General features: G+C 54.6%; 75 protein-coding genes across 75 annotated transcripts; 39 read left to right on the plus strand and 36 right to left on the minus strand.

Annotated features, from left to right (window-relative positions):
- Positions 1-1,641: 1,641 nt before the first annotated feature.
- BKA78DRAFT_291486 (uncharacterized protein) lies at positions 1,642-3,705 on the minus strand (the record flags this gene model as incomplete). The annotated part of the gene is made up of 3 exons (XM_066885906.1): positions 1,642-3,121; positions 3,167-3,345; positions 3,397-3,705. 3 exons carry the CDS (start codon positions 3,703-3,705, stop codon positions 1,642-1,644), a joined length of 1,968 nt encoding a protein of 655 aa, XP_066749539.1.
- Positions 3,706-6,246: 2,541 nt separating this feature from the next.
- Positions 6,247-12,564, minus strand: BKA78DRAFT_276535 (uncharacterized protein). The gene is made up of 3 exons (XM_066885570.1): positions 11,714-12,564; positions 6,714-11,656; positions 6,247-6,646 (listed from the first exon to the last, which is right to left on the minus strand). The coding sequence occupies exons 1-3, from the start codon at positions 12,231-12,233 to the stop codon at positions 6,536-6,538; spliced, it is 5,574 nt and encodes a 1,857-aa protein (XP_066749540.1). The 5' UTR covers positions 12,234-12,564; the 3' UTR covers positions 6,247-6,535.
- A 710-nt stretch (positions 12,565-13,274) lies between these two features.
- On the plus strand, positions 13,275-19,591 carry BKA78DRAFT_348863 (acyl transferase domain-containing protein; the record flags this gene model as incomplete). Its single annotated transcript, XM_066890704.1, has 2 exons — positions 13,275-18,456; positions 18,507-19,591. The coding sequence occupies 2 exons, from the start codon at positions 13,275-13,277 to the stop codon at positions 19,589-19,591; spliced, it is 6,267 nt and encodes a 2,088-aa protein (XP_066749541.1).
- A 383-nt stretch (positions 19,592-19,974) lies between these two features.
- On the plus strand, positions 19,975-22,137 carry BKA78DRAFT_302916 (Di-sulfide bridge nucleocytoplasmic transport domain-containing protein). The gene is made up of 3 exons (XM_066887494.1): positions 19,975-20,199; positions 20,290-21,278; positions 21,373-22,137. Exons 1-3 carry the CDS (start codon positions 20,067-20,069, stop codon positions 21,760-21,762), a joined length of 1,512 nt encoding a protein of 503 aa, XP_066749542.1. The 5' UTR covers positions 19,975-20,066; the 3' UTR covers positions 21,763-22,137.
- Positions 22,138-22,377: 240 nt separating this feature from the next.
- Positions 22,378-25,642, plus strand: BKA78DRAFT_244903 (chromosome segregation protein-like protein Cse1; the record flags this gene model as incomplete). The annotated part of the gene is made up of 6 exons (XM_066884075.1): positions 22,378-22,447; positions 22,601-22,743; positions 22,797-22,964; positions 23,017-23,187; positions 23,240-25,131; positions 25,186-25,642. 6 exons carry the CDS (start codon positions 22,378-22,380, stop codon positions 25,640-25,642), a joined length of 2,901 nt encoding a protein of 966 aa, XP_066749543.1.
- A 1,168-nt stretch (positions 25,643-26,810) lies between these two features.
- On the minus strand, positions 26,811-29,244 carry BKA78DRAFT_244527 (VTC domain-containing protein; the record flags this gene model as incomplete). Its single annotated transcript, XM_066884038.1, has 2 exons — positions 26,811-28,507; positions 28,554-29,244. 2 exons carry the CDS (start codon positions 29,242-29,244, stop codon positions 26,811-26,813), a joined length of 2,388 nt encoding a protein of 795 aa, XP_066749544.1.
- An 829-nt stretch (positions 29,245-30,073) lies between these two features.
- Positions 30,074-31,090, minus strand: BKA78DRAFT_244997 (uncharacterized protein; the record flags this gene model as incomplete). The annotated part of the gene is made up of 1 exon (XM_066884085.1): positions 30,074-31,090. One exon carries the CDS (start codon positions 31,088-31,090, stop codon positions 30,074-30,076), a length of 1,017 nt encoding a protein of 338 aa, XP_066749545.1.
- Positions 31,091-31,642: 552 nt separating this feature from the next.
- Positions 31,643-33,429, minus strand: BKA78DRAFT_302925 (acyl CoA binding protein-domain-containing protein). The gene is made up of 4 exons (XM_066887495.1): positions 33,259-33,429; positions 33,058-33,168; positions 32,929-33,001; positions 31,643-32,859 (listed from the first exon to the last, which is right to left on the minus strand). Exons 1-4 carry the CDS (start codon positions 33,272-33,274, stop codon positions 32,031-32,033), a joined length of 1,029 nt encoding a protein of 342 aa, XP_066749546.1. The 5' UTR covers positions 33,275-33,429; the 3' UTR covers positions 31,643-32,030.
- A 649-nt stretch (positions 33,430-34,078) lies between these two features.
- Positions 34,079-36,850, plus strand: BKA78DRAFT_245396 (Spc98 family-domain-containing protein; the record flags this gene model as incomplete). Its single annotated transcript, XM_066884123.1, has 3 exons — positions 34,079-34,337; positions 34,391-36,390; positions 36,446-36,850. The coding sequence occupies 3 exons, from the start codon at positions 34,079-34,081 to the stop codon at positions 36,848-36,850; spliced, it is 2,664 nt and encodes an 887-aa protein (XP_066749547.1).
- Positions 36,851-37,164: 314 nt separating this feature from the next.
- On the minus strand, positions 37,165-38,977 carry BKA78DRAFT_340093 (uncharacterized protein). Its single transcript, XM_066890310.1, has 2 exons — positions 38,565-38,977; positions 37,165-38,331 (listed from the first exon to the last, which is right to left on the minus strand). The coding sequence occupies exons 1-2, from the start codon at positions 38,898-38,900 to the stop codon at positions 37,540-37,542; spliced, it is 1,128 nt and encodes a 375-aa protein (XP_066749548.1). The 5' UTR covers positions 38,901-38,977; the 3' UTR covers positions 37,165-37,539.
- Positions 38,978-39,731: 754 nt separating this feature from the next.
- Positions 39,732-43,749, plus strand: BKA78DRAFT_276558 (uncharacterized protein). The gene is made up of 3 exons (XM_066885571.1): positions 39,732-40,144; positions 40,193-40,603; positions 40,650-43,749. The coding sequence occupies exons 1-3, from the start codon at positions 39,860-39,862 to the stop codon at positions 43,680-43,682; spliced, it is 3,729 nt and encodes a 1,242-aa protein (XP_066749549.1). The 5' UTR covers positions 39,732-39,859; the 3' UTR covers positions 43,683-43,749.
- A 197-nt stretch (positions 43,750-43,946) lies between these two features.
- On the minus strand, positions 43,947-46,270 carry BKA78DRAFT_302937 (CAP Gly-rich domain-containing protein). Its single transcript, XM_066887496.1, has 3 exons — positions 45,874-46,270; positions 44,722-44,932; positions 43,947-44,587 (listed from the first exon to the last, which is right to left on the minus strand). Exons 1-3 carry the CDS (start codon positions 46,261-46,263, stop codon positions 44,304-44,306), a joined length of 885 nt encoding a protein of 294 aa, XP_066749550.1. The 5' UTR covers positions 46,264-46,270; the 3' UTR covers positions 43,947-44,303.
- Positions 46,271-49,071: 2,801 nt separating this feature from the next.
- On the plus strand, positions 49,072-50,386 carry BKA78DRAFT_291499 (uncharacterized protein; the record flags this gene model as incomplete). Its single annotated transcript, XM_066885907.1, has 2 exons — positions 49,072-49,391; positions 49,438-50,386. 2 exons carry the CDS (start codon positions 49,072-49,074, stop codon positions 50,384-50,386), a joined length of 1,269 nt encoding a protein of 422 aa, XP_066749551.1.
- Positions 50,387-50,496: 110 nt separating this feature from the next.
- BKA78DRAFT_14878 (uncharacterized protein) lies at positions 50,497-51,494 on the plus strand. The gene has a single exon (XM_066882907.1). The coding sequence runs from the start codon at positions 50,607-50,609 to the stop codon at positions 51,186-51,188; it is 582 nt and encodes a 193-aa protein (XP_066749552.1). The 5' UTR covers positions 50,497-50,606; the 3' UTR covers positions 51,189-51,494.
- Positions 51,495-54,176: 2,682 nt separating this feature from the next.
- BKA78DRAFT_302942 (kinetochore CENP-C fungal-like protein) lies at positions 54,177-58,152 on the minus strand. The gene is made up of 5 exons (XM_066887497.1): positions 57,989-58,152; positions 57,775-57,932; positions 56,107-57,651; positions 55,806-56,054; positions 54,177-54,700 (listed from the first exon to the last, which is right to left on the minus strand). The coding sequence occupies exons 1-5, from the start codon at positions 58,057-58,059 to the stop codon at positions 54,591-54,593; spliced, it is 2,133 nt and encodes a 710-aa protein (XP_066749553.1). The 5' UTR covers positions 58,060-58,152; the 3' UTR covers positions 54,177-54,590.
- A 632-nt stretch (positions 58,153-58,784) lies between these two features.
- On the minus strand, positions 58,785-60,394 carry BKA78DRAFT_302944 (uncharacterized protein). The gene is made up of 2 exons (XM_066887498.1): positions 59,939-60,394; positions 58,785-59,764 (listed from the first exon to the last, which is right to left on the minus strand). Exons 1-2 carry the CDS (start codon positions 60,355-60,357, stop codon positions 59,128-59,130), a joined length of 1,056 nt encoding a protein of 351 aa, XP_066749554.1. The 5' UTR covers positions 60,358-60,394; the 3' UTR covers positions 58,785-59,127.
- Positions 60,395-62,800: 2,406 nt separating this feature from the next.
- Positions 62,801-64,622, minus strand: BKA78DRAFT_302948 (nuclear protein DGCR14). The gene has a single exon (XM_066887499.1). The coding sequence runs from the start codon at positions 64,528-64,530 to the stop codon at positions 63,037-63,039; it is 1,494 nt and encodes a 497-aa protein (XP_066749555.1). The 5' UTR covers positions 64,531-64,622; the 3' UTR covers positions 62,801-63,036.
- Positions 64,623-64,979: 357 nt separating this feature from the next.
- BKA78DRAFT_348877 (uncharacterized protein) lies at positions 64,980-65,504 on the plus strand (the record flags this gene model as incomplete). The annotated part of the gene is made up of 1 exon (XM_066890705.1): positions 64,980-65,504. The coding sequence occupies one exon, from the start codon at positions 64,980-64,982 to the stop codon at positions 65,502-65,504; it is 525 nt and encodes a 174-aa protein (XP_066749556.1).
- An 859-nt stretch (positions 65,505-66,363) lies between these two features.
- Positions 66,364-67,595, minus strand: BKA78DRAFT_243555 (eukaryotic translation initiation factor 6; the record flags this gene model as incomplete). Its single annotated transcript, XM_066883961.1, has 4 exons — positions 66,364-66,485; positions 66,553-66,788; positions 67,022-67,369; positions 67,561-67,595. 4 exons carry the CDS (start codon positions 67,593-67,595, stop codon positions 66,364-66,366), a joined length of 741 nt encoding a protein of 246 aa, XP_066749557.1.
- Positions 67,596-68,371: 776 nt separating this feature from the next.
- Positions 68,372-72,552, minus strand: BKA78DRAFT_14968 (uncharacterized protein). The gene is made up of 4 exons (XM_066882920.1): positions 72,247-72,552; positions 71,085-72,187; positions 70,922-71,035; positions 68,372-70,875 (listed from the first exon to the last, which is right to left on the minus strand). Exons 1-4 carry the CDS (start codon positions 72,374-72,376, stop codon positions 68,467-68,469), a joined length of 3,756 nt encoding a protein of 1,251 aa, XP_066749558.1. The 5' UTR covers positions 72,377-72,552; the 3' UTR covers positions 68,372-68,466.
- Positions 72,553-73,144: 592 nt separating this feature from the next.
- Positions 73,145-74,165, minus strand: BKA78DRAFT_14978 (uncharacterized protein). The gene has a single exon (XM_066882924.1). The coding sequence runs from the start codon at positions 73,974-73,976 to the stop codon at positions 73,380-73,382; it is 597 nt and encodes a 198-aa protein (XP_066749559.1). The 5' UTR covers positions 73,977-74,165; the 3' UTR covers positions 73,145-73,379.
- Positions 74,166-74,898, plus strand: BKA78DRAFT_14977 (uncharacterized protein). Its single transcript, XM_066882923.1, has one exon. The coding sequence runs from the start codon at positions 74,355-74,357 to the stop codon at positions 74,850-74,852; it is 498 nt and encodes a 165-aa protein (XP_066749560.1). The 5' UTR covers positions 74,166-74,354; the 3' UTR covers positions 74,853-74,898.
- A 47-nt stretch (positions 74,899-74,945) lies between these two features.
- Positions 74,946-76,439, minus strand: BKA78DRAFT_291506 (uncharacterized protein; the record flags this gene model as incomplete). The annotated part of the gene is made up of 1 exon (XM_066885908.1): positions 74,946-76,439. The coding sequence occupies one exon, from the start codon at positions 76,437-76,439 to the stop codon at positions 74,946-74,948; it is 1,494 nt and encodes a 497-aa protein (XP_066749561.1).
- Positions 76,440-77,927: 1,488 nt separating this feature from the next.
- BKA78DRAFT_302960 (uncharacterized protein) lies at positions 77,928-78,369 on the plus strand. The gene has a single exon (XM_066887500.1). The coding sequence runs from the start codon at positions 77,983-77,985 to the stop codon at positions 78,184-78,186; it is 204 nt and encodes a 67-aa protein (XP_066749562.1). The 5' UTR covers positions 77,928-77,982; the 3' UTR covers positions 78,187-78,369.
- BKA78DRAFT_329369 (XPC-binding domain-containing protein) lies at positions 78,275-79,744 on the plus strand (the record flags this gene model as incomplete). Its single annotated transcript, XM_066889662.1, has 7 exons — positions 78,275-78,292; positions 78,349-78,396; positions 78,468-78,540; positions 78,595-78,674; positions 78,722-79,054; positions 79,105-79,575; positions 79,625-79,744. 7 exons carry the CDS (start codon positions 78,275-78,277, stop codon positions 79,742-79,744), a joined length of 1,143 nt encoding a protein of 380 aa, XP_066749563.1.
- A 6,885-nt stretch (positions 79,745-86,629) lies between these two features.
- On the minus strand, positions 86,630-87,613 carry BKA78DRAFT_302968 (uncharacterized protein). Its single transcript, XM_066887501.1, has 4 exons — positions 87,333-87,613; positions 87,259-87,283; positions 87,199-87,208; positions 86,630-87,146 (listed from the first exon to the last, which is right to left on the minus strand). The coding sequence occupies exons 1-4, from the start codon at positions 87,480-87,482 to the stop codon at positions 87,029-87,031; spliced, it is 303 nt and encodes a 100-aa protein (XP_066749564.1). The 5' UTR covers positions 87,483-87,613; the 3' UTR covers positions 86,630-87,028.
- A 799-nt stretch (positions 87,614-88,412) lies between these two features.
- BKA78DRAFT_291510 (uncharacterized protein) lies at positions 88,413-90,339 on the plus strand (the record flags this gene model as incomplete). The annotated part of the gene is made up of 2 exons (XM_066885909.1): positions 88,413-88,574; positions 88,627-90,339. 2 exons carry the CDS (start codon positions 88,413-88,415, stop codon positions 90,337-90,339), a joined length of 1,875 nt encoding a protein of 624 aa, XP_066749565.1.
- Positions 90,340-90,910: 571 nt separating this feature from the next.
- BKA78DRAFT_291511 (adenylate kinase-like protein cytosolic) lies at positions 90,911-91,920 on the plus strand (the record flags this gene model as incomplete). The annotated part of the gene is made up of 4 exons (XM_066885910.1): positions 90,911-91,070; positions 91,111-91,193; positions 91,250-91,404; positions 91,473-91,920. 4 exons carry the CDS (start codon positions 90,911-90,913, stop codon positions 91,918-91,920), a joined length of 846 nt encoding a protein of 281 aa, XP_066749566.1.
- Positions 91,921-92,627: 707 nt separating this feature from the next.
- On the minus strand, positions 92,628-93,420 carry BKA78DRAFT_348885 (uncharacterized protein; the record flags this gene model as incomplete). Its single annotated transcript, XM_066890706.1, has 2 exons — positions 92,628-93,123; positions 93,242-93,420. 2 exons carry the CDS (start codon positions 93,418-93,420, stop codon positions 92,628-92,630), a joined length of 675 nt encoding a protein of 224 aa, XP_066749567.1.
- A 421-nt stretch (positions 93,421-93,841) lies between these two features.
- Positions 93,842-95,692, plus strand: BKA78DRAFT_291513 (Scd6-like Sm domain-containing protein; the record flags this gene model as incomplete). Its single annotated transcript, XM_066885911.1, has 3 exons — positions 93,842-93,858; positions 93,922-94,195; positions 94,292-95,692. 3 exons carry the CDS (start codon positions 93,842-93,844, stop codon positions 95,690-95,692), a joined length of 1,692 nt encoding a protein of 563 aa, XP_066749568.1.
- A 2,453-nt stretch (positions 95,693-98,145) lies between these two features.
- Positions 98,146-101,188, minus strand: BKA78DRAFT_348887 (uncharacterized protein; the record flags this gene model as incomplete). The annotated part of the gene is made up of 2 exons (XM_066890707.1): positions 98,146-101,075; positions 101,134-101,188. The coding sequence occupies 2 exons, from the start codon at positions 101,186-101,188 to the stop codon at positions 98,146-98,148; spliced, it is 2,985 nt and encodes a 994-aa protein (XP_066749569.1).
- A 1,146-nt stretch (positions 101,189-102,334) lies between these two features.
- On the plus strand, positions 102,335-104,518 carry BKA78DRAFT_302988 (RuvB-like helicase 2). Its single transcript, XM_066887502.1, has 4 exons — positions 102,335-102,504; positions 102,554-103,000; positions 103,053-103,913; positions 103,970-104,518. Exons 1-4 carry the CDS (start codon positions 102,346-102,348, stop codon positions 104,066-104,068), a joined length of 1,566 nt encoding a protein of 521 aa, XP_066749570.1. The 5' UTR covers positions 102,335-102,345; the 3' UTR covers positions 104,069-104,518.
- BKA78DRAFT_376241 (P-loop containing nucleoside triphosphate hydrolase protein) lies at positions 104,519-106,246 on the minus strand. Its single transcript, XM_066892819.1, has 2 exons — positions 105,776-106,246; positions 104,519-105,724 (listed from the first exon to the last, which is right to left on the minus strand). Exons 1-2 carry the CDS (start codon positions 106,156-106,158, stop codon positions 104,638-104,640), a joined length of 1,470 nt encoding a protein of 489 aa, XP_066749571.1. The 5' UTR covers positions 106,159-106,246; the 3' UTR covers positions 104,519-104,637.
- A 741-nt stretch (positions 106,247-106,987) lies between these two features.
- On the plus strand, positions 106,988-109,891 carry BKA78DRAFT_15173 (carnitine acetyl transferase-like protein). The gene is made up of 2 exons (XM_066882950.1): positions 106,988-107,633; positions 107,688-109,891. Exons 1-2 carry the CDS (start codon positions 107,225-107,227, stop codon positions 109,808-109,810), a joined length of 2,532 nt encoding a protein of 843 aa, XP_066749572.1. The 5' UTR covers positions 106,988-107,224; the 3' UTR covers positions 109,811-109,891.
- Positions 109,892-110,574, plus strand: BKA78DRAFT_15174 (uncharacterized protein). The gene has a single exon (XM_066882951.1). The coding sequence runs from the start codon at positions 109,972-109,974 to the stop codon at positions 110,329-110,331; it is 360 nt and encodes a 119-aa protein (XP_066749573.1). The 5' UTR covers positions 109,892-109,971; the 3' UTR covers positions 110,332-110,574.
- Positions 110,575-110,788: 214 nt separating this feature from the next.
- On the plus strand, positions 110,789-111,990 carry BKA78DRAFT_302998 (proteasome subunit alpha type-5). Its single transcript, XM_066887504.1, has 5 exons — positions 110,789-110,964; positions 111,027-111,039; positions 111,094-111,172; positions 111,235-111,578; positions 111,634-111,990. The coding sequence occupies exons 1-5, from the start codon at positions 110,940-110,942 to the stop codon at positions 111,908-111,910; spliced, it is 738 nt and encodes a 245-aa protein (XP_066749574.1). The 5' UTR covers positions 110,789-110,939; the 3' UTR covers positions 111,911-111,990.
- A 292-nt stretch (positions 111,991-112,282) lies between these two features.
- BKA78DRAFT_348892 (ubiquinol-cytochrome-c reductase complex subunit-domain-containing protein) lies at positions 112,283-112,906 on the minus strand (the record flags this gene model as incomplete). Its single annotated transcript, XM_066890708.1, has 3 exons — positions 112,283-112,493; positions 112,647-112,702; positions 112,790-112,906. The coding sequence occupies 3 exons, from the start codon at positions 112,904-112,906 to the stop codon at positions 112,283-112,285; spliced, it is 384 nt and encodes a 127-aa protein (XP_066749575.1).
- Positions 112,907-114,647: 1,741 nt separating this feature from the next.
- Positions 114,648-115,813, plus strand: BKA78DRAFT_15204 (uncharacterized protein). The gene has a single exon (XM_066882961.1). It carries the CDS (start codon positions 114,945-114,947, stop codon positions 115,527-115,529), a length of 585 nt encoding a protein of 194 aa, XP_066749576.1. The 5' UTR covers positions 114,648-114,944; the 3' UTR covers positions 115,530-115,813.
- Positions 115,814-116,843: 1,030 nt separating this feature from the next.
- BKA78DRAFT_303004 (uncharacterized protein) lies at positions 116,844-121,275 on the minus strand. The gene is made up of 3 exons (XM_066887505.1): positions 119,188-121,275; positions 118,194-119,141; positions 116,844-118,145 (listed from the first exon to the last, which is right to left on the minus strand). The coding sequence occupies exons 1-3, from the start codon at positions 121,106-121,108 to the stop codon at positions 117,112-117,114; spliced, it is 3,903 nt and encodes a 1,300-aa protein (XP_066749577.1). The 5' UTR covers positions 121,109-121,275; the 3' UTR covers positions 116,844-117,111.
- BKA78DRAFT_303006 (Sec23-binding domain of Sec16-domain-containing protein) lies at positions 121,212-128,505 on the plus strand. Its single transcript, XM_066887506.1, has 3 exons — positions 121,212-121,549; positions 121,650-127,355; positions 127,411-128,505. The coding sequence occupies exons 2-3, from the start codon at positions 121,697-121,699 to the stop codon at positions 128,034-128,036; spliced, it is 6,285 nt and encodes a 2,094-aa protein (XP_066749578.1). The 5' UTR covers positions 121,212-121,549; positions 121,650-121,696; the 3' UTR covers positions 128,037-128,505.
- Positions 128,506-128,750: 245 nt separating this feature from the next.
- On the plus strand, positions 128,751-131,335 carry BKA78DRAFT_15296 (carboxypeptidase S1). The gene is made up of 5 exons (XM_066882979.1): positions 128,751-129,193; positions 129,243-129,420; positions 129,513-129,719; positions 129,989-130,079; positions 130,129-131,335. Exons 1-5 carry the CDS (start codon positions 128,970-128,972, stop codon positions 131,160-131,162), a joined length of 1,734 nt encoding a protein of 577 aa, XP_066749579.1. The 5' UTR covers positions 128,751-128,969; the 3' UTR covers positions 131,163-131,335.
- BKA78DRAFT_15293 (uncharacterized protein) lies at positions 131,336-133,094 on the minus strand. Its single transcript, XM_066882977.1, has 2 exons — positions 132,422-133,094; positions 131,336-132,361 (listed from the first exon to the last, which is right to left on the minus strand). Exons 1-2 carry the CDS (start codon positions 132,781-132,783, stop codon positions 131,509-131,511), a joined length of 1,215 nt encoding a protein of 404 aa, XP_066749580.1. The 5' UTR covers positions 132,784-133,094; the 3' UTR covers positions 131,336-131,508.
- A 684-nt stretch (positions 133,095-133,778) lies between these two features.
- Positions 133,779-135,237, plus strand: BKA78DRAFT_359376 (uncharacterized protein; the record flags this gene model as incomplete). The annotated part of the gene is made up of 2 exons (XM_066892377.1): positions 133,779-134,108; positions 134,196-135,237. 2 exons carry the CDS (start codon positions 133,779-133,781, stop codon positions 134,769-134,771), a joined length of 906 nt encoding a protein of 301 aa, XP_066749581.1. The 3' UTR covers positions 134,772-135,237.
- On the minus strand, positions 135,020-137,008 carry BKA78DRAFT_329384 (putative MFS peptide transporter Ptr2; the record flags this gene model as incomplete). Its single annotated transcript, XM_066889663.1, has 7 exons — positions 135,020-135,390; positions 135,446-135,616; positions 135,686-135,742; positions 135,813-136,212; positions 136,311-136,484; positions 136,533-136,735; positions 136,786-137,008. 7 exons carry the CDS (start codon positions 137,006-137,008, stop codon positions 135,020-135,022), a joined length of 1,599 nt encoding a protein of 532 aa, XP_066749582.1.
- Positions 137,009-139,613: 2,605 nt separating this feature from the next.
- BKA78DRAFT_348900 (pregnancy-associated plasma protein-A-domain-containing protein) lies at positions 139,614-140,738 on the plus strand (the record flags this gene model as incomplete). Its single annotated transcript, XM_066890709.1, has 6 exons — positions 139,614-139,865; positions 139,935-140,155; positions 140,210-140,322; positions 140,378-140,549; positions 140,603-140,650; positions 140,702-140,738. The coding sequence occupies 6 exons, from the start codon at positions 139,614-139,616 to the stop codon at positions 140,736-140,738; spliced, it is 843 nt and encodes a 280-aa protein (XP_066749583.1).
- Positions 140,739-147,092: 6,354 nt separating this feature from the next.
- On the plus strand, positions 147,093-148,838 carry BKA78DRAFT_291528 (fungal-specific transcription factor domain-containing protein; the record flags this gene model as incomplete). The annotated part of the gene is made up of 1 exon (XM_066885912.1): positions 147,093-148,838. One exon carries the CDS (start codon positions 147,093-147,095, stop codon positions 148,836-148,838), a length of 1,746 nt encoding a protein of 581 aa, XP_066749584.1.
- A 2,610-nt stretch (positions 148,839-151,448) lies between these two features.
- Positions 151,449-152,217, plus strand: BKA78DRAFT_15467 (uncharacterized protein). Its single transcript, XM_066882999.1, has 2 exons — positions 151,449-152,003; positions 152,058-152,217. Exons 1-2 carry the CDS (start codon positions 151,623-151,625, stop codon positions 152,130-152,132), a joined length of 456 nt encoding a protein of 151 aa, XP_066749585.1. The 5' UTR covers positions 151,449-151,622; the 3' UTR covers positions 152,133-152,217.
- A 684-nt stretch (positions 152,218-152,901) lies between these two features.
- On the minus strand, positions 152,902-153,954 carry BKA78DRAFT_291529 (uncharacterized protein; the record flags this gene model as incomplete). Its single annotated transcript, XM_066885913.1, has 1 exon — positions 152,902-153,954. The coding sequence occupies one exon, from the start codon at positions 153,952-153,954 to the stop codon at positions 152,902-152,904; it is 1,053 nt and encodes a 350-aa protein (XP_066749586.1).
- Positions 153,955-154,939: 985 nt separating this feature from the next.
- Positions 154,940-155,887, minus strand: BKA78DRAFT_291530 (uncharacterized protein; the record flags this gene model as incomplete). Its single annotated transcript, XM_066885914.1, has 1 exon — positions 154,940-155,887. The coding sequence occupies one exon, from the start codon at positions 155,885-155,887 to the stop codon at positions 154,940-154,942; it is 948 nt and encodes a 315-aa protein (XP_066749587.1).
- A 1,129-nt stretch (positions 155,888-157,016) lies between these two features.
- Positions 157,017-158,102, minus strand: BKA78DRAFT_348905 (uncharacterized protein; the record flags this gene model as incomplete). Its single annotated transcript, XM_066890710.1, has 1 exon — positions 157,017-158,102. One exon carries the CDS (start codon positions 158,100-158,102, stop codon positions 157,017-157,019), a length of 1,086 nt encoding a protein of 361 aa, XP_066749588.1.
- Positions 158,103-159,265: 1,163 nt separating this feature from the next.
- On the minus strand, positions 159,266-160,246 carry BKA78DRAFT_291532 (uncharacterized protein; the record flags this gene model as incomplete). Its single annotated transcript, XM_066885915.1, has 1 exon — positions 159,266-160,246. The coding sequence occupies one exon, from the start codon at positions 160,244-160,246 to the stop codon at positions 159,266-159,268; it is 981 nt and encodes a 326-aa protein (XP_066749589.1).
- Positions 160,247-161,558: 1,312 nt separating this feature from the next.
- BKA78DRAFT_291533 (uncharacterized protein) lies at positions 161,559-162,614 on the minus strand (the record flags this gene model as incomplete). The annotated part of the gene is made up of 1 exon (XM_066885916.1): positions 161,559-162,614. One exon carries the CDS (start codon positions 162,612-162,614, stop codon positions 161,559-161,561), a length of 1,056 nt encoding a protein of 351 aa, XP_066749590.1.
- A 2,320-nt stretch (positions 162,615-164,934) lies between these two features.
- BKA78DRAFT_291534 (Carboxylesterase) lies at positions 164,935-166,679 on the plus strand (the record flags this gene model as incomplete). Its single annotated transcript, XM_066885917.1, has 3 exons — positions 164,935-165,223; positions 165,274-165,507; positions 165,601-166,679. 3 exons carry the CDS (start codon positions 164,935-164,937, stop codon positions 166,677-166,679), a joined length of 1,602 nt encoding a protein of 533 aa, XP_066749591.1.
- Positions 166,680-167,621: 942 nt separating this feature from the next.
- On the plus strand, positions 167,622-170,010 carry BKA78DRAFT_348908 (major facilitator superfamily domain-containing protein; the record flags this gene model as incomplete). Its single annotated transcript, XM_066890711.1, has 6 exons — positions 167,622-167,894; positions 167,940-168,263; positions 168,312-168,417; positions 168,464-168,496; positions 168,546-169,343; positions 169,811-170,010. 6 exons carry the CDS (start codon positions 167,622-167,624, stop codon positions 170,008-170,010), a joined length of 1,734 nt encoding a protein of 577 aa, XP_066749592.1.
- Positions 170,011-171,902: 1,892 nt separating this feature from the next.
- BKA78DRAFT_291536 (uncharacterized protein) lies at positions 171,903-172,409 on the plus strand (the record flags this gene model as incomplete). Its single annotated transcript, XM_066885918.1, has 1 exon — positions 171,903-172,409. One exon carries the CDS (start codon positions 171,903-171,905, stop codon positions 172,407-172,409), a length of 507 nt encoding a protein of 168 aa, XP_066749593.1.
- A 105-nt stretch (positions 172,410-172,514) lies between these two features.
- On the plus strand, positions 172,515-173,190 carry BKA78DRAFT_348910 (uncharacterized protein; the record flags this gene model as incomplete). The annotated part of the gene is made up of 3 exons (XM_066890712.1): positions 172,515-172,579; positions 172,630-173,005; positions 173,143-173,190. 3 exons carry the CDS (start codon positions 172,515-172,517, stop codon positions 173,188-173,190), a joined length of 489 nt encoding a protein of 162 aa, XP_066749594.1.
- Positions 173,191-174,138: 948 nt separating this feature from the next.
- BKA78DRAFT_348911 (uncharacterized protein) lies at positions 174,139-174,839 on the minus strand (the record flags this gene model as incomplete). The annotated part of the gene is made up of 3 exons (XM_066890713.1): positions 174,139-174,236; positions 174,295-174,328; positions 174,651-174,839. The coding sequence occupies 3 exons, from the start codon at positions 174,837-174,839 to the stop codon at positions 174,139-174,141; spliced, it is 321 nt and encodes a 106-aa protein (XP_066749595.1).
- Positions 174,840-175,919: 1,080 nt separating this feature from the next.
- Positions 175,920-177,519, minus strand: BKA78DRAFT_329385 (serine/threonine-protein phosphatase PP2A catalytic subunit; the record flags this gene model as incomplete). Its single annotated transcript, XM_066889664.1, has 4 exons — positions 175,920-176,080; positions 176,134-176,739; positions 176,790-177,306; positions 177,373-177,519. 4 exons carry the CDS (start codon positions 177,517-177,519, stop codon positions 175,920-175,922), a joined length of 1,431 nt encoding a protein of 476 aa, XP_066749596.1.
- A 485-nt stretch (positions 177,520-178,004) lies between these two features.
- Positions 178,005-178,531, plus strand: BKA78DRAFT_291539 (Spt4/RpoE2 zinc finger-domain-containing protein; the record flags this gene model as incomplete). The annotated part of the gene is made up of 3 exons (XM_066885919.1): positions 178,005-178,286; positions 178,369-178,421; positions 178,492-178,531. The coding sequence occupies 3 exons, from the start codon at positions 178,005-178,007 to the stop codon at positions 178,529-178,531; spliced, it is 375 nt and encodes a 124-aa protein (XP_066749597.1).
- Positions 178,532-179,787: 1,256 nt separating this feature from the next.
- On the minus strand, positions 179,788-180,263 carry BKA78DRAFT_303039 (uncharacterized protein). The gene has a single exon (XM_066887507.1). It carries the CDS (start codon positions 180,031-180,033, stop codon positions 179,803-179,805), a length of 231 nt encoding a protein of 76 aa, XP_066749598.1. The 5' UTR covers positions 180,034-180,263; the 3' UTR covers positions 179,788-179,802.
- A 524-nt stretch (positions 180,264-180,787) lies between these two features.
- Positions 180,788-182,035, minus strand: BKA78DRAFT_243833 (aspartic peptidase domain-containing protein; the record flags this gene model as incomplete). Its single annotated transcript, XM_066883979.1, has 1 exon — positions 180,788-182,035. A coding segment is annotated over one exon (1,248 nt), but the record flags the coding sequence as incomplete, so codon positions are not given.
- Positions 182,036-183,410: 1,375 nt separating this feature from the next.
- Positions 183,411-184,626, plus strand: BKA78DRAFT_244722 (P-loop containing nucleoside triphosphate hydrolase protein; the record flags this gene model as incomplete). Its single annotated transcript, XM_066884057.1, has 4 exons — positions 183,411-183,499; positions 183,561-183,881; positions 183,935-184,457; positions 184,504-184,626. The coding sequence occupies 4 exons, from the start codon at positions 183,411-183,413 to the stop codon at positions 184,624-184,626; spliced, it is 1,056 nt and encodes a 351-aa protein (XP_066749600.1).
- Positions 184,627-185,422: 796 nt separating this feature from the next.
- BKA78DRAFT_15759 (uncharacterized protein) lies at positions 185,423-187,546 on the plus strand. The gene is made up of 7 exons (XM_066883046.1): positions 185,423-185,635; positions 185,692-185,746; positions 185,801-185,829; positions 185,883-185,937; positions 186,001-186,360; positions 186,416-187,078; positions 187,135-187,546. Exons 1-7 carry the CDS (start codon positions 185,583-185,585, stop codon positions 187,300-187,302), a joined length of 1,383 nt encoding a protein of 460 aa, XP_066749601.1. The 5' UTR covers positions 185,423-185,582; the 3' UTR covers positions 187,303-187,546.
- Positions 187,547-188,302: 756 nt separating this feature from the next.
- On the plus strand, positions 188,303-188,968 carry BKA78DRAFT_291543 (uncharacterized protein; the record flags this gene model as incomplete). The annotated part of the gene is made up of 1 exon (XM_066885920.1): positions 188,303-188,968. One exon carries the CDS (start codon positions 188,303-188,305, stop codon positions 188,966-188,968), a length of 666 nt encoding a protein of 221 aa, XP_066749602.1.
- Positions 188,969-190,337: 1,369 nt separating this feature from the next.
- BKA78DRAFT_15716 (long-chain-fatty-acid-CoA ligase/ protein binding protein) lies at positions 190,338-192,729 on the plus strand. The gene is made up of 4 exons (XM_066883037.1): positions 190,338-190,605; positions 190,658-190,691; positions 190,750-190,971; positions 191,025-192,729. Exons 1-4 carry the CDS (start codon positions 190,435-190,437, stop codon positions 192,608-192,610), a joined length of 2,013 nt encoding a protein of 670 aa, XP_066749603.1. The 5' UTR covers positions 190,338-190,434; the 3' UTR covers positions 192,611-192,729.
- A 1,097-nt stretch (positions 192,730-193,826) lies between these two features.
- BKA78DRAFT_348918 (stretch-activated Ca2+-permeable channel component-domain-containing protein) lies at positions 193,827-195,936 on the plus strand (the record flags this gene model as incomplete). The annotated part of the gene is made up of 2 exons (XM_066890714.1): positions 193,827-195,162; positions 195,212-195,936. 2 exons carry the CDS (start codon positions 193,827-193,829, stop codon positions 195,934-195,936), a joined length of 2,061 nt encoding a protein of 686 aa, XP_066749604.1.
- A 2,146-nt stretch (positions 195,937-198,082) lies between these two features.
- On the minus strand, positions 198,083-198,699 carry BKA78DRAFT_291546 (uncharacterized protein; the record flags this gene model as incomplete). Its single annotated transcript, XM_066885921.1, has 4 exons — positions 198,083-198,244; positions 198,278-198,313; positions 198,340-198,563; positions 198,621-198,699. 4 exons carry the CDS (start codon positions 198,697-198,699, stop codon positions 198,083-198,085), a joined length of 501 nt encoding a protein of 166 aa, XP_066749605.1.
- A 2,489-nt stretch (positions 198,700-201,188) lies between these two features.
- Positions 201,189-205,547, minus strand: BKA78DRAFT_15795 (uncharacterized protein). The gene is made up of 5 exons (XM_066883056.1): positions 204,969-205,547; positions 204,779-204,876; positions 202,675-204,696; positions 201,378-202,620; positions 201,189-201,303 (listed from the first exon to the last, which is right to left on the minus strand). The coding sequence occupies exons 1-5, from the start codon at positions 205,209-205,211 to the stop codon at positions 201,244-201,246; spliced, it is 3,666 nt and encodes a 1,221-aa protein (XP_066749606.1). The 5' UTR covers positions 205,212-205,547; the 3' UTR covers positions 201,189-201,243.
- A 1,331-nt stretch (positions 205,548-206,878) lies between these two features.
- Positions 206,879-208,794, minus strand: BKA78DRAFT_15959 (uncharacterized protein). Its single transcript, XM_066883088.1, has 4 exons — positions 208,321-208,794; positions 208,235-208,262; positions 207,663-208,176; positions 206,879-207,614 (listed from the first exon to the last, which is right to left on the minus strand). Exons 1-4 carry the CDS (start codon positions 208,524-208,526, stop codon positions 206,953-206,955), a joined length of 1,410 nt encoding a protein of 469 aa, XP_066749607.1. The 5' UTR covers positions 208,527-208,794; the 3' UTR covers positions 206,879-206,952.
- A 535-nt stretch (positions 208,795-209,329) lies between these two features.
- On the minus strand, positions 209,330-211,012 carry BKA78DRAFT_15974 (glycoside hydrolase superfamily). The gene is made up of 4 exons (XM_066883091.1): positions 210,619-211,012; positions 210,150-210,566; positions 209,669-210,093; positions 209,330-209,614 (listed from the first exon to the last, which is right to left on the minus strand). Exons 1-4 carry the CDS (start codon positions 210,921-210,923, stop codon positions 209,472-209,474), a joined length of 1,290 nt encoding a protein of 429 aa, XP_066749608.1. The 5' UTR covers positions 210,924-211,012; the 3' UTR covers positions 209,330-209,471.
- Positions 211,013-212,434: 1,422 nt separating this feature from the next.
- Positions 212,435-213,394, plus strand: BKA78DRAFT_15994 (uncharacterized protein). The gene has a single exon (XM_066883095.1). The coding sequence runs from the start codon at positions 212,623-212,625 to the stop codon at positions 213,136-213,138; it is 516 nt and encodes a 171-aa protein (XP_066749609.1). The 5' UTR covers positions 212,435-212,622; the 3' UTR covers positions 213,139-213,394.
- Positions 213,395-213,649: 255 nt separating this feature from the next.
- On the plus strand, positions 213,650-214,712 carry BKA78DRAFT_291550 (uncharacterized protein; the record flags this gene model as incomplete). Its single annotated transcript, XM_066885922.1, has 2 exons — positions 213,650-214,319; positions 214,369-214,712. 2 exons carry the CDS (start codon positions 213,650-213,652, stop codon positions 214,710-214,712), a joined length of 1,014 nt encoding a protein of 337 aa, XP_066749610.1.
- Positions 214,713-216,077: 1,365 nt separating this feature from the next.
- On the plus strand, positions 216,078-216,400 carry BKA78DRAFT_303068 (uncharacterized protein). Its single transcript, XM_066887508.1, has one exon. It carries the CDS (start codon positions 216,120-216,122, stop codon positions 216,291-216,293), a length of 174 nt encoding a protein of 57 aa, XP_066749611.1. The 5' UTR covers positions 216,078-216,119; the 3' UTR covers positions 216,294-216,400.
- A 235-nt stretch (positions 216,401-216,635) lies between these two features.
- On the minus strand, positions 216,636-220,212 carry BKA78DRAFT_243642 (uncharacterized protein; the record flags this gene model as incomplete). Its single annotated transcript, XM_066883967.1, has 7 exons — positions 216,636-217,545; positions 217,596-217,725; positions 217,776-218,052; positions 218,102-218,905; positions 218,952-219,040; positions 219,089-219,249; positions 219,305-220,212. 7 exons carry the CDS (start codon positions 220,210-220,212, stop codon positions 216,636-216,638), a joined length of 3,279 nt encoding a protein of 1,092 aa, XP_066749612.1.
- Positions 220,213-222,212: 2,000 nt separating this feature from the next.
- BKA78DRAFT_329393 (glycosyl hydrolase) lies at positions 222,213-223,323 on the plus strand (the record flags this gene model as incomplete). The annotated part of the gene is made up of 3 exons (XM_066889665.1): positions 222,213-222,725; positions 222,778-223,045; positions 223,127-223,323. The coding sequence occupies 3 exons, from the start codon at positions 222,213-222,215 to the stop codon at positions 223,321-223,323; spliced, it is 978 nt and encodes a 325-aa protein (XP_066749613.1).
- Between the last annotated feature and the right edge of the window lie 2,403 nt (positions 223,324-225,726).

Raw genomic sequence — 225,726 nt, forward strand, 5'->3', positions numbered from 1 at the left:
TGTATCGGGCGAAGTGCACAATTGGCCCCCACGATGCCCTCAACCATCGTGTGAATTGTGAATGGCGCCTGTTGACCTGACGCTGCGTGCTTCAAGCGTCTGTCTACAGTGAACGCCTTTTGCAGCGGTGACGACACGACACGCAAAACAAATGGTGTTTTGTTTCAACGTCCTCTAGTGTAGGCCTGGGATCTTCTTTCCTCGGTGAAATCAAACCAAAGGTTCCACCATACAGGCGCGCATGCGAGGTGATATCAACTCCACAGCCATTGAGACAGTCAGCAGCACAAAACGCACCACCATGCAATCCACATCTGCATCCCTATGCAAACACCTCGACCACGAACCAAGATCACCGCCTCACAGCACCAGGATGACCCCAGTCGGCAGATCGGAAAAGCAGAGACAAGGGTACTTGGCGCGGTGCTGGCGCGGTTGGCGGGTTGCCGGGATGCGAGCATCGCCGGGATGTGAAACGATAGACCGCACCGACTATTGATTGAAGACGATGTTCTTGAGTAAGTGCTTTGTGTGATGGCGCGCGGACGGATGGATGGATTGACACAGGAGGGAGGGGGTGGGCTGAAGGGCTGAAGCGGGATAGCTTGGAATGGACATGACGAGAGGTAAGTGGGGGATGTTTGACTAAGGAAGGAAGTGTGGTGGGCTGGTTGACGCGGTTCGAACGAGTTCCCGGTGCGTGGATAGAGGAGCTGTTCATGCAATGCGTGCGGCCGCTGTAAGTAGGTCATTGGTCAATTGGTGGCAGCTAGAATGCAAGCGCATGGTGGTGGCATCAAGGCTGTGTGCAGCACGAGCCACTCACGAATGATTGCCCTCCACCATCAGTGGAAGTTGCGGCCAGCCCTACGGGCATGGCAGTGCAGGTCTAGGCAAAGCATGCAGAATTCTGGAGACAGGGACATTCAGCTCACGAGAACAGAAACAGTGTCGCAGGTGTAGAGAAGAAGCCTTTCATCGATTTCTTGATTTCCAATGACTGCTCCTCTAAATAGTCTGCACTCGACACGAGGTGTGAGCGCCATCGCAACAGCCTCCTGCTTTGGAAACCCTTGCCCACCACCCCAAATAACCCAAAACTTTTCCTCAATATCTACAGGTGATTGTACAAAGGGCCCCCTTTCAGCGAATAGCGCATGCGCAGAGTGGCGCATCGCTGGGGCCCGGTCTGATCTCTCGTCTCATCTGCTTCCCTCGCGGGTGATCTATACAACAAGAATTGAAGGAAAATGACCAGCAGAAAAAGGAGTGGTATAGAACTGAACTTGAAAATGAGTGTCCATCCGTGTTGCTCGTGCGCGTCTTGAATGTCGTCGTCTGTCATATCCGTCGTGAATGAAAAAAGGAGAGAACAGAAAGGATATCGGCGCACAAGCGCAAGTAGAATGAAATCAACCCCCTTCCAGTCTGCCCAATCGCATACAGCGATGTAAGGAAAGATGAAAAATTTGAACTTGGAAAAAAGGACGGGAGGGGGGGGTATCAACGCCGCAGGCGCCCAGTGTAGCCAGCTAGCTTTGATGAACCACTTTTCGGTTTCGATTTCGCGGCTGTCGTCGACGAATATCCGCTTCGCAGCGTTGGCCAATCTATTTTGCGTTTCTTCCGCGTTGCGAGTACTCAGGACCGCACGGCCAGGCTCCTTGGCAGCATATCTTTTCTGCAGTCAGCGCCCATCATGGCCTCGACCGCCTCAATAGTTCCACGTGTGCTTGAACTATTTTCGCGACTAAGTCCCCCAATGCTTCCGTCCATCTTCGAATTGGCGAACCATGCCCCGCTCAGACTGACGTTGCTGCCATCATCGCCAGCCATTCCCAACGGTGCCAAAATACCCTTTTGAACAGCCAAAGGATCGGTGGGCGGCTGCTGCTTCGAACTCAATCTTGGGCTCCACTTTGGACTCAACTTCGACGAGGGCGACGGCGGAGAACCAGACAATGACGACTTCTTTACTGATACAGGCGCAAGCCCTGAAGTCTGCTTATTGGATGACGGTACGCTGGGACCTCCACCACCGCCACCTCCTAAGTTGCGCCTTCCCGGGGAGTAATCCTGAGGTGGTGGCGATCTGATCGAAGGACTGATGCGATGGATGCTGTTTCCGGCCATTGAGGGGGGTGCGAGATGATCGACTTTACCACCAACGCCGTAGTTGATCGAGCGTTCTCGTGCAGGTGGCGGCGGCGTCTGCGTCATTTGCAACTTTACCATGGCGGAAGAGGGCGGGAGAAGGCTGGGACGCGGCGACTCAAGACCAAGACCTTGAGCGAGGAGACGACGTTCGTTATCATTCGGGTCCTTGCGAGGGAAGCGAGCACCTGACTCGGGAGACCCAAAGATCGTAGGCGAAGGGACGATGGTTGGAGTCATAGGGCGTGAAGCAGGTGTGTGTGGACTGGGCGAAGTTTTGACGATTGCGGGTGTTTGGGTATTGAGCTTGGTCAAGGCCGGCTTCGGTTCGGTGATTGGGATATCGAATTGACGATGCTCGAGAGGCTTCGAGATGGGAAGAGAAGGCCGCCGTGCCTCAGGAATAGAGGGCTTGCGTGACTTGGTCGACGAAGACTTGGGGGAGAGCTCGGTCGTGATTATAGTTCCTCCGGGAGTGGCTGTCGTGCCGGTGAGAGAAGGCGAGTAGGACTGAGAAACGGGAAACGTTGGTGGCATGTGACCTGAGGCTCCGGGCTGAGTCGTGATGTTTGACGAGCCAATGATGAAGCGCGGGAAAAGGCGAGCGAGGAAAACTTTTGTGAGGGGAAGGCAGGCGCAGATGATTCCAACGTTCTCCTCAATCGAAGCAATAAGGAGGAGGTCGCCAGCATTGTAAAGGATTTCGGTAGTAGGAGCCAAGCCACGTGGGATGTAAATCATGCGACAGATGGAAGCGGCAATAACGCAGCAACCAACAGAGAACAGGGTAAGAAGTCCAAACTTGTGCTTCAGTGGGACCCGAAGTTTGAAGAGGAAGTTAGCAGGCCACAAATACACCAGGAGGTCTCCGAAACTGTTTAGGGCCGCAGTGGACTGAGCGAGAGCCCGAATGTCCTGGCAATTGCGGTCCTCATCAAATGGCTTCGTCCAAAAGAGCTTGATGGGCCTGCAAGTGTTAGGAAGGATCAAAGAGGAGGATAACATGACTTACGTGCACACAAAGGTTTGGCCAAAGAAGGCTGCGATGCCCCACATGAGGCAATACACAACCAAGGCGATGCAGAACCACCTATTGGCACTTCCTGGAAACAGCCGACGGTAACCAAGGCAAGTGGCAATTTTGGTGCAGGCTACAATTGGCGGGAAGAGCAAAAGGCTCGCGTACACACACTGATTGCTCGTCAGATCTCATAATCCGGACGACAACTGATCAGGACTGACCTTGAGGCCTTTCTCCATGTCGGACATTTGGATGCTTCCAACATGATGAGCGAGGCCGTACCTCACCCCAAAGCATGTGACAACAGTATTCCCTACTGTCATCAGGCCAGACAGAAACACCAGTGCATCTTGCCAGCCAAACATGCGGGTGAGAAACAAACTGGTATACACTCGCGTGAAGACAAACATCAGCATGACGGCGGTAACGGGAACAGTGGTCCCAACGACCGTAGCCGCGCTGGTAGGCCATCCTTTGTCAAATGACGGCACATTGCTGGCAGTTGCAGAGGTGCCATCGATGGGGGCCATCGTGGTCCAATTAAGGTGACTTTCGTCAATAGCACCTCAAGTTCCCAGAAGAAACGGTTTTGAGGTTGAGGTCCGAAATGGGGATAAGGCAAGAAGTGATGAGAGTAGAGAAGTTGTGGTCTGTGGAATGATGCACAGGCACAGCAACTATGACCACCAAAGATCGGTACTGGTCCTGGAGATGGCAGGATGCAGGCAATGGCCTAGATTATAGATCTACCGCAGAAGACCAAGATCAGAAAGACCCGCGGTGATCAGTGCTAGACCAGAGCCGGGATGAGAGCCCCGTGAAACTTGCTTGACACGCAGAGAGCCACCGAACCGGATTAGGTTTGTGCGCTTGCTGGCTTCGTATAAGTCTGGGCTGGCCCAGAAAGCCGTTGCTTGCGGCCGATGGTAGTGGACCACGCGTGTAATTTTCCGTAGGTCGGATATCGGGAGGATGTGGCAGTGAATCGGAGATTTGGTAAGTAGGTTGCTAAGCCTGGAGAGGAGAAACATAAAAAAGAAAATGCTTGTTTCTCAGCGGCAGCAATTGACGGTGAGCAGGACCGTAAGTTTGGTAGGTACACGTGGGAGGATGATGAATCTGGCAGACCGAACTGTTATAACCTCAGATGCAACAACGTCCTGCAAAACGGCAAGTGCACATCCCAACTTGCTTTAGGCGGCCCAGCAGTTGTCGACACCTCAGTGGGTGGAGCAGTTACCACATCGTCGATCCCACCATCGACTGATTGGGCCACCCACAATCCATCCAAACAGAGGAGCCGCCCTTCACACTTCATGGATGTCGTTCAGGGGACGTTCGCCTTCGCATAGAGCCTTCCTGTTCATGCAAACGGCTTTCAACCACTCCCCGTTACACTTTGTCAACTGGTACTTGTGCTAGAGCAGCAACTGTTCCAGACCCCGGACCATCTCGAATGGGCCATTGCATTTTGAGGCTCGTGGAGGGTGCTCGCAACCAGTTGCAGCTGACTGGGCGGGCCCTGTTCCCTGTTTAGGCTCGCCTTGGTAGGGGATGGAAAGATTCGTTACGGTAGAGGATACATCTGCATGTAAGGCTGGAGAGGAGGGGGGTTCATCCAATCACTCGCTACTGGGAGGTTGGGATGGCCCCGCTGGAACATTCCAAACTTTATTTTGTTGCGTGTCCGGTTGCTCCGGATTGCTTGCTGCAGCGGGTCCCTGATGATGGAGACCACCCATGCGGTGATCAGTTGATGAAGTGGGAGCTCTGTCAAGGCTTTCCCATCCGAAAATTGTCCAATGGTGAGGACAATTGGCAGCTCAACCCCGCTCGACAACGTGGTTGTCCAAAGCGGCGTCCAACATCGAGGCTGGCCTAAGCAGATCATTATTCGACATCTCTGCATTTGAAAGTTGTCGGCTCTATTCTTTCACGAGACTCAAACTGTCATTCGGTTTGCTCAGCGACGCGCTCAATACCGCCCGAATGTTGACAACTTGTGGGAATCAGAAATCCGAGCCGATAGACTTCTCGCACAGTGGGGCTGCCATCGGATACATCGACGTGCCGTCAGTAGAGTGCGCCGCTAGTCCCCTGAAGATCAGGGATCTACTGCAGGGCGGGCACTAATGGCCAGCCGTGTGTGCAGCTGCCAGGCACAACAACGACGCGATAGGACGAGCGTCGTGGGCGGCACACGTCGGTCGTTCGTGCGGTTTTGGTTTGCCAATCGCCGACGCGGTGGGCGATAGACTTCCAATAGCAGGCTATTCCAGCCGCCCGGCATGTGGCTGAAGCAGCTCCACCACCACATCATCGGCCAAGGAGGAGAACGTTGAGGTGGTGGGCGACAAGGCTTCGGCACCACCACAAACCGAGCAAAGCGGTGGCGACGCTTAGCCGATTACTTAGAAATGCGTAGTAACTGGAGCAAGCAATGAGCGACGATACTTGGCAAATCTAATACGGAGGGCGTCGACATGAGGAAGGAGGAGCAGCAGGAGTACGTACCGCCGGCAACAGGGACAGATGCCGGTTGGAAGATGCCTGAGGGACTATTTGCAAAGTCATCCCAGCAGGTAAGCACACCGCCTGCCGAATACAGCACAGAGGCAACTCTCGTTGTCTGCAGTAAGTATACCTGCGGCGGTTCACGCAACCTGTGGCTCTTGCAGCGGGAACGGCCTGATGATGCGTCCCGAAGACACGACACCACATGTCGCGGGCAGTCTTCCGGCGCTGTCCACCGGTTCTCGCGTTCCGTTTGTGTTCCGCATTCCGCATCCCGCCTGCCGACCGGGAGAGACACGTCCTAGAGAGAAGGCTTCATCGATGCTGTTTGTCAAAAAGCCATGGTGGCGACGGGTGTGGTTGGTCCAATTGGTCGCTGCTAGATTGGAAACCGGAGGGGTTTTGCCCGCACAGCCCTGACGTCACGGCCGTTTCTGAGCCTAAGGTTAACAACCCCCCCACGTCACCAAAAGGAGGGGAAGCCAAGCCGGGGTAATGCGGGGGTCGTGGGAGAACGACTTCGATACGTCGATGATCCATCACCGTCACAATTGGCTGGTCGTGGTTTACCGTGGGCGCATCTAAGACCTCTGTTAATCTAGAGCTGTCAAGTCTAGCCGCGTCTCCATGTTCCCGTCTACTCCTTCCTCCATGAGCAAAACAAGCAAACCAATGCGCCAGCTGATAAGAACCCATAACGTACACTGCGTGAAAAGAAACGCTTTCTAAAAAACAATTGTCCATCTCCGTGTCTTTCAAACTCGGGGAGTTCATACAGCATTTTGTGCAACCGCTCTCCCTTCATGTGTACCATCAAGCATCGTTGTCATGAATACTTCGAGACCATTAGAAAGAAGAAATGGCAATGGCAATGGCCTGGCTGTCACTGTGCGAAATGCTGACATTGACAGACTTGACGCCAGCCTTCTTGGCCGCAGCCTCCGCGTCGCCGTGAAGCTAAAGATGAGCATTAGTAAACATGTCCTCGGCGACCAGGTATTGATTAGGATAGGGATCAACTTACGGAAACGACAGGGGCGCCCTTCTCGTCACTCAGAACCTCAATGTCCTTGAGCGCAGCTCCGGCTCCCTTGCCCTCGACGCCAAGCGCCTTGAACACAGCCTCCTTGGCACTCCACCTGCCGGCAAAGCTGGCGTGCGGGTTTGCAGCCTTGCGGCAGTACTCTTGCTCTTGAGCCGTGAAGTTGCGCTCGACAAGAGTCTCATTCTCAATGTTGACCGCATCAATGTTCTCGACATCCACACCGACCTTTGAGTTTTCCGTGGCGGTGGCCTTGGCAAGCGACTCAACCATCAGGCGAGTCTCCTCCGTCTTCTTGTCCTTCTTAGGCTCAAGGCGGGCGGGGTAAGCGTACTTGTTCTCCTTCTTGTCGACGACGGTGCGAGCAGTGGGGTTGAGGAAGACCTCACTCTGCTGGGCCTCTTCGTACGGGCCCTTGCTCTTGGCGCGGAACATGGTGTTGTTGACCAGGGCGTCGTGGAAGTAGCGGTAGGCCTTCTTCTGACGGGCCTCGACGCGGACCTTGTAGTTGGCGTAGTCATTGTAGTCGAGCGTGGCAAAGAGGTACTTGGGGTGGATGGCGACGGCCTGGGCACCCTTCTGACCGAAGCCGAACGAGGTGACGGAGACAGCCTTGATGCCGTCCGTCTGGATCGACCGGCTGGGGTAGAGCATGTAGTCAAACTTCTCAAGGTTCTTGTCCACGTTATCGGCATTGAAGTTGCCAGGGACGAGACCACTGTTGAGGACCTGGAGACCTCCGTTGAACATCCAGGCACCAGCAGCACCCTTGGGGTGACCAGTCAGGTACTTCTGGAAGATACCCAGAGCAGCGTTGCCCTTCTTCCTGCCAAGGTGCTTCATCTGCTGGCACAGAACATCAGACTCGTTCTTGTCGTTGGCAACAGTGGAAGTTCCGTGGCAGGAAACAACGTCGAGGTCATCGATGGTGAGACCCCAGGTGGCAAGGGCGCCGCGCAGAGGAGCAATCCTCTCGTCCTGCTTCCAGAAGTTGTTTCCAAGGCTGTTCAGGGCTTCCTTCTCCTGGCGCTTGGCCTCGCGCTCAATGTGCTCTGCACGCTCGGCCAGGTACTCGGTAGAGTTGAAGTCGGCACCCTGAGACTTCATGGCCGAAATCTCCTCCTGGAGGTAGAGGAACTCGGACTCCTGCCACTGCTTGATTTGCTGACGGCGGAGGTCGAGCTGGCGCTTGCGGTACTTGATGTCCAGGAGAGGCGAGGGGAACTTGGAAGGAGCCTCACGAGCAGTCGTGAGAACACCCTGGCCAGGAGCCGGGACGGAACGGCCAATCTTGTCGGTAGCGGTGGCAGTGAAACCGAGAATACCGTAGATCGGCACACCCATGTCCAAGGCAAGACGGGCGTCCATGATGATTTGCATACCGCAACCCTGGGACTCCATGAAGCCATTACGGGTGGTGGTAGTAGGACGGGACATCTCCTTGGGAGTGCGGCCGTGGGCAAACTCGTCCTCGGCGCTGCTGGTGGCCTTCATGTTGGCGAACTCGTAAGAGCCTTCCTCTTGGAAGTCGTCGAAACCACCGACAAGACAGATGCGGGCCTTGCCCTGAACAATGGTGTCGTATCCAATGTCGACGGACTCGACGGCAGTGGCACAAGCACCAGAGGGCGACTTGATGGGACCGGTGGAGGAGAGCAGCAACATGTTGACCCAGGCGCTCATGGTGTTGATGAAAGACTCTTGCAGAATGTCCTTCTGAAGAGGCTTGTCGAGGTAACGGTCCTTGTACATGCCCCTCAAGGCACCGGAACCACCAATACCGGAACCCATGCAGTTGCCGACCTCGGAGATGTGGACGTACTTGTAGAACTCGTACGGGTCGGTGATACCAGACGAGACGAGGGCCTCAGCAGTCGAGACGAGAACGAACAGGGTGACGGTGTCAACCTGCTCGATAATGTCCTCCGGAACACCGTAGCGGCGGGCATCCCAGCCAGTAGGAATCTGACCAGCAACGAGACGGTCGAAGCGGAGAGCCTTGGGGATGAGGAGGGTGGCGCCCTTCCTGAGGCGGACAGTGTAGTCGCCAGACTCGGTCGGGAAGATTTCGACCTTTTCGCCGTGCTCCCGCCTGAATTCCTCAGCAGTCTCCTTGGAAGCCTCGAACGGCTCGAGGTCCTCTTCGATCTGAACCTCCTGGAGCAGCTGCTTCTTGTTGGGGTCGTAGCCAGCAAAGAGTTCTGGCTCGATGAGACGGATACCGGAGTGCTCGACAATGTGCTTCTCGTACTTGGACTTGATGTCCTTGTCGTCAACGGGCTCGCCAGTCTTGGCGTCGACCCAGCCGGAGTAGCTCTTGCCCTTGAGAGGACCGTTGTGGTTCTTGATGAGACCCATGATCCAGGCCATTTCGACACAACCCTCCAGGGAGAATTCGCCGTATGCTTCCATCTCCCAGCGAGTACGGGCGTTACCCCAAGGACCGACTTCGGCGAAACCAGTGACAACGACAATCTTTTCAAGGTCGACCATGCCCTTGAGGTTATCATTGAGGGGCTTGACTTCCGTGTCCCAGTCGGGAACCTTGGGGAAATCGTACTTGAGGTTGGCGCGGGGCTGGACAGTAGCCTTCTTGTACAGAGCCTCGCTCTTCTCACCGTTGACGATCTTGTTCTCGGCAGACGTCTCCTTGGTGACGGCCTTGCGGATCTCGCTGGTCTCGGTGAACTCCTTCCTGAGGCTGGTCATGAGGTCCTTCAGGTTGGGCAGGTACTGGAAGCCACCGTTGAGGTCAGCCCAGACAGGCTCAACCTGGCAGAGGTTGACAATGGCAGGCGACATGAGACCCAACAGGTTGAAGGCCATCTCCTGCTGAGAGAAGGTGCGGACACCGTACTTCTCAATGCCCTCAGCGACAACGTTGTTGCCAGCCATGAGACCCGTGCCGCGAGTCCATCCAATGACAGCTCCGCAAATGGTGAGGTAGTTGCCCCAGCTCTCAGAGTGCCACCTGCTGAACAGAGTCTCAAGAGCAATCTTGGACTCGGCGTACAGACCATCGTTGCCGAAAGTTCCGTGGTTGGGAGACAGGGGGAGGACGACCTGGGCAGGGCGAGTCTCAAACTTGTTGGCATGCTTGTGCTGCTTGACGCATCCCAGAAGTCTGAGGAGGTTGGTCAACATGATGCGGTGAGCAAGCTCAGACTTGGAGTCGATGCCGTCAATTTCGCGGCCTTGCTCAGGAATGGCGGCGAAAGGAACGACGTAGTCGAGGTCCCAGCCGAGACCGTTCTTGGTGTCGTAAATGTACTCGACCAGAGCCTCAACATCCTGCTTGCTACCCTGGTTGAAAGGAACGACGATGAGCTGGGAGCCGCGCGCACCGTAGCGCGAGTAGATGGATTGGTAGTACTCGTTGACCTGGCGCGAGAAGCGGGAGGTCGTAACAACGACCTTGGCACCACCAGCGATGAGGCCTTGAAGGACCTCAGCACCGATAGAGCCAGCGCCGGCTCCGGTCATGAGGGCACACTTGTTTTGGAAGGTCAAGCCGTCCCTGGCACCGTTCTCCATGGCCTCGAGGTAGACGCCAGTGAGCTTCTTGCTGTACTCCCAACCATGGTCGTCCTTGCGCTTAAGGTGGAGGAAGGGAATCGTCTCAACCTTGCCCTGCTTGTTGCTGCCGTTGATTCTGCCGTTGCGACCCTTGCGACGGTTGACCGATTTGCCGTTCTCAGTGGGAATGATCTGACCCTCGTTCATCGACAGCGAGCGAATGACGTCGCCGTAAAGGGTCTTGATCTGAAGCTTGGAGCTCTTGGAAAGCTTGTGTTGCTGGCGAATAAGCTTGTAGATCCTCTGCAGATCATTCTGAACCTTGGTACGGTTGCCGTACTCCGAAAGCTTGCCGCCCTCGGCCATCTCCTTGACGTAGTGCTCGAGCTTGCGAACCGCGGGTCTCGGGACCTCGGAGTAGTTCATGTTACCACGAGCGTCAATGACGAGCTGAGGAGCGGTGGGCATCTTGACATCCTTGTAAACGGGGGCGGTGTTCAAAACTTCCTTGCAGTTCTCGATGAGCTGTTGGCCGAGCTCCTTGGCGAGCTCGTAAGTCTCACCGCGCTCCGCAGGGCAGTGGTCGATGTGGTACTGCATGAACTCGAGGAGAGTCGGGTTGGAGCGGTTCATGATGTTGATGCACTGGCTGACAATCTCGCGGTCGACAGCTGTCAGACGACCGAAAATAATGTCGTAGTACATGGTGAGGGCATCCTGACGCGCCCAGTTCCAAGAAGAGTCGTACACACGGGCCTTGAGGGAGGTGAATTGGGGCTCGATACCGGCCGCGTAGAAGTCGCCGTGCTCCGCAGACCACAAATCGAGCTGAGCCTGCAGGGCCTTGTTCGTCTCCTGGGAGCCGACGTACGCCTTGTCGCCAGAGCGCAGGTCCATCTTCAGGTACCTCGCAAACAGCTCGAGCTGCTGCTTGAAGAGGGCCCTTTGGTCCTTGGTGAGGGCGTCGATGGCAGCAGGGTCCATCATCATGCCACCCGCAGCAGCACCGCTGTCTCCGCCAGCTTGGGGCGCGGACAGACTGATTCCGGCCGAAGCGGCGTACTTTTGAGCGACGTCGTCAAGCCACGCCTTAGCATCGTTCTCAGAGCCAAGACGCGCTGCGGGCTCCATGGTGATACCGAGCAGCAGGACGCCATCTTGCCGTCCTGAGCCCAGGCCCCACCGTGTCTCGAGGTACTTCCTAGCAGATGTGTTGTTGAAGCCACCGGGCATTTTGGAGGAGATCATGCGAGCAATGAGCGAGGCCGACTGCTTGCCGAGCTGGCCGTTGAATGTGGCCTGCATCGACGCTCCCAACTCATCCAGGGGCGTGTCTTCAGGCTTCTCAGGCGTCGAGCCGAACTCCTTGCCCAAATCTCCCAGAATTTCGTTTTGAAGGGTGGATTTGCCTGTAAGAGTCAGAAAAATGCACATTCGGAGAATTTATTTTCGACCACAAAACTCACCTCCGACCAAATCCTTGATGGCCTTGCCAACGGGAACGTCACCCAAACCCTTCTTGAGCTTCTGAGCAATCAATGCACGCAGAATGTCGGTTGCAGAGACTGGCGCATCCGGCACTGCTGCCGCAGGGCCAGCACTGGGAGGCGGGGATGCGGCCGCAGCTGGAGCAGCCGCAGCGGCGGCGGGAGCTGGGGCAGAAGCCGAGGACGAAGCTTCGGCAGCCGGAGCCTCTTCTTCAATTGGGTCGACATCGTAGTAAATGTCTTTTGCGTCCTTGTTGTAGCACAGAATCTGGCGTTGCACCGAGCGGGCGGCGTCATGTGCTTCGTACTTTGAGGCCAGTGTCCGCTTGGCCATGGTGCCCAGAGTGTCGGCGGGACCGACCTCGACGATACGCTCGGTCGTCTTCTCGCCGAGAATGACATCCTGCGTCTCGATCCATCTCACGGGCGAGGCGAACTGGTAGGCGAGCAGCTCGACGAGCAGAGTGTGGGCGAGCTCCTGCTCGACTTCGGGACGCATGATGGCGGTGGTGGGGAGAGGAGGAGCGGCCGTCGGGAAAAATTAAGTCAGAGGAGGGTATCTAAAAGGCGGAACGACCGTGCGCTTGAAGAGGAGTGGTCGGTGGAGGAGCGAGCTTCAGGCGGAGAAAAGGCGGAGGGATTGCGGCGGGTTGGCGTGGTGAAGAAGAGGTGCGAATAAATTTTGGGAGCTACCACGACGGCTCGATTGAGGAGGAGCGAGGAGGAGGAGGGGGAGGAGGAGGGAGGAGGTAATAGGGTTCCAGAGAAGGGACCAAGGGCGAGAGATATTCAAAGGGAACGGCGTAGACAGGGCGACGCAGCAATTGGCGTGGACTCGTGGGTGTTGAGATTTGGCTTGACCTGTTGAAGCTTTGACGCGCCCAACGAAAATCGGTTAGTCTTCCCCATGCGCCGCCTCTCAACCACTGAGACTGCCTCTCCGTCCGGCCGACGCGCCACTTCACACGTCCACGGCGCCGGTGCAAAACGGGCCACCCGGCTGCATAGCTGACGTCCCCAACCGAATCCCACCCCTGCACTCGCTGCCCTCAACCGCCCTACCGCCAACCGTCGCCCGCCGTCCCACGGGAAATCAGAAAAGCTGCGACCTACAATTATTGCTGCCCCAAGGTCCGCCTTCCCTTAGTTTCCCTCGATTCCCTTCCTCCTCCACATTACTCCCCTCACCTCCACCTACCCTTTCTCTCGCCGCTGTTTCCCTCTTTCTCTTCGTGCTCGCCGCCGTCTGTCTAAAAGATACCCAGCCGAGGGAGCTGCCCATCGCCGTCCGGCAGTACGATCGAATTCCCTTGCGCCCAGAAAGCCTCACGAGCCTGCAATTCACCACTGCTAGGTATGTTTGGTCTGTTCTGCTGCCATTGGCACCTTTGCTTCCCCAGACGTCGTCCTGTCGAAAAATTCCCACACCACGCTTATGCAGGGCCCAAGCTGCCCCGCGGCGGCAACGAAGCTCAATGCGGCTACTGACCGTTTCGCAGTACCAGCTAATCCTTTGACATCACGATAAACACGCGAAACCATGCTCGGCTCAGGTCCTCAGACGGGCGTCTCGACCCCGCGCTCCCAGTCTCATCTGCGCCCTCTCATTCTCTCTCACGGCTCGCTCGAGCACACCTTCCTCATTCCCACCGTCCTCCACTTCAACGCCTCACAACTCAAAGATTCCTTCCTCTCGACCCTCCCAGAACCGACCGAGGAGCGTGCTCAAGACGATGAGCCTTCTTCCGAGTGCGAGTTGGTTGCCCGGTACTTGGGCTTCATTGCCCACGAGGTCGAGGAGGGCGATGACCCGGGTTCATTCGAAGAGGTCCTGAAGCTTGTCCTGAACGAATTCGAGCGCGCCTTCCTGCAGGGCAACGAGGTGCACGCCATTGCAGCATCCCTGCCCGGAATCGAGTCCAAGAAGCTCCAGGTTGTGAGCGGATACTACGCCGCGCGAGCTGCCGTGGATAGGCCGATCAAGCCCCACGAGTCTGCGCTGTTCCGCGAGGTTTCGGACGGAAACGCTTTCATTTACCCCGTCTTTGGAGGTCAGGGCAACATTGAGGAGTACTTCGAGGAGCTGCGCGAGGTTTACTACACCTACCCCTCATTCGTCGAGGATTTCGTCAACGCCGCGGCAGTACACTTGCAGGGCCTTTCGCGCGATTCCCGCGTCTCCAAGCAATATTCGAAGGGTCTGGACGTCTTGAGGTGGCTCAACAACAGGGAATCGCAGCCGGACATTGACTACCTTGTTTCTGCACCGGTCAGTCTGCCGTTGATCGGTCTTACCCAGCTTGCCCACTACGTGGTCACTTGCAGAGTGCTGGGAAGCCACCCCGGCCACATCAGGAGCCACTTCAGCGGAACTACTGGCCACTCTCAAGGTGTGGTAACGGCGGCGGCCATTGCGGCGTCAGGAAGCTGGGAGTCGTTCGAGAAGGCGTCGCGTGATGCCCTCACTGTTCTTTTCTGGATCGGTTCTCGCAGCCAGCAGGCCTACCCCAGGACCTCGATTGCTCCCAACGTTCTCCAGGACTCTGTCGAAAATGGCGAGGGCACTCCCACCCCCATGCTTTCCATCCGCGACCTTCCTCGCAAGGCCGTCGAGGACCACATTGCCGCAACGAACCAGCACTTGCCCGAGGACCAGCACATCGCCATCTCCTTGGTCAACAGCGCGCGCAACTTCGTTGTCACCGGCCCGCCTCTGTCTCTCTACGGTCTCAATCTGCGCTTGAGAAAGGTGAAGGCTCCTACCGGTCTTGACCAGAACAGGATCCCGTACTCCGAGCGCAAGATTCGCTTTGTCAACCGCTTCCTGCCCATCACCGCGCCTTTCCACAGCCCATACCTGAAGGAGGCAACCCGTCATCTCGATGAGGATCTCAAGGACATCACCATTTCCAAGAATGACCTCGAAATCCCCATGTTCGACACCAACAGTGGCAAGGATGTGCGTGAGCTGACATCGGACAACATCGTCCCCGCTCTCGTTCGCATGATTACTCAAGACCCCGTGAACTGGGAGAAGGCCACCGTCTTCCCCAACGCTACCCACATCCTCGACTTTGGCCCGGGTGGCATTTCTGGTCTCGGAGTTCTCACCAACCGCAACAAGGAGGGAACTGGTGTCCGTGTCATCCTTGCCGGTACCATGGACGGAACCAACCCTGAGGTTGGTTACAAGCCGGAGATGTTCGACCGCGATGCGGAGCACGCCGTCAAGTACGCTGTCGACTGGGTCAAGGAGTTCGGCCCCAAGCTCGTCAAGACTTCGTCTGGTCAGACCTACGTCGACACGAGGTTCAGTAGGCTGTTGGGTCTTCCCCCGGTCATGGTGGCTGGTATGACGCCTTGCACGGTCCCCCCTGAGTTCGTTTCGGCTACGATGAACGAGGGCTTCCACATTGAACTGGCTGGTGGCGGATACTTCATGGACCCCATGATGACTGCTGCCATCTTGAAGATCGAGAAGGCCATTCCTGCCGGTCGTGGTATCTCCGTCAACTTGATCTACGTCAACCCGCGTGCCATGCAGTGGCAGATTCCCATGCTTGGTCGTCTGCGCGCTGAGGGCGTCCCGATCGAGGGTCTCACCATTGGTGCCGGTGTGCCGTCGGTCGAGGTTGCCAACGAGTACATTGAGACTCTAGGTCTCAAGCACATTGGCTTCAAGCCCGGTTCCATGGACGCCATCCAGCAGGTTGTCAACATCGCCAAGGCCAACCCCAAGTTCCCCATCGTTCTTCAGTGGACTGGCGGTCGTGGCGGTGGTCACCACTCGTTTGAGGACTTCCACCAGCCTCTCCTGCAGATGTACGGCAGAGTCAGGAAGTGTGAGAACATTGTCCTTATTGCCGGTAGTGGTTTCGGCGGTGCCGAGGACACCTACCCTTACCTCACTGGTACCTGGTCGACCAACTTTGGCTTCCCTCCCATGCCTTTCGACGGTGTTTTCTTCGGTAGCCGTGTCATGGTTGCCAAGGAGGCACTGACTGCCCCAGCTGCCAAGAAGGCCATTTGCGATGCCCCCGGTGTCGATGACAGCGAGTGGGAGAAGACCTACAAGGGCCCGGCTGGTGGTGTCATCACTGTTCGCTCCGAAATGGGTGAGCCCATCCACAAGCTCGCCACCCGTGGTGTGCTGTTCTGGGCCGAGTTGGATCAGAAGATCTTTGCCCTCGACAAGGCTAAGCGCCTTCCTGAGCTCAAGAGGATGAAGGACTACATCATTAAGAAGCTCAACGACGATTTCCAGAAGCCCTGGTTCGGAAGGAACTCTGCTGGTGAGCCCTGTGATCTGGAGGAAATGACCTACGCCGAGGTCGTGCGCCGTCTTGTGGAGCTCCAGTACGTCAAGCACCAGAACCGCTGGACCGATGGTTCGCTCGCCCGTTTCACTGGAGACTTCATCCACCGTGTTGAGGAGCGCTTCACGAGCACTGCTGGAAAGCCCTCGCTCATCCAGAACTTCTCCGAGCTCAACAAGCCTTTCGAACTCCTTGACGCACTCTTCAAGGAATACCCGGAGGCCGAGACACAGCTCATCAACGCCCAAGATGTCCAGCACTTCCTCATGCTTTGCCAGAGGGTGACCCAGAAGCCCGTGCCTTTCGTCCCGATTCTCGACGACAACTTCGAGTTCTACTTCAAGAAGGACTCTCTGTGGCAGTCTGAGGATCTTGATGCCGTCGTTGGCCAGGATGTCGGCAGAGTCTGTATCCTGCAGGGACCCATGGCTGCCAAGTACTCGACCAAGATGGACGAGCCGATTAGGGACATTCTCGGCGGAGTTCACGAGGGCCACATCAAGTACTTGCTCCGCGATCTTTACAGTGGTGACGAGTCCAAGATTCCCGAGGTCGAGTACTTCGGTTCGCACCTCCTCGGTGCCCACGACGACGTTGTCGAGGTTGACGGCTTGACCGTGTCCGAGGTCGAGAACAAGGTCACCTACAGGCTGTCTTCTGCTCCCAACGCTGCCCTTCCCGACCCTACCTCTTGGATGCAGCTGCTGGCTGGTAAGACCTACTCCTGGAGGCACGCTCTCTTCACGGTCGATGTCTTTGTCCAAGGCCAGAGGTTCCAGACCAACCCTATGCCCAGAATTTTCAACCCGACTTTGGGCATGATGGTTGAGATTACCAACCCCAACGACCCTGCCAAGACTGTCATCACCATGAAGGAGCCCTCCAATGGTGGCAAGCACATCAAGACGGTCGAGATCAAGGTCGAAGGCAAGAACGAGATTGTTCTCAACATCATCGAGGAGAGGACTGCTTTGAACAAGGCTGTCGCTCTTCCCCTCAGGTTCACCTACCACCCTGAGACCGGTTACGCGCCTATCCGTGAGGTCATGGAGGGTCGCAACGACAGGATCAAGGACTTCTACTACAAGATCTGGTTCGGCGATGAGGCTTGCCCCTTTGACGCCTCCGTCACTTCTACTTTCGAGGGTGGCCGCGCTCAAATCACGGGCGAGGCGATCAACGACTTTGTCCACGCTGTCGGAAACACTGGCGAGGCATTCGTCGACCGTCCTGGTAAGGATGTTTTCGCCCCCATGGACTTCGCCATTGTTGTCGGCTGGAAGGCCATCACCAAGCCCATCTTCCCCAGGGCCATCGATGGTGATCTCCTCAAGCTCGTCCACTTGTCGAACGAGTTCCGCATGATCCCCGGTGCCCAGCCCCTCAAGAAGGGTGATGTCTTGGACACCACCGCTCAGGTCAACGCGGTCATCAACCAGGATTCTGGAAAGATGGTCGAGGTGTGCGGCACCATCACTCGCGATGGTGAGGCCGTTATGGAGGTCACCAGCCAGTTCTTGTACCGCGGTGCCTACACCGACTTCGAGAACACCTTCCAGCGCAAGGCCGAGTCTCCTTTCAACCTGCACCTTGCCTCCTCCAAGGACGTTGCCATCCTGCGTTCGAAGGAATGGTTCCGTCTCGAGGACGCGGACATCGATCTGCTTGACAAGACTTTGACTTTCAAGCTCCAGACCTTGGTTCGCTACAAGACCAAGTCTGTCTTCAGCTCTGTCGAGACTGTTGGTGAAGTCTTGCTTGAGCTCCCCACTAAGGAGGTCATCCAGATCGCCACTGTCGAGTACGAGGCTGGTGTCTCCCATGGCAACCCCGTCGTCGACTACCTTGAGCGCAACGGTACCAAGATCGACCAGCCCGTTCTCTTCGAGAACCCCATCCCTCTCCACGGCAAGTCTCCTCTTACCCTCAAGGCGCCTGCCTCGAACGAGACCTACGCTCGCGTCTCCGGCGACTACAACCCCATCCACGTCTCCAGGGTCTTCTCCAAGTACGCCAACCTGCCCGGCACCATCACCCACGGCATGTACTCCAGCGCAGCCGTGCGTAGCCTGGTCGAGACCTGGGCTGCCGAGAACAACATTGGCCGCGTCCGCAGCTTCCACGCCGACCTCGTTGGTATGGTCCTGCCTGATGACGAGATCGATGTCAAGCTTCAGCACGTCGGCATGGTCTCTGGTCGCAAGATCATCAAGATTGAGGCCTCTAACAAGGAGACCGAGGACAAGGTCTTGCTTGGTGAGGCTGAGATTGAGCAGCCCACCTCGGCCTATGTCTTCACCGGCCAGGGTTCGCAGGAGCAGGGCATGGGTATGGACCTGTACAACAGCAGCCCCGTGGCGCGCGAAGTCTGGGACCGGGCCGACAAGCACTTCTTGGACAACTACGGTGAGTTTGATTGTTTCGGCTTTTTTCTGCCCAATACTAATTTTCGACAGGCTTTGCCATCACTTCGATTGTCCAGAACAACCCCAAGGAGCTCACCATTCACTTCGGTGGTCCTCGTGGCAAGGCCATCCGCCAGAACTACATGTCCATGACCTTCGAGACTGTTGCTGCTGACGGCACCATCAAGACCGAGAGGATCTTCAAGGACATTGATGAGACCACCACTTCCTACACCTACCGCTCGCCCACTGGTCTGCTTTCGGCCACTCAATTCACCCAGCCCGCTCTTACCCTCATGGAGAAGGCGGCCTTTGAGGACATGAGGTCCAAGGGTCTTGTCCAGCGCGACAGCAGCTTCGCTGGCCACTCGCTTGGTGAATATGCCGCCTTGGCCGCCCTGGCCGAGGTCATGCCCATCGAGTCCTTGGTCTCGGTTGTCTTCTACCGCGGTCTCACCATGCAGGTCGCTGTCGAGCGTGACGAGGCCGGTCGCTCCAACTACTCGATGTGCGCTGTCAACCCCAGCCGCATCTCCAAGACCTTCAACGAGCAGGCTCTGCAGTACGTCGTGGAGAACATCTCCGAGGTCACTGGCTGGCTGTTGGAGATTGTCAACTACAACATCGCCAACATGCAGTACGTCTGCGCTGGTGACCTCCGTGCGCTCGACTGCCTGACCAACGTCACCAACTTCCTCAAGTCGCAGAAGATTGACATTCAGCAATTGATGCAGACTCTGTCTCTCGAGGATGTCAAGGCCCACTTGGTCGAGATCATCACGGAGAGCGCTAAGCAGACAAACTCCAAGCCCAAGCCGCTCGAGCTCCAGCGCGGCTTTGCCGTCATCCCTCTGCGCGGTATTGACGTGCCCTTCCACAGTACCTTCTTGCGCAGCGGTGTCAAGCCTTTCAGAAGCTTCCTGTTGAAGAAGATTCACAAGACTTCGATCGACCCCAGCAAGCTCGTCGGAAAATACATTCCCAACGTCACTGCGAAGCCGTTTGAGCTCACCAAGGAGTACTTTGAGGATGTGTACCGCCTGACCAACTCGCCCAAGATTGGCAACATTCTTGCCAACTGGGAAAAGTACGCCGACTCCGAGGCACTTTCCACGGTGGCTGCCAAGGCCGCGTAGATGCGGAAAGGGGACGTGGACCAGCAATGACAAAATGATTGACGGAGGTTATGATGAGCTGGAAATGGGAAAATGGTAAACACGGAAGAGTAGCTTTTCTTTGGCTTCATTGTTTTGCGGTGTTTGGCGTTGATGATGGACTTTGAAAGAGTAGAAGCATGTGCTATATCCAAGAGTGGCTAGACCTTTCCCTGTAACGATTCGTTTGTACTAGAATTCAGAGAATCTCTCAAATCCTTGATGTCTGCAAAATGTGATTCGACTCGACTTTGGTGAAAGGCTGAGAGACAGTCCCGTAGACACCTGAGGCAAAACTCACCTGCCGCACGTGATCGTGTCAAGCTCCGACTAACGCCGAGCTTTAACCAGGTAAACACTAAACAGTCGCCATCCCGGCAGCAGATCAGTCTCAACACCTGTGCGCTTGCTTTTCTCCCGGACAACCACCTCGCGCGAGCTGTACCTTTTGCGCAACATGGATCGCTACAAGTCCGCATCGACGCCCATGGACTTTGAGTACACCAATCGCACAGGCCCTGTTGACAACAGCTCTCCGTTCATGGCAGCACCCCGCGCGACGCAACAAGAGGGACAATACAACAAGAAACGTGAGTTGGGGGCAGGTGCGCAGGAGACACACGACGAAACATCCACGGACCCACTGGAGATCGACGCTGACATGAAATGGGATGTATTAGGACCTTTCGAGAGCTTCACTACGCCAAGCCAGCCTCCCAGCCTCCGCGACCCTAACAACCAGCCATTCTTGTTCTCGCAAAACCCCTCCGACTCCAGCTTTGGTTCGCCAAGCAAGTTTTCGACGAACATTTTCAATCGCCCAGGAAGTCCATTGAAGTCGGTCTTGAAGGACCCTCGATTTCAGACACCGCGCAAACTGGATACCGTCGACGTCAGCTCACCAGAGGACACACCCGGCGCGGATACAGACGCAAACAACGCGGATAGCGAGGCGACGCCCGATACTACGTCCATGGGTTTCAGGAATCGTGCAGTCAACTTCATGGCAGGAGGCAGAAGCAAGTCGAACAATGGTGAAAGCCCAAGCAAGAAGAATGAGAAACAGGAGAGCTGGACCAGTAAATTTGGAAGGTTAATGAGTAGCCCGGAGTCGAAGTCAAAAGTCAGCAGTGGACCATACACGAATAAGGGAGAGAAGCGGATATTACGGAGGAGAAATGCTGGCGAAAGTACAAAAAAACGATCGCGACGCGCCAACTCAAACAACATGGACAGCTCGGAAGACGAAGGCTCAAATCGCAAGTCGGGGCCTCAAATACCGCTCTGGCGCACGTTTCTCGACTACATTGACGACCACCCCGATCTCCCAAACACCCTGTCGTTTTATGTGCAGCTCGGCATGAACGTGTTTTGGATGAGCAGCGTCATGTACGTGGTGTATTCCTTTTGGAGCGCGGTACAAGGCGACGTCAACATTGCAGCAGACAAAGCAATGAACCAGGCGCTGGCCGAAATGGCAAAATGTGCGCAAGACTATCACGACAATGACTGCAATGGACGGCGGCTTCCTGCCCTGGAAAACGCGTGCTCGAATTGGGAACAGTGCATGAAGAGAGATCCGAAAGCCGTAGGAAGGGCGCGGGTCAGCGCGCATACGTTCGCCACCATCTTCAACTCGTTTGTCGAGCCGATCTCTTACAAAGCCTTTGTAGGTCCATGTCTGCCCCTGCTCTGTCTTCTCTCGTCCGCATTCTATCCACAACCTCTGACTTGATAATGTACTAATATGCCCACCACTTCAGATCTTCGGCGCCGGAGTTCTTAGTGCCGCGGTCATCCTCAGCAACTTTGCGCTTTACCGATTCCGCCTCCAGCATCCGGTCTCACAAAACGCTCCAAATCCGTCCCACCCGCAACCATCTTATGACTTTTCAAGCCCCTATCCGGCCCACCAACAACACCACTTTCTAGCCTATGGTCCAGGCTCCGTGCCTCCCACTCCCCAGAGACACCCTTCAGCTGGTGGCATTGGATATCCCGCCACGCCAGGCGATCCTCGTATGATCGGCGGGTTCTTCAACACACCTGCAACGCATGGACAGTGGTATGATGGTCAAGAGGGAATGACGGGGCAAAGGGGAGAGAGGCAACCGGCCGCGAACCGGAGCCCGATCAAGAAATTGCAATGGTAAAGCCGTGCGTAGACCAATTGTGGTCGGTTTCTTGTTTTTCATTTTGGGATTCGGGGCTGGTTGGACGGAGGGATGGTGGTGGTTGGACAAAAGACTTGGTGCGGGCTCAAGGTTTTGCATGGCCAATTCTTCATCTTGGCCATTTGTGTATGTTCACGATGTGCATACTGCAGCGGCACTGCATACATCCCTTTTCTTGAGAGGCAAAGGGGCGTACGGCGTTTGACCCCATACCTATTCATTCTCTTGCTTTTTCGTTTGTAACGAAACAATTCCTAACCGCGCGAGAAGATTCGAGAGCGGAGTCAAATAATTAGCATGTGTAGGATTGATTTCCAAGACCTAGCAAATACAAACAAAGCGAATAGCGTGAAATGCTTGCGGTCTGCTCCTCTCCCTTCGTCATGAACAATCCTCAATTCTGCGGAGCGGAGGTGAACCGATATGACGTCAAAGCGCTACCTTCCTCACAAGGTTTAGAGGGGCATTGTATTCCCGAACTTTTGCCAGCACTTGTCCGCCCGGAAAGTCTGAGAGCTTCAATTACTGTCAACACCACGCACTCCCCGCCTTCACCTGCTTCTTCTGGTCACTCTTTACACGAGAACTCTCAAGATGGCTGGGAATACCCAGGCAATTGCTCAGCTCCTGCAGCAGAGCCTGGACCCTCGGCACAGCAAAGATGGTACGTCTATTTACCTTCATCGCGCCCAAAGTTTGGCCGCACAAGCTCCGTTGGCAATCAACACAGCATTCGCAACGGCGGCTTGAAGGCGCAAGGGCTCCACCTGCTTCCCCATTCTTACCAGCGAAGCGTTGAGCTCACACTCCTTTCCAGCTGAGGCCGCCATTCGGCAACAAGAGAATGTCGCCGGCTTCTCGATCGGGCTTCTTCAGATCGTCGCGGATGGCTCGATTCCCCAGACTACGAGGCTCGCCGCCGCTTTGTACTTCAAAAACTTCATCAGACGCAATTGGACTGTATGTGTACAAGTCAACCACTTGGCCTCGCGGCAGGCGGTAACGTTCGATAGGATGTGGAGGGGAACTACAAGATGGCGCAGAATGAGGTCGTCACGGTCAAACAAGAGCTCATTGGCCTCATGATCACCCAACCGCCTGCCATACAAACCCAGCTTGGCGACGCGATTTCCATGATTGCCGAGAGTGACTTCTACGAGCGCTGGGACACCCTGGTCGAGGTCAGTCTTCAACGAGTAGTTGACTAGGAGAGTGAAGCTGACCTTCTCCCAGGACCTTGCGTCGCGCTTGACTCCGAACGACGCCAAGGTGAACAACGGTGTTCTGCAAGTCGCACATTCGATATTCAAGCGCTGGAGGCCGTTGTTCAGGACAGACGAGCTGTTTACCGAGATCAATCACGTCCTGCAAAGATTCAGCCAGCCTTTCCTGCAACTTCTTACCGTGAGTGGAGGGCCCATACACAAAGTCTTCCTAAGTGCTAACGAGACGGAAGAATACCGATGCGCAAATCTCCGCAAACGAGAGCAACAAAGAAGCTCTGCAGGCCTACGCCCAAACCCTCAACCTCATCATCAAACTCTTGCACGACTTGTCCTGCCAGGACATTCCGCCTCTATTCGAAAGCCACATGGACCAATTGGTCGCCTTCTTGCACAAATATCTCACTTACGACAATCAGCTTTTGCACACTGACGATGAGGCGGAGTCAAGCGTTCTCGAGTATGTCAAGGCAGGCATCTTTGAGATTCTCAGCTTTTGGACTGGCAAGTACTACGACGACATTGGAAAATACCTTGGAACGTTTGTGGATAGCTCGTGGTCTCTATTGACCGCTATCGGACAAGAGACCAAGTACGACATTCTTGTTAGCAGGGCTCTGCAGTTCCTGACCTCAGTTACTGCCAACCCGCAGCAGGCCGAGTCCTTCAACAACGAGCAAGTCCTCAACCAAGTCATTGAGAAGGTCATTCTTCCCAACGTGTCGCTCCGCGAGTCTGACATCGAGATGTTCGAGGACGAGCCGATTGAGTATATTCGGAGAGATCTGGAAGGCTCTGACAGTGACACACGGAGGCGTGCAGCTACAGACTTCCTGCGCCAGTTAATACAGCAGTTCGAGAACCTGGTCACGGGCGTGGTCAACAAATACATTGATGCCTACCTGCAAAATTACGCCGCCGACCCGAAGGGCAACTGGAAGTCGAAAGACACCGCCGTCTACCTCTTCTCCTCGATTGCGGCCAAGGGCGCTTCGACTGCAGCGTATGGTGTCAAGACGGTCAACACCAACGTCAACATTCTCGACTTCTTCCAAAAGCATATTGCCGACGACTTGACGGGCGAGGCTGTCGAACCAATCCTCAAGGTCGACTCCATCAAATTCGTTTACATTTTCCGCAGCCAGTTGACGCAACAATACTGGCAAGCCGCCTTCCCCCTCCTGGTCAAGCATCTTGGTGTCAACAACTATGTCATTTACTCGTATGCTGCAATCGCCGTCGAGCGCGCGTTGTACCTGACGGACGACAACAAGCAGCCAGTCATTTCAAAAGCGGACGTCGCTCCTCTTGCAAAGGACCTTCTCGTGCACCTCTTCGGGCTCATCCAAAAGGACTCTGCGCCCGAAAAGATTCAGGAGAACGAGTTCCTGATGAAGTGCGTCATGAGGGTTCTCATCTTCATCCGCGACGGCGTGATTCCCATGACAGATATTGTTCTCACAAACTTTATCAACATCACCAAGGTCATCCGCCACAACCCGAGTAACCCCCGCTTCTACTACTACCATTTCGAGGGTCTCGGTGCGCTCATCAGGTTTGCGGCTCCGTCTCAACCGGAGAAGCTGGAAAATGCTCTCTTTGAACCATTTTCCACCATTCTCTCAAATGACGTCCAGGAATTCGTACCTTATGTCTTCCAACTGTTCGCGGCTCTTCTAGAGGCGAACCCTTCTGGTGCGCTGCCAGACTTTTACAAGAATCTCATCCAACCAATTCTCCACCCATCTCTGTGGGAGTCCAAGGGCAATGTTCCGGCGCTCAGTCGTTTCCTTGCGGGCGTCGTATCGCGCGGCGCACCGCTCATCCTTCAAAACAATCAGTTGGAACCCATCCTGGGAATCTTCCAAAAGCTCATCTCCACCAAGGCTTTCGAAAATCAGGCTTTCGACCTCGTCGAAGTTATCGTTGCCTCATTCCCCGTCGAAGCTTTGAAGAATTACTTTCCAATCATGCTCCAATTATTGCTTACCAAGCTTTCGTCCAACAACCCCTCCGAGGGCTTCAAGCTCCGCTTTGTGCGCTTCTACCACTACATTGCCGCTCGCGATGACAAAGGCCTTGGCTGCGACTTTTTCATCAGTGTCGCCGATTCGGTGCAAAACGAGTAAGTTGGCTATCGTCGCCTTCGATTTCGCATTGCTAATCTCTTTCCTTACAGCGTCTTCCGCCCCATCTACACACAAGTCGTCCTCCCCGAGACGCAGAAACTGGCACGGCCATTCGAACGCAAGACGGCCGTTGTCTCCTTCACCAAGACGCTCGCCGACGGCCAAGCGTTCATCGAGCGCTACCAAAAGGGTTGGGCCCTGACATGCGAGGCGCTGCTCAAACAGCTGCTCAACCCGCCCGTCGCACACGCGAGCGACGACGTGATTGCCGACGCTCAAGACGTCGACGACTCGGGCTTCGGCGTCGGCTTCACGCAGCTCAACACGTGCAAGAAGACGGCCGTGGACCCCTTCCCGGAAGTCGGCGACGTCAAGAAGTGGGTCGGCCAGTACCTCAGGGAGGCGGACGCGCGCAACAGTGGCCGCATCGGCTCGTACGTGCAGAGCAGGCTGAGCGATCAGGCGCGTGCGGCGTTGCTGGAGACGATGGCGGCGGCTGCTGCTTGAGAATAGGGAGTCAAGGCTCCAAAACAAAAAGTCGATTGATTGCGATTGACGCGAGTGCATAGATTGATGGGAGAGGGACAATGATGGATCGAGTGGCTAGTTTTGAAAAAAAAAAACAGACAGCTCGAAGCATCCGAGCCGTAAATGATACCATTTGGAAAGTTTGAGACAGGAACCATTACAAAAAGTCTTGCATACATTGCACGTGTAACTAGCTTAGCCCAGGTGCAGTTTTGAGCGCCTTCTCTTCGGCATGTGGGATTGAACTCACTGCATGTACGTTTTTCTTGTTTGCTCAAGTTGGTTGCTCTCGCACCTACCTTGCCTTTCCCACTTGCGCATCCGAGTGCGTCAAGAATGGGCCAACCCAAACCTGTCTAGCCGTTCGTTCTGCCATTTCATGCGTGTCTTGCTGCACACATGATTCCGCCATGACATTTACTTTTGCACTCTCCTCCTCTTTGCCCGTCTTGCTCATCTGGTCCAAACCTTGGAATTTGGATGCTCACGCTTCGTAGAAAAGGGGCAAAAGAGACCCAAGATGAGAATGTGGATAGATCAGAGGTGATTTTCTTGATAGATAAACACTAAAATAAAAGATGGACACACGTATCCACAATGACAAATTCCCAACTGCTGCTGCCGACGGATGTTGGATTTGGGCGACGAGTGGCTTGGGAGTTCGAGTACTCGGTATTCGACAATAAGTTACAGAACACGACAGATATGTATATCCAGGCACAGAGAGAGAGGGAGAGAGAGAGGCAGGGAACACAAAGTGAAAACAAACAGAACAGCGTACAAAACAAGGGGAAGAAACCAAAGACCAATCTAATATTTTTCGCAGCATCCAACCGCCTGACAGCCTGTAAACGTCAACGCCCTCATCCTTACATCATCTCCTTTTTTCCTAGAGCCGTGATTGGTTTTCCAATTGATCTATTAACCGAGTGACTGATACACGAATGGACGAATAAGTAGAGAATCGATGGATAGACAGAGAGGTTTGTTTTTACAACTCGTCAGTTCCAGCGCCAAACAGCACCTCGGCCGAGGCGTTGACGGCCGCGGAGACGAGAGCGGAGGTGGTGGTGTTGTGGACAGGAGCAGTGTGGACGGGCTGCTTGTTCTTCTCCGACATGATGGCCGTGTACTGCGGACGTTGTGGTTAGCATGTCAATTCAATGAAGCGGAAGCAAGACGGGACACTACCCACCTTGAACCCAAAATTACACAACAGCGCGATGACCAAGCCGACGCAGACGACGATGGGACCCAAGACGTTATCAAAGTCCTTGCCGCTGCGCTGCTGGATGAGGCGGCTGCGGTACATGTACATGGCGTAGCCCCAGACGCCCGCAAACACGGCGACGAGCGTGTAGACGACGGCGAGCACGCGACCGACCCGGTTGTTCTCGCCAGCCGCGTTGTACAGGCCCAAGCTGAGCGTCGCCAGCAAGATCGTCACGTGCTGCCACTTGATGAAGGTGCGCTGGTTTGCAAGCCATACTTTGGCTTCGACACGGACCGGGCCTTGGTCTTTGATCCATTGGCCGGGGTCGCGCACGCCAGGGGGAAGGTTGGCTGCTGCGGCTCTGTTCCGGTGCCGCTGTGCGTATTTGGAATAAGAGAAGGAGGGGAAGAGGGAGCGTACGCCGGCGGGAGATGTCGTGTTTGCCTCGCCCGAGGGAGAGTCTTCCAGACCAACGTCCGAGGAGTCGTCGTCCTGGTCGTCCTGGGGGCGAGTGCCTGGTTTTTGGGCAGTGGCGGCGGCCAGAGAGGCGCGCCTTGTGTCTTCAGCCGTAGCTTTACCAGACGGTGATTTGCCCTTGGATCTGGACAGCGAGTGGCCTGCAGCAGGGGAACCAACTGGGGAGCTGACGGAGGCGCGGAAGGGCGAGGCGGCCTTGCCAAAGAGAGACCCAACGGCGAAATCATCCTCCGCTGCCTTGGCTTTACGCTCTTGCTCCTCTTCGAACGCCACGTGCGGGTCGCGCCTGATGTCAGTCTCGAGCTCGGAGAGCCAGAACGGGAACGTGTTGACTTGGTCTTCAAAGAGTTGCGCAACGCCGTGCACGAACTTGGAAAAGCGCGGAGCCTCCTTTACAAGATGCGAGGACATGAGGTCCGATATCCACTCGTACTCCTTGTGACCCTTGATCTTGATTTCGAGAAGCGCAAAGGGAAAGCGGTTGATCTCACCCTTGCGGATGCCGTTGAAGGGGTATTCCATTTGCGCGTCGTCAATGTCTCTGCGATGCCAGTCTTCGGGATCACGGCATGGCCTGTCGACATCAATGGCGTCTTCCCGAATCAATGCCAGATTCGTGTCGAGTGAGATGCGGATCCGGTTATCTCCGGGAATCTGGAAGGCGGTGCGGGTGTAGTTTGCCCTGAGGACGGGTTGAAGCTCCTTCTCCTTGATGAAAGATTGGATAGCTTCGGCGCTCTTTTGGAGCTCCTCGGCCTTGGAATCGTTCTCGCCCATGGTCCTCTTGATCTTGTCGATGCTCTTCTCCATGTGGTACTCGCCGCGGAGGAATGCCTGGATGTACTTTTCCTTAATAGGGAATCGCAACTCTTCGCTGGCATCGCCCTCCTTGATCGTTTTCTTCTCAAAGTAAATCTCTGGCTTTTCTGACACTTGGCCAAACCACCGCAGCCGCAGCGAAGATGCATCGGGAACGTGCTCAACCTTGTCGGAGTATAATGTGAACCTAGGATTGTCAAAGTAGATGGAGGTAATTGTTGGGTCGCGCTGGTTGCCCTCGGCGATTTTGGATGTTTGAGGGTTGTAGACCAGCACTGGAAGGCGACGAAGAATGACAGTCTTGACCTCGAGTAGGTTCTCGGGGTGGACCCAGACTAAGACATGTGAGCGGGAATATATCAAAAATGTCTGTGAACCTACACTTGTACGACGTGAAGCTTTCGCCGGCGGACTGGCCTTCGGTAAAGGAAATATCGGCCTGCTCCTTGCCCTCGAGATTTTGGCGAACAAACGAGTACATGGCAGACAGTCTGATCAGCAAAGGCGAATAGTCCTCCTTGTTGAAGGGCAATGCTCCCAGCCGCACCTGCAGCAGAGGACGGACGCGATAAATGTGTCCACGCTTGCGGTCATGCTTCTTGGCAGCCTTGAGGAAGCCAGTGTAGTTGATGCGACTATATCTCTCCAGCTCGCTGACCTCCTTTGTGATTGTATCCAGCTCCTTCAGCACTTCCTTGGACACCCTCTGGCGCTCCTCGTCCGACACTTCAGCCTTTTTTCCCTTTGCGCTACCCTCGCCATTGTCGGCGTCTTCGCCCTCCCTAGCGGCGAGAGCCAACGGCTCGAGTTTCTGCTCGCATTTCGTGGTGCGGTCGCGCAGGTCCTGGTACTTTTGGTTTTGGAAGTCGTGGACCTTTTCGAGCTGGTGGTTGACGAGCTCGTCAACAAACTTGCCCTCGTCCTCTTCGGTCCAGTCGTCGTCTGCGTCCTCGCGATCGGAGCCCTGGTCGGAGTTGCCTTCGCGCAACAGCTGCTTAAGCTTATCGTAATCAATGTATTTGGATTCCCATGGCGGGTAGACAGTGCGGCGGAGAGTGCGGCCAAAACGCATGGCTGGCGGCGGTACGCAGCGATTTGAATTGGCGAATGGGCGGGAGGTAACACAATGACGACGGGCGGCGTAGAATTATTTATTGGGCTTTGGATCGGAGGAGTGTCGACGGCCAGTGCATGTCATGGAGAGGACCACGTGCGGAGAGCGGTGGGTGCGGCCAGAGCTCTGTTTCCGTAGAAAGGTGAGCGGCGTCCAGTCGTTTGGCGCGGACCGGCCCCGCCCAAGGACCAAACCACGTCTCGCGCTTGCTGTGCCTCCCAAAATTTTCTGTTCATCATTGCGCCGCATTCTTCTAGTACGTACCCCTCTGTCATGACCACCTCTTTCTCTTGCCGAGTTCCTGCTCTGCATCAGCTCAACGTCTTGATTCCAGATTCCAAACAGTCCTTCGTAGGCTTGCACTTCAGTCCGGCTCGCTCAGATCAGATCCAGGCTCGAGTTTGTCGTCGGAATGGTGTGGGGACGAAGGAATGTTTGGTGATGATGCAACACGCCGGGAGACGGCAGAGCATGGTTTGGAGGTTTCAAAGTCTGAAAGAGATGGAGACGATCTTTTCTATTCCGCGCTCGTGTGCAACAGCTTCATATAGAGCGAGTAAACGACTTGTCCACCCACACCTCCGGCGGACCTTTGCATGCTTCCCCGAAAGGCTATCGGATTCGGAAGCATCCAGCTTCGGCTGATCCTTACCAGCCTGGTTTACATCATAGCAGGGGTCGAGCTAAATGTTCAAGCTTCTCTCAAAAGGCTTGTGTTGTTTTGATTCCATTGTCCATGCTACAAAAGCAACGCTGCGTCGAGGGCTCTCCGTCTTTTTTCAATCTTCTAGAAGTCGTGCAACTCAACTCCAGTCTTTTCCTTGACCACTTCTCTGGTCAACTTCATCAACCGCTCTCTGAGCTCTCTATCCTGGCTCATCTGACTCCCAGGCTCCACAATGGCCGGCGGCGCTATGTACTGCCCGCTCTGCTCTGTCGCCGTCGCCGCAAACATGGTGCTAACGGCGCCTGACATGATATCCTTCTTGAATGGCTTCGCGAGGAGACTCATCCCATAGCCTCCTAATGGATACACCTCATGTATCCACTTGTTGGTCTGTGCCGTATCCACGATACCTGGATGTGTAGCATTGACAAGCAAGTTGGGATGCTGCGAGTGAACATGCTCCGTCAGGTACCGCGCGTACAAAATCGAAGCCAGCTTGGTGCGGCCATATTGAGGATTAGGACCAAAGTCCTTGTTCAACTCCTCGACGCTCTCGAACCGGGTCTCCTTGGGCGCCGACTCGTGTAGGTTCGACGCCAAATGCACCACTCTGACCGTGGAACCGGAATCTGCAGTCTTCTTCAAGATTGGTAATAGTCGCGACGTCAACACCGCATGACCAAAGTGGTTGACGGCCATGTGACGGTCGATGCCGTTCGACGGAACTTTTTGGGCAGTCATGATTCCACGCGCCGCATTGCAGATGAGGACGTCGATTCTGTCCGTACTGCTGGCTATCCTGTCGGCCACATCGGCCGTGGCCTTCCAATCGCTGAGGTCGCAGGGCAGCCACTCGACCTTGCTCGCGGCGGCTTCCCCCAATTCTTCGCGGATAGCCTTGATAGCGTCGGTAGCGACGTCTTCCGATGTCGAGACGATGAATAGCCTGGAGATGTTTTTGGAAAGCAGCGTATGCGTGCAGCCATATCCAATACCCTCAGACCCGCCCGTCACGACTGCCACCTTGCCAGACTGGTCGAGCGCCTGGTCTAGTGAGAATTGGGAGGCTTTTGGAGCGAGCGAGTGTGTATGGGTGCCGCCAATGTTCTCGGCGATGGTGTTCTTGACGGACTGCATTTCTGTGTCGGTATGGAGACGTCTTCTCGGCTGAGATTGGTTTTCGAATGGATCTTTAGATTTCAAGGAAAGTGTAGAATTGCAGAGCAACGGCGCAGGTCTTATATACGGAGCTGCTGCAACTGCTGCTCCCTTGTGTACACCAGACGCATGCAAAAGACGGATGAGATGACGCACCATGTCGTCACAACGATTTCACAATAGCTGAAAAGCGGAAGATGGGCAAGTTGTTTGCATATCGATCGGTGATTATCCTGCTTTTGAATGGGCATGTTTAAATGCCATCATGGCTCCAGCAGCTCTCCAAAGTGCATTATTGGTTTGGCGTTTGGCGCTGGCCACTTTGGTAACCATGACGCTTAGATGTATCCTACGTCACACTGCTTGCCTAGTTGGGTAGACTAGTCGCCGCCTGCCAGAGAATTATCGCCTTTACCGTTGCTTGGTGGTCTGATGCTGTCGTCTCTGATGGCCGTGAAGGACTTTTCCTTGTGTTGCGGCTCTGACATATGCATGGATGATGTTTTGGATCGAGCACATGGACAAGAATGGTGGAAGAACTAGGTAGTTTAAGTAACGAGGCACGGGTTGACATGTGACGGACTAACATAAGTGAGAGCCGCTCAAGAAACGTTTCAGAAAGGAAAGGAAAATTCACATCTATCGTGAGATTTCAAAGTCTCGCTCCAAGTTTGAAAGTAGACACCGCTCGTGCCACGCTAGACAGGAAGAATCCACTCGCTGTACAAGATGAACGATTGTACAGAGTACGCCATGTTCAGACGGGCCCAATCCACAAACAAGTCAAGAGTCCCAAAGTGTCCTGTATCGGCAATGAAACTCCAAACACCCATCCGTCATTCGTGACAGTGGTATCTCCCCGACCTCTTAGCACCGCCACCTGCATCGCCAACCAAACCCGTAACAACTCCAAGGCCTCTCACTGCGTCAAGCTCTTGAGCTTTCCCAGTCCTACCCGCCCTAGATTCTGTACCATTTGTTGACCTCCTACTCGCTGCATTTGTACAACCGCATCCCCTAGCAGCACACGGATCGCGCCCTCGAGCCGTCTGTCTTTCTTGCGCCGCATCCACAGCAGTATTATTCCCAGGATGACAATGTCTGCCGCAATCAGCTTGACCACAAACCAAATGAACCAGCCAATCCAAGCGCCAAAGCTTCGACGCTGGGACCGCGCAAACAGGCGCCGCGACTCAAGCTGCTCGCGAAGGGCCGCAACTTCGGTCGTCATTTTGACCAGCGTCGCCTCGACACGTTTCCGCCACTTGCGGTCTGCTGCAATGTACCCCGGATTGGCCCGGGCTGCAGCGCCGCGGTCTGCCGTTGTTGCGGGAGGTGCAGCTTCGCGCGCCCCATCCGCGTGTTCGCTATTGTCTTGCGAATCTTGCGCATCCACAAACTCCTCCTCGTCGTCTTCCTCGCCTTGCGGTGGAGGTGAGAGAACCGTCATCTGCCCCGTCCGTCGCCCCGGCAACTGCTGGCTCGGGGGTGGGGGATAGTCGTGAGAGGTGGTGCCCGAGGAGCCAAAGGTATGGTAGGAGGGCATGCCGAGGGTCTGGAGGGGCGACGAGGATGACGACGAGGGTACGTTGGACTTGACTTGGTCCCAAACGAATTCGAGTTCGGCGACAAGCTCGCGGGCGTCGGGCGAAGGCGAGGCGTATTTGTGCATGGTGTCAATCAGGGTCTCGATATACCGGCGCTTGGCCTCGGTGCGCGAAAGTCCATTCTGCTGTTTCCATGCGTCCCTGGGGAAGTGAATAGTCTCAGCTCATCTGTCCTGGGTCATGGTGAAGTTTGAGGGTGGTTGGAGTCACCATTTCTCGCGAGCCCGGTGCGCCTCTTCCGTATCACCCTCAGGCTTCTCCATTATACCGTCTACATCGCCCTCTAGAACTTGTGTCAGGTTCGCGTTGATCCGGCGGACAAGATGGGCGAGAATGTACCCATGCTCTGTTTGTACAATCCATAGAGCTTTAAACGGATGGACGCAGGCGGCTTCTCCGAGCCAATCCGGATCTTATTGACCGTGTTGAGCGCATGGCTAAAGACTCTATCTGAAGTGCGCAAGAGGCGTCAGTATTGGTTTCGACTGAGGTGATTTGCGGGTGATCGCGTGCTCCCGGCAGTGGGGAAGGGTCTCTTACCCACAGAGTCGGACATGTCAAGCTACCCAAGGCCAATGCTGTGATGCAATGAGGGAGGAAAGCAGGAGCATGAAGGTTGCAAGACAAGACGCTCAGCGCGGCGGCTGGGCAGCATGCGCGCAAGAGAGCAGGATATAGAGTTGCGGCGAAGCGGAGTGATTCATGGCGAAGATGGAGAGGGTCGGCTTCGGTTTACGGATTACACCTCACCTCACATGCCCTGGCCGAGGCTGCCCGCCACAGCATTCCATTGGGCGGCTACAGAGACGCCGCCAAATTGTTCCCCAGCTTTGGGAGAAGACCCAACTAGACCTCAACGACCAGTCTTTTGAAACGTCCGTTCAACAGCTACAGTACCTTCACACTACCCACCGTCAATGAGCGCGACTCTAGGCTTGCGAGAAGCGTCGGCAAGTGCTCGAGACTGAACAGACAGGGAGAGACGGGATCGAGTCGAGGCAAGACACAAACCTCCGAGTACGTTGCGGATGGACGCTGAACTGATCTGTGGACTGGACGCCTCGCTTCAGACGTTTCTACCGCCGCCGTTGTTGTTGTTGATTGACCGCCGCCGGCTGTATAGCTCTACCTTACGCACCGCCACATGTGGCTGGACAACACGGTGCGCGTCGACTTTCCGCAGGCCGCATTGCAGCAGCTTCAAGGTCTAGCTCCCAGTCCCACAACATTGCGCTTCCACCCTCCCGTCCCCAGCTCATGGACCCTTGCTCCGCCTGCCATGTCCTCGTCGCGCCCGACCTCAAAATACTATCAACATGCTGAACGCGTCTCCAGCGCATCCAAACCACGCGTCTCCTCCATGAACCGCGACCAAGACCCGCTCTCGCAGTCTCGCGCTTCTTCCTCCCGCGCCCACTCCTCCACCAAGGCCTCTGAGCGTCGCACCGAGAGATCCAATGTGCTCGTTAAAGAGGCTCTATCGGTGAAGCGCACGCCGCTCAGGCATTCGACCGATAGTCGCGCCAATTCGAGAAGGTCCAAAGATGAGGGGCCCGCGAGCAAGACCACCAGCCGGAGCGTCTCAAGTTCCGCTGATGTAAAGGACGATGAAAAACGGGGTAGGATTCATGTCCACATACTCAACCTGAAGGTCACCGCTGACGGTCACCAGAACCATGGGTTCCCCAAGCCTCCTTGATCCCGCATTCTACTGCACCGCTCGCCTCGAGAATATCCATACCACAACGAGCCTCTCTTGCGCCCTCCCAACTACAACCAGAACCTTTGGGGCAACTGTCACTAGAAGCTCAGGAGGCGGCTATTATAGAGGATCTCCTTTTCGTTTTCATGGGCTTCGAAGGCCAGTACATTCGATTCTCGGAGACGTACAACCCGTCGGAGGAAAAGGACAGGCTTATGGGGCCTTCTTTCCGTATAGCGAGCGGCCTGGATCCGAGCTTACGGGACCTGACAACCAATATGCTGAAAATGGCTACACACTACTCGGCATTGGAAGCTTTCATCGAAGTGCAGAGCCGGGACGAATACGGCGCAGTCAACCACGCGCTGTGTGCCGTCGTCCGCAAGCTGCTAAAGGATTATCTAGTCCTCATGGCTCAGCTGGAACATCAAATGCTCACAAACTCTACCTTCACACTACACTTGCTCAACCTGCATACCAAACCAACCAGCCACATGCTCTTCCAGCTGTACAGCATGGGCCTCGAGGTCTTGAGGGCCAACGGATTGATTGGGAATGATGATGATGACGACCTTGATGAAACCGAAAATCTTGAAGACATTCTTGAATCCCTCAGGGAGGGCGGGAACATTGCACAGGGCTCCTTGGGAGGAAAGAAAGTCTGCAAAGGCGGTAGCGTGCTTGGACTGATATCAAAAAGACTGGCATCGATGTCGGGAGACCCGGCTGCGCGGACACTGCTTACGACCTTGTTACGAGAAGCCAGTCGGCCTTATATGACCATGCTTAACGAGTGGCTACACCAGGGGGCCATCAAAGACCCGCACAGCGAGTTTCTGATCAAAGAGCAAAAGAGCATCAAGCGCGAGCGTCTTGACCAGGACTACACGGACGAGTACTGGGAGAAGCGCTACACCATCCGCGATAACCTCATTCCTCCGCAGCTAGAAGGTCTCAAGGACAAGGTGTTACTTGCGGGAAAGTATCTCAACGTCGTTCGGGAGTGTGGCGGCGTCGACGTTAGCAAAGCGGTTCAAGAAGTACCCACCACCTTCGATGACCCTCGCTTCTTGGAAAACGTCAACAGCGCCTACGCGTACGCCAATTCTTCCCTGCTCCATCTCCTCCTCACAACACATGCTCTCCCCGCCCGTCTCCGATCCTTGAAGCACTACTTCTTTCTCGACCGCTCCGACTTCTTTTCATACTTTCTCGAGCTGGGAGTGCCAGAGCTCAGAAAGACTGCGCGAAACGTTAATATCGGGAAGCTGCAGTCTTTGCTTGACCTCGCCTTGCGCCAACCCGGCAGTGTGGCTGCGGAGGATCCATACAAGGAAGATGTCAAGGTGCAGATGAACGAGATTGGATTGACCAACTGGCTCATGAAGATTGTAACGGTGACTGGTCTAGATCAAGATGCTGCGACGGGCAGCTTCTACACTCCGGCCGCACCATCGACCACCTCGAGCTCCAAGGATGACAAGGAGATCATTGGCTACGAGGCACTCGTCCTCGATTACGCCATGCCGTTTCCCCTCTCGTTGGTGGTCAGCCGTGTGACACTGACGCGCTACCAACTTCTCTTCCGCTATTTACTCTCACTGCGGCACGCGGAGACGCTCCTAGCGAGCAGCTGGATTGACCACAGCAAGGGTCGCAGTTGGAATCACCGCTCGTCGAATCCCATGATTGAACAGTGGAAGCGCAGGGCTTTCACCCTGCGGGCGCGCATGCTGGTGTTTGTGCAGCAGCAATACTACTACAGCACGGCCGAGGTCATTGAGCCGAATTGGCAGTCGATGATGTCGCGATTGAATGCAAATGCAGAGGCCGAGGAGTCGGCAATGGATATTGACGGCGAGGCGCCAGAGCAGGTCAAGCGCACGGTCGACGAGCTGATGCAGGACCACGTCGACTTCCTGGCCACCTGTCTGAAAGAATGCATGTTGACAAACTCGAAGCTGCTCAAGGTACGCTGAAATGTCCCGTCTTGTCAGGGTCCCAGCTAACAAAATGCTTGCACAGATCAACGGCAAGATCCTAAGCACATGTACCATGTTCGCGCACTACACAGAGTCCTTCTCACGCTACCTCACCTCCGCCGACGCCGACCTCTCCTCCTCCCCCATGTCTCCCACCAGCACCACGACCGGCGCCAGCAGCAAAGCGTCGAGCGCTCGCCACGCAGCCAAACCGTCGACCGCGTCAGCTGGCGTGACTCACGACCCGGCCAAACTGACCAAGATGATGGAACTGCTGTCGAGATACGAGGAGAATTTCACGAAGCACCTGCGTATTTTGCTCGACACGCTCAACTACTATGCCGCTACGGAGACGGTCGTCTTTTTGAGTTTGTGTGCAAGGTTGAGCGCCGCGAGCGAGGGCTTGGGATTCGGCGGCGTGCATGCCGTGCAAGGTGGATTGGGATGATGATGGGGCGGAAGAGTCTCTAGTTTCCTCAGGAGCAGCCGTTGCTCTCTGGGATTGCTGGGCAGGGGCTGGGGTTGGGACAGACGCCCCAATTGGCCCCAGATTTTGGGCAGTAGCGAAATTGCTTGTTGTGGTCTTGGTCCGCTGGTGGACTGGTGGAGAGTGGTCGGTTGTTTGGCCGCCAGACGCACGCATCGTTGTATGCATAGATAGGTACATGCCGTACATCCATTCATACCCCGAATCATATCATTCGACTCATGTTTACATCTTTGCAATTCTTCAAGACACTGGCTCTTAATGTAAGCGCTCGACTCCTAAAATAATCATCGATTGATGTATGCACTACTAGTCGGAATTATGTTTCTGCCGCACGACCGAGGCGAGCAACGGGTCAAGTATGAAGAGGGCCGAAGATGATCAATATTTATGTTTGTAATGACAGCAGGCAAACAGGGTAATCAGAAGGGTAGATGGGGATAGCAAAAGAAGCCGTGCAAGGCAAAAGAGGGAGCAAAAGACAGCTCTACTAAACCATTCTAAAGCAATTGAATCGACAAGAATCCAGCAGCATCCCAATCCCAAAAAAAAAAAAAAACCTAACCAGTGGTCCTTACTGTCGTCGAGCATGCTTTTCCACGGTCATGCGCATATACCATCATCATCACATCCAATCGTCGTCCAGACACTTACAACCCACCCTCACACTCCCACACCTTGCGGCCCGCAACCCACGTCTGCAGCACCTCGCCCTCATCGCTCAGGACGACGAGGTCAGCCCTCCGTCCCTGCTTCAGCACACCAACACCAGGGCCGCCCTTTGCACTCGGCGAGCCGCCCAGCGCAGGCGGCATGCCAGGGACCTCGTAGCCGTCAACACCCATGAAGGCGGCGACGTTCTCGGTGCAGCAGCGCACGGCCTCGGCGACGGTGCAGCCCGTCCACTTCATGAGGTTGCGGACGGACTGGGCGAGCGGCGTGCTGCCGTTGGCGCCGGCGCTGCTGACCAGCATGGCGCGCGCCTGGTTCGCGCGGAACAGCAGCGCCGCCGTGCTGGGCGCGACGTGCTTGCCGTCGGCGAGCAGGCCGTAAAAGGGGGGCTCCGGGTCGCTGGACGGCGGCAGCGTGAGCAGGCCGACCAGCCCGTCGTCGCCCTCGGCGCGCCAGTTGACGGTGGGCATGGCCGAGGGGGAGAGACCTGTTGCGCCGGCCGTGAGGGCCGAGAGGCCGGTCGTGTAGGCGGATTCTTTGACCTCGCCTACCTCTGGTATCAGGGAGATGGTGAGGGAGGTCGAGCGCATCGAGGGGATGAGCGGCGTGGTCGTGGCCGAGGGCGCGAGGGTAAGGTGCTTGAGGGACGTGGGAGGGGAGGGTCCAACGAGGATGGGGGTTTGGCGGAGGTCCGGCTTGTAGGCGTGGGCGCCGAGGATGGATGCGCCTTGGAATTTGGCGTGAGGCTTGGGGACCAGCGAGGGGAGAATCTGCGAGTGCATTGGTTAGTTGGTGGTCCAATTCGTCGCAAGGGAACAGCATGGTGGTAGTCGACTGGAATTGGGAATTGACTGAGAACAGGAAGAGGGAAAGATGATCGAACTCGAATCGGGGAAATGAAAAGACAAGAGGTTACACCAAAATTTGACTAGTCTCAGAAAGCTTCGACGCAGACAGAATTCCATCGGCTGATTCAAGCAATCAACGTCACTCGGAGGCATACCTGCTGAAAAGTCTCGGGAGCTACCGTCGGAATCGTTGCCCAGAAACCAGTGACGCCCTGAGTAACGTAGTACTCGGAGGTTTCCTTGAGCTTCTGCTCATACTGCTGCTGGCTCTGGAAATCGGTAAACTGGAAACCGTTGGCACCGTAGGTCTGGAGCTCGAGGAAACCCGGAGCCACAATATGGCCCTCTAGGTCGCAGACATCGCCGCCAATGTAGCCGGTGCGGTAAAGAATGCGGCCCGTCTCCTCTGATATGACGAGATGGTCGTCGATAAGCTGGCCATTGAGGCAGTAGCGGCAGTTTGTGAGAAGAGTGAACTGATTATCGGTCATTATGGCGATAAGTGAATAGAGGAGATGGGACAGTGGGAGGAGAGGAGAACCTACGGGTAGCAGTGATGGAGAGCCGTCGGTACTTGTATAGCTACGGTTGCGGTTACGGTCCGTGGAGGAGTACCGTGCCGGCCGTCAGCTCACGCGTACAGGACCCAGGACCAGCTCAGCAAGCTAAGCTCTCAGCCAGCGGCGGCAGTCAGCAATTGAGGTGAAAGTCTAGACTGCAGCCGAGGGAGCGTCCGAGGGGTCGTCCGAGCTGGTCGTGGTCCCCCGTGTGCCCCGTCCCGGTCCTTGGCGCAGATCTCCCTTCCCGGGAGCTCGGGCCCGGCATCATGACGTTTTGGTCTAGCTCCGACAGCTTTCATCTTCCTTCGACTCTTCCAACTTCATGACACTCATCCATCGTACTGCTCCCAAGCAATCATGAATCGTCGAATATTTGCGCAGTACCCCACGCCCCAATAGCCCCCTGGCTTTGCCGCTGCCTGATGAGCTGACCTGTGGACCGCGTCGCGTCACGGCAAACCTCGTTAACGTTCAGCTTCCAAAAAGGCAAGCAGCTTGGCCAGCACTGCCATTCTCGGCCTTCAGTCGAGGCCAAACAGGACGCGACCCTGGCCGTGATGCTGCGGTGCGACACGCAATCATGGTGTCGGCGGAGCTGGTGGTGCTGGGTGGCTTTGTGCTGGCTGGTCGACGCGCCCTGGCGTGCCCCATGATGTCATGGCTATCGCTGCACCCGCTGATCAGGATCCCAGCCCTTTCAACTTGAATGTCTATAACTGCCTCATTAACCCTCCGAAACCCTTTCTCCTCTCCACTGCTCCTGCCATTGACCGTCTCAAACCCTCCCATTTTGCCTCCAGAGGCTTCATCAGCCTTCTGATTCTCCTCCTACGCCCATTCGCTCTTTCAACACAGCGCTTCCACGTCACCTCCGCTACCCCTCCACCACCATGGCCGACCAGCTGCAGCAGGTCGCCCCAGGTGGCCACTACTCGGGCAATAATCGCATTCCCACCGTGAGAAAGTTCATGGACGCACTTGACAAGGACAAGGCAGAGCGTGACAGGCAGATTGACGAGCGCAACCAACCTGCCAAAGATGGAGTTACCCCGCATCAACCCAACCAGGTGCACCAAAAAGACCACCAAAAGACGGTCACGGATCCCACCACTGGAAGGGAGGTGGTCATTGAGGATGCCAACAAGCGCATGATGGACTTGGTCGAGAACCCTCAGGTCAGTATTGCTTGGACCCGCTTTGAGCAAGCTTCTAACCCCCACCAGCTCTCCGTACCCAACGCCAGCTTGGGCAAAGATACCCCCATCAAGACGGACTCTTCGCAACCATACAACGAGTATAGAGAGAACCAAGATGTCACCGCTCCACCGGATCCTGTGGCCGAAGGAACCACTTCCGACGTCCCAATCCATGGCGAGAAAACAAACATTTTGTTCCACCCGACGCCCTCGGTTAGCTACGAGCCATATTTTGTAACCATTGAAAAGCAAGCAGGAGGTCTCTGCGCCGGTGTCGTGATTGCCATCGTCTTGATCGGCAAGATGTTCGGTGGCTCGCTAATAGGTCTGATTCCTTTGGGCGCATGCATAGCATCTGGCGTTTGGTTGTGGATGAAAGAAGTTGTACGGAGGGGTAGAGATCTGGAATGGCATAGCGAAAGGACCCGCGGCCAAACCGTAAGGTTGCTCCTCCATCCTGCCAAGTCAGCGCTAACTCCACCAGGCGACTGCGAACCTTCTTCCTGAGTCTGTCGAGTGGATGAACACTTTGCTCGAAATAGTCTGGGGACTAATCAACCCGGACATGTTCCAGAGCGTCGCAGACACCATTGAGGATGTCATGCAGGCCTCTGTTCCTGGCGTCATTGAGAATGTCCGTGTCGCGGAGATTAACCAGGGCAGCAATCCAATTCGCATCCTCAGCATGCGAGCACTTCCCGACTCGCAAATGCAGGACATGAAGAATGAAATCCACGAGCAAAACAAGAAGACAAAGGACCCTCAGGAAGCAGCCGCTGATGAGGAGGGCGGTGACTACTACAACCTCGAAGTTTCTTTTGCATATCACGCGAAACCGTCGGGCAGCAGCGCTTCGGAGAAGGCGAAGAACATGCACATGGCCTTGGTGTTCTACTTGGGCGTCAAAGGACTTTTCGGAGTTCCTCTTCCGATCTTCGTCGAACTCCAAGGGCTCGTTGGCACTGTCCGCCTTCGTCTAAACATGACTCCGGAGCCTCCTTTCCTAAAGACCCTCACTTTCAGTTTGATGGGGTTGCCCCACGTTGAAGCTGGCTGCGTCCCAATGGTTCAAAAGGGCATCAACATTCTCAACCTGCCCCTGATTTCGAACTTTGTCAACTACGCCATTGGAGCAGCTGCCAGCATGTATGTTGCTCCGAAATCAATGTCTCTGGACCTTAGAGCGATTCTCCAAGGCGACGACATTACCAAGGATGTCCGCGCTCTTGGTATCCTGTGGATCCGCATCCACCGAGCCACTGGCCTCAGCAAGCAGGACAAGCGCGGCAGCTCTTATGGCGGCAGTGACCCTTACATCACGTTGACTTTCTCCAAGTATGGCAAGCCCATGTACTGCACACGAGTCATCACCGATGACTTGAATCCCATCTGGGAGGAGACGGCAGCGCTTCTTGTCACGCCCGAATTGATCAAGGCAGACGAGAACCTGAGCGTCGAGCTCTGGGACTCTGACCGTCACAGCGCCGATGACATTGTTGGCAAGGTAGAACTTTCGATGCAAAAGATGATACAACACCCAGGCAAGATGTATCCGCAGGTCAGCAAGCTGGCCGGCATGGATGCCGACAGCACCATGCCCGGAGAGCTTCATTGGGAAGTTGGCTACTTTGGTAAGCCCAAATATCGCCCGGAGCTCAGAACGGACGGCAAGAACAAGAACATCGATTCCAACCTCCAAGACAAACCTGAATTCCAGGACGAGAAGGGAGTCGTCAACACTGAAGAGGACGATGCTGTGCAGCACACCCCTCCGGATCCTCTCTGGCCTAGCGGTATCGTCAGTGTGGTCGTCCATCAAATTGTCAACCTCGAGCTGGATAACGTCAAGGGTACAACTGGCAGTCGCAAGGGACGCGAATTCGAGCCGGCAAAGGAATATGGTGAAAACACCAAGCAGGAGGGCGGCGATCTGCCCAACAGCTACTGTACCATCCTCCTCAACGATGAGCTGGTTTACCGTACGCGTTCCAAGGCAGTTAGCAGCCAGCCCATCTTCAACGCAGGAACCGAACGTTTCATTCGCGACTGGCGCTCTGGTATCGTCACAGTCACTGTTCGCGATCAGCGCCACAGAGAGCACGATCCAATTTTGGGAATCGTTCCGCTCAAGCTGACCGACATTCTCGAGTCGAGCTCGCAAGTGACGCGCTGGTATCCTCTTGATGGCGGCATTGGATTTGGACGCGTCCGCATCTCCCTGCTCTTCCGCAGCGTCGAAACGCGCCTTCCGCCAAACCTTCTGGGTTGGGATGTTGGCACGTTCGAGTTCTGCTCTGACCGCATCACGGCCAAAGGCTACCCACACCATGCTAAGCTCAGGATGAGGACTGGTGGATCAACCGCAAAGGTCCCACGTACTGAAGCCCATCAAATCGAAGACGGAGAAGGAGTCTACTGGGACATCAACAAAGAGGGCCAGAAAGAGGTTCGCCTGCCCGTCAAGTACCGCTACCGCTCGCCCATTGTTTTCGAGTTCCATGTCAGCGGCAAACGCAAGCCCGACGCTCACGCAGTCGCCTGGCTTCACCACTTGATTGACAATGAGAACACGGAAATTGACATTCCCATCTGGCAATGCACCAACCCCGCCCGCCTGACCATGAACTATATCACCGAGAACAACTGTCAAGGCGAGCCTGGTCTTGAAGACCTGAAAGAAGTCGGAAGGTTGCGATTCAGCGGCCGCTTCAAAGCTGGTATGGACGAGAGCCACGAGGCCTTCATTATGGACAACGACTCCCGCGAGACATATGAGACTTGGGAGGCATGCATTGCCGAAGGTGTTCGCCAGCGACGTGTCGACAAAGAGCTCCCAGAACGCATCCAACAGTTGCACGAGAGGTCCCTCACCTCGAGTCGCGATGTCCTCAAGGCAGCTCCTGAGGATCAGAAGCAGAAGTGGCTCAGCAGAGACGGCGCAGACTGGTCTGGCGCGTTTGGCTCAGATCCAAAAGCCTTCATGGACTCGAAAGGCCGCAAGCGCCGCGAGCCCGGCAAGGAGCCGCCGGTTCATGATCCAAATCATCCATCGAGCGACGAGGACCACGAGTCCGACCTTGAAGAAGATCGCCCCTCGTCTTCTTCATCAGGAGATCCAGACCTCGGCATCCAAGACGCAGACAACATGACGAACACGGCGAAGCAAAAAGGCCATCGCAGAGAGACGTCTTCGACTTCATACGACGCTCCGTCGACGGACGCGAGCCTTGCCGGTGGTCGCCCGAGTACCTCGTACACGTCGAACTCGACGTCGGACGCCAACTCCAACTCGTCTCCCACGTCGTCCACGGCGATCAACAAATCCACCTCCTCAGTGAACCGCCAAAACCGCCGCACCGAGGCCCGCAAGCAGCGTGGCTTGATGCAGTGGCGGCCGGCGCGCAACGTCAAGTTCGCCAAGGACGAGGGCATCATCGGTATGCGCAAGTTGAAGCACATGGTGACGGGCTCGCTGGATGGGAGGAAGCCAGGCGTGGAGACTGAGACAGGCAACTGAGCTGGCGGGACTGTTGAAGTACGTGGACGTGGTGGCACTTTTCCTACTTTTTTTTTTTTTTTCTTTTCAAAAAATCGGCGTCGGAATGGTTGGGGGCTGGATGGCTGGATGGGTCTTTCGGCCGGCTGGTTGCTGAGGCTTCTCGTTGCATAACATGGTAGCATTTTCTCTCCCTCGTGTTACAGGCAACGAATGAGGCCATGATGTAATGAGTATTTTTGTACTGTAATGTATCTCTGGAGAAGAGCAATCATAAGAGGCTTCATCTGAATCGTCGTGCGATGGGATTGTGCGAATGTCCATAGGAGTTTCATCGTTGGACTGCCAGGGGCATTTTGAACTTTAAGATGATCCGGAGTACTGAACAGGCGAGAATCAAGTATCGTCGACTGCCTTGACGTCGCTCGACACTTGCGTTATATTGTGTCCGTGGTTTCATTTCGCACCGAGAATTAGAAAACACCAGAGAAAGATCTTTCTTTGGACTTTATGATTTTCTTTGACTCTGCAGGCTTCCTATACTAGACCTGGAGTTAGCAGTCTAATTTGGCCACCCACCACCTTTTTCAATTCACCCTTCATCCCCTATCCCTCCATCCCGTTCATCCATCCATCCCCTCATCAAATCTCCTCCATCTCCTCGGCAAACTCATCGACAACCTCAAAGTCGCCCACCTCGACCCTCTCCGGGCGCACAAAGACGCCGCAGTTGGGCTTGCACTCAAAGTAGCGCGTGCCGTCCTTGACGGAGCCGTCGTTGCGGCCGGTCGGCTCGTCCAGCTCGATGCCCACCCACGGGCCCAGCGGCGCCGGGAGCGAGGGGATCGCGCCGACGAAGCGCACCGTGCCGCGCCGTCCGTCGGTGCTGGCGGGGAGGAGCTGGCAGCGTTTGCCGGGTGCGATGGCTGTGGGTTTTTGATAGTCAGTCTCGGGCGGTAGCAGCAGCAGTTGCTGCAGCAGCAGCGGCGATGGTGTAGCAAGCAAGCAGCACGCCAGATGGAAATGAAGAGCTGGGGGATGGATGCGCAAGGTCACGTACCTCTCTCCTCGACCTCCCGCTCCAGAGCCTTGACCTTTTGCTCCTCGATGCTGGGGGCGTTGGGGTCGAAGCGGCCCAGCTTCTGCGCGCGCTTCCACGCCAGCACGCTGTCGCTGCGGTTCTCGTACTCGTCCTCGGGCATGACGTACTTTTCGACGGCGGATACATCGCTGAAGTCGGTGCGCGCCGCCGCCGGGCGCGTGTCGTTGACCTGGAAAGGGGTGCGGTGTTAGCATTTGGTTTGGAGGGGTGGGTTTGACAGGGGAAAGGTCTTTGGAGGGGGGAGAAGGGGTTTTTGGTTGTGGTGTTGCTGCTGTTGGTAGTCAAAGGCATTTGATGGAAGTAGTGAGTGAGCGGGAAGCTTTGTGGTTCGGAAGTTCAATTCTCATGTCCATGCTTAGATTTTGGGTCTGGCAGCATCCAGAGATGCGTTTTGGGTTTTCAATGAAGCCCAGAAAGACATAATGACTGCTTCGTATAGTTCATGTGATGCATGAAAGCCACGACTGCTCGGTGCGGTTGATATATTGAGAATATCAGGCGAGCTTGAAGTGGTCGATAAATCGAACGACACCCCAAATGCATGCTGGGGCGTCAATGATTGCCACCAGGGACCAAGCAGATCCATGATTCAAAACAACCCATCGACCTCACGGATCCCAATGCGGAAATCCATGTCTCGGCAGTCCGCAGCTTGGGCGCGAACCATGTTTCCAGTTGCTGGGTCCAGCTACGACCCAGCGGGACGACGGGGCCGGACGACAATAAGCAAGAAATAATATGGAACTCAGGGGTTATCGGCCCCCGAAAAAAACAACCGGCGTCGAGGCGGAAAGGTGTTGTTTTTCTCATTGTTTTGGGGAGGTTGGAGCGGCCAGGTACATGAACCATGGCGGTTCGTGCAATGACGTTGGCTGGGATGTGGGAGATTCTGAGGGGCGGATGGATCCTCAGATCAGCCCTCCCCGGTAGCAGGTCCACCCACGGGGAAAAAGCATCATGCAAAAGCAGATGAAGCTGGCAAAAAACGAGCAGGATTGTTGACTCGGGCCCTTGGATTGGACAGGGGTCACGTTTTGGGCAGCGTGGCACTACCAACAGCAGGACGAGGGGCAAGAGGGGCAAAAGAAAAGAATTGGAGGTGGCACTTACGTAGATCTCAGCATAAGGCTGGAGAGGGAAGGAGGACAGCTGTGTTGTTTCTTCGTCTGCGGCCTGAATGGGGATGGGTTGCTGCGAGCCGATGCGAAGAGAGAGGGTCTGACAGGAGGCTGGGATGCCCGTTACAGGCTCCAGACGCGTCTTGAGGTTGGCAATGGACCATGACGGAGTGATGCGGCGCTCGCTGGCAGAGTTGGGCGAGGAAATGAGCAGAGCGACGTCGTGGGCGGACTGAAGCGACATGTTGGAATGAGATGCAGGGTTGCGGTTCAGGTGCAGGATTGATGTCCGAAGAGGATTGGTGTTGAGGTTGCGGATGACACCGACAGAGCGGCACGCTCTCCGACGCCGATCTGACGACGCAGACCAGGGCAGCCTCATGTCATCGTCTTCAACCCAACACCATCACCAACACCTCATCGACTCGACCAACCTGCATCCGACCGCGCCAGCACCAGCGCCAGCGCCAGCGCCAGCAACATCAGCAGCAGCACCGCCTCCGCCTTGGCCTTTTTCCACGATTGCCGCGGCTCTGGCGGCGCGATCGAATCGAGTTCCCCGTCGGTTCGGCCCTATAGCGCGCCAGCAGCACTTGACAGCCATGCTCTCCCTGTCTGCTTGCATGCCAGCTGGCAAGGCCCTCCCCGGTCAACCTCTCCCATCACCCTCTCACGTACGTATCGACCTGTACCGGACGCAACCACACTCACCGCCCATTTCCCGCCTGGACACGACAGCTTCATCCATCATACCCCGGATCTGACCGACCAACCTCAAAAGCATCATCCCAAAGGCCGCCTGAAATTTGAGGAAAAGACTGTTCGACGGCCCCATCGTCATCCCCTGCTTGCATGGCTTGCGCTGCCAGGTCCACGTGCATCTCTGCTGTAGGGACATGCCATGTTACTTCAACACCATCTCATCGCGAATCCGTCCGCCTTGCCTTGCCCGCCCTGCCCTGCGCGACTCCGTTCCGTACGCTCCTGTACGCCGTGGCTGTAGCCGCACGCAATCGATGCCGCCTGCCGCGCCTGTCCCCATGCCTCATCAGGCCTCAATTCCATCATCTGCGCGTGCCCCTCTGCTAAACATGGCCCGCCGTCTCTACCCACGCTGTCAAAACAGGCTCTACCGCCGTCACGCCACATGAGCACCCGCCAGTCCAAATAGCAACGTGTTCCTGGATCCCATAACATGGCGTTCATGCTCACGTGGAATATCCATCGCCAGAGTTCCACCGCGCATCTGGCCGTGGGCCGCCGCCCGTCGACGAGGCAAGAATTGTCACTTTGGCCACGGCTACGAGCGTCCCAAACCGACGTGTTTCACCGCTCTTATGTAGCCTCCAGGGTTCCATCTAGTCACCGTCACAGAGACATTCCAAACTCTCTCCCCATCTCCAACCACTGATTTTCTGGTAGCGAACGCTTCGCCGGGGCCACCATCTGCCGGCCCTCACTTGCTGGGATCTGTCTGCAAAAAAGGTTGTGCAGATCTTTCGTCCCCGGCGCTGCGCCAGGTCATCAAGCCTGCACCATACATACATCAGAGCGCAAGAGAGAGAGCAAAAAGGCCCAAATCTTCCTTCAGGCGCATCCCTGAAGCAGTTCACCGCTTAACTCTTACCGATGACTGGTTGCCTTGAGATGTTGCCAAAACTCAACCTTAGGTGTCCACTATCAAACCTGCCATTTGCCTCTGGGCCCTCGGTCGACCTTGTTCGAGGTTTTTATTTTTTCTTCTTCTTCTGCTCTCTTCCATGCTGCTGCCCTGAGCTGTGACATGGTGACTCTTCCACTTCTCGTCTGCGCCGGCTTTGCGGCCCCGTAGAGGAGACACGTCATCATACGTCTGCTTGCAGCTCGTCAGAAGCCTGCCATATCTTTTCCTTCACACTCTGCCATGTCCGGATCCAGTGATCCTTGAAATAGTACCCGTGGTTGATCCCAGGAGGTGCTTACTCTGTGGCGCCGCCCTTCATGCATGAACATCGTTGCCCAGCAGTTTGATTAGGAACAAATTTTCCGCCCGCCTGGTCGCATGTTCCCTTCTTTTTGGCTTCCGCCGTTGGCGTGGGCGGTTGCTTTTTCGCACCTAATACACTTGCGTGCACCGCAGCCACGATTGGCCGTCAACACAGTCGACCCCTGTGACCGGGGGCCCTTGAGCGCTTTCCCAAATAGCACATGACGGGTAGCGAGTAAGAGTGCAGAATGGGCCTACAAAGACGTAGTTGGTCGTTGCGTACCCTCGCATTCGGAACTTTTCGACCTCGACTCATTTGCTTCGCCACCAACAGCGTTCGAAGCCCATCTTGCTGCGGGGGCGAGTGGGTTGGTTGTCTTGCTTACGGATCTCCCTGCGCGTCAAGCTTAGTCTCCCAAGTCCCTTCAGCCTCGCCAAGCTCCATTATTCAAAACTTCTACCGCTGTATCTACGTGGTCACAACTACAACTAACCCGGTCCCGCCGTTCAAGACGCCAAACATCCGGCCCGTACCTCGAGGGTTCCCCCCGCCAAGGAGACCCCGAAACCGTTGAATTCAACCCTCGACCTTCACCACCTTCGCTTGGAGTTGAACTTCTCCAGGGGCTTCTTTCGCAGTTTAGCCGACTGCGACGCGAAGGTTGGAACAGTGAAGCCTATTCAGTCCCGTACACCTTCAGACTGATGCGCCAGCGGAAGTCCGGCTGACAGCAAAATCACACGCGCTGCTGCGGAGCGCCGAGGAAACCTGACGACTCTTGATTGCTTGGTGGGCTGGCCTTTTCCGGAGGCCAGCCTCTACAGACCTCCACCCTGGATATCGCGTCGTTACTCGAGTCGCGAGACACTCGCGACTCCGAGTCACCGCGCGCAACTAAGACATCCGCATCTGGTTCTTCAGGCGGAGCGAGTTCATTTGCGACGCGAAATCCAGGCGCGAGACCACCACCTCTGCCACCGCAACCTACGCTGCCACCTGTAGCTTCCTATGCCACTCCAAGGTCAACTGGTGTGTTGTCGCCGTCGCCTCCTCGGCCTCCGTCGCAATGGACTCCCATCCAACACACACGGCCATACTCTTCTGGGTATCGGCAGTATCCGCCCATGGAAGAGACATCGCCGACATACGTCCATCAAGGCTTCCGCCCAATTTATCCAGGAACGGTAGGGCCACCGCCACCTGGACCTCCTCATCCTGCTGCGATGGCTGGCCATCAACTAGTTCCTCCAGCTCCGCAACCCATGCTGCATCCCTCGAACAAGAGGACCGCTTCGCGAGCATCTCTGGTGGCTGAGCCTTCGTCGTCCATGCAAAAGAAGGAGAAGAAGCTCAAAGGGAAGTGGACAGAAGAGGAGGAAAAGTTGCTCATCAAGTTGCGAAGCAGCGGGATGAAATGGGTTGACATTTCGCAACAGAATCCTGGGAGAAGTGCAACCGCATGCCGACTCAGGTACCAAAACTATACTGAGAAGAAGGAGTGGTCTGAAGACGAGAAGGACATGCTTGCGCGACTGTACCATCGGTGAGAGCTTTTCCTATTGTTCCACTCATCACCAAGCTGGACGTAGATTACTGACGCGATTTGGCGGCCTTAGATTCATGGAGGACATGTGGAAGCGCATCGCAGATGAGATGTGCCGGCCATGGCGCGCCTGCGAACGCATGCACTGGCAATTGGGTGAGGAAGAAATGCTCCGTCGCGCCAACGTACAATACCGTGGCACAGCATCTTCAAATCCATCACAGTTATATCACGAGTCGATGTCGCCTGGATCTGGCGACGAGCAGGAGCAGCATTATGAGCAGTCGCCGCCAACCATTGGTGTTCCCCACCATCACTCCTCGTACTACCATACACGAGCTCACGACATGCATGACGACCGGCCGCACTACCCTGAAGACGAAGACGAACGTAGCGAACACTGGGGTCCGGTTCATCGCACAGCGGACCCTTCTGCTACACCGCAGCCACTCCCGCCGGGGCACAACCACCCGAACACAAGGCAGCTTGGGCAGTCACAGCAATTGCCCCATCCTTCGCTGCCACCTCCTTCGACATACTCGCACCAGCCGCCGTCAGCTCAATCCTCCTACAGCCTCTCTCACCACAGCGGGCCACCTAGAACGACAACACCTGCTGGCACACCGACCCCTGGTCCCCTTGCGTCGCACCCATTCTCCCGCCCCACAACCCCGCCTCCTCGAACAACTAGCGCAGGGGGTGCTTCATATGAAGCCGCCAACTCAGTCAACACTGCCGCCAGCGGAAACGGTGGAGAAGGAAGTGGTACAACGCCTCGGACTGTGCCCGCACACGGCGGCCTTGCTAGTCCATTTCCATCGGGCGGACGGCGGAGAGCAGGTTCGGCGAAGAGCCCGGAAATGGTGTCTAGAGACACACCTCGACGTGGTGGGCGTGAGGGTCTTAGAGACAGAAGCGATCGAGCGGGGTTCGTGGCGGACATGGAAGTAAAGGCCGAGGACAGAGAAAGAGGACGCCAGAAAGACAAGAAGTGATTGCAGGGACTTGCTTTCGAGGAGGGAAGATTTTGAGAACAAGGACAACCGTGTTGGCCTCTCCCAGCTTGCTGGATTCTTGACTCGGTGGGATCACCAACCGCCACTACCAATTTCCTTCTCCTGTCTGTCCCTTGGATCCCCCCTACCGGCGATTCCCATTTGGACCAAGTAACGACGTGATGAGCACTGAAACGACCAAAGACATTTCCTTTCAACCATGCTGGAGATCGCATTCGCATTTGCACAAGCACACAGAGACGATACAAGCGCAAGCAAGTTCATTCTACATCAAACTGGGCGGTCTTATCTTCTCGCATACAAGATTCCATTGCATGGCAAGCGTACCTCAGCATCATCTCTTTTCCGCAGAAAACAAAACTCCCAAGCGATAATGGCACGCACACGTTTGGGCAAAAACAGCACGCGGGGCGTCGAATTCCGATACTTTGCTTCAATGACGAGATACGATCGAAAAATAAACCGCGAAAACTTTTTTCAGTCCAGGACAGTGGCAGCGATGGAATGGGGCAAGCTATGCGCTGCGGCACTTGCAGCACAGCAGGCGGCAGTTCAACAATCATCGGCGAGACAGTCGCGGCGGCACTGCATGAACTTGGCAACTGGCACGAGCATTTTTGAGATGGGCATTGAGAAGGAGCCACCTGGGATGGCATTAGGGTTTGGAGGGCGCTGTCTGCTTGGCATGGCACAAGATGGAGCACCACGGGACGACACATGGGGGCATGACTTGATGACTGCTTTATCCACTGCACAGCGAATGGCGATTGCTTTTTGGTGATGGGCTGGCTGGCTGGCTGGCTGGAAGGAGGAAAGTAAGGACGGATAGATGTTTGGGGACTAGGTTGGTGGCTGCTCTGTTTTCAGTTTGCATATGTTTTTTTGCTCCTTTGCTCTAATTGTTTCGCCTGTTATTTTTTTGCATTGCGCTGTCTATACCTGTCCAGAATCAAATTCTGCTCGATCAGTCAAGTACATATACTTAACTTCTACTGTACAAATGATGGAAAGTCAGTGGTCGAATGAAGCACCATTCACTGTACAATCAATATTCACTAGAAGGTGGACCGAATTTTGCTATCCTCAGACATTCAGTCACGAACTCACGATGAGTTCTTCGCAGCATCAGAACCTGATTCAAATCATCACTTGCCTCAAACTGTCTTATTGGTCATCGTGGACGAACCCACGCAAAAGAGCGGCAGTAGTCACCAACCCCGCTCGCAAATTCCCTCTCGCCCATGGCCAACTCACCGGCAAGTCACAAGGAGATCTCTCGATCCCTATCCCACTCTGCGTTTGCTTATCCAGCAAGACTAGCGCCCAAGTCTAACGACTGCAACAGTCCCATCAACCCACAAAAAAGGCGAGGCAGCCTACCAAGCACCCTGATACATGGCAAATACTTCTTGGACACTCCCAGAGACGCGCCACGAAAGCCACCGATCCATCCAGTTCGTTGCATGAAGACTACTCACATGCCAACATATCACCAACCCGTTGCCCAAGCAAGGAATAGCCAATGTCACTCTGTGTGACCCCCAAACGGCTCGCTCGTCCATCTGCTTCCCTCCCACCAGCTTTCCAATTGCCAACTCATGATCGCCGACAGCAGTAGAGCCCTGGCCCCGCATATACGCATGCAAGCAGTAGGATGAACAACACCAACGCCCAGGTATGGTCTCGCTCGGACGGACGGACGGACGGCCCAAGTCAGACCCGCTCCGCTCGCTCGTTTGTGGCGCGGTTGTGGTCGACTGAAAAGCAAAAGCCACAACAGCGCCATTGTTAGCCATCGCAAGCCGTGCCGTGATGGAGTAATCACCGCGTGAACTTGTTGGTGTGCGTCGAGCTACATGGCCTATGCTCCGCCGCAGTGACGTGCGACGCCATGCTGCTTGAAGAATTCCTGAGAAAGCAGCTGTCAAGAAAAAGGAAAAAAGACTCAACTAGTGAATGGAGACATGTGCGGTGAGTACACAGGGCGCTGACATTCATTTGCGCTATAGACGCCATAGTCAGAGCCCTGAATTGGAGAATTGCAAGCGAACGTGGCCGTGCATCGCCACCGGCATCCAACACTGAATGAATACGCTCACATTCCCATAAGCAAGCAGACCAAGAGATGAGGGAGGGGCGAACTACGTGAAGGGGTTCCCCTGACCCACACAGAGTGCGAAAGAGCGAGTTTCTGCAAGTGTCGCTGACGACCACCAATCTACCATCTCCCGAAGACCACATGCCCAATCCATCTCATCACATCCCACAATCTCGACCCATCTCTCGATCAACCTGCTTGGTTCTTCGCTCTACCATCAAGCCAGCCTACCGCCAACGGACACCATCTGCAGCTATTGGTGCCAACTGACCTGCTCGACCAACACTGTCTGACTGACCGAACGAGCGCAATAATCCAACCGACCAGCCAGCCAGCCGCAGCGCCTCGCCCCAAAAGCAAGCCCTGAAGATCAAGAGACCCTTTTCCTCCTCGTCAATCCAGGCAATCCTGGCCCTTGTAATGCCATGCCATGCCATGCCATCTCATCTCATCCCACCCTCGACAAGCCACGTCCCTGTCTCTGTCGACCACTACCACACCAACCATTGCGAGCATTACGAGCGAGCCGGCCCTCCAGAGTTACCGCCTTTCCGTCGGTCTGCCCGTCCATCCGTCCCGCCTCTTGGACTGCTTCCTTGGCCCCCCCCCTGCCCCTATCCCTGTCCGCACCCTGCTTTTCCAGTGTCATCAGCCACCGCTACCACACAGAAGTACAGACAGACAGACGACGACGAAGCGCCAACATGGCATTCCCGGTACCTCTCCCACCAGAAGTCATCCACGCACATCCATGTCCACACCGTGAACAGGAGGTATGGACATCCCAGGTCCGGCACTGCTAGATGCTGGACTACCAGGATGGACTCAGAGAGAGAGAGAGAGAGAGAGAGAGAGAGAGAGAGAGAGAGAGAGAGCGTCCTTGGAGGAAATGCCCTCTGCGGCTTCCTCAATCCGCATTCGCGTTCATTGGCAGTTTGCCGGCAAGTCAATGAGACTAGAGAGAAGCCGGTCGGTCTGCCCTCTCCGCAGTCCGTCCAACGCCCTCGAGCGCGCTCCGCTCCCGCCACACACGCGCCCAATCCACCCAATCCATTCGCCCCCAGCCGTCGCGGCGTGGCTCAGCCAACACACGCGTCCCTCCATCCAAACCGCGCACACACCCAAGCCCAAGGGGTCCCGACGCGGACCCGGAGTTGTCGTGCATGGCCGTTGCGTCGGGCGGACCGGGTTGGCGGTTAAAGTTGGGTTGGGGTGGCTGGCACGGCCAGGATATGGAGAGATGAGGGATGCGTGGTTGGGATCAAGGACGACGGGGCGAAGCGGACGGACGCAAGACTACCGGGACCGGGATGTACGAGGGAATGGTACGGATGGAATGCGAGGCTCATTCGGACAGGGAGGGTCGGCCTTCCGAGTCCGCCACACGACGAGGTGATGCTACAGCGGCGCTGACTGTGTTGGGAGTTGGGTTCGCAAAGAAAGAGACGCGATGTGCGATGTTGTGTGCGCCGACAGCCTCGCCTCGTCTCGCCTCACGCCGTGCGCATGTGGAGCTGGTTGGTGTTTTGGTCCGGCTGTTGACGCCCAACCACGCGGGGTGATGCGGCTTCGGATTTCGAACGCACGCAAACCTCGCTCACCAAAAGGCGCCTGCTCTACTGAGAATCACCATACTCGCCAAGAAGGATTTTGTAGTCACGGCCAAAGACGTCGTGTTGCAATCAATGTCATTACTCCGGACACTGACATCAGCGCGCCCAAGCGCAAAAGAGAACGACCTAGACTGTGTCCACGGTCACCCGCTTGCTTTAAGTCATAATCTATCGTTCTTTGGGATATCATACAAACCAGACGCGGAAACGAACGCCCAAAGACACGAAGCTCAACACTCCCAACCTGAGACGCAAAGCCCCCTCGTGACCAACGACATTATGCATGTCGACAAACCATGACCCTACGTACGACAGAAACGGAGGAAATTTCTGTCGTCTCCAAAGCTATCCTTGTCAATCAATCGTACTGCCCTCTCTTCGTGTGCTGATAGCGGACAGCGCAGGTGTGTTGTCAAGCGCCGAGCGATCCTGCTTCGGTTTGACAGGATGGCGAGAAGTGATCGGCCGTCGCTCACTGAGAGAGCTCTCCACCCTGTGTCGTGCCAGACGGAATCTCGCATCCCTGCGAGAAAAACAGACGTGCCTCTACCTCTTCGAGATTCTCAAGACTGTAGAAGTTTCCTATCAAAAGCAAATCGGGTCAGCATGGTGCGCTTCTCGCTGGTCTAAGCGCGATGTGACCAATCGAAAAACAGGAAGCGACTGCCAGACAAAAACAAATAATGCCAAGGAAAGTCATGACTGAGAAGGGGAAAAGAGAGCGAGACGAGGATGTTGAAATAGCGGTGCGGAAACAGACTGCTGTTACGACTGCAGGCGAGAGAAAAGAGACCTGACAATGGACGTAGTTGGAAGGCAGGAAGGGAAATCAGGCAGGGAGCCGGTTGGCAGACTGCAGCGATGCGCGAAGATGCAGGCCATGACAGATAGGTTGCGTTGATGCTTAGGTGCGATGGAGCCGCAGTCCTTTGTGTGAGGTGCCAGCGAGCAATGAGAGCCACCCGATCAACCTGTGAGAGCTCATCTTGCAACGGCGAGGGTTCGTGCGGTGCGACAGCACAGGCTCAAAAGAGCCTCCAGGTGACGCAAAATAAGTCGAAACGCGGAGGCCCGCGGTTCGTCGCCGACTCGATGGAAAAGCCAAGTGCCCTGCGGGGCGACCGTTGGTAGAGGTTATAGCTTCGTCGACCGGGGGTATGACAGGGGGTTGAAATAAGGATGGAACAAACAGACGGTCGCTGGTCGCTGCAGTGCAAGGGAATAGAAGATGATGCGCAAGTCGTGCAACACCAAGTGCAGACGGCTTCTATCACGCACCGCAGAGGCGTCCAGGGCTGGCGCCACAGCTCAAATCGAGAGCAGTTCGATGCCAAAGGGCAAGGCTGTGCGACTAGGGCCTGAGCGCGGTGGCATCCGAGATGGCAGACTTGACTGGCCGGGTACAACCTCCTGTCGTGCTACCCCGGATGCGACCCGTACCGTGCCGCATTGCGCCGCTGCACCCCCTGGGATCCGCCTACCAGGAACGAGCATAAAACGACTGCTCGTCGCACAATACGTGGTCTTGCACACCGACTCGCAATACTGCTCTCGTCGCCCGCTGCCCCGTTCCGCGGTGCGCTGTTGGCATGCAGGCTGTTGCGCAGAGAAAAAGGAAAATGTGTAGAAGACAACAAGGTGGAGAAAACAGGGGTGAATGGACAGCTCAGAAAAGAAGACAACTCACCTCGCGGCACCACGAAAACACCCCCCCTGTTGATCCCAAACTGAGTATCTCCAACTGTCGCGGTGACCTTTCCTTCCAGCACGCAAAAGACGATGTGCATTCGCCGAGAGTTTTTCTTGCGCTTGATGCCATTCGGAGGAATGTCGACCATACCCGCGGCCATGAACGGAGTTCCCATGATTTTGGCATAGCGAAATTCCGTGTCTGCCACATCTCTTGTCTGTATCTTGTTCGCTGCGTAGGCAATGTCTGTGTACGATGTCAGGAATTTCGAATGAACCTACTGGCCTCAGGAACTCACCCTGTTGCTGGGCACTCTCCTCAAGGCTAATGCCCTTTTTGTCGTCCCACTCGTTGAGATAGCCAGCAATGATTCCGGCACCCTTCTCCCAGGGCTCCAACGGCAGCTCAGGCTCTTCGCTAGCTGCAGACGCTGCCCCTTTGCGCTTTTTGCCCTTGCTTGGCCCCCTTCGACTTCTCTTGGGCAGCTCGTTGTCTTCGGCGCGAATGATTCCGAGGTTCTGACGGTCATGGCTATATTCTATCTTCTCACCCAAGTAATAGGCCAAGGGCTTGACGGAAGCTCTGCCAGACCTGGTTGTCTTTACATCTGAATCGTCAAACGGTGTGGTCGCTCGCAGTATGTGGGAACTCTTCGCGTCTCTCGGCGGAGGTGGAGGCGGCATAGATGCCTGTCGTTGCACGGCCGTCGGTGGGTTAACGCTGCTTGCACGAGCTGTTGCTTTGCCCTTTGCCTTGCCCTGAGCAGAATTCTTCTTGGTGGCTGGTTTTGCGGCGGGAGCAGCATCTTTCTTCGAGCGTTTGCTTGGTCGCTCTTCCTCGTCGGCAACAGAAGGTTCTGGCTCCGCTGCATTTGCCGTCGCCTTTTGTCCCGAACCTTTCGGGCGGCCACGCTTTTTCGACTGGGTGACTTGAACGGCTTCGGCCCCTGTCTCTTCGACCTCTTGAACTGACGATTCATCCGCGTCTTGGGCAATCGGTCTTGCCGTCTTTGATCCTGTACCTTTGGGACGACCACGCTTTTTCGCCTGGGGCTCGGTGACCTCCGAAGCCGTCTCTTCAACCTCTGGCAGGCTAGGTTCCTCGACGTCTGGCTCATTCTCAGAGACAGAGACAGCAGAAACGTCCCCGTTCGTAGCGAGCCGACCTCTGCGCGCTGCGCGCGGACCTAGAGCGCTTGATGCATTGGATGCTTGCACAGACGCCAGTGCCTTTGACTTTTTGGGTCGTCCAGGCGCACGTTTTGCGGGCTGTTCTGCGGGCTCCTCTTGGTCTTTTGTTGGCTTTGCAGCCTTTTCAATGCTTTGACGTGGTCGACCCGCACCTCTGCGCGGCTTTGCTGCGGGAATCTCTGAAGGCTCCTCAGTCGCGTCGTCTACCTCGTCCTCAATTGCTGGCAGCGAATCACCACCTTCTACCGGGACGAGGCTTTCGTCCTCAAAGCCATTCGCGGGTATCTCGTCCTCTCCAGGGAGTTCCTCATCGTCAGCAACCGTGTCTTCTTGTGTCGGCTCTTGTTCCGGATCGGGGCTCGGTTCGATATCGTAGATGCTCCGCCGGGCACTGCCTTTGTTGCGACTGGCGCTACTACCGTCCCGATCGCTAAAGTCGTCGATGCTGCTGAAATCCAATTTGCGTGCTACTGCGGGATGCGATGATGCGCGGTCCGGACTCTTAGTGGCTCTGCGCATCGACGGCGGACCCATGGAAGACTGTCTGCGGGGAGAGGAGCCGAGCGATGTCTTGATGGGCGAACGACCCAACGGCGGGGGAAATCGTATGGACTTGCGTGCGCTGAGCGCGTCGGCTGGCTCAGGCATCGAACCTGCAAAACGAGAGTCCGTCTCAGTATCACCATTGCTTTCGTTGTCGTCCAAAAGCGCTTCCACGAGAGCATTGAAGGCGCCATTGGTGGGCGAGTTTGCACTATCATCTGAATCGGACATACTCTGCTGAAGGTCCATGTCTTCGGAAGTGAGCGTCTTGTCGGCTGCGGTAGCGTTGTCGCGTTTTGGCGGCGATTTCTCAGGCGATGAAAAGACGCCATCGAGGTCTTCGAATCCGTGTTCATCTCGTTGCCTCTCTGCAAGGGTGACTCCGGTTCTCCTGCATATCATTAGCTTTTGCGCTGGTGCTGGATAGCTCTGTCTGAGATGCCGTGCCTTCCCTGTTCGCCAATGCGAAAGAATTCGTTCTCGCGGTGCTTCCGGCCCGGGGGATTTGCGGGCGCCATGGTCAATGATTCTTGTCGATTCAAAGGTCACGGTCCGCCAGAGAGATGCTGTGGGGGTAAAGACGGCGTGGAGTCCAGGAGCGGACGCGTGTGGATGTCGAGCGACGCGTTGATGAAAGACATGGCCGCCTCGGCGAACGAGGGCTGGCGGTTGTTTGGGTCTACCCAAATCGGGATAGTTGCTCTTGGCGCTTTCCATGACACGTCTCCGTGACCACCGCCCAGTAATTCGACAGAGCACACAGACCTCAGCAGAAGTTATCTTCAATCTTCCAATCAATCCTTGCTCTATTTCTAATCTACTAGCCTGAAATCTAATAGCATCTTTGCTCACTTGGAACGCCAACTCTGGTCCCCACAACGGTGCCAAAACACGAAAGCCCTCAAAAGAAACGCCAACTCCAAGTCAGAGCTCGATGAATGCTTACTGTCTGGGGCCTGGTCGCAAAAGTCGTGGCACACGTAGCTACGACCACCCCTTGTAACTCTTCGCAAAAAACCTGGTGAACTCCATTATGTATCATTGCTTAAGGCACTTGAATGCTCCCTGATGTGTACATTTCGACATAGGGTTTTAGCACTACCCCATGGTCGCTCCAATTTGGCTGCTTTCTCTCATTCGGACTTTGTGTGCCACGACTTTTGCTACCAAGTCTCGGTCTCTGTGCTTGGAGGAGCATAAGCTGTTGTGCTCGAGCTACGAAGTACTCAAGCTCTATATTCATCCATACTTCATTGGTTTCAGTCACCACTGATGTCACGTCACGGCTTTGCAAAGCTCAGGTCTGCCAAAATTTAGGAAGCTCAATTACCGCTATGCTGAATGCCGCTCTCGGGAATGACTGTACTAATGGGGTATAATGCTGTGCTGTGCTGCGCAAACGAAAAACGATTGGAAATCAAAAAGACGAAACCACCCCTCAGCCTCAACGCCGCGTGTCCTGCCAACCCAAAGGGATGTACGAAACTGTAAAACGAAAACGAATGAAAGTGGAATGCCAACGCCTGAAAATGCGACTCGCTGGCGCTTTTGTGCTCAAAGTTCAAAAAAGAAATCCTTCCGGACGGTCAATTGACGCAACGGCGACCACTCAAAGTCGCGAAAAAGAATTGATGCAAATGTGTACTCGCCAAGTCGAAACGAGCGCATCCGAAACTGCTGTTTTGGCGTAAAGAAGAGAGGATTCGAGCTGGAATACGGTGTCCCTGGGGCGTTGTTGGCCTAGCCCTATTCACCCTGTCGGGCCTGCTGCTGCTCGAGATTTCGGAACTCATTGAGTTGCTGCCACTGCCACTGCTGAAACCTTTCGAGCTCTGCGGGGGAGATTTGCAGCGCAGACTGTTGCATGGACTGCTGAGAAGAGGGCTGTGCGGCAGGCTGCTGCATGGGCTGCTGGGGAGAGGACTGCGCAACAGGCTGCTGCATGGACTGCTGGAGCGAGGGATCAACAGACTGCTGCATGGACTGCTCAGGGGAAGACTGCTGCATGGACTGCTGAGGAGGAGGCTGCTCAGTAGGACGAAGGAATTGGGTGACGTGCTGGTGAACATTCTCCTCGACAGACGGCTGGTTGACCGGCTGGCTCTGTTGCTGGGTGTTGTGTGTAGGTTGAGAGTGACTGGCCTGCGGCTGGGCCGGATGGTAGCGACCACCCGCGTAGTTGGTCGTGGCCGGCTGGTAGACGCGTCCCTGGTAGACCAGCTGGCCGTTTTGCGGGTTGACCGGCTGAGCATCAGAGACGGGCGGGGCAGGCTGAATGTGCTCCTGGACGTCGTGCGTAGGTTGAGAGTAACTGGCCTGCGGCTGGGCCGGATGGTATTGACCACCCTCGTAGTTGGTCGTGGCCGGCTGGTAGTAGGGTCCCTGGTAATTCTGCTGACCGTTTTGCGGGTATCCGTAGTAGTGAGTCTGAGCAGGCTGCTGGCCGGAAGACTGAGCGATCGGAGCCGCCATGGTGGCCACTGGGGCGTTGTTGTTCGTCTTGGACTTCTTGCAAGGAGTCTCGGGAGCCTCGGACTCGGACTCAGGGGCACGACGCTTGCGAGGAGTCTTGGGCGGCTCGGATTCAGAAGCGCCCTGCTGTTGGGGAGTCTCGGGTGTGTCCGACTTGACGACCTTGGGCTTGCGCCTGTTGCTGGCTGCGATGTCGCCCTTGAAGTCGTGGTCCAATGTCCACCAGACGCCCGAGTCGGGCTTCTTGCCGTCTTCAACCTTGACGAACACCTTTGGTACGGCATGACGGATGCCTGACTTGAAGCCCGCGCCCCTCTTCTCCATCTCGAAGTTGGCATATGCATACTCGTACATGTGTGCGAACTGGAGCATGCCTTTGGGACATTTCGGAGACCTGTAGTTGTGGTACGCTTCGATGGCAATGTCTATGTATTGTGGAACGGGCCTCTTTGTGCTGGTCTTGCCAGAGCCTGTGGGCACTGGCTTAGGAGCAGGCGTGGGCGTGCTTGGAACAGCATGATGGTTGTCTGGCGAGCTGGCGAAAGAGCTCGACGGCGTGATGAGGGCGGGCTTTGGAGCGCTAGGAACGGTTCCAGTCTGGTTGAAGATGTTGTTGCAGTTGCCAGATGCAATGGTGTTCGAGACAGGAGAGGGGTTGAGAGAGCTTGGAGGCGTGGCGTATCCGGGCTCGGGCGTACCAGGGATGATTCCAGTGTGGTTGGCGGAAGTGTTGCAATCGGCAGAGGAAGTGACATTCGAAGCGGGAGAGTTGTCGACAACGCCCAAAGTCGTGTCACCAAGAACGGGTGTGGGCGTACCGGGCGCAGTTCCCTGCAAGCTGAGGTTGATGAAGTTGCTTCCAGGAATGAATGGGCTGGGCTGAGCAAAAGGATCGAATTCGGCCAAGTTCATGGACGTCGAGGCAAGCATAGTGGAGTTGTCGAAATCGAAGTCGAGCGTGGCAGCCCTGTTGAAGTCGCACCTGGGAGGCGTGAACTCCTGCGCGGTCCTGTCGTCAGGCACGGTGGCTTCGTGCGAGAGACTGTCATTCTGATCGATGGTCTTTGCAGGTTGAGACTCGGACGAGCTTGGCTCAGGGCAAGGATGAGGCTGGGCGACCGCTGAAGAGACCGCTTCCGTGGCCGTCACAGGTGCGGAGTCGGATTCGTTGGTGATCGGGTCGAGCGTAGGGGTAGTGGTAGGCTGAGCGCCGATGTTGTCGGGAGGAGAAGTCGAATTGCCCAAGTTGAGGCGCATAGCCGTGAAGCCGGTTCTGTTTGGGTCCAGAAGCGCAATCTCGTCGTGGACCATGAAGAATTTTTTACCGTCGTTGAAAGTGACAACGTGCATTTCCGGCACGAGGGTCAAGTGTTCGCAGTGAGGGTTTTCATCGCCCACGAGTTTGCAGATCCAGTGTAGATCAGCTTTCGTGATGACACCCGATGGCAAGTTGCGTGTGACCATACTGGCGTCGAACGCAACGTGATTGAAGAAGCCGACAAAGTCTTTCGCGCCATTTTGCACGAAGCAGGCGTCGGAGGTGGTAGCGAGGCTCAATCGGAAGGAGTTGATGAATGCTTCTTGCTTGGTTTCCATCATCGCCAGGTCGATTGCGGCCTGATTGAGCGCAGCGGAGTTGGAAGTGGTCGCCATTGTTTCAGGTGAAGTAGAAAGAGACGTCGGAAAGTGAATTGAGAAAAGCGTGAGCGAAGAATGGAAAATAGACGAAGCTGAAGCTGAATCTCAAACTCAAGCGTGCTGAAGAGACGCGACCAAGGTTTTTGGTGAGAGGGACACGTCGAAAGTTGTCGCAAGAAGAGGAGAGTATCAAGAGCTGACGCTGAAGGTCGAGTGCGATGGATGGAAGCTCAACGGTGAAGCTCGTCGCTCAAAATTCTGAAAAGGCTGAACGCGATGAATCGAAGCTCAACGGTGAACCGGATCTCGTTCGAAACGCGACGAGACGGCTCAAAGTGACGGTCGGAAGCTCAAAGGTGATGCAAATCGTTCAAAACGTGACGATTTGCGAGTGGAGGTTGAGCGGAAACGAAGAACGGTGAGCGGAGGTCGAGAAAAGAAGACGAACGGTGAGCGAAAAGGCTGTAGAGAGGACGAAACGTAGAGCAGAAGATGGTGTAGAGGAAGCTCAAGACGTGAAGCTCACGGAAACGTTGAGCGGAGGTTGAAGAGCGAAGAAGAACGGTGAGCGGAAAAGGTGTAGAGGGAACGGAACGAAGAGAAGAAGATGGTGAAGAGGAAGCTGAAGACGTAGAGCTGAAGGAAACGATGAGCGATGGGCTCAGAAGAGGGTGGTGATGAGGTCGTGAGGTTGTCGGAAGATGGTGTTGAGGAGAGGTCGAGGAGGAAGAGAGGGAAAGATTGAGGTCGAAGAAAAGGCGACGGCCGGCACGGTGGTCGCCTTCGCTTAGCGAGACGCAGAAGAGGTTGAGGTATCCGCTCAACTGAAGTGAGGTTCGAGCTAACCTGTGGTGTTGTGCGGGCGAGTTGAGGTGAGGTTCGCCGTGACTTCCCAAGACTTGGCCATTGAGCGTCCGTATGGCGGACGACTCCCTCAGGACTACTTCTACAGTGAATTGGCTCGCCAAAGACTGGCATAGCAGGAGCCATTTGAGTAGTGCTGGTCTATACACCCTCTGACTGGTGGTGCGGTCCATGGTGTTGAGCGACCGCTGGCTTCAAGCCCAGCCCGACAGTGCCACACCAGCCAAAGCCACGCGATTTTCAAGCGAGAACTATCGCTCCGAACGACAATTTGACTCTTAGTCATGGCAAATGAAGTGCTTTCGGCCCAGTAGAACGCAATGGGTTGGGTAGACTTTGAACTGCCACCACCGTCGTCGGCACCGCCGTCACCCGGCAAGTAAAGAAAAGCGAAACAATCGAAGGAACGCGACTCTCAAGACTCCAACGAGCGAAACGACTCAATGATTCAAAAGGCATTTGTCTATCATAAAGAAAAGGGTATCAAAGAATGCAAAGCACCGCAACTACCGCCTACGCCTTCAAGCGTTCCTCTTCACCTTGGGTGTTGGCGTCCACCGCACTCGATCCCTCCCAGGCGTCTTCGGCGTCGAGCTCGACGTGCCAAACGCGCTCCAGGCGCCCTCTGCCCTCGGCGTGCCGACCTTGTTGAACAGCCTCTGCGCTGCTGGTGTCAAGCCGCCGCGCGCCTTGCCCGCAACAATCGGGCTGCTTGCGAATTTGGGTGTCGGTGTCTTGTTGGCAGCGCCATGCTCGCCCTTGAGGGCTGATAGCCTGTTGTTCACTACTCCACCGCCGCTCGCTTCTTTTTTCGATTTGAGTGTCTTGTCTACAAGGCGGTGGTGCAGTTCCTCGCGCTTGCTGGCCGTTTTGATGGTAAAAGGATTGGGTCCCGCGTCGCCGGTGATACCCAACTTTTGCAGGAGCGACTTGTCCGCTGCTGGTGTCGGCTCGGGTTCTGGTTCAGGTTCTTCAGCGTCGACAAAGGCATAACCATTGACGCGCGGAGTTTCGCTGCCAGTGTAGCCAGCCTCGGAGGCGGATGGGCGCGGCCGGCCTGCTAGAGCGTCGTTCACGGCGGAGAGGGAGGGCGAGGGAGGAATGGAGCTGGCGTTTGCGTTGAGTTCACTCGGAGGCTGTAGGCGCGTGTTGTTGTAGAGCACTTGCTTCGGCGGCATGTTGGACCTGGCCTCGGCCTCTTGTGCCCGAGTAGAGTGTGTATCCTCGATGGAATCAGGCGCAAACATGAGCGCGTTGCGAGGTGCAGCTGCTTTGTGCTCCGGCATGGCCTTTCTAGCATCCTGGTCTGCGTCTTTCTCTGGGTCTCTCTTAACCAGCGCGCGGTCATTGTTTCTGAGTCTCTGTGGTTCTTTTGATGCCTCAAGCAGCTTCTGCTCCCGCTCGCGATATGCAATCTGCCGACCCGATGGTATCTTGTTCCCGTGCCACAACCAGGCGTACTTGCTTGCCCTCTTCTGGTTTTGCCTGTCAAGCAGCGCGTTGAAGCTCTCATTGTCCTCGGACGTGTATTTTGCTTGGAAGGCGCCCAACCCCATCTTCTTCATATTCTCCAACTCAACGTCATCCTTTGACCTGCCTGAGTCCGCCTCTTTTTCCCTTGCGCTCCCTGGCGTCTCGCCCGCCCACTCCCTCGGCGTATCCTCCATGACTCGGGCCCTCAGAGGTGTGGCAAAGCCTGTCCCCCTCTTTGGCGTGTACATCCTCCGTCCATCCGGGCCCGGCGTCATGACCTGCGTCAGCTTCCTCCCCGCCTCAGCGATCCATTCGTCATTGTGGGAGTCGAGCGCATCGATGTACTCTTGCTGCGCTTCCGTTTCTAGTAGACCGGGGAAGAAGTCGCGGGCGACGATGTAGTCCAGAGCGTTCGTGTACGTATCTTCGTCCAGGACTTTTGGCGGGCGCTTTATGCGTTTGGGGACCGGCGGAGGAGGCATCAGCGCGGTTTCGGCTTTGCGCTTCGCGAGCGCTTGCGACGGAGCATCGTTCGAGGCCATGGTTTCTGCTCCAGTTGGAAAAGATCAAGTGCGTTCCCAGTGAGACAGCAGCAGTGCTGCGATGTTGAGTTCAAGGCTGGAGGAGGTTGAAGTGATGCCCTGGTGTGGCGTCTTGAAATGCGGGCGATTCGACATGGCGCCTGCGCCACCCGCGCGCGGCTCAGCCCTATGAGCTTGCCAGGCATATTTTCCCAGCATGTGGTCGTCGATTCAGAACCACTCGACCTCTCCAATTCGAAATCTTGCTACATTTTCACGACATAGCGCTGTATTCATTCGCTACGACTATCGCCTTGACGTTGGATTGAATTTCAAAACCTCGGAACAAACACCATACGGGAGCAGCCTCGCAACCAAAAGACACGCTCCCGCGGCAACCGCAAAACACAAGCACCAGTTTCTCGCGCCAGACGAAGGGAAAACAGCAAGACGAATCTCTCCTAGCGACCATGCCATCCACACTCCCGCTCTCACGGCCTCCTCCCACGACAACCTCGTCCACGTCAACCTCAGCGACAACACCAACAACACGGACCAGCCACACCTACCAACCGTCACCCTTCCTCTACATCCACCTGACGTACCACGCGCCGCACATCCCGCACCCCGTCGACGAAATAACGCTCCGGCAAGCCCTCACCGCCGCGCTGCGCCAGCACCACGGCCAGCACGGCGCCGCGATACCGATCGACATACTCTCCACGTGGCTTGCGTCGCCAACCGCCGCTTCCAGAACAACTGCAAACGATGACGGGGTGACGCACATGATTGTGCGGGCGCCGCTGGCAGATGGCAGCGCGGTGGTCGGCGCGTGTGGGGCGTGGATTGGCGAGCCGGTGGGGGGCAAGGGCGCAAGTGCCGGAGGCGACCAAGAGGAGAGGCGGACGGGGTGGATTGTGAGGGCGTGGGATGGTGTGTTGGGAAGGCTGGCTTTGGGCGTGGATGGTGGTGGACAGGCGCTTTTTGCAGGCTGAGGTTAAGGCTGTGAGCCAGAAAAAGATAGCCGGATGGATGGGCAAAGCTCTCGAGAGGGGGTTAGGGCGAGCGATAATCTGCTACTACAACGCTGGAGGTATGTCCCGGGGCATATTGGCTATCTGAGTGTTGGGCTTGCTCAAATCGATGCCTACAAATTGGCCCGGGAAGCATGGGGAAGAAAACAGAACGAAGGGCAGCGAGAGCGTCCGCGCCGATGTTGATCAAGTACATCCAGTCGTAGGGTAAAAGAGCAGCAGAGCCAAATCCCGGTCTGGGGGCTCCAAGGACTTGCAAGAGGACAGCAAGACAACCAAGCGCGTCACTGTTCATACTCACGAAAGCACCATGACGTCCGACATGCCAAAGCTTTTTGTATTCCGCTCGATCCCCATTTTTGGTCCTTCTTGCGCCCAGGCTCGGCCACAAGCTACCCACCCAACCGCCACAGCCGACTACCAATGGAGTAGAGAAAAAAATCATCATGATCATGGCAAGCCCAGCCCGCCGCCCATTTGCTCCCGTCTCTGAACGCCAATGGCAAAAGAAGAAGCCCTCGATGTCCCGCCGCAGCCACAAGAAAATTTCCGACTTGCGTGGGTTTGGTTGAACCGCGTGCGTCCAGACCCGGAGTCGGACGCAGTGTACACGCACTTTTGTCGGAATCTGCTGGCCGTAGTACAACGAATGGGACAAGTCTGTTGTTCACCACTTCCACCTTCGTCCCGCTTTTGACATGGCAGCTTGTGGCCTGATTTGATGGCCGAGCCAAGCCATGCCATTCATGTCGACTTTACATCATTTTTGTGCATTCCAGACGATGGATGGGTATCAAAAAGAAGGGGGTCGAAAAGGCGTTTAGTAGAAAGACTCGACCATGGTGTCCTTGTTCGTCGTGTTGATGGCGCTGGGCCCCATGCCCTCGCCGAGACGGAAGACGGACTCAATGACGGACAGCTCCGTGGCAGTGGTGTCAAGACCTAATAGACATATCAGTAATCTGAATCGCAAAGGGATGCATTCGTAAGCCGCTAGTGGATAACTTACCAGTCACCGCCATCCAGTCATTCACAACCATGCCGGCGCCAACGACGGCCGAACCTCTGTTGACGCTACCGGCAACGAGGGGTACTTGGAGCAAGCTGGAAAGCTCATCCTGATCCTGGATTGAAGTCTTAGGATGCACAATTCCGCCCTGGTTGCTAAGCGACATGTACGAGCCGACCAACACATTGTCCGCAATGGTTTGGCGGAAAACTTCGACGCCGAGCACGTCTGCGATGCTGTTGGATTACATTAGCTTTGACTGTCCGTGCTTTTCCAATGTTCAAGATGCGCAAAGCAAATCTTGCTTGGCAGCGTTCCGTCCCGCGATTTTTGCCACGCGCTGCCCAACCAACTTCTACTTGCAGAGACTTGGCCAGACAGCCGCACTGCAGCAAAAAGAAAGCACGGAAGCAGGAGCAACTGCCAAGGAACACCTGCAGAAAAATCGAGGCTGGGAAGCAAGACCTACATTTCTTCCGTCTCCCTCTCAATATCCGGATGCACAAGCGCGACATGGTCATTGCAGCAAATGACATTGCCCAGCGCACTCAACCTCTCCTCAATGCGCTGGATTCTAACCTCGTCGGGAATCGAGTTTCGCAGGTGCTGCAGCTCCTGGTCGGTGGTGCTAGTGGGGACGAGCAAGCCCTTGCGGTTGCCGGCCGTCAGTCGGCCCACGATGCTTGTGCCGGCAATGGTCGCGTGGCAGACGGGAATCACGTCTTGCAGCTCGGCTTCGAAGACGGAGTAGAAGTTTTCCGAGGCGCCAACCGCGACGAGGGCGTACGAGTTGGTCAGGGTGGAGAAGACGCCGACTCTACATGGTGGGGCTCAAGTTAGAATTGACTCTTTTTCTTTGCTGTGCGACGGAGAGCATGCTGTGCCGGGTAGGCTATTGCGCAGAGCGCTGAAGCAGCTGCTACTGATATACATGGCAAGGCTCGCCGTTGTGCTACAGCCGCGAGGCTGCGCAGTTGGAGAAGAATCGTGGTGGGGCAAAAGACGCACTCATTGGAATTCGAGAATTGGGCGCGGACCGCCATGATTGTTGTCTGGAGCTGGGTTGGTTCGAAAAATGGACTTGTCAGTAGAGTGTGGAAGCGGATTCCCAAAAAATGAGGCGCGCGATGTGAGAGAGGCGGTGGATGTGATGCTGTTGTCAGTGATGAGCAGGCGAGTGAAGGTTTTATGACGACCTAAGGCAGTGCCTGCCAAATCGCCGGGTGGACCCCGGCGCGGAGCGAGCTGCAGGCCAGAAGCGGCTCCAGTGGATGCGTTCCAACGCCACACGCTGTCAGCAGTCATTGGCGGTGACTCATTTTCAGTCAACTTGGAGCTTTCACGATGAATCAGTCTTCCTTTTGTGCATCCAGCTTTCTGACCCCAACTCGTGTGCAAACAACGACTGGGACGTCGCCCATGAGGCTCCTCCAGCTTGGCGGCAATTGCAGGGAGCAGTCAGGAGCCGCTCACAGCCTCAGCACTCATGACTCAATCTGCACCGCCACGTCCATCCTAAACAGGCAAGTCTTGATGCGCCGTGATATATACGCGATGCTACTGGACCATCTCGACCTACCGACACACTATTACAAACTCGCCATCATGCTCCGCACCAAGACAAAGGAAATAATGACAAGAGACATGTCGGACAAGTACAAACATGCTGGCCTTGCTACCCACAATGCGCTTTGTGCCACTCGGAACCCGTTCAACGCCTGTTGAATGCATTTCGTCAATGTCCACCCACCACTGAAATGAAGTAAAACCGAAATGATTTGGCCTACTACCCTCACGATAGAATAGGCCACGACTCCCAACTTTTACCGCATGCCTAGCATGCGAAATGCCCGTTGCCACCCCACCACTGCCAAAAACCTCAACTCCCGCTGCAAATGACCATCTTTTTCCGCTTCATCGTCCCGATCCCTTCGGCAAGTACTGCCTGAACTCCGTACCTGCAGTGCTGTGCCTAAGCTTCTTCTTGTGCGAACCACTACGTCTTTCGTTCCCGCTCGTACCATTACCATACTGACCCTGCTGTTGTTGTTGGAATGCAGGCGGGTGCGCTACTTGCGGTGGAGAACCCGGGAAAGGATTAGGAGTCCCCGGAGCCGCAGCCTGTCCTGGACCAGCACTGTGACGACGATCCGCAGTCGCGGGGAGAATCGGCGGTCCTCCATACTGCTGACTGAATGGTCCTGGTGGAGGCGGCGGAGCCTGTCCGTGGGGAGGCATGGGACCTGGCGGGCCTGGTGGAGGAGGCCCGTATGGTGGATAAGGATAGCCATAGGACGGTGGCATTGTGTAGATGGACTGGTAGGGAGGCGGACGCTCAGATGGGCAGGGAAATGGAGGAAGGACGTGTCCATGCGGCTGTGGCACGGCAGCTAGGAACGGGTTTGTTTGAGGCGGAGGTGGATAGTGCCCTGGCGGGGGTGGTGGGTAGCCCATGGGCGGGTACAGCCGCGGGTCATATACATATCCAGGGAAGGGTGGAGGCTGAGGCTGCTGCGGCGGAGTGGCCGAAGATGCTGGGTGCCGCGCCTGCGACTCCGTCGTCCACCCTTGATGTTTGAGAAACGCATTCTGGGGCTGATTCGAGTTGGGGCGAAATGGAGGATTGGGGCCGTGCTGCGCAGGCACCGCAGCTCTCCACCGATTCTGTCTCTGCTCAAGTCCAGCTGGCATCTCGCGGCTGTTGGAGCGCTTCGTAGGGACCTCGATGGGCGAACGTTGATGGAGAGGATGGTTGGTGGAATGCGCCTGTGACAAGACACTGCCAGTACCCGAGGATCTCCGCGACCCTGCTTCGTTCGACACAGAGTTCCTTGGAATTGGAGGTGCCATGTCAGGAGGTCTCTCGACCGCCCGATCGGGGCGCGCAGGATACTCCTCCATTGTGCGTTCAACAGAGCCCGCCAGTCTCTCGGCAATGCGTTCCTGTCCATCCAAAGCTCTTTCCACCGACGGCTGGGAGGCCCGCTCGGAGCTCTTGTCCACGCTGGCTTCTGCGCCACTTTTTGGTTCTGCAGACTTGCCAGCAGCGCCCGAAGTGTTGAGGACCTGAGGCCAACTCTGGCGGACTCTGGCCAGAGGTGTACGATCAGTATTCGGAGGGCTGGGCGGCTTGGTATTAGTATTGTTACCCATGGCCAGTGCATCCCAGAAAGAAAGCTTATGCGTCGTTTTGAGCGGTTCACCTGCTGGTGCACTGGTGGGTGGGCGACCCGACGCAGACGTCTCGGAAGTCAATGCTGGATCAATAAGTCTATCAGAGGGCGTTTCTGCACGAGAGGTAGTTGTCTGGACGCTAGGTGCTGGTCCACTCGACTGGGCTGGTTCACTGAGAGGCGTCGAAACATTGAGCGGCTGGAGCACGACAGGAGGAAAGGCAGCAGGACTAGACGCAGTGACTGATGATGCTGAGGTGGTGTTGGAGGGTGCCCCGTCGTCGGATTTGTTCAAAATGTCCGTGATCCTGTTAGGAACGCTCTGCTGCCGTCGCGGTTCGGGAACCGTTGCAATTTCTTTCTCTGGTTGAAAAGAAGGCATTTCCTCTTCTATTGCTGGAAGCGGTAGGTCGGTATCCATGGGTTCTGAGAGAGATGGATCACGCTCCATTGGCTCCGCAGAGGCCGACTGCGAGGGCTTACGAGGGCTCGGCCCGGGGATGTCAGTATCCAAAGACATGGCGCGAGACGTTGCCGAAGCTGTCGCATCCAAAGGATCGTCTTGTGGCAGGGGTGTCGAGGTAGCAGAGCCGCCACCACGATGTCGTGGTGTCGATTTTGCCGACGGTCCCCGTTTCCTGCGGCCTCTGCTAGAAACAGGAGTGGCTGTGGCTCTAGGCGGAACCTGCTCAACGACAGGAGTATTCCGTCCGGACTCAGTGGGCTTGACCTCTGTGGTAACAGGAGGTAAGCTGCCGAGGTTTTCAATGGCGTCGGCCAACATCATCAGACCGCTTGCTTCTTTATTCGGGAGTGGCTCAGGCATCTGGAACAACTCAGGCTGTTCGACAGCCTGAGCTGCATGAGCCAGGGTAGCCGCATTGAATATAGCGAGAGCATTCTCGCGTTGATCGGCGTCGTACGTGGCGAAACCTTCGCGGGAATTCAGAGCGGCCTCGTCCTCAAACTCTTCCTGGTGTGCTTGCAGAAAACCGGCGCGTTCTTGTGCCAGCTTCTTCCTAATCTGATCAATGTCCCAGAGCTTTTCGGTTTCGAGGAAGAACCGGCTGCGGGAGTCTGATTGCGGGTCGAGGAAACCAGTGGGCCTCCATTTGTATTGCATTCCACGTCGACGAGGCACGATACCATCCTATACACAGTGAGTACGGAACCGCAACACAGGTTGCTTGACAAACCTCGTCTTCAGAGCCGTAGCCCTCTTGCTCCTCGACAGCAACGGCTCGAGCGATAGAGAGTGCCCTGTGTTGACATCGGAGCAAGTAATCGTCTTGTAAGTTGAAGAAGACGTTCTGTTCGATATTAGTTAAACTGGTCGCATGAATCAGGAATTAAGCTTACCTGGAACTCAGTCCGCACAACGTCGAAGTCCTTGCCAATGCTAGTCTCCACATAAGTTTTTTCGATGTCTCTCTTGCGATCCAGATAAGCCACACGGTCTGCAAGCCGTCTATCGAGATCAGCCTGTACGCATTCAAAATGTAAGCTTTCTTCGTGTGCAGTCGGTTCGTCTTCGACATCGTTGATTGAGCGATCGGCAAGCTCGGCCAAGATTGGCTTCAGAACTTTGACCACGGCTCGATACGCCGTTTTCAACTGCAATTGACGGCGAAGATCTGCTTCGATGCTGGGATTCGAATTCGGTGCTCTTCGTCTCCCTGGCAAACGCTTGGGTTGTTTAGCAGGGCGCTCGCTCTCTGCCTGAGCGTCTTCTGACGCATGATCAGCGGCATCCCTGTCGGGAGCGACGGTGGACGCGGGCGTGGATGCAGCGTCCGTCTGAGCCGCGAAGCTGGAGTGGGTTGAAATGGTGCGAGGCTGGCGACCACCGCGGCCTCTTCCTCGGCCTCGATACTGTCGCTTACGTGGTGGCAACTCTGGATCTCGCGCGGCTTCAGAGACTGCATCTGGATTTAATTGCAATTGCTTTTCAAAAGAAGTCCCGTTGGTCAAGCCATTAGTTCGAGGCTCCTCAGAAATCTCGTTGAGGAGTGACGCGCGTTTTCGCTTTGCCGATTTTGTCAGTTCGGGCGAGCGCGAGGAAGGCTTGGACTCGAGATCATGCGGATCCGATTGCGACGAAGCCGAAGGAGCTTCAGGAACATCGGGATCGGCATTCTTGAAAATGGACTCTGTAATTCTTGCAACATCAAGTTCATCGGATTCGGTTTGTTGAGTTCCATTCAGAGCATCTTGACTGCTGTGGTGGGAAAGCGCATCCTCGACAGCGAATTGCGGCGGCTGGTCGTCGTTGAGAGAACTGCGACGGCTTCCACTGGCCTCGGAATTGGCAGCAGAATCAGTAGCAGCAGAGGCGTTACTATTGGCAGCGCGTCGAGTAGTCATATGCAGCGCTTCCGTTGGGTGACGTCTGGTTGGCTTTGATGGTGTTAGGCTAGCGCCTCGCGTACTGGGCCTGCGCAGCCGGGTTTCCGGCGATGTGGCTGGCCGAGCAGCGCCTGTCAGTAGAAATTCTCAATGGTCGGCAATGGGCGCGCATTACCTTGACGTGAGAGCTCAGGGCTCTTTGAGACGGACTTTGAGTTACCGCGCCTGCGCTTCATGTTTGACCAGACTGTATGCTGTGGTTGTTGTTGGTACTCTGGTTGGGGTCTTGGGAGGCTCGTGACCATGCATCAAATGCGACGGGAGCGAGTCGGACACTTACATTTTGAAAAAGGAGATGTGGATCACGGGTAGATGAGCAGCCTCGAAGGACTCAAGGGGTGGAATAATGAACTAGTCTGCGGTGTCCAAATGGACCGACAGGAGACAACCGGCGAGACAGAATTCGAAGATTACTGTCGGCTGGCGATATAGAGCGACTGAGGACTCAGATAGAGGCCTTGATGGGATTAGTAGCACATGACAAGGCTCAGGCCGCACTGGCAACAAGTCAAGGACTGGGCAGTGTCAGCGGATGGGAATTGAGCAGTGCGGGTGGAGTGGTGCCGGGAGTGTAGTAAGCGTGGCAGAGATGAATGAAAGATGGGTCAAACTTACAGGAAAAAGACTCGTCGGAACCAAAGACATGCAAAGAGGAGCAAGGCTTCGGGGTTGGGAGGTGCCAGAGGGGCGAGGTGTTGATGAAAGGGTTTGCGGGAGAGATGGTCAAAATGCTCGACTGTGGAGGTCAAGGGACGGCGGCAAAGAGGCGGACAACTGAAGCAAGTGGGGGCAAGACGAAGAGAATGAGACAAGCAGTAAGCGTGCAAAGGCGAGAATACAGAGGGCGACAGGGCTGGCGATGAGGTTGAGGTGCCGCCGCGCTATGTTGTTCTATTCACTCGCTCACAACAGCAGAGCAAGCAGAAGCAGATGCCAGGTCCTCTGCGTTTAGTGAGAATCCGCTAAGCCCCATTAGGTCTAGGCACGCTTGGTCAAGTCGTTTTTTCCCAAATCGTCGCCGCCGCCGAAAAGGAGTTGGACGAACGCAACACCATTCAATTGCTCTCTCTTCTTTGATCTCTCTCCGTACATCCTCTCCTGGCCGCTGCGCAAAGCCCGTCTCTGGTCTGCTCCGACTTGGCCGACGCTGACGCACCAACCCGCCGCCCGCCTTGCAAGGGATCCGGATCAACAGCGACTCCCTGTCGCGACTCTCCATCGGATGCTTGCCAGCTCTCACAGCAGCATTCATCTCGTCCCAAAACCAGCTGCAAAATTTTTTCGATTCGTCGCATGACAGATGAGCGAGACTCGAAAATACATGGAGAGCGCCATTGGGCCGGTCGCCTGCGCCACACAAGGACAAGCCAATGGCACCATGCCTCTCGCTAATCGCTCGCTCAAGTCAAGTTCTGAAGTCCTGGGATGACAGCCCAGGCCCAGCCAAGAGTAGTGAGGTGACCCCCGCCGCCGCCGCCGCCTGCCACGCGTGCTTGACCTCTGTTCCGCCTCCTCGGACAACGTGAAGCAACCGTCCAGCCCCTGCCATTGTAATTGCCTTGCGTCAAACTGGTCCAACAACACTCCCCACCTTTGATCCTGTCGTTGTTCTCGTCGTCCGTGCCCACTGATGAACACGACCGGACGACGTGGACGCCCATCGTGGACAACAAGCACCTGCGCATCAACCACTTGCCCCCAAGTCATCCTGCAAATATATACACTTCTCACAGTACACTCGCTCATGCAGCACATCATGTACCTGCGACGACGCATCGCACTGATAGATTTGACAGGCCGTTGGATGATTTGCAGAACCTCAATCGGTAGTCCATCCGTTCGCATGTCCGCATATGCATGGCCAGGGTCCCGTCACTTGCTTTTATTTTCAGCCTTTACTTTTTCATCTCTATGTTGACATCAACACAAAAAATGACACGTCCGCGGGCAACAGTCACAGCATTGGCAGCAGCGAAATATGATGTAGTCCATGATGTTGATATCCATTACTTAGCTATCCAATCCGTTTCATGCCATCTCAGTCCACTGCAATGCATACATTTCTCAATGACAAACGCACGTATGCAGTAGTAGACAAATGAAAAGCTATGTAGAGTCCTATGCATCCAGCATGCACATGTGTCGTAAAGAAACAAGAACACAGAGATCGTACATACACACATTAGTCGTTCGCACGTATTTCTTTACCTCCCCTTGCTCGTCATGTGTGCATTGCCGTCGTCGTCGCTGCTCGTGTTGCTGCCGCGGAGCAAAGGCCCCAGCCCGTGCCGCCGCACATGTCCATGGCCGTGTTTCAGAAGAAGGAGCGAGGAGATGGGAAGAAAGGGGGCTGAGGACAAAGGATGCATCGTAAACATGAAGAGAGAGGCAGCGATCGCTCGCTTGCAAGAGCCCCCAGGAAGAAGCGAGCCACCGACGTGTCTGCGTAAGGACAATGAAATACTCAAAGCACAATGGAGACGCAAAAAACGACGAAGAACGTCGGAGAGGGGAGAAGGAGAAATGAAAACGACCCAAAGAAGCCAAGGTAGAGGGGGTATCAAACAAGAGGCCAGCACGACGGCGTTGACTCTTGCTAGAGAGGGAGAGGAAGAAGGTGAAAAAAGCAGTCCCGAATCAACGCAACAACAGACGCATTTTTTGTCTTCTCGCAAAGCTCCTTGTGTCATACCGACCCAAACAAAAAGATCAGATCCATAAACACCGTGACATGGAAAGAAAGGCATCTCATCTTGGTCCGTTATCCAGCGACGGACGGACAATGCAAAGTAAAACTCTATTTCGTGACATCAATCATGCTGGCCCGCAGTCATCGCTGACTCTGAGCGTGCTTCTTCTAGGTCTCTCGCGGCTACTTGATCGGCTGGTACCCCGATCAAGGCGCTCCGCGAGTACGAACTCTGGGATGGGCGGCGTCATGCCGCGTTCCCTTTCTGCCGCATGGATGCTGGGGGGCGGCGACGGGCTGCGCGCGCTGCGCATACTCCTCATGCTGCGACTACTGTGAAGACTTTGTGCGTCCCATGATACCAAGGACGATGGTGACATGGCGCGTGTGCGGCTGTTGGCCCTGCTGCGCGAGGCCGACGTTGGGGGGCGAGAGATGACTTGGCCGGAGAGTGGAGAGGCAACAACCACAGTGCCAGGTGTGACGGCTGGTGGGGGAACGGGCGAGTCTGCTCTGAAGAGCGGGTGGATGTTTGAAGAGTCAATGGTTGGCGTCACTGGACGGCTGTTGTGCGGGCTGCCAAAGAATGCCGGTGTTGCAACTGTGAGATCTGGAGTTGGCGGTAGTTCCGGATCCATGGCTGGATCCGACATGGGGAAGTGCCCATTGAGGGCGTTTGCGGGTGACACGGGCCGACTGCCTGGTATCGGATCCAGTCGCGTACCACTGAATGGGGTAAGCGCCTTGGTCGGAGATGTCGTCGATTGCATAACAGTTTCTCGTGTTTGCTCGTCCACAGTTGACGTATCCCAGGACTCGAAGCCGTCATTCTGCGCACTCGTGCGCCCTGATCGCTCCGACTGGAAGCTCGCAGACTCACGCAGAGACGACGAGCCCCGACCTATCAAGTTTGTGCGCGAAGTGATGGGACGAACCGCCTGCTGGAGCGAGGCGCGCACCGAACTGCAAACGGAGCTCCTCGGGCTGTTGGAGTAGCTCATGGCAGCGACTGAGTCCACTCGGAAGGCGGGTTTTGAGAGTTCGTAGTCCGTAGTGGCTTGGGGTGTTCGCGTCCCTTGTTCTGTGGTTTCGCTGACGGCCCTAGCCCTGGCGTACTGGGAGTCGGAGGGGAAAGGGCTTGAAAAGAGGACGGCTCCGTAAAAGCAGGCTTGTGCAAAGGTCGATACGGCCCATAGGGTGAACTTGGTGGCCATGAGACCTCTCCAGTGACCGGAACCCCTCGGAGCGATTGAGTGAATGTTTTCTTGGGTGAGGATGTAGGTCGCCAGAGTGAGGACGCAGCTGATGAAGGACAAGGAAATTCCCACCGACGCGCTCCATCTCTTGATTGTGATTTGCCAGTCCTCTGTCCGCCAGGAGATTATGAGAAAGGCCAAGGTCGATGAGATGGCGAAGAAGTCCAGGACTATGGTCACTGCTGCCAGGGCCGTGAACGAGGCGTGGGCTGCGGAGAGGGCAGCAGCGTCCAGGATGGTAAAGATGGCAGTGATGACGGTGAGGATGCAGGCCAGTACTCCAAGCAAAGGAAAAGCCCGGCGCTTTGCTGGCCCCGTTGTTGGCCGCTTCAAGGAGCGGCTTTCGAGAGATGAATCAAACATTTTGTGCCGTAGGTCTGCACCTCGGGGGCGCGACGCAACCCAAATATCAAGCGCCCTGGAATGGCGTGCCGGAAAAGAGAGGCAGCGAATATAAATTAAAGAGGGCGAGGATGCTGGAGATTGAAAAGGCGGGCAGGTGAAATCAGGAGACGCAGCGAGACATAAGAATTGCTGGGGAAGGGTAGACACAGGGGTCTAGATGTGGACGGGATCGGGACCGGGCCGCAAGACGAGCGTTGGCAGGTGAAGCAGCAACGGGCTGGCTGGCAAAAACGAGGATTGTTTGGGCGGTGAGGGTGATTGACGGGAGTGGTTTCAAATATAGACCGGGGAGTCCATCCGCAGGACTGGGATCAGTGCCAATCGGCTGCAGGTCGTGGAGTCTGTGCTTGTTTACAGGGCGAAGATGTTCAGGTGACGAAAGGAAGAGAGGAACAACTGGAGAGTCGTCGTCGTGAGGAGGAGGCTGGGTGCAGATTCTTGAATTCGTGATGCAGTCAGTGGCGTGGAAGCGAGTGCCAATATCTGGGCACGGTGGAGTGGACCGGGCAGCTGGATCTCGCAGGGAGGGTATTGGGGAGAACAAAAGGGCGACGGCGCCTGAGTGGAAGATATGGCGAGAAACGAGTGGGGACGGCGCATCATAAATAGAAAATGGGCAGCGTGTTGTGGGAGCAGGCTGCACGGCCATGGGCCTACATGCACGGCAGCAAGTGGCTTGCGGAGCGCAACCGTTTTAGCCGTTTGTGGACGAGCAGCACCTTCGCGGATGGCCTGGCCTGGGGAAATTGGCTGGGCATGGTGAGCAAAGCAGCAGAGACAATTCGTATTTGGAGGCTAGGGACGGTAGGATTTCAGCTACCTTGGCGGCACGCAGGTACAGGGCCAATTGGTGGTGATGGCAATCCACTGCCGAAACGATGGACGGGGCGCGGTGGGCTCATGCTAACACAACGTCAAACACGCCGCCTTTGAGGGTTGGAGTAATGGCATCGTGGCCGTCGCGCTACATTGCCCACGCCATTTGATGCTAGCAGCACTTATGCCATGCGCGCAAGGCCGGCCTGGGCTGCCCTGCACCACCATCGGGTTCGTCCTGGCCAGCTGTTGGCGTGGGACAGAACCGCCGCCGTGGAACGCGTGCAGGATATTGGTGAGATGGCGGCGACAATGCTGCACGAGGAGCGCCGCATTTGCGTTGGGCCGTGAGCCGGTGGGCGGCGAATCGAATGAGGTTGCGTGGAGAACGACGAAGAGACGTGGTGGTAGTATGTAGTGATGTTGTGACAGGAGAGAGAGGCATGACGGCAAGTGTGGACGCCTAGCGGTTGGGGGATCAAGTCGCCCGCCGCGCTGCTCCCACCCGGACGGACACTTAGTATGTGGCTGACTAACCAATCAAGTAAAATCACCACCATCAAGACCAGGAGAATTAAATAACTGTGAATTGTGCTTTGTGAGGATTTTGATTCTGCAGTCCCAGGCATTGATGCTGCAGTGCAGTGAAGTGCAGATTTCTCACGGCCTGACATCATAGACCATCATGACCTCAACAGTCAACCGTACCTCTCTCATCCCGCGGGTCCAGTCGGCGTTAACGCTGGCCGCCACCCACAACCCAACATCCGCCGCGGTTCACCAAGCCTTACCTTACTACTTGAGCCCGCCGTGCTTGCTACCTCAACACCACTCCTTCATCACCCACTCCCACCTTCACGATCATCCGCGTCATCGCCTCTGCGCCTAGCTGACGGCACCCATCTCCCCCGCTCGCCTTGACATCCTCTTCTCTTCCTCTCTCTTTCCCGCTCACGACCCCGCCGTCTGTCGTCAACATGAAGCTCACCTTCAAGGTCCGCCGCCGCACCCCCGCCGCCACACACCCCGCTTGCTGACCCTCTGCGCTTAGGACCTCAAGCAGAACAAGTTCGTCATCGAGGCAGAGCCCTCCGAGACTGTGCGTGTCATCAAAATCCCTCCAACTTCGTCGCGCCTTGCCGAACCGCGGCTAATTTTGACATCATCCAGATTGCCAGCGTCAAGGCCAAGATCACCGCTGAAAAGGGTTGGGAAGCCGACAAGCAGAAGCTCATCTACTCTGGTACATCCAGCGCCAGTTGATATCATGCTACCAATCGGCTGATTTTGTTTGCAGGCAAGATCCTCCAGGATGACAAGACCGTCGAAACGTACAACATCGAGGAGAAGGGCTTCATAGTTTGCATGATCGCCAAGGTACGATCAAGCCATCATTTTGGATTGCTTTTGCTCACTTTGAATAGCCAAAGCCGCAGCCCGCCGTGACCTCGTCCAAGGCCCCTCCCTCTACCCCCGCCAAAGCGCCTGCTCAGTCCTCCACTCCTGCCGCGCCTGCGCCCTCGTCCGGATCCACTGCTGCCAATGCGCCCGCGACGCCATCTCCTGCCCCAGCTGCCCCGCAGACCTCTGGCGGCGAGCCCGGCCAGTTCAACAATCCGTCGTCTCTCACCATGGGTCCGGAGAGGGAAGCTGCGATTGCAAACATGGAGAGCATGGGCTTCCCGCGCGCCGACATTGACCGCGCCATGAGGGCGGCATACTTCAACCCCGACCGCGCTGTCGAATACCTTTTGACGGTTAATAATTCAGATCAATGGCATTGAGTGCAATTTCTAACTGCTTGCAGGGTATCCCCGAGAGCGCTCTGCGCGAACAAGCTGCGCAAGGACAAGGCGCATCTCCCGCTCCCGCCGCAGGCGCTGGTACTCAAACACAACAGCCGCAAGCGACCAATGCAGCTGGTGACCCCGTCAACCTCTTCGAGGCCGCCGCGGGCCAAGGTCAGGGTGGAGCTGGAGCTGGTGGAGCCACTGGTGGAGCTGGCGCTGGGGCCGGTGCTGGAGCTGGCGACCTTGATTTCCTCCGCAACAACCCGCAATTCCAGCAGCTCCGTCAACTTGTTCAGCAACAACCCCAGATGTTGGAGCCGATCCTGCAACAGGTTGGCCAAGGCAACCCTGGTCTGGCCCAGATGATTGCCCAGCACCCGGACCAGTTTCTCAGCCTTTTGAGCGAGGACCACGATGACGACACGCCTCTCCCGCCCGGCGCGCAGGTTGTCAGCATCACCGAGGAGGAGAGCGAGGCCATTGACAGGGTGAGTTCATGGACATGCTGACAACATGATTTCCGCTAACCATAAAAAGTTGTGCCGTCTCGGCTTTGAGCGCGACCTTGTCGTCCAAGCCTACTTTGCTTGCGACAAGAACGAGGAGCTGGCCGCAAATTTCCTCTTCGATCAGCCGGAGGATGATGACAACCAGTAAGCAGCGGACCACGGCCACGGGAGTCGGGAGTTTTCCATTTTGCTTCTACGTCTACCTAATGATGGACGATCAATCATGATCACGGTCTCGGGACAACTGCATCTGGCTTTTGGCTTTCCAGAGAAGCTCACTTGCAACAACAGCATTCAAATTCTCAATACCACACCTTCCTCCGAAAATACATTTTCGAAAGTCTTGGCCGTTGGGGATTATGGTGGTCTTCTGTGCTCGGGTGGATCATACCAATACTCCGTGCTAGGTTTCCATTCCAAATTCCGAACAGTGGCGAAGCCGGTGTAGTGAGTCAAGCCTCTGCGAGTTACTCCTCCCGATCTCTTGCTTTCGTTCATGTTGTAGTCGTTCCAAACTTCCATTTTGATTGATACTGGTTTTTCTACTTCCCCCGCCACTCTTGGGCCACGGAGTTAATCCCACGACGATATCCCGGATGCAGGTAGATAGGCCAGACCAGGGAAAATTTGAAAAGCACACTTTGAGTCAATGCCATCCAGAGTTGCAGTGTTTAGAAGAAGTGCGTTAACAATCCAATTGCCTCTCCTCTAGTATTCTACTCTTTTTCTCGCCCCGCAACCGTCTCGGCGCCTCCAGAAGCACTCCCAAGAATACGATTGACTTGATGATCCCGTCTGCTGGTCAACTCCAGTGTACGCATGGTTCTATCTGCAAGCACAAACTGTACCTGTCTCACTTGCCCCCGCTAGAACAACGCCGCGCGCCACAAATGAACGAGGCGCTAGGAGTACCTCACTTCGCTGCCCGTCGAGTATTTGAGCTCTTGCTTGCCCGCGCGGGCGTGACCAACCGATTTCATCCGTCCTTGGCCTTTTCTCCCCGCCGCACCACCCAAGCCACCTACCGACTTTCGACCTTTGCGCTTCTGTGTTTTTGATGCTTCGCCACCAAAACATTTGCATGGCGAAACACATTGCACGATAAGACATACGAATGGGTGTGCTTCGGCATCGCCGTCTACCCTGCGGATTCAGTGTGGCGGTGTAGGATACGATTGCAGACATCATGACCGGATGTAATGCAAGATTTGGTTGGACTTTAAAAGGTGTGCTCATTTTAATTACATGTTGGACATAAATTGAAAAGTTTGTTGACTGTAGTCGACTCGACACTTTTTGCACGGTCACTTTGCATTTTGGGCCAATTGAACGCGCTTTCATGTCACTCTAACTTGTCACTCAGTCCTCTTTCACATGCTCAACAAAATGACCACCGTGCTCAATACAGCACAGCCCTTCCATCACCCCCTCCACCAACACGTCCATCACCACTCGAGCCCGTCCCTATTCGCGCCTAGCAATCCATCCCGCAGACGAGAATCCTCTCTCTACCCCGATAGAGCTGGGCTGGGTGGTCTGGGCCTCAGCAGCTGCACTGTCCTTTCCTTCGTACTCGTACGTCGGTATACGGTATACTTCCGTAGGTATTTTCCAAACAGATCTTTAAATCCTCACGACCACCGTGCGCGGGAGGGTCGTCTGCTTCCTCCCCTTCCTTCACTAGGTACGTCCCTCCCTCCTATCCGTCCACCTTGGTTTCCTTCCTTCCCACCCCACAGACCAACATTCCGTCACTGTCCCTGCCCATCTGCTCATGGCAGGACCCGGATCTTCCCTTCCCTCTCAGACCCTCTCGATTCTCCCTCATGGCCCCACTCACTGCCCCATCCCATCCCTCTCAAACCCACGTCGATCACCAACAACATCCTTCCCGCCGCGCCCTCTTGTCCTCTCTCTCTCTCTCTCTCTCTCTCTCTCTCTCGTTCCGCCTCCCTCGTCGACCCGGACCCGAACCCGTCTCACTCGCCCTTCCCCCGCTGCTTCCTTCTGCTCATCGCATCGTCGTCCGTCTTTCCCCTATAGCACGCCATACCTCGGCACTCCTTGCCTCCATGTCCGTTCCACCCCGTCGCGCCGGCTTTGGCCAACCGCTTACCTAGTGCTCACCGAGACTGGACCCTGGACGCGTATGTCGCTGCTTACGCACGCAGCGCGCCGGGAGGATTGCATGGGGCGTGCGTGCGGTCGGCGCGTGTTTGTGGGGACCTGCGTCGGCTCGCGCGCATGCGTAGGATTGTGCTGCTGTGCATGTGGCTGCGGTTTCGACGCTTGATGCATTGACGCCGGAAGCCCTCGTGTGTGTGCCTAGGTGGACAACTGACTTTTCAGATGCTAGAGTTGGGGAAGCGCAAGTGGAAAAAATTTGTTCGCTTGAAGCCATTTATTTGAGTTGACGTGGTCTCAAAGCATTGATGGGTACAAAATCCTGTTGGGTTGCGGTCAGTCCAGCCAGTGGGAAAAGTGTTGGTGCGTAGATTTCAAGTGAGATTGTTCGCTGCAATGTCGTGGATTGCCAAAAATCGCCAGCCACAAAATGGCAACGGGAGCATGCTCGAGCAGTGGAAAGCGTCGTTACCACCACCGTCCACCTTGACACGCACATAGACCCAAACCGCGAGAATGCCAGGCTCAGTACATTATGTGTCACATATGTGCTGGCAGCGGGAGAGTACGAATGGCAAACCAAGACTGAAGACACCCAGTTCAAGACCATCGCGAAATCCATTTATTGTTTTGCTTGGACGACTTTCTTCTTCGAGGGGTTAAGGTATTGTATTGCAGATGAAGGGAAAGTGCGAAGTTGAGTGCTTGACGATTTTGAGGCGACTGTCATTTCTTTTGCCTAGGTTGACTATTTCTGTTTTATCTGTCCTCGGCGTCAGTGAGTCAGTCATCTAGGTAGTCGAAATTCAAAGACCCTTCTCCAACGAGTGCCGAATCCTTGAAATGGCTGACATATCGGCAAAAATCAGTGGACGACCATGTCGAGAGCTGTCGAATGGACTATCCCTCGTGCATTTCCTCATCAAATAGCGTGTATTGATCTGGATGCTTAACCAAACAAGGCAGCTGTACTCCATGTGTTGGTGAGTATCTACATCAAGCGCATTTTCCCACAACATCTATTTCTCACGGCCCGCCAAAGTATCGTCGGGGAAAAGACAAGTAAAGGCCCAAAGCTAGTTCTTCGTCAAATTTTTGTTACAGTGCAGTCGAGATTCGAGGGAGTATTGGTCATGACGCGCCCGTGCGCATTTGATTTTGAGGGCTGGTCTTCCTATTGTTTTGACATGTCGAATCACCACCAGAAATTTGGGTCAAGACGTGGCTACACGAGCAACAATGAAGTATCGTCCCAAGAAAAGGTTGCATCGACACTTTACCGCTCAAACGGAAACCGCTTCCACTTGCTCTCCACGCAATGCCATCAAAGAAACCATCATGAAAACAAACGACCACAGCCAACGGTCGGTCTCCCGCTATAGCCGGACGTGACCTGTAGTAGATGGGGTGGAACGAATGTATGGACGGGAGGTGATTGCGCAAAGCTACGCTCAGCCCTCCATCTCCATCAAACAACGGCAGGAGGTAATCAATCTAGGTATCTACACGACGCCGCCATTGCGCTTCCGTCTTTGACTCCGCGTGTGTTAACCAAACAGAAGAGACAAAACGGATCAAAGTCGAGCCCTCCGTATACTCGCCATTCGCCGCATCCGGCTCATTCTATACATGTGATGCACCGACATAGTAGCAACGACCATACCACTGCTCTGCCCGTCTCACCACGCAACCAGCAATGCTTTCCAGCGGTAAATCGTGTCGCAGTGTCGCAGTCTCTGGTTTTGTTGTTGCTGGACTACCTGCGAATCTATTGGAGCGACGAGAGATGTATTAGCATGCGCTCCGAGGTGCTTCATGTCAGACGACAGAGACAGAGCCATGTGCAGTGATTTCGAAAATGTACAAGGAAAAATTGTGCGCGAGCGATGACCTGTACAAAGGAGAGTTGGGGAAAGAGCGAACGACCAATTGGACTGTGAGAAAGGCGCAACTCACAAAACTGGAAAAAAGGAGGAAAGTGTAGCTCCGCAAGTAATGAACAAGAGTGACCAAAAAAAATGTACAGCGGGTAATAGAGACAAGAATGGCAACGACAACGACAGACATCTCAAACCCAAAAATTGAACAGGAAAAATGGGGATTCTGATCTTACATTTGCGCCGAGCCCGCGGCCACCGCCGTGCGTCACTTCCATTCGCTGGCGCCCCAGCCAGCTCTTGGGCGTCTCGGCCTTGGTGCGCTGTAGCACAACTGTATTGCTCTGCAGCCGACTGGCCATGTCGTACCAGGCACTCGTCATGAGCTTGTTCTCGCGCCGCAGCGCTTCCAGCTCCTTTTGCACCTCGGGCTGTGCGTGGTCAGCAGATGAAATCTTGAAACACAGATGGGAACTTACAGATGCCTTGTCGCCAGTCTCGCGCTTGATCTTTTCAACGTTCTGGCGAAGGAGCTTGATTTGCGCTTCTTGCTCGGCGATGCGCTTTGGAGAACAGTTAGCGTTGGATCCGCAGACTCTGGTGATTGTTCTACCTTATCACGACTTGCGAGGTCAGTAATGCCGCTGTGCAGCTTCATCGTCACCTCTGCGGCAATGCTGTTCTTCATCTGGTCACTCTCCTCCTCCGGAGCCTCCTTGAACAAACCCAACTGTTCCAACAGAAGCTTGTGTTCGTTGGATTTGAACAGCTCGACATCTTCCTGACGGAGAACCTCGGGGTTCAGGAGCTTGTGACGGAGCAAGGCCTTCTGGTCGTCGAGCTCTGTGTCAACCTTCTCGGCATGTTTTTGCAGCTCTTCATGAGATTGAAGCATCTGTTCGTAGTTCTCTTTGAGTGTATCGTAGTCTGCACCGGCGCCATCCGTCTTTCCGGTTCCAGTGAGCTCTGCGAGTTGGTGCTGCAGTTCCATGTTCTTGGTCGAGACAGCATGGACCTTGTTAGTCAATTCCTTGAGCTCAGCTTCGGCAGCGTGGAGTCTGTTGGTTTGATGGACAAACGGTTCGTCGCTACAAAGGGTCAGCAAAATCCATGGGAATTTTTTGAGAAACTCACGCTTCCTTCAATTCCTGCTCATCCTGAAGAGCAGCCTGCAGACCAAGGTTTTCTTGGTACACATCAAGGTACTTCTCTTCTATTCTCTTGCACCTGGACTCGAGCAGGCTAATCTTCTGCTGGAGCAGGATGACATCGGCAGTCTCAACCCCGAAGAATGACCTGCGCATCATGGATTTGCCGTCATCATCCTCTTTGGCGAGCTGTTCTTCAAGGGAACCAAGGGCTTCGGCGCCAGTTGCACGATCTTCCAGTTCGCGAAGCTTGTTCTCGAGTTCCTGATTCGCTTCTTGATACCGGTTGGCCATTTCTTTAGCTTGCTCCAGGCGTCCAGTACAAAGCTTCAGGTCATGCTCAAGGCGCTTCTTAGAAGTCTTTTGATCAAAGATCTCTTGTTCGCCATTAGCGATGGTGACCATGTTTTCCTCGTTGGCTTTGCGAAGCGCAGAGGCTTGCTCTCGCAGGGTCTCCAACTCATCGATCTGTTCCTTCAACGATGCATAGTCCTCCTGTAGAGCCTGAGATGCCTTTTCCTTCTCTTGCATGGTCTGAATCTTTTTGCGAAGGTTCTCATTAGCCTTGGCCTTTCCTGCGAGCTCATCGCGCTCTGCCCGGACCATCTGGAGTTCGTCTCGGAGCTGGAGCTTTGTCTCAGCATCAGCCTTTAGACGCTCGAGCTGGCTCTCATATCTGTCAACCGAGTCGCGAGCTTCCATGAGATCAGACTCCAATTGTGCAATGTAATCGCGATCCTTCATCGCCTGTGCTCTAAGCTCGCTTAGCTCTTCATCGTCTGTGAACCGCATGGAGCTGCGCCCCATCTGCAGCCTAGACTCGGCAATCTCCTCTTCGAGCGAGTAGACTCGCTTCCTTGCTTCCTCCAAGTCCTCCGTTGTGTCGCTCAACTTTTGCTTCAGTTGCTTTATTTCCTGATTTGCCCGAATAAGTCTTTCCTCGCGCTCGAGCTCGGGATCGCGTTGAATTTGGTCTTGGATTTCTGGGTCAGGTTGCTCTACTTCGGGGAGGTCAGGTTCGGCGTGCGCATCCGTAGCTCTCTCCATGTTCTGTATCATTTCGGCAATTGGTGATGCGACAGCGGGTCCGAGCTCGTTTATGAACTTCTCCATGAGCTCTACCATGCGGTCACTAGCCTTGGGAGAGTAGATTGCTGCAAAGAGAACGGACTTGACAAGCTGTACAAAGTTAGCAAGTGACGAGAGCATCGCCAAATTTGTAGTCTACCATGGTAGTCTCCTTTTTCGAGCCATCGATAGCAATAGCTTTGAGATCGGTCTTGAGGAGCTGCGCGACGGCCTGCCGCTCGCACTCTTCGGTCAAGTACGCGGTAACGATCTTGTCCACATGCTTGACTACAGCTTGTCAGCCACAAAGCGCAAATGTATACGCACATGGACTCTTACTGTTCTGCCAGCGTGGAATCCAGCTGTCCGAGGTTTGGGCGGTGGCTTCGGGCAGATCCCCCTTGAAATAGTCGGGGTCGACTTCGCGCAGAATATGCCACAAGACCTGGCCATCTTTCAACTCGGCCCATGACCCTACCGGCTTGGACAAGCTGAACCTGTTGACCCAGGCCAGAAGGGCAGTCTCGAGTTCCGGCGAGGTCGTGTCCATTTTGGCGGCCGATTTCGGAAATCTAGCGTCTTTGGTGTGCGTCGAAGGGCCTCTCGAGTAGATGCGAGCCCTTACGCATGGTCGTAGGGCTGTTGGATCATGGAGGATATGGGGATGAGCGGCGGGGAGCTCTGAGACGGAGTAAGGTTGTTGTTGAACCAAGCGTTAGAGGGGTGGAGCGCGTCAGGGTCCCAGCGCGCATCCCGGCGAAGCCGCCTCATAAAAAGGCTGGGCTGCTCTTGCCCATCTTGGGCTCGACTCGATACGCTCGCTGCATTATCATATGCTTAAACGTCAAAAGGCTCCAATGGGCTCAACAGTTTCTTGGCCATGGGCAGCCGCAGAAAAGGCGTTCGCATTTACACTTTGCTCCGCCGTAAGGGCGGCCCGTTCCCGTCAACAGATGCGAAGAATCGCGTCATTCATGCGCGCCTTGTCTCACATTCCACTTTCAAGTGGCATTCGGACATCATTTCAGAGAGAGAATGGATATGTCAATTCAATAATTTCCTGCGCCTGTCCAATCATGGTATCCTTTTCCGTCTAATAACCGTCCAATGTTTCGTTTGTAAAAAATGCAGCCGTCAACGGCACTGTCTCTAATGACTGTAAAGAATGGACATGGTTCGAATGCTCCTAGGAGTTGGTGCTGATGATCCTCAGGTCTAGGCCCGGGCGGTATATGCGTGGACTTGTTGGTCCTCCTCGACGAGCGCATTGTACTGCGAGCCCCAGGCCTGCACACTGTCGAGGATCTTTGTCGGCGCGTTGGCAGCGAAGCCCCTTGTCGCAGTCAGATTTCGGTGAACAGGCAAAAGTGGTCGCAGAAACGTACTTGATCAACTCTGGCAGTTTTGTTAGCGCCTGCTGCTCAATGAAATAGCGGTACACTTACTATACTCATGGGTGATGAAGCCGCCCTTTGGCCGACTGTTAGTAGAGCCAGTACTCGGACTTTTAGTATCATACCGCATCAATGATGGCTTTCTTTGCCTGCTCCAGAATCTCGTCCGGAGTGTCGTTGGAGTAGCTCACGAGGACGGCGCGCTGAGGAGGCGCAACGCCAAGCGCGCAGACGGCGAAGAGCGCGAGTAGAAGGGAGATGATGTAGAATTTCATGATGCAGTGCTTTGATTCAGTCGTGGGTTCGGTCAGTGGTAGGTGAGAAGAGGGGTAGGTGAAAGGGCAAGGCAGCGTCTTTATCTCAGCCAGCGCGGGTTGTGGAATGATGGGGAGGACAGAGCCTGGGGAGGGAGGGCAGGAGCAATGCGGTCATAGGCCCGACCTGACCCAACAGCAAACAATCCAAAGGCCGCCGGATGCCTGAGGTCACAACGCCGCTTAGCTTCTTTGGGACTAGCGCTTTTATCAAGGAACGATCGGCCTCCGACTGGCGCCTTCTTCGGATTCCAACTACACCACTTCTGTCCACCAACATCACCGTCCGCCATCGCACCAGCAACCCATTTCTCTCGCATCATCACCGACCGGACCCATCTTCCCGACTCTCTCAACTCCTTCACTCCGCCATCTTCGTCGCATTCGCCTTCTTCCTCTCTGCGACCGCGTTCTCGGCGACCAAGTCGTCAAACGCGACACCTGCTTTCTCGCCAGTCTCATACCCGTGGGCACGTCTACTTTTGAGGAGGTTGCGCAATAACTGAGCAGGCGGCGATCCGTGAAGGGTGGTCCGTTGAGCTTCAGGTGCCGCTGTCAGGCTGGAGGACACCGTTTTGGCGTAGTGCAGAGCAGGATCAGGTCACTCAATTACACTTCGTGCAAAAGGCGGTCATTGTGGGCTTGCTTGGACAATAGCTAGCGAAGATACACGTGCTGCTTTTGATCTCCATTTCGCGAGCGAGCGACGAGAAGACTGCAAAATTTCCTTGTCCCTGATTCACAGTCGGACATTTGGCACTGGATGTCGTTCGCTTGGTAGCGAAGCGAAGACTTCACCGACCTTTTCAGCTTGCCAAACGATTACTCGAATCACCAATTTCCGCCTGACTGATCCACTAACCTTGAACATTTGCACCGCGTCTGCCCATCATGTCACTACCCTCAGCAGAGGTCGCAGCCGACTTTAGAGAGGCCTTGCAAGACCTCAAGTTCAATAGCAGACCGGAAATTAGCAATCTAACAATCATCGCCAAGGAGAACACCGAACACGCGCAAGCTATCTCGAGGGAGCTTGAGAACCACATCAAAACTGTAAGTGGCTTCTCACATGATGCCAAAGTAGTTTAGCTGATGATTCATCTAGACCCGGCCCGAGTGGAAGTTGCCTGCGCTCTATGTCTTGGACTCTATCGTCAAAAACGTCGGTACTCCATACACCGTCTATCTGGGCAGCAATCTGTATGACACTTTTGTCAATGCCTACACTCTGGTCGACACGCCGACGAGAAAAGCCCTGGAGGGTTTGTTGCGAACATGGAAGCAGCCAGTCCCCGAATCCTTGGACACAAGACCTGTGATTCCTGTCGAGGTAACGCGGAAGATTGACAACGTCCTATTGAAGTTCAAGACTGTGGCCATGCAGCAGCAGCACAATCAGACAAGATCACCCGCTCCCGGCCAAGATCCTCGCGTCTCTCAATCTCCATTTGGCTATCCTCCCGGAAACCAAGCAAGACAATCGCCAGCTCAGAATGGCTTGGCCTATGCTCCTCCGCCGGTTCCTCAGACTCATTCTCCTGCTCCTTCCATGACTCTGCCATTCGGCATGCCCCCGCAGAATGTTCGACAGTCTCCCGCGTTGGGAATGCCCTTTTCGGCGCCTCCTCCGTCCTCTGTGGATAAGATCAAGGCAGATGTGGAGCCACTGATTGCAAGTGCGAAGCAAGACTTTGCGAGTAACCCATACGACTCGGACAAGCAAAAGAGACTCAAGACATTTCTGGATTTGCAGGCACTGCTCAACTCACAACAACTTGCACCCAACCAGCTCCAGCTTGTTGAGCAGCAGCTTGCGCAACTTGGGGCCGCTGTTGCCCAACCGAGTGCAAGTGCGCCGGTTCCTTCCGCAAACACACCTCTGAGACCCCCATTTCCAGTTCCTACACCTTCAATGCCAATCCCTCAAATACCCCAAATCCCTACCCCTGTCCAGCAATCGACACCCGTTCCGAACATGAATGCTGCGGCACCACCATCATTGGCAGATATGCTCCGGGGTATCCAGCGCAGCGCGACTCCTCAGCAAGCCCAGCCACTTCCGCCAATGCCCCCTGCGCCTCCGATTGCCCCAGCGGCTACTCCCATCAACACCTTGTCGCTTCTCGACTCACTTCGCATGCAAGGCCTTCTCGGCGGCTCGTCGACGCCAATGGCGGTTCCGCCAATGGCGACTCCAATGGCAGTCCCAATGGCAGCTCCCATCGCACCCCCTCCCTTCTCGGGGAGCACCTCCGTGAACAACGACGTCGAGTTGACCAAGGAATCTGTCAAGAGACAAAGGCCGGAACTCATTAGCCTACTCTATGAGGCCAGACCCAACCAATGCTCCACCTGCGGTCGCCGATTCCCCGCCACCGACGAGGGCAAAGCTATGAAGCGGAGGCATCTGGATTGGCACTTCAAGGTTAAGGATCCTAGTCTGGTGAAACAAGCTATTCACCGCAGCTGGTACATTGGAGAGAAGGAATGGATCGAGTACCGCGAGCAGGACGAAGCGAAGCCACCCCCAGAGACGAATGGCACGAACTCGAGTGCGCCCAAGAACCAACAGCGTTTCGTGCGCGTGCCCCTGGAGCCGGAGCTGGTCAACGCGCCATGCCCAATCTGCCAAGAGAAGTTCACGCCCTCTAGGCTGGACGATGAATTTGTCTGGATGGATGCGATTCAAGTGGGACCCAAGATCTACCACAACAGCTGCTATGAGGAGGTCTATGGCAAGGCGAGGAGTACGCCCGTTTTGGGCAAGCGTGGAGCAGACGAGGGTGTTGGAACGCCTTCGAAAAAGATGCACATTTGAGATTCGCACAGCATCAATTGGTAAATAAGGGATAGAGGATAGGCGTTTGCGATGGACGATCAGTAGTTGGTGACTAGGATTTTGGTTTAGGTTCAGGGCGTTGGTGGATCATGGAGCTTATGCATAGCATCGGGGTTGAATACCAGGGCATTGAGATGGACAGAGAGTCGACAATTCGGACATTTGCTTTCGTTCGTTTAAAAAGTCCCTGAGTAGAGAGAGAAAATGATACAATGCATCCAAATCAGTCGAATCCAAGATATCTCCGATTGATCAGTTGATGGGCAGGAATTCGGGCGAAGGGCCGCTCGTGAACGGAGACGCAATGGTGACGGATACTCGGCGTCGGCGTGGCAGTCCGGCTCGCGCGCAAGCATAGCCGAAGTCCGCCGCCCGCCGCAAACAACCCGACGACCTCAACTTCAACACAGCTCCACCAGCTTTTCAACTGCCGTCCCCAGCGTCTCCCCAGGCCCTCGCCAAAACCCTTTCGCCGCTTTCCCTCCTGTGTGTATCTTGCTCTCCCCAGATTATCCATTGATGCTGATTTGCATTCAGACATCCAGACGCAATGGCTCCCATTGACAGCGCCGTCGACGACATTAAGAGCCTGGTCCTGAGGCTCGAGGACCGCATCTCCACACTCGAGTCCAAGCTGGAGGGCAGCACTGGTAGCGCTTCTGCTCCTACCCAGACGATGCGCATGATTCTGATGGGCCCTCCTGGTGCTGGTATGTTGTTGGATATACGCTCTCCACAAAAGCGCCCCAGAGCTTGGCATGTTAACCGTGTCATCTATAGGCAAGGGAACCCAGGCACCGAGGATCAAGGACAAGTTCTGCGTCTGCCATCTCGTACGTACATTTGCACAAGCTTGTTCTGTCCGCACATATGCTGACGGTGTGCGCAGGCCACCGGTGACATGCTCCGCGCGCAGGTCGCGAAGAAGACCACTCTCGGCAGGGAAGCCAAGAAGATCATGGACGCTGGTGGCCTTGTTAGCGACGAGATCATGGTTAACATGATCAAGTCGGAGCTCGAGAGCAACACTGAGTGCAAGAACGGGTATGGAGACTGTTTTCTCGGCCGATGTCGGCTGATATCAGACGGATTCTAACGACCAATCCTCGCAGCTTCATCCTCGACGGCTTCCCCCGCACCGTTGCCCAGGCCGAGCGGTTAGACGAGATGCTGGACGCGAAGAAGCAGAAGCTCATGCACGCCGTGGAGCTGCAGATCCCCGACGAGCTGCTGGTTTCGCGCATTACTGGACGTCTGATCCACCCCGCCTCCGGCCGCTCATACCACAAGATCTTCAACCCTCCCAAGGACGCCATGAAGGACGATGTGACTGGCGAGCCCCTGGTGCAGCGCTCCGACGACAACGAGGACGCCCTCAAGAAGCGCCTCACTACCTACCACGCCCAGACCTACCCCGTCGTCACCTACTACCAGAAGACCGGCATCTGGAGACCGATTGACGCCAGCCAAGAGCCCGGCCAGGTCTGGCAGCAGCTCCTGAAGGTCTTCGACGGCAAGCAGAGCGGCGGCCTGATGTCCAAGCTTGGCCTGAGCAACTAAGAGCAGGAAAACCTTCGACAATCTTCCCTTCGCGATGCCACGACCAACCGCGACCCCTTCTTGCTCACATATCCTCCCTCACCCGCCGACTGGTCTGGTATCCTACGTCTTCTTCCGCAGCTCGGTGATTCTTCAGGTGGCTCGAGAAGGTTTGGTTAGGTGGGGCTGAGGGACTGTTGATGGCTTGGGAGGCATGCATGAATTTTTTCCTTTTGTTAAGAAACCGACAGCTTCCAGCTGATCTTAATTGGATCTACCAGGGGCTGCTCGTCATGGATGGATGGAGAGGGAATGGAGCAAATCCGCGCATCGAATCGAGCCGGTTCCGGTCTACAAGACGAAGGCGGAGTGTGCATAGGGAATTGAATGGTAAAAATTTCAAATGTACTTCTATTTCATGGCTTTCAGAGCTTCTGAATGGCGCACGATGACAGCTCATATCGAAGTTTGTCCAGTTCCTCGCGCCTTTGCAGCACAAGTCTGGGGTTTCTCTACTGTGATGGTCTTAAACCACAATCGAAGATGCCAGGGACTGTACGGCACTGCCATCAGACCAGCCCATGTCCAACCGTGAACAAGTCTCCACATACGGAAGATCTACGCCAACTCACGCATATGGATTATCCAACCAGACAAGACCAAATTATTCTCAAGCTTCAATGAGCACAAGTCGCTCTATATCCAAAAACCACAACGCCCGACCAGTCTCATGATTGTGCACTTTCAGACCCTGCAGCCTCCGGTTGCGAAACCGCCCCCGACCCAGCAGCACCTGTAGCAGCAGTTGTGGTGCCGGTTTCGCGCTCCCAAGGCTTGCGCCGCCTCGATGCCGTAGGCGCCGTACCCTGGCCCTCCAGGACCGTATCCGGTATCTCCTTGATTCCCGGAATCGGCTGACCGGTTGTGATCAGCTCGACAATGTGCGCAAAGGACGTCGGATACGGCGCGTCGTCGGGACTGTTGCTTGATGCTGGAGCGGCGGCAGAGGATGAGGGAGCTGTTTGGGTCTGAGGCGGCGCGGGAGAAGCGGAAGTAGGTGCTGGAGGTTGGCTTTGGCTTTGAGGCTGGGGCGAGGCGCTGGTGGACGAGGAGGTAGTCGGCGTTGCAAGGCCGTTGGTGGTTACGGCGTCGACGGGAGAAGGAGTGGGAATTGAGGCGCGATAGGCCTTGTACGCGTCAAAGTCGACGGGTATGTTGAATTTTCTGCGCGCGAGTTAGCTCCAACATTGTTCCCTCTGACGCCGTTGTTGGCAGTCGATGTTGTTCCGCATTCCATATCTGGTGTGGCCAAATGCGGGGTGTACGATGGGGAGCTACACACCGAGTGAAATAAAAGCATCGAGCCCGCAAAGCAAGCTCGACCACTTGGTCAGGTGAAGGGTTGGCCCCGAGGATTGCGCTGAGCCCGCCTTGGAATTCCCGGTCGCTGTCCCATTGATAGCCGTCTACTTGGGCGTATATGTTCTGCGAAGCTGCGGCCTCTTCTGGTGCCGAGGCCATGCTGAGGAATGAAAAGGCTGGGGGAATACGCGAGTAAGACGATTGAATCTCGGGACAGCGCTGGAATATGGAGAGGAGATGCACAAGGTCAGCGTGGTAATTGAAAGCAGAGGTGAATTGTTTCTGTGATACGAAGTTTGGAGCTAGTCAATAGGTAGTAGGCAAGGCAAGGTGGCGGTCGGTCCCCCGGCCTCGTGACAACCGCCAAGGCCAAGCGGAAGCTGACCTAGCCCGCATCTTCGAATACAGCTCTCGTTCGCTCCGAGCTTCCCACACCATCAACACCTCTCCTGAAGCCCGACCTCTTTACCGCACGTCAGCTTTCAATCTCCGAAGCCGCCTCGCCTCTCTCTCTCCTGCCTTGCTCCTGGGCATTGGCACTCCCCCTCCATCGCATCTTGGACACCTTCCCGTCTACGACATGAGCGAGTACATAGGGTGAGCCGCAAGTCGCGTCACCGCTTGCCGCGCTCAATTGCAGCTGACAGACCCTCCTCACAGAGCTCAGATATCTTTGATATCCAAGAGTGATATCCGCTACGTCGGAACGCTCCACGAGATCAACTCCGAGAACTCGACCGTCGCTCTCGAAAACGTCACGTCCTTTGGCACAGAAGGTCGCCGCAATGGCGAAGATGAGATTCCTGCCTCTGACAGCATCTACGAGTACATCGTCTTCCGCGGAAGTGATGTGAAGGACTTGAGGATAGAGGACAAGGTGGAGCAGCCCAAGCCGGCACCTCCCCCCATGCCAAATGATCCTGCGATCTTGGGTGTATGTTGAACCCTACCATTGGCACTCTCTTTCAATTTGAATCTCTTCAATTGGGAGCTGCCAATGTTACCTCGACCGTATTGACCAAATATGCAGGCTGCCCGTCCTCCTCAGTCGACTCCGCATGGCCAGCAACAGCAGTCTCAGCCGCCGAGCTTCCCCCAGCATTTCAACCCGCCGTATCCCACCTCCGGTCCTGGTCCTTACCCGCCGTTCAACAACCAGCGCTTCGGACCTCCTGGTGGATATCCCGGTGGCCCTGGTGGCCCTGGTGGATTTCCCGGCTACCCTCCTGGCATGCCATATGGAGCTCCTCCAGGCTGGTACCCTCCTCCAGGCCAGGGCTTCCCTCCGGGCCCTCCGGGTCCCTTCTCTGGTCCTCAACAGATGCCCATTGGTCCTCCAGGTCACAACCAAAGACCGGGCGAGCCTAGCCCTATTGGCCCCAACAAGGACGTGCAGCAGAAGCCAGTCGAAGCGGATGCCGCACCCAAGGCTGAGGTGCAGGCAAAGAACAAGACATCGACTCCTGCCCAAGGTCAAGGTCCAGCTCCAACTCCGCCAGTAGAGTCGAAGCCTGATCCTAGTGCTGCAATGGCCCCTGCTCACCCTACGGCTGCCCCGACTGCCACCCCAAGTGGTCCCAAAGGCGCGCCCACAGGCCCCAAGAGCAACCGCATCGTTCCCGCTGTGCCTCTCGCGACTCCCGGACAGAGGGCTGCTGCGCCAGCTGCTGCTCCTCAGGCTTCAGCATCCCAGCCAGTCCCAACCGCCGCCAGCACTGTGCCTCAGTACCAAGCTGCGACTGCGGCAGTCGCTGCCGCCATGGCGAAGTTGAAGCCGCAGGGTGCCGCCCAACCGACGCAGACCAAGCCGGACAACGACTCGGCGATGCACAATCTTACTCAGAAGGTTGCCGAGATGCGCGCCGATGACAACATCCGCCACGGCAAGCAGCCTGGCAATGGAGGATTCGCTGCAGGATACCGTGGGGGACGTGCGCCTCGCCGTGGAGGATACAGGGACCAGCAAGTGAAGCCGGTTGAGGTTCCCACCACAGATTTCGATTTCGAGACGTCAAACGCAAAGTTCAACAAGCAAGATTTGGTCAAGGAAGCAATTGCGACGGGCTCTCCTGTGGGAACGCCAAGCGAAGAGACGGAGCCACTCAACGGCACCAATGGTACGGCAGAGAAGGAAAAGGAGACCGTCGTCATTCCGGGCGCCCAATACAACAAGACGACGTCATTTTTCGACAACATTTCCAGCGAATTGAAGGACAGGGAACAGGCGCGGGGCCGTCTGGGTGGACAGGAATTCCGCAATGAGGAGAGGAAGAAGAACCTCGAGACATTTGGCCAGGGCAGCGTGGACAACTACCGTGGCGGCTACAGGGGCCGCGGCCGTGGCAGGGGCTACCGTGGTGGCAGGGGATTCGGTCGTGGACGCGGCGGTGGCGGCAGAGGCCGTGGTGCTGCTCCGGTTGCAGAGGCTTGATGTCGCTGCGTACTCGCCTGAGTCTTTCGCAGCTTGCGTACTTGCTGGAGCATTGCCTCCCTCTTTTTCACTTTTTCAACTCTTTCAATAACTACACGAGGAGCACAAAAAAGCGGATGAGTCACGGTCATGGAATGGAGTAGACACGTCTCACACTTTCTTCTCTTCGCCTTTGCCCTTTTCTTGCGTTGTTGTCTTTGGTCTCGTGAAGGCGGGCTCTGGCTGGATGAACTGCTTTGACGGATGGATTGATTGAATTCTTTTGCTTCATGCTGCTGCCAACGGAGAAGAAGAAGCTAGCCGCGTGGAAGCGTCTTTTTCAAAGTTACCATCCATGGATGAATCTGCTGCTCACTTTCTCGTTGAGCTTGCTTCCCGTCATACTTGCTCCGACCCAACCCGCTATGCTTCGTTTGGCGTGCGTGCGTGCCTGTCTGCAACCATCGCCGAATCGCTCCAAAGAATGGGGGGGATGACGTGTGTGACAGCACATCATTTTGCGGACGACGACGATGAAGTTGGCGTACCAAAAGAAAAGCAAATCCAAATTCTCAAACGACACAATCGAACGGTGGGAGGAGCATCATTGACGAAACATCCATCTACTCGTGCCTTGCTGCCTGCTGTGCTGTGCTGATTGCGGTACATGGCGTGCCGTGTTCTACTCCACGACTGACTGCCCTTGCTTTGCTTCGTCCTACCTACCTGTCGTGCTGCTCCCGCCAACCGCTTGCTGGCTGGCTGGCCTACCTTGAAGTGCTTTGGCCGTGGAATCCGCGACGTGAGTGATGGCATTAAGCACGCGACTCTTTCCGTCGCCGCTCCTGCATAAGTGCAAGTCGTGACCAGCCCACCGAGCAAGTGAGGTAGGCTTGTGAGAAACCCCCCCCAGAAAAGCCAGCGGAGATGGAAAGCAAGCATCCCATCTGCCCTTGATACGTACCGTCGGGTGGGCAAAATCACATTTCTCAAATTTAAAACCCGCAGGTACTTAGTAGGATTAAGAAACAGCAGGACGCCTTTTTTTTTTTTTTTCTAGCTCTTTAGGGTGTATAGAGAGATAAAAGAGAAATAGAGGCGTAGGAAGTCCCTCCTAGGGTTGGAAACTGGTGTGAGTAGTACCTATATACTAAGTAGGTACCTAGGCGTGCGAAGAGGTAGTAAGAGAGGGTGGGGGATGCTAGGAGGGCAAACCACAGCATGCAATGCTAGATTCTCAATGGCACATGTTTGTTTTTATATTTTGCTATTTACTTGATCTACTCTATTCAATTGTCTTTAGCCTGGATCTACAGGGTAGTTCTTAATCCACCCTCCCAACTCCAAATCCTCCCACCCCCCCCCCCTTTTTTTTTTTTTTTTTTTCTCCTACTGTAATCCACACAAACCACTACTTGGGACATAGGCTAGGGTTAGATTTAGGCGAGGTTAGAGGCGCTGGGGCCTCCAGCCCGATTAATACGCCCTTCTGGTAACGGTTGTGGGAATCTCTTATAGGTTAGGTATGGGGCTTGGGTTTAGGTTATGTGGTAGATTTAGAAGCACCCTGTGGATTCAAGCCAAAACCAACACGGACAGGTGGATCGAGAATGTGTCTCTTCTTTATTCACTTTCCGCCATGGTACTAGGTTACGGGTAGGTAGGTGTGTCCCATTCAATCATCGATTCATATCTCATCCGATCAAGTCGTGCCTCATTGCACGTTGACCCGTAGCCATGTCGCATCGTCCCGTCCGTCCGTCTCTGTTCCGGTCCCTCCATTTTTCCTAGCAGTTGCTGTACACACTATGGTGAGTTTTATTACACAGATATGTGCCGTGTCGACCGGCGTCGACGATGGAAGAAAAAAGAGATAAAAATGATCAACAAGTAAGTAAAAGAAGTAAGCAAGCAAAGAGGCAGCGGGCCCCAGGCTGCCTACGACCAACGCCGATGCCCCGAGCCCTTTCCCTTTTGCCCTTGGATATCTTGCAAATGACTAGGTGGCGTCCTAAAAGGAAGCCTTGATCTCCTTCCTGATAATGGACCGAACGCCGAGGACTGACTCCGTTCAAGGACGAATGCACTCATAGACGCCGAACCGATGGAGCAAACGCGAGAGCAAAGGCAAGAGCAAAAGCAAAAGCAGAAGCAAGAGGACAACCCGTCCTCGTTTTCTGGATGTGGCTTGCGAGCGGAAGCAAAAAATCAGCAGGAAAGCGGCTTGCTGCCTCGGAGGTAAATAAGTGCAGAGGAAACGGTCCAGGAGGATGATCGAAGGGTCCCGCTCCGAGGAGGTGATGGCGTTGTTAAACGGCGGCTTTACCTCACTTGCCGTAGAGGAAACCCCATGAGTAGCCCGAGGAGTGGAGGAGATGTCCGAAATTTGCGTGAACCGCTACACGCACGGTACGTAGACGTCGTCAGAGATGCATTCTGGAAGAAAGGGGTCCCTCGAGGGTCCCTCAAGGGTACTACCGATACTGAATGCCCTGGACTGCGGAATGGGGTCGAGCGGGCATCATTTGGGCATGAGCACCTTGGTTAGCAGACGCTGCTGCCATGTCCCACTCCGGAGGAACGTTTTGAGCAGGGACGAAACGCTTGGCCATGGAGGCCACGACGAGCTGTATCTGGCCGATTTGGTGGCTACAAAGCTGTAGACTTGTTGCCTGATCTTTGCTATGCTTCATGAGATCGGGAAACAGCTGGTTGTGGGCTCTCTCGAGAAAAGACAATTTCGGCAGAAAATTCTCCTGGATTTCCCTCAAGTTGATGCTGAGCATTTGTAAATGGCCTTGCCCATGTTTGATGATTTGCAGGTCCTTCGTGTCCTGGACCGCTTGTTGCAAGCCGACAATCTGGTCCCTCAGGTCCGTCTTGACGGCTTGTTCAAGCGCGATGATCTGGTCTTTCAGGCGCCGTCCGTCTTGCTTGGCATGCGCCTCGAGGATTTTGAAGCCCTTCTCAAAGTTGCGTATTTCCCCAGATGCAATCTCCTTGATGGCATCCTCAGAGAGAGCAGGTGCCTCGGCGCCATCGGCTTTCTTGTTTTGAGCATCAATCTCTTGTTTGAGCTGATCACATCTCTGGCGAACCTCCTCCACGGATTGCAAGCACCGTAACGTCTCATCGTTTGTCATGTGGCACTCTTCTTGAACGCGTGCGGGTAGGCTCTCGATCTTGAGTTTGAGCTCTTCATACTTTCGGCCCAGTTCTTCTATCTGGGCTGGGAGGTGACCAAATTTTTCGCTGTGTGCCAGCATTTGGTTCTGTATGTTGTTCTCGAATTTGCCGTACTGATCCCAGAGATCGCCAACCTTCTCGCTCTCTTCGAATTTGTTTTGCAGTTCTTTGCACCGGTCGTCGAAGGACTGTTCGACATTGTCGATTTTAACGTCTACTTCTTTGACCCGGTCGTCGATGTGCTGTGCAGCATCTTGTTCCAGTCTATTGAACCGGTCAGAGAGGTATGCAGCTAGAGGAGTCTGCTTGTACTCGTAGGTAGCTGGATCAAAGTAATTATAGAAGTCGGGAGGAACCAATTCTCGTGGCGCGCAACTTTCGGAATGACCTTTTCCGCCGTGCCTTGAAGGGAATAGCAAGTTGCACATGGCCCGGTATAAAGGCATACTACGAAATTCAGCGCTGCGGTGGTCGATGCAACGATGAATCCACTCGACGTCGTGTCGTAACGTGGTACAAACTCCCTCCACTTCGATCACTCTGTTCCTCAAGTCGTGTGTAAAATCCGAGCCATCCTCAGGCCATTGAGCGATGTTGGGACCTTGGGCAGTATTAATCTTCATCTCAAGCTGCTGCAGGCTCGATTGCCAGTCGTTGCTCGAATTGCTCGTGGTAGTTTGAAGCTTCTCGATGAGTTCATCCTGGACCTTAGACCGGACCTTGAGCGTCTGTACGTCATTGCGTGAGTCATTGTCCAAAACGGCCTGTTGCAACTTCTTGAAGCCTTCATCCAGCGTTGATGCGGCCGATTGCAACAGCTCGTGTCTTTCTTCCAAGGCCTTTATTTGGGCTTGAAGATTCCGCAAATCTTCACTTGCGGCACTCGCTTCCTGTTGCTTCTCCAATGTGTCCCCTAGGATCTTGATCTTGGACATGAGCTGGTCAACATCAGCTTGCAAGTTGTTCGAAGCATCGGCTTTTTCAAGCTCCTCAAGTCGCTCCTCGAGAGCCTTGCTGCTTGACCTGAGGTTTTCTAGGTCTGCTGCCAAATTGTCCTCAGACTTTGCCTGTTCCAAGTTGTTCGAAGCATCGGCTTTTTCAAGCTCCTCGAGTCGCTCCTGGAGAGCCTTGCTGCTTGACCTGAGGTCTTCTAGGTCTGCTTCCGAATTGTCCTCAGACTTTGCCTGTTCCAAGTTGTGAACCTTGGTCCCAATAGCCTTGATGTCTGCCTCTGCACTTGAGAGATTTTCCCGCCGATCGATGTCGGACAAGTCCCCCTTCACCTTGGCGAGATCCCCTTCAAGCGCCTGAGTCCTTTTCTCATTCTGCCGAAGGTCATCTTCGAGGCTTTGCAATGGACCACTCCTGCACTTGATTTCCTCTTCGAGAGCTTTAATCTTGGCATCGAGAGCCTCAAGCAAGGTGTTCCATTTCTTGGCCGCCTGAGCGGTAAGTCCAGCCTTCTCAAGTTCCCTAGTCTCTTTTTTGTGCTCTGCAGTTCTGTCCTCGAGTTGTTGGTACCGGGTCTTTAGTTTTTCCAGCTTTTGGTTGATGATATCCAGCCTTTGGTCCATTTCTGCCTTGAGAGCTGCCGTGTCATCTTCCATCTTCTTGTCGATGACAAGCATAATATCTGTTTTGAGGGCGGCCATCTTGTCGCCCAATTTCTGTTCAATCATAGAACCAATCTCCGTCTTGATGATGGCCTTGGCGCCTGTAAGCTTCGCTTCAAGCTTGGTGTCCATCGATTGCGAAATTTCGGTTTTATGCCCAGCCAATTTGTCCTCAATCCGAGCTTCTAATGCTTGTAGACCATCGTCTTTGTTGTCTTGCTTTTCAGGCAGGTTTTTCGTTGCAGCAGCTTGCGAGAACCGGCCATTGCTGTCGCGTGCTTCCCCGAGTTTCCTCTCTAGCTGGACTTGTTCGCGAATCAACCGGTGTTGTTCATCTTGGGCCTTTTTGAGTTCTGCCTCTGCGCGCTGTCGTTCTTCCCAGGCCTGTTGAACCTGGGCCTGGTGGACATACTCGGAGGAGCCTCTTTTCGGGGCAGTGTTTGCCAAGTCCTCGTGGATACCCTTTGCACTGTGGCTCGCGACAGCCAGCGTACCAACTTCAGTTGATTTGTCGGCAATCTGTATCCTCAACTCCTCGATGCGGGTCCAGAAGTTTGGCTCGAAGTAGGAGGTCCTGGGAGCTATCGATGGGGACAAAACATCAACTAGAGGATTGTGAATTAGGTGCATAGCTGTCGGGGTCTTCAACGATAAATTGCATACCTGGAGTTATTGGTGTAGATGCACCGCCTTGCTGAAAAGACGACAAAGGTACCATGGTGGCGATATTTGGCTTCGAAGTCCTTCGAAGCCTTGGATCCGATGAAGGTTCCGTCGATGTGAGTGCCTTTTGATTTTGGGGCGGCTCTGGCGGCCGCTTCCGGGGGTCTGATGAGGCTTCTGATTTACGACGCCTTGGATCGCTGGACTGCTCAGTCGGCCGTCTTTCTGTTGGGGTAGGCGGCTTCGCGGGAGCCAGCTTGCCTGGCCGTGCATTGGTCTGATCAATGAATTAGTCGTGACTTGGAAATAGCGCGCGCCAGGCCCTGCAGGGTCCAACAGAGCTGTAAGAAGGAAGAGCATGTGAAGATGCGATTGATGGAGATTGAGTGAAGGTGAGGCGGGTCTGTCAATCAACACATGACGGATGAGTCGACAAACTTGGTGGTCTTCACTCGCCGTCAAAAGATGCTCACCTGGTCGACATCACGGCCTTGAGGGTTATCAACTTTCTGTCTCTTGGCAGAGACTCCGTTCCTGTCAGGTGACCGACGTTGCCTCTTGTTCTCGCTATGCCTGTGGCCGCCCGGGGTAACCAACGGAGGCATGATGGAAGTTGTGGACGGGCAGCGTCCAAGGAGGAGGGTCAGATCAGAGTGGTTGAAGTTTGCTGCGTGGGAGACAAGACGCGGCGGGCAGCACCGGACGCGATAGCGAATGGCGCGGAGGGATCCAGTGTTTCAGGTGGTTGCGGCAGGCGGAAGATGGAGGTTGGGACTCGGGAGATTGGTAGAGCCGGAGTAGGTGAGAAAGGAAGGGCAGAGAGAGAAGGACGTGGACATGAAAAGAAGATTGTGATGCAGGTCGAGAACGGGAAGTGGACGTTAGGATATGGCAGGATGGGAGGGCCCAATCAGAGGCCTTGGCAAGGTGCATTTTGTCGCACGAAACAGCATATGCAGACGGGGATTATCCGTACTTATGAGCTGTTTGCGGGCACTAGGGAGTAGGCTGTAGTTATGCTAGGGAATTGGAGCTTCTAGATGTTGATTTCGATTGTCTTTCAGCCAGCGTAGCACAGGGGCCGGTATAGTAGTAACGCGAAAAACGCGTACTCCCTGTCCCCGTCCATTAGGGTATTCTGGTTCGGCAGCGTCATCATGGCACTGGAACGCTTCGGCTGTCGGCGGGCCTTCTTCGTGCCGTCCACCTCTCATGCCTGCGACGCGCTCGGGCCGTTTCCGCCTCATCTGGCTGCTGTACCTCGCACCTGCCATTGCATCTCCGCTCAACACCACAGCTCTGTACCTAAGCTCCCCGGCGCAGCCCCGAGTCGTATCCCACTCTACTTTCCTCCTCTCCACCATGGCTGCTGTGAGATACATTCCCCCGTGCTTCCCGCCCATCCGCTAATATTTCATAGCCAATTACTACCATCGCCGAGAGCAAAGAGCTGCGAGGTCTCAATCTCATCGCCGCGCATTCGCACATTCGTGGCCTAGGCGTCGACCAAGACACCCTCGAGCCTAAGCCCGCGTCGCAAGGTCTCGTCGGCCAGGAGAAGGCGCGCAAGGCCGCTGCCGTGATACTGCAAATGGTAAAGGATGGCAAAATCGCAGGAAGAGCAGTTCTTATCGCAGGTCCGCCAAGTACCGGCAAGACGGCCATTGCCATGGGCATGGCCCAGTCGCTGGGCCCCGACGTGCCCTTCACCATGCTCGCAAGCTCCGAAATTTTCTCCCTCGAGATGAGCAAGACCGAGGCTCTTACCCAGGCCTTCAGAAAAAGCATCGGCGTGCGCATAACGGAAGAGGCCGAGGTCATTGAGGGCGAGGTTGTCGAGATACAAATAGACAGAAGCGTCACTGGGGTATAGTCATTGACTCGAGATTGCGCATCGCTTTCGCTAATGACATGTGCAGTCCAACAAGCAGGGCAAGCTGACCATCAAGACCAACGACATGGAGACCGTTTACGACATGGGCACAAAGATGATTGACAGTATGACCAAGGAAAAGGTCATGGCAGGCGATGTCATCAGCATCGACAAGGCCTCAGGAAAGATCACCAAACTCGGCCGCAGCTATACCCGCTCGCGCGACTACGACGCCATGGGCGCCGACACCAAGTTCGTCGCCTGTCCGGACGGCGAGCTCCAACAGCGTCGCGAAGTCGTGCACACCGTCTCTCTCCATGAAATCGACGTCATCAACAGCCGCACCCAAGGCTTCCTGGCCCTCTTCTCCGGAGACACTGGCGAGATTCGCCAAGAAGTGCGCGCGCAAATCGACACCAAGGTCGCGGAATGGAAGGAGGAGGGCAAGGCTGAATTGGTGCCGGGTGTGCTTTTCATCGACGAAGTGCACATGCTGGACATTGAGTGCTTCAGCTTCGTCAACCGCGCGCTCGAGGACCAACTGGCGCCCATTGTCATCATGGCATCGAACAGAGGCCACACCAAGATTCGCGGAACCAACTACTCGAGTCCCCATGGCCTGCCCCTCGACTTCCTCGACCGCGTCGTCATCGTCAGCACCACAGCCTACAACCAGGAGGAGTTGCGCCAGATCCTGGCCATTCGCGCGCAAGAAGAAGAGATCGACCTCAGCCCCGATGCTCTCGCGCTCCTGACGAGGATTGGCTCCGAGACCAACCTGCGCTACGCCAGCAACCTCATTACGACAAGCTTCCTGCTCTCGCAGAAGCGCAAGGCGACCGAAGTGAGCATCGACGACGTGCAGCGCGCGTTCAAGCTATTTTACGATCCGGACAGGAGTGTCAAGGTCGGTGCTTTCATTTTGTCTTTTCTCGATGAGTTTGTTGCTAACACATGCCACAGTTCGTCGGCGAGTTCGAGAAGCGCTTCATCAGCGTCGACGGCGCCGTCGACCTCTCCGTTCCCAACGGCGGCAGTGGCGACGCAATGGAGATCTCATAGACGAGAGCCAGACCGACCGACTGACAACAAGAAGCGTGCAAAAGCGCTGGCGCGCTTCCTCCGTGCAAAATAGCAACAACGAGAGCTACGACCAAATTATCTCTCTTTAAAGCCATTGTGCCAGCGCTGCACCTACCTAAGACCTACAGAGCCACCCGCGTGACGACGTGGCGCGGTTTTTTGGATCTCTTTCTCCCTCACTGAAACCCTCTACTACCAACTATGATGAGCGAGCGGTACAGGCGTCTGGTGCATTTTCGGGGTATTAAACGGCGGGGACCGGACAGGGAAAGCCACGGATGGACGGGAGGAGTTGGAAAAAAAGAGGGAATGAAAGAAGGCTCGTTCGTGGTGGAAAGGGTAATACGAGAGTTTGCATTTCAAATGCTCGAAAAGTGGTCTTTGAGACGCGCATGGTTATTATGTTTGGGAAGACACTGATGAGTAGAATGATCTCAAGGACTTTGCGATTTTTCTCAGATTTTGGTAATGTCTGTCTATGGGTATCATGCCGCACATTGTTCCCCAACCTGACTCACATCGTCCCTCACCCTGACTGTCATCAGTCATCACACTGCTTTTTCCTTACCCGTCTCTTGCGCCTCTGCACCCTCTCCTTCGGCCTGTCTCCCGTCCGCCTCCCGCTCCCGAGTGACAAGACCCTTTCCCTCAATCACAAACTCGGCGCCGTTCAGCTCGCTCGGCTTCGTCCAAGCGGCCCACACGACCTTCATCCACCGGCGCCATCGCCTGACCTCTCGGCCATTGCCTCGCCAGTCCTCGCGCCCATCCGCCGCGGTGGACACCCAGCTCCCGCCGCCTCCGTAAACAGGCTGCTTGAGCAGCGCGATGCGCGCGGCAATCTGATTGCTCCAGACGAGACCGAGCGAGGGTGTCTTGAGCGTGCCGGCCGGCGTGCGCGTGTCGCCCCAGCCGGTGAACCAGCGCTGTTGGTGGTCGAGCGTCAACGGGTCGGGAGTCAGAGTCAGCAGTTCACTGGGCGTCGCCGCAGGGTGCAAGAGCGGTCCGGTCGGCGGAGGCGGCGTCTCGTTGTTTCCGCTTTGACTGTGGCCCGCACTGTTGGTGCGCTGGCTGTTGTTCCACGAAGCCGTGCGCGAGGTGCTGCCAGAGGCCGTGGCAGGCGCGGCCGCAGCTTGCGGCGACGGTGTGAAGCGGTCGGCTACCTGGTTGGCAACGACGATGGCGACGCTGTGCGTGCGCGCGACTTTGCGGAGGAGAGAGCCCAGCTGGACGAGTTGCGCCGAGCGCTGCGCCATGGCGAGGCCGCCGGCGCGCTGCTGGCCATGGCTGGTGCCTTCCGGTCGCTCGAACTCGGCGCGGTAGTTTGCGGCGATTGAGTCGATTACGATGAGTCCAACATTGTGCCGCGTGATGGCGATGGGCAGCTGGTAGCGGAGGATGTGGTCTTGGGATTCGAGGTCGGGGGTTTGGATGCTGAGGATGCGTTGGAGAGAGGGCTTGGACGATTTGGGGAGCGAGGAGAGCAAAGGGTGCTCTCGGAGAAGTTGGTTTAGACGAGTTGTCGCTAGCGCAGCTTCTGTGGATATGTAGATGGCGGATTTTGAGAGCCCGTGAGGCGGTGCGAGCTGGACGGACAGCAACAGAGTGAGCAGGAATTGCGTCTTGCCGGCGCCGCTGTGCAACCCGGTCAGTGGTATGTCAAATGAACGCGCAACGAATGCGTACCTCTCTCCAGTAATCTCTGCAACGTATCCAGCTGGTAAACCTCCACCCAGCTCAGCATCGAGACCCTCATCAAGAGAACTGATGGTCCGCCATTCTTCCTTCAAAATATTCCTTTGAGAAACTTCTGTTTTGGCCGTACCATCTCCAGTGTCATGAGGCGTGGCGTCGCTCAGATGCAGCTGGGCGTGAAGGTCGTGCAAGATTGCATCGGCGAAGCGCTTGACCTCGGTGACCGGGACCTGGGCCCGCTTGGCGACGTCAAGGGCATCGAGGGTGAGGATGTCGCTGGTGGTGACCCTGTGGCGGTCGAGCGAGGGCAGCAGGTGGGCAAAGTCCTGGGAGAGGTGTGGGCTGTCTGGCAGGACGTGTAAGAGGTCTGTCATCTGCTCGGCGACAGGAGCAGCATGGTCAGCGGAGGCGCGGTCTAGAGTCGAAGACAGTGGCTGAAGTGGAAGATGTGACGTTGAAAGGCGAGCGTGGAGGGCCCTGTCATTCGGCAGCTCCCATTCATCCGTGCTGCTGCACCCCAGCCGGAGCCTGTCATCCGTCCCCACGCGGCTCCAGACGGAACATCTGCACCTGGAGAACTGCTCCGCTGCCACGCTGCGCCTCTTGCTTGCTCGCCCGTAAGCAGTCGTCGTTGTCTTTGTTCATGTCTCGATAAATGTAAGCACTGTGATCTCATGTTGTCGTTTTTCCCTCGCTCTCGCGCGAATATTCCAGTCGTTGGCACCATCGTATCCGCGTCTTCTTATTCGATAGCTACCCTTGTATTTATCACCTTCCAAACTTCCTCTCGTCCGTTCAGCAAGACAGAACCACGAACCCCTACCCACTTCCACTCCCTGTCCGCCCTCGGCGCCAGATCAAGCAGCATCTTCCACTCGGCCGTGGCTCGGACATCTGCTCCCTCCAGCCTACTGGCTGTACTACTACCATACGGCCGCGTCTCCAACTTTAATCCCGCCCAGTGAGCTCTGTCCAACACGTGCTACAGAGTAACCACTTGGCGTAGCATCTGAGTTCAGCGTCAAGCGCGGAAGCGGGAGCGGAGCGGACAGAAAGCGGAGCCAAAGGAAGCAGGTAAGTCAGTCTTGCGCCCGAGCAGGAACACTTCCGCGTGGCCGGATCGGCCCTAGAATGCGCGATGCTGTCACTCGGTTCTGGCTGTGTGGAGATTCACATGGTATCCTCGGCGGGGTTACAGCTGCTGGCCTTGCGTTTTCCCTTTCGTCCATCACCACGCTTGTTTTAAGACCAAAGGACCATCCTGACCCCCTGACCCCTTCCTTCAAACCTCACTCACTATTCTCTTTTCAGTTCTTGCTTCCATGCCACTGTACTGCTCGCAAGACTGTCACTATTTCTACCGTACTGCGTTGCGGTTGCTCAACATTTCCACCATCATCTCACCTCTACGAGTTTGAACTCTTCTGACCCCACTTCAAAATGCCAGCACGCACCTTTACAGTCCCGACCTCACTCAACGAATCGTTGGTCAACGGTTCCATCAAGATGTCGGCCACAAATGATCTTCCTGAACGGTCGGCCGAGGCCGCGAGAAAGGCATTGAATGACTTCTCCAAAGCCGACTCGAATCCGCTCGGAGTGGCAAAGAACCCAAACTCCAAGCCTGGCATCACCTTTGCGGCTCAGGATAAGCTGCCCACTTTACCCATACCCGAGTTGGAGTCTACTTGCAGCAAGTACCTCGCAGCGCTGGCGCCCCTCCAGTCGCCCAAGGAGCAACGAGAGACGCGGGCTGCCGTGCGAGAATTTCTCAAGAATGACGGGCCAGAGCTGCAGGAGAAGCTGAAGAAGTATGCTGCCGGCAAAGCAAACTATATCGAGCAGTTCTGTAAGTTTAGTATTACTAAACAACGCGGAATCCTTTGGCGCTAACTAGTGACAGGGTACGACTCTTACCTGAACTTCGACAACCCAGTCGTCCTGAACCTGAATCCATTCTTCCTTCTGGAGGATGACCCAACACCAGCCAGAAACAATCAACTGACGCGGGCGGCATCACTGGTGATATCCGCGCTGTCCTTTGTGCGAGCAGTGAGGAAGGAGGAGCTCCCGCCTGACACGGTTCGCGGCCAACCTCTGTGCATGTACCAGTACTCTAGGCTCTTTGGTACCGCAAGGATTCCAACCGAGAATGGTTGCCAAATTGGCCAAGACGCGAACGCAAAGCATGTCGTCGTGCTGTGCCATGGTCAATTTTACTGGTTTGATGTGCTTGACGACAATTCGGACCTGATTATGACCGAGAAGGACATTGCCTTGAACCTCGAGGTCATTGTCGATGATGCGTCCCAGGTCCCCATCCGAGAGGCTGCCAAGGGTGCTCTCGGAGTACTCACGACCGAAAACCGCAAGATTTGGTCCGGACTCCGAGAAGTGCTCCACAGGGAAGAGGGCTCAAACAATTCAGACTGCCTGAGTATCGTGGATTCGGCATTATTCATCTTGTGTCTCGACTACACAGAGCCCGCTACTGGTGCCGACCTTTGCATGAACATGCTCTGCGGTACAAGCAAGGTCGAGCTGGGCGTTCAGGTCGGAACATGCACCAACCGGTGGTACGACAAGCTTCAGATAATCGTTTGCAAGAACGGTAGCGCAGGAATCAACTTTGAACACACTGGAGTTGATGGACACACAGTACTCCGTTTTGCCAGCGACGTGTACACCGACACAATTCTGAGATTTGCTCGCACCATCAATGGCCAAGCACCGAGTCTGTGGGCGTCCAACAGTCCGGATCCTTCCAAACGCGACCCTGCAAGCTTTGGTAACGTCAACACTACGCCGCACAAACTTGAGTGGGATATGGTTCCAGAACTCAGTACTGCTGTGCGGTTTGCGGAAACTCGACTCGCGGATTTGATTCAGCAAAATGAATTTCAGACCCTTGAGTTCATGCATTATGGCAAGAACTTCATGACGACCATGGGCTTCTCTCCGGATGCATATGTCCAGATGGCGTTCCAGGCCGCGTACTACGGTCTTTACGGACGCCTGGAATGTGGCTACGAGCCTGCCATGACCAAAATGTTTTTCCACGGACGCACCGAGGCCATCAGACCAGTCACTCAAGAATCCGTCGAATTCGTGCAGACCTTTTGGGGCGACAACCCTGCTGCTCAAAAGGTGGAGGCACTGAGAAAAGCGTGCGAGAAGCACGTTGCCATGACTCGGGACTGTGCCAAAGCCCAAGGGCAAGACAGACATCTCTATGCGCTGTACTGCATATGGCAGCGGCAGATAGACGAAGAGGGGATGCAGAGCGACGAAGCCAGCGTTTCGGACAGCGTCTCCAGCCCTGTTGGATCAGATCAGATGTACGGAAGCCCAGGAAACTACTCCTTGGTCAGCGAGGATGCTTCGATCTCGACCAGCCCTCCCGCCCACACAACGCAACAGCCGATACCCGCAATCTTCGCCGAGGCTGGTTGGGACCGCTTGAATAATACTATTCTCTCCACCTCCAACTGTGGCAACCCCTCGCTCCGCCAATTCGGCTTTGGTCCCACCAGCGGCGAAGGATTTGGCATCGGATACATCATCAAGGACGGCTCCATTTCCATATGTGCCTCCTCAAAACACAGGCAAACGTCCCGCTTCGTCGACGCCATCGAGGCATACTATTTGGAAATGCGGAAGCTTCTCCGCCAAACGCGGCGTCGTGGAACCAGCGCAAACAAGGGCGCTTCAAGAGTTCGAGAAGTCGAGGAGCAACCGGAAAAGCTCCAGTATGCGCGCGTCAAATCGCGCGGCCGGGCAATCCTGTCGGACGTTGCTTCAAAGGGCAGCCTGACTCCAGCAACACTGACCGAAAGCATTGTTGGCGAATCAGACGACGAGGGTCTTGGTGGATGTGCGTCTCCTTCCCTTCCTCCCCCTATTACTTCCCTATCTACCTGCATCATTCCAAGCCGTGGCCCGGCTCCCAAGTCTCACGATACCATCATGGTCGATGGCCTGCCTACGCCCCCGAGATCGCCTCCCAGCACAGTGAGGAGAGACTGAAGCGTCCCCTTTGATTTGGCTGGCTTAGCTCGGCCATCTGAAGGATATGGGGAATCTTCATTTTCACTCTTTCTTTGCTGATTTTTGGCGTTTCATTATGATCTTTGCAAAACTTCCTCATACTTCAGTGATACCCACAAACTACAAATTTAGAACGATAGATGAATCATTTTTCCTTGTTTTCTTTCTGCCCTTGTTTCCTTTCTGCCCTTGTTTCCTTTCTGCGATCTGGGAAACAACAGAAACACAGAAAAATGCAGCCATCTCGGCCCAGGCAGGCCACTCGCCACAACACCTTGAGACTTGTTTCGACTCCGGCCCGCTTTACCACTTTCCTGCGTCTTGCCGCACTACCTCTCTCCAAAGCTCTTTACACTGACGTTTCCTTCTTCTTGCAGACGGCTTCTTCGACTCCGGCATGCTCCAGGCAGCGCTCAAAGCGAAACAGGACCAGGACGCTGCGTTGCAGCAAAGCGAGAACAAGAGGGAGGCGTCCAGGAGAAATATTGGACGCAGATTGAAATTGGCTGAATATTGAGGGTACTGACTGGGCTGCTTGGCGCCCTTGTACATGAGTTGTCGACCCATATGTCTGATTCTTGTTACGATATTTGCGATGAAGTATCGGTGGCTCAGGGGAAACTTGGTTGCGAGAGGAGCATACATTTGAATGCATTTGCAGGGCAAGTGGCATTACAGCAATACATACGTGAAGACTATAGCCGAAAGATTTGCATTCCCTCTGCCCTGAATTTTGAACGCGCATCTTGATTGATTGATTGATCTGATTTCTTTCCTAGTTCGCCTCAACTGGTGATAACATCCGCTATGAATGAACACGCATCTTGAAATATATAAAATTGCCTTGTCTTTTCAAACTGCTCCGAAGCAATCGCGCACTAGTCCCATTCAGTACTAGTGGGTCCTAGTCTTGGCAGATGTCCGACGCAAGTGCCATTGCCTGGAGCTCCAACACCACGCATGCTGAAGCTCATCCAACACCATCCAAGCTCATCCTCGCCTCCTTCTCCCGGTCTCTCAATCCCACCGAACCTCTCGGGTCTGATTCAGCTCCCGTGCGAGCAATACCTGCTACCTTTTCAACCTCGTCACATACAACGCCTTCAAGATGTTCATCGCGCGCTCAGAATATGGTAGGCTGGACAGCTCATGCGGAAGCTTCAGGACGCTGGCTAACGAACTTCCTCTCTCTCAGATCGGGGTATCAAGTATGGAGTCACTCCACCTGCGCCCAAGCAAAGCCGCTGCTAACGAAAGGCTAGCACCTTCTCCCCCGAAGGCCGTCTCTTCCAAGTCGAATACTCGCTCGAAGCCATCAAGCTCGGCTCAACGGCAATAGGCGTTCGTTCCCCCGCCGTCCAGCAAACATAATCACTTCATCTGACAAAGACATGGGACAACAGGTATCAACGGGCGACGGCGTGATTCTGGGCGTGGAGAAGCGCGTCACCAGCACGCTGCTCGAGACGTCGTCGGTGGAGAAGATTGTCGAGATTGACCGCCACATCGGGTGCGCCATGTCCGGACTGCAGGCCGACGCGCGCAGCATGATCGAGCACGCCCGCGTCGAGTGCCAGAACCACGCCTTCCACTACGCCGAGCCGCTGCGCGTCGAGAGCACCACCCAGGCCATTTGCGACTTGGCACTGCGCTTTGGCGAGGGTGCCGACGGCGAGGAGAGCATCATGAGTCGGCCATTTGGTGTCGCACTGCTGATTGCCGGCTACGACGAGGACGGCCCCAGCCTGTAAGTCGGCGACGCATGAGATCCTACTCGTTCTCAACTAAGCTTCTATGCACAGGTACCACGCGGAGCCCTCGGGAACTTTCTACAGATACGACGCCAAGGCCATAGGATCGGGCTCGGAGGGCGCGCAGGCCGAATTGCAGAACGAGTTCCACAAGTCGCTGACGCTGCCTGAGGCCGAGGTGCTGGTGTTGAAGACGCTGAAGCAGGTCATGGAGGAGAAGCTGGATTCCAAGAACGTGCAGCTCGCCAGCGTGACCAAGGAGAAGGGCTTCAGGATCTACACTGACGAGGAGATGGCTGAGGTCGTTGGCCGGTTACCCACGAACTAAGCCAGACGAGGGGAAGGTATCACGGATTGAGGCATGGCTGTAGCATAACGGCGCAAATAATGAATCTAGCTTCATAGAGGAGCCGTGGATTTGGCCTGAATTGAGCGTGCTGCTCGTCTTCAAAAAATGTGTCTACCCATCCAGTTGCACCAGCCTGCAAGATTGATCAATGACGAAAAGTCTATTTTCAACCTCTCACCCGTATGTTACAAACCGACGCTCTATTTAGTCTACAGCTCGGCAAAGAAGATCTTTCTTTCTTGTCGCTAGCCTAACACCCCATTCTCCCGTCCCTCTTGATGCTCGCTCTTCCAAACCAACCCCCCAACCCAGCCTTATGCAGCCGCCCGTGGCCCATGAAGAGAGAATAATTTAGAAGGGGTTGTCCTCAGGAGGGATCTCCTTGACGAAGTAGTCGCCAATGATGGGCACCTTGATCATGATGTCGTCGCGCACGCGGGGCACCTCGGCGAAGAAGAAGAGGGCGAAGATGCCGGCCATGGCGCCGTAGCCGGCCGCCATGACGCCGTACCGCTTCATGGCCACCGCGTCCCAGCCCATGAGGTGAGGGCGGGGCTTGTATCTGTAGATGGTGTGTTAGAGACTGGAAAGATTGTGCTGTTGCTGTTTGTGGAAGTGGAGTGGGATGGGGTCGTTGTTGGCGCGGGGGCGTCTGCTGAAGAATCCAGGGAAGGACTTGGGGATACATAGATCAGGGACGACGGAGCGGACGTACTGAGGGCCAAAAGGCGACTTGTAGGCGCGGTAGGCGGGACCGAACTGAGGGAGAGGCTGCGGACGAGTGTCAGCGCATTGTGTCTTTTGCTTGCTTTCTTTCTAGCTGTAGTTTGGAGTGGTCGCTGGAAGCCATCCACCAACTCTCGAGACCACCAATTGCCAGGCAAGTAGATGGCGACTGTGTTTCTGGTCCGGAGGTGGGTGGACGACTGCTGGCGTGCTGGCTTTGGCAGGAGAAGGACGAAGAGGACGCACCATCTTGAATCGCGGGACCGGACGAGGAATTAAGGTAGGTGACGCGAAGGAGAGGTAGCCAGCAGGCTGTCGAACTGGAGGCGCGGGCGAGAGAGGGTGCGCTGGTGGTGGTGGAGGTGTTTCGTTTCTCGAGATGATGTTGAAGATGCCTCTCTCTCCTCCGAACGGGCCTGGCGCGGCCGAACGCCGAGCGGAACTGCCCGGCCAATCAGCGGCTCGATCTTACCGACTGTGCCTACTCTTTTTCTTCCGGTTTGTCGCTTGAATTTCTCCCCCTCCAACTTTCCATTTTCTTCCGCCTCCAACGCAGAGAACTGCGATCTCTCCCACCCGTCATCCAACGGACGGCCTGCACCATTGCGCAATGTCGCGCTACGTACCTGGTGCGGCGGTGAGAAGACTTGGCTGTCTGCTCTGCCCGTCACGTTGGATTGGACGCCGCTGACCGCTGAGACGCGGAGGGACACGCTCAAGAGCTGGGATGAAAGACGGCGAGCAACCGCCAGGACCTGCCTCCATGCAAAGGCGGTCTTCACACTCGCGAAAGATAACCTGGAGCTCCCTTGGCTGGACGCGCTTCGGGTATCTTTCGCTCGCATCGCACAAGGTAAGATTTTTCTCCTCACCCCCAACCCCTTTCCCTTCACCCGTGGCCGGCTTCTTGTGATGATACACTACTCAGCTCACTCCGAGTACATCTGTGCGGATAAATCAACCTAATCCAATTGTTCCTTCTGAAAGAACGCCTTGACTCAAACGTCATTGCTACCTGCCTATACAAGATCACCTTGCTAATATGTGGGTTTAGTATTAGTACACGTCGACGATACAAGTGCTGCGCCTTGGCGACTCTTCAGGTGTTTGGTTGGGCATCCCGTATATTTTCAAGTTTCCGCGACAACAGGTTTGCGGCAGCGGGACAACTCAGAACTACCTACCAGTCATAGGACTTGGATCAACCAATGACAACTGTTTCAATGCACTTTCCAAATTCGAAAACCTGTTACTGCCTCTTGACCGCAACGTACGTATCAATTGTGAGGAGTTCGACGGTGCAGTCAGGTCTGCTCTGGCTTCTTCATGCGTACTCAAACCACAAGCAGCACCATGTGGTCTCGCGGATCGCATGGAGGGAGGTCATCTCGTGATCGGCTGCGGCGCAGACTGCCTAGATGATGGCGGCTTGTCTACTGCTTGGAGATGCCTCGGCCTGCTTGTCATAATGCGTATCAGATCCGAAGAGGGCGTACCGGTAGGGCCGAAGGGCTCGGCGGCAGTAGTGGACGGGCTGGTGGTGACGAAGTGGGCGGAAGATGGAATGCTCCTTGGCGCGCTGCACTTGTTCAGGCACAGGTGCTCTCTCTCGTATGCTGCCCAGCGTCATCGTATTCTGGCAGGAAGTATAGCCGGCAAGCCTCGGCCGTTGTGCAGGTGCAGAAATGTCTAGAGTGTGCGACCTCAGCTGATTGTTCAATGTCACGACCAGGAAGGAGTGGTTGAGGAGCCAATGACGGGCGGCCCAAGTAAGCCGGCCCTTTTTCGTGGCCCTGCGACGTCAGCAGCATCCCCAGCACTTTCAACCCACATCGACTCCAGCTCTTCTCCACTGCTCCAGCTCCAGTCCCCCGCAAATCGCGCATCCCATATCGATTCTATCCGCTCTACCCGTCGCGCTCCTCTCAACACCACCGCGCCGCACCGTTGCTTGCTCGGACAGCGGCCTCCTGCTTTATCCGCACAAACCGAAACCCCGACTTCTGCCGACGCCCTCCGGCCCCGATCCTCGTCGCCCCTTCACCTCAAATACAGTACGACCCATGACTCGATCCTAACGGCCATCGTCGACCACGACCCAAGTGACGCAAAAGGCGCCGAGTTACCGCCTTAATCTGCCCTCCTTCAGCTCGACACGCTCGTCGTACAAAGTCCTCAGATCACCACCGTTTCCCGCCTCATCGCTGCTATTTTAGCGCCCTCCTACCGGCCACTACGCCGGACATTTTCCTCCTTTATCGTCACAACATCAACACCAACCCTCGCCATGACGACAAATCGCCCTTTCCTGTCAAACTTCCTTGCCGCTTTTCGCGCGCAGTCGACCTTCCAACACCCTGTGTCGCCCACTCCGTCACAAAGCGGCAACAAGCCCCAACAGGCCTACTCGACACCAGCGTCTTCCGCGCCGGCAAACACCACACACCAGCCCTACAATCAAGACGCCCGAACACAAGCAACCTCCAAGACCTCGACCACCGCCGCCGTACGAGAAGCAACGACGACGTCTCACACGCAAACACCCTTCCAACCGACCCACCGCCCCCACGCCTCGTACTGGGACAAGACTCCGAGCTCGCCCAATGGACCAACTTCGCCCTCGTCGTCACCCGGCTTCCCCATCCCCGGCGCCTCGTCCCGACACCGCCGCGGCTCTGACAGCTCCTCGGACGGCGGCTTCCGGGAAAGGACGGGCAGCAGCGGAGGCGCGGGAGGTGCTGGCAGCAGCGCCATGGAGAAGTGGTTCATTGGTGGACGCACGGCGGACGGCGACGAGCGATTCTACAAGCTGGGCATGGTGCGCCGGATAAGGAGCAGCGACCGACTGAGTCTGGATCGCCTCAGTTTGTGAGCAGGTCGACGACTTGAGGGAGGAATTTGGGACTACTGCATGGAGCAATCCAACCCAAAAGTCTTGTTTTTGAGAGATCGCGGTCGCTGCGTGCGAGGAACGCGGCATCCATACATCTCTCACCTTCTCTAGTTCCGGCTCTTTGCGGCTGCGGCATTTATACGGCGTTTGGGGAGTCCTCAGGAACGGCGCTGGCTGGCTAGGCACAAATCGACGGCCGACTGCACATCACAACAAACAGACAGGCAGTGCTAGGGAAAGAAATTTGAAAGATCACACAGGGACAACTTTTACGACAACGGCCCTTGCTTCATTCACAAATTCAAATAAGAACGGTTCAGGCGTTTGTGTGTCTCGGATGGGCGGCGGGGAATCTGGATGTTCCCTCTTCTTCTTTTTCCTTTGCTTCTTCTGCGCTTTTGGGAAACCTGGTCTTCGCAGGCCACTTCAGAAGCTCCACAAATACCACAGATACAGTACTACAGCAAACATAGCTCTCGACTCATCCCAGCTCAGGCGTTTTGGCTCGTAAGCAGGCAGGCAGGCAAGCAAGCGGCTTTGCGATAGAATGCAAACTTTCGTATCTAAATCACCCACCAAGCGTCAACACCTGCCATCGGCGTCGTCAATGATCACATCGAAAAGCGGAAGCCCCGCTAATGGAAGGAAGCAGCAGGCGGAGCAGCCTCCAACTCCCCACAAGCGCACACGCGAGCAGCCCTCCCTCCCCGTCGCTTGGCAAGATAAACAGCACAGCAGAGCAAGGCAAGGCGGAGGAGGGTTAGATAGATACCGACCTACCTAGCTCCAGGTCCCCTCCCCTGTCCCCAGGCGCCGTGCGTCTCCCCACACCAAGCCCTCTCGGCGTGGGGTGACCCCGGGGGGGGGGGGGGGGGGGGGGGGGGGTGATGGCGGGGGAACAAGCTCGCTTGCTGCACATCGCAGGAAGGGGAGGAGGAATCGCATGCTTGCTTGACGACGTCGTAGCCAATCGTTGCCGACTTGATTTCGTGGGATCGTGATTCGGGGTGCCAATTGATAGGGACTGAATGGACGGGACGCTGGCTTTATCTGGCCGTCAATCATGGGCGCGCTGATTTCAATGCCACTGCGGGCGGATGGGTGGATGAGTGGGCGGACGGGCGGAAACACGGATGGGTGGACAGGTTCCGGCTTAGATGGGCAATGGCGGCGCGATTGGCACGAAGGGGAAGGGGGCGGAAGCCGAACTTGGAGAGTGATGATGGAGCAGACTTGGAGTTTATTTGTTGTTGTGGTTGACACAATGATGTCTGCGGCTGTGAAAAGGATGACAATGGCATGTGGTATTGGAAGCCTGGTGATGCAAAAAGTGACAAGCGCGGCCCTCAAGGACCAAACAAACAACCGCGAAGCATATATTTACAGTACGAAAAAGGCTCCATGAGAACGCCAACCAACCAGCCTTGAAAACACCGGATTTGCTGCTCAAATCAATGGGAGAAGAATGGGGAGGCTGTTGAGTCCGAATCGCTCCTTGTTTCTGCTTCTTGATGCCTCAACTACGTCAACTTCCGCGCCTCTTCTCCCACCCCATGTCCGCTTACACTGCCTGCACCTTTCTATAACTCGGAGGCCTCAATGTCCGTCCCAGCAATTTGCCCGCATACGGGGGCACAAGAGCAATTGCCAGGACAACGACCGCACGCCACAGGTACCCCACGCTGACCATGTACTTGAGGTCAAAGTAATCGCCCAGGAATGGTACGCTGCCAATGTAAATAGCTGCAGTGCCGAGGATCGAGAAGATCATGACAGGATGCCACGTAGTGATCTCGGCAGCGACCATGGCGAGTTCGTTGAGCACGAGCACCGTAAAGCTGACGGCGACCATTTTGGAAAAGTCGTCGAGGCCAACGAGGATCTGTGAGAGACCTTGGATCATCGAGCCCTGGTAGATGGACACAAGCACCCAGATGAAGAAGGTGCGGTATGAGAGCGACCGCCCGGTCGTCAGCTCCTTGTAGAGCTCTGGGTACAGGTTCGCGAGGGACTCGTCGACGTCGCGGTCGAGGACCAGACTGAAAACAGGCATCATAGTGTAGAGCGTTGCGTAGCCCACAAGCAGCCAGTCACGGTACAGCGCAATGGGCTCGAATTTGCTTGCGATGCTGTAGATGGTTTGGCAGACCGAGATGATTAGACCACGGTGGATGACGAATTGCGCAAGTTTGGCCGACCGCTTATAGCTGTTGCGGCCGTGCCACACGAGGAGTTTGGTCAGGTAGCAAAATTGCTCAATCGAAAAGTCGGCTGCGAGCGAAGCTTGCCGTCCTTCTTTGCCAACGATGCCTACGCCAACGTCGGCCGCCTGGATCATCGAAACATCGTTGCCACCGTCGCCGATGCAGCAGATGCGCTTTTTGGTGAAGGATCGAATCAGTTTGGCTACATCAGCCTTTTGGGTTGGAGAGCAACGGCACGCCACTACGGTAGGCAAGTTGACGGCAACAGAAATGAAGTCATGGCGGTAGTGAGTGAGCATCAGAGCGAGAGATTCGCCGTCGATCAGAAGACAGGCATCCGGCTTTCCGCGGAGGAAATCAAGCGAGTCGTTGGCGAGGTCTTTGCGTTTGACTGGCTTTGCGTTAGCTCCAACATCTCAACAGCAGAATATAAACCCACGCTTCGCAATTGTGTGCACGTATTGGCCTCTGGCAACGAGCTTTGAGCTGACAGCAACACAACGAGCTGTCTCGACCTTGTCACCCGTCAACATCCAAATCTTGACACCAGCGTTGCGAAGCAGCTCAAGCGAGGGCTTCACATCCCGCTGAAGCTTGTCTTCGACACCGGTGACACCCAGAAGCTCCAAGTCGTGCTCAAGGAAATTCCTGACCACATTCGCCATGGCTCCGTCACGTCCATGAAGAGAAACAGATGCTTCATGGTACCGCTGGGTGAAATCGTCATACTGCTGCGGAGAGAGCTTCTTGCGACCCACGACCAAAGTACGGAGGCCTTCTCTTGCCATGTTTGCCGTCTCCTCATCTAACCAGTCATTGGCAGCAACGATTGAAGTCATGACAGTATCGGCTCCTTTTTGGTAGAACCAAATCTCCCCATTGTCGACGGGATTGCTGTCACTGCCCTGGAAGAATTTGACAACAATACCCATACGCTTGCCCTCAGACGTGAACGGAAAGATGTTGAGAATCTGTACGCGTACAACCGTCTTTCCAGTCTCGACAGACTGAAGGGTGATGCTGTGTCGATCACGCTGAAGGAGTCGTAGGCCAATCAATTCGGTCCACCGGACTATGGCAATCTCGTCAGGAGACGATGCCTGATACGTGGTGACCACTTCGCCGTTGACCTCCTCAGTTGTTGGTGTGACGTTGTGGCAAAGTGCAAGAGCCAAGACAACATCTCGCACCCGGAAACCAATCTCTCTACGAGTTCTTGTCGCCAGAGTTGCTGGTGCTGTGTAGGCGGAAGACGGTGTCACAAGGCTTGATCCATCTGAACCATCCGCGGAAGATGAAAACGCCTGATTGACATAGGTGGTGACCTCGTCCATTGCTTCGTTTGCATAGGACACTGTGCCAACGTGAATTTTCTTCATCTCCATTTCTGTTGATTGTCAGCTTATGAAAACGATACTTTTCGTGACACCTACCATTTTGTGTGAGAGTCCCCGTCTTGTCGCTGAGCAAGTATTCAATTCGACCCAAGTCTTCTGGAATAGTACTTGTCCGTACCACAGTTCCCGGTATGTCGTTGTCTCGCTCTATGAACCACGCGTACACCGATTTACCCATGTCGAGGTTGACACGAAGGGAAATTGGTACAATGGTCGAGAACAAGATGAGGAAGCGCATGACCGATACGTACCATGGTCTACCCTTGTGCGAATCGAATCCTTCGAAGGCGACCAAGACAAATGAGAGAGCAAGCGTGAGGAAGCAGAGTATCTTTGTCAAAGAGTTAATCTCAATCTCCAATAGGCCAGTCTTGGATCTGGACGGTGACGTGGACATGGCCGCACGGGTTTGCGGACCGGTGTATATAACGACGCCAAGAACTGTTGAACTTGAGGCTAGGACCGTGTTGGCCCAGGCGGTGTTGTCAATGTTCAAAGGCGCTGATTTGGTTTGCTCGGTCGCAGTGTGTTCGTCGTCATGAGGATCATACCCATGTTTGGGTTTTGGCAAGAGCTCTATCGTTCCCACAAAGTCGTTTACTTTCTTATCAGGTTTGCCGGCCGTTACTCGAAGGCGAGTAAACTCAGACATGTCCAGGGACTGCGTCAGGGGCGACGCAAGGCGGAGCTTCCAATCCGTCTCACCATCTAGCTGATCAGTCCTGATGAAGGCCTCGCCAGAGGAGTCCGTCGGGTTGTCTTTCTGTGCTGTTGCCTGCTCGCCACCGTCTGTCGAACCTGTCTCTATGAGATTCTCTTGCTGATTTGATGGGAGCTCCGGAGTGTGCTCCTGGACAGCATTGTCGCTAACATAGGTGGATAAAATAACCACATCAGCAGGTATGCGTTGATCTTTGCTCAGTTTCAACACATCGCCAACCTTCAGATCCTTTGACGGTTTCACAGCCTCGGAGACAGAAGCCGTTGGCCTTCCGGGAGCGCCCACATTTTCCTCCTCTTCCTCAATGTCAGAGACGCGCCGATTGACCCCGGACCTCGTACTCTTCCTGTTGCCTTTCCTGAGCAATCCGGAGCGTTGACTAGTTCCCCTTGAGGAGCCGGACCCAGCGCTTGGGTCATCGAACCGCAAAACCGTATAACTTTCCGAGTTGGCCTCGGCGTCCCTGCGCCGCCGATGAATATCATCAATCGCCTCTTTTCCCAGTGTGATGCTCATAACAAACGCCAAAGGTGCAATATACGTGGAAAGGTATCCGATCCGCAGTGCTGGTATGACTTGGGAAAGCGCAACGAGTAAAAAGTACAGGTTCATAAAGTAGGAGAATTCATTGTACAGGGTCCGAGGCAGAAAGCTCCAGGGGGTATATTTGGCATTGGAAACGCTATTCGCAGGAAATCGTGTGGTTTGGGTTTGGCCAACTGCTATGGTCCGATTCGAGGCAGGATCATGATCATCCGTCTCAGCGGGTTCGGCGGGTTCTTCAGGAGGTGTAAGGGGTCTTTCGCCGGATATGAAGCTTGGAAGTCTGATGTGTGAGCCTAGTTGAGCCATCCGGCTTTGCGGTTTTGATCTTCTGTTGCCAGATCCGTTTGGCAGCAAGGGCGCGTCATCGTCGCCGACTGTGCCAAAGCTGCCAACACTACCAGACGCTGAATGGCGCTTGTGGCCATCTTCGTCGTTGATCAAGCCACGCAAAGACTCAGAGTCTGGGTCTTGGGTTCGTGAGCCTGCCTGGCCTCGCAATCGACCGATTCGTAGATTCCTTAGAGGTATGCGCGCGCCCAGCTCATGAAGCGGTCGGCGCTCGTCGCGAGAGCTTCGTGGCGGCGGAGTTTGCGAAGATTCTATGGGGTCCAACAGTTCCAGGTCAGAATCGCTGTCATCGACGGGAGAGTCCGGAGCATGCGGGCGATGGTATTCGTGCGAGTCTGGCATCGTGCTGCTTCATCTGGTGGTGGAAGAGCGGCGAGGAGTCGGACAGCGGCGGGTAAAGAGGGAGTTGCTGGAGCGAGAGGCGGGTTGATAAGAGGAGCAAGGCAATATTTCAGCGCGTGGATATTCGGTGGTGGAGTCCGGCCGCGTCAAAGGTGCACGTCAAAAGATGGTCGTAGGCGACAAGGGAGAGGTTGCGCCTCTAGCTGGTCACGGCGGAGGTGCTGCGGAAACGCCGACACGTAGGCCTGAGCTACGTCCGGTCCACCCATCTTTGAACGTCTACACCAGCACCATGTTCGCTGCCTTCTCGGGCCCTTTTGTTTCTTCTGCCTCCTCGGTGTCTCTTTGCATTTGCTGAGTGCCGTTGTACGACCACTTTGCGCATCCTGGTCTTTCTCTGCGCCAGATTTCCCTCTTCGTATACCTAAGTTATAGACACAGGTCGGTGCTTCCGCCCCAGCAGCTGCTCGTCGGCAAGCCAGGCTCCGTCCATCCTCGGCCGTTGGACATCTCCGCCATTTACTGACCACCCAAAATATAGAGCTGTCGCATGCAGTCTCTCGGCGCGCTACAAAATAATTCCACACGATGGACGCATTCCGAGCATCTGGCGACGATCAGAGCCAAAGCGCGTCCTGGCACCCGGCTCTGCGCCCTGATAGCGAGGGCGCCCCTGCGCCTCTCTCCACCTCCCACGTTTCTTCCACCGACTCTCCCATGAACGCGGACAAGGACGGCATGGACTCGAGTACGATTGTGGACGACGAGGCGGTTGAGACGGCCCCTCGAACATCGGAGGATTGTCATCCGTTGAACGACGACCCAAGGTTTCATATCGAAGAGGACGACGACTTTTTTGCCCAGAGGAGCCACGCCGAAGTGGAACAATTGGTGGCAGAGAGATTGGATGCCACAACGCCGGTGCCAGAGGGAGCTACCACTCCTCAAGCCCAGCCGCTGGAATCAGAACCGGAGCCGACGGACGAAAGCGCATCGCGTTCAGCTCAACAACTTGTCGACTTGTCAAACGCTGTGTCCAATCCACCTCCAGCCTCGGAGCAAATGGCATTGCCCCCAAAAGAAACTACCGCTGCAGAATCGACGCCGTTACTTGCCCAGGACTCGCAACCAACTCCCGACATCGAGCACGAGCAGCCTGACATTGAAAAAATAAACACGGAGGCTCTACACCAGACCAATCCAGCAGCAGAGGAGACGGAGGTATTGCCACAAGACCAGCATTATGAGCATCAGGGTGAAACCACAACGCTTGAGGAAGCTGTCCAGGAAAGCGCCGCTGAGCCTTTGGCCGCTGCACCTGAGCCTGCTGCACTGGACTGGGGGGATTCCGCAGCTGATTTCGACTTCGGCGCAAGTCAAGATGACCACTTCGCGCCATCAAAACCTGAGGTAGTTGTGGATTTGCAAGCAGACGACTCTCAAGATATTTTGCCTGCGAAGCTAGAAACCCAGACTGAGCCAACCGCTGTGGACAGACCCGATGCTGCGAGCGAAGACAAAAGCTTGAATTCGAATGGCGTGGCAGAATCAAGTTGGGATACAGCTGGTCATGATGAGTTTGACATTGGTGGATCCGTAAATGCCGGTCATGAAATGCTCCAGGAGGAGTTTGGCTTGAAGCAAGAGGGGGCTTCCGAAGCACCGAATCTAGACTGGGGGTCCATCGAGGATGACAGCTTCCCCGCCAGAACGCCCTCACGACCAGTGCATGAGTCGAGTGAGGATTTCCCGCAAGTCGACAAGATTTCAGAGCAAGCGGAACTTCCACTGGAAGCCGATTTGGACTGGGGGAATGCCGGTGGCGACGACTTTGGCTCCGCGCTGGCAACAAGTACTGATGGCCACCGCGAAGAGACTGAAACTTCCAAATCGACAGCAGCAGCGAGCCAGGGTGGGCTCGATTGGGGGAATGCTCTTGATACGGAATTCGACGTTGCAGCAGACTCAAACGCCACTCAGAATGCATCGGTCCAGGCAGCATCTCAAGAAGCTCCGGACCTAGACTGGGGTACAGCAGGCGATGATGCGTTTGGTTTCAGTGCTGCAAATGATTCTGTACAAGACAGCAAGGCGCAGGAGGCAGGCCAGGCAACGCAGCAAGAACCCAAGCAAGAGAAAGATCTTAGCGACCTGTGGGCCGAAGCACTCGCTGATGACGAAGTTGGGGGGAGCGGAACGACAGACCCGTCAGCTTTCTTCCTGGACGACGACGAGGGCTTCCTGGACGATCCTATCCCACAACCCGAAAGTGGACATGCTCAAAATGGAACCATCGCTGGAGCTGCGGGGACAAATACTACGGCAAACAAATACTCGCCTTCCCTTCCCTCTCAGCCAGTCCCGACAGCCACGAACCCCTACGCGCCCGCAGCCACCAGCTTTGCAAACGTTCCTCAGCCTCCTATTCCTGTACCACAAGCGTCGCCTTACGGCTCATATCAAAGTCAGCCCAACCCTCCGCAGAGGCCTCAGATGCCCAGTTCAGCGCAGAGCTTTGTAGACAAAGCAAAGGGAGGCTACTCCTCGCCTTATGATCTCCCCGAAGACCTTGCAAAGACGGCAGCACCGCGGAAACGCATGGTATATGCTCCATCGGCGCCTGCCGGCCAGCCAAAAGCCCCGCCACCAAGGTCGTCGAGTGTCTACTCGAATACATCGTCTACAGGCGCGCAGCCTCCTCCTTCCAACATGACTACGGCAAGTGCCTCGCCACCGCTTTCCAACCAGTCGCCCCAAACCTCAACATTCCCTGGTTCAAGTTCGAGTCAGGCTGCTCCACGCCCAACCCTCAGCTCCAAGCCAAGCACAGGAGATTTCTTCGAAGAACTTCCATTAGTACCGAAGCCTCGACCATCTGGGAGATATACTCCTCAGGTTGCCAACCCCACACCGCCCCCTGTTCCATTTCCGGGTCCTCCTTCTCGCCAGACGTCCCAGAATTATGCTCCTCCTGTTTCTAATCCCCCACAGCTGCAGCGACAAGTGTCAGCAACCTCTCAGACTTTCACTCCTCCCCCACCCTCCCAAATTCCTAGACCACCCTCAAAGCAGTACGCAACTCCCGCAGCTGCCCAACTCCAACCCCCGGAACGTCTCAATCCTTTCCCTGATCTTGCAGAGTCGTCTCAAAAAGCTCTTCCAGTTCCGCCACAAGTTCCGTCAGCTGCTAGTCGCTACTCTCCAACGCCGCCTGTGGCTTCAGCCCCGCCAAACAATCGTTATTCACCTGCTCCAGCAGCTGCTGCCCCCTCATCAAGATACTCTCCAGCGCCCACCTCGGCGCCCACTTCGGCGCCCACGGCCGCCCAAAGCCGCTACAGCGCTGAACCTGTCGGACCGCCTGTTGGGCCTCCGAAAGCCGCCGCACTCCCATTTGCGCCCAGAACTTCTAGTCCTTTGGCCTATCATAGTACACCTCATTTGGATCAAAACCAGAGACCACTTTCATCAGGCAGTCGTAGTGGGTCAATTGGAACGCCTCTGGAAGAACATTTGAGTGGTTCTGGTCGTCCCAGTCTTGAGCAGGTGCGAGAAATCCCAGATCAAGAAAGGAAGTCTGGCACTCCACCTCCGTTTGTGGCTTCTCCGGTGACTTCACCACCGAAGCGTGCCACCAGCAACTATGCTCCACAGCCACCTCCTCAAATGTCTCCGGGCCAGGATGCTGGCTTGCCCCCTGTGCGTCGTGCACAATCTCAATCGCCAGGTGCTACAATGAAAGGACCGAAGCTTCAAATGGCTCAGATTGAGCGACCAGCCTCGACAAACGGTGTGACTTCACCAACCACCTCAGCACCGAACTATGTTGCTGCTACACCAAGCTACACGGCACCCAGTGCTGTGAACACATCAACGACAGCAGCACAGCAGCGTCGCCGCCGGACTTTCTCCCGGGACTTGAGCTACATTAAGCCAATTGATCAGACTGCTGAAGATCCTTTGGAAAGGTGGAAGGGCGCTCCCATTTTCAAGTGGGGGCTCGGCGGGACTGTCCTCACCAGTTTTCCCAAGGCCATTCCCCGATATGGAACCGGCGGTGCTATGCCAATGGTCAAGTGCACAGCTGGCGAGGTTCGCATCCAGAAGGCCAATGATATTTGTCCTCTTTGGGACCCAATCGTCAAATTCCCGGGTCCTTTGAAGGCTAAGGGCAAGAAGAAAGACATTGTAAACTGGTTGAAACAAAGTATTGAGACCATGGAGAAAGATTACAACAGCAAGATTTTCAACGGCGAATTGCCGTCAGACGTCAGGATCCGGTTTGAAGAGAAGATACTGCTTTGGAAGGTTCTTGATATCTTTGTTGAGCATGACGGGCACCTCGAGGGGTCGGATGCAGTCACTCAGGCCGTTCGGAAAGTTCTTTCTTCAGAAGCTCAAGAGGCGGAACCTGAGCTATCAAGTCCGGTGGATATCATGGGCTCAGCAGCAAAGACAGGCTCGGCCGTTGCCGGTGAGCCCATCGATCCCCAATCCATCAATGTCCTTCGCAACCATCTTTACAAAGGAGATCGCGAGAAGGCCGTCTGGGATGCGGCAGACAAACGGCTCTGGGGTCATGCAATGTTGATTGCCTCGACATTGAGTAGGGACATTTGGAAGCAGGTGATCCAAGAATTTGTTCGCCAGGAAGTGCGACAGGTGGCCGGCAACAACCTGTCCCTCGCCGCAGTCTATGAAGTCTTTGCAGGTAACTGGGAAGAGAGCATTGACGAGCTTGTGCCGGCTTCGGCCAGGGCGGGCTTCCAAATGGTCAGCAAAGTCGACAGATCCGGTGCCAACACAAATGTACTCGACGGTCTAGACAAGTGGCGAGAGACCCTTTTGCTGGTTGTCAGCAATCGAAGCGATGGAGATGCTCAAGCGCTACTTGCGCTTGGCAAGTTACTGGCAGGATACGGCCGAGTAGAAGCTGCGCACATTTGCTACCTCTTTGCTCGATCGGCACTCGTCTTTGGCGGAGCTGACGACGCGACCGCCCACGTCGTGTTGCTTGGCGCAGACCATGTTAACCAGCGCTTCGAGCTGGGAAGAGACATCGAGCCAATTCTCTTGACGGAGATTTTCGAATACGCCGTCACGCTATCAGCTCCAGCAGCACCTCCGGCAATCCCGCATCTTCAAGCTTTCAAGCTGATCCATGCTCTCGCGTTGGCTGAGTACGGATTCAAGACTGAAGCCCAAGCCTATTGTGAGGCGATTTCCGCATCCATGAAAGCAACGACTCGCCTCTCTCCATACTACAACGTTGCTCTTATCGCAGAGCTTGACGATTTGGTGAAGCGATTATCCGAAGCTCCCAAGGACGGGTCCTCGTCTTGGATTTCGAAGCCATCGATGGGCAAAGTGACTGGTAGTCTGTTCTCGAGTTTCAATCGCTTTGTTGCCGGCGACGACGATGCGGAGTCAAACGGTTCGGGGCCGGATGCCAGCCCTTTTGCCAAGGTTGCCGGTGAGACACCATCAGTAAGCAGATCACCGTCTGTGGCTGATGTCTACGGCTCTCTTCCTGCTGGGGGACCTTCGCTTGCACCGTCCAGCACGATTGCGGGGTCGAGATATGCCCCGTCAACGAGTCCCTATGCGCCTCGTGCATCATCTGAGGAGCCACGTTCCCGATATGCTCCCGCTGGCCAGTCTCCGTATGCTCCTACCAGGCAGTCGACAGAGTCTGAACGCAGGCCAGAAATGCCGATGGATGCACTGTTCACGCATCAAGAGACCCCTCCATCCACTTCGTTCCCTTCTTATCAACCACAAGTGCCAAAGCAACAAACTGCTTATGCGCCGGTTGGTGGTAATCTTCCGTTTCAGCCCGCTCCGAACCCTCTCGGGAGCCCCTACACGCCGACCACAGCCCCTGCTTTCGCTGGATACCAGCCCCTTCCCACCGGTCCCAGCGAGGAAGACCATTCAGCTAGCAACGGCCATCCCACGAGTGGCGGCGACTTTGGGCCACCACTCGCGAGCCAGCCGCAAGCCAGCTCGTATGAGCCGCCGTCAACTTCCTATGAACCCCCGACCAGCTCTTACGAACCGCCTTCCTATCAACCATATGAGCCTGATCCCGAGCCAGAAGAAGAGACTCAACCCAAGAAGAAGTCATTCATAGAGGATGACGACGACGACGAGCTCGAACGTCGTGCCGCGGCTCTCAAGGCACAGCAAAAGGCGGAAGCGGACCGACAAGCCGACGAAGCTTTCCGCAAGGCCGCCGAAGCTGATTGTAAGTAAATGTTTGTTTAATGTTATCGAAATACAACTGACGGTCTTGATTGCAGCTCAAAAAGGACCAGCACCCAAGAAGTCAAGCTCCTGGCTTGGTGGCTGGTTCAGTAAGAAGGCTGATGATTCTCCTAAACCAATCCGCGCCAAATTGGGCGAGGAGAATTCATTTTATTACGACACGGATCTTAAGAAGTGGGTCAACAAGAAGGCCGATCCAGCAGACCAAGCTGCCAAGCCTACCGCCACGCCTCCACCCCCGCGTGCAGGCCCACCGGGTGCTGGTTTGCGCAGTGCTGCGAGTGCCATGAACCTTGGCGGTGGACCACCAAAGGGGGCTCCTACGCCTCCAATGCCCCCGATGGGCGGCTCTGCGTCTGCTGGAGCGTCGCCAAATCCGGGAATGGGACTTCGCAGCACCAGCATGCCGCCTCCCATGGGTGGACCTTCAAACCCTGCTTCACGCACCGCCAGTCCGGCACCACCTGCTGCAGCAGGTGGAGCCAGCGTCTCGGGCACAGCGCCGGGCACCCCTAGCCTCGGCGGTCCTCCAAGTCGTCCACAGACAAGTATGTCAAATGCTAGCAGCATCGATGACTTGTTGGGAGTGCCGGCACCTAGAAAGGGCGCTGCTAGGAAGAAGGGCAAAGGAGGCAGATATGTCGATGTCATGGCGAAATGAGGGGAGCCGATTTTCGACTGTCGAGATTTTGGTCGACGTCGGTTGTCTGGGTATGATGAGATGAAGTGATGGCATTGGGTTGGAATTTTTGTATAGATAATGCATGTTTCCTTCTGTATCATATGTAAGCAACTCAGTTGAGCGTGTAACAGCCAAAGCATCTCATTCGCTCATCTATCCAGCTGAGCAAAGAAATAGGGGAGGATGTTTCAAACCAAGCAAGCAGATCTTTTGTCCCGGAAACAGAGAGGCCGACCAGGAGCGTGTGTGCAGTCGACTCACGGTTAAAAAGCTTAGCAAAAGCTTGGCCAACTAGAACGCGAGAGTCGCAAACCTCGGGGATGGACACTCCGGCGGTGATATGCGACGGCTGTGATCTCGCTAATGCAAGGCGAGTACCTCAATCACCCATTCTTTTCTTTGTCTGGTCTCGCCTTTTGGTTGTTAGACGAACAGGACAACACGCGTTAAACTTCATCAGCGCAGGATTATGTCTTGAATCAAGTCAAAGAGAAGTCCCAATTACTTTCCCGACGGCTACTTGCAGGATACTCGTCATTCGAAGGATTTCGGGCCGCTCCCTGGCATGAAAAAACAAAACCATCACGCTCACGGATTACATGAATTGAATCATCAAATCCTCCTCGGACGGTAGGCTTCAAACACCGTGGACACGTCAAGCGCAGCTTCCTTTCCCGTCGTAGCGCCATCTAGCGAGCCGGACCGGTTCCTGGAAAAGTGGCTCCCCCCGTCTTCTTATCGCGGCGGCCTTGTGCGACTCCGTACTCCAGATCCACCTGTGGCCATCGGCACTTGCCTTCCTATCCGTCGTGCTACTACTGTACCTGACATATAAACGGACATGGCCGGCCACAATCTTGGCCTCGTGTGCGCGACTGGTCCTCCCCCTTGTTGCTGTCTCCTGCTGTTGCGATGCCGTCCCTCGCCATGATCAAGGCTGCCCTGACGGCCTCGGCTTTGCTCTCGCCTGCTTTGGCGCAGTTTGTTTCGCCGCCAAAGAACCTCACGCTCAAGCAAGGAGCTGCCGGTGTCAACGTGCGCTACAAGGAGGTGCCAACCGGCATTTGTGAGCTCGATCCCAATGTCAAGAGCTACTCGGGCTACGCCGACGTCGCAGAGGATCAGCATATCTTCTGGTATTGGATGGTATTTTTGGGAAAGCAAATCAAAGCTGACAGTCGTTAGGTGGTTCTTTGAGGCACGCAACCAAGATCCCACGACAGCTCCGCTAACCGTTTGGCTAAATGGCGGGCCCGGGTCGTCGTCCATGATCGGTCTGTTTCAAGAGAACGGACCATGTGGCATCGACGAAGATGGCAATCCGTACAGCAACCCGTACTCGTGGAGCAACGCGACAAACATGGTGAGTCGGGGAGCCGCCGGGGTCGTCGAGCCGTCCCGCGCGGCTACTTGAGCTTAACGTTAACCTTAAATACTGACCCGGGCCTGTTTCAGCTGTACATTGACCAACCAACTCAAGTCGGCTTGTCGTACTCCATCCCCTCGCCGGGCTACTATTCCAGTCAGGGAGATCTGATCCTGCTGCCAAACAACACGTGCCCGTCTTACGCTTCTGACTGTGGAACTTACTCGAACCCGGACCCTACGTTGACGGCAAATGCGACGGATGCCGCGGCGCCGAATTTCTGGAAGACCCTTCAGGTATGCCAAAACAAAACCCTTTTCCAATTGAATCTAGGACGAAAGAAGTATCATTTCCAAGGTTCGGTGCCAAAGTCGCTCGTTCAAATTTCCAAGTAAAGATATGTGAATGCAGGCAGCATTAAAACACCTCAGTATCTGAAGACTTGGACGTTTGAGTTTGTAGAAGGTGGCTACAAGGAGCATTCGGACACCCCTGGTCTGCTTTTGGAGTTGCTATTTCTTTTGCGGTCCACTATGGTAGGGAGCTTGTGCTGACCAAAAGGTAGGGCTTCATGGGAGCGTTCCCCCAATACTCAAGAAATGGATTTCACTTTACTACGGAATCATATGGAGGACACTATGGGCCTGTTTTCAACAGTATGTTAACGAATTTGAAGTCAAAAATACTATCTAACAACTCATGCAGACTACATTCTGGAACAGAACGCCAAGAACATCACCGGTGCCCTACACATCGAGCTGGAGAGTGTCCTGATTGGCAACGGATGGTTTGACCCGTTGATCCAGTATCAGGCTTACTACAACTTCTCCATTTGGCCCGGCAACACCTATGACTTCAAGCCTTTCAACGACAGCATTGCCGAGATGTGGTACAACAACCTCTACGGCCCCGGCAATTGTGTTGATCGTATCACCGAATGTTACAGCCAAGGACTCAACGAGATCTGTAGCATCGCTGACAGCTTCTGCGCCACCGAAGTTGAGAACTTGTACGACATCTACAGCGGCCGTGACGAGTACGACTTCCGCGAGCTGACCCCTGATCCTTTCCCGTATTCTTTCTACGTCGACTACCTGAACACTCCTCACGTCCAAGAAGCCATTGGCGCGTATCAGAACTTTAGCGAGTCAAGTGACGCCGTCTACAATGCATTCAGCACGACTGGCGATGACGGACGCCGCATGAACTCGATCCAGGACGTGCGCAACCTGCTCGACGCTGGTGTTCAAGTCATGATGTACTTTGGAGACGCCGACTACAATTGCAACTGGCTGGGCGGTCAAGTGTGCGCAGACGAGATTGCTGCCTCCGGCTACAGCGACGCCGGATTTACAGACCTCATCACGTCCGACAATGTCACGCATGGCCAGGTCCGCCAGGCCGGTCTCTACTCTTTCGTCCGCGTCTACGAGTCAGGCCATGAGGTTCCATTTTATCAGCCGCTTGCCTCGTTGGCCCTGCTTGAACGCGCCCTCGCTGGAAAGGATATCGCGACTGGCAAGACCGATATCACGGCCGATTACCTGACCACCGGAACCCTAACGAGCGAATATCGCGAGGGTAATGCGACGGTCCAAATGGAGGTGCTGCCGTCAAATGCGACGTACAACACCACGACCAATGCGCCGAACCCATCGCGTCGGGAAAGGCAGAAGGTGCTGAAGCGCGATGCGAGGAGGCTCTTCAAGCCGAGTTTTGGGAGGAAAAACAAGGCGTGAGGTCTCGGAGTGGTGGGAGTGAATGTGGCGTCTGTATCCATCACCATTTTACTGCATTAAAGTATCGTTTGCATGGTGGGCAACGAAAAGCTCCGAGGCTTTCCAGTGATAAGTAAGGTCGGAAATGGGCGGTCTGCAATTTCCAGATGACATGAACATCGATTATGTTCTCTCTTTAAGAATCGTCACAAAGAGCATCCAAGCGCTTGTGCCTAAGTGATTGCCATCAATAAAACCATATTGATGAGCGCGCGATTTTTAAACCCAGACTCCCCCCTCTTCCCTTGTCCCACCTTTCCCGCATCATTATGTTGCAGTGACAGCAACCCTCCTCTTTTCTTGCTTTTCATTTCCCCTTTTTTGATACTTTACTGGTACCTCCAGAGCCCGTCTGTACTTTTGCGTTACCCTTGCTGACATCCTTCCCCTCATCCACAGCCGCGCAAAGTATGCTTTCGTCCCTCGCCCAAACCAACGCAACAACCGCCGCCGCCGGCCCACCAACGACTGTCCAAAGCAGCATCCGACCCACCAATCCCGCAAAGAAACTGCCCTTCTCGCGCGTATCCCCGCGATATACAGCTCCCGCCCACACCAGCGCCGCCGCACAGCTGACTGCCTCGTCCCACTGCAAGAAGCGCAGCACGCCCTCGTTCATTGGGTACAGGGCGCCAGGAGAGGTCACCCGAGGAAGGAAGACGCCGATGGGATCGAAGGCCATGACGATGTGCGGAGCAAAGGCGTTGGGCACAAGCACGGTGCCCAGCGAGAGTGTCATCGCACACACGTGCGACGAGACGGCCAGAAAGAGGGCGAAGACGTGGACACGGCTGAGTGCAGCGTACGTCTTGCCCGGTGCACTGAGGCGCTCCGTCGTCGAGCGCGTCGCAAAGAGCGGGCGCATGACGTACCAGGCGAGCGAGATCCACAGCGGGAACGGCTGCCAGACGGCGACGGCGGTTTGGTGGAATTCGTGCGAGACGAGAGCTGGTGACGGGAGCGCCATGGCGATTGACGGGACCGTGAGGCCGAGGAAGACGGCTGGTGGGAGAGCGGCGATGGACGGTGTTGGGAGCGAGAGGGCGACGGGGAGCGCGGAAGAGGGACGTTTGCGTTTGGTGAAGAGGTACATCGTAGCCCATATTGGGATTGTGAATGCCAGGGAAAAGTTTTGGTAGAGGAGGCCGAATACGCTTGTGCTGCATCGCATGTAGTGTTAGACTGATTGCTCCTTGGAACCGTTGGCAGTGCTTCCATACAATGTAATGATGCGTCCCTTGTTCCCAGTTCTCATGGCCTCGAGGACCATCACTGTCCAGTATGCTCCCGCCTGCCCTACAAAGTGTATACCCTGGAGAAACAGCCTGGGGCTCTTGCCGCTCGTGATGGGCCAGAAAAAGATCTGCAGGAATGCTAGCTGTTGGTCGATTGGACCGATTCCCGTATAGTGTCGCTTCAATGGCACGTCTGTACCCGGAATCACGGCATCACCTCTGAGTAGATGTGCCGAAATATTGGGTATCAATCCATTGTTGAAGGAGCAAACGAAGCATCCATAAATGGCGGCGGCGAGAAGAGCTGGCAGAAAGATGGTCGTTGAGAGCGTGAAGTTCGGCATCATGGGCGATTCTCCTTCGCTGCAGCTATGGTCGTGATTGGAGAAGGACAGATTGAGCAAAAGTTGAAGAGTTCATTTTGACGTTGTTGTCGAGCTAGGTATCGGCTACCATAGCTGAGAGGGTTCGGATAAGTTCATGCGGGGGTCGGATGTGCCTCCGTCGTTGCCGACAGGCGTTGGAAGGGCTTCCTTGTGAAGGTGTTCGGCAGCTGAAGAGGAGACTGCACGCGTGTGTTGTCCGGTACCTGGTTCGGTGTAGTAGGGCTGCCGCAATGGTGGCATACGTGTTGGTTGGTGTTGAGTTGAGGTCAAGGCGAAGCTTCCTTGGGAGCTTGGGTTGTGGGGTGGTGGCTGGCGCACGTCGGCGGCGGCCTGGCTTGTGTCGCACAAGACCCTTTTGGGCCAAAGGATCGTCGCACTCCACAAATGCATATCTTTGACTTGGTGTTTGAATGCTCCCTGTCCGCCTACATTGTGTTCTCTATTGCCTTGGTGTTTCGCATTCAAGGATGTTGAATTCTCCCTATTCGCGCACCTTTCCACATGGGAGTTTGCATACCTCCACAGCCGATTTGTTGTGCATGCCGGGATTTTAGCTACCAAGCCTTGGCTAGAGTTAAACCCCACCTCAAACAGTTCATGAAAACAAAACAGCATGTTTTGATTCGTTTTTGGGAACGCAAGAAGCTCATATTTATCGCTTCTCTCTCCTTCTTTGAAATCTGCGCTCGAACAATTCAATTGTGCCAGAACGCGCTATCGCATTGGCACGCAATTATCGATATCCAAGAAGATCAATCTCTACGCACGAAAGAGCGAATCAATACAAGAAGGTCATTGAGGGAGGAGATCAAAGTGTGGTCATCAAGACAGTCTCCCACGCCTAAATCGGCCCAAAGTCACTTCGCGCTAGTGATCTTCTCCCTTTGCTCAAGCCATGCCAACATCGTCAACACCTCCATCTCAAAGCGTTCTACTTTTCAAAACATCAATTCAACATGTCTACCATCTTGAAGGCTCTCTCCCTTTTCCCAGTGTGCTCACTTGCTGGTGGCATTCTCTCTGCGCCCTGCCAGTCAATGTCACAGCCAAATCCGATAGCCAAAACATACCCGAAAGAAGTAACCGGAACTTTCAATGGAACTCTCGCTGTGGTTCCAATTCCTCTCTCAAAAGCTCAGGAAATTGTTGGGCCCAAGTACAAGATCTTGACCGACGCGTACCAGAAGCTTCTCCCCGATTTCCCAAAAGACAAATATCCTGCAATTCTTCAAGCTGTCCAGGACCATGACGTTCAATCCTTTGGAATCAAGATCCAAGACTTTACAGTATGCATTGAAGCTTCCCAGCTACCTCGCTCGCTTCACAAGGAGCATTCGAACGCCTGAAACAGCAGGCACTGACATGCAAAACAGCGAATCAGCATCGAATATCCCTTCGTCGACCTCCTCAATGACGGCTACTCCACCTTCCGTTACGTCCCCGTGCAAGCCATGATCTCCACCAACATCGTCTCAATTCTGGGCTCCGCAGCCTACGGCACGTACGTGCTGCCATCCAGCTTCCAACCGCCCTGCGACCCTTATGGATACGCCGACGACTCGGCCAACTCAACCATGCTCGACGCCTACGTCGGCTTCGACGAGTCGAATGGACAACCTCCCTCGATTACGACGCTTTTCCACACCAACAACGACGGCAGCAGTGGCGGTCTCGGTCCGTATTCCATGCAGTTCTACATCAATGCGACGAACCAGCCGACGTACGTCAAACCGTCCAGGGGCTGCGATAATATGATTCGCTTCTTCAACACGTCCATCACAAAGCATCCGTATGAGCCTGTGGGTGTGCGTGGTCATGTCATGGTTGAAGATCCTTTCTTTCCTGGCGGGGAGGAGTGGGACGATGTTTACGGCGTTCGCCTGGACACTGCGTTCATTGAGCACAATTTTGTCGACTGTAAGAAGTTCAAGGGGTACTCGGTGTCCTGAGTAGAAGTAGAGTGATATTTGGCGTGCGAGAATACCTGGTCGACAGGATCGGAGTTGCAATGCGCTATCATTTACATTGGCTGTACAAATTAATCCCCGAAATACCAGAAGCTGCATGTGAGAATGTTGACGGGAATGCTGCCTGTTGAAGATTGTCTATGTCCAAAGTTGTGCACACATAGAGGCTTCGAGCGTGCGAACGTGCGAGCATTCGTCACCTCCCAGTACGCGCACAGGTCCTCTGCAGCCTACAGCTCGTTCAACTCATCCTCCCTATCGTTCAAATGGTGGAAGCAAAACCAGAACAGCGCGCCCGCAACAAAGCTCGCGCAGCTCAGGCCGACAAACATCCATATAATTTTGGGATCCACAGACACCGAGACGAGTGCCATTCCAATTGCAGACCCACAAGCCGTCGTCAATAAATAAATTGACTGTACGAACGACTTCATAGAGGGTGGCGCTTTGGTGTATGCATACTCAAGACCCGTTACGCTGGCGAAAATCTCGCTGATCCCGATGAGCATGTATGCCGGAGTCTGGATAGCGATGTGCACATTGTTTCCCTGCGCAGTTCCCGAGGAGTCTTCAGACGCAGAGCAGAGAGGGTCTTTGTAGCCTTTTGTTGCCAATGTCAGTTTACATTCAGGGGCTGATGTGGTGGGGTTTCTTACATGGTCCTGAGGAGTAGATGAGGTGCTGTACGATTGCTGCATACGCCATGGCAAGGGAGCCAATCCAGAATCCGAGCGTGATGCGATTGATGGGTGGGAAGCGGATCTTCATCTTACGCAGGAACGGATACAAGATGCGGTCCATGATCGGAACGAAGACGATGATCGCGACTAAAAAAAAAAAAAAAAATTAAAAATCAGGATAGGTACTTATGATTTGACTTATTTTTTTACACTTACTAGGGTCCCAGTTTTGCATTAGGTCATTAGGTATACCGTGGCCTCGCATATCGCCGGCTGGAAGGGCAGTGAGCATACTTGAATTTCAGGGGAAAGGGGAAAAAAGGGGTAATTTCGAAAGACTTACCTTGAGAGACAAAGTTGTTTGAGAACTGGCCGTAGACCACCCAGTATACGGGATAGAAGCAAAAAACCTTGCAGGCAATCAAAGCTCTCTTGAGCTCGTCCACAAAATGGTCGTCCCACTTCATGACTTGCGCATTCCCAAGGCGTTCCTGGTATGAGGGCTTGGGCGCGTCCAGGCTCCGGTATCTGATCATCATCCAAATCGCTCTGAAGGCATTCGTGATGACCGAACCCTCGGGTGGTCTTACGACGTAAAACTTCTTGCCCAAGAGGAGCACGGTGAGTCCGCAGAGGAAAATGAGCAGGCAAAGTAGGTAGGCAGACCAGAAGCCGACATCGCGCTCCATGTAAGGTGTTGCCAGCAGAGACAAGCTTCCGCAGTTGATGCACAAGTAGAAGATCTTTGCGAACGGTCAGCAAAGGTTCAGTCAGTTGGAAATTCGAAAGAAACCAAAGACCTAGCTTCTTAATGTGGAAAGGGGGTTTTGCTCCAACATACCATGTATATGCGCTGAATAGTAACGCCAGGATCGATGATGACACGCTCACCAGTTGGAAGCGTCTTCACTTCCATCCTCCGTCTCTTGTACTGGTCCGCAATCAATGGCGCAATGTTTGACTTGATTCCCCCAGTGCCAAGTCCGATGATGATGGCGGCAGCGATGAAGCCTCCCTGTATGCGGTCAGTGAAATTCTTCAGCTGCAAAACAGAAGTACTTACCAAGCCTGCTCCGTGAGCCAATGACACGGGCAAGGAAGTGAGCAGCAGAATCAATAATCCTACGATGTAGACCACGCAGAACACCAGAATGGTGACGTACTTTCCAAGATATTGGTCTGCGATTATGGCGCCAATTATTGGAGAGACGTATGCCCACAATTGAAAGAATAGGTTCAAGCCAGTGGCCGATTGATGACCCATGCCTGTAAAACAATGAGCGCGGATCTTCGATGGACCGGAACTGAATTTGTACCAAGAGCACCACGACCTTGACTTCCATCAAAAGGTCGTTGAATGTAGTTTTGGAACAAGCCTCCCATGCCGTAGTAAGTGAACCGTTCGCACAGCTCGACGAACGCAATCAAGAATGCGGAGACGGGCAATTTCTCTCCAACTTTTCGCAAGTGGCGTTTATCCTCGTCCGTAGGCTCTTCTCCGTCCGGAGTCATGGGTGAGGCTTTCTCGTCGGCTTCCATGTTGGTCTTTTCGCGCTCCATGGAATGACTTGGGGGCGAGTAGTCGTCTGCAACATGAGCCTCCTGCTTTGTTTCTCCCACAACAGACTCCTCCAGCCTGAAAGATTGTAAGCTTCACACATGTTGTCAATTGCGCACAGAATTCCGTACGTGACTGCCTCAGCAGCGCCATGGTCACCGGTGGCCATGTTTATAGGTCAATTGGGCGGCGGACGTCAGGATAATGTCGAGGCTGCACGAGGGCGGGGAGGGCCAGGAAATCTTCCGCATTAAATCTGCATCCCTTTTCGCCTCTTCGGAATAGAACCAATCATCATTCACCCATACAATCAAGACTTAGCACTGAAGGATAATAGCGCGTTGCACCTAGACATTGCACCCAGGTACGGCAGATAGCCATCTCACCGCATTATCAGCATGGCACTGCAAGCCGCTGTCGTATCAGCCAAGGCATGACGGGGAGGTCGTTGGCTGGACGGGAGCCAAGTAAGCTTAAATGTAAGGGCATGCATGTTGTCGCTTCAAAAGGGACGATAGGCCAAATCAAAAGCAGTAAGTGGACGGGAATCGCGCCCCAGCGGTGGTAGCGTGTGGGCCGAAAGCCTGCAGGCGATCAACCTGGGAGGAGCAGGCCGCGCTGATCCAATGATGCGGGGTATAAGAGATGGCTCCTGGCTTCCTTTGGCCTGACAGTCGCGCCATTGGGGTTCACGTGTCGGTTTGCCCAGCTTGGTGCTACCCAAGAATTGCCTACGGTTTGCGCCCATCGAGTCGAGCTTCTCCAACAGGAAGGTCACAGTCGTATCTTTGTAGGCCAAGGCTGCCAGCATGCAACGGCAGCAAACTCACGCTAGAAAAGCCTTGCTGGTTTCTAGAAGAGCGGCTGAACATCCATGAGACAAGCTGACTTGATAACGTTCTTGTGGAAGCGGCCATCCAGCGAATCAGAGATGGAAACGACACATCTTTTCCATGGAATTGATGCACCAGTAGGTTGACTTGCGATGTCGTTGAAGAAAGGTGCGGCACTGCGGGAACGAAGCCTCCGAGGCTTGGTAGCAAAAGTCGTGGCACACCAAGGTAAGAAACTGAGCCGGAGCGACCAGAGAGCGACCACGGGAGTATGGAAAGTGTCTATTTCAAAAAGGCGTGCGTCTAGGGAGCATTCAAGACCCGCACCCATTTGAGGCTAGAACTCTCTAAATCCTTTACGCAGAATCATAAGGAGCAGTCGTAGTTGTGTGTGCCACGACTTTTGCTACCAACCTGAAGCCTCGCCCGGAAGGAAATGCGGTGGTCGGTCGGGTCCGAAGAAGGCCCGCAAAACGAGCAAGACCACCGCAGATCACTTGCCGACGTCAACCCCCTCGACTGGAGGCTGGAAGACTCAACATCTTCGACCCTGTTTGTACAATCTCACTACTCAGCGGGCTTTGATCAAACCGACTGTTCCAGTTCAGGTTTGGCATCAATTGTTTCTGGGTAAAGCGGTCGTCGCAAAGTTTGGCCCCAGAATTTGTGGCATGACCGGTTCCACAACAATCTTCGTTCCAAGAATTGTGATGGGAAAGGTTTGTTTGGCTTGACGTTGTGCAGGTGGAATTATCATTGGCAGACCAGGCGCTCGATCTTCAGGGACAGATTTGAAGACCCGGCTCCGCCATTTGGTTTTGCTCGATTGTCATTTCTCTTTTCTTAGTCCGCTGTATGTATAAGCAATGAGCAGCTCCTAGCCTCCAATACCTTCTTAATTGTTTTTGTACTCCTTGAGGAAGACCAACAAGGCTTTGGATGGTTCTGACACTCAGGCACGCTGGTGAACCCTCTATTTTTTCCTCTTGTCCTCTGCTGACGCAGATAGTACAACACGTCGAATCTCGAATCGCATTGTCTGAGACTACCCAAGGGGCTCGCGGGAACGAAGTAGTGTTCTTTCCGTTGGTATCAAGACTTTGGATCCGCGTCCACTGAAGTATTTGGCCAACGGAAGACAAGTGTTGCTGTCCTTGTAGTCTTTCAGACTAGTGCCTCGTATCGGTCTGGAGCACTTGGTCGACTCATTGGCAGAAAACCTTGCAGCTCTCGAAGATGTCAAGGCTTAGGACGCATGTGTTCACTGGAAGCATATGGTCGATCGTCGTCTCAAAAATGCTGATATCCTTGTACGTGTCCAATCTTGAGGCCTGCGTCTACGAGGAGCTTTCGGCTGACTGATGCACCAGAACCTTTGCTGTCCAGACTTCCAGCATGCGGTCAAAGGAAGCTTCGTTCAACTGATGGAGAAAAACACTTGTTCATTTTGTTGCCAACCGAAGCTGAGTGGCTTTCTCCTGAAGCTCGATTGCGCTGCTCGCTACTGATGATGATGATAGATATATATCTTTCGTAGCGAAGCCCATGTGCTGCTGCCTGGCGTCAAGAGGTAAGTGCTCTTGCTTGAATCCCATGTGCCTGCCCTCCGTGCGTTGTTGATATCGACCCTACTTAAGCACTTCGACTGGTGGCTCAACACTAAACTTCTTCAACTCCGTCCTTCCTCCAAATTCTCTCTTCTTCTCAATCCTAACACCACTTTTGAGACTTCTCTAAACTCACACCCATCACGATGGCCCACAAGGCTATCCTCCTCCTCACTCTCGTGATGCTCGCACTGGCCGGCCATGGCCTTGCATTGAACCTCACCTGTCTGACTTCGGCTCCCGACCAAGACCAGCTTGCAGTCATTAAGCAAATGGCTCTTGCCGAGAATCATGCCATGGCGCATGGTCAGGACATGTTCGGCAATCAGGTGCTCGACGTCCCAACCTACTTCCACGTCCTCTCCGAATCTGAGAATGCCGAAGGCGGTTGGATTCCGGTAAGCCTCCTCTTGTTCAACCTTCACTTTCGAAGCCACATGACATGGTCTCACCTTCCTAACTTTTAGGACTCTCAACTCGACAGCCTGATTGCGCAGCTGAACGCCGAGTACAACAAGCACCGCATCAGCTTCACCCTCCGCGGCAAAACTCATACGGTCAATGCTCAATGGGCCAACGCCCTCTTCGACAAGGCTTTCTCTGATGCCAGAGAAGCTCTCCGCGCAGGTGGATATGGTTCGCTCAACGTGTTCTTCCAGAAATCTGTGGGGGACCACCAAGCCGGATCGTGGGTCCCCATCTAAGTCTGTACTTCTCCCGCTGTGTACTAACCAGCAATCAGATTTTGCACAAGGCCAGCGAGCGCGCCTACCGACTACTCCCAGGACGGATGCACGCTGATCTTAGGCATGTACAATATCGCGACACTTACCCATGAGGTTGGCCATTGGCTTGGTAAGTCTCTTACACAGGGGTGTTCGAAGGTTTCTCTCTCTCTAACATATGACAGGGCTTTTGCACACTTTCGAGGGTGGTTGCAACGCTGATCCTGTTCACGGCGGTGACTACGTCGCAGACACCCCTGCCCAAGCAAGCACAAACTACTCTGACTGCACTCTTGGACGGGACTCATGCCCCACTCTGGCTGGTCGTGATCCGATCTTCAACCACATGTCCTATTCGTATGTTTACTCCAACTTCTTGTGTACGTGGACATTGCTAATGGAATCCAAAGGAGCTGCAGCAACAGGCACTTCACTCATGACCAGGGTGTGCGCATGCAGTAAGTTCTTCCCTGTCGTCGATGCGAGTCCTTCTCTGACACTTGAATCAGCAACCAGTGGAACTACTACCGTGCTGGATATGAGTAAAGCCCGTGTCTCTCTCTTGTGAGCCTCCGCTGCATGGCAGTATGCTGATTCCTCAACGGCTACTTCGGCAACATGGGAGCAACAACATGGGGGCTTGGAGAGCGACGGCATAATGGGAGTTACAGATGGATCTGCGGATGGGTATGAAGGGCTTGCTTTGACCTTTCATGACGGACGACGTGCCTTGCTTCGAGCACATGGCGATAGAGCCGAAGGGGCTACAATAAATTCCCTTTCAATCTCATCAACGAGAATTGCCTTTCAAAATCTTTGGCCTTGCCGTTGGTCTTGTGTCGCTGCGGGGATTTCTGCCGCCGTCGCTCAATTCTTTCTTACACTTCCCGCCGACATTGAATCCACGGCATGTACCAGGCTCAAAACCCAGCCATGAGACTGACACTGGTGCGATTGCTGTAATGACATGTTTTGATTAGCCCACTGCCCCTGAATCCCCAAGCCCAAAAGTGAGGCCAAAAGGATCAAAAAAGAAACACATGTCTTCCGTCGCCGAGAATCGAACTCGGGTCTCCAGTCTTTTCAGAGCAAGCTTGAGGCCTGGTTGGCAGGCAGGCCACGGATGTGGGGGACATCCGCGTTGAGGCTGGGCAGGCACTCAACCCAAGACTTGTCTTCTGTGGACTGGCGGGCTACCACTGCACCACGACGGATTTTTGATGTTGAATGAATGGCGAAACGAGATTTTAGTCGTGACAGGAGCAGCGACAGATCAGTAGAAAACTTCTATGTCAAAACTCGTGCACCTAGGGAGCATTCAAGAGCCTCAGGTGCCAGATACAAGAGTTCACCAAGGCCTTCACGTAGGTTGCTGGAAGCAGTCGTAGTTATGTGTGCCACGACCTTTGCCACCAACTCTCGGACCCTCCCAAACCCATCTGCTCCACTAACAGAACCATTTCGCTACGCTATCCCGCCGAGGCGTTGCAGCGTGGCCTCATTGCTTAGGGGAGGAGCAACGGGTGTTTCTCCTGTATTTCTGCCATCCACAAGCTTCTACCTCGGAGTGCTGCCGAGCCACACCCTCTTTACCCCTCCGCTTTAGCCACGAAGGCTCTACCGGCGACATGTGTAGTGTAGTCCTCAATCAGCAAATGAAGCATCCAACTTTCTCCAAAGCCGCAGAGGTAGCGCGAGGTTTCCTGCAGCCAAGTGAACCCCTTGCCAGTGTCTCTTTATGGCGCTCACGCGCATACCGATCGTGCGTTTGATGGACGGCCGGACAGGTGGTTGGCGAGCGTGGGGAAGGAACGTCGAAAGAGCTTGGAATTGATCTTGGAAAGGAAAGGTTGGAAGAAGGCGAAGTCCATGGCCCCAAAAACAAAGGTATACCAAATGCATACTGCGTGCGTCGGATGAGGTGAAAGATGTTAGCGAATGCAATGCGAAAGTCCAAGAGGGTTGTGGAGGCAAACGTGTGGAGGAAAAGATAGGAGCAGTTGCTGTTGCCCCAGCCTCATGATGCAAGAGGGTAGTAGAGACAATTTAACATACACTGACTTGCTGAGGTTCTGATACGCGCTGATGGCCACTTAGACACGAGGGGTATTCAGGCAGTCGATGTTGAAAGAGTGCGACAAGAGATTAGGATGACTGTCACTTGCCCATGACGTTGTCTGAGGCCACTTCTGCGGGTAGGTAGCTGATGCACTGAAGCAGAAGTGAGGTGGGTAACCAAATCTGCCCATGCGCTGAAGCTGCTTATTCCATTTCTCATCTTCCATGTTCTTGCTGACGCGCACGTCAAACCTCGGCGGCCAATTCTAGACACGACCCGCCTCCGCCGCCATCATGGACAAGCAGAATTTCCTTCTGGTTTCGGATACACACCTCCGTTGAGGCTCAGCATTTTATAACATTCTATTGAAACAAAGTCTTGTGAGAGAGCAAATCATGCCTTCCATCAGTCCTCTCAGCTTTCTGGTCAACATTACGTCTCTTATTCTCACCGATTCTTTAGTGCAGGACACATCCAATCATGAGCGCCCACAGTGGGTCGCAAAGAAAATGGCAACTCAAGGCGATGCGCGGTGCTTCATTGGGAGCTCCTCGTAGCTGTCACTTTACGAGCTCGAACATCCAAGTCTTTCGGTAGCAAGGTCTTTGATCACTTCCTGTGTACACGTATTTTGCATTCAAAATTTGGGCCTACGAGGTCAATTCTCCAAACTATTAAGTCTAAGAACACGACTACAGGGAGCAATCGAGCAGCTTGTTCCGGAGTTGCCATTTCTTTTGCGACTGAATGTGGCCTGTGAGGCTTCACCTGTAATCAGGCTCACCTATCTCGTCCCTCCTGCAACAGCGGCGGCTTGAAGGTACGATTCTTTTTCATTCTTCCTTGATTTCGTCCCAATCCAATGAAGCCCACGGCTTTGCTACAGCGCACGAGCCTCAACCTGACCAGTAGTACTAGTGTCTCGCGTACTTCCTTTCATGCCTAGCCCATCCAGTTCACAAAGCACCTTGTTGACCCCTTAAGTTGTTCTTTCCTCCGGGCCCATGTCCGGGTCTGTCACTATTTCCGCCATCATTTCTACGACAGTCACGGCGTCTCCGAGTCCGTGTGCAGCGAGCCAGCAGACTAGTGTGGGCATTGAAGTCCTTGAAGTGGTCGACGAGGCGCTCGAGGATGCTGTGCCACCGGAGATTCAGGGGTGACGCTTAGGGGTAATTTAGCAAGGACCGAAATCAGTCGTGGGGTCAGGAAGAAATGAGAAGCAGCAGTGACTCTGGCCGTCTTGGCGGTGTCGCGCGTCAGTCCTACCTTTGGCGAGCAAAGAGATGATGATCGAAACGACGAAGAGGCGGGGCTTACAGTACGGTGGTGCGAGTGTGTGGGCCGGTAGTGACGACGATGACAATCTCTGCGCAAGAGATCCGGCCTGAAGCTTTGTTTTGTTCTTCAGAGAAGTGCCCTGACTCTGAGGCGTCGCGGAGAGCCTAGTCCGTCCGTCGTCTGGGGATGACACTATTCAGGCCGCCTTTGACTTCGGCTCTAGCCAGCCAGCCCTTGCACCAACACTCGCCTCGTCGAGACGTAGACTTGAAACATTCTTGCGATGTATGGCACGCTATGTCTGGTGTCCGCAAATAGTGGGCGGTTCAGCGCACATCATCCAACGTAGGCCTAGGGCCGACGGTAGAGGTGGGTCGCCCGTGCTGTCTCTTCTAGGCATCACTGAAGGCCGAACTGCCCGTCATGTTCTTATTATAGACCGTGATAGTCTTCTCTGTGCGCTTTCTGGCCGCGCGTCGCTGGAGGTTTGCCACGAGGAGGCGCGAGGTGCGTGGAATGCCGCCTGTTTGTATGGGTCAGCGGGCAAAGTTGGTCCCTGCGTTCACCACAGTAGGAGCACTCACTCTCAACAGGACCGATTGGAAAGAAGGCCAAGGGTGGACTACTGAGTAGGTCTTTCGACAATCCTGCTTGCAGAGCTGTCTGAGCCATGTTGGCTTCGTTGCGTGTCACACGACAAATTGTGACTTGCGCAGGTAGGCGACTTTCCCGTCAACAACCCCTGGAACTTCCGAAGCGCCGTACATGCCAGCCTGTACATGGCGAGAGAGGGCAGCGAAGGGGCCGAGCTTCCCCAGCAAAGCCAATGCCAGGCTATCACAGCCATTGAGCTGTCAGGACAGAACTTCCTCGGCCGAACCTTTGCACTGGAGGGCGCCAAGTTCTGTACAGGCTCTCGTATCGCAAGTTCCAACAGCTCTCGCTCCACAGGCTTCGAATTCCTTGCTGTAGGCTGTGCCACGTTGGTCGTCGTTGCCCGTCGTTGTGGATTCATCTCGTGCACAGCCAGGCGTATGATCACGCCGGAATCCGCAACCGACTGGACGGTTGCCGCAATGCCACAATGCCACTTGCGCAACGCTCACCGTACAGCCTCTAACATGCGCCTTGCTCCGCATGCCTAGCCACAATCCTGCCGCGGGCATCTTGTAACCACGTCCTTGGGTGCAGTTGGCAAGAATGTGGAGAGAAATGGACGGTCAGTCGAGAGAAGTGTCACCTTGGCAAAGAGAAGGCGGCGCTGGTATCGGCGAGAGAATCTAGTTGCTGTCATGTTGTGTTTACTATACCTTAGCAAGAGTAGTCGATGAATGGCGCCACGTTTGGGTTCGGTAGACGCGTTTGACTTCACGGAAGGCAAGGATACTCTTGTCTTTCGAACTATGTGCCGAAGATGGAAGCCGCGAAGCCCCCACGATGTAATTAGGTTGTTCCTTGTTGCTCATGGTCGGATCTTTCCAAGTGCGTGGCAATATTTTCCGTTCGTTATGGGGCCATTCCAGCTCAGTCAACACTTTGATACTTCGACTTCTTCCTCGAATGGTCTTGCGGAGGAGACTGCTCCGTTCTCGATCCAGTAACCGTGCAAAAGAATGTGTGACTATCTCCGACGGGCAATTCGGCCTTGTAACAAGGAAGAAGAAGCCGTGCAGCTTCGCCATGGTCCACCAGACTGATTCACGCTTCAATGGCGCCGGCGTGTGTAGATTTGACCAATGAGAAGAAACCAGCCCACTACTAGTGAGTGTCCTCGCCTAGCGCGAGGGCTCTCATTTGGCCTGGCGTTTCCACAGCGGCTCTTTGCTTGGGGTCCATGCTGCACGTCAAGCTACCGGGCCAAAACGAGTGACGACGGGAAAACTACCCTCTTCTTCCGCGAACTCCGATGGCTACAGATAGTAATCTTGGCACCAGAACTGGTCACGTTCTTTGAAATCGCCTTGCAGACGCAGTCAGTGGTCGACGAAGGCCATCGGGTACACTGGGTGGACCTTCACGCACGGATTTAATGCGGCATTGCGGACAGCGGGGGTTTCCTACTCCACCCGAGGGCACTCAGCCCTTTCCGGTCACTGCCAAGAGAAATCCTGAACCTGGTAGGACGGGTACATCAAGACGCCAAGGACCACGGGCCTGGAGATCAACGACAAGAGTAAGGCCGACAGGAGTGCCAAGGATCTCGCCTTCTTTCAGAGTGGGTGGCTGGTGACGAAGCCCCCAGCCCGGGCGGCGCAGGGACTCAAGTGACTCCCCTGGGGGTTGCGACTCCAGCTTGGTGTTTGGCGCCCTCATCACACTCAGCATGCGATGGCCACCATAAGCCCCAAGCCGTCCGTGCCCCCGACAAATTTCCATCCTCACTGGAACATCTCATCGCTCTTGGTTGCATCCGGGGATGCGGCCAAGAATCCATTTAGAAACACGTCTCTGGGCAGTGTGGAACCGAGCAAGTACTTGTCGAACGTGTGGAGCAGGACGTTGTCGCAAACGTTTCCATGAGGAGGCTAGCAAGAGGTTTTGCTGGGACGTGGGAAGATGAAGGCCAAATTTTTGCATTGTCTGACCGTCAAACGAGTCAGGCAAATCCAAAGACCGAAACTTGGGCCCGTCAAGCTTTTGACGGCCTGGAGTTGTCAAGCTTGTCGGTTCGCTACCGACGCATGGAATCCGAGCATATGAGAGTCCAAAGCGGCTGATGCGGAGGATCAACTGCGTGGTGACGTGGATGCCGCTGGAAGAGCTCGGAGTGACCGACTTGGCTCGATTGCAACAAGCCAGCTGCAGCGTCGAGAGGGAGCTTGGGAGTCTTGGGGCGCACGAGAAGCCTCTGCCAGGTGCGTCATGTTGGTTGGCATACTTTTGGGTCTCGACTTGATATGCTTCTAGAAGCGGTGGCAAGCCTTAGGGCTTTGGATTTGTGGTTTCTTCCGCGGATCCAGCAAGCAGGATGCAGGGAGTGTCCCTTGAGAGGGCGACTGGGGCAGAGACGGGGTTGGCTCGTGTTACGGCGGAGAGGACAGCAAAGGGAACCATGACCTGTAGCCATCCAGCCAACCAGCCCGGCGGACCGAACCGCGCTGCCAGAGGCTTTGAGTGAGCCGTTTGTCCGGCATCTTGGTTCCGATAACCTTGAGGCAGTTGTTGGAAAATCGGGAGTCGGAAGAGGTCGTCGCGGGACGCATCTATTTTGGGGGATCAGGTTGGGAGTTGTGGTGGCCGGCGGCAAGGCAACTGAGTGGACCAGTGAAGACGGTACAGTGTTGAGCATCAAAAGGCTGGGCAGCGACTTGGTCGTCGTTTGGATGCCCCCCTGAAATTCATCTTGGTGCCCGCCAGAAGGTGTGCTGCCGTTCTTCCCGTTCGCCGGCCCACCCGCTGGACATTAATCAACTGCAACTCCACGAGGGACTACATTATCACTCCATACCCGTCATGGATGATAGCCATGCCAGCCCTAGCAGCCCTACCGTTCGTTTCAATATCGACTCCGCTTCCCTACCCTTCCTCCCCCCCTTCCGCTGACATCGCCTGGCTGGACCATGGTGCGCACTCACAAGAAACGCACAAAGACCTTCAACGGCTGCTGGACATGTCGAGAGCGCGGTGTCAAGTGCGACCTCGCCAAACCCACCTGCGAAAGGTGCTCCAAAAGCGGCCGTGAGTGCAAAGGTTACGGCCTGCGTCTTGTCTGGCTCGATGCCAATGATTCGCTTCCTCCCACCACTGTGCCAACGAGGCGCTTAATCAGCGAAGCCGACCGTCAGAACCCCATTTACTCTGAAGAATTCCTCGATGATGCTCTGGCAAGACTCGACTCCCTCGAATCGCCCTGCAAATCCATCATTGGTCCGTTTGGCGTCTTCTCTGTCCCCGGATCGCCGCAAGAGGACCACGACATCCAGGTACTCGTCCGCTCTGGGTTCCAAAATCTCCCGGCAGCCTTCGACCTCCCTGTCCTTCCGACGACCGCTCTAGCCCACTACCAGGACTATGACGGCCCTGATCTCTCCAACGACCCCGCAAGCGCCTATGCCAACATTGGGCAGTACGACGACATCATCCCTCGACGCTACGATTACCCCGTTTCGCTTCCCTGGGAGATCAACCCGGTACTGCTCTTCACCAATGAGTCGGAACGTTCCTTGTTCCACCACTACACTTCAATCGTGGCCAGGATGCTCATTCCGACCACTTCAACCGAAAATCCTTTTCAGCATGTTTGCATTCCCCTCGTCCTTCAGCCTGGCGAGCTCTCCACCAGCCGGCCTGGCCACGCGGCGCTTCTCCACGGAATATACGCCATTTCGGCGTACCATGTTGCTGAGCAGGCCTCAGAAAAGTCTCTCGTAGATAATTACTCGCGCTTGGCCGTCAGGCACTACGGCAAGTGTCTCGGGAACCTCAGGCTGAGCCTGCAAGACATTAGGTGGGACTCTGAATCAGTCTTCGCGACTATTCTTTTACTGGGCGCAATTGGCTGGATAGTCGGTCATCCCACAGACTGGCGAGTCCACATGCATGGAGCTCGCAGCTGGCTGCGCGCTCAAGACCCGAGCTGGGGTAGCACTGGCCCTGCTGCTATCCTTTATCAGATGTTCCGCTGCGTGGAATTACTCAACTTTTCTCAGGACACCAGACGGTTCATCGACGCCAGCCACGATTCGCACATCAACCTCCTCGACTGTGGCTCTCCGCTCCCGGCAGGCATCGACTATCGAATCGACAAAATGTTTGGAATTCCGAGAGCGCTGTTTGAGTCGATCCGAATGATGCACATTCTGCGGGACCGCGAAATGCCACCGACCGAACAAGAGTTGCAAGGGGTGGAGGCCATGATTGAATGCGCAAAGGGCGACATTGATGGGTTTCAAACCACTCAGGGCATCGACGGGCTGCTGCTCATGCACCACAGCATGTCCTTTTACTACGCCTGCCACATCAATCTCAGCCGCGAATTCAGACAACGACCTGCTGCCGACGTCCAACATTGGGTCCTCGCCTCGGTGCAACATTTGGAATCATTGTACGCCTTCGAGGAGACACTGCAAACTTGTGGAGTCTCATGGCCAATCTGGATCACGGCTTGTGAAGCAGAGGGCGAAGAATTGCGGAGGCGTGCGCTTTATCTCTTTACCAAAGGAGAAAGGCTAGGCGTAGGGGTCCTCAACCAAATGGCGGAGGTCATCCAGAAGATTTGGGAGCATCGGGATCTTACGGGAGACACGTCGACCGAATGTCGTCGTGCCATCATGATGGCCATGGGCATGGATCTGCAGCTTGCCTGACCACTTGTGTTGGGACCTCGTGCTGACGACGAGGTCCAATCCTCTCAATCGGCGGTCGGGAGTACACCGCTGGACACTATCCGTGCGGGAAACGCATGGCCTGCCCCCTCTTTTGACCAATCTCCTGGTTTCGGAGCTGCCGACAACCTGGAATTCATCGACGTCAAGAGTCTCTCCCGCGTCGACTCCGGCTTGGGTTTGTAGCAGGACAAACGGCACAGTTACAGCAGGACAGATGAATGCGCAGGGAAGGAGAGACTGCCCGGGCCGGGCATCACCGCAGCACTTGGAAACTGCTGCGAAGGATTCTTATCGTGAAAGCCGAATGGATTCTCGATCTTTGAAATTTTTGTCGACGAAGCGAGAAGATTGTCCGATAATGCCTTGGAAGGATTACGTCGGGCAACGACTTCTCAACTCGGACAGCAATGAGGACCGGGGCGTCGCTAGCCCCGCACTCTTCTTGATAGGCGACATCACCCGCAACGGACATGTGGAAATTCAAATGTCTGAAAGACAGTATTAGCAATCTTTTCAAAAGGACCTGGAAAGTGGAAACACATGAACCGCCTCTCGACTGCACGCCATCTGATCCGACTTGGAGTGAGAGTTCCGCGGAGCCTAGACTCTGCGAGTCCATTCGGTGACTAAGATTAACGAAGGCTTCAGCGATCTCAGGCTGTAAAATGCCTTTGCTGGCTCCGTTTCATGAGCACATTCTCACTAGAGTTTCCCCTGGTCTCATAGAAGAAGAATAGAAGTCAGAAAACCTCTCTCAACACCACCTACTGCTCACCTTTGCTTTAATACTGCCGTGTTCACTTCTCAAACTTTCTCAAATCCTCTTGGCACGCTCTTGGCCATCCAGAAAGGACGACATTTCATTCGCTACTCGCGACATCGCCTACGTCGAGGTGGAGTCCAGATAGCCATACGGACAAATCAGGGCGGCTCAAATCAGCACGCCAGTCAGGAAGTGGGTCTTTTTCTCTATCTTTCATCTCCTGGACACCAAGGTGCGGGAAAAGTCGAGGACCGGAAACCGGATGGAGAGGGATGCCTCGTAGCAAGCTCTCAAACGCTACCCGGCGCCCACAGCAGACGCGCAATTGAAGCAGACGGAGCAGCCGAGCTCCCATCCCCGTCGCTGTGCCCCGAGATTGACTGCGAGGCATCGCGACTATTTCGAATGCCCATCAGCTGTTGAGAAGACAATCGGCGGCGTTTTGGCGGGGAGCGTGGCCGGCCAGTGCCTCTGAGAAACGGGAAGACGGTCCGACAGGCCGCAAAACTCGTCACGCGGCCGAAGTAGCCCGGTTCTCCTGTACAGCATCCGATATCTTGCTGTGGTCGCAAACAGTCGATTTTCGATGGTTTCTGGCAACAGTTGACGTTGAAGTTGAGGCTCAGCGTCCAAGCGCAAGCTCAGCCTCAGTTCCCAGGCAGGCACAGCCTCACTGCCCTGCGCCTTGCTGCGGAGTCCCCTGGGTGAACAGACGTTTACACAGCCTTCCCGCTGCTCGGCTAGCTACACAGCCTCCTCCACACCCGCGCAGAAAAGCTTGGTAGAGCTTGTTTCGTCGGCAAGATGACAGATCTGGGGGATTCGACAGGGCCAGCGAATCTCTGGAGTCCAGAAAATTGCCTGTTGCAGTAACTTTGCGATTCCACATCGCATCGTCGTCGCGCAAGCTGGTGTTGCTGACCACCTCGCTTCCCACGCCCCCCTCCCCTTTTTTCTCAAGTCCCCACCTACGCCGTTACTAAGCACGCGCGACCGCAAACCTTGAAACAGGGAGGCCAATCCTTTTCCTCGTGTGCCCGCCGTTCGCACGATTCTTGCTGCCTCTGCATCCACCTGGCTTGTGTGTCCTGACCTGACCGGGATCGGCCAGATTCGGTCGGCGAAACAACTGGCAACAGGCACGTCATTCAAAGGGCACTGGAAAAAGGCCCGATTCCGCCGAAGTTGCTTCTATTTTAGGCAAGGCGGTCTATGAGGCTCGGACTACCGAGCAGAGGCGACGCATCACGAGTTGCTCAGAGGACGGAGAGGCACGGCAAGAAGTGGGATTGTGCGAGGGGGTTTTCTCTTGGCGTCGAGAAGGGGACACTTGTGCCGACATCATTTGCACAAAGCAATCAGGTAAGATCGAAAGATAGCGAGTACGCGCGTATCCCGCGTTGTGATGGTACTGACATCTTTATGGTAAGGATGGCTGCCAAGAGCATCTGGGCGCCTCTCTGCATGAAGGAACCTCAGAATAGATGGGAACCAGTATCACATTGAGCAGGTCAGTTGAACAGTCGGTCGACAGGCGCTGATGCTCAAGTTCCAGCGTCTCTCGACCATCCACATCTCGACTCTCCAGCACGAGTATTTTTTCCGCCTGCAACGGTTTTTATCCGATCAAATCAATCCCATGAATCAATGACATCCCGAACCACTACCGAGCCAAGAAGCCTCCTACTCGTTGCTACCACAGGCTGAACCATTCCATGAATCGCCACAAGATGAGTATTACTTAACACTGCGCACAACCGCTTCGAGCCAAGACTTGCTCCTCCGCAGAAAAAAATGGCAGGCAGTTGTTGATTGAACAAAAAAAGCAAGACGGTGACGCCACACCCACGCAAGACCGCCGGCCCGTCCCAGGCAGCCACCTAGGCCCTCCCAACCGGCTCGCCCGCCGCGCAACACAATCCCACGCTTCGCCGTGGCCTTCCCGTTCGCTACGCTTCTGTGAAGCCATCGACTCAAAAGAGAATGCCTTCGGGGTGGCCATGGCGTCAGCCAAGAGTCGCGACAGCAAAGGCCGAGACCGACTCGCCAGCCGCCGCACCACGCGCACGCGCACGCGCCCGCCCGTCACCGTATCCGCCCACGACAGTCACGCTGCTGGCAAACGCCTGTTGGCGACGTTGTGCCGCCGGCGGAAGATGTTCTTTTTCGTTTGTCGGTACGAATCCGATCCGAAGGGTCGGAGCCTTTTGGCGGGGATCCCCTGGTCGCAGAGGGAGGAGGGCGGTCCGCACGTGGGGCCCGTTCTTCCGAATTCGTTGGTTCGGCGGTGGTGTAGGGCTGAAATGGAGGGTGGCACTTGTATGTTGGCGACAGCATGGTATGCCAGGCCATGTCTTGCCAGGTCATGTCTTGCCATATTTGTACGGACTCTCGGTGCCAAAGGTTAAAGGTAGCTTGCTATTTACTGCTAATAGGGGCTATATATGAGGATAGGCTTAGGCTTCGGCTTAGGCTTGGGAGGTCTTGGAAACTCTATTCTGGCGTATTGAGGTCGTCCTCGAACTGCCAGGAAAGTCAACCGGCGGCTCGCAAGCTGATCCAGAAGTGGCTGCCCAGCTCATGCAAGACGGTTGGCTACTGCAAAATCAAAGTCAAAGAAACGCAAGAAATTGGGGCACGACTCATGGTGGCATCATCAAAAAGGTAGGTCCATTTTATCTCAATCTGAAGCCTCGAAAGCAAGTCCTTTCTCCAGCATCTCCATCTCAGCCATGACTGCCATGCTCATGCCCATGCCCATGCCCATGCCCATTCCGACCATTGTTTTATTTCGATTCCCGTGTGCAATGTGTCCATGACACATCCTCCACCAACATTTTCTTTTGGGTGCATACGAAGCTTCCTTGAGTGCACAGCAAAGGGTAGGAAATTCCAGAACCTTTTGACCATCAAGCTTCTGGTACGTCATTTTTGAATACCGTTTGCAGAATCCCAGTGAAGGCGCTTTGGGCTGAGAGCAAGCCGGCGCAAATCGGATGTGCAAGGAGCATTCGTGGATAGTTGCACATGAGGAAGCTTTCTCAGTTGCGCATCCCGATGATGTCGTTGAAGCTGATAATCAATGTGGTCGTCGTTACGCCATCGTCCTTTTCCATCGTGCTAAATATCATCTTCCAGATCTCTTTTCCGTTTCCTTACTCGACCCTGTTCCTCGATCACGCTCTGTTCCGACATTTCCCTCGAATTGTGAAGGCTTCCTTCCATTTTGTCTTCTCATTTCGTTCTTCGAAAGAACTCCTCAATTGCTGTCTGTTGTCGCTATACCTTAAGACCACATTGGGAGGTCCATGCTGGATCGGTCGCATCTTCCAGGGTCCCGACGATGCGCTCAACATAGACGCAGATCCGTGAGGTCAAAAGCAGACGAAACTCTGTCTTGCAATTTGGATTGGTGCAGCGTTCGGTGTGTTGCCAAAGGGACGTCCGGTGCATGCGAACCTCGGAAGTGATTTCCAAATTCTCGATCCCGGCAAAGTGATGTGGACTCAGGACGGTGTGGGGGCAAATTTCTGGTCGCTTTTGAGCCAGCTGAGTCCTGATATCGTTTCCGAGGTAGAACTTGCCGTTTTCAAGTTGCAATACGGGCCTACTCGAGTGGATTGAGACGGCACCCCTATCGGATGCATTGAAAAGAGAACGGCGACACCAAGACGAATAACTCTGGCAATCGGATTCTCCACATTGAATGAGTTTGTCCTCATGTTCGGGGAAGTCCATCTTCAGACTTTTGTGTTTACACAATTGCAACGCAACTTCCTGTCCTAGGCACTGTCGTCTTTCCGGCGGCAGGGCCAGCTGTGCGTTAGAAAATGCTTTGGTAGGATGGGTTTTGAAACATCTGCAGCAGGCCTTGAGAGTGTCGTTCACGCCACTACGTTCAAACCTGACCGCCCGGTTGAAAGCGTCGCGTTTGACGTACTTGACGAATTCTCTGCGCGAAGCGATATCTGCTCGCTGCTTCTTTTCCTTCTGTAGAAGCCGTGCCAGTGCTTCGCGAGGATCCTTCGGCCATGCATCCACGAGCCCAGCTGGAGGAGGGATAAGTTTTCTGAAGTTTTTGCAAGCCGCTGCAAGTGAGAGCCTAGCGACGTTGGGAAGAAAGTCGTTGATCCGAAGTACGAGCTCAGCAGGCAAGTCTCCGAAGGGGAAGTGGTTGCAAGGGTCTTCGTCGCTGAGGTATTTGTGAGCTTTGGTGGTTTCTTCGAGCTTGTGAGGTGGACAATCAGTGCTGGTGATGGTTGGCGACTTGTGTCTTTGAGCTTCGATGGCCTCGGCGAGATCATCGCCAGGTGGCTCCACGCTGCCTGGCATGCTGGCGGGAAGACTGTCGTCGTGCGCAGTGGTCGCTCTCTTCTTGTCGTGGTGGAAGTGTCGAGGTTCGTGGTGTGAGGTTGAGGGTTGAGGTTGAGAGGATGGGGTGGGATGGGCCCGCGGTTGTATGTGGGTAGTCGAGGTGCAGAAGGTGCTTTCCCCGTTTAGTCAACTACTTCACCGTACCTTCTTGACAGAATCCTCACGTTTGACAGTCTCAAGTGCACCAAGACATCTCAAAATCATCACAGCATAGCATTTTTAGAGACGCAGGTATTCTATCCCCTCGTCAATTGCAAAACCAGACTTCTCCTTCTGTGCCATCGCCCAGCAGCACGGTGGGTAACGAAAGAAATTGCTAATCCAGGAATCTCTGTCGCCAAGTTAAAACACGTTAAGACGTGGAGTTCTCAAGCGCTTGATGCCTTCAACATAGAGAGGATTTTTCTCTTAATGGTTAGTCACAGGGAGCACTCAAGCGCTTGCGTCTGAAGGTGCGACGACGAAGTGAAGCTGGGCCTAGGTAGAATTTCTTTCCCCACCTACTGTGGCAGCATTCTCTAGCTTGCTAGGTCGTGCATCCAACACCCAACTGGCATCAGGTTCCGCCATTGCTTTACTCCCAACGAAAGCAAAATTTCAGAAAGTATTCGACCTTGGCACCCGAGCACTCCCTGAATGCTTGTCACCGCAAAGATCGAACAAAAGCGATCATATCCATTTGCTTGAGCCTCCCTAACTTGGACCCCGCCATGACCAATTACCGATTTGAGCTTCTGAGTATCCAAGTTTTTCTGCTCCTGCAGCGTTTCGCTATATCCAATTGGAGGCTGACGATGGAGGTAGCCAAATCTGTCGTACTGTCAGTGCCTTTGTCATGACGTGTGATACCATTTCCACTTACCAACAAGTCTCTGTCCCCACTGCCGTCCCTCAGCTGTCGGCAAGTCTTAAAGATTGGACTCCTCAATATCAGACCCCTTTGTCAGAGCATCCCACACTGAGTCAACCAGAGCGGATTGTTTGGATCGTCCGGTAGCCCAATTCGTCTCTCGACCACAAGTTCTACGTATCCAGAATCATATTCTGTCTTCACAAAGAACTCTGTCTCGCACCCGATATGGTTGCAATGTTCCTTGATGCGGTGAGACTCGTCGGCGTCGTATTCGCTGCCATTGAATTGCATGTCGTTGAGTCTAGGGAAATGGGTCTGGTCGGTGACCATGTGTAGGCAGACAGTCAAGCGCATCTTGCCCAGTCTCCTCCTGACGGCTTTTCCAAGCACATTCTCACCCTCATAAATCGACACGATTGGCTGAGATGTGACCACGCTGTCGCCGTTGACGCCTCTCCGGACGAAGCACATCAGCATTCTGCCGCGGATGCGGTGATTGCAGAGGTTGTACTTGCATCTCTCGCATCCATAGAACCTGGAAAATTGAGGTTCCTTGAGAGAGTCCCATGACATGGTGGTGTGTTTGCAAAGCTGGAAAGCGGCTTCGCTGCCACGGCATAATCTCTTCCTCGGCTGCTGGAAGAGCTGCACTGCAGAGAAACTACTCCGGTGGTGTAGCTTCTTGCAACCTGTGCATGCTCTCATGTCTTCGAATTCGCCAGATCGCTCGTGCTCGACGGCGCGGGACAGCATGTCGGTTTCAAGATGTACCAGGAACATCTCGCGCGAAGTGAAGTCGGCGCGCTCGGTCGAAGGACGGAGGAGTTGCTGCATATCTTTGCAAGTGGCGGCGAGAGAGAGGCAAGAGACTACCGACAAATGGTCGTTGATCATGAGGACGAGCTCGGGAGGGAGGTCGCCCAAGGGAGAACTCTGGCTGGGGTCTTGAAAAGTGAATAGCTTCAGCGCTTCAGCCAGCTCGCCGATTTCGTCCGACGCAAGCTCAACGGAGCCAGGCTGTTGATACGACGAGCTCATGTTGGACGACGGCGCTCTCAAAGAAAGTGTCAGTGAAGTCTCAGACGGAAGAAGAGGAGACGTAGGAGTTGTGAGTGGAGAAGAGGAAAGGGAATCGTCAAGGGCACTGTCCAAATCAATCAGCGTAGACGCGGAATGAGCTGCTGACTAAAATTGCGGGCGCAAGACGAGAATTGACGAGCAAGCCACGATTCGCAAAGCCAGCGAGTGGACTTGAGATGAGCAGAACCTATCAACTGTGGGTGTTCGAGTGGAAGACTAAGCAAGACCAGAGAGACTACAAAAGTGGAAGACGCAAACCGAGACCTGTGGTGGCATACGAATTTCAACGGAAGGAATGTTCGAAAGATGGACTGTCATCCATACATGGCGGGAAGAATCACTCGGAGGGAAGCATCCAAGTTCTACACGGCAAAAGGAGGACGGCACAGTGGGTGACGAAAGAAATTTAACTAAGGCTCAGCTTCAAGTCATCGCACACTTAGACTCCAGCGCTTGGAGGCTCCTTGTGACTATCCACAATAGGAAGAATTCTCTCTATGTTCAATGCATCAAGCGCTTGAACACTCCATGTCTCTACGTGTCCTGACTTGGTAATAGAGACTCTTGGATTAACAATTTCTTTCGTCACCCACTGTGACGGGGCATTGACTCTTTCAGATTGGACTCTAGACTCAGATGGGATTGATAAATGCAACACATGCTCGGTTTCCAAGAGTCAATTCATGCTTTCCGTGATTGCACCTCACGAGTTTCTACGCTGCCGATCAATACCCCAAGTGATTTTATGACTTTCTGATGATGAAGGTGCCATTGGACCCAGTGATCTGCTCTCCAAGCCTTCCAAAAATCCCATGCCTTCCTTGCGGGCTATACTAAATCGGAAAATCTGTCCGCAAATCATCCAAGAAATGCTTTTTCCTTCTGTCGATTCGCCCAATGATGAGGTGGTCCTTTGCAATATCCAAGTAATCTGTTCCCTTCCCAGTAGCCGCATCGCTCGAGGTGGCCGGGGTTCAGTGGCTAGCAATATTTTCTTTTCTTTTGGCACTCTGGTGCTCCCCTGTCTCTTTTTGGACATCTTCGGGTAGTGTTTGTTGCTGATCGGGCAAAAGTCGCACTGCCTTCTTTAAGCCTGTCCACACTGGACAAGCCAGACATCGTCGTTGACATTATTCAGGTATCCGAGGTCTCGGCGTGTCCAAAGATAGATACCTGAGCCGTTTGCGCCGAGATAAAATATGGTCTCGCATCTGGGATCGCTGCAATTGCCACAAAACTTCCCTAGAGCACTCTGAAGATCTTCGAGCTCGTCGATGTCCAAGACAGTTACGAGATGGTAGAACTCAATCTCTTCGAGTCCAGCGAAGTGCTCTGATGATGTAACAGTGTGAGGACAAATCCTCCACCGCAGGTCTCCAAGCTTTTCCCTGACAACTTTGCCGTTGATTGACTGAAGTTCTCCGATGGTGAGAATCCGTTGGCACGTCGTGACCTTGTACGTTTTGTGAAGCCACAGGCCGCAGCGGCTAGGATCAAGCCACGAATGGGAGATCCCATAGAATCCCTCGCCTCCTCTCGTGGAACATTCTTGGCAAGAGAAGATGTCGCTGTCCATCTCATCTCCATCTTCAGTATCGAGCGGATCCTTGGAGAGAGGCATCTGCATGATCTCGTCCCAAGAGAGTGTTATATGCTCACACACCCGAAACCTGCCTTCGCGGCCTCGGCACTTCCGCTGCCTTGGTTGCTGAAAAAGTTGAGCGCTAGAAAATGCGGCGATCCAGTGAAGATGGTGACAGCCAGCGCATGCTCTGATGGAATCTGCCTCGCCGCTTTTTTCCCATTCGACGGCTCTGGTAAGGTTGTCGCGATCCAGGGATTGAAGAAAGGTTGCACGCGAGATCGCATCTGCATCCTTAATCTTGGTGTGCAGAAGACTTTGAAAGTCCTTGCAAGTTGCGGCGAGTGCTAAACGTGACTCCATCGGCAGTTGCTTGCCAATCTCCCACACAAGTTCTGAGGGAAGATCTCCGAGGGCAAAGCAATCCCGCTCATCGTCGAAAGAGAGTCTTTTTAATGAAGTAGTCAGCTCGGTGATGTTGCTATCGTCGCTCATGTTCGGGACTCTAGAGCATGTCATGATCTCGGGAACGTCGTTGTAGGTGTCGGCAAGGTTGTTTGCATTGATAGTCTCCAGAGGTTGGGTTTGCATTTCTGTCGGTGATCTCTCTCCTTGAATCTGAGTGCAGAGAAAGGATGGAGAATGAATCGGGGGTATTTTGCGAAGTATTATGGAGAGGATATCAAGGCGAACCGGGTGGCGGAGTGATCGACAGTATGGTAAGAACGGTGGTGGTGAGGAGGTGCGACGGTGATGCGAAGTAAAGACAGAGAAAGGAGCTCTAGGTGAGTTGCCTGGTGTTGAGATTTGAAACTAGTTCGCTCGCGCTGGCTTCACACATTGGGCGGCTGTGAATGTGAAAGATGTGAAAGTAAAAGACTGCGGGACCGAGATTCTTACCGTACAATTAAGTTTCGACGGGTAGCTGCGATTATGGAGTTCATCGTCCTCCGGATGTCTGCTTGAGACTGGAGGCTGTCAGTGTCAATATATACAGAGTGACGCAACAAAATTTCCACGGGCTCTCTGAAGCCACGAATGGGAGATCCAACAAAATTCCTTGCCTCCTTTCTCGAAGCACTTTTGGCAAGATAAGAAGTTTTCGCCTATCTCGTCTCCATCGTCGGCAGTAAGCAGATCCGCCGCAATGATATCGTCTCATGTGAGTATTACGAGCTCACACACCCCGAAGCGCTGCACCTGCCTCCGCCACTTTCGCTGCCTTGTTTGCTGGAACAACTGAACATGAGAGGATGTATAGGTAAAATAGGAGACGTGGTATCCAATATAAAAAGACACTCGACCAAGTCAAAGAAATTGCTCCAGGAAATTGTGTCTGGGTTCTTAATTCATGAACAAGTAAGATGTTTGGTAGCCATGCTCTCTGATTCTTGCTCTATACCGAAAAGTGGTTGTGGTCAGATGCCCAACTCCTCCAAGCTGTGTTCTGACTCGAGATGCTCCGCTTTCCTTGAACTCAAGCCTTTCGTACCAATCCGTATGAATCCTTCCACTGCATAGAATCGTTTTATAGAGCCGGACTCCATAGGCTCGAGCTGACCTCGATATCTCCCTGATATTGGGGCGTAATTTTCCATTGCCCCTTCTCCGTCTTCCTCTCGTCGGCTGGGCCACTAAGGGTATCCGCGTCCTCTTGTTAACGCTCTTTTTCTAAGGCTTTTGGCTCCCACCTTTCTTCAAGTCCTCTGAAGACATTTCCAAAGGTTCCGAGGCGAAAAGACTTCGCTTTTTCTTCAAGAAAGACCACACTGTACCAACCAATCGTAGTGGTTGGGATCGTCTTTTGTGAGTGCTCCTAGATCTCGGTTGGCCACGAGGAAAATCTTGTTCTCTTGCACTTCGATCCAAAACTCGGTCACGCATCCGGGATCCTTGCAGCATTCGTAGACGTTCCACAGTGACTCCTGCAAACTGCGACTGTTCTTGATCTGGAGAGGGCCGTTGACGCAAGTACCTTGAAACTGAAGATGCCTCAAGTCGTAGAATTGCTCCGCCGAAGTGACCGTATGTGGACAGACCTGCCAACGCCTCTCTCCAAGGATCCTCCTAATTCTTGCGCCGTTGATGGTCAGACCTGGCACCACAAGTGTGAGCTGTCGATATGTCGTGATCTGGAAGGTCTTGTGATGAAGAAACCCAGACTGGCCCAGGTCGATTGGCCTGGAGTGCCAGTGGTAAGACTTGATCAGGTAGCAGCTGTGAAGATGCTTCTGGCACTTTCCGCAAGCAATACCAAGGCCAAGATCGGGATCCTCACTGAAAGGATGGAAGGAGAGCGAAATCTTGATTGCCTTTTCCCATGAGATCGCAAAATGCTCGCAAAGTTGGAACTTGCCTTCGCGGCCTCGACACTTCCGAACTCTGGGCTGCTGGAACAGCTGTATCTCAGAGAACGCTTCGATGGAATGAAGACGTTTGCAGCCTGCACAAGCTCTGAACGATTCGTCCTTGCCACTTCTCTCGAACTCGATAGCCCTGGCGAGATCATCTCGGTCGAGGAATCCCAGGAACGTATTGCGTGCCGTCTCGTCGAAGCTGTTGAATGATGGTTCCAAGAGATGGTATAGATCTTTGCACGTCCTCGCAAGCGCATGCCTCGATTCCATGGGAAGACATTGAGCTACCTCAAGCACAATCTCTGGGGGAAAATCGCCGAGTGGAAACTTCTCGTTGTCTCCTTCCTGGAGGTTTAATTGCTGGAAAGCTCCGATCATTGCGTTGAGATCTTTGTTGAATATCGCTGGTAACGCAGTCGGCGTCGCACAAGGAGCTTGTGATCGGGGGAGTTGGGCCAGATTTGATTGGCCTTGTGCATCCAAACTCTGAGGGACCTAGAGTGTGGCTTTCAGTTATCGCAGTTTCAAACGCATGCGAGTGACCTGGGTAGCCTACCATGGTGCTTGAAGACAGAAAAGTGCTTGATGGTCGTTGAGCTAACGTATCTTGGTTGGGAGGATGCTCCATTCGGTTGATGAATGACAATGGTGGTCGTGATGTTGGTGGTTGTTGGAGGGAGGTGCGACGGTGATGAGAAGCAGAGATAGAGAAAGGAGTTCTAGGTGGGTCACCCGATGCCGAGAGGTCGACAACAGCTTGCTCGCGCTCGCTTCACAGGCTGGGGCTGTGAATGTGAAAGGTGTGAATGTGAAAGACTGCGGAACGAGCAAAGCTGCTCGGGGTTCTTGCCGTGCAGTTGAGCATCGATGGGTAGCCGCGATTGTTGAGTTCATCCAGTGTTGATTTTTACGGAGTGACGCGATTGCAACGTCCTCTGAGCGGCACCATCCTGAATTCCGTCGCTATGCCCCTGATTCCTTAACCTTGCTGTCAACAAAATCGGCGGGTCTGCTCTGTCTTCTAACGGCGGTTTTTGCTCCCACAACTGCGCCGCCACGTTGAGTCCACTTTGAATGAGCGGCTGGTCTCTTTGAAGCTGAAAATTATACAGACATATTAATTCCTGAGTGCTTGAAAGATGAAACATTGTATGATGCTATTCTCGCCGTCAGTTCCGGAAGCAGCGAAGAAAGAGAAAACGCACGCAGAATTGGAGTGTTAAAATTCTGCTCTTTGATGTTGGCAGCTGCATCCAAGTCGCGCCCTTTGTGGTTGAAGTTGCCAAAATTCACAGCCTGAAAAGCAAGGAACAGATTCAGGGGTAGACAGGGGGAAGCCCCAAATAGTAGAGGAAAGACGGCAGGGTTGGTCGCAGAGAAGACTTATATGAAATTGAGCCCAAATTGTGCATCAAAAACAGTGTGCCGCGCAATTACCTTTCTCAATCGAAGCTGGCAGCCAAACTTGAACGCCAGGATCGATGAAGAATCTCAATCAAGTAATCAAACTGCAGCCAAAGTGAACGTAGTCGTTGACAAGGGACAGTATGAAAGGGCTTGTTGCAAGTCAAAATACGCCGTTCGTTTTACGGCGTAGATTGCTCTGGTACCAAATACCGAAAACGCGACCCAATGCGCCTGCTCCGGGCGATTGGGATACCAATTGTTCCATGCAAACTCTTGGAGAATTTCATACCGAAAGGTCCAGCCATCCAGTAGGCCGGGGCCGTTCAACTTGAGCAATCCAGAGCGGGTCGTTGGGATCTCGAAGTTTTCCAAGGTTGCGTACGCTGTGGGTGGAAAGGATGAAAATCGAAGTCCGAAAATAACTTGGAAACGAAGCAACTTTCATCTGAACAGAAGACCTGCAGTTATGCACTGCACATTTCCAGACGATGAGGCCAGTATCTTGGTCCACTGGGCGTTTTGAACCGGTGACCAGGCCCAAATGTGCCTGGATGTGGTGGTCAAGTGTCGCACCAATTGTGGTGTGTGGGCAAAGCGTTTGATCCGCCCATTGGTCGAGAAGCTCGAGGAATACCTGGCTTAAATTCGCTCTTGTCGATCCTGGGATGCAGGCTTGCATGATTTGTCTAGATTCCAGCGTAAAGCCCACGTCTGAAGATGGCGTAGAGATGCTTCTCATCAACTCATACTCCTGATGATCCACAAGTGTTGAAAAATGCGGACTACCGGTTGTCTTGAGTGCAATTTTCCTGGCGGACTCCCAGGAAACGCCATTTTTACGGTCCCGCCCGAAATAGAGGGCGCCTTCCCGGCCTCGGCATTTGCGCACTTTGGGCGGCAAATGAAGCTGGACAGCGGAGAATAGCTGCACTGGATGTAAAGAGTGACACCCACTGCAGGCTTTTTTGATTTGGTCATCGTCGTTGACTTCGCTTTCGCAGGCCCTTGCCAAAGCGTCACGGTCGACGCACTGTGCGAAAGTTTTCCAGGAAACTTTGTCTTTGTGCAAAACTTTTGGGATGAGGGCTCGCATGTCTCTGCATGTGGCCGCAAGTGCGAGGAAGGCAGCGCCGGGTAAAAGGTCACTGATCTCCAGAACGAGCTCTGGAGGTAGAGCTCCAAGGGGGAAACGGTCTCGAGGATCGTCGATTTTAAGCTTCGCGAAGCTGCGAGTCATTCGGGTTATCTTTTCCTCGAAATATTTCATGCTGATTTGAATGTTGCCTTGAAGTCCTAGGTCTTCGTGAAGATCAGCCCGTTCTCCGCTAGTGGCGTCCATTGGTGGATCTTTTGGCACAGCCAATTACATATGCAGCAAAGCCCTGGTGCAACAATTGCTGATGCAGCTTGTCGTCGGTGTAGCTTGAGCGGCAGTCGGAGCAAACGTAACAGAAGACAGATTGGAAGGAGATGTAGAGAAGAGGATTGTGCTAGAGATTGCTTTTGAAGCGGATGGCGATTGAACTCATGCAAAGGTTCAGTCTTATAAGGCGCTTTCAAGAGAGTTGCGCCAACGCTGAACCATGGAAATGCGAGCACATCCCAACAACAATTTCTCCTTGCGCGATGACTGGCGCATGGCGAGTGATGGTTGGTACGAGGCTTCGTACCAAATGCTGTGGCATTTCAAGTAAGTAAACGAGTCCTGAAAAGGAGCTCATGTCCACAGGATGATAGAAGTCTTTCGGCTTGCAAGTTGGAGCAGGACACTCTCGCGTGTGTGGATTGTTGTTGCGGATTCCAGGAAACCTGAAGTCGAGGAAGAGCGGGTCAAGACCATTGATCGGACCTGTGCGCACTATTCCTGATTGGGTTAGGGCGTTCTCGTCAACCACAACGCGAAACATCCGCGCCCGAAAGGCTGAATCACCTCCCTCTCTGTCTAAGCAGTCACTTACCCTCAAAAAGCTGTCTCTTCGTCCGCATCGCATTCACCTTTGCTTATTCCCCGACTGCGTGCAAGAGATTGCTCTTCGGCGCCAGTGTCTGAGTCACTGGCGGTGCATCAAGCCCACTCACAACGCAGTCGTACATCTCTTGTCGACTGCGAACCCATGACCAGGGTCCAGATCGGAGTATTCCAAGGCCGAAAGGAGTGGCAGACGGTTTTCAAATGTTCAAGAGTTCCCTCCGATGTCGATACAGGGGCGTGGTGCGAAAACGAAACTCGACGCTTGGAGAGCCACGTTATACAATACGTTGTTCGCCAGCTCGTCCTGTACCGCCAACAAGCTGATGACCGATGATCTACGGCGCTCATCGTCCGATTTTGAAAAGTTGCCCAAGTCGCAGACGTTATGTGCCTCCAAGCTCAAGACATGGAGGAAGACTCGCCCTGTTTCGCGGACCAAATTTGATTGGTGACTGGCGATTGTTGAAGAGCTTGGGCTTCGCGTTTTCAACACCTCACTTCACTTTGCGCGCAAGACAGCCGCGACTTTCCAGATCCAGAACAGGCTGATTGTTCCGCCTCCATGGGTGAAAGGCGAAACTAGCGCCGGCAAGTGCCATAGTTCAGTGACGATGCATAGCTCGATGCGCCCTAAATCTCAAACGACAACGGTCACGGCCATAGTTGCCAAGATTGATTGACATCGCTTGGACGGGCGTCCTCGTCTTGTCGCGGCAAACTTCGCCAACAGCCTGAGAGGCTTTTCTTTTGCTGCATTGGACTTTGCTGATGCGCATTGTGAAGGCTATTCTAATTGCTCTATCATAATCACCGATAAACAGCCAGATTTATGCACTTGATCGAGCTGGACTGCCGTCGAATAGAACGAATAGCTTGCGTTCTCGACATACCCTGAACTGTTGAACAAAGGGCGCTGTTTCTCGTTCCCTGTCGAATACATGTCATCTTCTCTTCCAGCCTCAAGATCTGATAAGGCTGAACCGTTACGACAGACGTCATGAGGCATTAACTGTTCCTGGTTATGCTCCCGGGTTGCAGGGTGGTCAGCACGATTCGACCACGACGAGTTGAACCTGCATTTTCGACCATTCTCAGGACTTGCGCAGAGCATGCGTAGGCTTAAAATTTGATCAACGGCAACTTGTTGACTTGAGAAACAGACCGTTTAAACACTGTCAATAAAGCAAATGCGAGTACGAGCGCTGATGAGCAAAATGCCCGAGCGCTCCGTCATGGTAGATCTTCGAGATGAAAGTTGAACGGTCCGAGGCTTGCTGGTGAGTTCACAGCCATTCTGGACTTCCTTGTTTTGAAGAACCGTCCGCCCAGACTTGCAAGGAATATTATTGGCGCTTGGTCGTCGGCGACCGTGATACCCAGCCTAGACCCTCGCGAACTGATACTTCTTTCGGGGAAGTGACTTGTCTCCCGTGGCCCAGCACAACCGACTGTTACCAAATAGGCAAGAGCGTCGGCCCAAAGAGGTCTAGTCCGTAGCCGTCGGATACTATCGCACTCCGAAGACAATCAATTCGAGTCCTCCAAGAGACACTATGTGGTACCATGTGTCCTGTGCATGATGGCGTTTGCAAACAGGACCTTTTATGTATAGACGCTCGTCTGCACAAGGCTACTATTTACCCAATGCTCTTTTCAGCTCGTCACTCGTATGTCGATTTAGGCGGAGATGTTGACACAAAGTCTCCACTTGGCCTTCTATTGTGTCGCCGTTGTTGCTGTCGAAGTGGCGGCGGCGCCACAGCCGCAGCAACAACCTTCTGCGCCTGCCCGGGTGGACCTGCCATGCGGACCTGTCTTAGGAAAGCGAGATGAGGCGCTCGAAGTGAACAGTTTTTTGGGAATTCCTTATGCTGCCTCACCTCCAAAACGTTTTACTCCACCCGTCGATCCTGCTCCATGGAAAGAGCCTCTCAAGGCCTTTGAATACAAGACCACCTGTCCCACGGTGTATCGTGGTAAGCCTCGCAGACACTAGACGATCAGCTACAGCTGACATTTGCTCAAGACAATGTTACGACGTATCTGTACAACACGCCAGCCTTGGACGAAAGCGAAGACTGCCTCTACATCAATGTCTTTGCCCCGTCCAGGCCAGCACCCCCTAGTGGCCGGGCGATAGCTCAGTTTGTCTATGGGGGTAACAATGAATTTGGAGGATCGCAATTCAGATACTACGACGGCAAGTACCTCGCAGCGTACGAGGATATTATCGTCGTCACTTTCAATTATCGAACAAGTTGTAAGTCTCTTCATCGCTGCTTGAAGACTAGCGCCATGGAGCATGGATGCATTTTCTGTATGAGTCAAGGTCGGTACTGATGAGCGCTTTCAGACCTTGGTTTTACCATGTCTCCAGACATGCCCCTCGAGCAGCAGAATTTGGGGTATCTCGACATGCGGAAAGCATTGGATTGGGTACAAAAGAACATTGCATTCTTTGGAGGAAATCCGCAGATGGTCACCATATTTGGTATTTCTTCTGGTGCCATCTCTGTAAAAGATCTCATGGCATACCCACCGGAACCCATACCATTTCGAGCGGCATACTTCCAAAGCCGCGAGCCAGGACAGTACAAATCGAGCGATAGTTGGGCGCGTCTAGCGAAGGAGATGAAGTGTCCCGACTCCCCACGGGAGCGGCTTGATTGTATGGCCCGCCAAGACCCTTTGCAGGTACACACCGTTATGCTTCAAAAGTCGATACGGTTCACGCCTGTTTATGATGGCAGGACAGCCGCCAAAAGCATCGTATGGAGAGTGCAACAGGGGAAAGCAGCCAAAATTCCAATCTTGTACAGCGCCATGTATAACGATGCGGCTGTTTTTGTGCTTCCTCGATCAACATATCAACCCATTCTCGACCAGGATCCCAAGTTGACGGCTGAGTACGCCATCCGGCAGCACGGCGGTGATCCGACTAAGCTTGATTTTGTCAAAGCATACGACGTTGCGCCACGGCCGGACCCCGAAAGAACTCGTGCCTCCGTAGCCAAGATTTACACGGACGCACAGTTTATCTGTCCTGCTGAAGGAATCACGCATGCCGTTGCGGCTTCCGGGCAGAAGGCTTTTCGATTCGTCACGAATTTCACTGCTCAAAATGCAGCAAAGATGCTTCCGAACCCACCACTTTTGGATGCATACCACACCGCGGACACGCCGGAAATATGGGGAACTTATCCGCGGGAAGGTGCTACCGAGCAGCAAGTCGAGCTGAGTCGGTACATGATGAGATCTTTCGCCAACTTTGTGAAAGATCCACAAAAGGGACCTGGATGGCCGGATGTTTCTCAAGGCAAGGTCCAGCTGGTTGGGGGCAACGGTGGCTCTGAAGGCTACCCTGTGGATGAGGCGGAGATGGACTCAAGATGTGCCATCTTCCGTGATGCGATCGCGGCGTCGGGCGGTTAAGCATGTTGGATAGAGAATTTCCCCTTGCTACAGCAGCACGCAGCCTTCTCACTTACATAAGCGTGGAATTCGACCTTCTCAGCATTGACTTTGGCAGTGTCTGAGATCCCACGAGATCTGTGATATTTTGAGGACTTGTCCAAAGTTATTTTGCGCTGTTTGGTGAGGTGTTTCCCGCAGTATCCGCCACAGACATGACACAAGCGTCCATGCCGGCTTGACGCCCCGCTGCAAAACTAGGTTAACCTAGATATTTACGTTGCGCTCCACAAAAGCTTGTGCATCAGTAACGACGATTGAGGCTGAAACGATGCATTGCGCAATTCTGCCCGCCTTCTAGAAAATGCAAGGCAGCTCTCTTGTAGGTCATTGCACATCAAGTGCCGCAGCTAGACTGTGGTAGCGGTGAATCTGCAATAGACTAGCAGCTGGCTGCAGACCAGTAACGCGGGGCCTGTTGTTAAGCTTCAATGACAGCGACTAATCCCTGCATCGTGTTTTGTACCGCAGATTGCAGTATTTAAGCTTTCAAAACTACCGATTTGGGAAGCTGCGCGGGAAGATAAGCTGCAAAAATGCAGGGTTGACCTGCCAGTTCTTGACGTGGACCGGTTAAATCACCAGTTGACCAGTCGCGTGCTCTACTAATGCTTGCAATGCAAGTAATCGATCAGCTGGTCGGCAGCTGGGTCCCAAATTGATATACACAAAGGTTGCCGATGGTTGCTTTTGCCGACGAGACGCACTCTGCACCAGCGGCAAGTGTAAGTTGATCGCTTTGCCTTGCAGCTTTGGACCAAGACCAAACAAACACTTCGATGAAGCGATCCAAACCCGTGGTTTCAACAAACCGACACCAAAGAAGACGAAAAAGCGACGGTCCCAGATGTCCATGTTCTCTGCCGCCCTGTTGCTAGCTGCGGCCCGGACTGAAACCCCTCCATGCTCGAGCCTCCGGCATCAACAGACGACGCATCGTCCCGTCCGACGCAATCGAGGGACCTAGTATCCACTCCGGCGAGGTGCCACTTTGCGCATGGACGAGACGATTCGATTGAGGAACGCGGTTCCTCCGGTGGCAAGCAGTCGAGCGACAGACTCAGTAGAAGCAATGTCGAATTATCCCCATTCGCATTGTCAACTGCCAATCAAGTAACATGGGATGTTGGCGACCCAGAGAATCCGAAAAATTGGACGCGCTGGAGGAAATGGGGAGTATGTCGACGAACTGCCGAGTCAGAACCGCACTGACAATTCTAGGTCACTCTCATTGTATCTGCCTTCGCATTCGTTTCGCCTCTCTCTTCTTCCATTTCCGCACCAGCTCTCTCGGACATTGGGGAGGAGCTCGACATTCCAGAAGGCTACCGACTTCAAATGGTCCTGTCAATCTTCATGTTGTCATACGCCGTAGCTCCGTTGGTTCTTTCGCCTTGTTCAGAGATGTTTGGCCGCACGCCAATCATTCGCTTTTCCAATCTCATCTTCGTGGCATTCAACACTGCTTGTGGTTTCTCTCAGACTGAGGCGCAACTTACGATTTTTCGCCTGCTCGCTGGATTCGGTGGTAGCGCAACGCAAGGCGTAAGTTCTTCATCCTGACTGGTCGGATCTCAGGCTGATCTGTCTCAGATGGGCGGCGCAATGATCTCAGACTGTTGGCATTCTGAAGAGCGAGGACGAGGCATTAGCATATATCAACTTGGGCCGCTACTTGGTCCCGCAATTGGACCATTCGGTTTGTAACCCAATCTCTTTTCATGACCATAGCTGACTTCTGGTAGTTGGTGGATTCATTGTTGACAAGATCAGTTGGCGTATGACATCTATCTGTCTGTCTCGATGATGACTTGCTAACGAGAACAGGCTGGTGTTTCTGGGTAACATCTATCATAAACGTGTGTATTCAAATTCTTGGTCTGTTCTTCCTCCGCGAAACCTACGGACCACGTCTGCTCGCACTCAAGGCTCGCAGACTCCGACTCGAAACCGGAAATCCACATCTGCATACGGCCCACGAGGCACACTATCAAGGCTTCTCTGCACATCTGCTCAATCATCTTACCAGGCCGTGGAAACTCTTCTTTACCAAAGCACTCTTGTTGATTCTTGCTATACACACGGCGTTCAACTACGGCACGATTTACCTTATCATCTCGACATCCCCAAATTTATGGAAAGAACATTACCACTTCACGCCGTCACGAGCAAGCCTCCACTACCTCTCCCTCGCCCTGGGCACGCTACTCGGCTCGCAGCTATTTGGTCCTGTTTCCGACCGTCTTTACCGACGCATAACGACACGCTACGCGCATAACGAAAGCATTCAAGACACCGAGCAACTTTCTCCATCGCCTTCTCCACCCCCAACGGCGGGCACCGACCATAGTCAGATACCCCTGACCGACACTGGTAAAAAGAACATTAGCACCAGCACCCAAAGCCAACCAGGATCAAGCGATACGAAAAATGAGCCATGTCCCCTCGCTCGTCTCCCGCTCGTCCCTTTTGCCGCACTGCTCACACCCCTCGCCCTGCTCCTGTTTGCCCTCAGTGCTGCCGCACGCGTCCCCGTTCCCGCTCCAGATGTCGGCGTATTCCTTTTCGGTTTTGGCAGTATCGTCTCATACCTCTGCTTGCAGACGTACATTGTCGAAGCTTTTGGTATTCATGCCGCTAGCGCCGCGGCAGGAGCATCGGCGGTGCGCAACTTGGCTGCTGTCATCGTGCCCTTGTGGGGACGAGGACTGTTGATCGGAAGCATGGGTTGGGCAAAAGGAGGCGCGTTGATGGCTGGAATAGGGGGCGGACTGGGGATTGTGGCAGTTGCAGCGGCCTTTTGGTTTGGCTGGATTAAGGGGGTTAAAACATGGAGGAAGGTGGAGCTGAGAGGAAGGGGTGTAACAGACGAAGCAGAAGTGCGTTATTTTGGGTGTGCGTGGTTTTGTTCTGACAGCAGGGCAATCAGGCAAGTCAGACAGGTGTAAGGGGAAAGGTGGGAACGAGCCACGACCTCAAAAGTTTGGACTTGTTGGACTTGTTGGTGTTTAAGGAGTTTTCGAGGAGTTTTGGAAAAGGGACGATCACTAGAAGGACCCCATATATTGGTCCAGGCCATGAACTGTGTACAGAGACGATGAAGCTTTACGCATCTGATGAGCGCGACCTTTGGATACTCCTTTCGAATGTTCCGTTCTACTCCTCTCCACAACCCCCAAGGAAGGCAAGGTCAAATCCCGCGACCCTCATCCCTAACTGTCCCCACTCGGCCATTGTTCTTGTGGTCTCCAAGTTTGTTTCACCACCCCCGCCGTATGAAAAGGCAAAGTAGGACGACTGTTTGGCACGCTTAAGATCAAAACATGCTGCAGACAACAGATTGAAGACTGATCAGCGCGATGAACAGGAGATGTGACTTGCGATCTACCGCTCAGCTCCGTGCCCATGATCAACATGTTAGTAGAACAAGCCTCTCGGATCCACGCGCGATGGAAAAACTTCTTTGGGAATAGCGTGCTGGGTAAACCCGGTGGGACGGCATTCACTGCCGGGAAAGGGATGGACTGCCGGGTGGAGCTGTTAGATAAAGCGATAGAGATACCAAACGGCCATCAGGGATGGTGTTTTGGAAAGGTAAGTGCCGAGCCGGGTCTGCGACTTTCCAGGTCGACGGCGCTCGGGACGGACGCGCGTTGCCTGCTGTGTGCCCGAAATTGACGCTAGTTCCCGGCAAGTACTTTGGGCTTTCGGATGCTCTGCCAAACCGTGCCGTGTCTTTCGTTGCAAGTTGATCCGTAACGAGATTCATAGCAGTTTCTGGTTGCATCCAGGCAACAGCAGAATGGGAATTGCACCAGATGCACTCATCACCTTCAACTCCCGAGTTCGAACACATGCGGAGTGTACTACAGTAGAGTCCAGAAAGACTCAAGCTTAGGTTTAAGCGCGGCGGGCGGCTTGAGCAAATACTCCTACAGTCGAGTCTCACGAGTCAAACGATCAAGCTCTCGGTCGCGAAATCACGCATTGCCGTCAATTTTGACTCCTCCATTCCCACTTCTATTCATTATGTGCGCTATGTAGAGCATTCGATGTGCAGCCTTCCATTTTGGGTGGCCCTAGCACAAAATCAGTTGGTCTAACGATTCAATTCTAGCGACTGCCTCACGCCCTGGTACCTGCCAACCACACCATGCATAGCGCCAACACCACCTTGTCAGGACCCTGTACCTTGGCTTAGCAGCAGTAGTCGATGCGGCATGTGCCCCGGTTGGTGGATAACTATTGCCGGCAGGATGACCAGCAACACGATGCGGGGAACAATAGACTGGGAGTGCACGAACTCAGCACAATGGAAATCGGAAGATTTGCGATGGATTCGGGGACGCGATAGGATTGACTTGGTGAGCCATGAACTGGGAAAACGGAATTGAGGTCAACAAATGTGTCCAACACTTGAAAGAAGTACAGCACTGGAAATCAAATGCCCTTCCTAGTAGCATGTGGCCCAGAAATCTGCGGCACGGCAATACCGCCCGGAGGAAATCTTCGTCAAGACAGCAGCGATAAAACCCAATCTGAATCGCTCGACGGAGCAACCTCAATCATAGCCATAGAGGGGCCACCCACAGATAATGTCGGCGACCAATTGTATATGGTAGTGGATGATGCTTGTTTACCCTCTTGAACCGCGTGGGAATTGGCAAAGCGCAAAGTGTTGAAGTAATGAAAGGTGAGATTGCAACCAGACGCAAGCTGTAGGTGGTGAGAAGAAAGTGCTGGTAAGAAGATGAGTGCTGTGGCCGTTGCGACACACCTGGCCGGAGGACGACTCAGTTTAGTTCCATTTTAAAAGTCGTGCGATTGGGGAGCATTCAAGTTCTTCGGGTAGAAATAGCTGGTAACATCTAAGTCTTTTGATTTCAGTCGCCAGGAGCATTCGACCACTCGAATTTGACCTTAGCTGAAAACGTGACAGGGCAATTGAAGTGATGTCCGCCACTTTTCGCTGCATACATCAAGCCTTCTCGGGCCTGCCTCATCGTGTCGCGTCGCGGGTGACCTGGGCTAGCGCGATAACTAGAAGCGACCGCGTCAGTGTTTGCCCGCACACTTCGGTCTGCTGCCAAAACCTCGTTGTACTTTCTCAAACCATCGGCAAGCCTCTCCGAACGCTCCAGATCATCTGAACTTTCTTTCGCGCAACCATTGGCAGCTTCCAAAATGGACTTGGAGTCAACGCACCCGGATACCATCGTTCGCCAATACTCGAACTCCTTCAACAAGCTTTGGCAACTCTTTCGCAATGATCAGCTCCAAGAATGCGTTAACGGTTGTCAAGAGTTACTAGACGATCCCGGCCTCCCTCCATACCATCGCATCCGCGTTCTCATCCTCAACGGACACTGTATTCAAGGCTGGCGGAACCGCGAAATCCTGCGCCTCAAAGCCCTCAAGCTCTTTCGCTCCTGCAAGTGTGCCAACCCTGGAACCACTGATCAAGCTCTGGTCGAAAAAACGAACCAGGAGCTGCAAGAGTGCCTTGAAGAGCTGCAGCGATTTCAAGACGAGACAGCCAACGATGTCTTTGAAGAGGATGCAGAGGAACAAGCAGAGTGGGAACGCGACCAGGAAGAAGAGGCAGACGCGGCGACATTGGACAAGTCTGAGTCTCGGGACCAACAGCAGGAACAAGCCACCAAGCTTGAGGCGCCGCACAAGTCAATCTGATTCGGCCAGTGGCCTGCGCAGACAGTAGACAAGGAGGCCGAAAAGTTGGAGCATGAAACAGACCTGAATATCGCCAAGGAGTTGAAGGATGCCAATGAGTCAATCATGGGCAACTCAGGCTTCGTTGCTGGAAGAAAGGCAGTTGAAGAAAAGAGGAGTAAAACTATCCTGTATGTTGTCAGCCATACCAAATTGGGCCACTTACTGACAGAGCACAGAGTCCCGAGAGGCAGGCCAAATATGAAGTCCTTGTGGCCCAAGTCAGGAAGCAGAAGCAACAGAAGACGGATAGCGAGCAGCGGACCAGATCGCGAGCGTCCTCATTTGAGACAGCTGCGAAGCGGATCACACCAAAGCGGGCAGACTCACCAATTGCTCCTCCTAAAATCAAGCCACCACGTACGGTCACCATCCAGGAGCCGGGAAAGTCTGGAGGTCTGCACGTTCCCAAGAAGTTGAAGCACAAACCCTCGTTCGCCCAGCCGACTGCTTCCTCTCTCGCAAAGGTAACCGACACCGTCGACCGTTCTGAAGACACAGGCCAGCAGACTCCCAGTGGAAAAAGCTTGCGGATTCCAAGTCGTGTTCACCGAAGGGTAAAGATTTCCGCCAGTCAATCATGCCCGGAAGGCCCATCTCGCCGCGCAAATCTAGCAGGCGTAGCAAGAAGAATGAAGGTATCTCAGCGAATCCACTCTCTTCAATGCAACCATTGAGCTGACAGGTTTACCAGGCAGAGCTACCTCACGGTATCGGGACATCGGTCGCCAACATCACTTGACGGATGAGGACAAACGAGCAGTGATGGAAGACATCCGTTGGATGGGACAAGCGGAAAAGGCTGTCTGGCGGGAAAGTGGCCACAGAAACCGGGCTTGACCGCAAAGGTAGCTAGGACTATATCGTAGGAATACCATCAGAGTCCATTTCCTGGTAGACTTTCGTGTTCGTTGAATCAGTTGAGTGAGACGAGTAGAGCTTGACATGGGACTCAGTACGAGAGGAGATAGCCAAGAGACAAAATCTGCCGAGGCGCGGTCATCTGTAGTGCGCCGCTCGCCCGCATCTATGTGACTTCTGCGCGAGGTTCCGAATCCAAGCACTCCAAGGATTGCAATGCAGTCTCGCCAGACTCCAGTAACACAGCGACGGGTTGGTCCTGGAAGTTAGCACAGAGATTGGAAGTTTCTCGCTTTCAAGCGACGTGGTTTCCACGCTCTGGAAGAGTGATTGGTACATGAGGGAACTCGACCTGAACAACCTGATGAGTTTGGTGAAACCAGGGTTTGTGTTTGGGACTGGGACTGCAAATCCAGGTCCATGATACAGCCAGCTTGTTAGTATCTTCAAATTGGGTTACAATGAAAGATGGAAAGTGAGTGACTTTGACTTTACAGCATTGAAAGCTGCCAAAGAAAACAATTTCCAAGTCTATGATGCCCAACTTAAAAAACCTGCTTGGACTTTGCGTAAGGTAGGTGCCAGAAGCACCCCTCTTGTTCTGACAAGATATCAATAGACTACACACTTTCAAAAAGAACCCACTCTTGACAATGCTGATGGAATCTTGGTCCAACTTCCCTTACGCGTTGAGTGGCGGTGGCACAAAGAGCAGAGAGAGAGAGAGGGGAAAAAAAAAAAAAAAGGGAATAAGATCAAGGGGTCACGAGGAAAACTGATAAATTGAAGGGCGTTTTTGTAGCCGCATTTAAGCTGTTCAGTAACCATCTTACTCGACCTTGACAGGCTTGCTGGTGTCGAGCTCGTGGAAGCGGCGCAGGTCCATCTCCCGGTCCAGAAGGGGGATGACATAGGGGTCAAAAGTCTCTGAAAATAAATGTTAGTATAAAACAGTCCTGATAACATAGGAAAAGAAGTTGCTGACTCCAATACGGATTGCCAAGGTGGAACTGTTGAGACTGTTCAATTGTGTTAGCCAGAGCCCTCAGGATGAGAGAAAAATAAAAAAAAGAAAGAAAAGGGGTCAGGGGTCAAAACAGGGGGAGAAGCTCATTTTCACTCCCCCTAGTCCATTCTTCAGGCCAATCCGAGATCTCCAGGCTTGTAGATCAACTTGATAATGACTGGGACACAGAGAAAGTGCGAGGCTGTATGTTGTGGTGCAAAAGAAAAAAAAAAAAAAACCATCATCGTCGACACCGACACTGACACCACGACGGCGACGGCGATGACAACGGGACTCAAGGAGACAAAAACGATAAACGGCAAGGGGATACGTACGCTCTCTTGCTCATATCTCTCAACAATGCACCAGGCACGCGGGTCCTTGTGGTCCTGCATGACGAACCAGGAGATGGTCTCCCTGTCCTTGGAGTAGACTTGCGAGGCCTCGATGAGCTTGTTGCGGAGCTTCTCCTCGACCTCCTTGCCCTCCTTGGCGTACAGGTGAACGACGATGGTGTAGACCATTTTGGCTGTTGGATGAAAGATGAGGATGAAGCTTTGGGGGCCGGAAGCTGTCGGAATGCTTCAGTTAGTTGGTTCAGTTCAGTCTTTTGGCGATTGAAGCTGGAGAGGAGGTTCCAAGTCCCGTTTGACCATGTGGCATGATCTCTTGCGGCGCAGGACGGATGGTTGGGGGTAGAAACGTTGTGATGTGGTGATGCCAGGGGCTACGTGCGGGCAGTGCGGAAAAGACATTCGACACGCAAACAAAATAGAAACCTACCTGTCCAAGACGATTGAGATGGTATGGAGATGGAGGGGCTTCGAAGGGAGCTCAACTTAAATCCCCTCGTCCCCGCGCAAGCTTAGTTCGACCCACTCGAGGTCTCTCAAGACTCCGGTGTCGACCCGCATTACGTCGTTTGACGGTTGAGGGCCTGGATGCAAAATGTCGTTGCCGCAGCACAACGCAACGTCACTTGAAAACATCGGCCACGAGCGGATTTGCATGCAGCAAGGCGGGTCCATCGCCGCAATGGTCCCGGCGGCCCGACGAAAGCGGAGCTTCCAGGTCATATGGTTGGAGAATCAACAAAAGTATGCGTCTTGCTGGCTCTTGGGTCAAAACGACCATTCCAAATCAACGTTTCATTCTCTCTTCCACTATGCATACTCGCTATATGAATCCACGAGTAGATCCACCATCCACGGCTCCCGAGAGAAACCAAATCTGTTCCGTCATACAAGCTCAGTATAATACAACAACAGGAATGGTACACGTCTGATCCGGAGTCTCAAATGCCATGAATGTATACATCTGCGCTTCGCGATTGAAGCTTCGTCATCCTGCTCGTGCTGCTGATGCTACTGCTACCGTCACAACTGCTGCAAATGAGCCCAGCTTTCCGCACGCTATGCTACAACGTATTTGCAAAGAAAAAACAACACAACGCCTCCGGTATCTGCCAACGATGGATCCGAGATGAAGCAGGAAAAATGGTCCGACAAGGACGGTATCTCAGGTGTGATCATGGGCTATCGTTGCTCGTACACGACCATAAAACGGGAATGTCATCTCTTTCGTACCAGAATCGTGATGCCCTTTTACATCATCGACATGAGAGAGTTTCCAGCGTACGCCATTGGCTTAATGTCAGGATGCGGCACCGCCTCAAAGACGCGGAATTCGAGCTTGAGTTCGGGACCAATGTTGATGAACGCGCCCTTGTTTTCCGTGCTGTCGCAGTACCTGGGTGCCGAGAAGACTGTGGCGCAAAGTTAGCCTTATTGAATGACGAGCTGTAATGTGAGTACTGACCTGTAATACACATTCCATCGTGCTCAACCTCGTAGCCATTCATTCTGACTTCATGACTACGAATGACGGTGTGGAGGCCGTTCCTTTCGCAGAATCGTCTCGTAACGTCAGGGCCAAACTGCAGGCCAACTCCGCGCTTGCTGGGGCCACGTCCAGGCAGAGGTTGCGGGTCGGTCCACAACATCTCCATCATCAAACCACTTTGGCCTGGTTGCCTCTGCTTGTGCCGGTTCAATTTCCTCACATCGTCCAGGGTAATATCGTCGTTGGAGAACAGGCCGCCATGCAGAACAAAGTGCTTCTTGCCAATGAGAGTCGCAAGAGGCAATGCAGAGAAAGACTCGGAGAAAACCTTGAAGACGCGCTCGGTGTATTTGGCCCTGCACTCTCCTTCGAAACCGTACATGCGGTTCATGTCGTCTGTTTCGTGGTTTCCGCGGTTCAGGAAAAATGTCTTGGGGTAGAGCCACTTGTATGCGTAGAGAAGAAGAGCGACTTCTGTTGACCACGAGCCACGGTCAACAAAGTCACCGTTGAAGAGGAAGGCGTGCTTTTCTGAAGGAGCGCCAGCGAGGCGGAAGATTTCGAGAAGATCAAAGAATTGACCTGTCCTCGAGGTTAGTCCTGTACAAGTCCGGCTGATGATTCCATCTTACCGTGAGTGTCACCGCAGACGGTGATCGTCGTGCCCTCGGGCACATCGTACTCAACCATTGTCGGCTCGTTGTACACCAGCTCCTTGACCGCGAGGATGATTTGGTAAACGTATTTTTTGTGAAGCCTCTTCCCGTTCTTGAATCTTTCAATCATGTCGTCGATAAACTCCTTGGTCATCTCATTGCCCAACCGCGCGCCATCATACTTTTCATCGACGGCCATGTTCTCCAAGTCCAGGCCCTCCGCAGCCGACGGCGCATCCTCGACCTCAATGGCCTTGAGGAAAGCATCGCGCTTGACAATCTTCTCGCATTCGGTGTGCTGAAGCTTGGCATTCCGGTCCGAGGGATTCTTCTTGACGACAACTTTCCAGTCACGCAATGCATCGCTATGATGGAGGATGGCCGTGTTGGCGACGGCTCGACGGTAGTAGGCCTTTACATTGTTGGGATCAAGTTCGAGCGCTTTTGTGGCATCCGCGATTGCAAGCCCGTAGGCCTCGAGTTTAATGTTCGCCTATCCAAGTATCGGCGTTAGTGATGGACTGTCGCGTGCGCCATCACCGCGCGCGGGGTTGCCTACCTGGGCTCGGTTGGTGTAGAACGAAGGCTCCTTGTCGTTCAGCTCAATGGCTTTCGTGTAGAACTCGACAGCAGTGGGCCAGTTGTGCTCCTTGAAAGCCTTATTGCCCTGCTCTTTGAGAGCAATTGCGTCCTCGACGTTACCCATGTCGGATTGGTTATCTCGAGTCGGTAGTGGTGACGCACGCGCCTGGAGGCGGATCCGCGAAGAAGCTCGAAGCCGCAAAAAAGAACGACAGAGGTATGCAACCCTCAGATGTGCGCCAGGGTCGAAATGGAAGCGTTGAATTGGGGTGACGGCAGCGAACACGAAATTGGCGTGGTGATTTGGCGGCGAAGAATCACCTCGAAGAAAGCTCGCCGGGTTCCAGAAAAGCGAGTCGCGTTGCTTCGAGCTCGGCGTCGGAGCCGCAGGATTCGCCGCGCAGCCAAGCCCGCCGGCCTGCCATCCGTGCGCAAGCTCCCGCTGCTCCCTCTTCACCTCTTTTCTTCTCTCTTCAACCACCTCACTGCCAACAGTGCGACGATCCGTCCCTGAGCCCAAACGCTGAAAGCGAAATCGTCATCCCGCCACTTCTTGACGTCCCATCGACCGCGCCTTCCGACCAACGAGAGCAAAGACAAACCGCCAACATGACGTCGAAATCCTTCGTCCCGCCGAACCACATGAAGAACTTGCGCGCCTGCATGGTCTGCGCCTACTTGACGACGGGGAGCAACTTTCGGCGACACGGCTGCCCCAACTGCGAGTTTCTCGAGATGCAAGGCTCCGACGAAGCCCACGTCAACGACTGCACCAGCGCCGTCTACGAGGGCGTCATCTTCCTCCAAAACCCGATTGACAGCTGGGTCGCAAAGTGGCAGCGATTGGATGGATACGTGCCGGGCTCCTACGCCGTCAAGGTCTCGGGCATTGTAAGTTTTGCGCCCTCTGCATAGTGGCATAAAGAGGAAGACTTGGATCGTGGATTTGCTGACGCGTTGTTCCGCAATCTAGCTGGGCGAAGAGCAGTTGGCAGCTTGCGAGGGTGCCGGTGTGAGATATATCCCGTAAGTGGTCGGATGAGTGCCGCGTACTCCAGTACCCGGAATGTGCCAACACCAGCTGACAATACCATAGGCGCGACGGCAGTGAACAGGAAGAGTTGGGCGAGGAGTAGCGGTGGTTCTGGCCGCGGCTATCAAACCATTGTTATTGCATTTGAGCGAACGGCGTTGAAACAGCGGACGGGCTGGGCACTGGCGTTGGAAAAATACACATTTCAGCTTGGGCGAATTTTGGGCATCAAATGGAATCACCATCGAAGCTTGCACTGCGAGTAAACCTCGGGCCGCTCATTGCACCTCCAATCGACTTTCAGCACGCCAATGAAATTGACATGCACCGCATCAAAAGATTTGGGAGCTTGGCTGTCCCTTGTCCTACGCAACAAAGAGCATGGCCCAAGGCGGGGAGAAGAAGTCAAGGCTGAGTAGCCAAGACAAGCCAGAAACTCGGAGCGAACCATTGACCCGAAGCAAGCATTAACAAAGCCTTTCACAGGGGTCCTTCCATGCGACCTTCTCGTATTGCAACTCGTCGCGGAAGAAACCCTCCATACCTTCTCGCTTTAAGCTTTGTTCGCCAACTAACTTTAATCAGACCTACCTACTCTAAATATCACGCCTACTTTCCACAAGACAGACTGATTGCAATTGAGCATCCACTCCTGGCTGCGCATCCGTTTGCCCTTTTCCACTCTTCCCGCAGGCAAAGTTTTGACAGAGTCGCCCGAAGAATCCAATGCACGTCTGCAGTCGTCGCACGTACGAGCCGCTAATGCAGGTCCACATCTCGCGCATCACGTCCTCGTCACCTACCAAATTCCCATCCAGCGCCAATACGCATTGCAACATGCCCATTTGCCGCCCATCCAGCACATGAATTCTTCACGATGCGCGCACGCCTTCTAGATTGCTGTCGAACCCCCCCCATCTTCTTCATCTGCCGCACATCCTACATTTACTCACCAAGGCGCCAACTCACGCGCTGCGCAGTCCAGTTGACGAATGGCTCGCAAAGCATCAATCGTCAAGCATCCACGTACCCATCATACGCGACGCTCGCTCAGTCCGCCATTGGCTTGCTGAAGCGTCAATCAATCATAAGACCCAAACACCAATCAAATCATCCAACCAGCCACGCCAAACCCCAACCGGACCCAATCACCCAAGGCGAGGCCGCGCGGCTCGTCTCGACTCGTCTCGACTGGGCTCGGGTGGCTGCATCCGCTCGCGGCTCGCGCGCAGTCAATGCCGCGTTTGGGTTGCGGTGCGGTGGGCTGATGCGCAGTCGTTTGACGTGCCGCTGCCGATGGAGATTGCGTCTGGTTCGGGAGGGCTTGGCAAATGGGGGGGGGGGGGGGGGGGGGGGGGGCGGCGAGTAGTATTTTCAGATGCGTCCGTCGCCTGCGTCGGTACGGGGGCCAAAACCAAAAGAGCTGAGGCTCGGTCGTGTTGGTTTGGATTTGGATTCCGTGGGGTCGGTTGGGTTGGGGTTGACGATGAGAGGTGGGCATGGATGGGACGCGCAGCAGCGAACTTGCTCAAGTGACTGATTTTTTGCCTCGTCCAATGCGTCGTATGGAATGCCATTTGCAGACAAGCTCTCTGGCCACGGCATCTGCCGGGCACCACTTGGAGAGAAATGTGGCTGATGAGGCTGCGTAGAATCGGTGTGCTATCCGCGCAAAACTGTCGACCAAGTGTTGCGCGGCGCGGACAAGGTGCCGGTGGCGATGGCGTATGTATTCGTTCGTCGAGTTGCTCTTCAACCGTGTTCTGGGGGAGAGATAGCAAGATGGTGTGTGTAGGCGGATAGGCGAGTGAATAGCACATGTGTGTCGGATTTTGCGCCCTCGAGATTTGCGTTGTCCACTCGTGTGGAGATGATTGATTCTATCTGCAAGTATCCGTCGTGTCGAATGTACCTCGACTGTAAACTTCTGATATGACACTGACTATACACCCATCTCTCTGTCTCTTTCTTTACACACTACAACAACCTCATGTATACATGGCGACGAGGCTATCAAAGGATTGTACGGGGGAATCGATAAAATCAAAGAAAAGAGAGGTCCAGCTAACTCCACCGGATGCTGCTTGCATGCTCGCTCGCTCTTGCGTGAAAAAAATATGTGGTAGCTCTCATCTCGTCGTGAGGTAGGAGGAGGAAAAGGGGTACACGGAATGCTTTAGGTGTAAATGCAGAGGATGTGCGCTCGTGAGGTATGGGAAAAGGTAGGGAAAACAGGGAATTCAAATGCAACGCCAATCATGCCGCACGGTGATGCATGCGAGGCTTCTCTTTACAAAGCTTAACCAAAGAAACGCTTCAAATCAAAAGACTTGGAAAGAAACTTTTCTCGCTCGACTTTTTACAGCGCAAACAGCAGACCAGCACCAGCCGCTGCCGCAAGGGCTGCCTTGGGCATGGCGGTGATCTGAGGGGCTGCGCCCGTGATATCGACGCCGCCATTGCGCGCGCCACCGGTGCCTGCTGCAAGACTACTGACAGCATTGGCGACTCCCGTCGCGTCGGGCACGGCGGCGGTTCCGGTCGTGATTTCCAGCACGTTCGAGCTGGTCGCGTTGAAGTTGGTCTGGGCCAGGCTGATCTCGTTGTTGTCAATGTCGTACACGACATAGGCAGAGCGCAGGAAAGTGTCGCCCAGGACGCACGACGAGTCGCCGGCTGGCGAAATGCCCAGGATGCAGATGGGTTGGCCGTTGCTGTAGCCGGCAGTAATGACAAGCTCGCCCATGGAAACGCTAATGGTGGGAGACGAAAAGGTAAAATCGATAGTCTCGTCACTGTTGCTTTGGTCGCAGTCGATAAAGGCAACTCCCTCGGAGGAATCGTAGGACGCACCGGTCTTGTCGTAAATGTCCGAGACTACCGAGTCGGGAAGGTACACGAGCGAGCTGCCGCTGTCCAGGAGAACCGAAACAGCGTCATTGCTGCTGTTGGTGCTGAAGAAAGAGCCGTTGTTGCCATTGTAGCCAACACCAGTCAGCGCAATGTTGAATTCTTGATATACGCCATACTCCTTGAGGATGGGCAAGGTCGACAGGGTACCGTGGTACTTGTCAGAGTCCACGCCTCCGAAGAGAATATTTCCCGTGCTCGCATCCAGATCATTCAGCCAGAGACTGTACGCTTTGGACTGGATGATGCCCTTGTTTACGAGCAGTGCGGGGAGGTTGGGATATGAGTCGAGGCCTGCGCGGTTAACGGCCGCCTCGTTGATTTCGTATCCGATTCCCAAGACACCCTGCGACGACGACGAAGTGTAGCCAATGCCGAATTGCATGTCGGTGAGGTTTGAGCCGCCAAAGTAAAAGGTATCCGTGGCATAGTCTCCAGCAGCCCCGGAGCCGTCCACGTAGGAAATGTTGAATTTGCTGTTGACATATTCGTAGGTCGACGAGTCGTTTGCTGTGTAGGTTCCAGCAGATTTGCAAGGGCTGCTGTTTGACTCGCAGTAGGACGAAGCTGCCGAATTCACCCACAGATCACTTGAGCCGGTGTCAATGTGAAGTCGCAGCGATTGGCCTGGGGTTCCGAGAGTAGCGTTGGCGTAGTATAGCGTCTCCTCATTGTCCAAAGTCGCCTGGAGGGTCGTCGACCTCTTTGTTCTTCTGCTCCTGCGCGCCAAGTCGCGCTTCACAACGTCCTTGATATCATCTCTCCGCTGGATATCTGTTTTAAGCACGCGAGGTGCGCCCTATTTCTTTGTTAGATACAGGTAAGCTGGACAACATGTCTGCTGCTGACTGACCTCTCGCTTGACCAATTGCAGGGCTTCGGCTACGGAGAGCAGGCTCGCGGCCAGGGTCAGTGCGGTAGCGGGCCTCATGTCTTGGCGAGTTTGTCGGTGGTATGCAAACAGGTGGTGGAGCAGAGCAGATGGAAAAGAGATCTAGGAACAGGATCTCTGCAGGTGATATAGAAATCTTAGGGATCAAGTAGCAATGCGCGGCAGATGGGCCGAGAGTGAAAGCTCTGACAGAGAGTGGACAAGGGTTTATTATGAGTACCGGGGCGAGTGCGTACGACGTGCGATGATGACGACGACTATTGAGGACGGCGTGGCGGTGGCCGGGCAGCCGCGACTCCACTCACTCAGCTCACGCGCGTGCTGGGCAGACAAAGACGGAGCGATTCGAAAGGATTTTCAGAGGAAAAGGTAGGATGAGTAGAGTGCTGGGGTGGCTATTCTAGGCGGATATAGGACGCCGTTTGAGGTCGCCACATGGACGCGGACCAAGACGGTCGTGGGGGTGATGTATGGGCTTTGGAGACCATGGCTGTAAGGAGTCTGTCTGCAGTGCCGCCAGGGCGTGTCATGGAAGTGACAGTAATGCTGCCCCTAACAGATTACAGACGAAGCCGTAAGCGCTTCGGCCATGGATGGCGTTTGCAATTCAGTCTGCTGGCCATGCAGCCAAGCAGCCTCTTTGCGCAAAGTCGTCGTCGGCGTCCGGGAGGGGCAGCCGACTGGGCGCATGCCGTCGCTCCGTGTCCGTCTCTGCCATGAGCCATCTCTAGAGAGTCCCCCAAAGGCGGTCAGACCGTGGGGCGCCAAGCTGAAACTGGACCGTTGGCATCGTTGTGACGCGTAAGGCTGCCGTGGCGTGGCGCTGTCGGTCTTCCGTGCGCCCGTCGTCGTGAGCACTGAGCCTCGACGACCGTCGGTCTTGCTCGGGCGAAATCAGCCTTCCGGTCATGGTCGAATCCTCTGTCGTCATGGTTGTTGCTGTGGTGTTGCGGCGCTGCGGTAGGGCAGTCGAAAAGAAGGTTAGAGTTGCGGCTTATCCGCTTCCGACCGCCCGCCCAGCTGGCACCCAACGACTCCCCAAACTTGGGGTGTCCCTGCGGCTGTCTTCTAGTGCTCCACGTGACTGCGGCGCGTCTCTCTTCGCGTGCCCAAACGCGTATCTCGACTCGATATCTCCATCACACCTCTCCACCCCACCTGCTCCGCCCACCTCGTCGACATGGTGCAAGCCGAGTCGTCTGCCACAGCCGCGCGCAACGGCGTCAAGGCGCAGTCGGACGGGGGCGCCGTCGCATACGAGCTGCCTTGGTTTGTTGCCCCTTCAACTTGCACACCGCGATTCTGTAAGCTGACTCTGGGCGCCGCGCAGGGTCGAAAAGTACCGCCCCGTTTTCCTAGACGACATTGTTGGCAACACCGAGACGATTGATCGCCTCAAGATCATTGCCAAGGATGGAAACATGCCCCATGTCATCATCTCTGGCACTCCCGGAATCGGCAAGACCACGTCCATTCTGTGTCTCGCACGCCAACTTCTCGGCGACGCATACAAGGAAGCTGTGCTGGAGCTCAATGCCAGTGATGAGCGTGGCATTGATGTTGTACGGAACCGCATCAAGGGCTTTGCCCAGAAGAAGGTCACCCTGCCCGCAGGTAGGCACAAACTTGTCATCCTGGACGAGGCGGATAGGTACGGCAACCTGCATGGCGCATTCTCTTGCTCGTATGCTGATCAGGCCGTAGCATGACGTCTGGTGCTCAACAGGCGCTCCGGAGAACCATGGAAATCTACTCGTCGACGACGCGCTTCGCCTTCGCCTGCAACATGTCAAACAAGATTATCGAGCCTCTCCAGTCTCGTTGCGCAATCCTCCGATATGCGCGTCTGACTGATGGCCAAGTCGTCAAGAGGTTGATGCAGATTTGCGAGGCCGAGAAGGTCAACCACACTGAAGACGGGCTTGCGGCTTTGGTGTTTTCTGCAGAGGGAGACATGCGCCAGGCCATTAATAATCTGCAAAGTACCCACGCAGGCTTCGGCATCGTTAACGGAGATAACGTATTCAAGGTGGTTGACAGCCCGCATCCAGTCAAGGTGCAGGCCATGATTAAGGCCTGCCACGAGACCAAGGTCGATGTTGCGCTAGACTTGCTCAAGGAGCTGTGGGATCTGGGCTACTCGTGCCATGACATCATTAGCACCATGTTCAAAGTGACCAAGACGATACCCACAGTTTCGGAGCATGCGAAACTCGAATTCATCAAGGTAAGGACATCGCCTCCCTGCGAAGCATGCGAGACTAACTGCTTAGGAAATCGGATTCACGCACATGCGCATTCTCGAGGGTGTCCAGACGTACCTGCAGCTTTCGGGCTGCGTTGCGAAGCTGTGCAAAATTAACATGAAGCCGAGTCTCTTTGATATTCCCCAGTGAGGGCTTTCGACCGGTATCCGCGGACGTGGATCATCTTGCGGATTATGCATGGCTGGCGTTTGGAGTCGGACAGCGAGGAATGATTTTTCAAAAGAGGGAACTGGCTGGCCAAAGTCGATACCTGGGGACCACGTACTCAAGAAGTGCGCAATAACTCGTCCTCGAGATATGAGCGACTTGATTTTCAATGCAGATTTTGAATCTGTTGCTTTCCAAACGCGCCAACCCATCGCTCTATGGACGGTCAGATGAGGTGATGCCATCCAACATTGTGTGCGTTCCTGGCTTTAGCCTTTCGGCGCCAGTTGCTTGTCTAGCTTCGTGAGCATATTGACTTGCTCTCATTGGCCACGTCGATCATGGATCTTCTGCTCCCAAAATAGGTGCGCAGCAACAATACAAGACCACAAGCACAGAAATCGGATCTTTTCGAAAAGCTTCAACGATGAGTTTTCCCTTGTTCAGATGAGGAGAGCACGAGACGCTATGCAAACCCCTCCGTGGTTCCCCGCGGACAAAGGAACCAGGCACCTGGAGAAGTAGAGCCCGACATCCCTGCATCGATCAACGCTTCCCCGCAGCCACTGCTTAGGAGTCGCGGAGACTGCACAAAGTCAATTTTTGGCATGAAATATGTACTTTTGCTTAAAGACGGGATAGAATACCAGCCCAAAGGAGAGCAAACTCCATCATGTTTAGCCAATAGCAATTGACTCACGTCAGGCCCTTGGTGGCGTGTTCGTGGTTGCTCTGGGACGAAAAAAGGCGGGGCAGACGGAGATCCCAAAATTGCGTGCTTGCTGCCTTTTCTCTCCCCACGAAACCTTCGACGCGCGCCCGACTTCGGCCTCTTTTCCCTGTCATTCTCATTGTTCCTCCTCTACAATCACCACGCCTCTGCAGTCGCGCTTCTCTGAAATCCGTCTCTCCTCAACCATCTCTACAACTTCAGCACCATGAGCGGCTCCGACCTTCCTCAGCGCTTCGAGACGCTGCAGCTTCACGCGGGGTGAGAGACCAATCGAACGAATGCGAGCACGAATGATAGTTTAACCAAGTGCGCAGCCACACCCCCGACAAGGAGACCAACTCTCGCGCTGTTCCCATCTACGCGACCTCAGTACGTACAATGCGGAGAGAAATGGGCTGGAAAGGACTGGGCTGACTGAAGCAGTCTTATGTCTTCGATGACTCGGCACATGGGTAAAGATTTCCACCACCCAGCATCTATACAAAGCTCTAATGCAGAGAAACAGGGCTAGGCTCTTCGGATTGAAGCAATTCGGCAATATCTACAGTCGTATCATGAATGTAAGCGGAGGAGCTGTCAGAATATCGTGGTTATACCCTGGGCTGACCATTTTGGTAATTTAGCCCACTGTGGACGTCTTTGAGAAGCGCATTGCCGCTCTCGAGGGCGGCGTTGCGGCTGTCGCCACTGCTTCTGGACAAGCTGCGCAATTCATGGCCATTGCGGCTCTCGCGGAAGCCGGAGACAACATCATTTCGACTTCCAACCTCTACGGCGGCACCTACAACCAGTTCAAGGTTGCCTTCCCGCGCCTCGGTATTCAGACCAAGTTCGTTAAGGGCGACAAGCCCGAGGACTTCAAGCCGCTCATCGACGACAAGACCAAGGCCATCTACATTGAGAGCATCGGAAACCCCAAGTACAACGTTCCGGACTTTGAGGCGATTGTGAAGATTGCGCACGATGCCGGTGTGCCCGTCGTTGTAGGTTTTTATGTTCTGAGTCCGAGCATATTCGGCGCTAACTGGGATCATTTAGGTTGACAACACCTTTGGTGCGGGTGGATTTTTCTGCAGGCCCATCGCCCACGGCGCCGACATTGTCGTTCACAGCGCCACCAAGTGGATCGGCGGCCACGGCACGACCATTGGCGGCGTTGTCGTTGACAGTGGAAACTTTGACTGGGGCAAGCACGCGAAGCGCTTCCCGGCCATGGTCGAGCCCTCGGACGGCTACCACGGCCTCAAGTTCTTCGAAACCTTTGGCAAGATCACCTTTGCCATCCGCGCACGCGTGGAGATCCTGCGCGACCTGGGGGCTGCCATGAACCCCTTTGCCGCGCAGCAGCTGATCCTCGGTATCGAGACATTGTCTCTGCGTGCTGAGAGGCACGCGCAAAACGCCATGGCGCTGGCCAAGTGGCTCGAGAAGAACGAGAACGTCGCGTGGGTCTCGTACCCCGGTCTTGAGAGCCACCCCTCGCACGAGCTGGCCAAGAAGTACCTGACCCGCGGCTTTGGCGGTGTTTTGTCGTTCGGCGTGAAGGGCGATGCGGCGGCCGGCAGCCAGGTCGTCGACAACTTCAAGCTCATCTCTAACCTCGCCAACGTCGGTGACTCGAAGACCCTGGCCATCCACCCCTGGACCACGACCCACGAGCAGCTGTCGGACCAGGAGAAGATTGACAGCGGCACCACCGAGGTAAGTCGAGCGTCTGCGCTGTTGTTAGCATGGACATCACTAATCCGCCGTCGCAGGACCTGATCCGCATCTCGGTCGGCACCGAGCACATTGACGACATCATCGCCGACTTTGAGCAGTCGTTCGCCGCCTCGGCGACCAAGCCCAGCGCTGCTGGCTCGGCCGCCAACGCCACGGCGACGGGCAACACCGAGGTCGACGGAAAGCTGAGCGGCTCCACCTAAAGGCCAACCCCAAATCAGCCTCGACGATTCTGATGATCTTTTCGAAATTTTGACGACACGAAAAAGTTATGTTTTTCCCTTTATGACACCTGGGCGGCCATGCTTGTGTGGGTAGGTCGGCGGGCAGGAACTTCAACGTTTATCCAAGGGGCCAAAGGGAACGAATGGGAATGAAGCAAAGGAGCTCGGGTGTTGTTGGTTTGGCCGGTCGGTCGGCTTTTGTCTGTTCTGTCTGTAAGCGTCGTCGTCCAGCATTTCGTCCGTCCTGTATTCAACTAGGGAGCGGCGAGTAATGAATGGAGCCATCGATGCCATTGAAACATACTAGACGACCGAGTAACATTGTGACCCCCTAAAACAGGGTATGTTGATCTTGCTTGTGGTTCCTAGGGCTGCCTGCTTGTCTCCCGTCGTCTCTCTTCCGGGACTGTGCTTCAAAGTATGTACCAAGTAGCACTCGGCCCAACCCCCCTCCTCTCCAGCTACTGCTACTCGGTAACGAAGACCAGAAAACCCCAAGAAACAACACCCAAGACACGGAGGATCCACAAGCGCTGAGAGCAAACCAAGCCCCAAGAAGCTCGACCGTGAGTGCTGTGCAGTCTGTGAAGCAAAAACAAGGAGCCGAGGCAGAATGACCAGCAGGGCGGCAGACAAGAGGCGGGAGAGGAGGGCATATGAAAGCGAAGCTGATTTTGCGGATACTTTGCGCACCCACCCACCCGCCTTCTCAGGGTCCCAACTAGAACAAGTAAACTTTGGTGGAGAAGCGGGGACGGCGGCGGCGGGTTGGTGGACAGGACGTGAAAAGGAGGAGGAGGAGAAGTAGGAGGGGCGTTTATCACGCTATTTCTTTTTTCTCGCCCGACGGGTCTCTTGACGTTTGGGGATGGATGGTGTACAGTAATGGTATGAGAGGAGAAGGGCGGGGGGAGTGGAAGGGAAAGACACCTGCAATGCTTTCGCTGCGAAAGAACTGAGTTCTTGAAAAAAGACGACGATGCTCATTCGTCGTCCGATGATGGACTTGAAAGAAGCAGACAGACTACGAAATAATGCGCGCGTACCTACATTCTCCCTTCTATCCACCACTTCCCTACTCATTGCCGCTTACCAGGAACTCACCTTGTCCTTCTTCTACCACCGCCTTTGTTCAGGTGATTCGAAGTATTTGCATGTAGCATGGCAGAGAAAAGAGTCTAGTCCAAAATACCTAGGCAAGAGCCGACTATCAAGCCAAGCACAGCCCGGTAGAGATAACCAGCGTAGCCCTATCAAACGCGCACGCGCCTACCGTACCCAAGTACCTAGGGATGCGCGCGTGCCCAAGTACGAGGACGCCAAAGCATGCGAAACGGCGCCTCAGATAGACAGACTGGCGAGCAGCGAGTGCAGCGCAGATGTACCTAACTGCCCGGTCCGCAGGACGCAGGACGCAGCGTGCAGCATGCAGCCAGCGATAGCAGCAGTACCTTGGCCCAGGCTCTCGTCGTCCCGGCTCCCCGGCACCTCGTCTCTCCAGCAGCCGGACGGAGCAAACCAGCCGCAACCGAGTTGGGTGAGAAGCAGCGCGACTACCGCTTCTGGAAAGAGGTACAACGTGGAGACTTTTCGGTTTCGCCGACGATGGATTATTGATGAGATGGATGGGTCCATCGAAGGATGAGTGGATTTTGGAGAGGTGGCTTTGTACCTCGCGAGTTGGCTCTCAGCTGGACGGTCCTTTTTTGCTCGGCTGACCTGCCCCTCCTGTCGACTCTCCCTTCGCCCACGGCTATTTCGTGCGCTGAATATCCAGAACAGCCGCCGCGAAGAGGAGAAGAAGATGGAAGAGAGAGAGGGACTGAGAAATTGCTGTTGAAAAGGCGAATGGATCACGCAAGCGCCACCCTGCTGTTGCTCTGCTCGCATATCTGCAGCTGGATATTGCCCCGCCGCCGGAGTGGCCGTCCTGCTTGGTGGCTCCCCCGCATTTTCCCTGGTGAGAGGTGAAGCGAGAGATGGGGGATGGGCAGACAGGCACATGGCGCGCGCAGTGAGACGGAGCAGACCAGAGTCCCGGGGCCGTCAGCCCAGCCCAGCACAGCGCGCCAACCTGACAGTCGGCGCGGGGAAAAGAACGGCCAGGCAGCCTGAGCTGGGGCGGAGCCAAAAAGTCGAACGGTGCTCCCTCGCTCTCGTTGATCTGCCCGCTCTCGTGATGGAATAGAAGCCGCCGCGCAACATGTGAAGGGCGGCCATCACGTGGAGTTGATGTCTGGATTCTGTTTCTTCAGCGAGCAGAGCAGAGCAGCAGAACCGCTGCCACTTGTTGGTGTGGCTTGCATGCGACTCGAGCGTGGCTGTGGATGAGATTCCCTGCTGCAGAGGGGATGTCGCGCGTCACATGCGACTCGATGCGAGATGCAACGGACCGGGGACGGATGTGCAATGTCGCGGGATAGGGTAGAAAACGAACGAAGAAAAAAGGAAAAAGGTTATGCGCGCAGCGAACCAAGCCCTGTAAGAGATCGCTGCGCATGTCAGTCGCCAACTTTGCCTCCGCCGCCGCAACGCGCCGCACCGCCGACTGACTCCAACCACGACTCCAATTCAGCATCATGACCGGAGCCGCAGCGTGGCACACGAACAGGCGGCCAGCATGGCTCTTCCACGGTTACGGCCGACATGTGCAAAGGCCAACGCCGAAGCCATGCAACGCCTGGGATCAGCCCGCGAAGCTCCCCTAGTACCGAGGCACGGCGATTGACCGCCCGACCGCACACGTCCAAGCAACCCAGACACAGACACCACCAACAACCCACGTTGCACCCTCTTTTCCCAATTCCTCCCTCCTTGTGATTGTCCCCAAGACCAAGTGCGCCGCCCCAATCCCAACGCGCGCCCTCTCGTCCCTCCCTCACTCTTATACCCGCCCTCACTCGGTGCTCTCACCATCCCGGCCCTGACATCATTCCCTCTGGATTCATTTCTTGGCTTCCGCAACTGCCTGTGCTCCGCCAGCACGTTGGCTTCTCCGCTGCGCTGCCTCCGTCCTCCTCCTGATTCCTCTTCCTCTTATCAAGTCTTCCAGGCATTCGTTTGTCTTGTAGATACTTGCTCTGCCCTCGCTGTCCATAAATCCTCCTAATCATGGCTCCAACAAATCTTGCTGCCGTCGACTACGCCCTCTCGCTGCAGGGACTGCCGCCTCCAGGCCAGCCTCACAGCGCTCCGGTCCCTGGAACCGAAAGAGAGGGTCGCACTCACGCCTACCGCCATTGGCGCTTCGTCGACGGCTGTCTCGAGTCTCTGGATCCTGCCGTACGTGGCGCATTCGCTCCGCTGCTTTTTCTTTGGCTCACCATCCTCCCAGATTACCACCATCCACGAGGCTTTTGAGCAATCTGGTACGTCTTCGACTGCTGCCTGCCTTGTCCTCGGTCCGCCCTAACAATTCGTGTCCAGCCAAGCATAATGCCAACAGTCGCTGCCTGGGACACCGCCCATACGACCCCGCGACCAAGACCTGGGGCCCGTACGTCTGGCAAGACTACAAGACTGTCCACCAGCGCAGGACGAATTGCGGCGCCGGTCTTGCCGAAATACACAGAAAGGTTGGCGTTCCAGATGGAGCCAAGTATGGCATTGGTCTTTGGTGCCAGAACAGGCCCGAGTGGCAGATTGTCGGTATGTTGAGGTCGCAAACATCCAAAATGGTTCGAGACCTGACGTCGAAATAGACCTGGCAGCCATGTCCCAAGCTTGCTACACCGTCTCCATTTACGACACCCTCGGCCCCGACACGACCGAGTACATCATCAACCACGCCGAGCTGACTTGCGTTGCGACCTCCCTGAACCACATTCCCACGCTCTTGAAGTTGAAGCCGCGGTTACCGTCGTTGAAGATCATCGTGTCCATGGACCCCTTGGATGGCGGTGAGCTGCCCGGAACTTCGAAGAGGGATATTTTGAATGCCATCGCCAGCGACCTTGGCGTGCAAATATACTACCTGGGAGAGGTCGAGGCCCTTGGAGAAAAGCACCCGAGACCTTACAATGCTCCTCGTCCTGATGACATCATTACCATCAACTACACCTCTGGGACGACCGGAAACCCCAAGGGCGTGGTTTTGACGCACAGAAACGCTCTTGGTGCGACTAGCTCTTCGATGACCATTACCAACCAGTCGAACAGCGACGTCATGTGCTCCTTCCTCCCTCTTGCGCACATCTACCAGAGAGTCGGTGAGCACACGGCACTTTGGGGTGGCGGTGCCATTGGATATTTCCACGGCAACATTACCGAGCTTGTTGATGACTTGAAGCTGCTGCGTCCTACTGCTTTTAGCGGTGTCCCCAGATTATACAACAGGTTTGGAAGTGCCATCAAAGCTGGAACAATCGAGCAGGGCGGCGTCAAGGGTGCGTTGTCGAGACAAGCAGTTTCCGCCAAATCGGCGGCGATGAAGGGGCCCAACCCGACGAACAAGCATTTTTTCTGGGATCGCATCTGGGCCAAGAAGGCTGCTGCGGCCGTTGGTCTCGATCGGGCCCATACTCTGGTAACTGGCTCGGCTCCACTTGATCCATCTCTTCACCAGTTCCTCCGCATCGTCTTTTCGAACCAGTTCCTCCAGGGCTACGGCCTCACCGAGTCGTACGCGGCATCGACGGCGCAGCTCATTGGCGACATGTCGTCGGGCAACTGCGGTGCTTCGTGTCCTTCGAGCGAATTCTGCCTGGAGAGCGTGCCGGACATGGACTACTATGCCACCGACAAGCCTTTCCCTCGCGGTGAGGTTTTGCTTCGAGGTCCTACCATCTTCCGTGAATACTTCCGCAACCCGGAAGAGACGGCAAAGGCGGTAGATGCGGATGGCTGGTTCCACACTGGCGACATTGGCCAGATTGATGAGATGGGCCGCCTGAAGATCATTGACCGCAAGAAGAACGTCCTCAAGCTCAGCCAAGGCGAGTACGTCTCGCCGGAGCGCATCGAAAACGTCTACCTGGCCAACTGTGGATGGCTTGCAATGGCGTACGTGCACGGTGACAGCGAACAGTCGAGTCTGGTTGCGATCTTTGGTGTTCAGCCCGAGCAATTCGCGCCTTACGCGAGCAAGATTCTAGGCCAGCGTATCAGCGAAACGGATCGACAAGCGATTGAGGAAGCTGCAAAGAGCCCCAAGGTCAGGAAAGCGGCTCTCAAGGACCTGGAGCGCGTGGGAAGGAAGAACAAATTCAACAGCTATGAGCGAGTTCGGGCAGTGCGGTTGCTCCTCGACCCTTTCTCCATCGAAAACGAATGTTTCACACCGACGTAAGTACCTGTTATCCCTTTCGAGATGTTTTCTGGATTGCCCCGCCTCGTATTCCACCGATGATCTTTTGTGTGGTGGCAACGAGGATATAAATCGATTTGTTCTGGAGTGATTACTAACTGTGACCGTTAGGCTTAAACTCAAGCGCCCTCAGACGGCTAAAAAGTACCGGAACCTTATTGACGAGATGTACGAAGAGGTGACCAGCGAAGACAACAACAAGCCAAAGGCGAAGTTGTAGATGGGGGTTGATTCGGAAGAAGTAGTTTTTTGGGTGCATAAGAGCAGCATGGTGCCAGCGGATCTGACTGTTGTTCCGAGAAGGGATCATGCCGATTCTTATTTCTGGGTAGAACAAGTGATTACTGAACGAAACAGGCGGAAGAGCGGCTCGGCAACGGAGTAGAATCCGCGTTGGCAGCTTCTTTTTGGGGGGGTAGGATTTGGATAGACAACCCAGGAGCGTTTGTACGCCCGCTCGCTTCGATGTACAGTAAAGTCATGATGTTTGTCGACTAGGAACGAAAGGAACAAATGACAACCCACAAGACGATACGAGGGCTTACACAGGAAGGTGTTGCTGTCGCAGTTGATCCATTGCACCTTGTGGGTTTAATGGAAGCGGTCGATTTGGAGAGCGTCGAATGATAGGCGCCGAGAAAGTCGTCGTACAAGATGACGCAGAAAGAGGGTACAGTGCGAACAGGCTTGTGACGGACGAATAACAAATCAGGAGAAGGATGGGTTCTAATTGCGCGTTGAAAATATATAGGTTACTAGCGCAAGCTGTCATGGCGCGCGGGACTCAGCCAAATTTGGAAGAGGGACAGCGCGGGCGTTTTGGCAGACGAGGGAGCCGTTTTTTCAATGATGGATGGGCGTAGCTCTCTGGAGCTGTTGCTGGAGCCGTCGTAGGGCTGAAGGAAGCCAAGTCCTCGCATCCCCACTACTTCAAACAACTCAACGTCAGCTTGCCCTTGTTCTTCGATAACACCTCTGACCTCTTTGGCCGACGCCTCCCTAAATCCTCAATCTTCAGCAGCTCTCCTCGAACCATTCTCTGCAAGCTCCTACGCCTTGTGTCTTTCGCTCGCTTTAACCTACCGTAAACCATCCCCCGCGGGGCGCCGTGCGCGGCTCGTCCGCACCGCGACGCAACACATAACTCAACTTCTTCTGCCTCGCGCCTCTTTTCCACCGCCACCCTTCCTCACGCATTATGGCGTTCCCGAAGCTCACGCCGCTACAATCGCGGCTCGCCGCCTCCCTGACAGCTCTCATCCTCCTGATCATCATATACATGTCCATGTATCCCCGCAACTTCGCCCAAGCCGCCGAACTAGACTCACACCTGGACCACAACCACCACCGGATACACGAGCCGCGCGATATCTCAGATGACGACCTGCTACGGGAGTCAGAGGTGCTGGAGGAGCTGGTTGGATCTGCCTGGGACAAGACAAAAGACGAGGACAAGTACCTTTCATATGAACCCGAGTTCGCACTTGGGTTGGCGAAGGAGCTGATAGGGCGCGCGGATACGACGAGCACCACCGCCGATACGACGCTCGAGGGAAATACTCCGGCGACAACGACAGTCACCGCGGGAAAAACGCAGACGTTCAAGTTTGCCAACGAGAGCGTGTGGGGCAATTACTCGCAGTACATGCCGACTTTGCCGACAATTGCATCCAGGGAAATAAAGGAAGAGGTGTTGGAGGGCGAATTGAGGAAACGAGATCCGAGTCCAGTCGCCAAGGACGCGGAAGAAAGAGCCGAGTGGGATGAGGAGGAGCTGATGCAGCCGACCAGGAGACAGACGAGCAATAGTCGCATTGTTTTCGTTTCGATGAATGTCTGCAATGGGCCGGATGTGAACGGGACGACGACTGCGGCCGCGCCTCAGCTCACTATGTACGTCTCGACTTCCAAGAGCAACACATCGCCAGGCCCAGACTCGGACGGAGAACAGGCTGTTCAGCCTTGCTCTGGCGGCTTTGCGAGCATCACGGTGAATGCGACAAGCGACATCTACATCAGCGTACACGCGCCCCAGCTCCCGGATGGCTACTCTGGCAACTGGGACTACGAGGTTGCCGCTTCGATCGACGCTCCATATCATGCCTACAATGACCGCGAACCCACGGATGCGTTTACCTTTTTTGTCGACAGCGACACGACCTCGGCATTGTTGGTTACAGATAATTTGACGACAACCGAAGTTGGTTCAGATGATTACCTGGCTTGGATGAAGGCTGTTGACCCCTTTCACATTTACACCTTTAGAAGCAACAACACCAACATTGCGGGACTCGAAAAATCATTCTGCGCGTTGAAGAATGCCGAGGCACTGGCGCCGACAGCTTTGGTCACCGGCATGATCACCACCGGACTGGGAAACAAGCCTAAGCAGCAGTTCTTCGTCGAGGGTCTAAATGGGTCGACTGCATACGAGTCTTTCCCGGTCATGCAGGGCAACAGCACCGCCTCTGGAGCCGGAGTTGTTGGTGGTGGTGGCCAAGTTTGGCCCATGGTCAATTATACCACCAAGTCAGGTACGTGGACAAGCTCGTGTGGCTAAGGCAAGATCTGACAAGACTGCAGACGACAACTGCCAAATCATTTACAACCTCACCTTTTGCGATCAAGTCTCGTATGCGGTCCCCAGTAACCCGCAGCGCTACCCGAACGTTTCGGCCCTTCGAGATCTCTACGACAACTACGCCGTCGAAATGTGGCAAAACTTCAATTATACGCTGCAGCAAACAGCGTGCAACACGACAACAACGGCTCAGTATTCGCTCGCCAAAAACTGCACCGACTGTAGCAAGGCATACAAGAACTGGCTCTGCGCCGTCTCTATCCCGCGATGCGAAGACTTTTCCGCAGCTGACAAATGGCTGCAGCCGCGCAACGTGGCGTCCCCCTTCATCAACGGCACCACCATTGCACAGACGCCCTTTGCCGACAATGTCAAGGAATACAACTCGACACTGCGCAACCGCCTCTACGCCAACTCAAGCCGCAACTCGCTCATCGACACCCTCGTTCAGCCCGGTCCATACAAGGAGCTCTTGCCCTGCGACGATCTTTGCTACTCGCTTGTCCAGAGCTGTCCCGCAACTATGAGCTTTGCCTGTCCGCTCAGGGGCAAGGGGTTGGAGCAAAGCTACGGCACAAGAGACGGCAACAACCTTGGTCATTTGACGTGCAGTTACCTTGGAGCCATCTTTTACGTCAATGCTGCAGGTTCGTTGTGGGGAGGCGCTGTCGTGGTCAGGAGTGTCGTTTTTGCTGCACTGGTAACGGGGTGGATGGTGTGGGTGTGAGAGGTGAGAGTCGTTCTCGCATTTTCAACGATTTTGGATCTTTCCCGAAGGAGGTGGGGGCGTGCTTGGAATGGACAAAAGAAGGGAAGATTTGGCACATGCCAAGAACCACTGTCCACGCCTTCTGAAGCCGACATATCCCTCCGCAAGAAGCCCTTCCTCTGTGTACGCCGCCGGTATCATCGGGATGACCGCGCAGCACGGCATGCCAAGCTACCTAGACCATTCTCGATCATCCGATCAGCCTCTCCTCCCTCCTATCGCCGCTCCTCATAACAGAGTCGCCGACCAACAAAACCATCTCGACCGCCCACCTTGGCCTTTCTCGCCTCATTCTTCTCTCTCCTACCATCAAAGGATCGAGATCGACTTGGAGACGCGTGCTGCGCACAGCAAATTCGTCGCAATCAGAATTAAACTGAACTGGCGTCGGCGGTTTCGCCTGGTGGCTGGATCGTCTGCTCGCCCGTTTGTCCACTGTTGGCTCTGGTTCTGTTTTGATCTTTGGCCACCAAGATCGCAGCGTTGGTAATCTTACGGGCGTTCCATTGGCTTTTCTAGGCGCATCACTGGTTCCGTTGGTTCAGAGGTCATTGTCGTTCGCGTCGCATTGTCAAGGAGCAGTAATTAGACCTGGACGCACACATGCTTGGGTTTTCTTTTCCTTCTGGTCTTGACTTGGCGCAAAGAGGTAAAGGGAAAGACGAAGGAATTGGCGTTTTTGGATGAAGTGGTTTTTTTTTTTTTCGCAGTGGTGGAGCAGCTTTTGGGTATTTGGTAGTTGAGGTTTGTGGAATGGAAAGGGACATACATCACCAGCCTTGCTGTCTCCAAGTCCAAGTCCCCATGCATGCATACAGGGAGAGCATTCGTCCCATGCCAACAGTCATAGTCGGAAATGCTCAAGTCCCGGTGCATACATTGAGGGAGCATTTCGTCCCCATTCCATTAGTCGCGCCCAGAAGAAATTCTCAAATTCTACACCATGCATACAGCATTCATCCTCTCTCTTCCAGCAGCTACGCTCAGATATTTTGAAGCCCCCCGTGTGCTTGCACCTGGGGAGCATTCATCTGCGCGCATAAATCACATTCGAAAACGCTCATGTTCAACTGCGCGCGCACGGGGAGCATTCATCATTCCTCATCCAGCAGCGACACTTCAAAAATCTCCAAGTCCAACTGCGCGCGCACGGGGAGCATTCATCATTCCTCATCCAGCAGCGACACTTCAAAAATCTCCAAGTCCAACTGCGCGCGCGCGTCCATGGAGCATTCAGACGCCTGCCTCTCCATCACCACCAACTTGCATCATGGGACATCACAATAGCGTGCCTAGCCCAGCGCTGGGAGCTCCTGTACGGATGAAGTCGGTTTGAGTGAACTCGGCCGTCTGGACCTACATGCGTATCGTGAGAGCCAGCTATCCCGGGGTCCTGAATCGGCAAAGTGAGTCGATGGCGAAGCCATTGCGGCGTGAAGCAGAGGACGTAACCGCAGGACCACAACGTCCATCAACCCAGAAGCGCGACATATTCGACGCATCAGAACGGTGGCACTCAGACGACCACGCAACACCGTCGGCAACATCACACACCTCAGATTTCCAAATTCCAAATTAGTCGGAATACTGGGTATCCTACCAACGTCCAACAAGCGATAGCAGCCACAGCCCCGCTTCAACTCCCCAGAATCTTGAAGTGTTTTCGTTTCTCAGCTCGCGAACGTGCAAAAGCAGTGGTAGAGGAATGTCTGCTGAGGCCTTCGTGACCGAGTCCGCCCAGCAGGGCTGGCGACAGCGGTAGGGCAGAGAGTGTCAATGACCTTTGAAGGACGCATAGTACGTGACGAGCGGGAAAATCGACCGGCGAAATTTCCGTACTCGTTTGGTAGTTCGCTTGTCGCATTACAGGTATGATTTGCGTGTTACGCTCTGCGTTTGAAAAGGCAACGCATCAAGAAAGGGAAACTGAGCATGTTACTGCCGGCTGCTATTTGAGAAGTAATACAAGCGGGTTGAAGAAGAGTCATCAGGATGTGAAGAGAAGAGAAGAGAAGGAAAATGCTTTAAAAAGGCAGAAAATGTGCATGGGAAGATCGAAGTAATTTTAGGTGGAAATCGGGCCAGACGGTCAGAAAAGTCGAGCTTATGCCTGGTTCTGCACTTGCATCTCGGGCGCAGCTCCCTTCTCCGACGTGTTGCGCGTTTGCCATACGTGAATTGCAGCCAGGGTCATTGTTGCGACGAAGACAGCCCTGTAGGCACGCGTTAGCGGTGACTCGACGGTTTTCTTTCCGTGGCCCAAGAGCTAGCAAGAAAGTCAAAAAAGTACAAAACTTACCACTCGAACGCAGCAAACGCCGTTGCAGCCCTCGCACTGTCGCAAACTGTGCCAAAGCAAACCCGGTTGTCAAGCCAAACAGCAATAGCGATGAAGCCCGCGAACCAGAAAAGCATGGTGAGCGCCTCGACGGCAAGAATGGCATATTTGTTCGCAGCGACGGGGACTTTCCATGGCGCAATGATCAAGTATGCGAGCACGAGAATAGTCCAGACCGACGTGAAGATGAGGAAGTTGACCTCAGCGGGCGAGGTGGCGAACCAGTGTGATGTCCACCAGTTGGAGACTGACCATAGTGATTAGTGACGTGAAGATGGGAAGGTACTGAGTAGACCAGACTCACCAAAGGCGACGAGACCAAGGACAATGATGGTAAAGACGGCCTGCGTGATACGCAGGGGCAAGAGCCAGTTGAACGCCATGGCAGCCGGGAAATGAGGAGATTCGAGTAGGAAGGAGAAAGCCTGGTTGTGATCGCACAGCAGCCACAAGAAGCTTGGTCGAATCGAGTCTTGAGGAGGCCCGCGCGGAAGTTAGAAGTCGGGTAGTGAGGGTGGTTGAGGAAAAGAAGGATGTTGTAGCAGAAGACTGATGATGTTGAGTAGAGCGCAAGAGGAGACGGGGGAGGGGGGTGATTAAACGCGAGCAGTCAGAGTTGCGACCAAGGAGAAAAAGATTAACGAATAAGCAGCATTCGCAAGCTTAGTGGATGAGTGGTAGTGGAAAACAGGATTGTTCCCTCTTGATGCTGACTGGGGTAGCAGGCCTCTTCCCGGCTCTGTCTCAGGTTCGCGTCTTCTCGAAAAAACCGGTTCCCTGCCGTCGACAGAGATGGGCCCTGCCAAGTCGGGCAGGCGAAGGTTGTTGATCAAGACGATTGTGCAGTAGTCCTAGAAAAAAGGAGATGCAGTTATTCAAGTCCTTTGCTTTCGGTTGTGAAGACAAAGGCGGTCGAAAGTACAAGGCAGCAACGGCGTCTTTGTTGCTCGAAACGCCGCAGTCCTCGAAAACAGCATCGAAAGTGTTCCGCAATCGACATGTGACGTCGCGCCAGCCAGAAGCATCGAGTCAAGTCGTCTCAGCCCTCTTCATCGGACCCTTCTGAACGCCGTGTTGCCTGTCTACCATGGGCTCGACCGACGCTGCGGTTCTTTCACGGCCACCACCAACACGCAGCATCGCCAACGAAGACGACGACGACAACAGCGACATCAGCTACCATTCGCCGCAACTCGCTGATGCAGCCGACAGCGAAGGCCTGATCCGCCACTGCCGAAGGCGATCCGGGGAGGGCACGCGCATCGCGATTGGTGGTGGGGTTGGTTCCGCTTGGATGTGGACGTCAGAGGTCTCGTGTCATGGGTCCGAGCCTATTGGCAACCGTTAATCTCGCGCGTCAGAACAAGATGCGCCTTGCCGGCCATGGGGCGCAGCCAAATCCCATGCCTGTCGGCTTGCTTTTGCGTGTCGAATCGCTTTGCATAATGGCGGCCCGCTACGCCCGCTTCTGCAGCCCGCTCGCATCTCTGACGATGATGGCCCCGACCTGTTGGATAATGGAATAATGGCTGGCTGAACAACGATGGATACTGCGCCCTGCTGTACACGCTCGTGACGCAGAGGCCAGTCGATTGCGCGTCGCGCGAGGTTTCGACGAAAACGTGTCGGCGGGGTGCCAGGTGGTTCGCGCTGGGTGGCAGCCGGAGGTGGTGAGAGAGGGATGGGTGGTGAGGTAAGAGGTGCAGGCGGTAAGTGGTTGGCGTGAACATGATCAGCGCATGACGACGTCGCGCAGCCAGTCTCCGCCATCGCGACCCTGGCAATTATTTCTCCGAGCTCATAGTTCAAGATTGGTAGAATCAGGACTTGCGTTGTGTTCTTTGTCCTACGACTATCCGTCTGCTGTACAGTACATGCCTACTGTTCATGTGTGCTTTGCTCTAGCCTCTGCACCTGGCCAAACCCATGCAGAAAACTCTGGGAATCCATATGTCCCTTTGCAGGAATATCTTCACCATGCACCCGTTCCATGCTGCCGTGGTCCATGATGTTCGTCCCCAAGAAGTCAAACGCCATGGTATCCTTCATCAGTGCCCAGTGCCGCGCCATCCATGGCCCGTGAGAAATTCATAGCATCAACGCCTCTTCCCCTTCACCTCCTGCTGTTACTTTTACAAACGCCACGTCATGAGAACCGCCATGTTTCTCTTCCGCCACCGCCAGTTCCAACACCTCCCGACGCCGGCACCGGCACCGGAGTCTCGGCCTGAGTCTCACTTTGTTTGTTTTTCGCGCCTGGACTATTCAATTCATCACCAATCTCGCTCAAAGGGCTCACTGATGGTCTCTGCGGGGTCAACTGCCCTGAGACGGCGCCACCTGCCACTGCTTCACCGACGCTGCTGCGACCCGGCGTCATGGGAGCTGGGGGCCTACTGAATGCCTCTGGCACCTTTGTTTGAGTTGCCGGCCCAAAAGCCCCACTATCGTACCCGTATCCTGGCCGGTAGCCCCGCGTGTTGCTCGGCCCCGTGTATCCACCTAAGGACATGGCCGGCGGTGGGCTGCGTTGATCCGTGTCCGGTGCTTTCGAAGTATTGGTCTGTTGGCTATTCAGAGGCTGGGGCTGAAGCGGAGGCGGAGGCGGAGGCTGGCTATGCTGAGCCTGGAAAGGCTGTGGGTGCTGGGACTGATAGTGCTGCATTTGCGGTTGCGGAGCCTGTGTCCGTGCCTGTTGTTGGTATGGCTGCGGATAGTACATTGGCTGATGCGGGCGAGCTGATGGATTTTGCTGTGTTTGCGTCTGCGCCGCATACCTTCGCGCTGCATTTTCGTTCGCCTGGCTCAGTTGCTTAATCAAAAGCTCAAACTTGGAGCTTCCGCTCGCTGGTGGCACCTGCGCCCGGTTTACGTCGGCCTGGAAGTCTTGAGCGCTCTGGAACATGAGCCCTGGGCGTTGAGCTGCATTATTCGCTCCGCTGCCCGCTTGGGGACCCTGTCCGTACCCAGGGCTGTTGTACAGATTGGTAGGTTGAGGCAGAGTCGGACGCTGCCAGTTCTGTAATGATTGCGAATAAGCGCTGACTTGGGGCTGTGTGGCCTGCTGCTTGACCTTGCGTGGGTCATAGGTGTCAGAAAAGCCGGAAGTGCCAGGATATGGCGATTCGTAGACCTTTGGTCTGCGCAGATACGCGTTCCGAAGATAGGGGAATCGCTGCAGGAATTGGAGATATTCAACGTCGGATTGACTTGAGCTAGGCGACTGTCGCTGGGCGGTGAGGACTGGCGAGGCACTCTTGTGCATGCCGAGCAGTGAGTTTGCACTGCTGACAGATCCAGGGCTGTGTTGCTGAGAAAAAGAGGGACGGTGGTAATTTGGATATGGCACCCGACTGCCGGTCTGAGGACCGTAATTGTTCGAGTAGGGCGAAGAGGACATCGGCTGTTGATACGCCGGATATCCCGTTTGGGGTGACTGTGAGTAGTTTGTCGCAACAGAGTTCCGTGACGCCTCGGGGGAGTATGGAGATTGGGAATAGGGATATGGCGGAAGAGGGGTAAACGTTGGCGGTCCATTCATATTGGGATGACCAAATGGAGAAGACAAAGGACGCGCAGCCGGCGCAGAAGGTGCAAAGCTTGCCGGAGCATATCCTGTGGAGTGCGGCGGGCGCGGTGCCACTCTTTGATTCGTCGACTTTGATTGTGTGTTCTCCGTCTTTCTTGGTGTATAGTGCGTCACCCTTGGGGTATACACGTACTCCGATGTCTTCGGGGTATACTTGTGCTCCGTATTCTTCGGGGTATGCTTGTGCTCCGTTTTCTTCGGAGTATACTGTGGTTGCAACGACTTTCTTTGCGCTGCCATAGCACCGTTTAGAGCATTGACGTTGGTAGAGACATAAGGGCTGGCGAAGGATCTTCTTTCGGCAGCGGCTGCCGCTCGTTGTGCCTCCTTCACCGTGTCGAGGAAACCACTCTTTGGGTTGTGCGTAGTATTCTTTGGGTTGTCGGTATATTGCGCTCTCGCTTCTGTCGATGTCTTTCCAAGATAGTGCCAAAGCTGATTCGGCTTTGACAGGTCGACCTTGACTTGGAACGGATTCTTGACCTCCTCGGGTGTTGCGGCGTTGAACTCTGCCCATTTCTGACCAGGATTTTGCTCCGAAAACAGATCGTCCACTTCTGGGGGACCGTCCTTTTGATTTCTCGAGTTGAGCGCTGGATTGCTGCTCTGAAGACCTTCGGGCAAAGGTTTGGCGTTTGCCGACGGCTTGGGGCGGAGAGACTGCTTCGGATCAAGGACCGAGATGTATTTCCACTCTAGTTCGATGCGTTCGCGGCTGGGTATCATGTTAGAGAGATCGATCAGCTGTGTGAGGGGGTTTGACACATACCAGTCAGGCAAGACATCAATAACGACGCTGAGCTCGCTCGGTTTGTTCTCCACGACGATTCCAGCAAACACCTCTCCGACAACATACTGTGCCTGCAGGACTTGGTTTGGTTTGAGGTTCTTGGCATACTCTTTGATGAGCTTATTGTCTTCCAAATTGTCAACGTCCGTGTTCTTGGGACGCTTGGCACGATGGAAACGGCAGCGTAGGTCGAAACCGTCGCAATAGTACTCGGTGCCGTCCTCGTCGAAAGTTGGAACAGGTCCTTCGTCGATTTGAACACCCGCAGGAGCCGCACACGTGGCGTGAAAAGCACGTGTGCACTTCTTTGAGGCGCACTGGAAGCAGGAACCGCGCTTGGACCGACAGTAGTTGCACTTAAGCTCCAGGCGGGCCTTGTCAATGTTGCCAACGTTGCACACGCGCTCGACGCCATTCTCTTCGACGATAAACGTCTCTGGCGTGAACAAGGCACACAGCCGATGTGCCTTATTGCCATTATCGGTCGGAAGTAGGGTATCGTACGCGACGTCGTTCGGACACAAGACGCACGGCTCTGCCTTGGGAACCTTGATGCGAATCTTGACGCGCTTGACCTTTTCTTGCGCATCTTTGGTCCCAGCATCTCTCTTCCTCTTTCTAGGCGCCGCTGGCTTTCCTTTGACACTCGCCGGAGGACTGGGTAAGTCGTGCGCAATTTCCATCTCGTCATCCTCCTCCTCGTCAGTCTCTTCGATATACTCAGGAGTTGGTTCACCTCGAAGTTTTCTCTCAATCTCAGCTACATCGACCCACACACTGTCTGACTCGCAGTCGCACTTCTTGGCAATTCTGCCAAACTCGAGCCATTGTTCAGTGGCGAAGTTGACGGACTCGGCACAATTGTAGCCAATATTGTACCCAGAGTGATATCCGTACGGATAGGTCAAGACGAATTCGCCCTCGTAGTGGATGAGCTTGTTGACTTTGATGTTGAATTCGCTTTCAAGGCGTTGAGGAGAGATGAGATATGTCTTGTGGCGCAGGAACTGACTGCAGTTTTTTGCGTCGTTGGGCCACAGCCGCTTCATGGCATTCTCGAAGCGCCTCGCATCTTCTTGCGAGATGCTGTACCACTGTTTCGGTGCTCCGAAATGGATGTAATTGATCGAGTAAAGATCCACGTCCTCCAGATGCCAGGCAAATGTGGCCTTCCACATTCCCAGATATAAATAGGCAGTATTCACACCTGGGACCTTGGTGCCGAGCACGTCCAACAGGTTCTCGAGTTTGGCGACGTTCCACGATGTGGTGGAGTCGTCAAAAAGGGACCCTGGCATGTCTGCACCGTACATGGGCTGTCCGAAGTTGATGGTCTTCCAATAGTACTGTTCGAGTTCGGCACAGCGCTCCTTGGTGAATTCTTCGAGCCCCTGCATGTGATAGTCGAACCCAACAAACGCTTCTTCGTCGATGTCGTCGGCATCTGCGCGGCTGTTGTTCTTTCGTCGAGACGAAATCGACTTGGGCTGGCGGCCTCGCGGCTTTGGCGAGGAGTCGTCCGGTGCTTCCTTTTTGAGAGCGCTGATCTTTTTATCGACAGGGCCGGCGGCATCCTCGGGCGGTGATGCTGGTGTTGGAGGTATTGTCTGTTGGCTATTTCTTCGAGAAGTCGAGCCATTCTCTGGTGGTTGTTCCGGCTCTTGCGTCTCCTCTCTCGAAACATTTTCCTTGGGTGCTGACTTGCGAGGCCGTCCACGGGTTCGTTTGGTACCAGCCGGTGCGGCGTTGGGAGCTTCTCGGTTGCGCGTGGACCGCGTGCGAGCCGGGGCTGTCTGATCGCCGCGGCGCTCTCCACGCTTAGCAGGCGGTTGATGGTCCCACTCTTCTGTCAAGGCCTTCCATTGCGGGAGGTTGTACGAGCGTTGCTTTTCGATATTTTGCTGGCTGTACTGGCCGCGGCCACCGGAGAAGTCTTGCATGATTGGATTCTTGACTTTGATCTTCTTGACGGCCTCGGAGAGATCCGGTAACGAGTTTCGCCTGACGTCGACATCGTTAGCACCATGACTGGCACAAGCGCTCATCACATGTGCTGTGGTGTTGACAAGGGTGGGAAGCTTACCACTCCGCCGGAGGTACGACCTTGACAATACCCGACTTCATGCCGTACTTGTCAATCTTATCGACGAACTTTTTGAAGCTCCGGAACTGGGCCATGGTCTGTCCAAGGAATTAGCACGCGCACAGTCGCAAAGACGTGCAGCGACGGCAATCGCAGTCTTGCACAGACGCGCTGCACTGCGGCAACGTACCGGATGAAAGACTGGGATCTTTCCACCGTCCCAATAGTATGCGGGCTCAACCTCTCCAATGTCCTCGTCATCGTCGAAATCGAGTTCGGATAGATCCGATGAAGATCCTGCTCTCTTGCCTCTGTCCATGTCTTCGCTGGTGGGAGGCGTCAAAGCGACCTTTTGGTCGACGTGTTTCGCAGTGGTGTCGGGAGCGGCAGCGGCCGCGACCTGGGGAGCGTCCGACACCGGAACATGCTCCATGTTGGCTTTGCCCCAGGCGTCGCAAGTTGTCGGTGATTGTGCAGAGATAGGCGCCGCGCGCGGGCGGAGGTGGTACGGTCGAGGTGCGGAACAGATGTGAGGGCGGCGAGCACGGCGGTCGCTCGATACAGTAGTCGTCAAGGTGTAAGTGGTCGGGCGGGCGAGGGGTATGCGGGCGGGAAACGAACGACGGCAGTGGAGTGCTCCGACAGCACACGACTAGATGCGTCGCATGGGGTTGAGGACGGTGGGTGCGAGGAGAGAGAGGTAGGTGGGCCAGAGGACGCGCTCTCAAGTGAAGTGTGACGACGGGCAGGCGGTTTGAATGTCGAAAAGTGCAGGCAAAGGAGCGGAGATGGATGATGGATGGGTGCTTGGCTCAAAGCCGCTAGAGCGAACATGAACCCTGCCCTGTCGTGCCTGTTTACCGACCAGTCCAGAGTGGTACGCAGCTCACGCCACCTGCTCACCAGATAGCGTCCTATTGCCTTCTGTTCTCTGCCAAAGCCGTTCCTGGCTTCGCTAGGTTCGCTACATCCGCTTCAACGCAGGAGGCGGCCCGACCATGGGCGTTGGCCACCGGCCTTGTCCCGAGTCAAGCATTACCTCAATCACGTGCAGCCCAAGCTCCAGATTCCATTGTTTACCTTGAGCCTCTTTGTCTCGACCCTTCGCGTTAGACGGTGAGGCTGCAGCACGTTTGGTCTAGACTCGAGATACATCTCTTATTCATTCATCTGGGAAGCATTGGGGTCGATTATGGCGGAGCGCATCCATTGAGGAGGTCAGATCTGGAGCAGGTGCGGGCTGCAAGGAGCAGTGGCATTGCGCAATGTTCAAAGAATTCTGCCCTTTGACCTGCTGATTGCTGATTGCGACACGTTGAGTCGAAAAGCTGGACGGAGCAGCCGGAAACTTTGCGCACTGTCACAACCCCTAAAGGTAGCTCCACGATGGCGCTGGACCTCCTCGCAGGCTCCCGAGGAAAAAGACTAGGGCGATACCAGAACTACAATTCAAGCCACAATGGTTGACCCTGAAGCTCAAGGTGATGCCATGGTGCAGCCGCCGAAGAGGGATCTGCGTGTATACGGGACCAGCCGTAGGTTAATCGCCGTTTGACTCCGCAGCCGCAGCCCTACCGGCAGGCGGAGCCCCACGTGGTGAGCTTTGTGCTGGTCCGTGGGGACCGGAAGGGTGCAGACCGGACGCACCTCAGGCCTGTTCGGTACGTCGAGATTCCCAGCTCGGCGAATTTCTCACTGCAAGATCCGGATGCGATAAGACAACAACACAAAGGCAGCAAGAACATCCATCATGGTAGTGGTCCGCAGGTTTGTTTCTTCCTCATAGACTCCTAAAAGCAAAAAACAAAAGGTCATCCGTAATTCTCGTCGCAGTCATGGGAAAGGGGAGGATGGAGAAAGGGTGCGGGGAAAAGAAGAGAAAAGTGAAGGAGACAACCGTAGAAGCCGCCAACTGCGTCCCCATCCCATTAACCGACGAGCAATCCCAGGATCCCTTTTGCGCACCTGTGCCGGCTCCCAAATGCTACGCAAATTTCGAGACCGTGAGTGATCTTTTGTTTTCTTGAACCTTTCCGTAACACCTTGCATAAATCGCTCAAATGCCCGAGAGAATCACTTTGTAAAACCATGGGTAAAGCGAGCGTTGAGAGACCACCGTTGCTTTTGGCGATGTGTGGTCATTGTGTCCCACTGACAGACGACTGCGCATGCTTTTAAGCAGACGCCTGGGGCTGCTCACGACCACGTCCGCCGCGGAATCCGTTGCGGCCACGATCACCACGGTGGAAGTTGCCACCACGGCCACGGCCCTGTCCACGACCGCGGTAGCCGCCCCTGCCACGCTCTCCCTGATAGCCGCCTCGGCCACGACCGCCACGCGAGTGAGCGACCTCCTGGAAGCCCTCGCCGTTGGGACCAGGGGCAGGTCCGGTGGGGGCAATAGAAGTCTCGGTAGTGGGGACAGGGGTGTCCTCAGCCCAGCTCTGGGTGCTGGTCGCCGGGGCCGGCTGGTGGATCGCCTCGGTCTCGCTAGGGTTGCGGGGAACCATCTCAAAGCTCTCGGTCAAAGGGTCATCGGCAACAGGGACCTTGGTGTCCCACTGCTCTGCACCAGCCGCGTTGGCAGAGGCATCTTCGACACTGGTGGCAGGAGGCACAGCCGACTCGTTGTGAGCCTCGCCGTTGGTAGCGGCGGTACTGGTAGCATCGAGCTCGGTCAAGCCAGCGTGGGCGACCGTGGGGTCGGTGGCCGCACTGACCGCTGCGTTCGACTCCGGCGGGACGGGCTCCGACTGAGCAACGTCTTCAGCCCAAGCCTTCTCTTCGACGAACTCGGTGGCGGTTTCCTTGGTGGAAACTTCCTTGACTTCGGCATCTGAAGGTGGTCAGCTTTGTCAAGTAGCATTTGGTGTTGAGTACTTACAGGTGATGGTAAGCTCGACACCCTCCGTGGACATGACACGGTCCGAAGAGCTGCCAATCAGCTTCAAGGCAGCTTCCACCGCCTCAGAATTGCCGCCGTAGACCTGGAGCAGGGTACCTTCAAAGCCTCTCGACAACTCGGAGTCGTCGTCGCACTCTTGACGCCGGGCTGCAGCGGCTCTGAGGAATTGGGAGAGGATGAGCAAACGCTCCTTCGTGACCTCCTCAGCCTTGGCCTCTGCCGTCGCCTGGGCCTTCTTTTCAGCCTCCTTGAGCTTCTCGGCATGAGTGGCCTCCAACTGCTCCTTCTGACGCGCCAATTTCTGCTGGTAGTCGTCGTGGATTCCCTTGTATTGAGCCAACTGGTCCTCGAACTGCTCGCGGTCGGCCTCAAGCTGGGGCTTCTTCAAGGCCTGGGCCTTTTGGTCATTGTTGATCTTCTTCTGAGCGACGAGTTCATCGAGCGCGACATCGGGGTTTTCCTTCATGACAGAGTTGACCTTGTCCATGGCGTTCTACGATAAGGAAAGGTTAGCATCTACCGTGAGGCTGGGTCTTAGATAGACAACTTACAAGCTTCTTGTTGACATTGCGGAGCTTCCTTTGAGAGACATTAGCTCAGTCCATCGTTCCGGAGCTCGTGTGTAGGGCCCACGTACTTTTGCAGCTCTTTAATGTATGGGTGCTCTGACTCGACATCCGCGCCATTGACCGAGCCTTCGATGGGGGACCCGGCATCTTTGGTAGGGCTGGAAGCACCAGCGGCGGCAGCAGCAGCTGCAGCGGCCTCAGCCTTGGCCTTCTTCTTGCGTGCGGTCTTCGACTCGTTTGGAGTTGAGCTGGGCGGGTTGACGGTTCCCGACATGGCGGAGGACGTTTGTTCGGAATGTGAGATGTAAGTGAGGTGTGAGAATTCTCGGCGAAAAGGGGGAAGAAAGTCTCGCGTCAAAGCAAGACCAACACGTTGAGGATGAAAGCTGAGGGTTTGTCGAGCTGGCAGAGAGAGCTCCAACGACAGGAAGAGGCCCGGAGCAAAGGCGCGTCGCGGTAGCGAGAGTGGCCCGTGCGTGCCAAGGCTTCATCGTCATCGGGACTGTTGAGCTGGTGGGTGAACTTTTGGAAATTCTACACAGGTTTCAACCAAAATTTGCAAATCACGACTTGTTTGTATTTCACCTTTCTTGACCCTTTCACTGTCCATTGTCACTTGGAACATTCTCCGGCCACATATCTACATTTGGCGGCCGGTAAAACTGGTGATCTATCATTCTGAGCACGCGACCAATCACTGCCAGGCCAACCGCAGTTATGCCGGGCGTCTGGATCACGAACGCTTCATTCCAGAGTGCTCCGGATCGTCAGCAGCTGGACATCTCGAGATGCCGTCACACATACGTTCCGAGGCTTTGTAGCCATGGTCATAGTACACAGCAGAGCGCGAATGTGGAGAGATGGAAAATTTGTCACTTCAAAAGTATGTGGCGGAGGAGAAACACGTTGAAAGCAAAATATGCAGGGATTCAGTGACTGTTTGTAGAAGTTTCATCTCATTCTACCCAAATCATTGCAGAAGCTATATTGCACAAGCCGAAAAGGGGGAAGTCGAAGTAAAGTAAGAAGCAGCGTGCGCATCCAGCGCCTGCAACCCGCCGGGTCTTGATCGAAACAAAGTATTCCCTACGCCGTTGACGCCCTGATGTATGACCTGTGCAAGAAAAGCAGCTTCGTCGAGAAATGAAGATTCGGGCTAAGCACTCGAGCACTCTCTGCACGCTCAATCAAGCGCACTGGTTTGGATAGCGCCTAGCCGTCAAGGGCTGGGGAATGAATCCCTGCACGTGATGGTCAGTCTCAAGTCCTTCTTCGCAAGTTTGAGGTAGTAAGCTCTCACCCTTTCGACGCCGCCCATGAAGTCCCAGGAGCCTGGACCGTGAACATTCCAGAAGAAGTAGCCTGTAAACCCTGTTAGCCAAAAGGTAGCAATTCGAGTCCAAGGAGGTAACTTGCCTCCAGCGTATTTCTCGAAAGCGTCAAGTTGCGCTTCAACGTAGCGGCGCACTTGCTGGACGAGCGGGTCCTCCCAGTCGTCAAGGGATAGACCACCGTCGGCTTCGCACTGGCAACCGCCATTCTTGCAGAGCTGACCGTTTCCGTCCGGATCAGGGAAGGTAGAGCCATCAGCATTGACGCAGATGAAGGTGTTGCCACTAAACTCGCCGCCGTAGATTGGGAGATTGTTGTCCTTTGCAAGCTTGAGCTGCTCCTCTGCGAATTGGCAGACCTCTTTGATGTGGCCGTCCTGGTCGAGGTGGCGGTCTTTGTCTGTGAAAATCTGGTACTGGTGCACGTCGAGGGCAAAAATTCCGGGGTTCGTGCTGTTTAATGCTGCATTGACGTCAAGCCAATTCTTGGGCTGAACCCACTGGTCATGCCTGCGCTTCGGATTCAGTGTGGAACTGGTGGCTTTGGGAGGGTTCTGGGGTCTTACATCACAATCCGGAGGTTTTTGTTAGCAGCAGCTTCGCGAACAACCTCGAATGTCTTTTTGGTCCATTTCTTCGAAGTTGTGATTGTGTTCGGGAGGCCGTTGGAGGGCTCGTTGAGCAGCTCGATGGCGACAACAGTGTCGGCGTATTTGGCGGATCCGTACTTCTGCGCCATGCCCCTCAAAATCTCAGTCGTGCGCTCCAGGTTGTCCTGACCGTTCGCTTGCCATTCCACCGCCGCAATCCTACCGGAGCCTGCGGCCGCATTTTGCCTACCAGGCGCGCCGTGAAGGTCGATGATTACAGCCATGTCAGCTTTGCGGGCCCAGCCGACGGCCTTCTCGAGGTAGTCATCGGCGCCTGAGTGGTAGGGCGTGTTGGAGTTGTCGTATGCCCAGTATCCAATGCCAATCCGCAAACTGAGTGTGTCGACTTGGTAGCTGGTCATTTCAAGAGCAGATGAGTACTTACGCGTTGATGCCGTACGAGCGGAGCTTCTGGACGTCAGTCTCGTTGAAGAAGGTGTCCCAATGGTTCTTGAGAGATTGCGCAGAGCCAGGCTGCTCGTCGAAGGTCCACTGATCGACAGCTTTGGTGCCATTGAAGAGTTCTGGAGTGAGGTACGGCTCGACGACGAGCCATCCGCCAACATTGACGCCGCGCAAGTAGGTTTTGCTGTTGTCCTTGACGTAGTCATCAACGAAAGTAGGGCGCGCACTGGCTAGAAGTGAAAAGAAAAGAAACAAGAGAGCGTGGGCAATGAGCGGACGTGCCATCTTCAAGAAGGCACTGCGCAAGCGCTTGAAAAGAGTGTGGGGGTAAGTGAAGGAACGACGGAGGCTGAATGAGGGACGGTGTTAAGTAGAGTTGTTGTTTTGATTTGGGTGCAGAGTGGATTTTGTTAGTTCGCTGTCTTAAACTGCCCGTGACACTGACCGCACGCACAACGAGCACCGGCGCATCGCCAAGGCAAGTTAGGACTCTGATTGGCAATTCTGTCAGTTCAAGCGCCCAGTGACCTCGCCCTTTTGCGAGCTCAAAGCTGTCTCTGCGCTCTGGACATTCTGGCCTGCGTGCCACCTTGTCAAGGCGCCTCCTCGACTTCGATGCCATCCATGCAGACCATCACAGTGCCACGTCAAGCCAGCAAACAAAGCACTCAGTCGAATGCCAGCAGCGAATCTAGACGCGACCTTGATCACTCATGATAAATTTCAAAGCTTGTGGAATGCTTCACCGCCAGCGTCAGAGCCAGCGTACCGACAGAAGCCGAAAAACACCAGTGGGTTTGAATTTTGACATCATCAACGGAAAGCCGGCCTGAGCGAAACATTTTCTACTCTTTCTTTTGACTCAATCTTCCGGGAAAAAGAAACCATTGACGGAACAGGGGAAGCCTTACATTGATCAAAGGCGTTTTGCTCTGTGTGGAAAGACCTTTGAAAGGACGATGAGAACGTCCTTTTTGTACGACCGATGGTTATGTGGTGTCTTTTTGAGAGAAGAATCAAAAATCATGCGCGAATGGCAAAAGCAATAGAAGTTCATCGCACACAGCGGTGGCAGGATCATCGGTGCTGACTGCTGCACCAGATCTCGTTCAGCCTGGTCTTAGCCTGGGGAAAACAAAATTGTCTAAGAAAGCAGGCTTGCATGAAAAGAAATTTGCTCGTTCTCGTGGACTGGAAGCACGTATTGATGGATGTGGCCCATAACGTGGAACGAGTGCTCCTCGTCGCCATCGGGAAGCACCAAGTGCGCGTATCAAACAACAAAAGGAAGTTTCAAGGACTAATGACGTCGGGAGAAAAGTCTGCAGGCTCTTTCGATGAGATCAACAGGGTTTGAGGATGTCTCGGAAGCCACTGAAAAGGCGCGAATCCGGACTAGTGTTGGCCAGAAATGAATCATGCAGCAGACCGGGGAAAAAGCAAGGCGCAAGACATGGTGTTGAGGATGGGTTGACAGGAGGTCAAAGGGGAAAAGTTGTTCCGAGAAGACAGAGAGGCGGGGCTACATCTGAAGTGCACCTTGATGCAGCCAAAAAAGGCTGGGGGTGGCTGACGGAGCCCAGCATGTCCAGCTGGATGGGCCAGTGAGAGGCTGCAGAGGCAACAATCAGGGCGCGCAGCGAGCACACGTGAACACCTCGGCTGAAACTAGGTCTCGATTGGTGCGGACCACGAGACCTGATGGTGCATTTGGATGTGCAGATGAGGGTGGTAATCTTCAATGCGCTGGTCGGGCATGACGGTTGAGGTTGGTCGAGGCCTGGGAGAGAGAGATGGAGTGGTTAATGTTGTAGAAGTTGAGGTTCGAGAGCTGCCAGCAGAAAGAAAGGGTCCGTATCGTCAAGCCCTTGAGCTGGTGGTGAGGCCGGGGCGGGGGTTCCGATGGTCCGTTCGGCAAGCAGGTTAGGTTGCTGAGATAAGTCAAGTCGGCTGTCCAGGTTGTTAAAAGCGACTGCCCGATCACATGCCCTCTAACTCACCTGATCGACCATCTACTCTCCATCACCATTTACAGCCATATCTGGTCGCCATTAGGCCCTGGTCTTCGCGGCTTCTCATTGTCAACGACTCTCTGCCTTCTCCTCGTCTCTGCCCTGTTGCAGTCTTTTTCGCGTCTCCGTCGCGTCACCCCGACCGCTCCAGCACCAGGTCGAGTCGGGACCACCTCAGGTCACGTTTCTCGTCCTCGCCGACGAGCATAAGTAAGTCATCCTCTCGATCAATTCAACCTCATCCTCCTTTGGGCGACACCCGCGACCACGGCGCTTTTGACACGACTGCCCGTCATCGTTGTCCCTGTCGTCCGCGCCACTGCGACACCGGCCCTTGGCCTTGCACCTGCTACCGCGCATTCCACATGGTTCCGTCGCGTCCCTGGCCCTCGTCGCTTTCGCGGCCTCCGCCGTGTCCAGCGTCACGACGGGCCTGCCGTGCGAACGGGCAGCAGGGCCTCTGGCGCGACCGCTCAGCAGGAGATTGACAGCTTGGTCTCACAGCCTGGAATCCATCTACCTGCCCCGGCCAGGCGCTTGTCCGCATCTTGGTCGCACTGAGTACTCGCGGTAGGACACGTGCTAACGGTGCATATCCACTAGGGCATTAACACTGCTCTCTACCCTCGCCCAGATCTGCCCTCGTCTTTGCGGAGTCCTGCTGAAGAGCTGCTCTTGCAAACAACCGCTCGATCGCCATCGTGCAACTCGACCCGCGACCTAAAGTTTGCCTCCGCGATCAGGCGTGGTACTGCCCCGCACACCGTCCGACTGGGGATATTACTCGTCCCTAGGTCTGTCTGAGGGTTTTGACACGGCTGCCTGCATATTGTGGTCGTCCTACCTGGCCGCCATCTTAAAACTGCCATTGGTCGTTTCTTCGCAGTTCGCGCCCCTGCCTAGACCACGAACAGACGTGCGGTCGACATACACGCACCGGATTGACCCCGCGACATCACCCAACCCAGAAGCTTTCGTAGGGAGGAAGTAGGCGGTCAAATGGCGGAAGTAGCCAATTACGCAGACTCGGAACCCAAGTCCGACGTCAACGACTCGACCTCGGTCCACAACAACAAGCGCAAGCGCAGCTCTCTTGACCAAGGTCCCTCCAACACGCGATCTGCTCCTGGCGACTCTGCCCGCAACTCAGGCTACCAGCGCGTATCACCCGGATCAGCAAACAACAATACGGGTCCCGCGGGACCAGCCGATCAATCCAACAACGCCTTTTTGACTTCACACCACGGTGCCGGAGCCGGAGAAGACGAGATGCATCACTCAAACCCCGAGATCGACTTCAGCCAGCTGGCGCAACACGCCAACGACCACAACCTACACCAAAACGGCGGCGGAGCTTCTTCGTCTGCTACCGACACTGCCGTAGCCGCTCTGTCGCATCACTTTTCAATGACGGTCCCTCAGGCAACGGAGCTTTCTTTCCAAAATCAGTCAACAGGCGGAGAAAATGACCGGACTCTTGGCAACTCGTTTGGAATGGCAGATCACAACATGCACGCTGCTTCGCACGGAATGGGTGACTACGGATTGGACCCCATGAGCAAGTCGAGTGCGCAGGGTGCAGCTCAGAATGAGTCGCCGCCCTCGTCATCCAAGCCCGCAGTCGGATCTGAGGAGTGGCATAAAATTCGCAGGGACAATCACAAGGAAGGTGTGTTATATTCTCGATAATCTGTGGAATTTCAAGCTCATGATTGTAGTTGAACGCCGGCGTCGAGAGACCATCAACGAAGGTATCAACGAGCTGGCCAAGATTGTGCCCGGCTGCGAGAAGAACAAGGGATCCATCCTCCAGCGCGCCGTCCAATTCATCACTCAACTTAAGGAGAACGAGTCTCAAAATATTGAGAAGTGGACACTCGAAAAACTCCTTACCGAACAGGCAATTACTGAACTAAGTGCCAGTTGTGATAAATTCAAGCTCGAATGCCAACGCGCTTGGTCTGAGCTTGAGATTTGGAAGAAAGCGTGTCAGGATGCTGGCATAGTGCCAGAAGAATACCAAAACCAAGGAGACAAGGCCGATCACAACGGCGACAGTTGAGGAGACGGTCACCTCGATTGCCAGGAACTCGGAGAACCACTCGTCAGGCACATGGAGCAGCAGACATGATTGTTCCCTTGGTGCTCACACAAGCAGCCTCGGAAGCTAGGATGACGCCATGAATGATTCACGACTGGTTTGTCAGCTTGCTTGATTTCATTTTCAACTTTTCTACGGGCCTTTCTTCACTCTCGGCGCCTGGCCAACGCCGTCATGCTGCTTTCGCCCCCTCATCTCGTCAAACACGCTCGGATACGGAACGAAGGGTCTTTTTCTGCGTGGGAGCTTGAGGCTTTGTAATACGGAGTAGACTCGAGCGAGAGTCCTCCACATTTCAAGATGTCACAGATTCATTGTGGGAGGCTGACACTTTCATTGCATGAGTACGAAGGGAGGGGATTTTTGCTATCCAATTAGTCCGGCGGATACCTGTATACTTCAACCACCTCAAGCTAGTGCAAATCTTGCTTTTGCACTCAATGCGAATGGACCATGATTTCTTCCTCTTTCCATCAGTGCCTGCTTCAAGCAATCGAGGCCTGGAACTTGCACTCTCCCACAGATGTGTTGTGAGCGCGCTGTTTCGCGACCACGCCTCTCCGTATGGACAGCCCTGTTCCCTAGCCTCTGGGTAGCCAGTAGACGACGGCGAAAGGCCCGCTCCCGGACCGTCCCTAGTCCTTTCTCCCTCGCGCCACAACCGCGGACCCTTGGATCCCTTGCCTTGCTCGATTTCATATTTTGAGGCGGCAAACGGGTTATTGATCACGCACTTTGACATCGCACCTGGCATCCGACAACGCCGCTGTTACGCTGCACTTCGGATTGATTCATCGTGAAGACAGACGACGGCGTTGCAGGAACACGGCTCCAAAAAATGTCTTCGGTCCACAACATTAACCCCTGTACCGTTGAGGAGGCATTGGACATTCGTGCGACAACCTGCCTCAGAAGCCTACTACTTAAACGCACCAAACGCTTCTTCTGCCTTGCTACAGTGGAACAAGAAAGACCACGGTCAAATGAAGGAGCATGTCGTGACGTGACGGCGCGGGGTAGGCCCATCTAAAGATGCGGGCGGGCCCCCATTTTACGCGTGGCAATTCGTGATGGTGTGTTGCTAAGTCGTTCTTTTTCATCTTTGGCGAGATGTTGAAGTGGTGGTTGACGTTGACCAAAGTCGAGAATTCAGGCTTTTCCGCGTCGAGCTGCCTGGTGCTGTCGGCGGGCATGTCCACTTCAGCACTGGCTGGTTCGGGGCGCGCAGTGCCCTGACGAGAGTGAGAAAAGGCGTGATGTAGCTGTGGTGCAGCAGCAGTAGAGCAAAAAGAACGAGAAGGCGGAGGGAAAAAAGAGAGCAAAAGAGCACGGCCTCGCCCACCGAAGTGGGCAAGCAAACTCGGGCTAATGCGTCTAGGGTGGATTCGAACACCTATCCTTAGCCTACCAACGGATGCTCCCAACAGCGGTCACAACGACATCCTATCCGCGGCATCCAAGGGGAAGTGGAACTTACCTGGTGTGGTTGGAGGTGGTTGCGCCGTGTTGTCGCTACCGTACTCCTTCACTGCTTTCACATAGTGACGAAGAGATCGAGATCTCTCTTAGGTAGCTTTGATTGAGAGACTGCCGGACAGTGACAATACGGGCGAAAAACCTCGTCTGATCCACATGCTGCACCTCAACCGATTCACTTCTTATTTCTGATTACACAGACAGGCGAAAAGATACCAGAGCCAAACTACGCATGACGGCAATATGTAGCTAGCTATTATACTCCTGTCTCAATCATCCGACGACCTTGCTGACGGAAAGAATTCCTCGCGCAAATGCAACGCCTCCGCTCAAACTGATACGTTCAATTACAATGAATCCCCTCAAACACGACAGCGACATCCAGCCTCCTACTCCTTCCTAACCGATTCAATAGCCCTGCTGCCACTGCGGCGGCTGGGGGCCTTCATTCTGCATACCAGGCCCAACACCACCAGGGCCCACAAGACCTTGAGCTTCCCACTCGGCCGCAGTCTCTCCTAGCATGGCAGCCTCGTCAGCGGCGGCCTGCGCAGCCGCAGCCTGTGCTTGCATTTCGCCCCAACCGAGGCGCTCGAGCTCGCGGCGAAAGAAGTCTTGCTCCCGGTCGAGAACGCCTTGCTCGGCACCCAGGCGTTCCGGGTAGCGCTTGAGGTTGAACCAGTGGGTGAGGGCGCGCAAAGCCTGTTCGAGAGGCACGCTCTCGTCGACGTCGGCGTCAACATCCGATCCCGCAAGCCAGTCGTCGCGTAGTTCTGGGCGGCAGTGCAGGTAAACAGCGGTGATGACACGCATGTTGGCTTGTCTCCACTTGCGCCCGCAGTAAGGCACTTGGTTCTTGAAGAGCTTGAGCGTGTACAGTCGCAATTGTGGCTGAGGGATTTTGAGACTCTTGCGCAGATACTGGCTTGATTTGTACTGCACCAGCATCAAGTTGCGGTGCGCCTTGTTCTTACAAATCTTTTGCATGATTCGCAACAGGTTGATGTTGCTGAAAAAGTTTCGCCACGAGAAGGAAGTTATCGGTTCCGTGGGCAAGTTGGTCACCGGGATGCCGAGCTCGTCAACTTCGGGTAGATGATTGCCACTACCGTCGGTAGAGACCGAAGGTCCGGGCTCCCCAGTTGCGATGGATTGATCTTCTGTTATGGAGTCCAGGAGGCTGTCGGCAGAGGGTTGGCGCCGAATCGGAGGTGGAACGGCCTCGTCGGGGTCTTGATGCTCGTCTGATTCGGCGCCGGGGTATGCCTCTGCATCTTTCAGGCCCTCGCGGGAATGTGTGCGACAAAAGTAGAAGAAACTGGAACGTGTTAACTACAAAATGACCCTTGGATCTGGCGAAGAACCTACTTCAGATCTTCTCTATCGCATTTGTAGTTGATAGCCTTTTCAATCTCTTGCAGCTGAAGCAGCTTGAGCGTCAACGGAATGTAGTTGGAGTCGACAAGCAACTGCGTGAGATATTCCATCTTGAGGATGTCTAAATCAAGTCAGCACTCTCTGTTGGGAAAAAACCAAGCGTACACTCACGAGACAGTTTGAACCACTTGAGCAAGAGAATCAAGATACCAGAAGCAGCCTTGTCTTGGATCTCTTCTGTCCTCATCCTGTCCAAGTCCTCAAGGGGAATCCTGGTCATGTCAGGATACAATATCCCAGGACTTCCATCACCTGGGCCGCCATTCTGACCAACTTCCATGCCGACGGCTGTTGGACTGTTGCTCTGGAGAGCGAGCGTCGCAAGATGGGACAAGAAAGTCCGAAGCAGGACGATGACCAATGATTGCAGGTGCGGAAGAACAGCCGCCTAGTCATATGTTAGCAAGCCAAGTCTGAAGTAGCGGTAATGTACCAACATAGAATTTGTCAACCCGTTCCAGCTTCTTCGCCACCATATCTTGATGCTCGCTCCTTTGCTCGGGGGCTTTATCATTGTCGAGCTTGACGGCGTTCAATTTCTTATCCAGCTCCAAAGGCTCGATGTCACCGTCTTCCGGACCAACCCAGCCGCGCTCGTACTTCATGAAAAGGACACGCTCTTCCCATAGTTGCTTCATCGCACGGGTAGCTCTCATCCTTTTGGCAAAAAGTTCGGCGGCTTCGGAAATGGAGGCCGGAATATCGCTTCCTTCCCATTTCCGTCCGACCAGCATGTCTTGAAGATCGGTGGAGCCCTTGCCACCAAGGTTGTTGCTGGACTCGTCAAGCGGAGGGTAGAGAAATGGGAAAAGTTGATTGGTTTGGTAGTTCTGTTTCTTTCCGCCTTTGCCTCCTGGTCCGGCTGGCGAAGGAGGCGGAGATGGAGCAGGAGTAGCGATGTGAACTGGTTGATACAGAATCGAAGTGCCATTGATATTACCGACACCTGGTCCGGAAGAGCCTGCTTCCGAAGCCTTACTTTGGTGGTTCTTCAATGGAGGTAGAATAGAGTTATTTTCAGGCTCCAAAGGGAAGAGAGGTGGTGGAGGATTGTATGCCGGGTACTTGGAGCTGATCTCCTGTCGAAATAGGTGGTAATCTAATGGTGAAGCTGTGATAACTGGTTGACCCCGGTTGTCTGCAGTTTCTTCCAACGGGTCTTCGAAAGACTTTTTGAGCTCCTCCAGCTCTGAGAGTCCACCAAAGTTGATCAATATGGACTTCCAAGTCAACAGAAGTATCTGTGTCTATTAGTATCGCGCCATGACAGGTGCTTGTACTGCTTACCTTGTGCTGCGGGGGCCCGACAGAGTCGTCCCATCGCAAGCTGGTAATGGCCTCGATAAGGAAGACAGCCAAGTCCGGCTGCAGCTCAGCTGTGAAGAATGTTAACAAAGCTCAGTCGTTGGGTCGGTAAAACTTACATAAATCCCGTTTCAAGGGAAGCGGTTGGCCGTCCATCCGATTTTCCGTCCGCGCGACTTCGTGAAATACGTACAACAGCGTCAAAGAGCACCACAGCTCGCGGCGGTCGGCTTCTCTCTCATCGTGTGGAGTAATTTCTGACTCGACAGCGTCCATGGTACTTTCACGACGTCAGTGAATCTGGGCGACGAATTTGGGCAAAGCAGACAACTCACAACTCGCGCACAATGGCAGAACGAGCAATGTCGAATATTGGTTGTAGACCATGGCACTCATGTATTATCTTAACGCCATTGCGAATCCAGTCAATTTGCACCTCTGACTTGATATAGTTGAAGGATTGATCGGCATCATTAGCTGGCGGAGAAAAGTCTTCTTCATCCTGCAGGTTGGAAAGGCCTGCGGTTTCATGCCAGCAGCCCAAAGCAATGTAGGCCAAGGCCTCAAGGCTTCGCAAATGGGCGTCTTTGTCGGACTGAGAGAGGGTCCCCACCAGTTTCCGCACGAGTCGCTCTCTGGTCGTCGGCTCGACCTTGCACCAGTCCATCTCGCCCTGTTCATATGCCGCCAGGTTTGAAAGTGTGCCATCGCCAAGCGCGACCCATTCCTCGACGAACGAGGATAGCGACTTGAGCAGCATGGCCTGCTCCTCCAAACTGTATGAAAACCATTCCTCAATCTCCTGGGCAAACGAAGAGGCATCGTCGTACTCGAAGGCATAGGGAGTGGGCTCGACTCTGGGCATATCAGTGACGAGCTTTTTCAACTGCAACAGCGAGAGCGAGTCCGTCGGCTGGTGACCAGGTTCATAGGGCGGAGCCGGTGGCGCGGGGGGTGGTAAGCGCTGAGGGGCTGGAGCAGACTTGTCACGCCTGAGAGGAGGTCTTGTTGGCAGAGTGGCGCCATCATTTGGTGGTGGTGGATTGCCCGCCTGCAGATGTTCAATGGCCTCAATGACCTGTTGTTCGGCAGTGTCGAGCGGAGGTTTGGCGACATCCTCGTCTGCACCGATATTCCCGACCGGATCCGAAGGCAAGGCCATCATCTCAGCCTCGTCTACGCCCACGGGTACCTGAGGGACGGCCTCAGAAGGGTCCGGAAGTTCGGAAGGTTGTTGCTCCATTGTGACACGGCTACGGGGCAGCGAGACAGAGATAAGGTAGCAGCGGTGCAGCAGACGGGCTTGCGACAACTGGCATCGTCAGGCGGGCGTGGTTAACGAAGCATGGCGCGGCGCTGGAGCAATTGGGTCGAGATGATGTTTGGATGTCGTCGAACGTTGGACAGCGAGCGAGCATGGATGCGATCGATGGCGGGGACAGCAGGCGGAAGTCGTGGCCGCCCCGAACAGCAACGACCACGCGGCCGTCTGCAGTGAGTGTGTCGACGAGACATCTGCACTCTTTTTCCCTCACCACCATTTCTTGTCTTTGACGATGCCAATAGGTACATGAGACTTTGGTACCAGCCAAGTACCAGTCCAGCCTCTGACGACCTACCATTCAGAATGCCTTGGTTTTGCCCTGCTCCCTCAGCTGCTCGCCAAGGCCACTTGACGTCTCTCCAAACAGCCTCTGTTTTCAGCTTCTCCATCGCCCGAGTCTTTTTCCTCTGCTGGACTGTCCTCGATGATTCAACCGCCGCGGTCGACCGGCTGTATATGGTAGCACACGCGATGCCTCGTTCTCGGCCTCCGTCATACACGCCGTGCCACACCACCACAGCCCTCCACGATCGTATCCTATGTTTATGATGCGCCACTCAATACTTTGCAGCTTTTTGTCGCTCGGCCAAGCCTGTGGAGAATCTGACGTGCAGATGCCAGCAGTACCTGTGGTTGAACCATCTTTTTCTTGTTGCACCGCCCCGACTACTTGGGGCCATCCAAACGCTTGGCTCGAGGCCGGTGTGTTGGTACATGTCAGCTCTCCACAAAATCCAGCAGGTCTTTTTCGGTCTTGCGGAATCTTCCTATTGGCACTCGTCGTCACGTTGGCAATTTTTTTTTCGGATATCGGGCTGCCAGCATGATTTTCCTTTTCGTGCCCTTTCCTCGTGCTGCGCGTTGGCCCCCTTCCACCCATCGAATTAGGGTTGCGCATCCGACGCGGGAATACTCCATCAGGAAGGGCAGGATTGCCGCTGGCGCTTCAACCCCCAGAATCGGCCCAACCGCTTTCCTCTAGCAGATTGTTGCTCCGCTCAGCCTTGCCGGGATGGACAAGCGCATGATCCCGCGTACCAATCCGCGCGGAGGCAAGCTTACCACACTACACAGCAGATGTGCATAGCACCTTTTCAGATCTCTTGGGTCCAACTCGCAACCCCGCGTGCTCTGAAAGGCACATGGCTCAGGTTCTGAACCATAGAGCTCTCCGATATTCAGCCTCGGCGTCATTTGTCACACGTAATTGGGGCCTTCCATCAGTTGACTACCGCAATCAGCCAACAACCTGGCTCCCATGTCGCAGTGGCAATTATCACACCATTTATTACTACTGAGACCTGTCAAGCATCCAGGTAAGCTAGCCTTTCCTTTTTGAGTGGGGAGCCGTGCTTGGGTAAGCGTTTGATGCTATTCCGTGTAGCAGCAATCATTTCATGGGGCCCCAAAATCCTCCGTTTCTCAGTGGTGCCAGTACAGAATAATCTTCTTGGCGGTTCTGCGGGAGGATTTGCGGTAACCGTCACTGCCACATGGCTCTGCTGTGCACGATACCAGGATCGAATCCACAAACAGAGCCTCCATTTTGTGGGCTGATCCATTGCTTCTGAACTTTACAAGCCAAGAAGTCTTTTGCAGCCTGCTGCTACGGGCCACAATGGCTCAAAACACTTTCACTTGGCGTCCCATGATCTATTTTCGTGGGCCAAATCTCCTATCACGAGTTAAGGTTAGGTAGGCTCGTAAGCGGTGCATGTGCAGAGTGCATACACCACCCCGTTCTTCAGAATGTAAGTTGTCAGCGCAAGGGAGACTTTTCCTTTCCAAGCTTCCGTCATGACAAGCCCGCTTTCCCAATTCAGTCTTTCGTTGTCCTCAAAAAGGCCGTCCCTCCCATCTTTCCCCCTCCATCCCTCACTGCTCAGCTGCCTATCGTCGACATGCTTCCCTCTTTCACCATGTTCAGTGCGGCAGCACTTGCTTCATTCCTCTCACTTGTTTCTGCTGCACCTCTCGAGAAGCGTGCTCCCAGTGGACCCGTCATTTCTTCCAACTTCCCGGACCCTTCAATTATAAAAGTAGGAGGCACTTGGTACAGCTTCGGTACAAACCTGGGAGATTCCACGGTTCCACACGTCCAAATAGCCACAAGCACCGACTTCAAGACATGGACTTTGACTGGAGATGATGCTCTGCCAAATCTCCCGGCTTGGGTAGCAACTGGCACACCGGCCGTCTGGGCTCCCGATGTCATTCAGAACGACAATGGCAACTTCGTCATGTACTTTAGTGCTGCTCGAGCTGCCAATGCTGCACGTCACTGCGTCGGTGTTGCGACCTCAGACACCATTACGGGACCGTACACTGCTCAGTCCACGGCGTGGGTGTGCCACAATGACCAAGGCGGTTCAATCGACGCTTCGAGCTTTGTTGACTCTGACGGATCGCGCTACGTCACCTACAAGATTGATGTAAGCCTCTCGTTTTTTCAAATGAGCTTCGAAAGTACTGACGTTATCATAGGGAAACTCTCAAGGCAGTGGCGGCGCTTGCAACAATGAGAACGCACCCATCAAATCGACGCCGATCATGCAGCAGAAAGTCGGCTCCAACGGCATTGACAAAGTCGGCGACCCCTACCAGATCCTAACCAACAGCGACAGCAGTGTCGATGGTCCAGACGTTGAAGCCCCTTCAATTGCCAAGTTCTCCGACGGCCGCTACGTTTTGTTCTTTTCCTCCAACTGCTACACTACCATCAACTACAATGTCAATTATGCAACCGCTTCCAGTAAGTTTTCTGTCTTTCCACTAGACTTGCAAATCAAAAACTGTCTGTCTTGCCAATATATGGTTCGCTAACAGTTGATAGGCGTCAGTGGTCCCTACACTAGAGCCTCAACCCCTCTCTTCACTTCGAGCTCCACCGGTCTCTGGTCCCCCGGTGGCGCAAGCATCGCGCCTGATGGTCAGCATTTGGTGTTTCACGCTTACATTGAGGCGGGCTCTTCGATTCGCGCAATGTACACGGCCCAATTGTCCTGGAACGACAACGTTGCCTCCGCTTGAGCAAGAGTAAAGAGGGGTAGCAATGTGCAAAAGTCTCCGCCCGAATCTACCTGCTGACTAGATCGTCAAGCGTATGCGGTTTGCAGCGCTAGTTGCGGGAAAGCGGTGGTGCTTGCGCGACTTTGCAACGAGTGCGGTCTAGTGTCGTGCCTGCAGAACTTGCTTGGCATCCACTCCACTGGTCATATGGGTAATTTTTGCTCCCTTTTTCTCGCTTTTTTGATCGGCATTTTCCTACAGCATTTCTCAAGCGATAGCTCAGCTCCTGTTGGGTCTCCAGTTTTTACAGCAGGATTCATATACCCTCCATGTATGTCCATCGACGTTTTTGTCTCCTGCACGATTTCTGTCATATTTGTCACGATTTTCCGATTTGTTTGCCGGAGCCATTTCGCAGCCTCGGGAATTGAATGGTTGCCGAATATACATACATGTACAGCGCGACGCAGAACATGTACATTGCGAGCTGGAACCCCGAAGCATGGTTAGGCGCACAGCACAGCGTTGCATTTCCAATTATCTATCAGAAAGAGCTCCAGGTTTAATGTACAACTTCAAATCATCTTATTGTCCGTCCATTGTGACTATTGAAATGGTCAAGGGGTGGTGTGAAGGGTTTGAGGTGTTTGATCTATCGTTGAAAGGGATGCGTCTGCTTCGCCGGTATCCGGAGCATTGCAGTCTTGCTGTCCATATTGGCGCATACGAAGAAGTTGCCGAGAAGTCGTGAACCCTTTTTCCCAGTAAGATGACGAAGACGCTGACATCAAACCACAGCAAGCCACTCGGAAATTCGGAGTCAAATCTTGGGGGGTTTGTGCGGGGGCAGCACACCACTCGGAAGCAAATATTCTTGTCGTCGTGTTTGGCCGGAAAAGTACACGTTGGATGCAGCATCTTGGTAAGTGCATTGCTTGAACAAAGTCGCTCGGGAGCTGTTTGTGTTCCCTCGCAGGGGCAGTCGGACGCGCGCCAACGCTCTCCGGCCCCTCCCTTCTACCGGCCGGGAGCGTCCTTCCTTCCCGCCGCCACCCACCGGCGCCTCAACCTAACCTTCCACCGTCGAGCTACCGATTCCCTCTTTCCCGCCTTGCCGCACTTGCATTTGAAGGAAGCAGCTTTGGTGTAAATCCGACGGCAGTAGTTTGACCCGCAGATGTGGGCCGGCCGACGCGATGCAATGCTCGCGCGGGAAGGGATGAAGGTTGGCCTACGCGGACGTTGGCATCAGCCAGTCAGACTCAAAATGACGCTGTCCCTCGAGAATCGTGGACAACCTGCCCCTCATCGTGTGATGAACCGAGAGCAGATCGGATTTTAGTCCGCTAGAAACGTCGATAAGCCCGAGTCGAGCTCGACGACCAGGATTGCGCCGTCCACCACGCGCGCAGCGGTTCGTTCCCGTTGCGCTACTGTAGTGTCAACCAGAAGAGGTACAACGGGAAGATCGATTCCTGCTTGGGAGAGCGAGTGCTGGCCGGTCAAGGCTTGAGTCGTCTTGGACGTCGCCTTTGCTGGCCCGTCTCGGTTCAGCGGTGAGTTTCTTTTGCAGAGCACACCTTTGCTGGCCTCTTGGTCTCTTGACCACGTTGTCTCTATTGCTAGCTATTCCTCCTCTCCAAGTTGCTGCCAAGGTAGGAGCTGCGAGATTCGTGCAACACACGTCGCAAGCCACGTCAATCATCGTCATCATCAGCCTCAACACCGACTGGAATTTTTCTTGATTCTCCTTACTTTCAAAAGCTCAAGCATACTCAGTCGTTGTTCCAGCCGAGGAGCAACATGATGTAGCATTCGAGTCTGAGACAAGGAAATGCAAGAAGACTTTGAGCTTGGATGAATCAAGTGGCCTATTGCAACCCTTCTTCGAGAGGTCTCTTTAATTCTCCATGGCAGCCAAGAGCAACAAATGGACATGTTCACTCCTCACAAGCCTCAAAAGTTCAAACTACATTCTTATGTCGCGTTTTAGTCAAAATCCTATAGTCTTGTTCCTTTACCATTCCGTGCAGCTAACCCTATACGCCCGCTTCAACACCACATCCATCAACGACGCAAAACCAAAGTCTGACAATGTGGACGGGAAGATGCGCCTGCCTCGGCTAAGATTTGACGATGGTCGCGAAGTGAAGGCGGCAAGCAGGTACCGGTGACGCCTTATTCGGCCATCCAATACAGCCTTCCCAGGCCAGCTCAACGCCACAAAGACGAAAATGTCTTACACCGGTACTTGCTTCCGCTATACTCTTTGCCGATATCGCTCGTATGTACTGGTACGCTCGAGTACAGACACACTGTTGTACCGAGTACCAGGCTAGCGAGCTCGTGCCTGGAGGAGCCTGACGAGATAAGGCGAGTTGGACGGACAAAGACGGAAATAGAGTGAATCAGGCACGCTGGCAA

Source organism: Phyllosticta capitalensis (genome assembly GCF_038381095.1).
Source record: "Phyllosticta capitalensis strain CBS 128856 chromosome Unknown BKA78scaffold_1, whole genome shotgun sequence".
Lineage (NCBI taxonomy): Eukaryota > Fungi > Ascomycota > Dothideomycetes > Botryosphaeriales > Phyllostictaceae > Phyllosticta > Phyllosticta capitalensis.

Coding starts and splice junctions, on each gene's coding strand:
- BKA78DRAFT_276535 (XM_066885570.1), bottom strand. CDS start 12,233: ATGCGTCCCGAAGTCGAGCAGGAGCTCGCCCACACTCTGCTCGTCGAG. Junction 11,657..11,713: donor CATCAAGGATTTGGTCGGAG/GTGAGTTTTGTG, acceptor TGACTCTTACAG/GCAAATCCACCCTTCAAAAC. Junction 6,647..6,713: donor AGGGCGCCCCTGTCGTTTCC/GTAAGTTGATCC, acceptor GCTCATCTTTAG/CTTCACGGCGACGCGGAGGC.
- BKA78DRAFT_302916 (XM_066887494.1), top strand. CDS start 20,067: ATGGATCGCTACAAGTCCGCATCGACGCCCATGGACTTTGAGTACACC. Junction 20,200..20,289: donor GGGACAATACAACAAGAAAC/GTGAGTTGGGGG, acceptor GGGATGTATTAG/GACCTTTCGAGAGCTTCACT. Junction 21,279..21,372: donor CGATCTCTTACAAAGCCTTT/GTAGGTCCATGT, acceptor CCACCACTTCAG/ATCTTCGGCGCCGGAGTTCT.
- BKA78DRAFT_302925 (XM_066887495.1), bottom strand. Junction 33,002..33,057: donor ATTGTACAAACAGAGCATGG/GTACATTCTCGC, acceptor CACAAGTTCTAG/AGGGCGATGTAGACGGTATA. Junction 32,860..32,928: donor CACCGGGCTCGCGAGAAATG/GTGACTCCAACC, acceptor TCACTTCCCCAG/GGACGCATGGAAACAGCAGA.
- BKA78DRAFT_340093 (XM_066890310.1), bottom strand. CDS start 38,900: ATGACCGATAATCAGTTCACTCTTCTCACAAACTGCCGCTACTGCCTC. Junction 38,332..38,564: donor CTCCCGAGACTTTTCAGCAG/GTATGCCTCCGA, acceptor ATGCACTCGCAG/ATTCTCCCCTCGCTGGTCCC.
- BKA78DRAFT_276558 (XM_066885571.1), top strand. CDS start 39,860: ATGGCCGACCAGCTGCAGCAGGTCGCCCCAGGTGGCCACTACTCGGGC. Junction 40,145..40,192: donor ACTTGGTCGAGAACCCTCAG/GTCAGTATTGCT, acceptor AACCCCCACCAG/CTCTCCGTACCCAACGCCAG. Junction 40,604..40,649: donor AAAGGACCCGCGGCCAAACC/GTAAGGTTGCTC, acceptor TAACTCCACCAG/GCGACTGCGAACCTTCTTCC.
- BKA78DRAFT_302937 (XM_066887496.1), bottom strand. CDS start 46,263: ATGAGGCTGCCCTGGTCTGCGTCGTCAGATCGGCGTCGGAGAGCGTGC. Junction 44,933..45,873: donor AGCCTTATGCTGAGATCTAC/GTAAGTGCCACC, acceptor ACCCCTTTCCAG/GTCAACGACACGCGCCCGGC. Junction 44,588..44,721: donor GCGGGAGGTCGAGGAGAGAG/GTACGTGACCTT, acceptor AAAAACCCACAG/CCATCGCACCCGGCAAACGC.
- BKA78DRAFT_14878 (XM_066882907.1), top strand. CDS start 50,607: ATGCTGGAGATCGCATTCGCATTTGCACAAGCACACAGAGACGATACA.
- BKA78DRAFT_302942 (XM_066887497.1), bottom strand. CDS start 58,059: ATGGCGCCCGCAAATCCCCCGGGCCGGAAGCACCGCGAGAACGAATTC. Junction 57,933..57,988: donor CGCATTGGCGAACAGGGAAG/GCACGGCATCTC, acceptor AATGATATGCAG/GAGAACCGGAGTCACCCTTG. Junction 57,652..57,774: donor AGACATGGACCTTCAGCAGA/GTATGTCCGATT, acceptor CTCGTTTTGCAG/GTTCGATGCCTGAGCCAGCC.
- BKA78DRAFT_302944 (XM_066887498.1), bottom strand. CDS start 60,357: ATGCATATGCCAACTTCGAGATGGAGAAGAGGGGCGCGGGCTTCAAGT. Junction 59,765..59,938: donor ACGGATACCCGCAAAACGGT/CAGCAGAATTAC, acceptor CCGCAAAACGGC/CAGCTGGTCTACCAGGGACG.
- BKA78DRAFT_302948 (XM_066887499.1), bottom strand. CDS start 64,530: ATGGCCTCGAACGATGCTCCGTCGCAAGCGCTCGCGAAGCGCAAAGCC.
- BKA78DRAFT_14968 (XM_066882920.1), bottom strand. CDS start 72,376: ATGGTCACGAGCCTCCCAAGACCCCAACCAGAGTACCAACAACAACCA. Junction 72,188..72,246: donor CCCTGAGCTCTCACGTCAAG/GTAATGCGCGCC, acceptor CTGCTCGGCCAG/CCACATCGCCGGAAACCCGG. Junction 70,876..70,921: donor GCTACGGCTCTGAAGACGAG/GTTTGTCAAGCA, acceptor CACTGTGTATAG/GATGGTATCGTGCCTCGTCG.
- BKA78DRAFT_14978 (XM_066882924.1), bottom strand. CDS start 73,976: ATGCGAACGGATGGACTACCGATTGAGGTTCTGCAAATCATCCAACGG.
- BKA78DRAFT_14977 (XM_066882923.1), top strand. CDS start 74,355: ATGTGTGCATTGCCGTCGTCGTCGCTGCTCGTGTTGCTGCCGCGGAGC.
- BKA78DRAFT_302960 (XM_066887500.1), top strand. CDS start 77,983: ATGACCTCAACAGTCAACCGTACCTCTCTCATCCCGCGGGTCCAGTCG.
- BKA78DRAFT_302968 (XM_066887501.1), bottom strand. CDS start 87,482: ATGAAATTCTACATCATCTCCCTTCTACTCGCGCTCTTCGCCGTCTGC. Junction 87,284..87,332: donor AGAAAGCCATCATTGATGCG/GTATGATACTAA, acceptor AGTCGGCCAAAG/GGCGGCTTCATCACCCATGA.
- BKA78DRAFT_302988 (XM_066887502.1), top strand. CDS start 102,346: ATGCCTGCGACGCGCTCGGGCCGTTTCCGCCTCATCTGGCTGCTGTAC. Junction 103,001..103,052: donor TAGACAGAAGCGTCACTGGG/GTATAGTCATTG, acceptor TGACATGTGCAG/TCCAACAAGCAGGGCAAGCT. Junction 103,914..103,969: donor ATCCGGACAGGAGTGTCAAG/GTCGGTGCTTTC, acceptor CACATGCCACAG/TTCGTCGGCGAGTTCGAGAA.
- BKA78DRAFT_376241 (XM_066892819.1), bottom strand. CDS start 106,158: ATGACAGACCTCTTACACGTCCTGCCAGACAGCCCACACCTCTCCCAG. Junction 105,725..105,775: donor GCAGAGATTACTGGAGAGAG/GTACGCATTCGT, acceptor CGGGTTGCACAG/CGGCGCCGGCAAGACGCAAT.
- BKA78DRAFT_15173 (XM_066882950.1), top strand. CDS start 107,225: ATGCCAGCACGCACCTTTACAGTCCCGACCTCACTCAACGAATCGTTG. Junction 107,634..107,687: donor AAACTATATCGAGCAGTTCT/GTAAGTTTAGTA, acceptor AACTAGTGACAG/GGTACGACTCTTACCTGAAC.
- BKA78DRAFT_15174 (XM_066882951.1), top strand. CDS start 109,972: ATGAATCATTTTTCCTTGTTTTCTTTCTGCCCTTGTTTCCTTTCTGCC.
- BKA78DRAFT_302998 (XM_066887504.1), top strand. CDS start 110,940: ATGTTCATCGCGCGCTCAGAATATG. Junction 111,173..111,234: donor TCGGCTCAACGGCAATAGGC/GTTCGTTCCCCC, acceptor ATGGGACAACAG/GTATCAACGGGCGACGGCGT. Junction 111,579..111,633: donor GACGAGGACGGCCCCAGCCT/GTAAGTCGGCGA, acceptor TTCTATGCACAG/GTACCACGCGGAGCCCTCGG.
- BKA78DRAFT_15204 (XM_066882961.1), top strand. CDS start 114,945: ATGACGACAAATCGCCCTTTCCTGTCAAACTTCCTTGCCGCTTTTCGC.
- BKA78DRAFT_303004 (XM_066887505.1), bottom strand. CDS start 121,108: ATGCCAGACTCGCACGAATACCATCGCCCGCATGCTCCGGACTCTCCC. Junction 119,142..119,187: donor GGGGACTCTCACACAAAATG/GTAGGTGTCACG, acceptor GACAATCAACAG/AAATGGAGATGAAGAAAATT. Junction 118,146..118,193: donor CGTGCACACAATTGCGAAGC/GTGGGTTTATAT, acceptor ACGCAAAGCCAG/TCAAACGCAAAGACCTCGCC.
- BKA78DRAFT_303006 (XM_066887506.1), top strand. CDS start 121,697: ATGGACGCATTCCGAGCATCTGGCGACGATCAGAGCCAAAGCGCGTCC. Junction 127,356..127,410: donor CAAGGCCGCCGAAGCTGATT/GTAAGTAAATGT, acceptor TCTTGATTGCAG/CTCAAAAAGGACCAGCACCC.
- BKA78DRAFT_15296 (XM_066882979.1), top strand. CDS start 128,970: ATGCCGTCCCTCGCCATGATCAAGGCTGCCCTGACGGCCTCGGCTTTG. Junction 129,421..129,512: donor GGAGCAACGCGACAAACATG/GTGAGTCGGGGA, acceptor GGCCTGTTTCAG/CTGTACATTGACCAACCAAC. Junction 129,720..129,988: donor ATTTCTGGAAGACCCTTCAG/GTATGCCAAAAC, acceptor ACCAAAAGGTAG/GGCTTCATGGGAGCGTTCCC.
- BKA78DRAFT_15293 (XM_066882977.1), bottom strand. CDS start 132,783: ATGATGCCGAACTTCACGCTCTCAACGACCATCTTTCTGCCAGCTCTT. Junction 132,362..132,421: donor AAGGGACGCATCATTACATT/GTATGGAAGCAC, acceptor CATGCGATGCAG/CACAAGCGTATTCGGCCTCC.
- BKA78DRAFT_15467 (XM_066882999.1), top strand. CDS start 151,623: ATGGCGTCAGCCAAGAGTCGCGACAGCAAAGGCCGAGACCGACTCGCC. Junction 152,004..152,057: donor GGTCATGTCTTGCCATATTT/GTACGGACTCTC, acceptor TACTGCTAATAG/GGGCTATATATGAGGATAGG.
- BKA78DRAFT_303039 (XM_066887507.1), bottom strand. CDS start 180,033: ATGCCGTGGCCAGAGAGCTTGTCTGCAAATGGCATTCCATACGACGCA.
- BKA78DRAFT_15759 (XM_066883046.1), top strand. CDS start 185,583: ATGAGCGGCTCCGACCTTCCTCAGCGCTTCGAGACGCTGCAGCTTCAC. Junction 185,636..185,691: donor ACGCTGCAGCTTCACGCGGG/GTGAGAGACCAA, acceptor CCAAGTGCGCAG/CCACACCCCCGACAAGGAGA. Junction 185,938..186,000: donor TCTACAGTCGTATCATGAAT/GTAAGCGGAGGA, acceptor TTGGTAATTTAG/CCCACTGTGGACGTCTTTGA.
- BKA78DRAFT_15716 (XM_066883037.1), top strand. CDS start 190,435: ATGGCTCCAACAAATCTTGCTGCCGTCGACTACGCCCTCTCGCTGCAG. Junction 190,692..190,749: donor CGAGGCTTTTGAGCAATCTG/GTACGTCTTCGA, acceptor ATTCGTGTCCAG/CCAAGCATAATGCCAACAGT. Junction 190,972..191,024: donor GCCCGAGTGGCAGATTGTCG/GTATGTTGAGGT, acceptor ACGTCGAAATAG/ACCTGGCAGCCATGTCCCAA.
- BKA78DRAFT_15795 (XM_066883056.1), bottom strand. CDS start 205,211: ATGGAGCATGTTCCGGTGTCGGACGCTCCCCAGGTCGCGGCCGCTGCC. Junction 204,877..204,968: donor AGATCCCAGTCTTTCATCCG/GTACGTTGCCGC, acceptor TTCCTTGGACAG/ACCATGGCCCAGTTCCGGAG. Junction 201,304..201,377: donor CACGCAAGGTCAAGCAGCAG/GCCACACAGCCC, acceptor GCCTCAACCTAC/CAATCTGTACAACAGCCCTG.
- BKA78DRAFT_15959 (XM_066883088.1), bottom strand. CDS start 208,526: ATGTCGGGAACCGTCAACCCGCCCAGCTCAACTCCAAACGAGTCGAAG. Junction 208,177..208,234: donor GCAATGTCAACAAGAAGCTT/GTAAGTTGTCTA, acceptor TCCTTATCGTAG/AACGCCATGGACAAGGTCAA. Junction 207,615..207,662: donor TGTCGAGCTTACCATCACCT/GTAAGTACTCAA, acceptor GACCACCTTCAG/ATGCCGAAGTCAAGGAAGTT.
- BKA78DRAFT_15974 (XM_066883091.1), bottom strand. CDS start 210,923: ATGGCACGTCCGCTCATTGCCCACGCTCTCTTGTTTCTTTTCTTTTCA. Junction 210,567..210,618: donor CGCTCGTACGGCATCAACGC/GTAAGTACTCAT, acceptor CGACACACTCAG/TTTGCGGATTGGCATTGGAT. Junction 209,615..209,668: donor TTTCGAGAAATACGCTGGAG/GCAAGTTACCTC, acceptor CAGGGTTTACAG/GCTACTTCTTCTGGAATGTT.
- BKA78DRAFT_15994 (XM_066883095.1), top strand. CDS start 212,623: ATGCCCTCTAACTCACCTGATCGACCATCTACTCTCCATCACCATTTA.
- BKA78DRAFT_303068 (XM_066887508.1), top strand. CDS start 216,120: ATGCGTCTAGGGTGGATTCGAACACCTATCCTTAGCCTACCAACGGAT.